The following is a 278,992-nucleotide window of genomic DNA, read 5'->3' on the forward strand; positions in this document are numbered from 1 at the left end:
TGACCTTACAACAATCTCTACCAACAACTACAGAATCCATGTTACGAAACCTTCGTAATTTACAACGCAAAATTTGAATATATTTAGTAAGAATTACAAATTATCGATCGATCCAAAACAACAATCATTTAAGATTCACGTGTACGTTACGGACCAATCGTGGAAGCAGCCACGTTAATCACGAACAATTTAATACGCCCAGTATTATTTCCAACGACTTAAACTGAAACTTATTTATTTTTACGTTGTTCTTAAAAACAAATAATCAAAAAACAATAAGAATATACGGGAATCCCGTACTTTTCCAGCCTTTGTAGACTCCCTCCCTCCCCCCTCCAAAAAAAAAACCCCTTCGTCCTCAAGCCCTAATTAGTTAATAATCTTCCATATGTGGTCCTGTCGTCTCCACGATTGTCGATCTCCTTTCCTCTTTCTTGGCCGCTGGAGAAAGAGAAAAATACAGAAGGTGATCGAGGCAGAGAGAGGGAAGAGGAACGGCACGATTCTCAGTGCTAGATCGGTTCTCTCTTCGCGAGGACGCGTCACGAACGGCTTGTGTTGTTTCGTAGGAACTCGCTGCCAGTCGGTGAGTAGGTCACAACTCGTAATAATGTATTAAATAATTTGCCGAAGCCTACTTTCACCGACGCCATGCATGTTCATTGTTTATTTCATTAAATCTTATATCAGTGCGTCAAAACAATAGTATTTGCAATTGGTATTAGTGAAATCTATGGCCAAATTTTAATGGAGTTTTCCACGTGAAATATTCATGATATTTTTACACTTGCCTGTGACTTGTCTGTAAAACTGAAGAATATTTTATTTCATTGATATTAGACATTTTTGTAGACAATTTTCGCAATGAAATCTGTCATCTTTCGTTTCAAGCATAAATTCTCATACGAAACCCTTTAAATTTGTATTACCCTTTGAAATTTATTTTATGAACGATTTATCTGATTATTACATTTGATAAATAATTGCTTTACCCTAGAAATTACAAATCTTTATCAAATCACGTGTGGTTTTTTTGGACAAGAAAGAACGAAGCTCTGATCGATTTTTGAAATAAATTACTCAGTGTTGACATATTCTGTTTAGTAACATCTGATCGGAATATCATTAGAACACTGTCGAATTAAGAAGTCGATTCAAAACGAAAAACTTGCATTGTAGCTCTTGTATAAAATGTGCGTATTTTTACGTTCTTCCGATCTCAGGAAAATATTTGTAGCTCGCAAATATATTTGTCAAATAATGAGCCAACGTGGGATCGACTCCTGACGATATAAACGAAGAGTTGATGATTTTCAATTCACCAACGTTCCAAAATGAATCCTTAAGTTGGTCGTTTCTTGAAAATCGAATAATGCTTGTAGTTTGAGGTCAGAGACTTGATTAAAAATTTCTGAGCTAAAAATAATTTCGTAATAAGTAATCTTTAGTGCCAATTTGTATCAATTACTTGTTAATTTACTTGATTAGGTTATTAACTCGAATTAATTCACGTTGCAAGAACCATGCATACGTGCAATTTTTCGTTTCATATATTGCGGTGTTTTTTCAAGACATCTAGAGGCGACCAAGGCAAAGTGGGACAGGTAGAATATTTAATGAGAAATTTAATGAAATTTAATTAACAAATTTAATATTTCACCTTTATTAATTAAATTTTGTGTTATGCCCGACTTTACTGTGCTTTGCTGTGTATGCGTAGGCTTAATTATTTACATATAACTTACACGATTTATAATTACCGTATCACAATGTTATATCCGGCATGATGTGAGTAATTTAGTAACAGTTGAGAAAAGTTTCAGACACGGTAAATCGATTCGATTCACGCTAATTCCTACATCGTGAAGTTTACAAAGCAAAGTATCCATTTCACAAATGTCTTTAATTAATTCAGCTAAATCTCAAAGCAAGTATAAAATCACCAGCGTTAATTAACAAGTTAGAAAATAAATATTCTCGAACGTGGTTATCGCAGTGGATGTAATGTGAAATTTTCAGCACGTTCATATAAAACCTGAGAAAAAATCTTCACTCCGACATATATTCCTAAGATGAAAGTTTAAAAAGCCAGTCGCGACAAATCTGCTTTAAAGCATTCAAATGTATCTCATAGATTGTTATGAGGTCAATTTGAAATTGAAGTCTAAAACATGGATTCAAAGTAACGCAGTTCAAGGAATGTTTTAAATATGGTTACGGTTTTACAGAGGCACGTGTATTGTTTAATTTGCCTAATTATATCGCGTGCGTTCACTCGGTTAAGAGATAGTTACATTAAATGATGACGTGATACGCCCCGTATACGGTAATGATATACAGCCAAATTGATTTTTGTAAACCGCTAGTCGCCACGCCGTCTAACAGTTCGTTTAAGGCCAGGTGAATTTCGTCGTCATTCTGCTAATTTTGACTCGGCAATCTAGCATCTAAATATTGACTTACCGCTCTTCTTACGTTTTGATTCAAGCAATGAGAAACAATGCGTGAATTATTAGCCACGTTACTCTATCGGCTTTTAACAAAAAATTATATTTTGTTTTTATGCACAGCAGTTTAGACTTTGTTGAGTTATTTTTCAGCCCGACCAGCGAATTGCAACAGAAACAGTTTGTAGAAATAGTATTTTTTCAGATACTTTTGGTCGTTTTACAAATCACTTTAATTACTGCAATTAGCGTCAAGTATAATTAAAATTTATTATTGTCAATACTCTCTTTTTTTCATAAAATTGTTCCTTATTGCATTATTTTATTCTTTGTATGATAATTTGTTTAATACTTTTAATCATCGCTGTACAAACTGTTTCAAAGTGTTTCGAATTTTTCTAATTTACACTTTTCTCGTTGTTTTCTTTTCTCTTTTTATGGCATTTATGAAAGTGAGTCTCCGAGGTGCAAATATTATAAATTACATTAATTAGTAACGAGACGAAAAACTATGTCTCAAACAGTATCAAAAGTATGTATTATCACTACGGGATCAAACTTTTAACTTGGATAGAATTGTAGAAGAAAATTACCGAACGAGGAAAGACAAATTAAAGCAAATGCTATCTTCATTCCACGATCATTCTCATCGAACTCCGCGTTAAAAAATTCAGTTCGACTAAATACGAATACAAGCTTTCAAGTGAAAATACGAGTATGGAATTTTTGTATTTTTGATGCCCGTCAAGTTTTCATCAGAAACGAAATTTTTTGGTCTGAAAATTACCTCTATCAAAAAAGTGATACTTTTTCTCTATTAAAACTCTTCTGCATCGTTAAAGCTTGTATTTTTCATTCCCAATCCCCTGTAGCTTCCAAAAATGATTGCACAAAGTCCGATCCACTGTGCGTAATTTTTTTCCCAATGAGCAATCGAGTTACGGGACTAATATTCAAAATATCTTCACACCTCTGATCACGTATCGAATACTTGAGGACAGATTGCTGGGTTAAAATCGGTGAAATGTTTCATATAATTTTTTCACACAATAACTACAACAATTTGTTAGCTTCATCGCAAGTGCAAGTACAGAATGATTGGGAGGATATTCAGTACGCAGTTTTCTTCTAAACCCAACATCGCAGGTGCCTAGAAATCCTTGATCGATAAAACTTCCTTACCAAGATCTGCGATACTGTGAAAAAAAAAAAGAAAAAGAAACGATGATGTGAATTACAAAATTATCCCTGACCAAAATTCGATTCAACAAATAAAGTAAATCAGCTTCGAAGCATTACTGCATTGGCTATATACCCTCATGTCAGACTGACAATTATGGCCGAGAGAACAGAGGCTTTATTTTTGCGGGGGAGTATGAGCAAGTCATAAAACGAATGCAAACTTCTAATATTTGAGGCCCTACCAGTGTCGGGATATCTCCACGAAGTATTTGGTCTCGAACACGTCATTGCATTTGCCTCCGCAAAGTGTGATTCGACGACCACAGACTGTAGAAACTTAAAAGGTGATGTTGACTCGATGCCTAGTCATAACAATCACCGGCTGCTCGATAAGTAGTCAAGAAAGAAGTTATGTAATGGCATAACGTCACTGTTGCGTTCCGCATTTCAGGCGAACTTTTTTCATTTATTTTATCCTATACAGACATTTTATCTTGCATTCATAGTCAAATTCAAATTCTCAGTATTACAAATTATTTTCGAATAAATATTAAAATGCCTTGACGACTAGTAGTCACGTCTTGGCTGATTTTTAAGTACTATATTTTGATCTGGACGGAACTACCGAAGCCTATTTTTTTGTGTTTATTTTTTTCCGCTCATTTAATTAAATTTTGTACTCGATGTCTGGGACATTTGTATCGTAAACAATTCCAAATTATTTAGTTGAACTGTGAAGTGAGTCAAAAGTGACGTTAGCGATCCTCTGGCAGGGTTAGTGTCTTTGGATCTCGGTTATCTCACTAAGCCTGTCGATCCCCTGACGATCATGTAACTTATCTTTACCTTGCGGTTAATTTTTTTTGCTCCTCTTAGAAATTATTCACCGTTTGTTAATAATCTTATTCGGTTACCGTTAGTATTCAAATTCCGAATCGCTTTCACAGTATAACCTGATTTTACCAATTAATTACCTTCCATCATTTATTCTTTGTCACTGCCAATCCATCACTAGCATATGTAACAATTTCGCCTTGTTACATGTGTCGATAAATAGATCAAGCCTGCACATATTCTTATAAGAACAATAAATTTCGGGAATCCGGAGCCCTGTACGAATCACAATTGATTGTGAAGCAAGTTTTTCAGGTGGAAGTAAACGAAAAACGTTGCTTTCAAACGAAACATCCAGATACACACGATAGAAAAAAAATATACAATTTAGTCCCAGCATTAGCAAGCTGTTAAACTTATCGTCAGTTTTCAAGTATATGTCAAACATTTCTCAACCAGGATCGTTACATTTGTGTGCTTTCAGACAATACTCGTTCCTTGTCTTCACACCGATAGACTACTGTAAAGATATTCAGCATGATCATGTCTCAGCCTTCTTCGCGTCTCAAAATGGTACAGGTAAGTTGTATTTATTACGGCATTCGATTCCTACGCCAAACAGATTCAGCGTATTTGGTCTAATGGGTGGAAGGAGGTCTTATTTAGAAAAATGGGTTAGAAGGGTCAATTGCGTTTAGTGTTTGAGAAAAAGTCCATCTCACTATTTTTATCTTTATCGAAGGTAGTGATATGCCGGACCAATTGTTTTTTTTACATTTTACAAACCAACGCCAAAATGTTTCATTTATCAATAGTAAAGTTTAAGCTTTGGATTTATTTAACAACATGAAGCGCATCGGGAAATTACTCCGTTGGGTGCCCATCTTTGGGGGTCGTTTTCGCCCCTTTGAACCGTTTGTTAACGGACAAAAAACCATACGAGTATCTCAGTTTTCGACGCGCTACAACGTGCATATGTATATGAACTAAATAAAAATCGTAGGAATCTATCGACCTCGGGTTCCTTGTTAGGAAAAAAGTTATCCTCTACTTGGAAACACCTTTCGTCGCCCACACAACCATTGTCTAGCAATTTCGCAATTGTATATTCACGTCGATTTTTCAATTTTTATTTCATACTAGTAAATAGCCAGCGTCAACCGAATACACGTAAGGACCAGCAAATCCTTAAGATATGAGTTTGTAGACTTTTTCGCGATCGAGAAATGGTGAAGATGACGGAAAAATTGTAACTTAACAAGAGAATTCCATACACGAGTACGTGCATGAAATTTCTGAAAATAAAATAATAATCCAAATGCCTCATCGAAGTTGGGTAGAAAATGGCTTTTTAAAATCGTGCAAATTGATTCGGTTAACCGTATCTCACATTGTGAGTCGTACAATAAGCTGCCTGAATTTCAAATTGCATCGTAAATCTTGTATCTAAATATCTTATAATTCGACCATATGGATTATCCGTCTTAACTATCACCTTGTATACTAGCCCACGCTCTGCTTCAATCCATAAGTATTCACTCTTGATTTGGTGATGCCGAGGACAAAACCGTCACTTTGTGCCCTTGGCCTCCTGCAGTATTACTGCAGCACTAGCCTCTTTCGTTCACTTATGTCTTCTGTGCGATGAATTAGTGTACCGATATTACTTCATATTTTTAATAAGCATTTCAAAATTTATTGTAACAGTATCAAATACTGTGATCGTTACTGTTTAATAGCAATGCCGTTTATACCTTCGAACACTGGTAGTAATGCTAGAACGTGGAACCTAAAAATCTGGGAAGATGGTTCTGATCTGACGTTGAGAAATTGCTATTGCAGTCAACGTTCAATGAAATTTTCTTCAGTCGCATTATCGATCACAAGATTTTTTTGCGTTATTTACAACGATTGGGAGGATGCTTGAACAGGTCTGTATTGATCAAGATGTAATTTTTTGAGTTCTGGGAATTACTTACGCAAATCGGTGTTCTAAACGTGAAACATGAACGAGTTCGTTCGATAACTTATGAAAAACAATTCTGAGTCAGCGCGTGAAATTTAACCGGAGCAAGAACAAATTTATTTCAAATAGTGGCCGATTCACCAATTTTCAGTCAGCTTTTGAGAGTCAAAGGTACGAACGGACTGCAGCTAGAAGATATTATTCAAATCACATCAGAGTGGAAAAATTGAGTCAGTGATCCGTTGGAGAATCTGTAGTGGAGAGGATTGAATTGTAACGTGATTGGAATCGACAATACTTCGTATTAGATATTTTTGAAAAAAAGAATAATGGTAAAAAAAACGTAACATATTTCTTAAGTCAAATGCGTTTCTCTCTGTAGTTAAACGTTACTTTTACCTTCGGGGTATACATATATGGTCGATGTTGACAGTCAGTAACCTGGGTATTCTATAATTCTTCAAAGGACTTCTTTAATCGTGAGACATGTAAAGGTATCAATGACTTATAATACAAACATTGTAATTTAGTTACAACTGGATACAAATCACAAACGTGTTTTGCAGTTAGTTTCGCTCCAACTGAAAAGAAAAAATTACAATATTCACCATCACGAGTTGAAATATCAGGTGAGTCAGTGGCAGCTCGTGTTTCACAACTATTATCTTCCCATACCATTTTTGATGCACGACGATGTGACCTGCAGCTTATCACAATCACTGACACGTATGTCCGATTAATTTGCTTCTAAAGCTCTTAAGATGGAGGGGATTGCACGATCATCCGAGATCCACAACCTGAATAGTACGGGTAACATCGGAGTTACAATTCAAGGTTTCGGAGCCATACTCTTACCTCGCGCAAGCGCTTCATTACATCGCGGCTGTCCGAAGGGTGAAAGCGGTGGTAGCAACGCAGTGTGGTAGCAACCCGAATCACTTGGTAGCAGCGTCTTGATTTTGATACTAACCAAAGCTGTTATTGCGAGAAAAAGTCTTTCATCATGTAATCATTGTAGGCGTATGGGGTGTCTCCACCACCTCGTGCACGTACCATGAGTACGGAATCTAAAATGAAACACTAACCTCGTAAACTAATCGATTAAATAAATTAATCATAATAAATTACCGGCCATCTTAAATGTATAAGAAAACTCGAGAGAAATATCGTTAACAAGTATTTTTCGACACCAGACGTGTGCTTGAATCCCGAATATTGAAAGTTTCTTATCGTTCTAGAATCAGTGGTAACATTTTATCCATGTCAGAAAGCATGAGAAAAGAAAGATAATTCGGCCGATTAACGTTCAATACCTTCCCATGGTTGGTACGAAACCTAATGAAAAATATATAACTTCATCGGATAATAATTTACGCATAATAGACATATTATTGTAAATGGATTTAGTAAAAAAATGATTGAGTGAGGTGCTTGACGCATGTGATATATTTATAAACTTCGTGAGGTTAGCGCTGAATTATCAAAAGAACTCGAGATAAAATAATTTTCAAAGGTGAGATGTGAATTTAGGAGAATGTAATGCAAACTCCAAGCAGTTGAGATATACTTATGGACGTGGAAAATTATTGGACTGCACAAGGATTGACGTCATCTATTGTCAAGCTAAACAACATGGTAAAACTTACGTCTACAGTAACCTTCATTAATAGGTTCCTACTGACTCACTGTAATTTTTTAAAGCACCACGTAAAGCAAAAGGAGGATAGGATAGAGTGGAAACTCGTATAAGATTGCAACGTACTTTTGCGTACCTTAGACTAGTTGAAGGGTTCCGTAAGGCTCGTTTCAAATGGCTTAGGATTGTTAAACGGAGCCTTATCGACAATGTGGGACAATGTTAGGCTACTCTGGCACCGAACCCTTCGGTTAGGGTACGTCCTGCAGAAATGCCCTACTGAAATTTTCTAAGATACATGCCAGATGTTACCGCTACAATTCTGCCTTGTTAATCATCACTCAAATGGAACACGGTAATCCACAAACCGCAATTAACACCATTTTTTTGGAAGATACTGCCGTTTTCCTCACGAATAGCAGAAATATTTATGGTGTTGGAGTAAAACTGCACGATATATGAAAGACGTGGGACTTACCTAAGCAATACTTTAATTTTTTTCATAACCAGGAAAAAAAGATTAACAATGAGTCTTGGAAGGAATTCAACATTTATTCTGATGCGCAGACTTGTTTTCCTCAAAAATGAATTGTATTTGAAGTTGAAAAATAGTGCCAATACACAACAATTAAATTTGTTTGGTATGGATATGAGTTCTAATCAAGTCTATGTATATTAATAAATGTTTCTCCTGCGTATAAGTTACATATAAGCTATAACGTGACGTCCCATGAGTTGGTTTTGCTGATGATCAAAATGCATCCAGAATACATTCCTTTCATATTTACATACCTATCCGCATAGATTTTAGGATGACCGAAATAAATTGTATACAGCACTAATAAAAATTCAGTCGTTTGAATCTCGTTTGGCCTTACAAATATATAATTTGAAGTTTGCAAAATTCGTTTATTTTTACCGATTAATCACCATGTATTTAAGTTGAGAACCAAAATTCAAGTATACATTTACATTAACGATATTTTCTTGCACATTACCGTTGAGAAAGAATGTTTTAATACTTAGGGTATCGGTGATTTGAAAAGAAACTCTTATAAAACTCATACCGACGTGAAATACTTGGGATACTGATGAGGTTCTGTATCGATTCGTTGTTTTTATTTCTATACACTCTATAATAGCTTCATCCATTCCTTAGATGTAAAAATTGATTGCATAAAACGTAGTACCATATATTTAACACATTTTCTCACTCGGAGTTACAATTTGAAGAATATATCGATCTGTGAATATTGTCGAAATAATTCTTCGACAACCTTGTACCTTGCATCGTGTGACACAAAAATTTTTAATTTGTATCGTGACAACCGAACGAACAGAAATTGCAGGAACAAATTATTCGACGTGAATCATCCTGTTTGCCGATCGGTAATCGCAAGTCAAGGTACAAGTGTATCAGAAAGCTGAGTGAAAAATTACATATGATGGGACAATCTCGCCCCGTTATTAGATACTATCTTTTTAAGTAGGGTTCTCGTCACCGAGCTAGATTTCGTATGTATACCAGACAACGGGTCAAACAATGAAATACGTTCGTTGTATCATCGACATATCCATGCTAAAATTCAGCGTTAATAGATATCTGACTGGGTTATTATCAACATGATACCCGAGCTGCGATATTCTGTAGACCCAACTTGTTTTTCTCAACCAACGTCGGTGAGATTAAATACTTATCGTCAGTCGACACTTCAGAGCGAGGAAACTATTTTTTAAATTTGCCATAGTCTAGTTTGTGTATTAGGATATTTACCTGAACAGGACCTATACTTTTTCACGAACCATAGACTTATTCTGATAAGAAATGCTTATTTGATTGGCCTAATAATTATAGTCACCTAAATTAAAATAGTCAATATGATCTGTTAGTTTTAAAGATAGTAATAATTCAATTGCGTAATTATTCAAGTGGGCAAATGATACATTGTTGCAGTCGATAGAAACGTAATTGACACCTCAGATTAAATCGTGAAACAATATCGCCGCTTAACGTTAAATTTCTGTAATAGGCTCGCTTCCAGCAGAAGCAGATGCAGGAAAAAGAGCAAAAGATGTTGCAGCTTTACGATCAACAACAGCAACGAGCTTACCAAGTGGTCAAAAGAGGTAGCGCTGGATCGAAGGATTCTATGTCTCAGCAGCATTCTATTTCGAAAAGCATCACCGCTACACGCACGACCAGCACTACTCAAGGAGGAAAGGTATAAGTCTTATCGTCAATAAATGAAACAATCGATGAGCTTGAATTTAGAGCAAAAGAGTTTTAGATTCACTGAAAATTTCGTTTCAAATACTGGCCAACTATTTGGCATCGTAAGATCTATTGTGTCGTCAAGTAACGATGATTCAGGAATATAATTTAAATATATTTATGCAAAGATCATTATTGTCTTGGGGATACAACGCGGTTTCTGAATTTTCAAGCGACACCCACGGATCGGAATATCCTGTCATAACTTCACCATTTACGTTACCAAACCTTGTTATATGTACGGTGACGCACTGAAACTCATTGTCTAGCATGGGAGTATCGAAACGTTTTTAATTTCGCAATAAGGATTCATTTTTTGTTGTCATTACAGAACGTTGCTTACAGTTCAATTATATTGAAATTATGAAACATTTATAATTTGCATTTACTGTAAAATATTCTATTACTTTTCGGAATTTCTTTGATCCTCTATTTTTGACACTCTTCGTTTTCAGCAATTTTCATAGCTAATGGTAAGTATTCAAAACGTAAATCGGGTACGTCTTATTTTTTAGCTACTTTTGTTCGTTTTTTTACTAACACGGTAGCATCAATAGTCATATCTCATTGTTAGGGTGATGTCAGGTTGAATTATTGTAGTTTAAAGTTGACAGCTGACGGGTCGAGGTTTACGGCCAGCAAGCAGAGGCGCTGCCGATTCATTCTATGATTCGAACCTTGATTTTTATTCTTATGTTTTATGAATTTGAAGTTAATTGAAATGTAGAAAAAATCACTTATTTCTGATCTTTAATTGTGGCCGTGTCAGGTATGCTGACTACTATCTATAAGTCTGCCCTTAACTGACAAGAAAAATTCGCAGTTAGCGCAATTCTACGCGCAATGCTGAACACACGCAGGGTCATTCGATCGTTGCTGATATCTATAAGCATTTGTGCTTCACGCAACGATGATGCCAGAATACGTATTCCTTCAATTAGTGGTGACTAACGATATCTAGTTAAATGTTCCGCATCAGAGGGCATGCGGGACTGAATCGGTTGCCAAGAAACAAGGTTGATATCCTCACCTGGCGTATGTTACCGTGACAGCAATAATGATCATAATGGCAATAACAGGAGTGACATTGTATTAATACAATAATATTAATAATATACGTAATAGTAAGCAAAGGTAATATCCAGTAATAGCAACAGTTGTAAGAGCAATAGAAGTCGTAACAGTAATATTGATAATAACAACAATGTTATTATTAAACTAAGCTTGTATGTACATCAACGCACAACGTGTACGCCGAGTACATTCAGCTTAACTCAACTATCGGCTTAAGTGGTATACTTTGACATAATAAACTTAAATTTTTAACCCCTATCATTGTTGCATATAATGCTATAATCTTGGAAAATATAATTGCTATATGTAGTTCTGTTTTTTTGTTTACATTGAAACGTATATTTTGATGAACGTGGAAAATGTGAAATTTCCCGGTCAAAATTATTTCTTATGGTTATTTGTGGGCATGATGTAATCAAAAAAAAAATAGTATGTCAGTCCGTCGGTTACAACACGTAAAATAAATTATTATGATCGTATTTTATGAAGCTGCCGCTGTCTCGTTGCGGTCACTGATACCCTATAAAGGAACGTATCAATTATACATATATTATTACAACTCAAGGCAGATACTATAGCTTGTATAATGCTTCGTCAAAATGACACCACGGCATGTTCACCGTAAATTTATACATAAAAAATATCGAAAAGAATCCGATTTGATTTATATCGTGAAAATCGTTGATTCATTCCTTTTTCGAAAATTCGACCTCACTCACTCAAATAAATACCTTTCTTTCATCTCGTTTAATACACGTATTTCGTGCCCATCAGTTTTAGAACACTGCCTAGTAATTTATAACTATTACAGAGCAATTGTTATCGTCTTGAACCAAATTTTATTGTTAGTATAGAGTGTAACATTGGTAATAACATTCTGTTGCTCAGCTCAGTTTTTTTGACCATTGTTTGCATCTCGTTTAGAATAAGTAGATATAGAATAAGACAGATAAATTTTGTTCGATTTGCCACTGAAGTTATTATACAGGAGTTTTGCGGTATAGCAATGATCTTTGCTTCTGACAATTTCAAAGAGTTTTCAATTCCTCGATGTAAGTCCAACAATATGCGGAGTGTGAAATTCCTATACAGGATCGCTTACCTGTGATTGTGACAGAATTTGAATTGACCATTTCTTACTTATCAAAATCGAACTACCATGACCTCCGGTAAGTTCAGTTCTATACGTACTTCAATAAACATTGAAATTCTGCAGGTGAGACAGATGTTTGACGAACGGCGGCAGACAACGGTAAAAGGTATTGATCGTAGCTATCCATTGGAGCCGTTGGAGAACAAACCCAAGAAGCAGATCGCTGCGAACGGTGGCCACATCGCATCGAAGGCGAATCAGCCGGGTACCGTGATGCGAAAGACCGTCACTGTACGACGTACAGCTAAAGTTGAAGGCAATAGCGGAAATAATGGAGAAAATTTGACGGTTTCTCATCATGAGGAAGTAAGTCAAGAATCTTTTGGAAATGGTGAACAGTTCGGAAGAATGAATGTTGATAGCGAGTACCGTGATGAAAATCATCGAGCACCGCCGCAAAACGAAGTGAGTTTACTCGATTAACTACCAAGTCAAAGTTCGTAACATTGAAGTAACTGAACATTTCGAACGAATGGTTCTTTGGGAACTTGAGGGTTGCTGGTAGTTTGCATGGTCTAAGAATGCAAAATAAGTACACTTCATTTTATTTCAACCTTTATGGCCTTACTTCTTCAATGTTTCGTTACTTCAACGTTGCAAACTTCGATGTATCACTAGACTAATACCCGTACAAAGAATCACTACTGCGTTACTACCAGAGTATTGCTGTATTGAAGTTCAACCCACATGAGTATTCGCGCGTACACGAAACAACTACTCGCACAAGTGACGCAGATATAACTCAATGCACAGAAGTTACTATTCAATATTTGTATACTGTAATTTGACAGTCATCCGAATGAAAAAACGGATAATTAGGTGATTCATCATCAGAAGTAACGTTCCCGAGTTTCTGTTGATTTTTGATGTATTTTCGGCAAGAGCCGTTGATACTATGACAACCTAAAAACGCATTGTGGCCTTAACACTTGGGCCTGGTAACGTGTATTGTTATTTAGCTGTCATTTTGATACGATTGATGAATCGAGCTCAAGTGGCGGCAGGTTTGTGCTTTATATTCCAAAAAATATGACTATGTATTTTTTTCGAAATTGAAAAGTTATATTTTACGTACCGAGACGTTATTTGAGCGTGAGGTACCTAACTCCAATTATATGCACTGTCAATGTCGCTTTCGTTGCTCCTCAAATAAAACTTTTCGCGTGGGCGTTGCAAAAAGTATTGTGTTTGACACATGCAGTGATCACCTTCACCCCTTTGTTACGTCAGCATCGGATGTCACGCGAACTCCTTGTAATACTAATTAAGAGATTATAGGTGTTTGGGTTTGAACAATACTGATAGTGATTAAAAATAACAATGAATATACTTAACGAGTTGATATTGTAATAGATTGAAGTGATAGATTGCGGGCATAAAATTTGGATTGATATATCGCTAAGCGAGTGGATTGAAAATTGTTGAAAATAATTCGCAGAGTGAACACACGCGTTCTGTTAAAGGGTGCGTGGACGACTAAAATTGTCGAAATTGAGGGAAAGCTTGGGAGAGGGTAAAGAAAAGAGAGAAAAAGGGTCGTAAATTTTCAGGATGTGGACGTGGTGGGGAAATTGCAGCTGGGTACTCGAAAGGTTGAACATAGAAGTAAGGATAGGAAACTGAAGGATCTGGTGAAAGTTAGCAGAAAGCATTTGGAAACCATATGTGTGGTTATACATTGTCTCTTACAACCTAGAGAGAGTTTTACGACGCAATGTCCAGATAGGCGATGTATCACGTGTGTGATTGCAGCACTTAAATATTGCCTACTTTCCGCACTCGTTACACACTATAGCTGCCTTCTCTAATAATTAGTAAGAAATTGTCTGTTTCAGTGAAATAGATTAAGGAATACACCTCTGCTTTATGACGACAGGTTCAAATCGAAGAAGTTCTCGACGAAGACACGATGGAAAGGAATCAAATGCTGGCGAAAATTCATCTAATGGAATACGATAAGAACCTAAGACATCGCGTTGATAACAATCTGATCAGCGAGAAATTTCCGGATGAGTTATTGGTCAACGTCACTGACAAGTGGTCCAAAAAACCGGCACCAAAGAAACTGTCACAAGCTGAAGCTAGGCTGGAGAGATTCAAGAATGCCAACGCGAGGAGAAACTCTGCAACCTCAACAACGACGACACGGCGTTCAGAGTCAAGGAAACGATCGGAACCTAACTCCCCATCTCCGAAAGCTACTTCTAGGTTTGTGGAACAAAATATTTATTAGGAAAATGATAAGCGTTCAATCTACGACACTTCCATTCATTTTTCACTAAATTGTAAGCAGGTATTGAAAATATTCTATAGTCGTCCACCGTATAACACGAGTAGAGAGCTAAAAGTAGAGCTTATTTACTGTTCATCTTAAGATTTATCGACAATCATTCTCGAAGGGAAGTATATCCAGTACTTTTGTCCATGATTAGATTTTTTCCAATTATCAACCGAACACAGTAGTAAAAGCTATTATAGTTTCTAAAGAGCTGCCAGTGAATTTTTCTTTGTGTTAAATTAATACAAGTGATAGGATTTCGTAAAAATTATTCTTACGGCACTTAGCAAAGTCTTTCTTATGTGTCTACAATCGAATAGTATTATAATGTTAAATTAACAGTACAATACAACAGCTTCCTTATCACAGAAATGTTTCAGCTTTTGATGCGACTGTTGCAATTTTTATACGAAAGTTTTGTATCAATGACTTAATAATAATGAACAGCAAATTTGAATATTATTGTCTAATGGTTATAACATTGTTTTTTTTTAGATTAAGGGAGGACTCTGATAAAATTTTGATACAAACGATTTTTTCACTTTCCAAAAAGGACTAAAAAGATGTAATTAAAAATTCCTTACAGCAAGATTTAGATTTTGGCAACCTGACCAGGCGCAAACGCTTTAATTCGTAATCTAAATTTTCCTAATTTTTCTTTACAGAATACGAAAAAATATTAATTCTGAGCCAGCTAGCAGAGTGTCTGCGAACTCTTCTGCTAATCCACCAAACAGACGGAGTTTTCCCCCATCACCGTCAAAGAGTCCAGACATCACATCGAAGGTAAAAAAAGTCAATTGATAGTATATCCTGCATATCCTTACTGTGAAAGTCTAACAAAACTGCTCTGAAACATACCTGCAACAAATTTATTTTCATCTGTTAATGTGGATCAACTATAACCCAACAAATTTGAAGTTTCGAGTAAAACGACTCGTTCAGTACGAAAGCGGGAAACAATATTTCTTTAAAAATCGAAATGGAGATTTATGATTAAACATCCTGTTTTTTAGCATCAAAATGCATTTTTTTCTGCTTTGCGAAAGCTCGATCGCAACGATAGAATTTTCAATGAAAAGCTGATGATTCCTATGCAAGAAAAAAAAAAACGTCCGGAGTCAAGCGCGGCATTCTCTTTCTGCACATTACAGCGCATAGAGAGACGTTCGTCAGATGTCGCAATTATAAATAAATTGTCACAGTAATTTTGACGTTAGGAATTAGATTCTAACCGTTTATTTTTTACAAATATACGTGTCTCATATTTCTATCCATCTGTAAAATTTCAAGTAATGAAGGCATATAGAGGTACAAGTATTATGTTGGTATTTTTATGTATATAATGATACGATTTATAGATATGAGCTGAGTATTACGTTGGACGTCAAATTTTAATTTTTTTTTTCTATATTCAACCGTCACTACCAACGAAAGCTGTAGTTCACCTATCAAAATAGGGTGCATTCATAACCGAATTTACAAACTTTTGCTGTAACTTGTAGCGGAATTCAGCGAGTCAGAATCAAAGGCAACCGCCGCCAACCGCGAGTCCTTCACCACGACCTTCATCAGTCCTGTCCCAGGCCTCCAGTACGACTAGCCCTACGCGTGGTACGCACTCTGCGGAGAACGCGAACCGAGGAATGGCTACCAAGGCAAAGCATCCTATACGGTCAGCTGAAACGGTATCAGCATCGAGTACGAAAGGACCGCCGTCGGCAAGAAGTGGCCAAAGTGTCGGAAGCAGGTAACTCATCATCAGCTGTGATTCTGAATGAAATATCGAAAGCTAGGCAACGCCACAACGGTACGACCGACAAGTTTTTGACCTGAGACCACTCCGCTGCCGTCAGTGCGTGGCAATAGGTTTAATCGTGAAGAATAGAGATAAGTATTATAGATTCCATTTCGGTACCTCGAAACTTTCGTCAAATGGCAGTGAGTTGACGGTTATAATTTTGCTGAGCGCAGCGCGTTTGGTGTTAGGTTTCCGGGCACTCGTTGCTTTGTGGTAGGATGCGTAACGAAATAAAAAACAATACGAATATTTTCTCGGTAAAAGCCTCGAGGAAACTTACAAGTTGTACTACTTCTAAATCTACGAGGAGGGAAAGCCGTATTGATGGTAGAAAATGAGGCTAGATTGTGGGATTTATTTTCAGTGCAACTATTAAACCGTTGCTTTTAAATTTTTCAGGGTATTATATTTAAATATAAGGTATTTAAGCAACGTCGGGACTCAGAAGTAAATGACGTAATTTTTACCACCAATTTACGCATTCTCTGTGATAAAAACAAATGCTCGGTTCAATTTCTTATTGAACATTTAGGCTCGTTGACGAGGGCCTCAAATTACCTATCTAAATAACTTTGGTTGGCGTGAATCGGTTGTATAGTTTCTTTTTTTTACCGCTGACGCAAATTTCGAAAATGTAGTTTTAGGAAAAGCAACTGGGTCCGTAAATGTCTTATTGGCACTGAATACCGAATTTAGTTCTAAAGATATCTATCGCCGCGCGCCGTCATCTTGCCGCGACCTGTTCGCGGGTCTAGTTCCGCGAGTCACCGCTAGGTGCTAGTTGCGCTCGCGACACCGGTACTTCCAGCACGTTTATGGATAGCCACGGCTCGCGCTTCTCGCGCTCACCAGAAGGTGTCTCTCTGCCTTCTGGTGTCGCGAATGATTACGTATATGGGACTTGAGCGTGTGTATGTAGTGAACGATGACGTAGATGTGGATCGTGGCGTTAGCCACACGACAATTGTTGAAGATAATTTCCACAGAAGTCGGGCCGAGTAATGGCGATTGTAACGTAACCGAAATCGAGTAAATAATCATTACCGTTGATTATTACATATTTATGTCTTTGGTTACATGAAATTGAGACGATCTTGACATGCAAATTTAAATGAATTTAAATCAGTTCACCGAGCCTGTTTGTTTAAAGCCTATCAGCGGAGTTCGACGCATTTTTTAATGCCGTAATTTAAAAATTAAATCGCTCGATCGCGAACAATAATTGGCCGGGAGATACGCAATCGATAAAATTAAGGGATCCACTACAGTTTCGCGTTGCTCTTTTACATCGACAAACGTTGGTTAGGGATGGGCAAATTAAAAATATATATCTACAAAGATAGCATTGATGACTATAAACTGTGGCGATATTTATCGAGAAAATAAATATTGATATATCCATATTTTGGCCCAAAACCAGTAGTTATTTAAAAGTATTCTCAAAATGTCAAAACATTTTAGTACCTGTAATGCGGAAAGTTAACGACACATGTGGAAGTTGTAGAAAAAAGTCACATTAATTTATTTATGTTAACGATCAATTAAACCAGTATTCGTTTGATACAGGCATCAGAAGGAACTCTCTGATTTGTATGTTCGCCTTCAATGCTGTGGTACAAACATATTCAGGCGCGATGGTGCAGCCGTAGTTTCCAATTTTGTCACTCGTCAGCCCTACCAAACTTTGCGAAATACAAGAAAGCACCGTACTACACGTTTTATATAATTTCGTGTAAATTGCCCGAGTTATATTCAGAACTCTGAGAGTAACGAAGCGTTTTAGAAATATTTTTAACAGATCGAGTATTCCGCCACTGATACCAGCTACTGCAGTTCGAGGCTGATTCGCCAGAAGCGCTCGAACGTTTTTAGAGTTCGTTTAGCACGCTCCAAACTCCTTAAACTTGACAGCAGTGTTTTTCTGTTTCTGAAACGTCTGAATCCTAAACTTTTATGTCTAGTGTCCCAGACGGTCTGATTTTGCCGACTTCCTTCGTGATCAGGTCAGTTGATTCTCCCGGAACTTTAGATCCTCACCTCTTTGGCTCTGTATCTCATTTCTTCTGAGAGTAGACATTTTACTGCGGTGTTTCTTTGGGTCAAGGTTCTTAATTTTAAAAAGCCAATTTTGCACGTGAGATTGAGGAACTAGTAAAAACGAGCACTAAGTGATCTATATATCGCGCTACCTTTCCTAAACTCGACGTCGGTCAAATTTACAGGCAGGCGGTGGTATCCTGAGCTCATACGCACGGACCGGGTCGATATTACCGTCACACATTTACGTTTTGATCTTAAACTAATCGTAAAGCATTGATCGAAACACCAGGGTGATAGGACTGTACGATAGAAGTAACAAAAATCTCGAAAGACTGACGCTTAAGGATAAATATCAAGGGCGTAAAAAGATTATATGGAATTCGAACGCTCAAAAGAATGACTTCACTGTCAAATAGACTAATTCAGCAATTTTTTTTCACTTACGCTTTCAACTTTGCAGCGATGCACTTGTATCGTGCAAGATTTGTGGGCGTCGGTTTGCTCAGGACAGGGTAACGCCCCATGAAAAAATCTGCGTCAAGACAACGCAGAAGAAACGCAAGCAATTCGATACGGTACGACACCGAGTCCAAGGCACCGAACTCGAATCTTACGCGAAGAAAGTTCCTGCAACGGGGAAACAAGCAGAGGTCGGTTATCTACCTTGAAGTTTCTCACTCTGGCCACAGTAATACGGGTCTATTTCTTCCGCTAATCTGCTAAACTCGGTATGAGTGCGTGCCTCAAATCGAGATAGCCTACTTCGACTTGAAAAGGTTAACCAAACATACCGAGCTAATCGAAACGAAATTCGGTAAGCTCGTGACTTCTCCAGAATTGTCCTTTATCTGATTGGCTTACTTTGAAAATTGCCAGAGGAGCTGGTTTGCAGGTTGGATACTCGAATAATGGCTAATATTTGTATTGTAGTTTCAATTCATTGAAAAAAAGTGAGAGAAAAGTAATTATAAGGTAGTAAATAATCATGAGGTGACAAATTTCATACTACAAAATTACATCGCAAAATTTAGTTTGAAAAACTTGAGGTGGTCCAAGTTCTAATATTTAATTTGATTTTGCCCGTTCACACGCAATGCTAACTAGTATAGGTTTCTTTCATTCTTTCATTAAGCCGGTCATCTTGGCTAACAATTAGAATGCGTGATTTATATGATTATACTTTTCATACGAAGTACTCTATCGCGGTAAAATTATTCTACAATAAAAATCAGAAGGCGAATGTACAAAATAATTATATTTAACCAAAGATTCACGATAGTGGCATCTGAAACAGTGCGGATAATCTTCTTAACGGACTGCCTTTTTTCATAACGTTTTTAGCAACGAGCAAAGGCGAAGAAACCGGAAGTGAAAGCTCAATCAAACTGGCGACGAAAACACGAAGACTTTATCAACGCCATCCGATCAGCGAAACAAGTTCAAGCCCATCTTGCCGCAGGCGGAAAACTTAGCGACTTGCCACCTCCACCGGTCAGTGACACGAGTGATTACATCCAGTGTCCTCACTGTGGTCGAAAATTCAACAAGGGTGCTGCGGAACGTCACATTCCCAAATGTGCAAATATGATGCACAATAAACCAAACCCCAGAGCACCTCCGAAACCGAAACGCTAAGGCTTTCAATTTAAATTCTAAAAAATTCTGGCTATGTTTTACTCACACACATTTTGACCGATTTATTTTTTAACACTGATTAATTTTTATAATACGTAAATTGCACAAGAAATCTGAAATGTTGAAAAGACACTTGATGTCTCCTTGTGAATGCATGTACGGGATGTTCTATTCGATTTGATATGGATTTCCCCCACATGTCGTTTTTGCGTAACATGTTCGTTTCTTGAATTTCTGTGCTGTTTGGATTTTTCAATTTGTTCTAAGAATACAAATGATTAGAATATGATAGCCACCGAAACAGCCTTTTACACTATAAATGGTCATCGCTACACTTATAACATGACACGCATATTTGTAAGAAATTGATTAATATTTCAATAAACAACTTGGAGCATAAATTGGATTTGAACTGGCGTGTGAGAATCATGTGGCCTTTTTTATAGGACTGAACAATTCAAGTAGGAGTGAATTTGCTTTCTCGCGTGATCATCAACAATAATGAGTTACTTATGTATAATCTTTATTGTTGCCTTTCGGCTTTACAGAAACTATTTTACCATCTAGCTTATCTTACTTTAACTTACTTATTGGATCTATCGCACTTATTTTACCACTGCCTGTTATCCTGGCACACTTTTCTGATTCCACCCGTCTCTATTCAAATTCCCTCACGAAGGCCTCTTTTATTCCCCTCTCGTCTGAGATTTTTTAAAATTTTTCCTCCTATTCCCATCTTCCCACATGCTGACTCTTTTTTGCATCTCTCTAGTACGTGTTCCCGCAGTAGGAGAATTGTTTAGTCAAATTAACTATATTCTAACTGAAAACTTCAATAAGATTTTTCCTATCTGACATAATCAGAATGACTACATTTAGTACTAAGTAGTATTTAAAATATTTAGTTGTACTGACTGCATATGTAGTCAAAAGATTCACCGAATCATTGTGTAGTAATTAATGGTAAATGTTACTGAGTTGTTTTCACGAATATTTTCATTTACAAACATTTGATTCGATATCGAGTTGCTAACCTAACTTAACTCAAATTGCAAGTATTGGATTAAAGTGGAAAAGGTGATATGAATGAAGCGAATACTTCATACTATTTTTTTTTTTCAACTAGACATACTTTGTTTTGTATAACAATAATAACAACGGTATGGAAACGAAAAAGTAAAATGAACATAGAATATGGTTCGAAATATACAAATTGGTTCACATCCCAATCATTCTGATTCATATTCTGCAAGCGGTATCTTCCAGCTCGTCGAGATCCTTGATTTCGTCGCGTCGAATTGAAATACGAAACCGCGGTAGTAAGTGCGGTATGCGCTTACTGTAGTTTGGGATTAAGAAATTTTTAGCTCTATGCAGTTTTAAATCTTGAAGGTATTCCAAATATTACGTTTACTAAGGAACAAATAAACAGGGACTCTCGTTAAAGAAATGGTATACTACTCAAAATATCTTCCTCGTGGATATTGATTAGCGATCGATCTTCCTCTGTGTAGTTTTGAAAACACTGCAGCATCTTCGTTCCGGGAAACGGAAAATTTTGGATTCCATTTTACAGTAACCTCTAATGACGTGTGACGCATAGGAAACGAGATGCAGAACAAAAGCGAACGATCTTTGATACGTTGACTCGTGGACACGAGATTGTATGAGATTTTTTAGGCAGTGTTTAGGAACGTCAGAACAAAGCTGTTACCGGGGGTGTTCCCAGTAGTCAATTTCGACATTGTCGTATATACCTCCAAGTATCAAAGTCCACGTATCTCAAACTCGAAAAAGTGCTTAACAACCCCATTTTATATGCAATTATTAATAAAAACACCGTGAAATTTTCATTCGACGCAAAAATAAACAAATGACATAAATTCTACGAAATTGCTATTGCTCAGACTTGAATGGACGTAAGTGACGCGTAAAATTTCATCAATTTCGATTGATTCGATGCATTCATCGGAATCTATTCCTCAAGAAACCTCCAAGGCCGCAGGGACAATCGGTTTGGATGCACCGTTTCGGTGATATTGGAAAAAATTCTCGTAGTCGGTAATTACAACCAGGGCCTCCCCTTCAAAGTGAAGTATAATCGATAGAGAACATGCAACAAAAACTCCTTAAGGATGCGCTAATACTGATGACCAGTCTTTCAAGCGTAACTAGTAACATGCTCACGTAAGTGAAAGTAGGTCTTGTTAGAAAAGTGTAAAACAAGTATTCTCTCTTACACGGATAGCATAACCGTGATGTAAACTTGCCGAATTTGGAACATCATCGCATCCTCTGGAATCGCGTCATGATTTTTATCGAAGGACCAATTTAGTATGTTTGTAGTAGCTTGATCTGCAATAATCACTCGATAGTGAGTGACGCGCTAGTTTAACTTCGATTATGTGTTGAATTACATCAATTCACTAGCTTGATAGCCTTCCAACATGACAATTTGTCAACACCACACAAGCCGTTTTCTCCATCAGTTTAAATGGGCAGACAAAACAAGCCTCGTGAGAAACGCAACATTGAGTTTAAGGGCGGAGTCGAAACGCAAGCATTAACGGTTTGTACACGTAAGTTAGTCACGAGAAGGTGACAGTCAAGTGTCGGCCACTGGGTAGGATCGTTATGACCGCGCTCGATGAAATTGAGGTATTCTTCGTTAACTGAAGTTGAATTAGACACGCAGCAACCTGCATAAACGACTTCGAGCAATACATTCGCTGATTAAACTCAAAGTGTATCCGTACCAAAATTACCTGACTAGTAAGATTTGGGAAGTAAAATTATTCAAGTTTCACAAACTGAAGGATGGTATACGATTTTTTAAAGATTTAGGTCAGTAGTAAAAGGCTCGTTTGTATTGTGAGACTAACTATATCCTCAGCAACCAACTTATTAACGTCATTATATTTAAAGTGATACACAGCTATATCAATGTGAAATATTACAAGTGAACAACAATTGAAAATCGCATGAACGCTCCGATTGCAATTTCTTATCATCATTATTAGCACATCCAATGATTCGTCTGTTCGTGAAATCATAACAATATACTCGGAGTCAATTTTACCTAATTTTAAAAAGAAACAAGCTTGTTCTGATATCAAATTGCTTTTAGTCTCGTTGAACACTGATTGATAATTGATACAATAATAGGTCACTGGAGAATCGTTTTCGAATAGACAACTTGCCCCTTGTGCCGAATTTAGGTCAGCATGCCCAGATATTGAAACGTCAGAAACATTTGCTTCATAGGGAGGTCAATTTTGTGAGTGATTTAACTCGACAGAAAATACGAACGGAGTCTCATTAGCAACACAGAGTTGGGTTCTAAAACGAAATCATACCCAAACGAAGTGTAAATAATATAAAGTGAAACCAGATATGAAAAGTTCTAGAGACGAGGCTAAGGTAGAAAGAAATAATAAATTCAAGTCTAGAGATACTACAAATTCAGATACTCGGGGTAAAGATAGTTCGCCCTTTTCAAAGTCCATCAACGCGGTTTACCTGCAGTATCCTTGCGACCCACCGAAAGAACTGGAAGTATACGCTTTGAAAAGAGCCTTTCCGACGGTGAGTATTGCAGAGTGTGTAAAATTCATGTGTGATCGCTTCGCCAAACGATAATTCTGATGCGCAAAGGCTAAAATGTCCGCAGATTAGTCAGTCGTCTTCATTGAAATACAACTTTTGAGTTGGAAAACAGCAAACAAACAAAAATGCCAAATATATATTCTGAAATAGCAGAACATTCGTTACTCATTTGATCACAGAGGTGATCACTGAATTTTTGTCCTCGACATTTCCTCAAATCAAAGCAGCTGTAACGTATAGTCAAATTAGGTAATAATAAGCAAATTAATACAATCAGACACACCACATTATTATTTAATCTTATGATACGAGCATGTGAGGAAACATCGTAAGTCTTCAATATTATGAGAGAACTTGAAGTGGCTGTCATTTTAGGGAAAAGGTGATAAGCTACGGTTTTTGCAAACAACTAAACTTTGGGGTATTTCATGATAAAAGTTTTCCCTGCTTACCCAATGACTTGGATGTTAGACTAAATTTGTAAAAAAAGATAAGGAAATTATGTCTTAACTCTGAAATTTCGTAGAGCTACATATAGCTCTATTTAAAAATTTCATGTAGCGTCAAAATCGTGATTGTAATTAATCTGTTTATCGACTGGAGGCGCAAATTACCATTTCGATGCCTGCATTAATAAATCTTTTTCGTGGCAAAAGTGGAATTAATCTGTAAACGTATACGAATCACAATTATCGTCCATGTATCTTGAAAAATGTATAAAAATTATAAATGAGCTGACAAATCACAAGGTCCATCATTATAATATTGAATATTACGAAATAATTGTGCTTAAAGTCTACCTGATCTAATCCTAATCACATGGAAAATTACCATCTTAACAGGCATCAAACAAATCAGATGTGTCTGGTTCCTTATCTGCCAGAAAAATGCCCTCCGTATCGTTAACTTTTAAGGAATCCTCCGGTATATTAATAATGATGCAGAATAATTATAAATTTTCAAAATTACCATTCACGTAATTAGTCTTTGGCTTCAATGCATATGAAGTAGAAAAAATGGAAAGACTGGAATTAATGGTGGTCACCGTTTGAAATGACGAGCATTGACTCCGATGCTGCCAGTGCTATGGGATACCAATTTATTTCAAATCCGCTACAGAAACAGCTTAGATGTGTTACGAACTAATAGCGTAGGCAGCTAGAATTCTGGCACCTACGTCTTCCTCTGTTCCGAGGGATTGAGACATAGCTAAAACAAAAATCTTATGTCGTATAAAAATCTCCATAGTGAATATAATGGGATAAAAAAATCTGGTAAGTCTTGAAATTTCAAATGTCTCGCTTGAATATTTTGTGACGACGTCAAGTCAATTTACAGACGACTTTTGCACGCACTGTTGAGTTTGAATTGACAATCCACCGGAATTTGTGGGTGTATCTCTGACATTTAGGTAACTATTGGCTCCAAATATACCCTCTTCATTGGTCTCTGTTCGAGATTACTTTCTGCCAACAATAAGTCAAAGGTACCTGAGTACTTTTTTTTTTAATTAAAATGCGTCATCGTAGAGTGGAATCTAGCAAATCGAGTAAATTTGTGACCATTTTAGAGTGATTCGAAGTGAAGTATCGATATTCGAAATTTCGTTTATAATTCCAAAATTTTCTAGTATTGAATGTTCGAGGAAACCTACGCTGCTTCGGAACATAACAATTCGATACATTCTTGATGTAAGATTATCTCGTAATAAAATCAAGCTATGGTATCGATTTTTGGCCAGCAAGTTTCTTGAGGCAATGTCGCGTTGTATGCGTGACTTGCGGACGTCAAAGTTGCACTCGTTCAGTTTGCGATTCAATCGTTTGATGAATGGGCTAATGACGTGTAAAGATGTCATTATTCATTACGATTGTAAGTACTAAGTAAACTTGAAAATACGTTTCATTGAACATATGTCTAGTGGACTTGGAGAACGCGTAAATTTGGATTACTATTCAAATTTTGTTGAACAAGGATATTGCGTACAAAAACGTTGCAGACGTACAAAAAGCATGTTGTAGGGAATGACGAATTTATTTGTGTGCCCAGTACACAATTAAAAGATAGTTGTTTCGTTTGCTATTGGAAAGATCGATAAACGTTGCGGGTACGTAGGTAAACGTTCCTTTTAAATTTTATTCCAATCATTGAAGGAACGGTGAGTAGGTACAAGTGTTGTACAAATGCGATCGCAGTTAACTGGTCATACCGTAATGAAATAGTACCAATTTAAATCCAATTCGATGAGGTGGAGGGCTAGCCAAATTCCAATGTGCATGTCACAATGTAATCACATTTTATTTTAATAACATCACCCCAAGTACTTGCAATTTTCAACTTGTTCTTTCCAATTAATGAAAACAATGTTTCTTAATAACAGTAATATATATAAAGTTGATATTTTTTTTTTAATTACAAACATCCATCAGTAATACAAATGGCTGATGAATGACACGATACAGTCACTCTCTAAATATTGTATTGGCGGTTTTCAAGTTTTGTGAGGAGTTGGAGCAGCGTAATAGAATCATAGATATACGCGTTCTTTCAGATTATCTCTCGGACAACGTGTCGAAATTTCTACAGTACACGACGCAATGAAGTCAGCTCTCAGAAAGTGGCATTTTGTACTAGAAATTTCAACATTACATTCTATGAATCCAGTTAATTCGGGTCGTACCAGCTGCTACCACTATGTGCGATTGAAATTATACTCTTTACACAACACTTTAATTTAAGGTACACATTTATTAACAAATAATTCTTCTCGATCAATCCTTAGGGTTGGGTTTCGAAATAGTTTTATTCTCTCGTGAGGATGTTTAATTATCGCTGCAATAGCAGTACTTTAACTTAGGTTTGTGGTTTCTGAATCCAAGAGTTACTTAATTTCAGTTTACTTGCTCTGCACGTGAATTTGGAAATGATTCTAGGTTCAATTTAGTTTTCTACTCTTCGATGTTGAATATCGTTTTCATATTGCGGCGAGGCAAACCTAACTCGCCTCTTTATAGAGTTTTAAAGACATTAGTCGAGCTTGGTTTGGCTTTAAATACGCGCGCCGAGCAGCCATGACAGGTGAAGACTCGCGAAGCCGAGCTTTTGACACGCCGGTTTGTGTTCAGGGCTGGGCGAGGAGTCTTCGTGGTACACTATCTTAGGGAGCAACACGTGCTCTGTTGAAAAATAAAGTGAAGAGAAGCTAAAGATTGAGTGAGTGGGAGTTTGAAGATCAGTGAGAAAGAAAATGAACAAGGTACGGTGTCAATGTGCATTCTGTGTAATTTCTAACAAATCCAACACGATCCTCTTCCCAAAAGAAATTGCAACTTCGATTGCCGGGAGTTTCGAACAATCATCACCATATGCCGATATGCACACCACGATCTAGTCTGCACCCATGTCCAAGGCAAGTTGGCAAAATAGAAAATAGTCTTCCTGGCACCCAATAATACGATTATACTTGATGATAATTCGTTGAATTCAGTGAGATAGGTACCCATTTATCCGGATTACGATTTCGTGTTTAGCCGTCGCGTTTTCGATAATTCTTGCTACAATATCCAGAATTATTCCTTACTGTCTAATGTCTAATTATGTTCTGTGTTACTCGATGTTAGAATACGTTCTGCTTTCTGTATTTCGAGATTTCTGGAAAGATGGAAGTAGGAGGAGTTTGAGAAGGAGCTTTCATTGGTGAACTAGGTTTTTAGGTAAGTCAGCACGAGACGATTGGTCTGTGAGGGAAGTCAGCACGAGACGATTGGTCTGTGAGGGCCAATCGGCGGATGCTGAGAGAACATATCGTTTATTCGCGGTTCTAGGAACGGAAGATGTTGCGAAATGCTTACGAATTTCCCATCTCACGCTCTTCGTGTTTGCCGCGATTACTGCCTGGACGTTACACTTGTTTGCGATAACTTTTCAAAGTCACCTAATCTCCGCACATTTTTGAATAATTCAATACGTATTATTTCCCAACTGCAGTTAGTGAATTATTCTGTAATATTAAAATTGAATTCGTTCAAAAACTTCTCTAATTGTTATGTGACAAACGTCTGTCTATGCGGTATGTTAGAGGAGGATTAGCGGATTACCCCATTCACGAAAAGCAGTGATAAGTCAATACGATCCGGTTTTAACCGGATTGCCATTATATCGGGCCGGGCTGACCAACATCACCAGCAGTGCCAGAGCAAAACGCGTACCTGACTCAGGACGTAAAGTAGAGCAGATGAAGCAGAGAGCTTTTCTGACTCCAGGGGGATTTAGGGAATTTACTTTGATCAGAATTCAGATTCACGATTTAAAATTACTAAGTAGAGGTTAGAAAGAAGTAGCATCTCAAAGAACCAGAAAAGTAGACTTAAGGCAACCAAATTTATTTACATTATCTCGCGAATTTCGCGAGAGAACCAGCGTAATTTCTACAACAGAAATTGATCAATATATTCATCAACAAAATACGCAGAGCAAATCAGACTTAGAAATTAGCTGAGCAATGTGCGTCTTTATTTTATTTTTGTTAATTTTCTGCTGTATGATTTTCATCGAGGATTCATTCCATTTATAATTAAAAATTCAATATTCTGTGCGCATTTCATTTTGCGCACTCGCAATTATTTCCTTATCTGACTGAGCTAGGAATTATCTCGTTAGCATGGATCTGAGCAACGGCGATACGAATTCGGTGTACGACACTGTTATTATTCCGTGTCCGATGACCGATATTTGTGAATCCCGGGTCTGATGGGCAGTCACGGTTAATACCCCAGATCCGCAGTTAAGGAACTGGTCGCAACTCAAAATGATAACAGGCACGGGGCAGGCTCGCTTTTTTTCACCCAGCTCTGCAGGACGGCCGCGGCAACGGTAATTAAAAATTGACCGAGCCCGTGACATAGATAACAAGCAGCGACTGTATTTAACCTGAGTCTTGCGATGCGGCAACGGTGATAAAAAACTACCCGAGTTCGTGAAAACTCAACTAGAACAAGCAGTGTAGGATTTTTGAGCGAGCTAAACTTAAACCTTTTGTACCCTATTCCCCAGAGCTGGTTCCCTTTCTATTCATTACAAGTAATCAGTAACTCACTAGACTGTGAACACTTCGACTACTACGTCTTTCACGAGCAAGTGCTCCGAAAAAAGACCAAAAATGGTTACAATATATACACAGTATTAGAAATATCCAGGTACGGTACGAGGGTTGCATCACGCGAATGGAACTTCGGTACGTTACTTGAAGCAAAGTGGATGGAATTTCTCTTCTGTTGTTCTTGAATCGTGATATATTTCTAACGACGTGTCGGAATATCTGGTGGCCAGAAACTGTTTTATTGCCATAGTTTTTTTGACGAGCGTTTTCCCCTGATTAACTCGCTGGGCCATCCGGTAACGGCTTGATCCGTTGCCGTTGCGACCGCGTCAAAAGAGATCAAGTTTCGCATAGTTTCGTCATATGAATGTTTCTGTACTGTTGAGGGCAGCGTGAGCAAGCCGGATCGAGTTCTAGTGTAAATCAACATATTCACATGCAACTCGAAAATTTATTTCATTACGAAAATGGTACTTTCAGACGGACTGCCTTGATGGTGGTTGCTCATCCTCCGGGAATGGAGCTTTGCCAAACCCGTGAAACTTCTTTCCATTCTCCGCCAGTGTTCGGTGTATCCTAGTCAATTTTCTAACAACAACTATTCTAACAAACAAGTACAATATTAATAACTTGACGTTAGTTAAATTAATGGTAAAATAAATATACTTTTGAATAAGTAACAACGCAACAGATGAGTGTGTAAAATTGACAACTCTCACAAAGCTTCACGGTAACTTGATGATTATAAACGTAATACGAATCTTTGAATGGTAAGAAATACTGTAAGGGTACGAAGAAACGTGACAATAATGTAGATTTCCGAGGAGTTCTGGGTAAAACTCTGATATTTGTTGCTGATGCTGTGAGTGATTTTTAGCGTCTGTTTGCTGAAATTATTCATGACAGCGAAGGCTCCGGAGGGAATGTTTTTTTTCTCGAGTGACTTCTTCCTGGGGGGTGCTGCTTTCGGGGCTGCGGGTGTATTTTTTGTGTTGTTATTGCGGTACGTACATTAATTACTCCACTCTAGACATTTTATAGGAATAAGTTTGAACATGGCTTAGTGGCGGGAGTTTGTGGATATAGTTGCAGATGTTGATGAAGCTGCTAAATCAAAGTGTTGAGATGTACAAGAGATACAAAATTGTTCCCAGAATCGTTATTGAAATGACATGTTACCTCATCATTTCACAAGTTGAACTCAATTATTGGATAAATATGTGTTAATATTATAGGTACCTAAGTATCACATTAAAGTCAGTCGTCCATTCGAACAAGTCTCCTCTCTTACTTTCCAAAAGACACATCATTCAGCCACAAATTTAGCAACTTTGGCAAGTTAGTAAGTAGTGAGCTAAAAATATTGAAAACGATTCTTCGTGGTGTGATGTTTAGGACAATTATTATCCAGAAGGTAACATAAAATCGACGTACCCCTCGCGCAGAACCGCAAGAGGGTAAGTTTACACATTTGGTTAATGACATTGCTAAATTTACGAGTTTGTCAATGTTAATTTCTTACAAGTAGACAATACCGTTAAATTTCAAAATTTACCGACAACGAAAAACCGAATTCTTCGAATAATCAAGTTGTACACGACCCCTTAATGGATTCGGATTTTTCCCGATCGCAGACAGACTTAATCCAAAGAACCAACTGGCGAAGCGATGCCACGTAATTTTCCTCATACCGTGCACTAATAATCGTTCAAGTCTTTATCACCTGCTACGAGCTCATTGCAGGGGTCATGTGATATTTTCCCAGGTCATGTACAACGCAAGCGATTCGAATGTGCGGCCTCGACGCAATAACTTCGTAGTAAAGTACGAGGATCAGAATGGCTCGGCGGGTCTAGACATTAATTCCACGAAGGTCAAGAACAAGGATGGCAGGTAACATGATTCACCTGCCACGCGTCTATTTCAGTCTGAAATGATTTTTTCGGTGACATACTTTTAAGATATATCTTGCTAGGCGAAAAGGTTTCTCTTGTCTTTCAAATGCAGCTGATGTCAAACATCAGTTTTTAGAAAGAATTTGGAAGCTCAAATGGTTCTTAAGTTGGTGGTTCATTGACGTTGCGAGATTTGAGAGTCTTGTTTCTTTATCGAATTCTTTGCAAAGATAAGATTTTAGACTGTGCCAAACCCTGTTTCAACGTACTCTTCGTAGTTTTCATTTTTCAGTCAAGAACTGAATTTGTGCTTTTCCCATGCAAATCTTCAAAAATCATTTCAGCAGTACACCGCACCGTACAGAGTAGTAGAATAAGCATGAATACTTTGAGGGCTGGAGCCTAGAGGGGTCTCATTGATAGTTTTTGTTTGCCTCAGACGACCCAACTTCCATTAGGGCGTATCGACTAGAGTCTAAAATTGGAGTCGTATGAGAAAAAAATTTTCGGGGCGATCTGTCAGAAGGTCACAAGCCTAACGTTTTTCAACGTAATACTGTCAAAAGATGAAGACACAAAATTTTCAAGTGTTTCAAAAAAGTACCATCACCCAAAAAAATGATGAAACAAAGACCATCTTGTTATCTCGTAACGAAAAATGACCCAATACATTGTTTTGAGATGAGTATTCAGTGTCTTAATAACATATCAAAATCAAGTTGATCAGTTAAACTAATGAAGCGGAGTACATTTTTTTTTTCAATTCAACAAATTGATCTTGTATGTCTGACCTTCAATCTCTAGAGCCTTTCCAGTGAGTGAAAAATTAAGAACGGACTGCAAGCTTACTGCGATATTGTGTTAGATTACAGTTTCCGAGAGATGGAAGTCATCTTTGCCTCAAGAAGAACAAGATCGGTGTTACTGCGCAGCAGTATTGCTTGACGAGTAGCTTGCATGGACTAAGATATGTCGGAGATGCCACTTTGTCGATGCTCGAGAGGTGAGATTTACTCTTGATTGAAAAAAAAGGCATCTGCTCCACCATCTCAAGCTCCAAGCCACATCTTATACTTATTTTTGAATAATTTGAAATGAAATTTCCGGTCAAACTTATACGGCACTATTCAGTCAACTAAGTTCCGAACAAATGAATTACTTGCTATACTAAGTAAGCAATAAGTAAGAATTCGTAACAGGTGATCCAGCGGAGCGGAAAAGGTATAGCTAGGCTAGAGAAAGAATATAAAAGTTTTGGGGAAATGTTTCGTCGCGTTTAAGCTCTAAGGGACCTCACCAAAAGTTAGATTCTGGTAATTAGCTTTTGTGCAAGTGTGTGCTCTGACATGTATGAAGCAGGTGATATAGCGATGATAAGAATCTTTCGAATCACTGACTCACGGTCGCTGATTTCGCCGAAAATAATTTTTTAAACGGACTATATTTTGACAACGCGTTTCTAAATACAGATAGTTGATTATGCGCGATGACCCATATTGATACAACTGGAAAAATTTTTGTCACGGTGACAAATTAAATGGTCATCGATCGCACCGGGCAATATTCTTCTGAAAAACTGCGCGCAGGACACATGTGTAATAGACGCCTGTTAAGTACGTAGCTCTTGGAACGATGATTCGACATCACAACACAGACTAGCAAGGTCCAACTTCATAACGTATAATTTCTTGAGACATCGTATAGCGTTTGCTATTTTTTGAAATTTAACCACGGAGATTGTCGATAAGTTTTTCGTGTCTTTTTTTTACCGTGAATTTATTATTTGGTTCTTGGCGGCTTTGTTTATAGTCCGAACGTTTTCAATTGGAAATAATTCTACGCAATAGATAAAAAATTTTGCTACACAAGATATTTAGAAAACAGTTTTCTGATACAGTCGATGTTAAGTGCGAAGTGTTTTTGGAATAAATCTGAAAGGTTTCGGTGCTATATGAGACGTGTAAGACTGTAATTTTCACAAAACTGCACACATTGTGGGGTTAAAATATTTACACAGAAAAACTGTCTTCAGGTTTTTCTGGATTTTTTCATTCATCGTAGCCGTTTTGACAGCAGCATATTACATCTGGAATCTTTATCAAAAGTGGACGGACTCTCCCTTAATAATTTCTCTCAGCCCAGACCCAGTATCGTTGGTCGAGATACCGTTTCCATCTATAACTGTGTGTAATATGAACAATGCGAAGAAATCCGAAGCTGATCGTATAAATCAAGGGTCAGTAAGAAAGAATTGCCGCTATGAATCGATTATTAGGATATGTCGAGCTTGCCTATCACAGAATTGCTTTATATTTCAGAACAGATAATTTACAAAAAGTTCTACTTAACGATATTTGTAAACTTGAGAATGGAACATCCACTAACGATCTCGATTCGGAATCAGGCAAGTGGAGCAACGTACAACGTTTCATGATAAACGTGAGTGGAGCTGATGAACTAGTATTTCTCTATTGAAATCGATCCAGGCTTACCGATAATTTGTAACACCAAATGTCTCCGTCCCTACAGGTCAGCCAACCATGCACAGATATGCTATTCTTATGTCGATGGCATCAAAATACTACAGAATGTGAAAAAATCTTCAATCCGACATTGACTGATGAAGGCATTTGCTGTAACTTCAATGCCGTGCATCGAAAATACTTATTTTATAATCCGTAAGTACAGTACGCGTTAACTTTGTCCTTACCAAAACTGTTTGATTGTCAAGCTCAAATCATTCTTTGGAAGATAAACCTAAAAATGTCCTCAAAGAGTCCCCATAATTCGGAAAGATATCCTTCAGTTTCGCCTAAGAGTCACCCACAAGATGCCTGAAGTATACTGAAAAAAGGCTAACATCACATGTTACGTTATGACGACATTTTCAAGACAATCTTTGCTGGGTGCTGTTAAGACCTGCTTCGCATTTTTCAAAATTATCGTAATTTGTTAGGTAAATTAGTAATCAATGAGCTTCAGGCGAGGGATACGGCAATGCATAGAATTTTCAGGGTTTCCCTGGTCATGTTTAAGCTACAAGAACTTGTTGAATATCGTTTAAAATTATTTCTAAGATTCAACAACTGCAATCTCACATAAGTACGTATCTTCGAATTTCAACGAGTTGTTCTTTACAATCCTCAGGAACTACCAGATGATTTTTTTTTATTGGTTGGTAGAAAGTTCAGAAGATCTCAGACTCGCAAATATCACGATGGTGTTGAGGTGCAGAGGTTAGAACAGAGTTTGATTCACGTCTATTATCTAAGTGATCGTCATAATAGTCAAATCTTCCGACATACGGTGTAAAATACTTCTTTTGACAGTAAAAAAGTTTCTTTCACCAAACAGATCATTTAAAAATTAGAAAAATAATTTGTAATTTGTTTGTAATTGTAAAAAATGGTATCAGTAACAAATTAAAAAAGTAACTTCGAATGGAATCTATTAAAAACTTCGAAAGTAATTGACAATCTTCATTGAAATGAGTCACATTTCCGAAATATAATTGTTACTTTTTTTCGAATTAATTACAATTTCGAAACGGAGTTGACGGATCATTTATATATCGTGCGTGAGTGATGATAATACTGAAGAATATCACTTTTTCCAAAAGTTTCCCAAGCAAGATTCACTTTGCTGTGTATATCTGTTTCATACGTATGATTGAACAGAATTTGACGAACATCCAACAATACAATTTAGTGTACGCTTGAGTGTACTTGGCGCAAGGTTTTGAATCTCAGATGCTTTTGAGTAAGATGATAACTCCTGCACGATTTATTGAACTTTTTCAGACGTGACATGTCTGATTTGAACGTGACATTCCCATTCACGAGTGTCGACTGGACTCCGGAGCAAGGGTACGCGTCAAAAACGCCTGCCGATTCCATACCTTGGAGACCGTATGGTGCAGGGAGACATCTCGGGCTTACCTTGGTTCTCGATGCTGAAATCTCGGAGTACTACTGTTCATCCACTGCCAGTATTGGTTTTAAGGTACGTGAACGTATCTCACTGCAACATTTAATCCAGCACGAAACATCTCAGCGAATCAAGAGTTGAAGGCGAAAATTGAAAAAATTCCTTCGTATTTCCTCAGCGATTGATTCTACGATGCTTTACAGCATGCAATTTTCCAAAGGATTTATTCGGTGAATCCCAGTAAAATGACTTGTAGCTTAGACGTATGTACTTAGCTAACAGTGCGATCACTAAAAGTCGTTTCGTATTTGACCTTGCGACAATGCTCTAATATGCAGATAAAATGGAAATCGGCACCCGTCGTGACCAGGTTGAAATCGGTTGAACCACCCCTCACAGATACGCAACTATACAATTTTATTAGGACCGTGAATTTATTATTCCGTACAGATGCTCCTGCATAATCCAGTGGAAACCCCGAAAATAGCGGATTTTGCGTTTACCGTAGAACCTGGTAAAGAAACAAGAATCGTGATTCGACCCACCGTCACATCTGCAAGCAGATCGATAATTAGGGTGCCAAGAAAAAAACGGAGGTGTTTTTTTACCTCTGAAAGATCTTTGAAGTACTACAGGACTTACACGCAAAGGAATTGCATCTTGGAGTGCGAGGCTAACTTCACCCAACAAATTTGTAGCTGTGTTCAACATTACATGCCAAGTGAGGAAATAGTACAACCAAAATACCGTAACGCCTATTAACGTGCACAAAGGATTCGATCTCATTTTACGTCAACACTTGAGGTCTAACAAAGAATTTCTTTGTTTTTATCAAATAATTCGTAACGAACTTACGGATGTGCAGTCCAATGTACAAAAGCCGGGCTTTCCGTGCTAACCTATAATATCTCAGGTGGAATTTTAAAGTCAAGTCAAAACTGAAGATTGTATCACATAATTCGACCGAAACGTCTGAACAAGCCAGTCTTATTTCAGAATGGACTGTACACCACTGAATTCTCCCTGCACTCTAAATCCAACAAACAAGATAAACAACCAGATACTTATCAAATAATGACATGGTCAGGCTGGAAATACCGAATACGTATTTAACCGATGGTGAATTGTTGATTTTTTTTATCACTGTAACGGTAGTTAACCGCAAAATATTACGAATTTCGAGTGTGGATTATGTAAAACGTAATTTTTCATTTTATCAAAGGTGATGCGAGCAAGGTAACTGTTATTTTGAATGTAAGTTTTGGTAAACTTGGAAAATGGTTCGACGGTATGTCTCGCAAACGGTATCGATAATTCAAGTTTAGACAACTTTACACTACAACCCATGTGCATGCTTGGATTGTAGAGGCCACGTGTAACAACGTTCACATCTCTAACAGAATCTCGATGCATATTATGCCTAAAGTACTTACCTATTTTTGACTTAGAATCAGCAAATACCACGATATGTGGAAAAAAGGATGAGAAATGTGCGGATCAGGCTCGACTCATAATGGAATTGAAACTATACGACGACGAAAATACTACAAGTTTGTTCAACGCAAGCCAAACGTGAGTTCATATTTTAATATTCACTAGTGATTAACAATAAGTGCAATTGGCGTAGGGAAGGTCATTCGATGATCACCAAAACATTCAGAACTTCGTGTATTCCATTTAAATAAGACTAACAAGTCGAAAGAAGCTCTAGCGTAGTACCTACGGGGTTTCAGTTGGAACCCAACTGTGAGGTCTATTTTGACGATTCCAGAAAAAATGTTTGAAAGCTTGGGCCGGACTGGGACTTGATCACGGAGCGTTTCGCTTCTCGGGTTACTGTATCTTCAATTTTTGTCAAGTTCGTCCATTTGGCCATAGCAAAGTCGATATAAATGTGGGTTACGCCCTTCTGGCGGAAAATTGCCTTATGAAATTTACGTGTTGAAGTATAGGACGTACCCGAATGGTAGTAATGACATTGGAAGTGAAAAAATCGTAAATTACACCCCTCTGGTCCTTGTGAAAGGACTTGTGAAAATTGAACGAAGTTCACGTACATGGTGAAGCATTTCTCGTTGTGCACAGCTGCCAACTCGTTGGTGCGAGTGAGAACGACTCATTTTTTCTATAGCTCGCTCAAGGAGCTCTCTTTTGTCGAAGGTTCCGGTAAAAAAGAGTGCACGATCTAAACACAAAAAATAAGAGACAGAAATATCTGATTTGCTCACGTAGGCTTCAGAGGAAAGCAGGAATTCTTGTTCATACTTGCGGGTACTTATAGGCAGTAGATGATGATGCATCGTGTAATTTATATTCAGAATAAATCGATTACATTGTGACCAGGAACTGAGAAATAATTAATTTGTGAAATAGGAGTAGCTGTAATTGTTGGCCGGGATGCTTTGAAATAAATTACAACGCGGAACTTTCCCAGAGCAAATTGGTTCGGAGTTTTGACATTGATTCGGACTACATAAAGAAGGACAGAGAATACTTCGTGTGAGTAAGATATTTCAACACTTTAAGTATACCTTTCAATGTCCGTATCATTTTTGGAAATGAAAAATTTGATTACTAAAATCCGGTTGTCTGCCCAATTACAGTGAGTTTCAAGTCTCATTTGAATTAATTAAGCGTACAGAATTGTAGACTACTGTACAATTTTACTCTGTATAATCAAACAAGGGAATCTCAACCCTTAGAGATGAATGCATGTCGTCAATAGATGGATTTCTGGGTTGCTTCGGCAAGCACTCTTATCGTAAAAGACAGTCAATCCCCAAACTTCAACACGACACAACGTGTTTATAAAATACACATTTTGCCACATGTTTGTCTGTGTTTGCTGCACTTGCTTCATTTTATCGGACAGCTATATTATTCTAAAGTAACTGAAGTTACAACATGATAACGAGTTGACGAGCATCGTCCTGCTTCTCCGAACGTTCCATCGCTGACAAAAGCTTCAGATTTTAACAAGGTACATCGGTGAAGTTACACGTCACAGCAGAGTCTGGAATATTAGACTTACGAAGATCAAATATCATAGTCAGTGTTACGCTGATGGTTTTCCCTCTCTATGATTTCGAAAAAAATGAACGCGAAAAGAGAAAATGTATGCTTTGCTGAGTGGAAGAGATCACTGGTTTTCGTGTATCATGCAAGATCTCTTTCAGGACCTAGGAAATTTCGCATTATTCACTTTTTGACGAGTTTACAAGATCGCCACAAAACAGGTCGTCTGAATCATGATCCGATATTTTTGTCAGACGAAAAAGAAAATCGTGCAGCAATTGAAAAATGATTATTTAACATGTGACGGACCAGATTAGAACTGTTGTGTGGTTGCGAAGGAACCAACTCTATATACACAGTTTAAAACTCGTTCGATGACAGATTATTCTGAATAAGATTTACCTAACGTGAACACAGATTTTTTTTGGCTTGAATCCGATGAATTAAATTTAGTTTAAAAGGAGATGAGCTTTTGAAATAAAAGTTGTCGCTTACCTTTAGTCGATTTGTATTGTCTCGGGCTGCGTGTTTGGATATGGTATAAATTACGACGTCGTCTCTACCTTTGCTAAAAGTATGCCGTTAAAAAACTTCCTGCATTTTATTCGGGTCTACTTTATCTTTCATTTGGGTCGATGCTACCGCTTCGGAGTAAAATTCCCGTTCGATTGCCTGGAGTTTGAAAATTTTAAATTATATTTTTCAAACTTTCAGAGAAAACATTGCTGTAGTTCATCTATATTTTGTGGATTCGCAATTTACGGCACATGTCAAAAATGAATTATTCGGATTCACTGAACTATTGTGTAAGTATAAATCCACCTTTTCGTTCCTAGATGGAATGAATTGAATTATGTTACGCAAACAAGTTATGGCGTCTGCAAAGTTTTTTGATTGACATGGAATTTCGACTACAAATTAAGTTTCATGTAACAAGTTCTTTCCTGTTTTTCGGGATTAATGGTTCAAATTTCGTCACATATTAGTATTTTTTAAAATACCACTTGTCACACTTCCTCATGAAAATGTGATACACATATTTCCAATACACAAAGGATTATTGATCTAGAACATCTTAACTCGATTTCTTCAATGAGCATGTATTTAAAATTAATATCTACGAGTATTCCATTTCTTGGTGTCATAGATCCAAAGATACTTCATATAACATTGATACGGCTTACGCGTATTTTTTCACCTGCGTTCCGTACGTAAATTAAGTAATCAAATGATGCTTATGATCTCCTAAGCAAAACATCTGATATTTTCATCGTTAATGTCACCATTGTGTAAAACTTTGGCTTGTCAGGCACCAGATACCTTTAGTGACAGGTGTGCTGAACAAATATAAAATAGAATTTCAATTACTGTAAGTAATGCAAACCAAACGGATAAGAAGCGAAAAATTGAAGTAACTAATTCGAATTTCAGCAAACACTGGAGGCCTACTTGGACTATTTATGGGTTTCAGTTTCTTGTCACTAGTGGAGATAATATACTTCATCACTTTGCGACTCTGGTGTCGAATTTATAGACGAAAGTCACTGTCTCTGCAAACTCCTCTTCAAGTAATGCCGCAGCCTCATCAATACGCCACCGTTTATCCGTTTGCTCAATAGGTAGAACACAGATACACGCAGCAAGGTGACGTTGTGCCTGTGTATTGTACGCTAATGAATACATCTTTGATTACAAGTAACTACGGAGAGAGGGTGTCGATAATGTACAGTACAAACGGTTCACAGAGATGCGGTACACAATTCGTAAATACGTATTTTAATAGCAGAAGTTAATAAACGATCTCTAAACAGTACTGCAAGTAGCATATCCCTGTAATATATATCTGCCACATATACCGAATAATATCCGCAATATTTCTCGAAACAAAAGTACGAGATGTTAAAATTCGTTAAATTCGGTGGTTATCGTCTGAGCAGATCGAATATGTATTATTATATTGCATATTCCAAGTTTTGCATTGTCACACCTTGTGTCCATTCAATTCAATCGATGAGACTATTTCTGATAGAGTATAAAACAGTAGATGTCACCAACTGATTAAGATAAATATTAACTTAAAACAAAAAGAATAATTTTATGCTCACGGCAATGCTAATAAAAGGAAGAAAATATTTAGTTTAGATCAATAAAGAAAGATATTTTTGTTGCTGTACCTATAAATAGAGATTTGAGTTGAATTACGTAGGAGGTATGTATGAGTAACGGATCCCTTATCGTTAGTCGAAAGTTTTCGAGAATGGCCACTCGAGCCGGGCGCTACAATCGGTTATAAAAGACGTGAGCGAGGGTAGCGTACCAGTTTTGAGGATAGTCCGTCGTGGTCCAGACGTGGTAGAGACGAGAAGCGCTCGAGACAGCCAAGTTAATGTCAGTTTCTGAGTTGAAAACGGTACGAGGGGAGAGTCCGTCAATTTGAATTTGAACACGAGTAGGCGCAGATACATGTTAGACGCGCCTGGTTCTCTGCGGCGTGGACACCGAGGTGTTCATGTCAGCTCGTGGAGATCCCGGTGTCAATTATGAGCATTTGCATGTATCGAATGGATTCTTTTTTTCGGGTTATTGGCATCGTTGGAAGAAAAAATTGACGGCTCCTGTGGCTTAAACTTGAGGTGTTTTTGGATCGAGGTGGGTTTAAAATGTGTGCTGGAGCCCCTGACGTCACGATTGATGAGTTAGTGGCGGTGGCGTGGACTGCAAAATGTCCATGTGACCGTGTTGGGACTCTGGCGTGGGTTGCACTATTTGCATGCGCTAAATTTCGATTTTCATTTGTGACTACTTGATCAAGAATCAAGACATTTTGATACATTGTGGTGTATTATAATGATTGTATCTGACATGGGTGTACGCCAGGCTGTGATGAATTATGAACTATAGAATAGGAGAGGATATGAACAAGAATGAAAATGATCTGTGATTGTGACCACGAATTTGTAAACTGTAAACTCGTTGAGTCGGTGACCGGTAGTGTCAGGGACGGTAGAAATATGAGAACGTAAATATACGAAAACAGAAATGAGCATAATTAACCTTCAGTTCTTTTTTTGCTTTTGCCGTAGAAGGTATAAAAATCGCAGGTTATACTTTATTTATTTCTTTATTTCTAGTTTGGAATATGTGAAGCAAGAGCCAGATGGTACCTACTCCACCATGGTTCATAAATCTTAAAAATATTTATTTATGAGGTCGCAAGTAAATCATGTCGATGCACGATCGCAAATTAATAAATTAAAATACGAAATCGATATAAGAAGATGTAGAAGGTTCGTTGTTGATCAGGAAAGGGGGTTAATTCACCATTGAAACGAGTATGAATTGTGGACACACCTGATGCTGCTTTCCATACGTATATCTAATTGTTAGTTTTGTGTGAACGATAATTCTGAGAAAATTGAATGAATAGTCGTGTCTAACAGTTAAAACTGCCGAGAAACAGGTGTGGTAATAATTTACAAGAACAAAAATCAGCGCCCAATAACTTTACCAACGCAGCAAGTCCGATGGAGTTTGTGAATTGATTAGTGCCACTCTGGCACGTCTTGCAGCAAACCCTGCGCTGTTTCCGGGACGAATCAATCGCCTGCAACGAATCATCCTACAAGGTATTTTAATGTGAAGATGGATTGGAAACGGGAGATTTAAATCAACAATTATTTTTATTTGCTGTATTTGTCGAAATATATTTTCACTGTATAAATCAAGACGATTTTTTCTTGGTACATTATGGATAGAATTTATATACCTTTCCATTTGATTTTTTTTTTTACATCAGCCTTAAAATGTTCAATTTTTTCAATGCATTCGTACAGTTTGAACCATGTAATAACGTTGTAACTGCACAAAAATGTGAAGTAATAAAACAATGTTGAGAAAAATTCACCTCCGTGACCGGCTAGAACGTCAGAATCGGACCTTCTCTGTGATCTAATATATCTGAAACATCGAAACGAAGTACGTTCAACTAAGTGCTTACAGTTTTCTCCAAGTTGTGTCGAACTTCCATCCTACCTTTGGCTATGCTCCACCAAGGTAGCGTGATGTATGTCAAGAAAGCGTTGAGAGGAACTGACTGGGCCCGCCGCGTCTCCTTCCAGAAGTGAAACGTCTGCGTGAATCCGCGCATGGTCCACAATGGATTGTACGCTCCGTCGTCGAGTTCTGCCAGCAGACAGACAGGACATCGGTAACTACACCATCCTTACTTGAAATTTCGCAGTGACACACCCTCCACCACACCCAAAGTCAGAGGCTTCTATATCTCAATGCTCAATGATCTTTTCGACTACCAAAACAATTGATTTCTCTACATGATTTGTCGCCATTTTCTGACAGCCGATTCAACGTTTATTTTTTCACTGTCAGTTACCGAATGCATGACTACAGTCAGGCACGGTTTAAACGCATGGAATTTGATACTCTATGAATCTTTGGAACAAACACCGTTTGAGTTTCTAAATTTTTTGCAGCATTACTATCAAACGAAAAGCCGAAACATTCCGTTGCATTGGTACCCGTGAGGGTACGATCACTTTTAACCAAGATCGAAGCTCCACACGTCCAACGGACCACTTGTGAAGCATGACCGACAAGCATAAGGGATCACCCCCAATAATAGAGTTTCACGACCTGTATATATGACCGTGGTTGCAGCTGAGCGGCGTAGTTCAGTGGTCAGAGCAATCACGCGAAAAGCCAAAGGTCCTTGGTTTGAATCTCGGTCCAGTTCAAGCCGTGAACCATTTACCATATTCGCCAAAATGCACGTCACGATACTCACACTGCACAATGAATTTCGCGTTCTGGTGCACGAAAATTTGTAACTAATACTGGTCGACTTCTATCGATACGTTGTACTCTAGAGCAGTAATATCTTGAATTTTACTGTGATAGTTACCAATCATGCATTCCACGTAGCTTTACCAACAACTACCAGCAGAGCATAGTTTGAATTCGAATTGTTCAGAATGAAATTGTAATTAGTTTTACCATAGTTATCAAGGAAAACGTAGAATTTGAAAGGTTAAGCTAGCTTTATATCACCTGTACACAGTCATGGAGTTCGTATTTTCACATCTCAACATACTCTTCTTTTTAATACTCCGAAATGACTTGGAAATATGTTTTTAACGCTGCGTGCTTCAGTGGGCAATAGTAAAAGCAGCAACGTGTTTACGCGAAATGCTCGACATTACGATTCATCAATATGATTGACATACATTTGTGTTATTCATGTTTATTAGCACAAGAACATTAATTGTTTATCTTCATGTTATCTCGGTACACATTAGAGTGGTTCTTATTAGAGTTTGAACGAACTTTGAAACAGTCGTCCGTCGAATCGGTTCTAAATAATTCAAAAACAATTCCCTAATTTTGTCTATTCTTCATCGTAACCCTGCCTGTTAGAGGGTGGATTTCCCCATTTAAAATACACGTGTTTCGGTTATATTCTCATTATTTGATGCAAGAGTAATAATTTTCAAAAAAAATCTGTAACTAAGAAATTTTAGTGGGCGTTGGTGCGGTTATCTAACGAAAAAGTTCATGTTATACCTGACAATCAAAATAAATGTAAAAACGTTGGGGAAAAATTAAGGCATCGTTGTTGAATTATTTGGAGCGGATTTGGCATGTGACTTTTGAGAAAATCGTTCGAGCCCTAAATAAGGACCAATCAGGTATGCATATTATATGTATATTTATTGGTCACTATCTGGTGGCCCAAAAAGTTTTGAGGAAAATGCATCGTTTCTTACAAACAAAATAAATCTCTGCAAATCATGTCGGATAAAATTTTTCCCACATCCCTATCTTAGTTAGTCAATAAATCGTTCCACACAAAATCATTACAAGTCATAATTAATAAAGTCATGCATTATTCGAAGAGATGTGTCATCAACACTGAAAATTAGTAACGAGTCCATTCATAAACTGAATAAATCTTGCTTTAGAAAAATTGGACAACTATTACGATTTACTCCTTTGAAACGCAGATAAATAATATAAGCTTCATAAAGTTATTCAAAACTAAATTTTAACCATCTAAATCTGCTGTTGTTAATTTCTTTTTTCGGGCTAAACACGCCTGACGCATCCTTAATTTCTTTTCGACCTGTTTTAAATGCATCGTCTACTTTGAATACAAAAATGTCTTTTCACTCGGAACGTTTGAAACGCCAAATTTTTCTCTACTTCGGGACCTTCATGGCGAGTAACCCATACCCTTGGAACTTCAAAACACGCACATCGAATAGAAAAAAATTAATCGAACAAATTACTTCAGAAAAAAAAAAATAAAAACGTGATAACGTAGTCGCAGGCAAACAAGCTTGGTATACAGAAATATGGCTGACAAAAGTGTGCAGTAGAATGAGAAGCGTTCGGAACTACGATACAGACTGTGAATGAATTTCGAATGTATCGCAACGTTTAGGCGAGTAAATGACAGTAGATGCAGTATGTAAGCGCAAAGATTATTCGCATCATCAACCTCGTCGTTACAACCGTTATAACTATTCTTATAATTGTCATAAAAATGGCTGATTACCCTGTGAACCGGGGCGGCGCGGGAGCTCGCACCAATAGTAGATGGCCGTACCATCGGGAGTGACCCGATGTGGAGGCAGCGGAGTTCCTCGAAGGCTTCCGTGAAGAGCGCGTCGCCTTCGCCTTCTGGGGAGTGTCGCACTTTGTTTTTGGGCGCATCCATTGGTTCTCGGTATTTTAGTGTTTGCGTTTTTGTCGCAGGGCGTCGACTCGTTCTGGTTTTTGTTCTTGAGGGTGTCATCGGCGATAACCGTCGTTCCATTCGCGAGTTCGATATCGCCACTGTCGATGGTCCGATGGAGCGACTCGGCGCTCAGACTTTCCGTACTCTTAAACATCCGACGATCGGCGTCGGTGCTCACGGTGTTATTATCGTCCTCGTAATTCAGAGGCAGCTCCTCTTTTCCGTGGACTAATATCGCTCCGGAGTCTAATTTTTGCCGTACGTTGTCATCTGTCAGACACGGCCCTGGTGGCAGTATTTCACTTCCGACTTCGATATGGTGATTCTGGGGGCCTATCACGAAACTCAAGTGAGTAATGGTTAAACCACCCCGTCGCTGCTCTGTTCGGTATCGTGAAAACATTTTGAAACATTTTCGATCGGTCTCTCAACGCACCGATTCCTGTACTAACATCGAACTCGACACTCGCTACGGCTCTGATTTGGTGAGGGCGTACAGTCCGGTAGAATAAATTTTAGAACAATACAGTGATGAGGTATGAAGGAGGTCAAAAGTGAAAGCGAATATTATTAAGTAGAATTTTTATAAAGAATTGAGTTACCCCAAATCAATTGTAGAAAGTTTAATTAATAAGCGGCTGCTGGACTTCCGTCAAATACTGCAAATCATATCATCGGTTGATCACAAAAACGTTATGTACGAAATCATTGCGTGGTTAAGATATCAAAAGGTATGCATATTCGAAAACATTATCGTGATCGCAAATTGATTTTAAGTGAAATTATATTTCCATCAATCTTTGAACTGTATACCAAGTGTATTCCTAACATACCGATCGCACTTCCAAATTTCCACGTCTGTTCTTGATCCTATATCCGGACTTTAACGCTTTGTTTACCCCAGTAAAAACCCGTCATATCCGCCCTTTCTCCCGTACTGTGATTCGAAATCTTTGGAATCTCCAGAATCCCGTCGTTTCTTATTCCAGATACGCGATCATTTAAGCTCTGGAAAAATTAACCACTTCAGGATCTCTAATTTGTTATTTCCGCTTTACGACCTCTAATTATGTGCAAATGAACGTGCTTGTATTTTTCTCAAGACCGATATGGCTAAAAATTCCAAATTTCAATTAGCTACGTACGTTCAACGAAATTCGAAGTTACATCCTTAAATTGTCCAGTTGGTGTAATTTAAACTCGGTACGTTTCGCTTGGCCTTTTTTCCCCAGCAACGTCACGATCACGATTTCGAACTCCATTCCGCGGATCAACATCGAATGACGTTTCAAAGTAAAGATTTTGGCGAGGTGGGCAGTTTTGATTCCACGATACCACAGAGCCAGGTATAATCCACCGAATCCACTGAAGAGACTTGAATGTCACTCGACACGCCGCACTCGCTCACTCACCGCCAGTCTCGTGATAGGCCTCCTTGCGACTGGGTGACACATTTTCATTTGGAAGTTCCCGGGAGTTTCGTTGTTTCCGGTTGACGTACCTCGCAGGCAGTAGAGGCGATCTTCTCCGTTGCGAGCGTGGACTTCTGCTATTTCCAATCAAGTGCGGCGAGCCCCGCCCGCCCCAGCTGCAAGTCTCCTGCACTTCCGCTATAAACGAACAGCCAGCAAACCAGGAACGACAATTAATTAAAGAAACAAGCTCGCATAAGGAGATACGATGTGTTCTTGTACGTGTGCTCGCTTCGTGATACACCTGTATGCTGGTCTGACAATGTCGTGTACTACGCATGCCTAAAGACGTCTCTTTGGTTGTGCCAATGCGTGAATGCGGAGCTTCGAATCAAGTTTAGACTTTCTGAAAATCCTCGTAAAGGTGATAATTTTTAAGTAACATCAGACTTCGCTGTGCGTTTGCAAGGGTCAACCGTCACTGCTGCATATTTTGACAATGAGTAATTATCGAGTCGGCCTGTTCCAATTAACTGCTTGAAGTGAAGATAATTTTTTATAAGGTTTTTGCACCAGTGCCAGTATATTGTTTGCAAGGAATGAAATTACAGCTTCTTTTTCGCCTAGTTTTTATGAGTCTAATTAAAGCATTGTGCAGAACAAAGCAATACTCGCTATTTCACTAGTCATAGATTTGATGAAAATAATATTGCTCGTAAGGTGTTCTAAGCATGCTGCACATAGACGAAAGCCCGTGAATATGGTCAAATAAAAAGCTTAGGAAATTTGAGTCTCGCTGTTGGATTCAGTAGGTATCGCTACTTCAATATCGAAATAGTTTTTTATTTTACTTGCATCATGTAGAGATACCTTGAATTGAAAAACATTCGAAGATTACAAGAGCTTTTGCATTTCACGAAATTCGCGACGGTACGAACAAGTGAATGCCCGATTTACCGAGGGTCGAGTTTATTCCGGTTCGTATCAATGAGATCTGTGTAGCAGTTTTCTACCATAAACGTTGAGGATAAAGTGTAATTTCTAATATATATAAAAAATGTTGAAAGGTTTGAAATGTTATTTTTCTAAGATGTTTCATGTTTTCTATAAAATTTGGTATGACGTTTTTCGTATCATTGGCATCGCTATCTAATTTTGATTTGGTTGAAACCAGGATCGCCACAATACTAAAAAAAAAAAAAAAACTGCCATGCAAAACATTTAAAGGATAATATTTTTCAAAGAGAATGTGAAAATTTCTATTGTGACAATATTTTTAGGATATTTAAGACTCCATTAATGGTACTTTAATCTAATATGATTACATTTGTTCCTCTTTTGACGAAGAAAATAGACATAACCTCTTTCCGTAGTCAAATATGACCAGAGGGCTTAGATTATCTATAGTTATAGATTATAACGGTTTCCATTCTGCCTAGGGGGATACTTGGATTCACGATTGACGTTGGAATAGATTCCTAGATTCACAGTAAGCGAGAAAATGTAATTTGATTTTTTTTTTTAGGATTTCTTCACAGAAGTATTTGAGAATGCATAATAAATTTTTTGGGATCAAGATACTTCTGAAAGCTCGTAAAAAATTAAGAGTAAATTTTTTTTTCAAACGAACCGTTTAAATGTTACCCGATCCAACTATCGATATCGCACGGCATAATTTATTCGCATTCTCTCAAGGTACGTATAAAAATTGAAAAATCCCGTAAAAATATGACGTTTATCTACCTGAGATTTCTGAGAACAGTTTGCTGTTTCTTGAGGATCGGAGCAACAAAAATTCTATACGTAAATAATCAAACAGTGACGTCGCATAGACTAATCTAAATATTTTTATCCTAACAAACGCGACTCTTCTTCCGTGCTAAAAACAGTTTTCTACTGCGTTTATTTACGGTTAGTTTTTCATAAAGTGACTTTCAGCTTCGGCTCTTTTCACGCATTTTTCAAACTATGTAACCTAGGAAAAAGAGAAGCTGTATTGAAAATATTCTGGAGCATACTACAGATTTTCAAAACCTATGAACTTGAGAAATACGATTCATGAGTCATGCTTACACATGATCTAGGGATTCGAAAGAAGCTTCGAGTTGAGAACGAGTGTGTGCAGCTACGTAAATACATAAATGTTCATGCGGAGTGTAAACGAATGATAAAAAGTTAAGAGTATGCTTATCGAGCCTTACGATTTAATGACGACAGAATCGAATTCATTGTATTTGAGTTGAAATTTCAACGCCATTATTACCGACAGTAAAACACTGGCTACTTCTCCGCGATGTTGCAAGAATCGAAGTCACGTGAAGTTTTTCATAAATACGTATAAAATCAACGAATGTTGTAAAACTACTTCCGCAAGCTTGCGTACCGTTACGGTGTGCATTGCAACCGATGATCGATTAGTCGCGCATCTGTCGTTACCATTACGTAAGTCCCGCAGGATTTAGAATTACCATCCCGAACATCGCCCGCTTCTATCTCACTAAGCCCGTTGGCCATCGAGTCCAGTCCTTCGTTCTCTGACCGAGCTTTCGTGGCCGCAGAATCCGGCTTTGTCCGCCATCCGCCGCGAACAAAGTTGTTCAAATTCGCACTCGGATCTGAGAGACGTCTCTGGTGACGGTACATGAAGATCTCCTCGGCGTCGTCCCAGTCGGCGTCCCACAAGGCGTCTGTAGCGCAGTAACCTGGCTCGGAAGTCGGAGTCTCGGCGCCGGATCCTTTCGGCTTTGTCACGGCCATTTCTGCGTGACCTTTACCTGGGAAGGAAGCAATGGAGTAGATTTCATCCAAGGAAAGCGTACTGTATCGGTAGCGTACAGGTCGGGAAATCAAAGACACTCGGACCCTACCTTGAGGGCCTTTCATTCGAACGAACTCGACCCTCTGTGACGCTGCTCCAGAAAAGAGACCGAACGTCATTCGCTGTGCCATTTTTGTACTCAAACTAGACTGGAAAAATAAGGGGGAATTATTCACAGGAGGAAGTGACGAAAGACATATTTTTCGGTCATTTTCATTCCGTAACATTAAAAACAAATTTATTTACCAAGTTCATTTTATTCTTATCATACAAATTGAGAATAGCCGTTACGTGAGTTCAAATTTGATTCGAATCACCCAAGCTAAGATATCAACGATACGACCAGAAAAGGATTTATAATTGATATGTTAAAAATTATTAATCTACTGTGAACTACTGTTAAATGACGATAGTGTTTTCGATTTGAGTCTGATATATTTGGGTGTATTTCCTTTGCGGTAGATATCTCTGGAAATCGTTAGAAAGCTATTTTAAAAGTAGTCATCTCCAGAGTAGATAAAAATTAGATTAGAGTAAGTATGGTACAACAGATGATCGTCAACGATATTATTTTCTCGTTATAACTATAAAATAATGTTATAGTTTTTCATATATTTTCAAGACAATATATGAGAATCTAGTCAGCGAAAATGTGCCCGAAAACGTGAGACTTGAATGAAAATCACCAAAATCAAAGCACGGTACAAATTCATTTCTCCAATTGTTAATATCTTAACTTAGCTGTTCAATTTACTGCTCAGAATCATTTCTTCAATAGTATAGAAGCAACGTCGTTTTATTTGTGTTCCCAACCATTGACACAAACCATATAACTTGAAATTCTTTGACTGTTTTAGAGTGTTTTTTTTTTTATTTTGACATGATTCAAACAGAGCGTCTCATTTGTCTTCAACTGTTACCAACTCACGTTGACGAGGCGCGACGACTGGCAGTCGAATCTACGTTTACTCCGAAATACCCTGAATTTGGTTGCATACGTACCCTAGCATCATATACTTTCTTTAAAGCGTCATAGCGGATGGATCCGAGAAAAATGACGCCTTGAACAGCACCGTCTCTATCCGAAGCCACTAGTTCAACACAGACCATTTCACCATCCCTGACTAAGATATCACAGAAAACTTCGTCAAAGTTATCCACCATAAAACAGATGTGTGGGTAAGTCATTTCTTCCAGGTCGCCCTTGGCATCCATGCGACGGCGGCTTGGACTAGCGTAAACTTTTTGCGAGTGTCTTCGAAGAACCTGAAAACACGGTTATGCTTAGAAATCGTCATATTTGCTTCAGCAAAAGTCTGTGGAGAAGAGAGAAGCGGAGAGAAAATGATAGAAAATTGAAAAATGGTCGATGAGGTATTCATTATTTTACTCGTTAATACCTGAAGTTCTTTCGGGCTCGTTCTAGTGCAGATCGCCAACGTGAGGGTGTAATCAAATTGATGCACTACAAGATTCAGGTACACTGTTTCTTCCCAGTCAATATCTGGATCGCCAATAGGAAGTTTCTTGCTATCCTTGCGGAAGACGTCAACTTCTGTTTCGAACTTGGGTAAGTAACGCGACGAAGTTTTGACGTGTTTCTTGCGTACGAAAAATAGCAGATCGTCACCGTCTATGGTGTGCTCTGCTTGGAATAGGAAGTGACGCACGAATAAGTCTGTCCAATATGTTGTACCCTGGAGCATGACGAAACCCGAATCTAAAACAACAATCTTTGGCGTTTGAACTCTAACTCGAGCGAGTGCTTATCGGATGATCTTATTAAAAAAAAAAAAAACCATCCAAATAAATACCTTCACGTACAAGAAATATTGAAATCAATCCTCATTGCCAACTATATAAATATAAAATAAAAAACGAGGGATGCAATAAAAAATTCGAAGATAATATTCCTTGGCGAACCTTTTTAGAGAATGAACAATGAATCTAGGTAATGCTCAAGATTTTCTTTGTTCATCATGTCGAAGTTACTTTTGTACACGATAACCATCCACGTGAATCGTTTACGTGGCACAAGTTTCAAGAGTACTATTTCATTTTTTTAAATCTTGCTAACAAAATTCAGTCTTACATGCGTGCGTATTTGTTTCATTGACATACGCAAATGCTTGCATTCATCGGTTGTGCACAAAGATTTATGAAAATCTATTCTAATTGTTCTAAAACGAACTAGTCAAGGCATACTGTATACGTGAAACAATGATACAATTCAATTTATAACTTCAGATATTTTTTTTTCAAATAGACACGCTAAGTGTTACTGACACCGATTTTCTTTATTTCGTCCCTAATTCTTGTTTTTTGTTTCGATCGATTATATTTCCGAAAAGGTCGTACACTTGGCATAAAATTTGAGTTGAATATTTTTCGTATCTACAAGTACTTTAGCCAGTACTCATTTAGGTATTTAGGTATTTATATAACTCTGTGTTGAATAATATCCGTGTACAAAACTTCCGTGTAGAATAGTAGCGGTGTAAAACAAGTCGTGTGTCAAACAACTGATTGTGAGTCTAATACAGCTGTGTGTAATAAGATCGTGTCCATTGGACGAGCGTAAAAATGTAGAACATAGAAGCGAAGCAATGTTGAATTTATAAAAACATGAGCATGTACCTCGTGAAATTTTGAAATTTAGAAAGTCAAAATGGCGAACGTAAATTACAGAAAATCTGAGGTATAGAATCGGCAGAATTTTGTGCTAGAGATTCTGTCTATAGGCTTGTTTAAAGACCCTTCTAGACGTGGACGTCTGACAATTCTATATGGGCATGTGACCATCTCATTTTCTGATCTTCCTACATTTTCACCCCCATTTTAATATTGCTTCAATTTTTTATATTGTGTTATAGTTTTTGGCATAAAATAACACAACAGAAATGTACCTGTTTCGGAATTAATCATAACTTAATTTTCTATCTTTGAAGTTCTGCATTTTGAAATATTTTTTTCATTAATATGAGAATGTTTTAATAGAATGAAACTTAATTAACTTGATCGATAGAGCTGTAGTATAGCCGCAAATGACATCGTCGACCATGAATCATCGTGAACGTGGATTTGACTAACGAGCACGTTACCATAATAAAGAAACTGCATGTTTTTGTCAGTTGGATATTCAAGGCTGAAGGCTACCGTGACTGCCGAATAAATAACCGATTCTTGGGAATTTTTTTTGCAGGGACAACTAATTAACAAAGGGATCGGATAGTTGGTATTTTATAAAGTGTATACTAAACTTGTTTTGCAGAAATTTGATTGAAAAATATTTGAAATTAACAAAGATATGGAGCTCGACCTAACTACTAATAAAAAAAATTCCCCTCCTTGCGGCATTAATATCTTTTTGAAGGGTTATCTGAAAATAAAAAAAAATAATTTTATCAATACCTATACAAATGTAGCTATCGTTGTACGTGACTGTTTTTCCTTTCTTCGATGATTTACAAAATGCCGACGGCTTGAAGAAAAAAAATGACTTGTAAATTTTTTTTTAAACCGTCGATATTTTGTAAGTAATAAAAAAATACCACCACATACTGCGATAGCTACATTTGTATAGAAATTGATAAATATTTGTTTTTTATTTTCAGAAAATCCTTCACCGAGATATCAATGCCACGATGGAGGGGAAAGTTTTTTTATTAGTCGTTAAGTCAAGGTCTCATCTTTGTTAGTTCCAAATATTTTTTAATAAAAAGTTACATGAAACAAGTTTAATATACACTTAAAATAATAACGACAATCCGATCTCTTTATTAATTAGTTTTCCCTGTAAAATAAATTCTTTAAAATCGGTTATTTTTTCGACCGTCACAGTGGCCTTCCCCCTTAAGACTATCAAGTTGTTTATATTGATCAGCTGACGCTTAGTAAACAAGCACTTTCGTTACGTATAACGTATTGGGTTTAAGTAGCCGAAACTGAATAATCAGAATCAGAAACATGATGGAAGTAGTAACGTTAACGTAACCAAATTTCAAAAGAAAAAACGCTATTTTGAATCTTTGGGTTAACTCATAGGAGTTTAATTTTTAAAGTATAATGAATTGTTACGGTTACAATCTTACGGAATCTAAACGGAATTCAAACAATGCCAAAGTCTCGAGACAAAAAGTTTTCATGAAACTGCGTCGTTACAGTAACTCACAAAGTTTGAACTTACAATTAGAACGGGAATTAAAATCTGTACATAATTGAGAAAATTGACTGTCATGTTCCGAGCAGCTATCCTCGCGGTAGTTATAACTACGAATGTCTTCCTATGCAGCTGGTTTTGCTAAAGTTGCACCTCCGTTAACGATTTGTGGTCAAGTAATAAGTGACGTAGCGGTAATACTAGATAATAATAGCTTGTGAATAATTATTATGCTAATGTAGGTATTATTATCCAAAGCGGTGTATAGTAGAATTGACAACAATTACAATCCTGTAAACAGTCAGTCGAAAGACACCGTTCAAATATTACGCTACGCAGTGTTTTAGGCCGTTCTACATGAGATTGAAGTCCGCAAAGTTGATATAACGATGCAATTGTACGAAAAATTGTTTTCCCAGCAGTGATAAAACTGCAATCCTTTTATCTAAAGTATCTCTTATCTCCTAAAACATTTTGACATTGCACGATTGTTATTCTCTTTCACGGCCTCCATCCAGTACGTGCGGTATATGGGATTTTAAGCGTGAGTCTAATGAGAAGCGAAGCATCAATCGATTGCTTGCCATGAAACCGATAAAAAAAAATTTGAACGGTGCCGAGCATCAGACAACCGTTGAAAGTATATTATAGATTCTTGGTGATCGGTCAATTAAGAAAACGTATTTTTAGTTAACGTTTCGACCCGGATATGGGCCCTCCTCAGAACGATTTATTTTAAAAAATATAATAGGTTCACCTTCACTCTGGATTATATTGTTTTCTCCCATCAGTCGTTATTCACCTGTTGACCCAATTGGTTCAACCAACAATCTTTCGTTAGACATGTAGAACTTAATTATAAAGAGCCTACCTCCACTTAATTGACACCTGTGAATTAATTTCATTGCTAAAACGACCTTCTTTAATAACCTTTTAACACTATGACATACTGACTGTGAAGAAACATAGTTCTCTAATCTTTTTAATTAATGACTACCAACTTTTAACTCCCACATATAAAATAACTTGAAGATTGACATTGTCTACCGTCACTCAAAAGAACACTGTTTTCACCAATTGTAATTGTGAATTCGACTACATCTTATTACACTTACTTAATCCAAAAGGTAAATAACACCAAAAAACATCCTTATCTCAATTAATCATAAGGTCTTACTATCAACAATATTTAATAGCTCTAAGAGTATTACATCTACAATATTTAGGTCCGATTACTTCTAGTACCATGATTTATACTATAAAATTCTTTTTTTGTTGTTTTTGACAGTTTTTTTAAAATAAATCGTTCTGAGGAGGGCCCATATACGGGTCGAAACGTTAACTAAAAATACGTTTTCTTAATTGACCGATCACCAAGAATCTATAATATATTACATACGAGGTCGAGAATTCTTATTCTTTCGCTATCTACATAATATTAAATAATGGTGAAAATAACATGGAAAACGGCACAGTTCGGGGGAATACAAACCATCTTTGAGTAGCTGACGCATCTCCTTTGTCCTCTGAAAATTAATCTCCTCCAATAGCTGTTCAAGCATCGTCGGAGGACGCAATAATCCGGTGGATCCACCGGCCAAACTAGCCATCGAGAATCACTTGTCAGTATCGGCACGGTCGACTCGAGCCGCGTCACGATTGAAGAGAATATTGTCACGAACCGCGCAATGCACTGACTCAAAGAAAAGAGCCGTCTCTCTCTAGCGCGTAAAAAGAGAAGAACGTACTATCGTGACTAATCGAACGGCAACGATAGCCAGTGTGAGAAATTGTCCGATTTCTCAGTTTCTCTGAATGTAGCGCGTCACGAGGTATTCATCTTGAGCAAATCGGATTATTGTTATTGAACGATCGAACCGACAGGTAACCCTTGAACACACTTTTATCGTTATCCACGTCTATGATGTCAGTCCGCGCCGCTTTTCTCTCCTTTCAACGAAGAACGTACGCAATGTTCCCCCCGCCTTGGCGACTTGCGGTCGATAACTACGAGTCGACGCGGCGCTCCTTTGGGCGTCTAACCGCGCGCTAGATTCGAACTTTCATGCTGGTTTAGCCGCATTGAGAGAAATTTTTAGTACCGGTTACGGGCTCAGTCTTTGACTATTTTCATTTTTTACCACGATCGAAAAATATAGTTCCAGGTAGAAAATGAATATTAGTTTTATAGCCGTTACCGGCAAGTCTGGTATCCGTTGCTATTCTTTCTCGTTACGATCACCGTTACTATGCTTTATCTTTGTAACTTTTGCGAAAATTTAATGCTCGTGCAACGATAAATTGACGTTAAAGCCTTGTTTAACTAAAAAAGTAGAGTAAACCGAAGAAACTGATCTTGCGTTGCAATATTTAACACGTATGAGTGAAAACTAAATTCTGTAGCTTCTGACAAGAGCTCTATAGATAGCATTGGAAATATGGGACATTTTTTTTTAAAGTAAAAAATCTGGAACCTTACAGAAAACCACTTGTTCAACTCTCACTTGCTACGCCCGTTCAGGTCGCTTTAGGCGTGGCAGCCCTTTTTGTTCTACCAATAACATGTATAGAAGCAGCTTCTGATGAATTTCGTCACATTATAAGACCATACCGAAGTGCTTCTTGACCGATATTCTAACCAAACAGACTGGGCACGAAAACTGGACTTTGCATTGCAGTTATTCGTGAAAGAAACGCGATTGCTGTCTGAGGTTAGGACGAAATGGAGAAAAAAAATACCATTCGTACAGATTACAGTCGCGAGTTTAATTATTTCGACATATACCGCGATAATTGGGTCACAAAACGTATCTGAACCGGACATGGCGATCTAGAATTGAAATCAGGAATCAATAATGATTGCCGCTTCGGCTGGTTTTTGTATTCCATTTGGACAGAAAACGTGTGTTTTTTTTTCTATCTTAGAAAATTTTTAGTAGTCTCGAAATATTGGGACATCGCAAAATCAGTTTTACCAAAATGCCGGATGAGAAAGACCTTTATTAGGATGGTCTCGAGGTAACGAAATATTGAAAGAACTCTGTCCTGAAATTTTAGAATTGCCTTGCACAAAACCCGTTTGCGAAATGCATATGAACATGTTTTACTTCATTACGATTCATTGTATTTTTTGTAACCCTGAAATTATGAAATTGCTCGTCAGTTTTCACGAAAGTTTCACCCTTAAATTAACGGCAAGAACTTCAACGGCTCATTTTGAACATCTAAACCTTCTTCAATCTAGAAAATATTTTTCCCTTATCTACAAAAAATAAATATTATCTCAAAATTAGAAAAATTTCAGTAGATCTAATCGGATGAATTTTTTACCGAACGTAACATTCATTTGCCAACTTGCGATAAAATAATTTTGTCAACTTCGATCTATGATATGAAACCTTGTATATGAATATCATCAGAATAAGCTCATTAAATATAGGTAAGTGCCATTACTTTCTCGTCATTCATTTTCATCCTAATCCTGGTAGTTTTGAGACCACCGCAATAACAAATCGATACTGCTGACGTGGAAGATGCTGTATCGAATTGCGTTACACAATTTTTAACTTTTACGTTGAGTTCGATCGGCTGAATACCGTCAATTTTAACGTTTTCCTTTTCATTAAAACAGGAAATGGCATCGAAATCTTTATTAATACCATCCAAATCAGTTATAAATGTTTGTTTAATGTTTCAAAAGTATGAAATTGCAGCTTCTATAGTTCAGCAATGATGAAAAAACTTTACTCTACAAACTACTCACGTTAATCTCATCCCGCGTACGTTTCGTTCGTACCCTAACTTTCTCACCTGCATTCAAGCATTCCCCAAATCTGTGCAGGAGGTAAGGTCTCGCAGTACCATACAACGATAATCCATGTTAATTTCTTGACGGACTGTACCCACAGAGTTCGAGACAGAACAGGTGTTCACGTCACTTCTTTTCCTTTTCTCTTGGATCGCAGAATTCCAGTCCCTACTACGTCAGGGCACGTTCCTGTATTATCGTAGTTCAATGAGCCCGAGCGTTAAATTTTGAATGTCGAACCAGGCTAAACAACAAAAGAAGTGTCATCTTGAAAATGGATTTACGCATTGGGAGAAACGTAAATGTCGTAGGATTATAAGTGATACAGAAAATAACGGAAACAGTGCTGTTTGCGTGAATTAAAAAATTCCAATTTCTCAAGAGTATTGACAAAATAATCAAACCGAGCCGTGAAACTCAACCAGAATTACCGATTACGTGCGAAAAATCATTTTTCTTCGCAACGAAAGTAGATTTCTTAGAATGATTAATTTTTTCTGCCCAAAAAATTCGACTTAATAATTTACGTAAAAAGTAACCGATCAAAAAGGAAAAGTAAACAAAATATGGTGAATTTTGCTGCGATTATTTTTAATTTTAATTCTTGTCCTACGTACTTATGGAGATACCAAGTTCCTTTGAGTCATTTTCAACTTTGATTTTCGAGGTTATAAACATATATGATTAAATTTTCGCTGACAAATGTGAGTGTATAATATTTTATTATTTTATGACAACACAACAACTATAACAAATAATGGCATTTATGTATACAAATTTTAATCGGAAGTTTAAATTGTAAAATATGTTTAATTTAAATTAGCTAAATTTGTAATTTTCTGTATAATATTTTTTAAGAAACCTGATGATGGCAGGCGTGGTCCTGCCGAAACGTCGTAAATAAAAGCATCATTCCATGAATTGCATCTTGTCATCATTGACTGTTATTACCGACGAAAATTTAATCATACAAGAAGCACGGTCACGAAATTCAAACCTCAGTTATAAACATAGCATTGGTTATTGATATATTTTTTGTTTAAAACTTCAGAGTTTTACGAAAAAAAACGTCTCTGAAGTTTTTTTCTATCTATTCAGGGAAAAAAGATATATCGAGTTGAAAATTTTGTAATTTCGAAGACTCGAAAATTTGCCGCCGCCGTTGCTCAAAAACCACTGGCCGAAAAATTTTTCAAAAAAACATGGATATCTTTTTGAGTACTATCTTTCGAAAAGCAAATTTAGTTTTTTGAAATTTTGACCACTCGGTACAACTTTGGCCAATCTTTGGCGAAATGACTCACTATTAGTGGTTCGCTTGTATTAATCGAAAGATACATGTTAACTGTTTTTGCTGGAAACGCGAAAAAATTGACGTCAACATTTGGTAGGCTTCTTTAATTCAACCATCAATTAACATCGTCTGTTAGCAGCGATAAAAACTTATCTTCACCGAATTTCAAAGTACCATAAATCTTCTTAAACATGTACTCATTATGGAATTATTTCATATGACATTACAATCCATGAAATTCTTTGTCTTCTTTTTTCATACAAACCAAAGTTCGATAATTAATCTTCTGTAACTCTTAGGCTCGTAAAAATATTTTATGGCTTCTAAAAGTCGAGACTCTTCCCACAGATTCAGCAGTTTCGTAATTACAAAGTGTGTGTCAATATCCGTATTGTATGCAGATATTTTCCCATAATCTATAAGTTTTTAAATACTTTGATTTTCGTATTTCGGCCAAGCCTTGTACATTTTAAGACTCCATCCATCCGTGAGAAGAATATAAATGTAAAACTTATGTGCAGAAAATAACATTGATTCTTGTAAATTGTTTACCCAAAGCGATCGCGCTACGCAAGTCCGTCGTGTCAAGTGATACGATGACCTGGACGAACTGTATGTAATTACTTTCAAAGATACGAGCTCTCGACATTCACGAGAAACGAAGTGGCGTGGGTGGGGTGTTGAGATCGCTGCTTCCTTTTCATTACCTACATACTATTTTAACTATAATCATTATTTCAGCGATTATAAATATGAAAAACGAATAGCGCCAATACACTGATATGTAAATTTAATTCCCACGGATAATGGAACGCCACTGAAGTATTAATCGATAAAATTTACGGCGATTACGATCGAGTTCAAATTATTACGCATCGTATTTCTAACTAGCCTGGGGCCATTTTCTGTACGAGCTGGTTTACCCTCCGCTGTATAGTCGGAGATTTACGATTAAACCTGGCGTAAATTATTATTGGAAATTTCGTGATTACACACGTGTGCACAGGTGGCGAAATAAGATAGGCAATTAATCTGATACTTTCTACAAACCTATATGCAACAACGCGCGAGTTATCCAACTACTCGTGCAATTATCCAAAGCAGGGCAAAGACTCTTGGGCAACTATCAAGTCCGGTGCAATAGATGCGAGCCACAACAATTCAGTTAAAGATTCGCCGGTACAACGGCGTCGAGAAAAGGCTGAAGACGAGAAAAATTAAGAGTGAGAATTGTGCATGGGCAATGAAACGGTTAACAGATATAGTTGTAGTCTGAAGGGGCAAACGCACTGATTCCATTTCTTGCTACGTCGTTGTCGTATCAGTTTCCGGTGATCTGTGGACGAGTAAAGCTCGTAGTACTGAGAATCTGTATCTTGACACGTCGCGGTCAGTTCGCTTCTGTCACTGTCCAAAGCATCTTTCTGCTCTCCTTCGGCGGATTCATTCTACTGAACGAGAGCCGTTTTCGTGCGGCTGAAGAAGCAAAACTGGTACGTTAGTTAACTGTTACTATAATTATTTCAAACAATCTTATACCGCGAACGACTGATGAAGGTTTAGCGACTAATTTCAAGTTTACGTAGAATTGTTGAGCGACGGATCGTTCGACTAAATTCAAGTGCATTCCTTATCCAGAATGGATAATGCATTCGAAATTACGTAACATTCTTTCTTATGAGATCCATAGATGGGACATTTTTTAACATAGTTTTGACAAAGTTGTGTAAAGTTGTTACGTACATTTGGTACATTATTTTTACATAGGTACGAAATGTAAAATTACTTTTGGTATTTTGAATTTTGAGCAATGAGGGTGAAAGGACATTATTAATCGTTATCAGTTAATGCACCAAATAAGGAAAAAGTATTATCAATTTGTTGTTAATGTATTTCCTTATTCGTCAAGACGGAAAATGGGTTCAATGACAACTATGATTGTATATCCAGTCCAATATTCTGTCTTCTCGGCAATTATGGTGATTCATTTTTTCTTCCATCGTTCGAACGAACTCTTTATGTGTGTTTTTTTCATTGTGATTACTTTTTCAGTGTACGATCACTTACATAGAATTGTCTCGTGACCGCAGCGATAACCATTCGGCGTGGGTGTAAAAAAGTGATGTTGAGGCCGTATTTAACTTGGAAAAAACGTGATAATAAACAGATTGTTGTTACAGTCAAACGAAAGTGCAGTTTTGTTGACTGTAATTACAATTAAATATTGTTTGGCGTGCATTTATTTATTAAAATGAAAATGATGTCCACTCATGAATGTAAACGCGATGCTCGTGTTACTTCAATTTCTCAGTAACAGTTTTAACCATTATAGGTTTTAGACTCGCTTTCGGTAATACATGTAGCGATAATATAAGAGTATGCGCAAACCGGTTTCCTCAGATCTCATTTCAAAGGATCTCATTGTTAAAATAGAGCCCAGTTTTTACAAACCTGTCGTCGCAAATTTACACAACGCAGCTGCAACCTTCCAGCCGCCATCTGATGAGTGAGTTTGCTCGATTAAAAACAAATATTTTTTTGTCTTGATAACTTTTGCAAGTCGTACAGTAATCGAAGAAATTTTCCGCCGAACAAAGTTATTTTGATGTACATATGGCTGTGGCTATACATATGTAAACTATAGTTACATAAAATAATCCACATTTTCTCTCATCACTCGCAGTAACGTTCGTTGTAAATTTATTACACGTAAGTGGAGCAACGTAAAAGACGATATTTCCAATTCGGGGTCTTACCTTGAACTTTTCACCCGATGCGATATGATTACGTCCGTTGGATCTTATTTCTTTTACGACAGACATAAAAACGTTTCCGAGATTTTTATATACTTCGCAATTTGATGCGCTCTAATATTTTTTGAGCTCTTAACTGACCGCGTGCCCAAAGTTACGCAAGAAGTATTACGAAATACGAAGATCGTCTATCAATTGCTCCGATCGTTCCAGTTTTCATAGTGAATAAATTTCTCAATTTAACCGGTCAAGCACTGGTCCAGTAGAGTTGCAACTTTCCGCAGTTAACACTTTACCTTATCATGCACGGCTACCAGTCATCAAAAATTTGAATAACACTATTAGTGAAATTAAAACTAGTAAAAAACTGTTGAATATTTCAGCATTATTTGAATTGAATTTCTATTGTTGCAGTACTCTTGACTTACGTTGGCAGTATTTCGATATTATAGCAGACGGTTATCAAATATACCTAGGCCGCAGTAACCGGGGGCTTCTGGTCGGAGTAATTGTAACTTGATATTTTTGTTGCGTTGATCGCTTAGCAAAAAGCATCTGGGTTCTTCGAACTATCATCCAATTCAACGACATCCGTTCTTAAAAGTTTTTTAGGGTTCAAGGAATACAATCATAAGCCAAGGAGTAGTTTAGTAGAATGTATTCTCTTCCAGTTTATTGGATACAACTGCATTATTGTAGACTAAAAGATTATGTTGGGACAGTGTAAGATTTCAGAATTAATTTCACCGGGAACAATACGAATTCACGATCTTTATATAAATGTTTCTTAGAAGCAAGAAGATAAGCCACACAAGACTCCCTGCTGTTGATCGCTTTCAGCACGCTCTCCGTATTGCGTAATTAAACCCAAGTTTGCGGTTGGCATGACCAGCACGTGTTCACCATATACTCATTACGATTTTCTTTCTTTGGAATGAGTACAAGTTCCCCTACTAGTCATGGTTAAATACTCAAGCTCGCCACCACATATGAGGTCAGCAGATGCAACAGTAACTCGTCACTGCTTAATAAAAGAAACCACAGTCGAATGAATCCTGACTTGGCGCCGAGACTTTGTCAAAAGAAGCTGATCTTTCACTTCGAGTCTCTTTACTTAAGACGATGGCGTAATCACTAAGAAATTCAGAATCGTCAGTAAAACCAAAAAAATTATTTTTCTATCAATTCGAAAACGAAGACTGCGAAAATAAGTTGCCGATTTGAGCTGAAAATGTGATTTTTCAAAGTCGTCAGAGAAGAAATTGCGTGCATTGATAAAGTACACATCGAAAATTGTAGTTTCTTTAGCCCACATTGTTCAATCAATTGAGAAAGTGAAACATATATTGTTTTACACTGCAGTGAATGCAAAATGACATGACGACAAGTGTTACTTTTTGTGTAAAAGATGCAGATTTCATTGAAAAAAAACGACGAACTTTTATGGAAATACTTTTTGTTTTTTCATTGTATTCAATATTAATACAGCTGCCATAATTCGTCTTTTTACATTTGATTGATAATGAATACCACCCGGAAATTAGATACCACGACATTGTTTACGGGTTGATTCAAAAACTATATGGGTGATCCAGGTCAGCCAAGAAAGACGCTATCTCGCGACAAAAAAATACTGATAACCCACGTCCAACCGAAAATTACGAAGTTTATGTCGCTAACCGCAGATATAAAATTCTGCACCTCGTTTTTGTTTGAAAATACTTCAGTTCATTCACCGTACGTTGCATTTTATAGAGTCATCATGATCCGAGTTGTGTTGACGCTCTGTCTCTTGGCAGAGGCACTTGCCAGCTGCCCCATGAGACCTTCTGCACAATATACCACGACCCGACGCTACCCTGGTGACGGTGGTTACCAAATCGCCATAAGTGGAACTTCCGATAAGTACATACCAAACGCTGTGTACACGCTCAGTCTTCAGGGTGAGTGAAATTTTTCTTTGTTTTGTTAATCTGAACCAGGTTAGCACACTTGTTGTGGTGTCGATTGTCATACTTTTGACTATTCGATGCTGACATAAAGTCGGCGAAACAAAATTTTGCTCGGAATTGGAATAAAGCCGGCATACCGGCACCTGTCCGAATTCGAGTAACTCGATTGTCGGAAAGCTTCGGATCGAACCTTCTCAACAATCATGTATCCAAAAATGTCTTCAAAAACGTTAAGATCAAGGCGAAGTCAAAGTCAAAAAGAAACAAACAAATGGCATTGCCATAAATTGACTGCTCAAACATTTGGAAACTTGTAGTTGGCATATGATCGATCATTCGCTTTGATTACCTGTTCTCCATATATCTCAAATTAGATGACTTAATTTTTTGCCGGAAGTAAGTAAAAAATGAATCTACTGTGCACTGTTCGGCACTTGGTGAAAAATTTTGCCAATTTTGCCAATCCAGATCGGATATTATTATTGATTATTTTGCTCGGATAATGTAACAATATTATTTACATATGTTCTTCTCTTTTTCAGGATCACGGACACATGCAAAGTTCCAGCAATTTACGAGATTCACCCTCTCTGTCGAATCTCTATATTTACGCGACAGTCCAATCTCACGCGTTGGGTTCTTCCAACTATTTCCCGATTCCTTGACAACATTTAATGAGGATTGTGTGAACACCATCTCTGAAGCAACAGACTATCCCAAATCCGAGGTATGGTATGGTATATTTCAACTTCAAAAATCGGGGTACATACCGCCTCTGTAAGATTCATTCATATTTACTTGAATGGAATCTTATCATTGTAAGGTGCTAACCAATTATTAACAAATAGTGTTTGTAAGAGAGGTTATCATCAGATTTTTCTGTATTATTTATTGTTAGCCCTTGTCGTGTTGTTGAAATAGGTTTTCAACAGATCACTTCTTTGGAAAATAAATTAGTTACATACATCGAAAAATGGCCCCAGGTGATTCTCTAGACTTTGAAACCTCGAGATCCAGTGACAACTCGGTTGTTGTTAGGGTGATTACAATAACTGCCTTCTTCTCTAAAAACAGAAACGCGAAGTTGAAAAACAGATTTAAAAAAACACGCAGAAGTGGTTTATGCGGATTTTGAATATCTTGTCGAATCGAATTTTTGAAATATACTCTTCTTCCCATCTTGTGAATGGACTAACGAAATTTAAAGCCCTCCAGCGTTTCAACGAATGTAAAGAGACCCTGCTCTAGTTTGAGTGGTAATCACATTTCGGGCACAGGTCCAAGTGATGTGGAGGGCTCCAGCTTCGGGTTCAGGTTGCGTTGTTTTCAATGCTATGGTATTCGAAGGCGTCGATCGTTGGTATGCCGAAGATGGCAATTTGACAAGAACATTCTGCGAAATTAGTGACGAGGAATCCGCAGATGTACTGAAAGAGAAACGCTGCTGCGCGTGTGACGAAGCCAAGTATTCCGTAAGTAATTGTGTGTATTGATTTTGATCGGAAATGCGGAGAATGTTAATTTTCTAACCATCACTTCTTATTCGACAGATCATATTTGAAGGAATTTGGTCGAACCGCACTCACCCTAAAGACTTTCCATTCTCAACATGGTTGACACACTTCAGCGACTTAATTGGTGCATCACACGAACCCAGGTTTTCGTTTTGGGGTCGCGAGCATATTGCAACTGATGGGTTCCGACAGTTGGCTGAATGGGGAAGTGTTTCCGGTGTTGAGGCCGAGCTCAGAACCAAGACTAAACATTTGAGAACATTGGTCAAGGCTACGGGTCTCTGGTATCCTAGAGTGAACACAAATACCACCACCAGCTTCAGGTGACACTCTATGTGTTCATTCAACATATATGATATACTTCATAAAATGGGAATAAAGTTGGTTGCAATGAAAAATTCACGTTTCATTCATCACTGTTGCAGGGTCGATCGTAAACACCATATGCTCTCTGCGGCGTCGATGTTGGGTCCGTCTCCTGACTGGGTCGTGGGAGTCAGCAAATTGAACCTTTGCCAAGAAGACTGTACGTGGATTAAGAGTATGATCATTGATCTTTACCCATGGGATGCTGGTACAGACAATGGAATCTCGTACATGTCACCCAACTCCGAAACTAAGCCGCGAGAGAAGATGAAGCCTATAACCACCTCGTATCCAGAGGATCCACGGTCACCGTTTTACGATCCTTCCGGTAAACCGATGCTGCCATTGGCAAGGTTTTACATAAACAGAGAGAAGATATTCAAAAAAGGCTGTGATGAAGAGACCCTTAAGGAGCAAATTGCTGAACTCGAAGTCGCTGAGAATACGGAGGATACATCGAGACGTGAATATTTTATTCTACAGTGATAAGTGGTCTACCAATTCATTTTAATTCTAGTCATACAATTGGATGATACTATTTCAGCCGAATGTGTTACATCGGAATGGACCCCCTGGTCATCCTGTTCGGTAAGTTGTGGGAAGGGCCTCCGAATGCGCACCAGAGAATATCTAATGTTAGAGAAAGCCACCATGCTGAATTGCAACCGTCAACTCGTATCAAAAGAAATGTGCGTCGCCGCTATCGCTGAGTGCCCGTAAGTAACTTGAGTGGCCAGCACTTGCGCTTCATATGTTACCTATAATTTAGTCATTAAAATCTCTATCCGTTAAGTGGCCAGGAAGAAGAACCTGAAGCGCCATTATTTGGAACTGAGGAAATTTGCCAAACTACAAGCTGGTCTGGCTGGTCTGACTGTTCAAGTACGTGTGGTGTAGGATTCAAAATGCGTACCAGAAAATTCAATAATCGTATGGGTCGGAAGAAATGTCCACACATTCAAATAGTCGAGAAGCAAAAGTGTATGGAGCCAGCGTGTGAATCCGGAACTGAGGAACTTCTCGATCCAGTTTGCAAAGTAACTTAACACGCCTTTACTACCGCGTAAATTTCTTTTGTAATAACAACTTGGAAAATATATTCTCTAGGTATCTGGGTGGTCTGACTGGTCACCTTGCAGCGCTTCTTGTGGTAAGGGGGTCAAGATGAGGATGAGATTGCTGATGGTAGATCCGTCCTTGCAACAAGAGTGTTCTTCTCGCGTCGAAATGCTTCAACAAAGACCTTGCGAAGGCCAATCGGACTGCACCTTCGACATGGCAACGGCAAAGGGTAATGCAGAGAGCACTTGCCGTCTCTGTACATCGTTTGCGTGCAGAAAAAATGATGGAAAGTTTTCGCTTGGTGTTTTTAGTTGTTTGCATGGAAGAGGCTGATCCAGGTCCTTGTCGAGGATACTTTGAACGTTGGGCGTTCCAACCAAATAAATTGATGTGCGTTCCGTTCGGATACGGTGGATGTCGTGGAAACCGCAACAACTTCCTCACCAACGAAGAGTGTACACAAACTTGTGGCATCGTAAGTGAACTTTGATATGTGTCATGCTTACTTGTTAAAATTCATTTCATATTGTCCTTCCATTAGAAGTAAATGGTTAATGTTGTTACAATTTATCATTAATAACAATGCCTCGCAATCATTGATTCTTCTATACGGGCTATTCCGCGTCAACCGGATCAGTCATCTCTCAGATATTTTTTTAATTTGGCATGTGGATTGTGTGGGACGAGTTAGATTTTTGTGCCAAAGCGCGAATCTCATAATGCAAAATTCGATTTTTTATTAACAATAACAAATTAGACTCCCATTTTTTTCAAAAATTCATAACTTCGGCAAAAAATTAGATACAATATATTTTTTTTTTTCAAATTACGCGGAAAGCTCCATAGAATTTAAAAAAAAATACGAAATGGTAAAAACAAGTTGTTATCAATTGTTTATTTAACAATTAATTTTTCAAAGATTTTCAAAACAGTGACTGACACGATCAAAAAATTTTTTTAAAATTCTGACATGTTCCTTGAACTGTACTACAACCTGTGAATTAATTCCAGAGGGGTGTTTTTCTTCGTTTTCGAGTAAAAAATCATTAAAGGTGTCGATGCGCATGAAATTGCGGCCCGCCGAGTCTCTACGTCATGGCGGGCGGCCGGTTGCCGTCCACCGCTACACCGCGGTGGCGTCGCAGCGTTATTTTAGAGTCATTTTCACGATGTAGGACATGATTGAAGAATCTGAAAAAAATACTGTACCTTCACAAGGCCTGCTCAAAGCGATAAGTGAAGTTTCAGGAATGTGTTTTTCACCGTTTTTTTATTACAGAGATTCAAAATAACGGTTACACACCATGAGAGTGCACATAAATGATAATAATTACATAACTTGCTACTTATTTTAAAATAAAAACACATTCTTGAAACTTCACTTATCGCTTTGAGCAGGCCTTGTGAAGGTACAGTATTTTTTTCAGATTCTTCAATCATGTCCTACATCGTGAAAATGACTCTAAAATAACGCTGCGACGCCACCGCGGTGTAGCGGTGGACGGCAACCGGCCGCCCGCCATTACGTAGAGACTCGGCGGGCCGCAATTTCATGCGCATCGACACCTTTAATGATTTTTTACTCGAAAACGAAGAAAAACACCCCTCTGGAATTAATTCACAGGTTGTAGTACAGTTCAAGGAACATGTCAGAATTTTAAAAAAATTTTTTGATCGTGTCAGTCACTGTTTTGAAAATCTTTGAAAAATTAATTGTTAAATAAACAATTGATAACAACTTGTTTTTACCATTTCGTATTTTTTTTTAAATTCTATGGAGCTTTCCGCGTAATTTGAAAAAAAAAAATATATTGTATCTAATTTTTTGCCGAAGTTATGAATTTTTGAAAAAAATGGGAGTCTAATTTGTTATTGTTAATAAAAAATCGAATTTTGCATTATGAGATTCGCGCTTTGGCACAAAAATCTAACTCGTCCCACACAATCCACATGCCAAATTAAAAAAATATCTGAGAGATGACTGATCCGGTTGACGCGGAATAGCCCATACACTTTCGATTAAAATAAACTCCACACGAAGTGAATGATTCATTCTTGAGGTACAAATTCTCCAAATTTAGCAAGATAGACTCCTTGAAAGCAGGTGTTCTGTTCGATATCAGTTTAGCCAAGTTAAATTCTGTTCATTATTGGAATAAAAATAGTCTTGTCTCTTTGAATTTTGGGTTTTCGGCGAAGCAAAAAAACAATCCGTTAATCCGCAGGTAAGAGCAGCTCTCACCGGGGAACCAATTCCAATTCCGAATTCGAGGACGGCGCCAACTCCACATTCAACTCAAAGTCTGCCTCCTATCGATTGCATGGTTACTCCGTGGTCTCCATGGACGCCGTGCAGTGTCACTTGTGGAACGGGTCGAGTTTCCAGTACCAGAATGATAAAAGTGAGCTGCATTTTGAACGTGCTATCGAACAAGGCTACACCTGTGCTACGAAAAGCTCAACATTGCATGTCGACTACTGACTTTTAGCGAAGCGAAACGTCTTTAATTTTACATGTTCTATTTCTAGCGTCGTCCTGAGAATGGTGGACGAGCTTGTCCAAGGAAATTGCATCGTCGGTCTCGATGCCAGCTTGCTCCATGCGAATGATGACTCAACTAAAAAGTGCCTTCACCAAAATTACTTAAACTAAGGGACAAAAATACGGGCATTAACGCAGTTAACCTCAGCCTGGATATTAATAATATAATATATATAATAATAATAAATCCAACTAGATGAACAACATTTAAAAATGAAATTAGAAATTGCAGAAGATTGGAGGCTGATAGGCAAAAAATAAAAGTTTGAAAGAAGTTTCCTATTCATTACTTAATTGTTGTGCTTGGGTGATAATATTTTTGTTTCATTACGATCGAACAACTAATCCTTCAGCACCATAAGGTGTGTTAAAATTATGTAAATATTGTGTGCAATCGTTCTAGAAAATGACTAGAACTTATTGCAGTATCCCAAGCAAAAGAATGCGTTCTTATAAATCTCAATATATAATATGTTCCACTCTATATCTGTCTATTGTTTTATTTAAACAACATAGCATAAATCGTAAAAAAAATTACATTTTTTACTTCTATTTTTGTACAGGGTAAAGGGTAGATAATAAATTAATGTATCAGAATAAATGGTATTTATTAGGGAATAGTTTCACCAGCATAACGGACCATTTAATTCAATTCAATTCAATTCACGGATTCCATTTCAAGTAACGTCTTGATATCTACGCTCAACTCTGTTAGAAAGAGGAAACACAACATACGTTCTAGTCACTGGGTTCAGGAGTACATTACTCATCTGAGGATCATGCGTTATTCCCTAACAATGAACACCAGTTTGGTGTTCCCTTTCGGATTCGTTACAACTAATGTATGTTGTAAAATATTAGAAACTAAACACGTTTTTTTTTTCTTAATACAGCGGAAAAAAGGTTTAAGGTGACAAAAACGACCCCCAAAGATTGGCATCCGACGCGGTGATTTCCCGATGCGTTCAACGTATATTTGATTGAAAGCAACGCTGAAATGTTCCTATTGTTGAATAAAATATTTCACTGTTGGTTCCATTCAAGTTGTGAACGAGTTCTCAGTTATCACTTTGCCGTCCGGCACACCACAGTGGTGACGTGCGCAAACTGCTGGCCAACGGCCGGCGACAACACAGTGGTGTTGTGAGCACAGTATCGCTCGGGGTCGGTGAAAACACTTTAGTGTCTTTAGCTTTCTGCTGGTGTTTTGTTTCGGTAACAATAAGTTACACAAGTGATCAAACTTTTCATTTGTATAAGTTCTTGTGCCCTTTTATAATGGCAGACGAAAGAGACGATGCAAATGTTTACGACGAATGCGCGGACGATTTGTCTGACGTTCCGGACGACTTGGCCGATTGGGAAGACATTGAAAATGAGAACTAACGACGAGATTAGTAAAACTTAACAATTTATAATCTCCCGATAATGTCAAGAACGGCCGGCGACAAGTCAAGTGATCCGAATAAGCGCTGCCGGCGCCAGGCGAATAAATATTTACGAATCGTGCGGACGGCGAAGTGTTATTATATCAGATACGGGTCTCCACGAAGTGAATGTCCGAAAAGTATTGCGTAGTGTGTGTGGTACGGGCAAGAGTGAGTGTGAGGATTTTCCAATGTTTTGCAAGAACCTGAGACCGGAGGACAATGAATCAAAGGTATTGTGCAGTTACGATCTTTACGACCTGGTGTCGCATTAAACAATATGCCGCGAGCTGGGTTGGGACTACGTGGCCAAGGTATGGGGGCCAGCATAAAATAACCTTTCTGGAGCTCAGCTTTTCCTATTTAAGTATAAAAATCAAGGATAAAGTAGATATATTGGCACCCATTTGTTCGAATTGCGTATTAGTTATAATAACTGTAGCTATTATTCACGATTGGTGTTACAAAGTACATCAAGCGATTCTATCCGAAACTGCAAAACCACCCCATTGAGCGATCATATTTGAAAGTCGTTTTCATCCCGTGAAACTGTTTTTCGCTGGTTAAAATAAATACGTGTTTTTTAGTTTTTCCATGTTCTTCAATATATATGAGTTGCAACGAAATTTGAGGGGGGCATCAAAGTCCCTTGTAAGTAGCGCTTCAATTTCATTTGATTGTGCTTAGTATGAGTCGTCTCTTACAATAAACTTCGTGGACAATCATCGTTGTATTTGTGTTTGAAGAAGAGTAACGATAGAATATCGATGTAGAGAATAAAGCCGTAAACTTATATTTGCTTGAAATTCCGAAAGTTTTTTTCAAGGAAAATATAAACGGGCTTGTACTAGGTTGTTTATTTTGTAGAATTTCTTTATATAGTGTGCAACAGTTTTCTTCAAAATTACAATATGAATTAATATAATCAGTTCGTAACTTGATTTGCAGGAAAGTTTAACAAAAACCTTTTATGGTATAAATTGTTAAAATCGCAGTTGAAATTAATATTTGCAACTTTAGGTATGTTACACTCGTGCTAGGCATAGTTACATCCAATCAACATTGACTGTTTGAAGAGATGAGAAAAATATCTGCCCAAGGAACATCGATCAAACCATTGGTGATTGTGTGAAAGATGAACAAGATACGCTGAAAACACGTTCAAAAATGTAATACATATTTGCCAAACGAAACACTCGTGGTCCAGTGAACGAAACCGAATTAGACATTCTGCAGTGAGTGCGATATTGAATTGTTTTCTTGTGCCTTGAATATACTATGTATGTTGATTCGGCTTGTTGGAAAAAAAGGCATTGTATTCTCAGCAATTAGGAAAGATTCTTAGATTAGGAAAGATGAATTCTTATTCATCAGTTCTTATTCATCAAAGATTCCTTAGCTTTCATTGCACACCTTTGAAACGAGGAAACAGATTTCCAATCTGACTCATGGACGGGAGGGGAAGTAGGTTGACTTTGTTGGGTCTAATTAACTTGCTTCACTGCACCATTGGTATTCCTTACTTTAATTAGAGCGATTGAAAGATTCAAATCTGATGAGGTATAATAATAGTTTCCTTCATTTTCCAACCTCACGAGGAGACGACTCGTAATCTCTAAGACTTAAAATTATTAGTTTCATATGAATAACTATACATAGTTGTGCTATGACGACAAGTGTACTTAAGCTCACAATTAGACTGTCACGTTTGCCGGGTAAGAGTTCGAAACTCTGTTTTGTGATTTTTCGGCACCAGACTTGGTGGTTTTCTGACTTCGGCGCTATAGCAAGTCGTTTTCATATTTTTCCTAAATTATGATTTTATCTATACTAATCGTAAGTGAAGTTTGGTCGTGGCAATTTCTTTCAACTTGTACCAATACCGTGTACCGTGTTTTACTACACATAATTCTTTTACTAATTTTATTTATAAGATAAATAATTAAGAATAAACTACGTACTAACTATGGGCGAAAACGGTTCTGCATTGGAGAATAGAAAATTCGGAGAAACAGTCAATATCCTCAACTTCTGTTTCAAAATTTCTTCGTTGAGATTTGTCGTAAATGGATCACAAAGATCAAAAATAATGTTATTTCTAATCCATGCGTGGTTCCATTTGCGGCAACTGTTTAACAATCGTAATCGTAATGGTGATAATAGTATTGTACACGAAGATAGGGACACTAATAATAATAATAATAATTATAATATTGTATTAACAAATGCTTATATTTAAATGACTGGCTGACAAGACTAGTTGATGATTCTGGCCCGCGAAACTCATTTTGGCAGTATATTATACGTCTGAAAGTTCAGGAGCAATCTTGTGCAGGATAGATACCAAGTAAACAAATCATGAAAGTACGAGACATGGTTCGACACTTCTCCAAAAAATTCAACTGCAGCTGGAGCCGAATTGTTGTAAAATAAATTTAAACTAATGGTCTGATCGTTCAACATACTTTACGTGAAACATTCAACTGTTCCATACATCACTGTGATTATCGGTAAGAATATTTAAAATGGGTGTGGGTCAAGGTAAATCCATTATCGAATCGAAAAGATCTTTATCATCAGTAGAGAGGTCAAGATGCTTTTGAAATAAGGACAATGCATTTTTTCAAGGCGTAGTGCAACGTTTTGGTTCGAAATAAGGGTCCTCCTCGGACGTACAGTTTGTCAAAGAAGTCTAGATAGAAAAAAAAAAAAAAACGAAAATAAACACCAAAGGACCAAGGATCAAGCTCCGAGGCCATACAGATTAGAGGTTAATTTAGCTTTAAAACAAGTAGCATTGCCTCCGTTTTTTGAAGACGATACCTTTTTTTTTATTCCCTAGGTTAGTTTTTCCTCTCTCTCTCTAAACTTCTTTAATAAATTATGTGTCTAAGAGGCGCCGCTCTCATTTCGGGCCGAAACGTTACGCTTCGTTTCGGAGAAATGCATTGATCTTATTCCCAGAATCTCATCACCGTATTCAATATTTCACACGATACAACCGATCCACTGACAAGAAAATATCTTCATCGATTGGACGTGCGCTAAAAAATATTCTGACGTTACATCCCAAGTATCACAATTGTCAAAATTTCGACTATCATTGGGCCAATTAAAGACGACGTAATGGCAATAGATGAAAAATTTGACTTGAAGTCGGCAGGAAGTCGACAAGGCGGTGACTGTTCGCCTAGGATGCGATAGTGACTGTTAATGATTCAAAAATCTAAGCAGGGCCAATTGTCTGTCGACGAAAGTCCTAAAAAACTTTAAGATCAAGGACAGTGTCAAAACAAAAATTGGATATCGAATAGTAGCCACCATTGCGAATGCAATAGGATTTAAAAAATCTGGTCATTCTCGAAATTTCATAATTTCGCTTGATTATGTTTTAATGACAAGTCAATTTATAGACGATTTGTACACCGTTGACTGCCAAATTACAATTTAGTGAACATTTGCGAACACATTATTCACATGTAGTCAACTATTCGCTTCAAATACGCCCGCTTTTGAAATCTGCGGTTTAATTGTTGACAAGTGATCTCGTATACTACATGGCAGAGCATGTGAAAGCTTTACAACATCGCTTCAACTTAGGTTGGGAGACGAAAAATAGATGTATTTATCGTGGGCCTTGCAGTGGGTACAGATAAGAGAGTTTTCAGAAATATGTCGTGGTCAAAGTGAATAAGGCCAAACATAGGAGATTCGGGGCACTCGAAGACATTTCGTATGTTTAAATTTTAAGTGAGGTATCTTCGTTTCTCTGTCGTTCCTTATTAGAATATTGTAAAATTCTGCGAATCATTTGCGCAATGGTGGATGTTAGTGGTTACAAATATTCTTAGACTGTGTAGTTTCAGTGATCGATAACCGCACGAACTCTAATGTGAAAAATCAAACAGAAAAATACGATTGAACACCGAATAAGGAGGAACGTTGAGAATCCGAGATAAAAGCACGGGCTAGAAAAGTTCAAGTCAACGCGACCTCGAAGCGCGTTGGCATTAAGGCATCGTTGTGCATGGGCATGATGAGGACTTTTCACAGCCGCCGCGCCGCAGTGAACACTCGAAATCTCTGCTAGATATTACAGCTGAGTAGTTTGTAGACTGGCAGAGACTCTTCTCAACCAGATCATACTACGTCAGCTGATGCGGAGTTTCACAGCCATCCCGCAGACACATCGTGGCCAGAGATGGGCTCAATGCCTGGCAATCGTTGCAATTGGGTGGCGGAACCATTTCTCTTTACTGATGTCAATGAAACTGGAGTTCCAGTTCCGGTTCCGGTTGCAGTTGCGATGACACTTTCCTCCGTCGTTGATGGCGTCAATGGCCCGGCGGCAACAATAACTCCTAAATAAATTTTTAATAAATAACATCCTTTTCTTTAGATTCGTATGGTGAGCTAAGTGCAGATAGTTACGAGTACATACGCAGAGTGAAGTCCTAACGACTGCATGAGCTGTTGTTTGCTAAAAGTACGCATGAATATGCCAATTTTTTTCATCCGCTTTTCACGCAAAGTGAATTTTCAATGGGAGTAGGATAAGATGAATAGTGTGTGTGACGGGCAAAAGGCGTTTGCACTCGCTTGATTACTACCCCTACTCCACTCAGCGGGAGACATCATACTCGTAATCGTCTTCTTTTCGCCCTTGATACACAATGTACTATTTTGTGATTTACGTTCTCCAGGTAGAACGATTTTGAACGGTCGTTCTACGACTCCCTATTTTGTGTCTTTTCAAGGATCACGATCATCTGGTTCCTGAGGTTGATACAAACCGTTTTACAGCGTGCGAAGACAAAAATGAACAAGAATATTTAAAAAATTATACTCGAATGAAGTTTCGTCATGTTAGTTGTACTATCTGCACTTAGATACTCTATGGAATTGAAGCTTCCAAACTTGAGCACCATCAGAGAGATGATGAGTGAGATACGTTAACGATCCTTACCCTGTGCTTCGTGGCTAGCGATCATCTCAACTGCGTCTAAACTTGGCTGCTGACTCTGGGTAACCTCGTGACATCGAGGTGTGATCGGAGGTATTACAGTCTCGGGTCCTCTCGTTGGAACGCTGCTTGCTCTCTGCAACTGCTTCCTGGTGACCTTTAATGCTAGGGCGGAGGTTATCGGATGCATAACACTTTCTACCGGATTGGTATGGCTCGCCATTGCTGGCGTTGAAGCACGAGATGCTGAAAATTTCTTCCGCTTTTTTCGCAGTGCTGCTAGAGCTGGTCCCAAACCGTGGGAAAACATATGGTGGACATCGTGAGGATGATGATGATGGGAATGGACATGCTGATGAGCATGCGAATCTGGCGTCGTGACGTCTAGAGATGACTTGGAGTCCGATGAACCATCAGATCGGGAGCCATCATCCGATGCTGGTGAATAAACTGAATCCTCCGACCGAGATCGACCTGCTTTATCATGAGATGACGATAATTTATTACACATAAAAATGGACAACAGAAAAATTAGGTCAATTTTGGAAGATTTTACTTCGAAAAGCGATTATTTGGTTTAATTGGGACTTGTCTGATTTATAAGTGCGCGGGTCAAAATTCAATTGCACATTTTTTCTATTAGAATCAAATAGTCGGAAGCATCGTTATTTTCAATAACGTCAACCATTTTACTTGGTAACATATTTTGCGGTGCCAACAGTATCTCAAGAATGGCTCAAACAATTTAGTTCAAATCGATTTTGAACTTGAGATGGTCTCCGTTTTGTGAAAAAAGTCGGACATCAAAAAGGATGAACTGTCCAAAACTACTGTACTCAAATTTAGAGTCAATCGTTCGAGCCATTTTCAAGATATCGTGTGCAATGCAGAACATTGTCATCGGGTGAAATGAGTGAGGTTATTGTTAATAACAATGCTTCCATTTATTTGATTCTGATGAAGAAAAAAGTGAGTCAAGCTCAATCTAAATGCTTTTCAATAAAAAAAAAATAAATAAATAAATAAATACAATGGAATTCACTCATTGGTTGTCTAAATACAAGTCCTGTTAGAAACGTAGAGAACAAAAAAAAAAAATTTCTGATAGTTTTCGATTTTGTTTATTTACTCCGCAATTATCGCGTTTCTAAATAAAATTTTTGCTACGGTGAAAACGCGAAGATGCGGCTGTTCTCGGGCTGATCTCGATCGCTCGGTTAGAATGATTCAAGTTTAAGTTGGAAGAAAATTTAATGTTTAATTTCTTATTGTCGTCACCGATAAATCAAGGATTGGCCGCTTTAGGCGCTATTATCATGCTCGTTGTATTTCAATACAAGGGTGCAGGGAAGGGTAGAGATCTAGTAAGCTGGTTTGGATAATTATGTTTATGTTACGATAAGTTTAGTTGGTTACGATGAAAGATTATTATGTTAAGTTTGTAAGTTGAAACGTAACACGATAGAACGCGAAATATCATAGGCGACGACTCTATTACGAGCAAGCATTAATGTTACAATATCGCATAGAATAGTGATTGGAAACTATATCAGCATCTGATGTATATGTTAATTTACGAAAATTAAAGTAATGGCAATTGTTGAGGCGAAAGGGCGACATGTCTGATTGCGCAAGAGCCAGTAGAATCAAGTTCTGGCTCCGAAAATGACGGATAGTCATTTCCAAATTAGTGGATTCGAGCGACCGAAAAGGTTGCGCGTCTCTCTCGCGGTTCGACGCTCGCCCACGAACGTGCTCGAACACACGATATGTGTCATCGAGTACGTAACGCCAATTCAGCTTTGGGGAGTTTCTCCCTGAAGGTTATAGACCTCCCGGGAAATTCGTTTTTCTCAAGCCCATGCAGGTCACCCTAAACGGCACGAGGAGGTCGCAAGACCGATCCGGGGCCGATGGGCGGGCGAGCGTAGGAGCGAGCGAGAGAGAAAACTTTGGAAAGCGACCGCCGAAGGCGCGTCGGGCCCTACCAGCAGGCCTTCTAGGCTAGCGGCGCGGTGGTGGTGGAAAAATAGCGCGACGCGTGAGGGGCGCGGCTAGTCTTATCACTTCGGCTCTGATCACCAACCAGGCAGGTCGCGCTTCGGCCGGAAAACTTTGTACGGCGCTAATAAATTAAACCGAACAACGTTCCTCGGCTACTTCCCGCTCACCTCAACCTTAACAAGTCCCCAAAATTCACCTACTTTTTAGCCCTACACTCGTATAATATACCCGCTTGGAATTGAAATACCAGGTCACTCGAGTGCTATAAGAATATTCGGGTTGGTTTGAATCCATCGCGTAATGACTGTTAGTGAAAAAAGCATGCTCTCTATTAATGTAAATTTCTAACTTTTAGCCCTGTGACGTCTCATTTGCGCTCACCAATCAATTTCGATACGCGTCCCACTTTTGCAGCTTCAATTAAGGTGCCCCATCTTCTTTTTCTAGAACTTTCTCTAGTACCCCTTGGAGGTCTTGGACCTGTCGTAAGACCTGGGACACTGTTAGTACTTGTGTGATGAGGATGCTTCTTTGGTGTCGCTCCAGGACCGAAAATCCCACTGAGGGTGCTACCAAAGAGGTCATGGTGAGCGTGTTCGTGGTGTGCTTGCTGAAGGGAGGCTATGAATTCTGCCACAGGTGGTAAGGTCCCACTTCCTCCTGGTTGAGGGGCGATGTTGAACCCTTTCATCAGTCTCCGTTCTTTTTGTCGGTTCTTCTTTCCACCAGCACCTAAAGACAGTGCTTTAAAGCTACCACCTATAAGGGAAACAGAACCCAAAGAGCCCACTCTACATCAAACTACGTAAGCAGAACTGAAAGAAATGATAGGATTATTGAAATGAAAGAAAATTGGTCGTGGCTTGTACAGCGGAGCTAAATCATACGTATGTAAGTTACTGAGACGTTTCATTTATATAGTCCCAACTGAATGTATTTTATCTCTAGTCCGTAATTATTTCGGTGATTGATTAATTATATGCCCGCGTTTAATGCTCACAATAGGTGAAATAAGTTCATGTACTCGTATGTGGTTTATTCATTGCGGTAACAGGATGTCGCGATAAATTTTTAAACGTAGTTTTATGGGCTCAAACTTGTTATAATTTGCAGCCTAACGTGCATAATTATCTCTGAACACAACTGGCGATAACTAAATTGATTATAGAATAGGGTTTTGCACCTGATTGTGAGACGTGTTTGGATTTGTCATGCGTGTAAAATTATATGTATAATCACAAAAAAGTGTAGAAATCAATCCAGAAATACAGAAATTTGAAATAAGTGGGGATGATTTTAAGAACCTTGAGAAAACTACAATAGAAGCTTCATATTTCTTCGGGCATGTTCGATGTATAATCCACACAACTACATACCATGCATTGACTATCTCTATCCAATGATTCACGATTAAGTTACATATAAAATTGTATAATTTTACAGTGTATCGGAATTTTCATACTAACTTGGCCAACGTCCAAGCCAAGCTTAATCTTTCGAGTTCTGTACTAATTTTTCACTGAATTTGTTAGGACAAAGTAGAAACTAGGCGTCGTTTCCAAGTTTGATTCCCGTACAATTCTTGTGATATCAAATTTTTATTCAAAGATTTTCGCTATATAAAATAATTCACTTGAATCGTTGTCGGATAACGATAACACACTATGGTCACCTTGCCGAGGAACTCGTCAGTAATTAATATTCAGAGTCGAGATTGAAAGCTGCCTCCAACGAGATAGTACAATGCGATGGCTCTCAAGGTCCTTCTAGTTGGAGGAAACCTTAACACGAATTGTGCTGTCGCTTTGTGAAATGACGCAATAGATTTGCTGGATATCTAGTACTATTTTTGCTCTCTGGAATCAAGCTGACATATGACAGCAGATTTTCAAGATAATGAAGAGTTTAGGACGGACTTGAAAAAAAATACTACAAATAGGATTATCGTGTCACTCTCAAACTGTTCGTTACTATGTTTGAAAAATGTTGACATTTGAAAAGAGAAATTGCAAATTTTAGACTTTCTGTAAAATTGATTTCTCAATTTTGAGGTACGATTTCGTTGCCTAAACATGTTGTAAACTTTGTAAGTCCTTCTGTATTTTTTGTTGAAAGTTCATTTCGCTTTAAACAGTTAGATCTTATAACTAATGGTCCGATTTGGCATTCAGAATTTATAATCAATTGAAAACATTCTTCCCAGCGGAAATCGTCGAAAATAAAAATTTGATTTAGCAAAAAATATGTTCACTTCAATCTAAGAAATATTATGAAAAATTAGAACAGAAATGATCAAAAGTAAGGTTTGGACGTTGGTCAAGTCGGTATAAACTTTCCCATACATCTTAGCATTCAGTTAACACTCGGTTTAGTCTAAGAAATTTAATCGAAAAACTATTTCCCTGGATACACAAAAAAATAGTCCTTTCAAAAATGATATTCACGTTGATTACTGGTGCGTTAAACTGATTAAATTGAGATAGTCAGAAAACAGCAAAAAAAATTCCAACAAGAATTTTTTTAGGTTTGATTCGCTAAAATCTGAAAACCTTAACCGTTGGTGTCAAAATGCGACCACTCACCGCCTCCAGCGCCGGTCGCTGTTGACGTGTTCATGCCAGAATTTTTCAAGATCTCGATAAGCTCGCATCGGAAGGCACTAATATCTTGCTTGATCTCGTTCACGTCGTCCTCGGTGACACCTTCGCCTTCTGCCTTGCGTTGTTCAACCGTAACGTACCGCCTTACAAGATTACGCATGATCGTTTGATACCTGAAGTCTCTTTCTGATGCCTGTTTCACCTTTCGCTAGAAAAATTGGCCATTAACCACTTATATAGTTATTTGTAGCAAAGCTCCTCCGACCCTTCCCTTGGATTAGAAGCAACATTAGTTCTCCAACCATGATTAAACATCGAATAGCACTTTCCAGTCGACTCACCCTGATCGTCCGCATGTGCTCTTTCTTCGCGGCACGTCTGTGACCACACAACTTCCGATAAATCCACTGACCGATGTACCAGGCACTCTTCGGTGCTGGAATGATGTTGAATGGAGGAGGTACTGTACCACCTTCTTCAAAGTAACTAATCCACAGCTTACTACGAGCAAATTTCCACTCAGTGTCAGCACGGTCCTAAATATTTTTCAGATCTGAGTAATCGTTAACCCAAATACAAAAAAGACGATCTTCGCAAGAATTTACGTACGGATATCAGCTGATAGGAGTGATTCATCATGGCAACGAGAAGATTCAGAAGAACTACGATGTTGATGACCGAGTAGGTGCCAAACATGAGCATTCCCCAGAACCTCGTGAACACCTTGATTCCGTCCAACTCAAAACTCTCGAGTTCAACGAGCCCAAACACCGCCCAGAACAAGGTCTGCGTTGTCTCGAATAGACTATAGTAGGGCAATAATGTAGGTATGTACATAACTTACATTTTACAGTCGCATGATAAAAACGTTATATTACGCGTATCATGAGCAGAAAGTTTAGTCTTATCAGTATTTTAACTCGCAGATGAATTTATTTAAAATGCATAAAAAGCAAAGTCATCATTGCTAAAACGCTTTGTTTCGAAACTTCACATTTTAAAAATACTATTGAGCTTCCACTGAGGGGCTGAAATTAAATTTGCAGTTTGGCGAAAATCGATTATGGCCGGTTTTTAAGAGTGGCTATGTATCGCGCTACGACAATTTTTCCCAACGTACGTAAATCGCAATGTTTTCCTGCTGCTATGGGTTGAAGAGGTAAAGTAACGTAGATACGGGTTCATTTTTTAGGATTATAAGATTAAAGATGGGACACGTTCAAGTAGATGTCAAAAGGTTTCTTACTGATTTTTCAAAACCTTAATCTACCTATATACCGCACTCCCGAAGGGTATACTTACTTAGCGAACCTTCTCCACAAAACGCAAGAATTATTATTGGAATTTGCTGTACTGTTGGTACTCGAGATGTCAGAGCTATTGGATGGACAACGTTTCTTCTCCATGTCAGCGTAGTACCACAAGAGTTGGTTGAGGCCTGTTAAAAAACGACATGATATGAACTGCTAATACCGGAGATAAACAGCGGTCAGAGAATTCAAACAAATGATTTACACGTTTGGAAAGTACGATGTATATCTATAACAATACAAGGGACGCAGCAATCCAATGCCAACTTACCACATGAAAACGCGAAAAGAACCAAAACGTAGAGGAAAAAGAACTTCATGATGTCCATCACCATCCTGGATAGCGATACTTGTAAAGGTCCCAGATGAGGGTTTACAGAGAAGATGTAAACAAGCTTCAGCGAGCTAAGAAAAACGGAAGAGGAGAGTGTTTGAAGTGACATTGCCTTTAGCTTACGATTGGCGGTTAGTTCATGCAACGGATTGATTATAGCGTCCAGTTGTGAGCTTCGTGCGAAAAAATGGTTTACCTGAAAATATTAGCAGCTGAAAAGAGTCCTTCGGAAATCAACATAGGATCCCACGCATCCCATTCTTCCCGACGGAGACGCTCACTGTCAATGAGTTTTTGCTTTTCTTCCTGCACTCGGTAGTAGGCCACAATCCTTAACGCGAGAGTAGCCACGTATAAGGAGTTCGTTACAAAGTCTATCACGTTCCACATGTCATGCACATACTCCTCCAAACCGACGTCCCACAACTGTTTCACCTCTGACCATATCAGCCCGGAAACCCACGCTATGATGAATCTGGTGTATGGATTTTGTATTAATGAAAAAATTAACGAAATTGCTCACATGTTGATGCGAAAGAATAATATTTCGAAAGTTAAAATTAGCTCGAATTGAGTAATAATAATAACATGATGAAAAAACTTTGAAAATCGTATTAATGAAAGTTCTTAGACTTGTTTTGATCGAAAAGGAATCGGGTTTGCTTTCTTTGATAGTAATTTATAGCTTACGCTTCGACGGCTGAGGGCATTTCTCCTCTTTTCTCTAGCTCTGAAGGAACTCCAATTCCAAGTAGATTCTCTATTCTTTGACTGGCAAGAATCAACATGACTGAAAAATGAGAAAATTGGTAAATTCTTAAGTAGCCACATGCAAATCTACAAGTGATCGTTCCGTATAAAAATAAAAACTTTAATCGACCAAGCGCTGTCGATACTTTCGTATGTAAAAGTTTAATAGAGCAGGAGATAATTGGAATCTTAACGTTTTGCAATAGAAGGGTGAGTAGCTTGAGCCGATAGAACCAGAACGTAATTTAGAATTTAATTTTTCGACATTGGTTCAGGATTGATACCCTAACCTCTGCTTCTCCCCTTCCACCCATTTGTTCTAATTTTGCCCTTGAACTATAAATTGACGTTGTCCAGCGAGTAAGGTATTCCTGTCAGTATACTTATAGGCTCGCAGCGAATTGTCGACTGATTAATCACCGCAAAACATCCGCGACGCCACCTTCACGATTGATCAAGATAAGTTATAGAGCAAGAAATGGGCTATCGCTAATGCCATTATTATGTGCTGCAGCTTATGTTTCCCACTTGAATAATTACGGTATCTGTATGAAATGCTTCTTCGAATAACTTATCAAAGTTCGGAGCAGCCAGATCAAAAATAAATAGATCCATCTCATTGGTGGATAAAATTATAGTCACATTTTCTAAATTATTAGCGAGAATCATTTCTCATATAGCACGTCAATAGCTTACAATAAATATACATTCATATTTAGCGGACATGTTGGACAGAAACGTTGATATTCCTTGGCCGGGAAAATTTGCTTTGTATGCTTATTAAGCAATAGCTTCTTATGAAAGTTGGTGAGTCAAAATTCAATACCATTATTTTTGACTCACCAATATCCCTAATATACGACTTAATATTCACAGTAAGAAGAAATAGCTTAAGTTACGTGAACAATCAAAGAGTTGACCGTAATTGCTTTTCGCTTCCGGCCAGTGTTTTCAATTCCATCACGCACTTTGTCGTGAAAGGTAGGCGTCTACGTTTTTTGCATTCCACTTCAATCGACTGTACCAACCTTATTGATGAATACATAACATTTTTCTCCGACAACATTCTTTCCCACGACACGATGCGTATCGATACGATCATTTTGCCACCGTCACTTAAATTCTCGAAAAAACATTAACAGATATTTTGAAACACTTACACAGAAACGTGAAGTATGAGGCGGAATGACAGATGAACTTGATGAAGGGTTTTCTCATAGTCTGACCGACGACACTGTGAGGTGCTATGATGTAAGCCACGCTGAGAAATGGGAAGAGAATTCCAATCCGCATAGTCTCCAAGGCTTGAAGCAAAATATTTTTCCGACGGAAACCAGGCAGTCCCTCGTACCAAATGGATGCAAGCAGCTGCTGCACGTTAGGATGTGCAACGAACTAGATTCAGACAAATAAAAGCTTTCTCAGATATCTCAACCGGCCAAAATTTATGAAAATCTTACTTACTTCGGCCGGTGTCATATTATGTCTAATTTCTGTCAATTACTACCCAACAGTCGGATGTCTCTTCAGGTCAAACTCATCTTTATAGTCAATTGGCGTAAAAAGCGATCAATTTCGAATGCGTAGTGCGATTCCCTACCTTCTTTTGACGCAACTTTATTGCCAATTTCAAACGGTTCAAGTGCATCCTTTCCCCGTGCTCAAAGGCTGGTCCCGTGGGGTCATGGTTCAAGAGCACTTCAAGTTCGTAAGAACTCCTCGTGTGATCCAGCAAAGCTGTTGCGAAGTCCTGGCACTGTCGTCTCAGTTCCTACAATGATAAATCCACAAAGTTCTTAAGATTGATTTCATCTGCAGTACATCTGGGAACCGAAAGAAAATATTCGACTTTCTACAAGTAAGGAGGTAAATTTTTAGGCCCTCTTCGAAATGAAGTTTTTGAATGGATATGCAGGTGGTCAATTTCTTTCTTCCTGTTGTCCTAGATTTTCAATTATCCTGGTTTTGTGATATGTTTTTCCCGGCTCTATTATACTGTGAAGAAATCACGAGTTTTAAAGGTTCCCATAAGTTTCGACCACCTTATAAGTCCTCTGCGCTCAGCAGTCGGATATCGGACAGCATCCCGTTTGGAAGAAACTTTCGCATTTCCTCCGATTGAAGCTCGAACCGTTCGATACTAGTAAGAGATATCAATATAGTTTCTCGATTAAATTTAAACCCATTGAAGCTCTACCAGCAGAAACCCGCGGGCTGAGAAATGATCGGAGAAAATCAGAGAGAGTACGGAATTGAAAGGAAGGAGTGATTTAATGCCAAAATCATCCCCCGTGTTACAAGACCACGATTTACGACCGTATAAATCAAAAGTTGGGTACCAATAGTGAGTATCGATAAGAGGTTGTGATATTTAGAGTATCCGCCAATAATATAAAAAGAGGTTACCGTGGTAATCAACGTGGTATGTGATGATTGCAAAATACATAGCGGAAAAAATAAATATGTTCTGACAAAGGGATGTGATTTGTTAATAACTGATTATTAATTACAAGATTTTGAGCCGATGCGAAGTTGTTTTCGTAGTTGAACAGTATTATATTAGCTGGAATATAGAACAGATGTATACTTTTTCGTAAATTGAATAGAAGTACTCTTTACGAAAGATGGAATCGATTATTTATAAAATTTTGGATTATTCAAAGGAAAAAAAGAATATCACATAGTACAACATGCCCGAAAAAAAACAATAGAAAATGATTGAATGTCGAGGTAAATATCGGATTGATGTGGCTAGATCCATTTATAATATATTATTATTATTATAAGAATTTACTTTCATTCGTCTGTCTTGTTTTTTCTCAGAGGCTAATACCGGTGAAATTCCCAAGTTTTGGTCCCACCACTAACGACTGAATAAATGAATAGATGAATATGTAAATGAACAAATCAATGAATGAGAAATATGTGAAAACTAATTCTACGTACATTTCATTTAGCAGTTTTCGTGTAATCATGACGAAGCAGGTGCCAGATTTAGGTACATGCGCAGTTCCAAACTACTGCGATATTTTTAGGAGGAACTTACGTCTTGAAGGAATTGCAAGCAGGATGAAGGATCGAATGAGACTTAAGCTTATAATATGGTCGCATCGAGGGATAGTTTTGAGATTCATGAGCTGAGTTTGAAGGGCGATCCGGTAAGCTCACCTGGTATTCAAGCTTGAATTCGTGCTCGAGGAAAGACAGCCGCCGAAGCTCCCACGAAAGTTCGAACGCAGTAAGTATGGGGTCCTTGGAAGAAAGTGCTATCAAAGACGGCGATGCCAAAGCCCGGTAAGCGTTAATTCTGCTCCGTGAGTGCCTCAGAGAATCTTCCATTCGTGATGTTACGCATTCGTCACACCTAATTAAAACATTAAGGAAAATGATGGACTCGTGGCTCAGATTTTAATTGTGCTTTATTGTTGGGTAGATTCTTAATTGTATCCTGGGGCTTTTGCTGGAAGAGAACTTTCCTAAAGTAATTCATAGAAATTTGACGATAAATTTTTTTCTAATTGGAACCAATTTGTGTGACGATTGCCAAATTTGTTTGCCTTCTCAATGAAGCAGGACTCTTAATTTATTCATTCTTAGACGGTAGCGAATAACCTTACGTAGCGAATCAATTGAATTTATTATACGTTACGGTGTTCTCATTTCGTGACTAAATGAAACTCGCAAAAAAATTCTCTATTTCATTACATTGTTCGTACGCAGCAAGAGCTATTCAAAACATCCTGTAGGTTTCCGATAATTTCTAATTTCTGGATTTTGATAATATGCTGTAGAAATCTACTTTGAGGTAAAAATGACATGTCAAAGTTAGATCATTGTAATTTTCGTCCATCTTTAGGTCCAATGATCAAATTCTGAATAAGAAAAGAAAAGAAACGCGAATTGAAAAGAACTACGGGTAAAAGTAATAAAAAAGTGCTCTTCTGTCGCATGCAGGAAACAGTGTTCGTTATTATTCAGAATTTGTTTCGACTTCCGGACACGGAGAAGTCAGTCGGTTCCGGTGTAGCCGGAAATTAGACCGGTCGGAAAAAAGAAGGTTCTCATTTTAGATCGTGACCGAGTATACCTTGAAAATTTCAGATGTCTATCTACAACCGTTTCGCAGATAATCGTCCATATGATAAAAGTCAATCTGGCAGTGCAACAGTTTTGTTGGGTGCTAGAGTTCACGAAACTTGAAGGTCTGTCAAAATTAAGAGACGCAGTTTGGTTCCTAACCGATTCTTATCCTGTTACCAAAGCGATGAGCAGGAAAAAACGAAAGGTTTTCGGAGTGAAGTCTCAAAATTGTTTATGAAATTGTAAAGAAATCGTTATTTCGGTTTTTCTCTTTGCTCAAGTAAAAATGCTAATCTCGTCAGAGCATTTCATTTTTTTTGTTTTACACGGGCAAAGTACCAACTGAACTCTGGTAGAACCTTCCTGGGATCACGCGGATCAACTCCTCACGTGAATATTCCGTAACGCTTAAGTTTGGTTGGATCAGCATAATTATAGAGGTTGACAAGTTGATGAAAAGAGTGATAAATATACCTCCTAATCTCGCCATATTTTTCATACTCTTCGTCGCAACGGTCGTAGATCATAGAAACAAATCAAGTTCTGAGAGTATAATGTTTCCTGAATAACGTGTTTAACGCATTTTATTATTAGTAATCAGTGAACCTAGTTGGATATGTTTCACTTCACCATTGTTAACAGGATCGTTAACCCGGGTGATGTGGCAAGGGAAGCGTACAACTTGGTATAAGATTCAAAATGTGAAAATCGCAACGCATCGATCACTCACCCACAGCGAACATCATGCGGCATCGGCAACGTGGCGCCTCTGTCTAGCAGGATCTTAATGATTTCGTAATTGTCTCTGTGCGCGGAAAGAATCAACGGAGTGATGTCTGGGGTGAAGGTGGCCGTATCGGGAGGAAGTGCCTCCCAACTCTGCGAATTCAAGGCTTGTTTAGTATTACAGCAATCGCCAACTTGTGTCGTGATTCTCTATGGCTTTACTTCATTCGCGGTACAGTTCATACACGGTACCACATATTAAACATCGATGCAAATAACTTTTTGTTTTTACTCGTAACGTCAATTCATTTTTCTTTCTCACAATGATGATATTACTAATAACAAAACAATAAATTTCAAAATAAATGATAATAATATCTGTTAACATGTATCATGACAAGACGTTACGTTTTTAGCCTCATTAAATCATGCTAGTACTCTGTTCAATTCGTACGGGGTGCACTTATTATTACGGACGATTAGCGGATACATGTAATTTTATTTCAGGGGATGAGATGAATATCGTCAATGAAACGAAGATTTATAATTATTACATTGAAGTGGTTGATTTCTTGAATTCTCTCATATTACTATAATTCTTCGATATCATGAGGCCTGATGCCGGAGAACCATGTTTTGAATGTGATGTACATAATGTACCATATAGTATATCGGTGTGTCGAGAAGTAGGTAAAAAACGAATATCCTAAGCGGCAAAAAGTTGTCGACAATATGGCATGAAATAGATGTCTGTAATCATCATATATATATATAATACATTGCTTACCGGTTTAGCAATCAGATTGTTCGGCGTGGTATAAATGAACCTCATTGTTTCGATACAATTATAATTAGATTATGATTCAATGCTGGGGAGATTGATCGAAGTGAGTTAATTAAAAATTTGTACCGACAGTCAAAAATTGTACAACACGAGCAAGCACCGCACTCAAAAAAATTTTTGCTTCGACAGCTAAAATTTTCTTCGACGTGAATAAATTTGAGGGAAACTATTTTTGATTGACATCCAACCGTCGATTGATTATTGGTTGCTGAGTGATTGAAAACGACAAAAAAATACTTAGCCATAAGAGTACATTTTAAATTATACAAAATAGGTTTAATGATATCTTGGCTTGAATCACAATAATTTAACTGATTTATCTTTACACGATTAGGTACCCATATTTTAAGTTTTGTCATTCTCTAAGCGTCGAATCATTTTGCGATCGAACTTTTTTAATTTCAGAACCAGAAATTGGAAATGATTATAGAATCAGACGATTCTGTAAGGGTAGTGCCAATCTTTGACCTCATCATTTTGAATGCAATTCGACTTGGAATCTGAACATAGTCTTTGATTATTTATATCAAAATGCTCTTTAGAGCATTTTTCTTAGAAATTTATAACTCAACCAGTCTTAGTAACTAGTCGGAGAATTTAAACTCTTCCTCACAAATACACAAAATATATTTACGTCACAGACCAAAATAGACATAAAAGTCTCAACACGTACAAAAATTTCTAGTGCGATTAGAAAATGATCTCTTATTCTACCATTTTACTGCAACAAAAATAAATACACCCCATCGACCGTACGTACACATGAATACATAATACATGAATTGAACTTGAAGTATCAGAGGAGGGACAAAATCAATATTCATTTCAGTTTGGAAACCTCGCAAAGAGGCATTGATAAAAAAACTTAATTGAATTGAAATATGTAGTTATACAAAGAATTGGTATCGATTCCGAGGTATTTTCAACATACAGAGTACGTATGACATGCATTCACATGAATACCAAAGCGGAAGGATATTGATATTGACAACATCTGCCTAAAAGTGAAATGGTCCAAAAACTTTTTCAAAATTTAGTGACTTGAATTTGAGGTAGTATAATGACGATTTACGTTTGTTTTATAGGAATTGTATGTAGAGCATCTTCCATGGCGATCGGTCCCACCCAAATTCTGTACAGTCCTTTGGTTACGCAGGACTTTGGAGCAATGGAACTTGAGCGAGGGAGTGGACGATGGATTCAATTCGACAGAGGTTCTGCATACAATTCCGATGTAACTTCACTCATACATATCACAGGCAAGTGCGTTTACTCGTTAAGTTATTGGTTGTTTGTATTGGCTCAGATATAACTACAAACGGAGGAAAAAAAATCATACAACGCTACTCGAAAAAAGCACCATAAAAAGATGTGGTGATTTCAAAGGTATGCTGACTCACAAGAATTTCATTAGCTCGGGGTAACGTTCGCTTCGGAACCAAGTAATTTTGTTTCGAACGTGTGTCGTTCAGTAGGTATCTTCAGTACTCTAGAGTATATGCGAAGTGTTATCACAGTGAATTAATTAGAATAAAAATTCTGTGTAATTCTGTTGTATCCAGATGTATTATAAATCATTCACCACGGGCTCGAGATATCACACTAAATTGATGTATGGATGTTTAGATGAGTAACATTCTCCGCAACTGACATGCATAACGCGTAATATCGAGCTATGATGAAGGTAACTTATAAAATCGGCCGGAATTTAATTTGTTTATCCATAAAAAATAAAGTACGAATAAGACTACGAACTGGCAGGCGGCAAGCCGACGACACAGAGCTGCTTACGTGAGGATCTCCACTCCTGTGGAAGCTCTCCTCGTGCTCTAGAAGAACCTCGACAGCCTCCACAAATTCTTCTGAGATGGCGTGGAGCAAGGCATCTTTGGTATCTACCCGATGCTCTATTAGTAGCTCTACCATTTCCAGGTTCTCGTTGTCGATTGCCATTAAAAGAGCAGACCTTCCCAGAGGATCCACGCAGTTGATGTTCGTGTAGTCGGTTTCTTGGGCACGTTGAAGCATTCTGTGAAATAAGTTGGCAATTTTGTAGCATTTTAGCAAGCTCACACAAACAATTTTCCGACGTTTAGGGGAAGCTGGTAGCCGGTCGGCATCTAGTACCGGACACTGCTGTTATCTGTCGAACTAAAAATAGTAGAACCAGTTTCTTTGCGTGGTTCGAACGTGTTAAGGGTACGTTAACTCTCAATGAAATCAGTATTTTCGTACACCGTTCTCTTATTTATGAAAAAAAAAAGAAGCGAACCATGTATGACAAAGTCTATTTATCAGCATAGGATCGGTTTTGTGATCAAGAAAAACCTGGGGTTCGTTAGGGCCCCAGTCATGCGATTGAAGGTAGAAAAATAAAGTCATGCGTTGCAGGGTTTATCGCACAGCACTGCTATTTACTAGAAGCTATATGTACAGTGTACTCCACAGGGACCAGTCCGATTTTACCGTGATCGATAAAATTCATAGTCTACTCTCTTCTTTTCTTTCTTTCCATATTTCGCGTCCCAACGGATATAAGTCTCCTCGATAAGAGACTCGGCAACCAATTCCAGATCGAGTGTGTGCAAACTTCAAGGAAACATGCAACACCATTGACATCGTGAAATAATATTTTATCGGTCGTACGTGAACTTTGAGAAGATCGAGACGCAGGTCTATCTGTGTTAAAAGAATGAAAGTCAACGCCATTACATATCCAAGTTTAAGAACAAATCGAGTTGACTATCTCAATGCGTATAATTCTACGCTACTCGATAATTCAGCAAGCATCCTGGTTAATTAAATTCTTTAATTGGAGTATAGACTTTTTTTTCACAAGACATCTACTGCCTTGCAATGATTTGAAGTGCAGTTCACGAGATTTCAAAATCACGGCATTCACAAAATATTTGCAATGTTTCCTCTCTGTGGTTGAACCACTGTTACCTGTTTTGCATCTCAACTTTTATTTGATATCATCTGATGCTGGTGATAGAACCGAATCTGTTCGAGTCATTTTAAGAGCAGCCAAAGTGCTTCTAAAGACGTTGCCCGCGGTTAGATGAAACTGAACCAATCTGTTATTGCGCAAGTTTTAGGTGAGTGCTGTATGAGTGAAAGATGATTAGTAGGCACGATAGATTTATGACGATTCTGTTGATGTAAATATTTACCTACTTTATCGAAATATATTATTCAAAGTTACTAAAGTCCTGATCATCCTTTATGTCAAGGTCCGAACTATGAAGCATTCTCTGCGAACATAGCCGCTGTTTTCGCTTGATCACGTGAAATTTTTTGGAACTTGGCCAGTGGGATCGTTTCTCAACTGTCCGATGGTCCAGATTCAACTTCGGAGGTGGGAACTGATATTTTACACGCATCATACGTGGAAATCGTATATTATTTACTCAATGACGTGTCGGGCATTGAGTCTAAAAACGTTAGTGCCAAAGAAATGATGTATAAAAATTTCAGAAGTCAGATTGGAGTCAAGTAAATTTGATATCTTTTACTTAAATGCCAAAATGTAGAACTTTCGAATCTGAACTAGAATAATCCAACTATCAATAATTTTACATAAATTATATTGAAAGAGTGCACAGTTTTCGAAACGCCAAGTAATTTCCACATCAACGTTCTGAAACGACTCAATTTTATTTCTAGTTTACAAAACTACCTCCGACGTGTTTTAAGCAGCTAGATCCTAATACTTAATATACAAATCAGGAGACCAATCTTGATTAGGAGCTATCGAAATATTGCGACACGCTTTGCGGGGTGTATTAACTTCACCGTCACAATTTGCGACAGGGTGGTGGGGGGCACACACTCGCAGTGTCACGTCACACTCTGGTATGCGTATTTGTTTATTTTTTGATTGGAGAATTAATATTATCCGTCATATCATTGACAAATTTTCAACAGTGCAGAGGACTTATGCGACGCGAGTATTACCCGTCCTTTAGATTTTTAACAGTATTTTCTATCGGATTGAAGTTCGTTTATTCAACGTTTTGACAACTGTATAAGGCACCGAATTTCAAGTATATATAGCCTCTAGAAAATAATAAAATCATATTTTTTTGTAGGGGCAAAAGAGATAATGTAACCCTCTCATCGACAAGGGGCATCAAATTTTTAACAAGGTGAAGGAGTTTGCTTGGATATGTTTTTCGAAAACGGGACCGTCGAGTCTTTATCATTTTGCCATCACTGCTCACTCGCCAATTTATTTTGTAAATCTATTCTTCTCTTGTGCGTTGATATTGTGCCACTCAGCCGTTCTGTCTAACGTAGCAGTTTTTACGTATCTGCAAGCGGTATAGAATGATTACGTTATTTGGAGGGATTTCGCAGGATCCTCTCTACGACGCACTTGATGGATCAAGCAGTTTTTGGTTTGGGAGTGGGGGACGAGGGACTTAAAATTGCCTTGAGACAAGTGATACTTATCCCTCCCTTCGACGATCAAGTAAGCGTTACTTTAAGTATGCGGGGCTCGTATCTGGTGTACTGTGATCATAAGAATGTATGTGGCATTCCATACTACGTAGACCTGGGTCTAATCCTTGACATCTCGGAAAAAGCCAGCGATTATTTTTATGATCGTTTTGACTTTGAATTGCATTCAGGTTTTTTCGCATTTTTTCGCATCAATTCTAACAATATATAAGGAAAGGTTAATCGCATAAAAACTTACCGTCTTACGGAAGCAATGTCACCACGTTCAACTGCCAGTAGATATTTTTTTTCGTCCAGAGTGAGACTTGCCATTTCTTGATGAGGTCGAACTACGTTCTCCTCCTCCATCATTCCGTGTATGCTGTGCCTCTGAAGAATAACATCCTTGTTCATGAGACTGACTTGGATACAAGCATGATATTTTTGAAAGTAATGAAGCTCTAAGGTAGTAGCCCTACAAAACATGGAATTGCAATTAAGCTCAATTTAATATAGCAACATTTTACTTTACAAGGAAAATGTCGTTCCGAAGTCACATTCATCCTCGCCTCGGAGGAGGATTTATAAGCCATTCGACATTCCCACAATTATAATCACATTAGGTATGCTAGATGCTACTCAAATTACACTCACGCCCGGTCGAAACTCGATTAATTGAATTCTCACGGCGCTGGAATCCTTGATCATTACTTAACATTCACTACGTTGGATCAAAGTTTATCCACTAAAAATTTGTAATAATTGGATCCAGGTGTTAACTTGTTAATTTCTGGAAATAGTTCTCGATTGGCAAGAGGATACAAGGCACGCAGCATTCGCATTGAACGATTCAACACCCGATCCATGAAGCTTTTCACTAAATAATACGCTGGTATCTTCTTTGTGCAGTTCTGATGCTTTCAAAGAGCTAGGGCATTGTCAATCAGCCTATGCTTTCACAAGTGCTTACACACTGCCATCACACCGTGTATGATATAAAGGGTTAAAAAATGAAATTTTTCATTCTGTTCCACATTCGAAACCAATTTTTCAGGTCCACTGAACTTTCAAGCGGGTTACTGACTGTAGACATTGTGAGATCCTTAAGCTCGATACACATTTATTGATTTGCCCCTCCGTACAGCTTCCGGTAATCACAGTGGCATTTATAAGTCATTAGGAAATGTCGAATATTTTTATCGTTCGATGACTTGACGTGATTAACGCTTGCAATGAATCGTATGTTGACTTGTAAAAGAGAAAAAAAAAAGAATATATTCTAAGATAAATTGAGAGTCAAAGCTGCAGAGATACGAATGACAATCTAATAAAAGAGAGATCATATCAATCAGTTTGTTTTCAAGATTTTTTAAAACATACTGAAGCGTGACACTTCTTTCATTTGGTGAAATCCACACACCACAATTGTCCTCAAAAGCGATAAATATGAAAAAAAAACCCAAAAAAAAAAACAAACCCACGGAAACCTGACTAGCTTCTACCGCTTCGCCTTATAAACTAGACTATCAATTTCATTCGGTAAGGGTAAGAAGTTGGTTAAAATCGTGCGTGACAGTCAGCGATGTTACGCAAGCTTATTTAACTAAGTGACTTTCTTATTCGAGCTATATAATGCGACTGATCGTAAGGTAAAGTTGGTTATGTTATGCAAGATGCTTTCACGCTTATGATGGTCGGAGAGAATTCAAAATTCCAGACAGCATTCCGGGTGAATTAGACGATTTAAGAAATCTAGGAGTCTATTTTTTATAGTTCAATACACGTGTCGTCTAATCGTAAATTATCGATGGTTACAAAATATCAGCTAAATCGAACCTCCTTTATCTTCTTAGATGTTTCGTAAAGAAGAATCGACCGAGCAAACACGAAGGCAATCGTCTTGGTTGGGAATGCGTAATTGTATAGTTTAGATTTTGGTTTCGAAGAACGTCATTTTCGCGTGTGTAGATTTTTGGAAAAAGTATTGGTAGAGGATTAGGAAATGTGTATTGAAGGACAATGAAGCGTGTGTGAAGAACCTTATGATGGACAGTGTATGGTAAGGGCGTGGCGCGGCTTGACAATTAGGGAGCGCCCGGATAAACACGGAGTGCCAGTCTCCGGCGTCATCCGAGTGGGCTGGTTATGTCTTTCCCTTTTTATCCATCTTTATCCCCGTCATCTTTCTCGCTCTCTGGACGTTCACTCCTTTTCAGAGTACCACACCCCTTCTACATTACACCCTTGTACGTCGACCGGTCAACCAGCGCTTCAATTTCTCTCAGGAATAGGAGAAGCTTGTTTTATTTTTCTCCGTCGTTATCGCTACCGACGATGGCGAGGACCTTAAAGACGAAGCTCTGAATTGTGTTTCTATACTCAATTTATGTTGCGGATTTCGTCCTCGCGTTGGCACTACCTTATAATTTATCATCTTGAAAATATCCACTTTGACGGATAAGGGAGACATCGCATAATTGGACAAACTGATTTCAACGACCAAAACTTCGAAACCACTTCTGGCACAAAGTAAAGCGACCCATGTTTCGGTGTTCCAGTAAATGGACATGTTATTCCAAAGAAAAAAAATGTTAGAAATTTGTTTTTGTCATATGTGGTGACAAAATTACTTTTCTCTGTTAATTTTCTCAAAGCGTACTGGCCATTTTTCTCAATTGCCTCATATTTCCAAAGTAACTCACGCTTAACGAAACTTGAATACCGATTTGTTGGCTACGAAATTATCATTTAATAACATTGATAAAAATGAAAATGCAAAATTATTTCCATGCAGGGGGTAATTTACGGGGTGTCGATTAAGACTAAGTTGCTACAAAATTTTGATATGCATGTACTGGTTGAAAAACAAAGCCCGATTTCTTTTCGAGTCATTCCTATCTAAGACAAGATTTAATGTACCGTTCCTAGAGCGCTGATTTTCCATAATCTGAAAAGAATCAGAAGAAACTAGTGAAATATAACCAATTTTTGAGTCCTCGTTGACAGCGGAGTTTTTATTACAGCAAAGGACAAGCGATTATTGAAAATAATCAAAATCTAAAATATGGGTATTGGAATGAATTTCTAATGCCAAAATGAAAAGAAAATATTTTTTGTAATGTGAGTTGAAAAAAAGTAACGATGTGAATTGCGCGTCTTTGACTATTACGAAAGCTGCGTTTTTGAAAAGGAAGCAAAAATGTTAAATTTCATGACATTTTTCTGATTGTTTTCAGATTCGATAAAATGGGCATGCTACATTCAGGAACTCAACAAATACGCTTCGCTTTATTTTGCCCAAATGTGTTTCAATAAATTTGTTACGAAATCGGACTATCCTATTGCACGACCTCTTCTTGTCGGCTGGCCACGGTGTTGAATAAAATTTTGCATGTTGCTTAGCCACAGTGCAATCCTTGACAAGTTGCGGAGAAGTTACTTGACTTGGCGGATTTTTGTCTATAGATATAGTCAGAAAATTCATACAAAATCATCTATTTAACAAGTTATTCTTGGCATAGTAAAATGAACGAAGCAATCCCTTGGAAATATCAGAATTCTGTAGCGTAATAAAATTTCTGAAACTCGGCTATAAAACTTTTGAATGTAAAGTTTGACACGAGTTTTCAACGATGAATATAAAAAAGATAACGAGCTTGGAGATCAATATAATGTAAATGTTTGCCTCTGAAACCTGACCGTCTTCGATTTTTTTCCTTCCTGAATCTTGCAGTGACTACATTTGGTAAAATGCGTTAAAGTTTTCCTAAATTTTTCTGAGTGACCTGTTCAATAAAAATGACAGATAATTTTAAAAAATGAGGACATCGCTATGAGTTTTCTTACAAAGAATAGCCAAAAAATTTGATCAGATCTAATTGGATTGAGATGAAGAATTTGAAAGATATATTCAGGTTATGTCCTACACGTTATTCAGACATATATGTGTACCTAACATTTATATAGAAATATATGTAACTCTAATCTCGTTTTATCGGTCAGTGAATCGAGAAATGAATTGGCTTCGGACAACCACCTGGCAGTTGTTAGCTTCAACTTCTCTTCTTTCCATTACATTTTATGTAACTGTTTGCCCACCAGCGAGGAAAAAAGAATGCCGAGAAAAAAAAAGACCCGACGATTGTAATTTCATTTTGAAATGCCCCTCGGCCATCGAAATAATCTCAACTAGTCCAGTTAAAATGAAGGACCCTAAGGATGGACCAACTTTCGAGAGATCGTAATTGTCAGCGTCTCTGCCTTCGCTCCAAGTTGAAGCTGCGACCCTCCCGAGACTCGGAAGTTAATAACAAGAAATTAGAGCAGCCCAGATCTTGAACGAGTTCCGTTGAAATTATCGGTGCTCGATACTTTTCGAAGATGGTTATAGGACAGTGGTTCTCAGTAGAAATTGTAATGTCTTCGTGTAACAGTTGCCTCGATATCTAACGTGAGTTGACATTCGTCTTACCTTACAAACAAGAATTGGTTTTAGCTAATGCAATGCAAGTGCCGAAAAGTCTTTTTTTAATGTTACGATTGACAATAGTTGTTATTTATTTACTCGAGCACATTCATTTGTCACTTCTTGTTCATGTCTTATTGTTTCTCAAGGCATTGAAAAATCAAACTTATTTTAACAAAAATTATGCGTTGCTGGTGAAATATCGAATAACAAAAGTGAAGGAAAGAAATAAACAGCAAAAAATTCTAGAGTAAAGAAAAGAGTCATAACACGACCAATCATAATGATCGAAACTCCGCAAGCTCTTTTGCGCGATGTTCATTATTTGAATTTTTATATGTATATATGTACAGAATTATTCATTCGAACACGTTTCTTTCAACCGGCAATCTGAAAAGAAAGTGTTGCGAAAAGAAGATAAACAACCAATATTATTTCGAAGAAGAATAAACGTCATTCAATCGGTCACACCGATCGGCGATCCAACGATTTCTCGTTTATTTGAATAGTTCCAACATCACTTGTACCATGGCTAAACGTAATAACCGATCAAAACCACAAAATTGCAGAGTGCAGCGACAGTACGTGTCGTAGCATCAAAGGTGCAGCAATCATGCTGCGTTCACTTCACAGGTCGAAGCTTACACGTTCAACTTGTATTAATGGAAGATGACTAAGAATGCCATCGTCTAATGGAACGTCCCAAGTCTGGCGATGGGAGAATACTTCGTTGCATAAAATGCGGTGAGTATAAATAAAAATACCGTTCGGTTGCCAAAAAATAATGAAGTATCAACAAGAACACGGAACGCATGCGCAATGAACCTACAATCATTTAGTGCGATGTAATATAATTTAGAGTTTCGGAGTTTCGACGTCTGATTAAGAATTTAAACTTTCAAGCTCACAATCATACCTATTTACATGAATTTTCCTGAACAGTTTAGCTGCTTCTTTTCGAAAACTTTGAGCACGGAAACTGTCTTGGGTTGACTAAAAGTCTTCGACTAATGTATCAAAGTTGAAATATTTCTGAACATTATCAAGCAATACAGTTGTTAAAAATTATCTTCTGTTGAGTTATCGATAATTTTTAATAATTAGCGTCATTATAAAAGTGCTGGCATTGTTTTGACATGTTTACTATTTATGGAAATCAGTTTCGCTGAAATTTCAGGAATATCCCATGCTCACAGAACATAGGTACTTAAAAATTATTGCTCCCAACACAGTTGCATTTAACAATAATGTGAGATCCCCTACTAGCCTGTAATGTTTCGAGATTTACCATTTTCCTAAAACCAAAATTTTCATACTTGTACCCATGTGTTTAGTAAAGTCATTTCAATATGTTCTTACTGGGGACGAAATCCCTTCTTCGAAGTTGAACCCAATGGTTGTTGGTTGACTAATCATTGCCATGGCCCGGAGCACCTTGTTGGTACCTTAAGAATTACCGTGGTAGAGCGAGGTTAACAATAGAGTGAGGGTTATCGATTACACAAATATCGAGTCCGTTCAAAGCTCGGGATGTATTTCAGTGAACATCTTACTAGCACATAAATCACGAGGCATCAAGATGCGAAATAGATTTGAGAATCTCAAGGAACTTCGAAGGCAGTGATCCCTTGAGAAAACTCCGCCGTCTTATAGAAAAATTGTAGCTGAAAAAAAAGAAATTTGGTTTGCTTTAAAATTTCACTACACTCAAAAATGACCAGGAGCGAGACTGAGAGGAAAATAAGAAAATCAATAATATCCAATGACCAAAGACTCGATTTGATTCGTCCTCTGTTTTCAGATTCCTAATATTATTTGTTGCGAGATTAAAGATACAATATGCTCTTCCAGCATCCATAAAGTCACTTAATTGATTATAGTTGGACATATTACTTAGGCAGTAAAAATCGAAGTACTAGTAAAGTCTCCATAATAGCTTTATAAAGAGCCATTTGTGTTTCAAGAGTACAAATTCTTTTTTATAAGTCGATGAAGACTCATCAGTTTTTCTCCCGTTGTGAAAGATCGTATGATATGCCCTAAACTTTTCGTGACAAATAAAAATGCGAGCAACAAAACAGTTTCTGTTGTTCTAGTTCTTCATCGTATTTTCCGAAACAGGTACCATTCGAGCAGCTTTAACATTGAGAATGTTTACGTTATCGTATGTGACTTATGTCATCAATTAAATATCAAATTGATTCCAAAAAAATATTCCACCTTTTATTGTCGTAAAGTAATTCTTTGATAATGGCTTTGTTTAAAGAAAACTATTTTTTTGGTGTAAAGATTTTCAATCAAATTTTATAACCTCGGTCAACGCCTGATCAATTTTGTCGGCATGAATGTAGAGATCATTCAAATCTCCCTGAATAATTTACGTTAAATTTATTGTAATTTTATAGCTGTTAATTGACCATAACTTTGGAGGCAATAGCAATCGAATCACTTTCGTTGGTGAAAATCATCATCAAAATACAGCGAGCAGATACGGAATAAAAAATAAACTTAAACATGGGAACTGTTTAAATTTGAAAACGACTGAGTTATCAAATAAACATCCCTCAACATATACGCCATTGAATGATCGTGAAGATGATTTTTAAAAAAAGTGGTCTCACCGCATTTCGACAATTCTTGCTGTCAGCATTCTTCGGATGTTATCAATACTCTTCTATATTTAGGTATAATAAGATAAAATTCTCTGATCAATTACCTAACTCGTGCATTAGACGCTTCGTTTTTATTATAGGTAAAAGTTGGAATTGTCGATAAAAGATAAAGGTTAAAATGTCACTGCAATAATTATGGTTTTTCAATGATGACATGAAAGGGTAATCTTTTTTTTTTTCTCTTTCTAAGTAATTTTCGGTAACGAAAATGTGTGTCTGTATTCTAATTTTTTTTTCACAAAGTTTAATTCAGCACAAACATATTGACCACTTCAGTTTTATTAATACAATATCTCATTTCATCGTCAACATCGATGGAAACTTCTTGAATTTTGTAAATTATCAATTTTGGGTCCTGATAACTCTAGAAAAGATACTCTGGGAAGATACTTCTCATCGTGCGAAAATGCAACTGAAGTCTGGCTTATCATTAGTCACTCTACACCCATTTCCTGCAGTTCCTCATCCAACACATAATCATATTTACATCATCGTTCTCGATTATGGAAAAGAGTGGTTTAAACTGAACCGATTGGTTACTCATCAAAAGCTGTGATTATTGATTGAGCTCGAGTCAATACTGTACCACGAATTCTCTGAAGTTCTTGCGGATTTGGAATCAGTTGCCCAACTGCTAAGTAACAAATCTTGTGTAGGAAATGGGCCGATAAATGCCACTCAGCTAGACCGTTGTTAAAGTTTAATTACCTAAGCGCGTTGCTTCCGTTCCAGTTATCAACACCCTGCAAATTTAAACGAGGAGCCTTCTGTTTATCTTTGCAACTACGCGTATACGATGTGAGTGTATGCATGCGCATATTCGCTCTGCTGTAAAACTCATATCATTCAGATTCAGTGACACGTTTCAGGTAGAGGAGTAAAATATGTTAAAGACTTTTTAGTATATCATGAATTCTGTACTCTTCTATTTTCTTCTGCACTTATACCAGCACCGCTTAATTTATTGTGGCCTACACTGTTCCAAGAACCGCGTATCAAGTACTTTGTTCAACAGTTAAAACATAACAAGGCCGAGGGTTGGGTCTTCACTTATTTACCCTAAAAGTACACACTTGGATCTTACAGAGACAATCGAATTTTGCAAGTTCTGATACCGCGAGGAAGATGATATAATAAGAGTGTAAATTTTTTACTCAACAGTTTGTTCCAACCAATGAGTTTCCGATAAATAATTGAATGCTACAAAATTGTGACAAGATTGCCCCGAAAATTATATCAAGTACCATCAAGTATAATACAAATTCGTGTTAAACATTTAATGAAACGAAATATATAAATAAAATCGGGATCAATTGTTGAAGTCATCGAAGTTTTAAAATATTGCAGAGATTCTAATGGAAACGAGAAAAGTTCAAATTCGGTTCGGCAAATTTCACATCCAAACTTGTCACTATCGAAACCATCCAACAGCTCAAGATGATGTTTATACACACCTTGACTTTCTTGTCGATTTCCGGTTTCTCGAGTAGATTGGCCGTCTGCATCGTAGACTGTAAAAATAGGGGTGGTTGCGGTGGAGCCTCTGGGTCGTAGTTCGGGTTAGACGCGGGAGGGCCGCGGAGAAATCCGCCGGTACCGGAACGCGCCCTCATCGCAGCCGCCATTCTCAGCGGAAACGACCCTCCGCTACTTCTCCTTCCTTCGCCCTCTTGGTCGCCTGCCAGGCCGATGCCCCCGGCGATGCTCTCCTCATCCTCCCCCGCGCTCTCTGTAAAGACACGCAGAAAATCGAGAATCAATTCCAATACTGTTGGAACTAATGAAAATATTTTTCAACCTGGTCGAACCAAAAATTTGTACGTAGATCCAATCTCTTTCAAAGTTTCGATACAGTTTGCTACCGTGTCGTGGTTAGGCGGTACCCTTTTTCGTTTCGTATAAACCGAAATCAACAGTAAATGCATGTTTCTGATCGATAGTCTGTCAGGTTGTTTGTTTTTCAGCTAACCAAAAAATGTTCCAAATCATCACCCAATATTTGTTTCTCATGAGAACACTGAGAGACTGACAGTATCTACAAGTGAGAATGACTATATCTTATTGTGAGCCCATGCTGACTACCAGATTCCATCACTGTTCGAAATACCCGGTGCAATACATCCGAAGATCCCACGAAGAAAATAATTATTAATAATTGACGTCCCACGAAATTATGCATTATTAATCACCCGAGCCTAAGGGTATCCATAATCTAAATGTCTAGTATCTTGATATTTGATTATGAAATCAGCCACGCAGCGCCGAAAAGCTTCCATGTAATCCATGAATGTCCAACCTCCCAAAACGTCACATTTTATAGAAAAGTATGCTGTTGCGATGATGATTATTGTTAGAAGGTCCATTTCATAGTCTTGGGTATGAGTTAGAACTCATTTCACCAAGATCTTCTGAGCATATGAGTTTGGGATGGATGAATTGCTTTTTATCCACCATTGACGGTTTTTCTTCTCGTATCAACAACAGAGAAGCAAGAATTTTTGCTCACGCAGCATGTATTGTGAATTGCGTCAGAGGATTCTGTATCCGGTTTCTGAAATGGTAATATATCATTACCGAGTGCGTCCACCTGCCTTGAAGCTATTCCGTCAACTCGGACGCAAGATTCCGTACAAAATAAATCTCATGTTCAGCCCCTTGAGATCAATCAGTCTTTCGTTTACGTGCTGCCACTTCGCTCAAAGCATCCATTTCATAACTTGAACCATCATCGTTCGAGTTTACTTCTGCTATAGTTCAGTAAAGGTTACCGCTAACACTATTCTTATCGATCAAGCTGTGGCATAGAGTGACGAAGGTATTAAGGTAGTGTATAAAATGACGAAAGGAAGGTTGGAACCAATCAAAGGTATCAAAAGAAATTTAAATAATTACTGCAAAGTAATATCCAAATCATTTAACAACCGGTACGTTGATTCAATTCAATCCTTACAACTTTTTCCAGTTGTCGCTCAGATCGTCATTGACACTGTTGGGAATTTGAACTCATGTTTTTCTGTTTTGTCGTCTAGCATGCTATGCGTGACGCTACTACGGTCGGTTGGGCAGTGCGATTTTCAATATTGGGTCAATAAAGTGTCGATACAGCATTACTGATCAAACAGAACGAAAAGGTGGGCAAGTTCAATCATCAACAGTGGCAGTGACGTCATTGCAGAAAAGGGTTTCCGTCGCCAGCTAAATGTTGGTGAGTGCCGTTAACAGGAATATGTATACAGAACTTTCCTTGTATATCAACTGCAGGATATTTGACAGTTCGTGATGATTCACAGTATTATAACAAATAATTAAAGATTGTTCACTGAATTAAAAAGAGATGCAAAATTAGAAACGACTGTGATAAAGCGGTTATAATGCCAAGGCTTGAACATTCCACAAATCCATGACACTATGCCGAGAGATAATTTCCACATTTGGAGTTGTATATCCTAATAGTTTAATTTGCAAAATTCCATTCTATGATTTGATTATCATTATTGTACAAACAAGAACGTGTGAGCTACCTCAAATTGAGTAGATATTAACAGTTTGTGTGATCATCTGGTGGAAGTTCATGATTCCCGGATAATTAACGTTATATTATAAATTTGAAACCGTGTAACATCTGTCTTTGGAACAAGGATTTGGAATGTGTTTACGTTTCTATATCAATTAAGTTGTACCGAGTTTTCAGTCTGAGCAAAAACATGAGAAACCAATAAATAATCGTTTTGATATCCTAAAATGTAACTCAACTTGAGAAGATCGATTATTACTTCCTTCTAAGAAATTAAAAATTTATCAATTCAATCAAACGTTTCTCAGTTTATTGACGAACGCTTCGCATTACCTTGGACACATTTTTACCAGCTCCTTAGTGAATCAGACGAACATTGCATTCGAAATAATTGTAAATCAATAAATCAATTAACACAGGCTTTATTGAAAAATATGTAAATATTAATGGAAACTCATTTCAAGAAAGTGACTGAAAATATTGATTAACGAAGATTATCATGCATCATACATCATACATAGTATTAAAGTTCGAAACCAAAGTGTGAATGTTCGAATGACGGATGTTCAGAAAGTGACGTCGCCCAAAATTTTTTCTCTCTTGACGTCATCGATCTATAGTAATCGTAACGACCAAAATCAGCTAGCCGAATTCCTCAGTCCCGAAACAACCGCGCAGTAGAGCCGACGTATGAAAATCGCGCTCCGGATCTGCTTCCTGGTGCAACTCGAGTTCCAGGACAAGTGCTCCGTAGTTTCTACGCTCCGGGTCCGCTACCTGATAGACCTTTAGGACTAATTTTTTTTGTGATTTTAATTGTCATAAAATCACAATACTTTATACTTCCATGCATGTGTAATCGTGATTTGTAGTATTGTATGGAAAAAAATCTTACGGGCAGATTAGGTTTGCGTCACGTGCACAAAGACAGTGTTCATTCTGTATACTGTGAAGCAAATACCAAAATTTTTTGGAGAGTCCATCGTGCCCCAGTCTCCCCTACAACTATGTCATCTCGTAAAACACTGACAATGAGTAAGCGAGAGCATGAGCACAAAAACTAGTTACACTAGGCATCCGACCCCTGGCGAGCTTTAGCGAGCGAGTGTTTTAAAACTAGTTAGTTTTAAATAGACAAATCATAAGATTTTATATGAACTCGCTATATTCGGATGACTTTTCTCATGGAATTCTTATTGGAATTTCTTTTCGGAAAAAGAAATTTTTTAGAAAGAAATTTTATTTGATTAAGGTCATTTTGATTCGTAGATTTGGAAGATACAATTAATCCAGAGTAGTATGAAAATTGTAATCCCTAGACAGATCAATTGCACATGAAACAAAAAACGCTGAAAGTAAGAATTAAATAAAAATGTTACGGATATCATTAAGTGATAACACTCCACAATGAGATTTATCAAAAAAAAAAAAAAATACATCTAGGTCTGATTGCGTGAAATTTTCAGAATTCAAGATTTCTAAACTCCGAACAGTAGTTGGATAAACGTTTTATGATGTATTTTGCGTTTTATTTCTTATTTGCGATTCGAATAGAACATACGATGAGTAATTAATATTTCGGAGCGTAGTATGATCTACATGCGTAAAATTAAGGACCTAAACGGGCTCAGTTTGTAGCATCCAAGCCCGAGAATGAGGAGAAGGTTTGAAGATTTCACGACGATTTTGCTTGGGAATCAAACGTCTGAAATTCTACGTTATCACAGGCAGCATTTCTACTCGTGAGTATAACAAAGCAAGTGCATGCTATGACCAAGTTTGTGCCGAGGTTATTGACTTGAAATTCAGTTGCGTGTTCGCGTTCAGAGGTTCATTCATTGTTAATTCTGCATATTTACGAGAGATCGCGGACGAGGTAAAATCGCGATAGTACGAAAAATGAACCAAATGTTGAAACTGTAAACAACGAATACAAATAATTACGTAATTAACCATGCAAATGTACTACGTTTCATTTTTACTTACGCTATTTTGGATTACGAATATTCATAACTTTATAGCCACTAAGAAATTGGCTTTTCGTGTCGCTAACGCATTGTAATTCAACGAAACACATCACAAACCCAATCTTAGTTAGACTACTCATTTGCTCTGTTCGTAAGAAAAAGATCGAAAAAAAATTGCTTCTCACTTATTGTTTTTCGAAACTGATGGAACACATTATTATTTCCATTTTCACGCTTGCTCGAGCTTTCACATGACAAAATTCTCTGTTGCGAAAAATCATTTCAGATATATGATACGTGACAAGTTGCAGGTGACGGCTTGTGGTTTTTCCGTTGACTGGATAATCTACTGAGGTACTATTAGAATTATCAGAGGTATACACTTGAACTGATATTTCCATATGTCAATAGTATGTTGATACCATAATGTCTTACCGTTTGCGCCATGAAAATTTGTCACTAAACCAACTCCTGTGACACATGTTATGGTTTTCGAGAAATGATTTGCCAAACTATCATGCCATGTATAATTCTCGATAAAGTATTCTGCGAAAACTAATCTGGTCCATATGGTGAGGCGAACAACGCGAGCGTTTCGTAAAGGATTACGGCGACGTGCATTTCATCCGTGTTCTAAAAAGGCATACGTGGGCGTCACCCCTGGGATTTTGCCCGTCTGGCTTGCCGCTGGCCTGATTGTGCGGTAAGCAGATCCCCGTGGCTGGCCCGATATTACCGACCCCAGACCGACGAACTGTCGACTTCCCCAAGTGGTCCAAATGCGAGACCCGATGCCGTTACAGCACTTGTAACGGGCGTACGGTTTAAACTACGTGTAGATCGCGAGAATGGATTGGTAATCGAACCAGACAGGGATTGAATTTCATCCAATCGAAATAGTACATTCCATTTCAAGTGCAGAGAGTAAGCGGTTTCTGATGAGTAGAAGGTTTACAACGTGAGCCAAGAATCGTGCTCCAATGACGCATGCTACTTTTTCCAACACTTGTGAGGAAAAGTTTGCTTTGAGAAACACCGAAAGTGCCACTGATGGCATGCGACACCGGGGTTAAAAGTAGCTTGACTTTAATAACAGAGTGCGTAAAATCAAATTGTCTAAAAGTGCGCATGCGCCAAAGAAAGCCCTAGTGTTCAAAATCGAGCATTTCAGTTGCGCACGTGCGCCAACGTCGTTTTACCGCACCGTTCGGAAATGGGGTGATATACGCACGCGCCACAGACTTCGAAAATCGAAATTTCCAAGCAGATGTCGGGAACATGTTTTATTCGAGCTGCTAATAGACAAGTGACGTGGGCACAGGCAATATTGAGCGCGGTATGAAGAAAGCGTTACCCAGACGAGAGAGAGTAAAGGATCGAACTGGCGTGAGCCCGTGACAAGGCGTCATCCAGCGTTTACTCGTATCTTTTGTCTGTCTTGATTGCACTGGAGGGTGGCCTTTTATACGTATTGATTGACAGGGTGTTTCGTAAAAATCGCCTGTTAGCTGAGAGGTGGAAAATTGTTCAGGTCGAAACACTTTTAGCGACACGGTTTTGGGGACCTGCAGGTTTAGTTTTCGTTACGCACTGAAACGGCTCCGTGTAGTTTCTTTTATGCCAAACGTAAGTTTGCCATATATGAGTCGTAGGCAATCGTGTACGTAAGCTGAAGACGAAATTCGAAAACATGCGAGACGTAAAGTACGCTTTGTGTCCATTGTGCATACGAAACTTTATTTAAAAACGTATAGTTTCCAAGTTTTTGTACTGTTCGGAGTACAAAAAAGTGCACTTTTAATTACCAAGAACGTAAAAGTGGACTTTTTAACGTCGCAAAAGCGATTACTTTAAACACGAACTGCGAGAAAAAAAATACGCATTATTCATAACGTTAATGTAGCGCGACATATCTATGATTTTTAAGTAATTTGAAAACTGATACATAAATCCCTACATTTGATAAAGCAAACAGTTAATTTTTAGTCTTAATTACAGCGAGGTTCTTCGCCAATTTCTGGAATGAAATTTTATTCAGCATGTATGAATTGACAGTAAAAAAAAAAAATAAATCGAACCAAGTGAGCTTTTGTGCACATGCGGGATTCTCGATAATTTCTTACTATGACGAGCACTGAAAAGGGATTACCTACGCTGTCTGCTTGCGAGTAAGATACCTAAAAATATTCCAAGGAGAGCATCTGAAGGGCCCAGTCAGGTTTTCGTGTGAAATGCATCTTTCAATCGCGTCAGACTTGCTGTGCACTAAGTTTTATCTAGTCTTAGAAATAACAGCCTTGTAGATATCTGTGTTTGCCTTACAGAATTTTATCAAATATTTCAGGGGAAAACTCGAGCCGCGATAAATTCTTTAAGGTTTAAATTGCTAATTACTGATGTAATTTAAAAAGTCTCTAAGAGCCCACTAAATTCAGGTGTCCGTAGGCTATACTCACGCTAGCTTATGCTTAAAGACGGTGTTAAGTAGAAGCAACAGGTTTTAAAGCACCAAGAACTTCAATCATCTGGACAAACGGTGTACTTGGTCTGGTTTATCAAATTTGCACGTCAAATCATCTAACTGTCCTCGCGAACAGAGACGTAGATTCTTTCTGAGAAAGTTTCGACATACCCTTCCATTAGCTTCAAGATGATGGACGAGATTCATCATTAGAACAAGCCAACACCATGCTAATATTTGATCGAATGTGAAGTGCAACTTGTGCGTACAAGATGATCGAATTCACGAATGACGGATCGAGCGATGATTGTGGCTTGGCACGAAGCAAATGCGTATCTCTTGTTTATAACAATAAAACGAAATAATTCGTGGCAATTTTTTCATGGTCTATTGTTCTGTGCAGAGGTGATCCATTTTTTTCATACGCTTTCTGTGCCCGCTGATGAGTGCGGATCAGCCTGGAGTCAATCCTTTGAACGAGGAAAAGTAAATATTTTGAATTAAGGAGATACATGGAAATTTTCTCGATGCGGAAGTGAAAACATAATATTGCAGTGTGTACGCATGGATGCAGACGCCTAACGGCTCGTTCCTTACTGGATCTCGGCGCAGCGACGGGCTCAGCATTGAAATATTGTTTGGCATGAGTTGCCAAGACAAACACCAATGTGCGGTGATGAACGTAATACAGTAGAAGAAAGTGCGTCTACCCCCTTTGCGGTACTATTGAATAACTGCCATAAGTTCGCATGATGTACAAGCCCGTGGTGCAGTGGTTATTATTATTTATGACATTAAGTAAACACGAACGGAGTGAATGCCCGTTCGTGGCGTACATATCGCAGTTTGAAGTATGGCAGATTTTCAAGTATGGTGAATAAGACCAAGTAAAACGTTGGTGCAAATACGTGTAATAAAAATCTCCATGATCCGTCGATGAAAATTATTGCTGACTTAATGTCGATAAAATTTTCTCAAAATGTAATCTTTGGCAATGTATGTACATACGTACAGTAATGTTCATTAAGACTTCCCTTTCCGGCTACCTTGTTTTCGGTCTGAAACAAAATGCGACCTCCATTCTATACAAATTACGTGCCAATGACTAGCGATGTAGTCGACGCGAGTGATTGGGACTTCTAGAAAATTTAGAAACTTTCCGCAGAAACGGATCAGGCTTTTCGAACTTTACTGTTATGTATCGAAGTGATTTCTTCTTCGTGTACAAAAGATAATCATCTCCTATCGTTAGTACAATGCAAGTGCTCAATGAATAGTAAATAATTGGGGATTATCTTGTTCAAGGTGATGTGTTAAAAATTTCTCAGTGCGAGAAGACTCAAATTTAAAGTGATATGTAGAGGGTAAAAAAGTATATGAGACTATCTCTCAAAATTGCATTAGATAATTCGTTTCATTATTCCGATTTCATCAAGAGATAATGGAATGAGGATTAGGATTCATAAAGGTGTAACTTATTGTTAGGCAATTTTTGCCAATACTACGTAGGTACATTTCACTGATGAATATCACATTTTCACTTAGCTTGACAAGTAGCCTTGAATCATTTATATCAATCTGTCCGCATATAAATAGGATGAAAATCGTGGATTTACGTTTGCTGTATTCCCCGTGAGTAATTACAGTAATGGATGTAAAGAAAAGTAGCTCATTATGCCTCCGAAATAAGCTGTCGTACAGAGTGTTTGGTATCAATCGCCCCAGGTGAATATTTTAACCATGAAAACATATAACGAGTTGTGTATAAAACTGGACGAGTTTTAAGGGAAAAAGATGATGCTGATATGGGTCGAATTTTTGAACTAAATTATCTTACTTTGGCGTTGTCACACGCGATCACTTATGAAAGTCCTGTGATCATAATTCGTGATCCAAAGCAAAATTGCAAAGAATATTACCATACCAAATTCGCCAATTTTGTGTCCGTGCAACAAAATTGGAATTTTAATAATTATTTTGCTGTCTTTCAATTTTTTTCTGATCTCGCTATCAGTTACTTACATTAAAAATACGAGTTTCCTATCGGAATCAAACGTGACTTAGGAAAAGTTGATGCAAATAAATGTCATCTTTTTACCTCGAAATCCCACAAGTTTGTATCAAACTTTTTCTTGTATCTCTTTTCATTCCTAAAGTATTTGCCTCGTACGAATAATACCGACCACCCTGTATACGTTACTCATGTAGGTATACATGTATACAAGTCCACAAAATTTTAAAACACCTCGTTCAATATCTGCTGAAAAAATATCAGCCTATTTTCTGCTTATCACGCTCCAATTAGGTCTATCTCTCACATCACTGTGTTGTATTTTAACGCGACATAACTTCGGGCCATAATGACCTCGTCTAATTTGCAATGGATTCTACGGTCACATAAATATTTACCATATGGCTACGTGCTGGATCAAGGTCTTGGCACATTAGTAGAATTCCGCAAATCTGAACTACGTTGAAGAATGTGGGCTTAAAAATTTTTAAAAGAGATGCTGCTGACTTGGTAGAAACCTTTCAATATTTTATTTTTTTGATTTGACAGCACTGATGTAACTAACGATAAGGAGACAATATTTGACATTGGGGGTTTAATGACAACCGGAAGGTTGAAGATTGATGTAGGAATTTTTATTTAGATCTAAAAAACATCAGTAATTCGTATTTCGTATTACTTTAATGGATAAACAAAAAACTTAGGTCTACCTTTCAGTGCAAAGATGCGTAAATACAATTACGCTAAACTGTCGAGATTCCTATTAATTTTACCCTCGAGCGCACACGAGAGGTCTGGAATACGTGAGCAAAATGTAAAATCGACATGGGGTACCTGTGTGTTCCTAACGCAAAATCTAAACGAACAAAAAATTTTAGGCGCACACAAATTATCTTATAACATTCAACCCTGTATTAGGACCTGATCCTCATTTCAGTCAGTACATGACGCAATGTATTATTATAATTCGATTCGAAATTGAAGGAAACGTCTTTGCAATATTTTTAATGTTATTACTTCAGTTCATTTTTCATATACCGAACGGTATGACTTCATTTCCAATGGATGTTGTGGTGAGCAACATCTAGTCCCTTGCTTATCCATCCACATGCGATGAAAATTTTCTAATTTCTTTCAAATATGCACAAAGCCGAGAAATATTTTGTTAGGAAACTTTTTCTTTTGAAGTATGATATTGCTTTCAGGAACTCGTCGCAAAAAATGTAAGTGATGTATGAGTATACACTTGAGTTCCCGAATAATCGGTACAACTTAGGGATACATAGAAAATATTACATGTTCTTGACGTTACGTGTACAAAAACTTTCCAAACGGGAATTTTACCCTGTGGATATGTCGTTGACTCTGTCATTACCATTGAGAACTAACGTAAACACTACCAAACGTTATACCTCCACCTCCTGGCTCGAGTTATAAAGCAGAACTTGTTACGTAAACGTACTCGATCACACCTTAGGCTGGAGTCTTATGCACTTGAATTATTTCGCAAGAAATCCACTGAAAGGCGAAGGCAGGCAAGTGATAGTATGATAAAATGATTAATATTTGATTCTGCAATAATGATGCGGCCTGCATAGAACTCCAGATTGGCTTTGATTTTCACACGTGTCACTTGGCCGAAAGTCATGTCGTACCCTGGCTCTTGATCTACTAATTTAATCCCAATTTCCAAGTTAATTCTCGTTGGGTTTGCATATCACATTCAATCTCCATTGTTATCGAGGCCTAAGCGCATGTGAAACTGAGCCATACAACGTAATGTGAGAACAGGAATTTGAATGGAGCCTAGGGTATAATGAATTGGTGTAATATATTATCGACGGTGGTAAGAGACATAAATTGTTCGTAATTTTCATTCGCCTTATCACCGAATTCTATTTCGTAAACTAAGAATTGATTCAAATATTGACATTGCGGACAATTCTGTAGCAATTGACCATGCGTACACGTGAAAGATACACTATGAATGTAAGTATGTTATTCTGCAGTATCCATCCACCACAAATGGTATTGCAAGTTTCGTAAAAATAGTCAGCGAAATTTATTTTGAACTCTATAACCACCAATCATTTTAGATTCTCACAGCGTCAACTGTTAACCAACGCATTGAGTACATATGATAGAAGCATCGCGGTATTTGATACAGCTTTTTCTCTCGGTATACCGGAAGCCCAATCTCAGATGAATGGCTTTTATTCAACTCGGAAGATATTTCATTTGATTCTGAGAGAGGACGAATAAATTATAGACACATAACGATGGTCACTAATACATCCTCTTCTTGCCCTGCACCACAACCCAACGGCCAACATTTGACACGAATAAAGTTTCCGTTGACAACAAAGTTAGTGAAAGCTTGTCTAACAAACATACCGAATATATCAATATACATATACTGAGATGCATCCGTATATAATATACTCTAATACACGCATGTTGAGTCTTGTGCATCGTAGTGCCGGCATAGAAAGTCGATTTTCTGATTGTGTAAATCGACTGAAAGAAAATAGAGCTTTTGTGTCAATGAGAACACCGAATGCCGGAAAGATTGTCAGAGATGGTCCTTGGACGATACGATGCCAAAGGAGCTTATATCTATGGGACGATCAGCTTACAACCGTTGCCTTGGGCATTTGAAGAAAAAAACATAGAATGCGGTGATTTCAACATCAAAGGAAAAGCAGAAAAACGAAGTAAAGAAGATACAACAGTAGCTACTGGAAAACCAAGGAAAGAAGAGAGAAGATATTTCAGTACTCGAGGGTCGATCAGAGAAAGCTGAAAAGGCAAGTGACAACAGTGTTAGAGGTTGGGGGAACAATTTTAAACGAAACACGTTTGACGAACTTAATACCACCTTACATTCGAAATGCCAATATTGCGCATGATCTGCTCGATGGAGTTCAAACTGTGAATGAAAATTTATATATATATATATAAATTTATTTTATATATATATTTATTTATTATATATATATATTTATATATATATATGTAGTCGCGCGTGATTCGAAGGCGGCATTCTGAGCAGTATTCGCCTACGCTTACGCTATACAAACATAAATATATCCCTTTTGCTAATGAGCGGCGAAGTGGGGGATACGGGACGATAGTACCCGATACCAGGTGTCCTTCTCAAACGTGGCCGCAGCTAAGGCGGTAGATTTCTGATCATTCAGTCAAATTCGGAATCTGGGACGGAGAGGTTGTCTCCCTCAGGACCCAGAACCGCGGTGGCTCGGATATTGTGTGAGTGATTAGTGACTTGTGCGGATTTACTCTTGGTTACTCGAGTTGTTTGGCGCGTCGACAAATATATTGTTGTGCTGCGCAATCGTGTCCCCTTCCCTCCCCCCCCCCCCCTACCCATCGTCTCAAAAATCCCCCTCTCCAGTTTCCCCGACATGTATAATATATTTGTTTCGACAAAGTGGTGAAGTTGCGAAAGTTCAAGTTCCTCGGTGAGTACTTCACATCAAGCCACTTGCTCATGGCGCTCTACGAAACAGATCAGCTGGTTCACATATTATTATATTGTCTACTGTCATCTGCGTACAGGTATTACTTCAAAATTGTACATCTTTAGTCTCAAACTGACACCTCACGCAGCAGCACGAATTGTTCTATAGAAGTTGCAGGTTTAGTCGCTAGAGGACATTTAGGATTTTTAAGTGTATGTGTGTTTACATTTATGTGTTTACGTTTACGAATATAATTCAGCACATGATATTAACTTTAGCCAATTAGATCGGACCCGGCCGTTCATAAGAAGGATATCCAAGACTCATATCAATTATTTCGCGAGAAAAATTCTATAGAAATATTCGAATTTGCAATTTCTATCGAACTGCTCTATCAAATAAATGAAAACGTGACTGTCAGTTTGATTCTCGACGGTTTGCTCATTTACTCATCCAGATCACTCACTTCTTGTATCTTCATCGCTAATTTACGAATCCCTTATCAACCCAGTATCTATCGCTTTAAGCAATATCAATACCACAGTACATTTATGTCCTCTTTCTATGGTGTTTTTCTGTGATAACTTTTTATGCCATAATTTTTACCCTAACCATCTTAAACTCTTTGAAAGAATTACGTTTCCGGGCTAGACTTTTGGTTTTTTAAAGAAATTAATAACCATATATACTTTATGTTTATTTCATATTTTGTGAGTGCAATTAATATATAAGAGCAGACGGATTCTGGTCATTGAAACGGTTAATGACGCGTTGATTGCATAAAAGTAAAATTAATTAACTTGCTTGCGCAGAGACCTGCGGAATATAACAGAAGTTCAAAAATCGAACACTGATCTCGTTATTATTGAAATTGCTCGCAATTTTCGTATACTGCATATACCGTATGTAATCAATAATCAATCACGCCCCTCTACAAACGAATTCAACGTATTTCATCGCATTTTCCCAGACAATTCCCACCTGGTGCTGGGGTTCTGCTATCTAATAATTATCGATGAATTATTTTGCCCAACCAAATTAAAGTAAAATTTTTTGCTACTAAAATTACGAATTGTAATTCGTACAGAGAATGGCGATAGGAAGCTCTACGTAATTTATTCACTTGTAATTACTGTTAGAATATATGTAGATACAGTAGAGCCTCGCTACTCGAGCACACGCGTGTCGTCTGAAAGATGTTTAAAGACGGTTTATGTATGAAAAATATGTCTTTCAATTTCACTTACGGGATAATTCAAATTGCAATAATTTAAAATCCAAATGTTCGTCTATTCTTGATACCATATCAAACCTGTCGATTTCTCTCAAGGAATTGATGTAAGAATAAAGAAATTGAACAAGCAGGACAGATCGATCTTTTTCATATTTATATGATGTATTATGTATTTTCGCATTATACCGAAGTACCTCACTCCTATCAAATATTGCAACTTTCGCACAAAAACCATACCGTTTTTATGATCCCGCAGAAACCTTTCACGGTACAGGAAGCTGATGAAAAGACGTTGTGTTTGGCCGGTAATAAGATATATTTGAACGAGAAACGTCCATGGAAAGAATGGTAGTATTATATTTCCGAAAGATATTTCAAATGGTAGCGTTTCGTACTTTCAGAAGTTCGTTTTTCATAATTTTTTCTTATACTTTGAACCGACTCCTGATCTCTGATTATATGTACGATATCATAATATTTCTACAACTCTACAACAAAGTGGCATTGAAATGGTTCGTAATATCGCAAAATGTCGGTCCGGAATTTCCGCTGCGTTGCTATAAAAGCGTTTACCACACTTACACTGTATTGAAGTGCACAAGTCATTAATCATTTTTTACGGACAGCTCTTCATCTCGTAAAAAGATTTCGCCACCATCGTGTACAAGTAATTTAGAGGCTGTTACAGCACCTGTGGGAATCACCCAAACCCTCATGAAAATCCCATGACTTAAACGCGTCGTTTCTCTACAAATTCCCTCACAAAAATTCGATTACCTACCCAACAATTTCTATCTTCGTTTCCGTCATACGTTTATCTGTTGCGAACAGAATAACCTCATTTGATTTTATTCATCATTTTTCAACGTTAAGTCCAATGACGTAATTTTTTTTTTACCTGCTTAGTGTAGCGTATAGCCATGCAACTAATTGTAAAAGCCATAGTCTCTTCATACATTTCGGTTGCGAATCATTCAGAATTGTTTCGTTTCGGTTCCAATTTTTACGTCATATTTGGCGAACATCACACGCCATCATTAAACTGAAACCCCAAAGTTTTTACGTTTATTCATAAACCTTTTCCGTTTCATTCAAGAACCTTTACCTCAGATTTTTCCACCGCTGAAGCATTATCCAAAAACACGTGACCCACTCGAGGAATCACCGCGTAACGAAGTCTCCGGTTAGTCGGAACAAATCTCGGCACCAAAGCTTTGGCGTTTCGGTGAGACTTGAATCGAAACCACGGTCTTGAAAACAAGTCCCACAACTCCGCTCAGGTTTCGGTGGTGGGGGGTCCCCAAAACTGTTTCAAAGTTCGTTGTGAATTTCCTCGGTAGGGGTGCTGTGGTTCCAGTGGAAAGTTAGCACATGCGATACAGACAGGGAGAGAGACAAAGGGAGAGGGTGCAAGGAACAAAGAGAGCATACCTGCTCACACGATACCAGCGCAACTCGTGGCAAGTATATCACCTAAGTTCAATCCAATTTCGGGGACGTCGTCTACTACCTAAGTTCTGAGACTAGTATACAAGATCTTGTCCCTAACTACTTGGGAAAAACTCGTGTAACCTATTCGAAGGGGAAATATGGGTTCATGTTTTTAGCTGGTCTGCAGGCGCGAGCTTCACGTAATTGATTGGTCAGAGTAATAATATCAGAATTAGAATCTGTCAGTGCACCTTTGAACTTACCTCAACTTCAAATTTTACCCAAATTTTCAGACAAGTATGACCGGAAAAACGGGTTTGGCATACTAGGGTTCATTGGTACTACATAACAGGGCACAGTTATTCATGCCAATTAACAAATTTCTGATTTAAATAGTTTTACAATCACGGCATCAGCGTGCGACGCAAAGATAACGGAAGTGTATCTTTAGGCAGTACGAAATTATGTGGATTACTCCATTAAAAATCCTTGCTCGAGTTTTATACCTGAGGAGTTTAGTTAGAATTTGACGTATCTTGAATTATCTCATCAGCAAGCTGTGAGATCATGCAATATTCATGTCACATTATATCAGGGTTATGGTGAAGGAAGCTGTTCTATGTTCAGATAATTCATGTTGGTAACATATGCGAATGAATCTCACTCCCCGTATACAACGAACTTCTACGGAACTTATATGGCTGAATAATCGTCGTGTCAAAATACTTTTGAAAACGATACGCTTACTTACATACAAGATTCCAAGTCGATTATATACTGGAAAATTTATGAGAGCTAACAGAAATTTTTTCCTTATTTACACAAATGGAATTTTGCAATTTTCGCTTACTGACTTCTTAACGTGCGATGTTGCTGAGATTGCAGCAGGATCCGGTGTAAATTTTTTAAATGACAGCGTGTCTTTGGTATGGATACAGGATGTAGAAAACGGTTGGGCATCGCTATCTGTCAGAGACGCCAATCTTAGCAGTAAAACACACACTGTGATTTCATCTAAACAGGAAAACTTGGTGGCGCTGTCTACATAACAGGTGAACGTATTGCGTTAACGATGCAAGGAGCATACGATACCAAACTAGGTCGAATTTGCAGGAAAGTTGGAGTATTAATTAAAAGTTTGCGGAAGTCAGAAAACCTGTGAAATCTTAGGGTGCAGCGCTTCGATAGTATAATTATTTTGAATACACTTCACAAATAGAACACTCGAAGTTCGGTATTTTGAAATTATGATTTCCACTTTATACATACATGCATTCTTGTTTTTAACCTTAATTTTAAATTTGGTTTTTCGGATGTACTTTTAAACTTTTATTATACTAATTTTGCAAAAGGAATGACTAAAAACTAACTATTTGACAGAGATATAGAGACAGTTACTGTTCGTATAGTACAGAGGAGCTAGCGATTAGCCCTAAAAGAATTACAAATTAGAAATGAATCTGCAAGTCGACTCATTGTTAATATGATTTTGACAAACCTTTTACAAAAAAAAAAATTCATTTCTGTCTAAAACATTTTTATCGAAGGTATTCTAATGAAATCAAAATTCACTCACATCAACAAAGACCGATTGTTAATATCAATCCATTAGATTTTCATAAGTATCCCGAAAACACAGATATATTAATCAGATTTTTTATCTTCTAATTTTCGATCCCTACCATCGTTGTAATAACTTCTATGACGAAGTGGAAAAATAAATTATCGATAATTCTAGAGAGGTTTGCTCTGTTGAAAGTTTGAAAAACCGCCAGGGTACCGTTTGCGAAACATCTAAATACCTCCAATTAGTCGTCCAATAAATCATTATTCATAAAAACAGTACTGAAAACGAAATAGGGACATTAAGGTGATGTGATACTCCTTTTTCAGTAACAAAAACTGTTATCCGAATTCCTCGGAGACGATTAATCTTTCGGATAAAAGACCAGAACAGTCAACTGCGGAAATTTTTGGCTCAGTTTCCTGTTGATTGGTGAACGATTAATTGGACCACGATACAAAAACATAAACTAATATATACATAAGTCCGTAAGGGTTACACATAAAGATAAATAAAAAATATTTGAATAATTGGTGGCGACCTCTCAATATTTTCTCACTTCCTCCAGATCTTACGACAATTTTTTTTCAGTATTTATCAAAAATTTTTCGTGTCGCACATTAAAAAAAAAAGTTCAAAAATGAACCACCCTAATACACGTACTAAAACCAGAATGTAATTGCATGAAAATTTTATTCTTTGAGCTGTCAATATTTACTACTTTTGAGTTGTGTTATTCCACTCGGTAAAAATTGAAATGCATTAACGTAGAATCCACAAGATACATTGTTGTCATTTTGTTGAAGCATGTCACAAATCTCAATTTATTATTTTTGCTGTACACCACATTTACAGCAATTGGGCCGATTCTTTGTTGTGAATTAATCGTATTTCGTATCTCGAATGGATAAAAATATTTAGATTTTTAGCTCAACTGTTGTTTATGAAGTTATTGTTATTAATTGCTATACAGGGTGTCCTATTGTTAACAAACCAGCAGAATATCTAAGAAATAAGCAGCTTTGTAGAAACTAATTTGAATTATTTCGTACAAAATCTTCATCTGAGATGTTTCTATTTGTGCTTGACATTTTTTTTTTTGATCATGACATTAAATTTCAAATTAAAAAATAATTGAGCTCTAATAGCTGGCGAGATTGTATAGCAAGAATCTTTTCGTCTTTAAAGCAGCGAAGCTAACTTACAATATTTATTTATTCATTCGTTCAGCCTCTTTTTCATTTTTTGCCTTCACACTTGACACTATTTGTCAATTTGTCTCTACAACGGCGAACGTTTAAAATAGTTGGGCATATTCTTGAGTGAAATCAATTTGGACTCTTAAGAAAAATAAAAAACAACAATGTTTTGCATAGGGCGGAAAATATTAATATATTAGAAAGAAGCAAACAGTGTAATGTACTTACCTTCCAATCGATTGAACGTTAAATGACTTTTGCGGATATATGAGTAGGCATTGTTCCAATTACTTTAGCAGCAGAAAAGGGATTACATCCGCGGCCGAAAAAGAAACGCGATCGCAATGAAATCTGCAGAGCTTCCCTCCACCTCTGGTAAACACGAGGCAAGTTTAACCATGAAATACATGGATCCTCTCGGTGTATACACACACACACACACAGCCGTTTCACCCTCATTTCTAACAACCGGGTATACAAAAAGAGGATGAGCTCATTTATTAGCTCGAGGTACGGGTGACGTAAACAAATTGTTAGCCGACACATGTTGTTGCTCAGGGATTGATACGGCCTGCGAGTTAATAAGCGCAATCCACCCACGCCTATACATACTCAATCACTTCGGTCGATCGAGTGCACCGAGGAAATATCTATATGCAACAAGTTGTAAAACTATGGCTAACTGAGATTCAAACTTTTAAAGGGAATACCGCTGGGATTCGAGAAATGAGCTCGGCGACTGGTCTGTTTCTTGATCTGTGAAGCGCAATGGCTGAACACTTGTCTGGCAAAGCAACCCTCTCTTTGTTAACTTTCGAGCACCTAATACATTTCCTACGTGTCAAAGTGACAAGAATGCAATACAGAGAACAACGATCATACGGGCACAAGGAAATAATTGACTCAAACCGTCGTCTATACACCTAAAGTCTCTTGAACTTCTCAAAAAGCGATCGTAGGCGCTGAATACCCCAATATAACTGTTTGTTTTTTCTCAATGTACGATATACCTAGTTCTTCGCTAAAAGCAAGCAACTTATCCAAGAAAAACTTCATTTTTAATTGCTATTTTTGATGTTCTAAATAATTGGCATAGTGAGAATAATGACTAGTGGTCCTTGCTGTAGTGGAAAACGATAGAACTATTTGATTAATACTGAAAATGATCAATTTTTTGATTGAAACACTTTGAAATCGGTCAAGATATACTTCGTTCGCATTATTCAATCCAAAATATAACTCTAGTTAGGATCCGTTATTACACAAAAAAGTACTAACACCCAATGGGAGCAAACAAAACTTTTTTCAAAAGTTGCTTATGCTCATACAATGGTACGGATATGTCAGATTCGTCCGTGGAAGCGATAGTGACCCAGGAATTGTAGCCAATTGATATAAACCTGATCTGCAAAATGTTCGCTACACCAAATCCAAATGTTTACTGTTTAATCAAGTCTGTGTCTAGTTCCAATGGAGCTTCGACTCACATATTATTTATCTATTTATTCCGTACGTAACCATCACTATACTTTGTAATCAAAACCATGTCCATTCCAATTGACAGAGTGACCTGAATTGCGATTTTTTTTTTATTTTTCAACTTTTATTTTAGCTCGCACCCAGCTTTAGGTTTGGCGTTTAAGGGAGATATCGCCTCATTACCGATGGAAAGTCAGGAGCGATGGAGATATCAGTTTCTTGGCAGGACTTAGCTATCGGGTGACGTTTTCCAAGGGGGTTGTCTGCGAAAACATCCATCACCCGTAACCGTCGAAGCGATGGCCTCGACTGCATGATTTCTCCCCAACCCAGTTTCGCTTTGATCATTTTTTTACATGTCGTATCGATATGTGGAGGTGGTAGAGGAACGGTTCGTGCGGTGGTCTTGATGGACCATTATTGAATATCGCACGTTCAAGTTGAAAACGATTCACACGACGTGTGTATGCCGATGCAGAGGTACCGTAAAGATATTTCTCATGCTTGAGATAAGGCAGTTTCTCAATACAGAGACATCTTGGATGCATTATGCGGAAAATGCAGTTTCTTTGCAAAGCAAAGGAACGAGCTGTATTCGGTGAAGTGTGCTTTTGAACTAGAGTGAAAAGCTTTGTTCAATTGTGCAACAGTCTTGTTACTTTTTTTTTTCGCAAATGTCTGTCGTTTGGTTTGAGTTCTTTATCAGTTCGAAGAAAGTCAGGATATTGAAATGCCTTTGGGTCATATATTATTCCATTATTCTGTACTGTATCTGTAACCAAACTTTCGGTCATGTATTATTCCACCCTTGGAACTATGATATAACTTGTGTGTTTCATTTATCTCGGTTTCTTTCATCGCACCCGTAGCGTGCTTGTCAAACGTATGAAAATTGGCCGTACATGTGGGGAACGGAGTTCAGTTTTCAGAAATATGATTATATCTATTTTGTGTACTGACGTTTACAACCATATTAAAGCCATACTGCTTGTATGCTCTACGTCCTCACTGCAACGACAAGTATTATAATTTTATAATCGTATGCGACTGGAACAAAAATATTCAATCTCAGTATACATACATACGATATATCAAATTGACGTGCGATTTAGAGAAATTTGTGGCACAATTTGAGCAAGTCGTTTCGTATGAAGCAGTATACGAGGATTGTGATGAATGGAAGGTACGAAGGTTCCTGAAAGGTGATATTCACCGAGAACTGAAGCATCATAAATCCTAGGATCGTGACAGTTTGAATTAACGCGAATCGTGCAGAAAGGAGTAGAATCGTAGGTACGTCAATTCACTCCAGTTATAACATTCGTACTCGGTACATTAAAACGTGATACGCAGCATATGCGTAATGAACAAATACTGCGATTAAAAGACTATTTCTTATGCTCGTTTCCGGCATGGGTATTAAAGTGATAACTTTAATCACAGGGCAAGTTATTTCACGTTTGCTTGTTACTAAAAATAAAAATTGATATCGAACTTTCACAAACATCTTGATTGTTTCGTTGAAAAAATATATTCTTTAAACTTCTAAGTAGATAATTCTTACCATAATATTTAGTAAGAATCATCCCTTTTGAATTTTTTGCTAGATTTAAATTAAATACTATTTACAAATTTCACTTAGCCATCACATACCACACCTATTTTTTTGGGACATACTTTCTGCTATAAAATACTACAAAACACAACGGCAACGTATTAATTACTTGTGTAGCGGGTTGTGGCGAGATAATTACATTGAATATGTCTCATTCATTAGCGTTGCCTCTGGGGGGAGATCTGTACGTACGTGTATGAGTTGAATAACGAAAATTGCTCTATCTGACTCAGTCGAACCCATATAATTTTACGTCAGTGGATAATTGAAAATTCACACACTAGAATTTCGCTAGTACTAACGAATTCCAATTTACAGAATTGAATGCGTCAAAAAATGCATGATTCAGGTATATGCTACGAAATAACAGTATAATGGGTATCATAGTTGAAGAGAAGTGTATGTATTACTGAAATTATAAGAAAGTGGGATGAAGAAACAGTTTGGTGAAATTGAAGTTGTCAACACTACATCTTTTGAAAATTGACTCATTGATCTGGTTATTTAATTTACTGCATTCTCTATTTAATTTTGTCCCGTTAACATCAATTAATGATCGCAACAGTTACGACAAACCATAGTACGAGTAACCGCATTTAAAGAGAACTTTAACACGTTAGATCATCCGGTTACAGCTACAAAATTCATTTTCATCCTGTCCTCATGACAATAATTTTCAGTTGTGGTAATAATTAAAATATTTCCAAGGACTTTAGAGTAAAAATAATATTTCATTCGGACGTCGCATATTCTGAGTCAGTAAGTGTTTCACGAAACAGATTTGGTGCGAATCTAGAAAATATCACATTTTCTGGAATAAAATGTACAGTTGTTAAGATAAAGTATCGAATGAAACATTAAATTGAGAATATGTAAATTTGAACAACTGGTGAATTTGAAAAATTAACGACGGAGCCAGGAATCGAACCTGGAATCTAGCGATGCTTTACCGGAGACTTACTCCACTAGACCACCTAGCCTAGGGCCGCCCTGGGCTATATCGCTAGATTCCAGGTTCGATTCCTGGCTCCGTCGTTAATTTTTCAAATTCACCAGTTGTTCAAATTTACATATTCTCAACAAAAAATCTCTCGTAGATTAATGATTTGCACACCCGCATCTCATTTATTAGACGGCATTGCTGTCTTATGGGCTTCTCATCGGAAGCAAAGGATTGAAAGGGGTAAACATAAACATCTACACACTACAGTCTCCTTACATCGTGCATGCAGAGAAGAAATTCTTACTGAAACATTAAATTGGTTGAATTGCGGTATACGTAATAGAATAATGTATGTTTTCACCCATGACACATAATTTTTTTTCGCGGTGGTCGATCACCGTTTGCTTTAATTCTGGTAATAATAGTTTTAGTAATATCCATTTTATACAACTAATCAAATGCTCCAAATAAAAATCTCGTATTATTGTTCATCCATGAAAATATACCGGACCCGAAAAACGACGCTGATTATGCTTGAATTTTTATATTTAATAAAGCTAACCCTCGTCTTACAAGAATAACCCTGTCTTCTCTGATTTCAATTCTTTTCTACGATAAAAACTTGATATTAGATTTCATAACAAGTTCAGAGTCACTCTGTCTACAGGCATTCGCGAAATTTCGTTCCACGGGCGAATTCGCCCCATATTTCCGCTCTGGATAATTGAAGTTTGTGCGGATTATTGATTTGTTGCGGTTGAAGAATTACCATTGTCAATCCCACCGTGTTCGCCGTTCACATGAAAACCAAAATCAGGTATTCGTAAATTGTCAAGAAATTGCGTATTTTGCGAATTGACGCGTGTCATTTGACGAAAAAGCTGCGCTGACGATAAAAACTTGACGGAAGTTGTGATCCGTTTTGGAATCGCTTGATGTTGCTTATTTTCGCGTTACACCATTACACGTATAAGCTTTGGTTCTGCCAAACATTTTGCGACGCATCACTTTAGCCCAGGGCTTTTCAAAACCCTGAAAGCTTGCCACTGCGAACCCGATTCGCTGACCTGTTTCTACGACCTCAAAACCTCAGGCCCATTAGCATTGCAAGCGCCGTCTCTAAATTGCCCAAAGCGGTGGCCTAGCCTCAGATTAACCAGTTCATCTCGAACTCTGATCTCTTGGACGACTTTCAATCTCGGTTTGCGAAGCACACACACCAGCATACATAACAAAAGTTATCGAAGCAGTATTGTGTTAGTAGTAATTGCGTTGATTTTCGTTTCATTGAAATAATGGAAAGCTGTGGTCCTGGTTTCGTTCACAGTTAGCTCGGGTCCGTGCTTTACGTGATTAGACCGAAGTTGGAGCAGACCCTTTTCAACTATTCATCAGGGTTCACCGCTCTATCCTCCAAGTTTTTCACTGGTGTTTGGATCCAAGATTTTTCCGAGATGTCTTGAATTCCGCAAAAGTCGTCTCTCTGTTTCAAATACGTTGATTTACGTACGAACTACTTCATTTTTATGAAACAAACGCGACAATGACTCGTATCAATAAAGACCTGCGAAACGGACATGCTTAGTAGACCCGCCATTAACTCCAAGAACGTGTGGCACGAGTAATTAATTATAGGGTGATTATTGCTGTCAATAGCACAGTTTCTGGTTATTGAAGCATTAAATTAGTTTCTTTGGTTTGGTACGTTTTTTCAGTTGAAGAAGGTCCTAATAGCAAGTCATTGTTGCGCTAGCCTAGAATAATTGCAAGAATCACTAGAAATTACTGTGGAAGTGATTATTATCAGAGAGAATAGTAACTCATACTACACTAGTCATCAAAATTAATAGGCAGACTATTTTCACTGTGAAAATCAGTAATTTAAAAGCAGTAAAACTCTGAGAAAATTCGCGTAAAAAATTTGTCAAAGTAGCATGTTGCAGCTTAGAACATCAGCTTCAAAATTCTTTCCACAGATTTCGTGTGCATCGGTTTGCTTCCAAGTTATGCCACTTTGAAGCGACACAGATCAAATTTTCAAATCGAACTTCGAAGCTAGAGTGCTGTACGGAACACGGTAATTGTTCTGACATAACCAACGTTGTTTCAAATTTGTTGTGCGTTTTTTTGTCGCGTAACCTTTCTAATCATATACCCAAAAATCAAATCCATTTACTTTCACTTGAAAATCATCAATTTAAACTTGAAGTTTCCCTGGACGCAGCTTGCGTAAAAATGATTTCCGAGAAAATTTTTCAAACTGAGAGCCGACTCGTTCGATACAAACGTGAAGTCAAAAGTTTGTCCAGAAACTAGCTGGCGTTCGAAACAAGTAATATCTGACACCGGATTCTCAGTTGAACGATGTAACCGGTGTTACCATCTTTGCGAGTTGCTGCTCAGGTCATTCTCGATGCGTCGTTGGGGATTTGAACCCAAGTCCTTTCGTTCCGTATTTCCACACGCTATCGCAAAGCTTCTATAGGCAACTGAGTTCCTTCTCTTCTCGGAGTTTGTGCTGACTCGGCTTGTATATGATAGCTCATTTCGATCGGAAATAAGCGTTCTGCAAATTGTCCGAAGGCAAATGTATTTTGTAACAAAAACTTTCAATTACGGAAAATGGTATCAGATTATCATTATTCAATAGAGACCTCAGTAAGGAACATCTGATTAATGCAATTAAAAAATTTTCGCAAGTGATTTGCAAAGAATCAAATCGCGGGCCCAAACGGCTTTACGTATAGATAGAAACTGTTGAAAATATACAGAAGACAAAAGCTTGAAAATCTGAATGAAAACTTTTTTCTGTACTGATAATTAATGGGAATTCACGGGATGTCAAAAATTTTCAAGATTTCACAAACTGTTGTACATCGGACATAAGAGAGGTTCATCCCTCGAATAGATCAGTAAAACTTCATGTTTCAAATTCATCTACCATTTTTAACGATAATGAGCCTACCTGATTTCCTTATTTTGCGGATCATTTATTTCGACCACTTTATTCATGTAATGAGAGTCCGCGGCTGTGACTGACAATCTGCCTTACTTGAAAAATGATAACAATTAACAATTGGAATTTGATATTCCAATTTAATTCGCCATTTCCAACGATAAGTAGGTGTTTTTGATTTTTTCTTTACTTTACTCTTGTGAATTCGTATCCGCGGCTGAAACCGAAAATCTACCTTGCTTTTAAAACAATAATCGGATAATTAAGCTTCACATTCGGTTTAATCCCCCATTTCCCACGACAATTAGCGTTTCCCGATTCTTTGAAAAATTTGTTTCGACTACTTTACTCGTGTAGTTCGAATCCGCCGCTGGGGATAAGAATCTACCTTACTTGAAAAATAATAACAATCGAACCGAGGCGTCAACCACTTCGGAAAATGGCGTTCACCGAACTTGACGGTATCCTATGAAAACTTGCGTCAAATAACTAACTCGGGTTGTTCGAACGCCATAACAATACACACGTACCACAAATTGACTTCCAAGGGTCTTGTGATTCTATCTTCAGATCCCAAGTACACACAACATACCTATACGTCAGTTATTGCGCGTTCGTTTTTGGAGAGGCTGTTACCGCCCTCGTAATCCGCCGTTCCCATGTTTAGTTACGCGGGGAAATCGCCATATACCAAATGCACACTTCATACATAGAGGTACATAGATATGCATGCATATGTATATCCACGATATGTGCCCGAGGTCGGTTTATGGAATGTACAAGATACCTTTTGTTCCATTTTCAGTCTAACTAACCCTGTATCCGAGAGTGATTTTCTAATCTGTTGCGCAATCTTTTTACGCACCCTGCACAAGGTGCATTCCGAATGAAAAAAATTCTTTCAGATTTGATTTAAAATCTATAAATCTATATGCTTCTCTTTTCACGCTATTTCCATATATTTTGTATACTACTAGGAGAAAAGCTGCCAACAGTTTCAAGTAATTTATGAAGTTATTTTGGCCCTCGAACTCCAAAAGCCTGTGTCCTAAATAACATTGCACATTCCCCTTCCAGCCCGACAGCCATGACTTGCCGAGGAAACGTATGTCAATATTTTCTTTGAAAAAAGTAGCCTTAATCCTTTAGATCTAATAATACAGACACTTGAACCGTTGGAAAGTTTTACTTAATTTTACGGATAACTTCATCGCATGTCTCTTGTGATAAGAATTAGAATACATATAAGGTGATTATTAGATTATGTCTAATTGCCTTGTACATACCGAGTCATAAGCTATTGCAAATTATGAAGATTATAATGTTTTCTGATTTGAAAACAAATGTTCGATACTTGACATTACTTTCTTGGTAAGCACTGATCAGTGGACTTTTAATTTAAAATGTTAGGTTTTGATAAGCATGATCAATCTTACTAGATTCCCAATCTCGAAAAACTTAGCTCTGAAAATATCACAGTATGTGAGTTTCCTAATTTTGATAACTTTTTTTTATTGTCTACTGATTTATGTTAAACCACGATACATAAAAAATTGTCGGAAATGTTTTGACAATTTATCGTACCGTCGCAGCTGAATATTTTAGTTTACGTTCGGTGGCATTCGAAATACAATGTTGCATAAACAAAGCAGAACATATTTTTGAAATCTTGGTATTACTCGTATTTAGTGTGTTCGTTGACGGGTTTATCATTTTTCTTGTCAGAATTGACGATATTCTTAAAGATTCTGAAAATGAATCGAACGTAGCCCGTCATTTATACTCTAAAGCGCGCGTCAACTCACTGATTGTGAGCCGCAGAATTTGCGCATACCGTAGCATTCAAGAATCGATTCTCGAATTTCCTCAAACATCGGTGCCTGATTTTTGCGAATTTTTCAGACGTGTAGTTGAATCTTTCAAAAACCTCGAAAAAACTAATTATTGAATCTAAATTTTGAAGATGAACTTTTTTGCACTGATAATTTGTTTGAGATATACGAGGATCAAAAATAAAACATTCAACGTGAACCAGTAATTTTCGATCATGAGCCGGTAATCTAGACTTTCAAAGCAGGGGGAAGTTTTCGACGAGAAGTTCGAAATTTGTACAGTGGAAAACTTTATCTAAAGTTTTTTTCATTTGAAGTTTACAAAAAAAACTATAGATGATTTTGGCTTGGCGAGAAAACGTTGAAAAAAATAAATCGATACAAATTTGTGCTGGATATAAAAGCTGATATTGCCAATTGCAGTAAATTCATGGAATGTCAAGGAGAGCATAGTTTCGTAAATATTGAGCTTGCGAATTTCTGAACGTATTGCAGAAGATTTGCAATATCGATTGAAAAAAAGTTAATGTCGAATATCGAGATCCAAATCTTTGCGCGCGACGATGGTTAAACCAAATTGAAACCCTTCGGCCTAGCGATTTATTCTGAATCGACGGGCTTACTCGACAAATTTTATGATTGGAAGCTGCTTCGTCGGATAATAAGGCAGAGACCGATGCTCGTTATTATTTAAAGACAGTGGAAAAATTCAATACTTTTAACGCTCACAAGGTGTGATTAATGGAATTAAAAACGCGGTAATCGAATGCCTCTAAGGAAGTTTAAAGTTTCACCATCATGACAATCTGTCCGAAATGAAGGGTTCATAAAGTTGGAAAGTACTTTATACCAAATGATTAAAAGTTATTGATCATCACGCGCCGTCAAGGTGCTGATTTATGGGTATCGTTATTCAAGTATGATGCTTGCTGACAATCTTCTCAATGATAATCGTAATAAATCTCACGATAAATTATTACAGTAATGTTTTAACCCTCTTCCGAAGTTTATCTTCCGAAGATATTTAAGCCCAATAGCGGAATTACCTTCTTCTGGTAAATCACACTGGATTTCATAGTGAAAATAAGCAGAAAATTATTTTGAAGAAAATATAGAAAAAGCTTTGGAAAGTATCGGGACAACTTCAACCTTTCATGTTTTTTTGAATAAAAACATGAAAATGCAAGAAAAATTTTGAATATTAGTTGACCAGAATATTACCTCTTTGGTGACAGTAGGAAAATTTTCCTGAATCGAAAATCATTTCGTGAAGTCATTGGGCGTATTAATGATGTGAATCCAAAAGATTCAGAACGTTTTAACTTGAAATTCAACCACAGCGCATAAATGGAGCAATGGGTTTTGATCAATTGAAAAACTATGAAAATGTCAACTATCTGACTAATGTATCTTTTACTATTCAAATTAAGGTTTAATGTAAGCAATATTATTGAGACGGTTTTAATTTTTAAAAACCATCAACCACATGTAGTGCTGTGGAAGTGATGACCGCATGTCGGTGTATAACAATACATATAATCATTTACAAATATTGGTTTAAAATCTTAAAAATAAATCGGAAAAAGATCTTATGTTATGGAATGTAAGAAATTTAAATATTTCTTTCATTTTTGCTGCATAAATTTATAGTGATAGCCGAAAAACATTATATATTCATTCACTCATCCATCCAATTATTTACGCACAAAGTACATCGATTATCGGTAAACAGGTGAAACAGATTAAAATTGCAAATACAAATCGTCTTTCTTTCATTCAAATTGTCTGGCGAACTTTTCTTTATTCCTTTTTAAATATTCTTTTTTCTTCATTCGTTTTCAAATAGTCTCTCACGTTAATTTATACTTGTTTCGTTGAAGCTTTGTCGTTTTAATGTCTTGAACTGTCTTGTTAATAATTATTCACGTATCTTTTATTACCAGCAGAGCAGATAAACCGATTTTATCATGTAATTACATTGTCGAAGATACCTCATATGGTTGATGTTTTATACATCTCTGATTTGATTATGTGAAACAAAATCTTCAGATTGATAAATTAATTCATCCGTTCTCGAAGTTGAATTCTTCGGGGAAAAAAAAAAAAAAAAATAAAATAAAATAAAAGACAGATATGAGGAAAAGCAATATCCACACGTTGTGCTTTGACGATAAGTTCGCAACGAGAGATCGCTTCCGAGAAGAAAGGTGTACATTTGCGAAATCGGACACCACGTGATGTACAAGTTTTAGTCAATTTCAACTGACAATGAGTTCTTATTTCGGTTTGAGGCGGGGACATTTAAATCGTTAAACATTTTACGAATAAATTTTAAAAAAGAACTTTTAAGCGCGTTTATACCCCGTACCGTATACCTGAGTTTTATTTCACTTTTATAGGAAATCCATTCCAATATCGAATGTCTCGTTAACGTGCCTTATAGGTGGAAGCCAGACCAATGTTCCCGCTAACTTCTGAGAGTCGATAAAAGCTCAAGACATCATAGAAGATTGTGTCATTGACTGTTGCTATAAACGGAGATAAATGACCGGGAATGAAACTCCTCGATCGCCAAGCTACATAGCGGAAGAATTTGATCAGAAATTCATTGTTATTCACGAACACTATCTTCATAGGTGCCCTGTAGGTCTCAAATCTCTTGTACCGCCGAGCCAACAAGTCATTTTTGAAACCATTTCCCAAGTTTTCAAAGAGAAAGGAGTGCAGCTTGACTCAAAAATCCGCACAAAATGCGTAATTTTCATTGAAACAAAAAAAAAAAACATGCATTATATGTTGGCTACACGTTTTGCATGTTGTCGTTTAAATCACTATTACATGTCTCAGGTATAAGGATATATTGTCCTTGAATGTTCCGTAAGCGAAACTCTTACATAAATCGATAAAGAAAATTGTATAAAACTCTCGTACAATACGAAGAATTATTAAAGTATTGATTTTTCATTGCATGGCTAGACTGTTTGAACCATCAATTAACGATTAGACGACAAAATAATAAACCTTGGAAACGGGTCCAAATTTTACATTGAAACGATTTGAGCGCAGCAAGGATTAAATTTGTACCATTTTTGTACGCACATGTATAATACGATCAGGATATTCCCTTGAGTCTAAAGACAGCGGTGGAAAGTATACCTACGTAAAAAATCCGACAGACTTCTGTCGGATTCGACACAGATCCGACACAAAATCCGAAGTTATCATCCAGGCGAGAGACAAGGATAGAATATGTGAACGGATCCTAATCGGCTCTATCGTAAATGAACTCGGTTTGCGGCTTGATGACCAAAATTTTATTTCGGAACGTGTCCAGTTTCTATTCCCGCGTCCCGATGAACCTCCCCTACATAAAAAATCCGACAGATCTCAACGACACTCGAAATATTTGGATCACAAATTGCAAACGAATTTTTCTTTCATTTTGTAAGTAGAAATACCGCGAGGTGGGCAAAAAAGTCTGAGATTGAAAAATTTCTCAGTAACGAAAATGATAACGACGATAATAGTAACAATAACAACAATCACAACAGTGAGTTGCAATACTAATGAGAATAATAATAATACGCACAGACGAATTCCCAGACAGACGAGATTCCCGAACAGACGCGATTACCGGAAAAACGGACAGACGATCACGTGCTTTGCTTATATAGAAGATTGTTATTTTTCTCGTTCAACGCGTTCCATGTTAGACGTTTGGCATGACTATAATGTGCCTATATACACACGTATATACATACAGCTACACATATGTACACCAAAAGGGCCAGTCCGAAAGTGTTTCTAAAAATACTCGACATCAGCTTACGAATTTATCGTATAAACTTTCGCTCAGATTCTTACCTTCGTTTCTCAAACCAAGTTCTTGACTATGTTGATGAGTGACGTTCGCGCTAGACTTGATACAAGTATATTTACACCATAATTTATTTTTATATTTTTAACCCGATCTTTTTTTTTTTTTTTTTTTTTTATTCTTCGGTTCAAATCGTGGACGTGTCGTGCTAAATTTGTCGATTAACTGTATATTGATGCGAATATACGTGGAAAGGTCGTTCAATACCCGAAAATTACTATCTTGGGTCAGTACTTCATAAATTGTCATAATGAATTCGGAGAGTTTGTACGAGAAAAAGAACGAAACTTTCGCAGACTCAGATCAAACAAATTACTACATTCGTGACGTTTTTGTATTTGTTTTTTTTTTTTATTTATTTTTTATTGTTGAAAAAAATGTTGTCAAGCAGAGATCATAAACAGTTTCCGATCGGATCATAAATTTGTCGGATCGATTCGTTTTTGGTAAAATATTACTTTTAATCTGATAATAAGCAGAAAATTAATTAGCCTAACGGCAAGAATTACTTTCAAGGGGAATTCAGACAAAATTGTAGGAAAACTTTCATCAATTTCAATTGAAATCGAAGTATATAATATTCAGTGGTTTATACTTGAGGAAAGAAAACGCCTATAGCAATAACTGAAATTGCATCTCCCTCTAACATCCACCACCCCATGGTCCTTGGATATATGTAAGTTATCGCTCCCGTGAGGAATGACGCATGTCGTATTTCATATCACTTTTTACCAGCTCAAAAATACAAGTCAAGTTGACGATAAAAATATCAAAGGTCAAAACAAGATCACCTTAAAACGCAGAGTCTATTAGCCAAGCACTGGATGCTGAATCGAGATGTTACAAATGGCGATGTGACGATTGCTGATACTAAAATTTTGAGAGGCTTTGTAGAGCCACCTCAGCCCGGTAATACGATCAGTCAGACAATAACAGCCGTCTTGTATCGAAGTAATTTCGTCAAGTCTCGAGTGAACGGAGAGCGGATATTGAATTGTGTGTGAGAATCGTGTGCCTGAGAAAGTGAATATTTATTGAATACCCTGAGCTTTTGGGATTACGTTAACATCGAGAGGTAATAAAGCAGTTCACTGTTTACCGCACATACCGATCAGAGCCGGGTTTATTAATTGTTCCCGTTACTCCGGCGATCATCCCTTGAAATAGTCACCCCAACTCGGTTTGAGTAGCCGTGCCATAGTCGCGGACACACGACCCTCGGGCCATCAGATCGAGCTAGCTGGATGAGGATCTCCTAGTTTGGTTCCGGGCTAAGTAAGCCAAATCAGCCCAACTAATAGGCAAGAGATGAGGGACCTCGGAAAACCGTTGTGACCCTTTATAACTTTGAGCATTTGCCTTCTTGATCGTAGACAGGATGTTCCGTCACACGGTAAAGGCGTAGAAACGATTAGTCGAGATTTCATCGTACGATGCTATTAGTCGTATTCCTTTATCCAGGACATATCTCATCGAGTGGTAATTTTTTTGGCTGGCTTTTCTTTCGTTCCGCACACTTTTCAAAGAAATTTTCAAACATCGGTAAAACCAGATCGGGACTGACATTGGTCCAATACTGATTTGTATTTTCAAAATTCTTGAGGAACTTTCTTTAATGTTACTCACGTGCACATTTCTTTGAGGAATTTAATTGAAACACGTATTAGATTCAAGATCGCGTGCGAACCGGGTAACAATTTTATGTATGCAATATTGTGATTATAACACGGCAATGGTGGTAATATTGAATTGCCGATTTAAAACAGAAATTCCGCTAAAAGTCGGGACTAGCCAGGCCCAACGCTCATTTTCCGATACTCCACAAACAGTTCTAAAATGAATTTTTCTAGACGTAAAAGTATCTAGACGAACAAGTTTTCAGAGAAATGGAATTCTGAATACCGAACTGTCCTAGACGAAGAAGTTATCTATATGACAAAATTCTTTTTGACGGAGAAGAAACAACCAAGTTAATCGTCTTGCCCCATGAAGCCTGTTTAATTTTACAGTCCAATCGTGTAAACTAATATGCATGTAGAAATATTTCTCGAAATGCTTACACATATATTTTCAAAACACGTTTCACCGTTACATAGAGTAATATTTTAAGATGGTACTCTACCTGTACTCACCGATCTCCGGAATGTTCCTGTCATGATCGCCCTCTGCTGAAAACTGAAATGAAAATGTCACAGTTGTATATTACATTCGAATAAACATCCCTAATAACATTATTTAAAGCAGTATTCACGCGTGATCGGAAACACGGCGTTCACTAGATCGTAAAACGAAGTTGGATTAATTAATACGGCAGTCAGTTTTGCGATTCTCACGATGTGTCGAAGACTGCTCGACGGGTTTACTTAAAATTCAGGGACAGTGTTCTTGGATAATTTAGCTTTTTTTCCAAGGTCTGTTATTTCCTTTTCTTTCTTTGTTTATAATACGTCGTACGATGAGGATCAAAATTTGAACTTCTGTTTTCTCCTCCGCACTTCACGATCCTTCAATTCTGTTCCCACACTCTAACAGCTACCTTACACCCTGCATCCACTTCTTATCGTCACCTTCCTGCTTCAGTTCCCACACCGAGTCGGTGTGTTGCTCTTTTCACTGCTAGTTGCAGACGGCAAAAGTTGAATCCCAACTAGTCAACACTTGCACCCTTCCTCTGATACACTCACTCTCAACTCATCTTCCATTCGGCCAACATGTCAATTCAGCTCTCGTCCCGCAACCAAAATGAAATCTTGCCTTTTCCGTCCTAAGAACGATTTCTCCTCCAACATCTTCTCTCTGTAATCTTCATATCTTTTACAACAAATCAATTCTATAATCAATCATTCAACTTCCTCGATGTCACTTTCTTTCGTCTCCCCTCGTCATTCGTACTTGCGCCTAGTCGTTGGGTTACGAACCCAAAATAGACCGTAATGCGATCACCCCTAGGTGCGGATGCGGTCATCGATTGCCACTTGTCGTGATTACTTGTCGTCATCTACCCCGTGACACTTGAAACGATCGCCATTTTGTTAAGGGAATAAATAAAAATAAAAATATGCCGTCGTGCCAAAGAGGATAAACTGTTCAAAGATACTGTCTCCAAATTTTAAGCAAATGATCGAGATGTTTTTGAGATATCGTAGGCACCAGAAAACATGTCACCGATCGAAATGGTTGAGGTTATTGTCAGCAACAATGTCTTCATTTATTCCAATGGGATGAAAATCTAAACGAAGACTGACTCTTGAATAAAAGGAACCCCAACGTAACTAAATAATCGACTGTCGATGTAGGAATTCCCAAGCTTCGCACTTTTTTTCAGCCTGCTTCTCCGTCGAGTCGTAAGAAAATTGAAATTGAAATTGTAAGCGAAGATACGAACACCTTTGTTGCGAATTCAACGCAAGTCAAGCTACGACGCGTTATCGCTGTGCCCGACCGGAAAGGCTTCGGATTTTTTGATATTTGAACATTTGATGAATAGTGCTCGTTGGCCGTGGATTTGACGGTATGCCATGCCTGTGGAATATACCGATGTGAAGCAGGGTTAGTTGAGCGCGAATACGCAGCGCTCACTCATGAATCATTCATGCTACCTACCTTCCTTTGTCGAAAATTTTATCTCCGGCCTCTGCCTAGCATTCGACGGCTGTGCTCAAATTGCGTTATATTTCTTCATCTATGATATTGCGGTGCGCTTGACAATTTGAAATTGACGGATTTTCTTAGAATTTCAATTGTCGTGGATTTTGTTAAGCCTTCAATATCGCAACACCTGTTTACGGTATTTTCTTAGCTGCCGATAAGTGAAACCTTTCCGTCAACCTGAAGAATAGATCTCATCAGCCGCCCCAAAGAATTGTATACTGCAACAATAATCTTATTAGGATTTCGGTCCTTACTTCTCATTCTCTAATTCTTTTTGTCCCACTGTCACGCGATACCGAACCAAATAATTATGAAACAGCTGGTTAATTTCTCTCTCGTTTAATTACGTAGCTGTATTGAGGTTATACCAATGCATTTGTTATACGAGTTTACGGTAGCCTTGAATAGCAACAGTCTACATGGGGGGCTAAATATAGATAACTAATGGAATCAAGATAAATTCAACGAGTCGACAAACACAACGGATAACAAATCGCGTGGTCGACTCATCGAATACCCACATCACTCATCCACGACCCGTGACTGTTATTCACTAATAATTCGATTCGAGAGTAGGAATGGAGTGAAACAACGTGAAAGCAAAAAGTCTGTAATATGTAGCATGAATGAATAAGAAATTTTAGGAACGAAAAAGTTGCGTCAGCTGATTTAAGGAATAGCTTACTGAACCCATACCTATTTATTTATTTATTTATTTATCTCTTAACTAATTCTTTTATTTTTTAACTTATCCATTTTAGCTATATTTATTGCTAATTTTAGTTTTACTCACTTTTATCTATTTTTATCACCTCTTTGTTATTCTTTGTCAACGTTAGTTTTAATTTTGTTGCTGATTTTCTTTTAGTCTATACCTGTTCACATTTTATGTTCATATTTATGTCCCATATACCGCCCGAGGGGACTTGTTTTGGGGCGAATAATTCTCTCTCTGTCTCTCTATCTCTATCTCACACACTCGCTCACTTTCCTTACACGGCCTTCTCTGCAGCTGACAAAAATGTATCAGTGTGAAAATTTTTATGGTTCGTGTTTCCCACATTTTCGGTATAGTCGCATTATAATTTTTAATTTCCGACACAAAAGAGACCGTGCAAATCTTTCAGACAAATTTTGATTGCGTGCGGCCATCATTCCGAAACGACGATTCAATAATACATCATTTTCTCATTCAATTGAACAATCTGTAGAATCTAATAATGTCAATTAGACTGAAAAGCTTATATTCCAGTCGAAACAAAAGGGGCTGATTAATCAAATAGCCATTCTTGCAGGCTAACGTGTACAGATTTCGCCTGAGAGAATAATATTTTACGAAATAAAATCGTAAATCCAACAATTGAGTTAAATTTATTAGATTCGAGTGAAATTCGCATTCCTTACAGTCGGATCACGTACCAATGGGGTGATATTTCGAGGGTTAAGTACCACAAGGGCGCGTCCTAACTTCATTTACCTTAATTTGGATCGCTGAAAACTCTCAACAAATAGTCACGCAATACTACGAAAGCCGAGATAGAAAAGAATTTCAATCTCTTCAACAAATGCGCACCATTCAAACAGTCCTCATTGCTAGCCGATCAATAATCGCTTTGACGAACAAAATAATTCGTGAGATCGAAAGTGTCAAATTATATTATGGTAATTTGATTAAAAATAAACCTCATTTTGGTATTAATTACACGTTTATACCGCGTCTTATTGTTAGGTAGGTGAATAATCTACCTAAATAGAATTGACTTGTTCATTTTTTTTTCCCATGAAAGTGTTTCCGCATTTAAACTTCTCTTTCATTACGTAACTCTTTCAGACCCTTAAAAGTTTGATGCACCGTTCTTGGACCTCGGGGAGAAAGGATGTGCCCAATCTTTTTTGATACCAATAAAATGAAGCACTTTTTCCACTTTTCGTTATAGTATTTTCAGAGAATGAAGTAGGCAATAATTAAACTGCGATTTGCATAGATACGTGCACAACACGTAGAACGATGCTGCGCTTCACATGTCCATAGATAGATCAGGGAATTGATTTATTTTTATCACTCGCGTCACGATTACGATTCGGCATCGGTAAGGTTTCCGGCATTACTCCTACTTCGACGCTGATTTCTTTTGTGCACACGGTGAACATTAATGAAACATAATATTGCAGGCCTACGTCGCCTTGAGATAAAAATAAACTATCCCATCAGTGGAAATCGAATTGAATGATATCACAATCGAATGAGCTGCACTGAAAACAACAAATGCGTTACAGTAAAAATGTTGTTTACCTAACTTGTGTACAGCCGCATGACTTCATTTTAACCAAAATAGTTTGAAGTATAGCGCCATCTGCTGTAGAGCCAAAAATAAAATGTGTAAACGTGAGGTTGCGGGAAAAAATATTGTGGAGCTAGTGATGCTCCAATTAAGACATACCAATGTTAGCATTTGTACACGTGCCTTGTTCAGTTTTTGGCGTTCGATGAAGAGTATATACACTAAAAATTTGACAGAAGCAAAGTACGCGTCGTTAAACTGAAAAGGCTTACTTTGACGTGAAGAAGCTAATCTGGAATAGTTACAAGCTGTTCCCTATATCATCCAAAAACGTTGTGAACCGACGGGAAATTTGCTCTTCGATCATTTTTTTATTACAACTCTGGGAATGTGAGTTACAAGCGTTCTAAAATTAAAATGTTCGATGAGTGATTCCAAATAATCAAGTCAATCGAAAGGTATATGATAATATTATACAAGCGTGGGCGACCATATTTAATTGTAATAGAAGACTGTTCGAATGTTTGATTGTCTTAAACTATCCGATGACATTGTTTAGAAAATATTTCGGCACGAGTAGATTCTGAGTACGTAGACTTTACGACCGTTTGAGAAAATCAGTTTGGCTGAAAACCGTCGAACACTCGAGAATATTTACAAAAACCGAATTTTATACCTCAGATGTTTCGGAGTTCCGAAATTTTACCGACACGCTGTTCAAATTGAACGTCAGAAGTACCCCGTTACGAACCCTGCAGCGTGAAGTGAGAACCTGCCAGGGAAACTTATTGACTCGAGGCCTGAAGTTAGCAGCCCGTTGCTCGTTGAACCCTCTCCGGTTGTACCCTTGAGAGATAATATTTTCCCAGCGGTTGAATGGAACAAGAGTCGGGGTGTATTATCTAGGAAAACAGAACCGTGCGGGCGACTCGGGCCGTGCTACTAACGAATTTACATCACTGATTCCTGCGGCTATTTCTCCTCTCGAGCAGTCGAATTTCGCAATTCTTTTTTAAACTCGGCGAGGCTTTCCATCATTGAATTCCCCGCTGCTAATGTACGAACTTATATGTTCCGTAAATTGAAAGCATTTTTTCAACAACTCGTTCGATTCATACACACCCGTTTATTCACTTTATCGTGCCTCAGAGCATGAAGACGACGGTTTGAGAGTGCCAGCATTCGAAATTCGAAAGAAAGCAGTTTATCGGCGTTGCTGGGAGACGCTGTTTAGAAATATTATATTCATTGAATGCGGGTGGAATGGATTTTGTACACAAAGTTTTCCTGCGATGGAAAAAGAAATACTACCAACATGCGGAATGATCGTGGCTTCTGCTTCTATTACACGTACGTCTTACTTCTGGAAAGTAATTCTTAAGATGAAATAACGATCTTATTCGGTTGATTTAACCATAATTGCAAGTAATATTTAGTTTGAGTAAAGATTACTTGAAAACCTGTTATTTTCAAGAATGCTTTGCCTCGTCCGGAGATAAATTCTTTTTATTTTGAATATTCAATCGAAATTTCAGGATAGTTTTCACCCCCGAATTATAATGTGTTACCAATTAAACCAAAAATCACGTGTCAACTCACTCTCCATACTCTAGACACCTACCGAGTCACACACCAATTGAACAAAAACCCTCCTTGATATGCAATAGAAAAATTATTTTGGGAATGAATAATATGTAATTTTTCATTGCAAATGTATAGTAGGTAAAAAGTACGATAATTTTGTTATTGAAACTTTTTTCCTCACTCTCATAGTGCATGAATTATAAACAAGATATGAAAAAATCTGCAATTTTGGAGCGTACAGAAATTTATGTCTGCGAAACAGGGTTCAGCAGAAATGCAAAATTACATGTCGAGTGTTTTGACTCACTCTACAATCCCGTAAAGTTTCTTCGAAATATGTGGTGGTGGGAGGTAGGGGGGTTCGTTGTCGGTGGATCCATAAATACGTTAATGCAAAAGGGTTCAGTTTATTGGAATGAACCTGACATCAGTCTGACAAATATTATTTTAGACCAGGTATAACGTATGGCACAGTCAGGAGAATCAATTCGATAAACGATTTTGTCTCTTGATTTAAGGAACGGTTATTGATAGGTTGAAGCTAGATCCAAGACAACGGTGTACTTGAGTGAATTACAGTGATTACAGATATTCGAGTTACTCTTGAACGGAGCAATAAAATTGAATGTCGTTTTACCATTAAACAATTTGGGTATTGTAGAACGGCGCTTGGTACCAGCTTTTTCTTACCATCTTATCGACAAAGGAAGCAGGTTATATTAAACATTTTGATGGACTTCTACACTAAGCGTCATTCCATCGGATAGGCTGTGAATTGTTGAATGCCAGAAAAAATTTGTTTCATCACGCCATACGAGTTTAATCCTGAAAAGTCTGTAAAGGGTATCCAGCTGGTTAAATCCACACCTTGAGCATGTGTCTTTAGAACAAACCCATTCGATTTGAATTTTTACCCCCCTATGCTGAAACGGCAGGCATTCGAAGATTTGTTTAGCCATAGAAAAGGTTCATAAGCTATTTGTTTGCTGGCTTAACCGCTTGAGAAAATAAATATTTAAATTAATATTCACGAGCTGTTGAAGTCTTGGCTATTTTCATAGGAAGAAATATTTTTTCCCCTCGTTCTCAATGAAGGTCATTTTTGGTTCAGTTGTTATTTTTACATCATCTTCATCCAACAATGTTACGATGATACGAATACGGATTTTCCGCAAGCAAAAAATGCGAAACCGTCACATCAGTGACGTAATACTCCAACCCAGCAGCAAATAACGAGACCTCTACGTATTTTCAGATGAATTATAACTGTGGAAATAAGCTCTTATCCGATTCAGGCGATGGTGGCAAGGTTGGTATATTCTATTATGGTTTTTTGTTAGTAGAATTCGTCTTTTCGTTAGGAAAATATCATTACCCGAGTTAATACTGGGCAGATATATTGTCATATTGTCTCCATGTGATATTCTCTGTTAAGGGAGAGCAAAAACCATCGTCTTGCCTATATCGGAATTTTTCTTCACAACACACGAATCGCGAAGATTTGCAATGTATCAAAACGGATGAGGGCCACGAAGCTGTCGGATTATACTGGTGATATATAACCTCGATAAGTCATTTTCCCGACTCGAAGTAAACGTGCAAATTTGAGAATTCGCACCATCTAATATCCATTTATCCACAAGTTCTGTTTATATCGATATCATAATAATGTGTGTAGGTGAAAATACTCCCTTGGCATTGTGTAATTGCTACAGACGACCAGTCATTACGGTAGCTCAGATTTGGCAACCAGTATAAGTTAAGGATACCAAGAGGTTAACCGCCCTTGAAATCAGGTGTACACCACTCATGAAATTTTACGAATTTCCGGGAGATATTCTGAAATCCTTTGAAATCCCGTGAAATCATTCGAAGTTTTGTGAAAGCTTATGAAACCATATGATTTTTTTTTAAATCCTACAACCCCGGCAATATCTAGCGTACACGCAAACCGATGAACGATTAATCCCACGGAGGCTGCGAAAAAGATGTGACAAAAAAATCTCCTCAGTCACAAGCTGAGGGAATTTCACAGTATCGTGAAAAGCGTTATAATGTAATAAAGATAAAAGCGTTATCGGAGGAAGGGGCTTTTAAAATTTATCGGGGTCAGCTGGCGATGCAAATTGGTCGGCTTCGTCCACCGCGTAAATCAAGCCTCGTTTCATCTCGTTTTATCCCCTTTCACCGACTAGGATTGGAATTCGACTCACGATCAGATTTTTCCTATCGGTCAGCGGCTGCGGCGAAAAATTGTCTGTAAGGTTAACAGTCGGTATTACAATAGATACAGCAGGTCGAAAAATAGGTTAACAGCGGCTCGGAGGGGCAAGGGGGGGAGGGATTATATCGCGGTGCGATAAATCAGTAGACGTTCCACCCCAACGTGGAGCAAAACTCGCTGGATGTAGGCGCTGAGCGGAGGGTAAACCAAGCTGACACTTTTTTCATGCCTGTTCTTTTATTATTTTTATTTATATTGTTCGTTGTGCTTTTGTGCCGAGGCAACGACCACGCGAATAATAAATGAGGCTCGTTTTCTGAAACTGCAAAAGCGACTTTGATACCCGAACATGTGGTGAAAATTTATACAAAAAGCGGTAGAACTTACTTCGTTCTTAATAGCTCATCAAGCGTTAGAACAACAACGAAACATTGGCTGCATGGAGATAAGGATATTTGATTACGAATCTCAAGACGGTGTTCAGCAGGAAGGTAGTAATCCGGCAGATATAACTTTTCAAATCTCATAGTTTGGAACGTTATCTTTTAGGGGCGATCCTCATGTTTTCACATTTCCACGTTCCTTTGCTTATTGACATTCGTCATATGTACAGTTATGTGGATAACAACCATAATTAACCGTAAAAATGAACCATAATTCGTTGAAATCGATCAAACGATACGTCTTTGACTTTGAAAAATTGTAATGCTACCATATAAATCTCAATGTTACGATGAATAATTGGAACTTCGTACTTAAAATTTATGTTCTTAAATTCGAATGCCTGCTGAATATTATAACGAGAATAACGACTCCGACAAAGGGAACAAAGCTGTCGTTATAATCGATACGTTCTTGCCCCCCCCCCCCCCCCCACCCCCATTTTAGGCACGTTTATAGAGTTAGCAAATTTTTTAAATATATTTAAAAAAAAAACAAAAAAAAAAAACAGGCTGCTTTTTACCCGGGAAAAAATCTTTACATCGTAACCAATGTGCGTGACTGCGGTCATCTGAAAAAAAACTCGACGAAACAACCGCCGCAAAGTGCACCACTTTAGATGGAACACTCTCGAAGACGTTCAATAAACTGTTTAGCCGGAATAGGGTTTTTCTTTTTTTCTTTTCATAAATAATTCAACCGATTCATGCCCAAGAAAGCAATCTAACTTCGTAGTAACATTTCTTTCCAATATGTGCTTGGAAAGTTCGATTTTCGAAGACTGTGGAACGTGCGTAAAAAATGCCCTCTCTTGAAACAGAATGAAAAAATAACGTAACGTAGCAACGGAAATATTCTATTTTACACACTAGAACTTTCTTTGGCGCATGCGCAATTTCGAATAACTCAATTTCACGCACTGTGTTATTGAGCGTAAGTTATCATACGTCGATTTAAGTACTGTCAGTGACACCTTCGATGCTTTTCAATTCAAACTCAAATAAAAATGGAAACAATTGAAAATTAACTGCTTTCCGCCGATTATGTTAGAATTTTAATTCAATACATGTTTCGGTTCGGGATTCGAGATAACGAAAATGACGTTCTAATTGATGTTACCAGGATATCCTGGATGGATAATTAACTGTGACTCTTGGGATTGTGGGGGACAACTGTGGCTTCACAAGTTTTGATTACAGTCCAATAAAGCAGTCGGTAATCTCTCTAAGATAAACAGAGATGACTTAAACAACGTGCCGCCGTGACGTTCCTTCTCTAGTCTTTAGAGAAAGGAAATTACCCTGATTTCTTATCACTTTTTACCAGACATAAATAAAAAGTAAAATTTCCAAAGATGAGACAAATGAAAAGTTTCGATTGGTTCGAGGAAAACGCGACCATAACATACTGAAATGACGCTGACTGTCTTAGAAGTATAGAAAAATGTCATGGAGAAGGTCCATATTCGTTCTTTCTGAGAAACAGTCGACTGTTAGAAAAAATATAAATATCAGCTCACATGTGCGTTGCTTATGTTTAACCCGTTGCCATTCATACGTGATATGAAGTAAAACAAAAACAGTATTTTATACATGATATTGCAATGTCCGTGTACTATATTAATAAGTTATAATCTCGATTTTGGAAACTGTAATTCAAATATCGTTGACTGTTATTGTAGATGAGCATTGAGTTCCTTAGAAACAGTTTACCTGTAATTCCAATACTTCGACGGCCAAAGGCGTCCATTAATGCACCTCACTTCTGGAACTATTGAGTGCCAAGTATTTTTCGCTGTGTGGACAAAAAATTCCTCTCGCGATAAAACATTCATCAGATCAACTCGAAAGATCGCATCAGATCGGATTCAGGCAATTCGTGGCAGAGATTCCTTCGGGCATTCCATGCTGTTTCGAAAACTTTTATGGAGTTGACAAAGTTTTCGCACTGCGGTCTTATGAGAATTCCTTAAAATTTCATAAATTCTTGTGGAATGTCGAGAATCATGACCACGTAACCTTTTTGTAAATGTCACGAAGTTTTGAAAAATTTTGTACGTTTCTGAGGATTCGCGTGAGAATTTTACGTAGTTTTGCGTTTGTCTTTCTCATTTTACGAATCGTTTTATGAAATATTTCATTTGTTTCCTCGAGGCAATTGTTCACATTATCGTTGATCTAGTTCTAGCGATAAAAAAAATCCTTTTTGCCCTCATTTGGGAATAAGTGGAAGGATGCAAATGTACGGAAGAAACTTGTCCTCGTGAAAAAAAGCGGTGGAAGTTTGAAGAAATACGTGAATGATTAAACTGCGTCTCTTCCTTCGAGCCCGTAAAGCCCTTCGCGAAAAACCATCCTATACCCACCCTTAGCTGAAGCTATTGCCGGGAGCAATATTTCACTTGCCAGGTTATTTAAATTCAGAAAGAAAACGGTTTTCCCCGTTCCAGTGAACGGAATTTTATATTACGTATGTACACACCGAAGATACATGGATTATATCACGTCCGGGATATTACACGGGAAAAGATGCCGTGTTAGGATTCTAATCTCTGTACCTGCTACGAGAAGAATCCCAATGAGACAAAGTATACGAAATTGTGTTGAGTGGTATGTTTAAATATTTTTAGAGACGTGAGATAAAATCCTAATGAAAAGTTCGTTTCTGAACGAATCGCTCATGATTCGCTATAATTTTTGTCACGAGAAAAATAATACAATAATAGAATCACTCTGAGTGTATTGATGACCTGAATTTTTAAATTAAAATACGTGGGCGTGAAGTTTTTTCAGTTAGGCAACGCTCGAATTAAATTAAACGTGATTGACCTCAGGCATCGCTTCCAAAATTCTGATTTACCATTTTAATTTGTAACCCCAGAGGGCTTGAACCCCTCTGGTACAACATAATTTGCCTGAAACATGCTTACGCAAAATTAAAAAGCGCTCTCCAAATCGAGTCTTATTTACAATTGTACGTGCAGATTTACGTATAATCGTAACCAATACACGTCAGTATAATAATTACAATACCTGTATAGATAGATAGATACCTGTATAGATAATCTACAAAAGAAATATGACGATAAACTGCACAAATTTGTAATTAGTGGATCTGCACTGCGAATGTCCCCAGTTCAAAAATTATTGGGATGTGATTTCTCATGAAAAAGTAATGAATTTATAATTAGGGGATTCTGTAACGTGACGTAATTTTTTTACCTCCAAAAACGTGTCCCGCTCGTTAGATTTTATCGTTATTTGAACGTGATAATTCGAACAAAATTCGAGAGCTCGTTTGTAAGTTACGTAATTTTCAAAATTCCGCATAATATTCCAACGGAAAAAAAGCTTCTACGGTTGTATAGAACAAGTTTCAAATTTAATTTTTTCATCTTGATATTTGAACAATAAACTTATGCTATACGAAGACTATTGAACAAAATTTTTATGAAATTCCGGCATCATTTTTAATCAGAGGAGTTCAAACTCTTCGAAAGTAAAAGGTACTTGAGTTTGCAAAGACTAATCGTGCAGCAAAATACCGTTATTTGACTCGTGATCGATATCTGAGACTGATGCGCCTCGATTCAGGATGATGCAGGACCGTTCTTGAGATGGCAATCACAGATGATAATCAGATATATGACCTCCGAATTCCCTCCTGCCCGCCAGATACCAGTCAGACTGTTAACTAGGACATCTAGGCAATTCCGTCATAATAATGCCCGTCGGCCACAGACGTGGACGTATTACTACACTCCATAATCCATTCGCACCAATTAGAATAAGACGTCGGTCAAGCCTGATGAATATCCTGCAATCAAGTATATCATGTGACACCAAATGCAAATGTAGTATAGGTTTTGAAGGAACTAAAATATATTGAAATACGAGTGTGTTTTGTTTTTTTACGGTTTACTGAATTTCAGACGATTCGGAAATCTCGAAATAACGGTTCTTCCTCGGCATGAATCGTTAAGATAACGCTACTAACTTTAATATGATTCTTTCGAGAGATCATCCCGATTTTTTACCGTTGAAAATTTATGTATCAAATTGAACTTTTTGAAAGTTTGGATACGGAAAAAAGTATTATGATACCCTCGGTGCTTCAACCGACTCACCATTTTTTCGTATAAATAACGCCTGAACGGGCTCTATATTTTATCCCGTACAACTTGGTGGAAAAGAATGAAAGAGATACTCGACGGATAGCTGCGGAACAAAGATTCGAGATTTTTCCACCGAAACACTTTACATGATGGAAAAACCTTTTCTTAGAGCCTGTATTGAAGGTGTAGCATATGCATGGTTACGTTCACCGATTGGATCGAATGGGATATATTTTCGTGGCATGACTTTTAAATTGCTGGTTAATGTTTTGAAAGTACAACAAAAATTATTTTAAACATGCGATTTAAATTTTGACGTGTATATTATATATTCATGTAACACACCAGATTTTAATCCTTCAATAGATTTCATGAAAATTGATTGGACTTTGAGAGATTTATGAGATTTCATCGTGTCTACTAAACATCGTGAAACACGGAGTTATTCGAATATTTCACGAAACTTCAGAGAATCCAATACATATTATGCGATTACACCAAATATCATAGAATTTCAAATTTTTAAGGAATTTTATCCGACTTCAAAATACAGAATTTGAAGCATTTGATTGATTGAACAAAATTATTAACTATAAGTTGAATACCGTCATAGTTGTATGCTACGCCTCTTGCGATAGTACCTTAGCTTCAAAAAAGTAAGAAAAATCGAACAAGAACTTGAAAGCTGTCAAGCATTATGAAAAGGAACGTTAGAGTACAAATGTTAAGCCCTATTCAGACCAACGCTACTCAAAAATGTCATTGTTTGTCAGACGTTTGAAAAATTTTGATTTCAGAAGATAAGGCAGCGTAAATACAATTCATAAATTTCAAAGGCTTTACCGAAGCTGACGCGGGATTCTTTGGATTTACAGTAGAACCTCCGTCATCCGGACCCTCCGTTATTCGAATCACGACTTGCCTTGCCCGAACATTCTATTTACGGAACAATGGCCCAAAATTTTGGAATGCACAAGCACACGTCCATTCAAGTCTGATGTCTACATTGACGGTATTTTGATTAACGTTACGCGTCAGAGAGGTACAACAAAAAAGGTTAAGTGTATTCAAGTATTAGGCAACACGTTACGTATGTGAAAATAACGCAAAAAATATCTGAGATTATAATTGATGGATCTCGTGCCTCGCGTAGAAAACGTATCAGTCATTCAAACTTCGTTTCAGCAGTTTTATACAGAACCCACTGACAAGTATCGAAACGAGTACTGATACACAAGCAGTACAATTTTGGCATGAAAAAAAAAGAGGAAGAATAAGCCACTTTTGTATAATTTTACAAACCCGAACTTTCTTCAGTTGAATTTGCAATTTTTTTTCTATCCTTACTTAGCAAAAATTGGGTTAGTAAGATTTAGTAGAGTTGCCGTATAAACTGCTGTTTCGGAGTCAGTTTTTCGGATAGAAAAAATTTGAAACTTCTCAAGTTTTTTTTTCTTAAATTGTTTAACGCATATTCATGAATCCTTTTAAGATGCGTACAAATTTTGTCGAAGAAAAGAAAGTATAACCGTATAATTTTGTATGTTATACAATAGTGCGAGAAAAAAAAAAATCTCTAATTCCCAATGTGGATGAGTCTTGAAATGGTGGATGCCAGATTCAGGTCAAATTTTTTTTCTTTTTTCAGCCGAATGGCGTTATGCTAATCTTTGATTATTAACGATCTTCCTATGTTTTCGCTCCTTCTACGATTTAAATATTACGTACAAAAAAAAAAAAAGTTTTTTTGACTCAATTTTTCTGTGAACGTTGAAAAAAATTTTACTGAATGTGCATACTAAATCTGAGCTCAATCGGTCGATTTTTCATCGAGATATCCTCGTTGCCGATTTGAAAAACGTAATAAGTTTGAGAAATCCGCATTCAAAGTTTTCGTACCGTTTGATCAGGTTTAAATGAAATTATTGATACTCACTGGTTAATCAGGTGACCCGAATCCATAAATGACTCAATCCTCTCTCTCTCTCACACAAATTGATTTTCTTCAGATAGTGTTTCTTTGTTATGTTAACAGAGACGGTTCTTTCTCAGCAGGAACGCGCAGCTGTGTCCCGACCGTGATTTTTTATAACTTCGATGACTCAGCTAATATCATGTGTATCACTATACGATTTCAACAAACGTACTTAGAAAGGTCTGAAGTAAAATAAAATCGAAAAACTGAAGATCGATTTTGTTAAATTTCTACTCCGCGATACCCCCTCAACTCAAACATGAATTCAAAAGTCTCGTTATAATTGATGATAGTTGGTACGAATAACTTCGATAATTCAGCAGCACGATTTTGGCAATAGATTTTCAAAGTGCCGCCAGCAAGCCACGTTGCTCCATTCAATCAGCGATAACAGACTTCGAAACGAAAGTAAAAACCTCGAGCACAGTATCCGGAGCGCAAGCGTTGGGTTCAGGCGCAACATTTGCTACCTCAAAGCCATCAAAAGCACAGACTTCTGCTCCGGAATCTGGAGCAAATTTATCGTAAATCGTCTGAACTGATATCTCTGAGTCAAGATCCGGCGATCCATAGTAACCGTGATCGGTACCCAGTAGAGACGTAGATCAAAGTGGCTTTAGTGGAAATCTCGCATGTGAACCCGACGAATAAACCGATTGCAATTAGTTTCAAGTGGACGGAGTAAGATGAGAATGTAAGCTCGTTTCATTTGACTCGACTTTGCTTCAGCAAATTATTTAGAACGCAATGGAAAAACGTTCTGATTGCATTACGTAACTACACTTTCCTCGATGATCTTTTGTAACGATCACCTCACGGTTAGTAAAAAGATGACTTACTTCCTGTCAAATGAACGTATTGTATTCCCGGAACTGATCCTGCAGTAAATTATCTCATAGGTGAACACAGTTTCGGTATCTAGTCGATAATGGCTAGAACATGTTGAGATGACGCGTGAGCACTTAGCAATCCGTGTTCGGTAACCCAAGTGTACTGTCACCTTGTGAAACTTGATGTGACGATAACCGCATTACCTTGAATAGTCAGTGCCTACTTATCGAGGTATGCTCTGATCGAAGAATCGTTTAGTCAGATGAGGATTCACTCTAGAACGACTGACAGGGGGACAAACGACTCCCCTAACAGGGTTTCAAACTTGGCAAGATTCTGCACTTATTCGTCACTTTCATTCGTTTAAACAGTATTTTTACGAACTCACCATTGACAAACTTGACTTTAACGCTCACCGTTCTCTTCTTTATTGAAAAGCAAAGATCTTCACAAATAACCTAGCTCCATTATTCCTCGAAGAAACCATTGTTAGATAAGGAGTGGGGGTCGTTTGCGTCCCTGCGTCCATTATCAGACGATTAAGGGCAAGAAAAGCGAAGCAGTCGTTTTAGCGTTAATTGAGCCATAATATATCAAGATAAGTGAAACATTGTGACCAGTGATCGGTAAAAATGATATTTGCTCCGATATACGAGTAGGTATCTATTTTGGTGATTTGGTGTGATTTGAAATAGTGACGTGCGAATTTATCACTACCACGTCAATGGGAAATTGTCACGGTATGACGTAACCCCGCATGTAATTAGATTGAAGTAATGGAATAACAGATAATTGACATAATTTTTGAACGTGTGAAGGTCTGCCGACAGTTGGATTCCGTTCAAATTCCAGGATTAATGTCGAGCTTATCGTTCGACAAACTTCAGTTCGTTAAGCGGAATGAAAGTAGAGTTAAGCTTCGTATCGAACGGTTGATCCGAAAAAAAACCGCCTTTGTATAATTATTTTAAATCTATTGAATACAAAGAATAATATATGTAAGTACGTACAGATTTTTGGTAGAGCTTTGTTTGAATACATTTCACAATAATTTGGGTGAATGATACATTCGTAAAGATTTTAAACGTAATGTTACATTCAAACGAGATCTTAGTTGCCTATATCTGTTTGAATGAATGTACAATTAACATATGAAATCTCTGCTTGGGTGGGGTTTAAATTAGAGATCACGCGGCTGACTTTCGTACATTTTCGGACTACAACACGCATGATCTGAATTAGATTTACAATAATCGACTCTCAATGTAGAAGATCCCTAACCCCGGGCAACGGAATGTAAGAAGCACACGCGAACCGAAGCTTGTCCCAAGAACCCTGTCCAATAAACCGCTAAACGTAGGGGTGTAAAAACAAATAAATTAAATCCATTATACCTGCTATCGAAGTTTCGGGTTTCTAATAAACACGCGTGTGTTTCTAGAGCTTCAACGCGACTAAGATAATGAAATCAACATTTAAGTGCTGAAGAAATCCGAAAAAACCGTAAACAACTGATTTGTGGGTGGAAAGATCAAACAGTCGTCAGTTTGAATAATATCGGTGGTATTATGCCGTCGAAAAGCTTCTGAACATCTGTTCGGAGCGGGTTTTGGAGTTCATCAACGAACCGTGCAGACTATCTGGATCGGACAAAAAAAATTTTGGCCTACCAAAAGTCCGAGGCTAACTTCAATATTTATCACTCGGACATATTTGTTCCACTTTTGCCATGGCCATAAAGCTGAGTTCTCGACTAAAATTAGAACCGAACGCATATAGGCAAATTTGCATATAATTTGAATCGAAGCGTGGCATGTGCCGTCAGTGGTACGCAGAACCTCCAACGACCACGAGACGATGTCTTGGCCCACTGCCAAGATTTCATTGCAATTTCTGAGCCGAGCATAACTCCCTTTCAATTCAACGAATAATGCAGCTGCGGAAGCATCCGCTGCCTTACTTCCCATCGGATGATTAATGTCTCGCCCCACGATATCCGATAGCCGGCTTTTATTCATCCCTGATACGGATTACCCCATCATGCTCCGTAATCGTAAAATGACTAACGACGTCCTCATCTGTCGATTAGTCAATCGATCCAGGTGTGATGTCCCAGATCGTTTTCTGACGGTGGAATAAAACCTTGCGAAGAGCCAATTAGAGCGACACTTTGTAAGCAAACAGCCTTTTCCGAACAATATCTTATTAAACCACGAAATGTTAAATTTGCTGGGTTATACAAAAAATTATCAAGTAGAAAGGACTTGGAAGTATATAAAAGATATTTAATGTTACTTTTTAGGGTGAGACGTTGGTTGAAAAATACAGGTCTCTAGATTTTTTCGCGTATCTCCGAAACGTTGAATTCAAATCGTTTTTCTTTTCTGCGGCCTTGGATGTTTCTTAAGAAATAGATTCTGACAAAATTATAACATCGATCGAAGTCGACAAAACTTTACTTTGCCTGAATCGTTAATTGCGGGGCGTCACTTATATCGATTAAAATCTGAGCCTGGACATCTTCTATCTAAAAAAAGGAACACGGGCGCCATTCTACGTACAATTTCGAACAAACAAATCTCAAAACAAGTGTGTTCTACGCTGAAATGAAGAAATGGCATGTTTTGTAGGAAATCGTAAAGATATAACTTTTTACGAATGCGAACTTCTCGATTCGAAAAATAGTAGCTTAATCCAATGAAAAACGAATTAATTTCTTTTAAATATATATAACTAAAAATGTGAAACAATCGAATTGATGCCTGCACATTGTTGTTTCAACTGATGCATAGTTGCTGGAATCGGGAAATTGTTTAATTCAATCGAACTGAAAGTCCAAAAAAAATGATTTGTTTAGTTTGATAACTTTTTTTTGGGTGCAGGTGTTTACATTTTACCATATTTTTAATCACTCTTTTACTGCATGTATACGATACATATGTATTAGCACTAGCGTTGAGTCGCGTGATGAATATTCGGCCTGCTTTGAAATTGATTGCCGGGATTCAAACGCGTTGGTATTTTTGTTTACACAAGATACGTATAAAGCATTTATAAATGGCATTTGAATCTAGGCATTTTTACGAAAACAAACATTCCAAACCGTTTGCAGTAGCACTATAACAAACATCCGAACAGTCCAGAACAATGTTTTCGTCCCTTATTCTGACAGAACAGCAGATGCAAACGTTGTTTAGAGAAATTTTTTGTCGCGTTCCAAGATGCCCGATCGGAGAAGAGGAAATTAGACATTGAATAAATTAACATAAAATTAAAACAATTAATTGAAAAAAAATTAATGTTAATTTGATATATGTTGTGATTTGATTCGTCGTTAAGTAAATATAGCTCTTGTAAATTGGTATGCTTGAAATTTTCATTTCGAAGTTGTGATCAAATCTCTGAAACAATTTTTACTTTTTAAACATGTGACAACTAAGATCGGCCGGAGATTTTTATGGAAATTACGCGACCCGGCACAATCTGATTTTCAGAAACAGATATGTCGTCGAATTAACTTGGGAAATGGCGGTAGTTAAAATCGAACTATCAAAAACAATCAGAAACAAGTAAATGGGGATCTGTAATCATAAACACAAAATGTTACGATTCAACATAAATTGACAACCGAAGGCTGGGAAAATTTTTTGAAAAAAACGCTGATCCAAATTACATTCTTCACGTCTATCATATTCCATCTGAACCTGAATCTAACACAAATCATTGCCTAGATATAAATGACGATGCATTGATCAGGTTCACTAAAAAAATTCCGGAATTTCTGTGATGAATAGTATGAAAAAATATGTCCAAGTACGTTCCCTATACCTCTTAGTTTCTTAGCTAACCTCGCTTGATTTATTATCTACTTTATAGCTTCGGAAAAAATTCGAAGATCTCGGGCTTCCTCTATAACGGATAAACCGTGTGGTCCGGGTTATTCTGGTCGTTAAAATGCTGCTAAAATATCCAAGGTAGAGCTGACGTGAGAAGGCTTACTAAATATTATGTGGCTAATTAAACTATGCTTGTAATTGGAGCGATTATTCTTTTCTTTTTTTTTTAAGAGAGAAAGGATTCCGAGCATCGTATCAGAACATTTTTCGTAGTAAAATTTGGGCCCGATTGGGGGCCTTTTTTATTGTCAGACTTAATTACGAAGAATTAATTACGAGTAATTTGAAGATGAAGGAAAACTGAAATAGAAAAAATAACGAAAATGTGTACAGTCGATTAAGGTTAACGGGAATTCGACCTTCGGACAGGACATGGATTCTCTTTTTCAGATAAAATTTTTGTGCGTTTTAAGTCGAGATTTTCGTAACTTGAAAGGTTCTGCCTTTCGAAAAATTTGTAACCACCTTAAAATCAAAAATTATTGTTACGACCTTGTTTATCTTGCGAAAAACACTCGAGTGAATAACCAAAAAAAAAAAAATTCAATTCAAAGTATTAAATTGTTTCAGTGCATAACTCTAAGGTGTCATCAATGTTATTCCAGATTAAGGTTCCAGCTGAAGGTTAATTTCAAATTTTCATAGAGATGGAGTAGAGATCTTATACTTACATTGATCAAGTGATTGGTCAAAGTCTTGACTGGTGTTTTCTTTTTCTATTTCTTTTTCGCCTTCAGCAAGATAATATAAATTTCTCACGTAACTTTCTCAATGTTTTCGACAATTCAAATGCAACATCTACGTGAAACTAGACGTATTTTTTAGCAAGACAGTATAAACCTTTACCATGTGTGAAAATTTTAAATTACACAAGTCTGAAGAGTGCATGCCAATGCACAATAATTAAATAATCCGAGTACGATTTGTTACAAGTTTAAGTAACTCACGAAACACAGTAAACGTTTTAACTTTTACGAATCGATGATCGAAGAATCGCTGTTCAGAATATCAATCTTCCAAAAATTCTAAGAAATAACATGGAATTGTTAAGGTTTGGACAAACCTTCGACCATCACGCTTGTGGTGATGTACATATCAGCTAAAAGAGATTATGATAAAAGCAAATTGGAAGTCGTAGCAGGACGTTTTGTTTCGCAGTGTTCTGACCATGTTCGAACAAGTATTGCACAATATTTTCACTAGTTCGATGTAATGCGCGATCGGCAAAGTTTGTCCATCAGGGCACGTAAGCTTTTTTCGATCCCAAGGGATGCGTATTTAATTCGAATCCGAGATTGAGAAAAATCGTGAGACGTTATTCCGCTTGCAATCACAGACCTTCAGCGACTAAAGCTACGTATTCGAATCCAGAAGCTAAGAGGTTTTCATAATGTAAACAGGCTGCCGAAAGAAAAATTGACGCCCACGTGTGTTTCTGCTTTGTTGAAAACTTACTCACTGATTCAACTGCAGCCATGGAAGAATATAATCGAATTTCGTTCCGACTTGCTCGGGCAATTATTTCTTCTCGTCAAAATGATTGATTTGGAGGATCTATCTGCTTGACAAAATCCTTTTGTCATGCTTACTCATCGTTATCCATATTCCAACCTTGAACGTTGTACGTAATTTGATATTTTTGGAGGCAAAAATATGTTGCACAAGCGCGGGTCAAAGTTAATACAGACCATTAGGGAAGCTTACTGAAATTAAAAATTTTTTTAGTCACAGGAACGATTAAAGACCCTTCAATCAGAGTCCAGACACCCCGACTGACTCCAGCTGTGATTGGTTCCACCATTTTCACGCAAATCTCTCATGTACGTACACGTTCATTGCTTAAACCAGTAATCTTTGATTAAATATAACGGTTTGTCTTCATTTGCCTTGAAAACACTTTACTTGATTCAAAGAATTAGAATTCTTAATTAGGTCTACCAATTAATGCAGAAAATAATGTCTTGCGATCGAGAAACGATGAATCGAGTTCTAAATTCCATCGAGTCTAAATGGTAAACAAATTGTTGTTTCGAGTCTAACACAAGTAAATTGTTTCATTGAATCAAAGATTCGGAGTTCAAGAAATATTTTTCTCATCGTCAGTTAGTGTAGAGCACTGGTCGTTCAGATCTGAGTAAACGAAGCCAAGAAAACCCGAGTTTAAAGTAGTTTATAACACGGTACATGCGCACGTACTAAACGTAGTGTGTAGATCTAAATAGCGTTTCAAGAAGGGCCAACCTCGGTTCTGCACCGAGGAACATGCTGTCACTTTGTTTAGCCAGTAAATCACATGGCGAGGTCAACGTTTTTGATGATGCGCGATCCCGCGCCCATCTGCCTTCAAAGAAATTGGGCGTCTTCGCTGAATCCAACGCACACCACCGGCAGATCCATGGCCAAATAGCTAGTCTTGGTTAATGCCGATGAAACTAGAAGACTCACCGTTTTCCCTCTCGCATTGTCCCTTTTTACGTGTATACATGGGCAATTCAACGACGAATCGAACGCACTGAGAAAAATTTCATTTGTTACAGTAACTGGAAAAATTCAGTAAAACAGGTATGGTTGAAAAATACTGTTCGAACATTGTTGGAATTACGAAAAACGAGGTACGCGTACCATTTTTCGCTATTGTCGATCATTTTTTTTTTGGTAATTGCAACGCAAAATCGGTTTGTTCGGTTTACTGTACTTTTTTAGTTAAATGAGGATTTAACATAAATTTATTGTCGCGCAAGCAGGAAACGTAAATAAATAACGTCTAGTCATTTAATTAGGAATAACATAAATATTCGATAAGTAAAACGAACACAAAACTTTTTATTTCTAACATTAAGCAAAGAAACGATACCTCATAAAATTAGTCTTTCTACCGTTTACTAAGATTCTGCTTGAAATTTCCACCGGTAAGAAAATGTTTCAATCAATTTATAAAAAAAAATACGAGGTCAATTCTTATCCGATTTGACGGAATTGCCCACGCTGAACAGTTTCTTCAATAAGAGACGAATAGGCACGTATTTCAAACTTAATCGTCTCTCACAAACGGCTTTTAGATAACACACGATTTCGTTCATCCATTGGTCAATCGAATACTCGTACTTGCAAGTAGCTAATACATCTTCCGTATCGCGCTTGGAGAATTGCTACGGGAATTAATTTAGCAAAGAGATAGGAAGAATCTCGTTTTCAGAGTGAAACTGAAATGATAAGAACAAAATGTGTTAGAATTAACAAACATTGGAGAAACCGCAGGCTTATCTTGCACACAAAGAAAGAAAACTGTTTTATTTATGTAAAAACCAATTGAAAATTATATGATTGTCGATTCGTTTCTGTCACAAGCTGCAAAGATTTGTACTATTTTTATTATTTCAAGTTTCACTTTATTGACTGCAGTTGAATTCTTTTGAACTTTTTTGTTACCAATTTTTTAACTTCTTCATTTTGCTGTACATTTTTGTTACAACCTCAATCACCGCCCATTCCGCCGGATCAATTCCAGGAGCTTAAAATTTTTAAGACTCGAATGTGTGTCATTTTCTTTTCCATTTTCTTTTTCTCGTTTCCTTTTTTATATTCGTCGAGTAAAGTCTGGCTCCGTCGTCTCGTTCGTCTCTGCGATAGGTGTTTACGTCTCTCTTCTGTTTAGCTTATCGGGTTTATAAAACCGTATAGCCGCCGTAGTCTGTTTCATTGCCACCGCTAATTATACACGCGTTTTCCAACCATTTCGATTTTCAACCGACTCACCTATTCGTTTCATTCGTTCGTTCGCATCGTTGAGTTAATTTTTGCATGGTTTTCGGCAATCGCAAACTAAATCGAAAATAGTTCGCAGTCGGTACGAATTCTACGATTCGATAGAATTACTAATTTTTATTTATGTTGACGAAAAAATTTACTCTACTCAAAGAATTTCTTCATTACTTCAGAGTGTAACCTATTTTTGTTCAATTAATAAAAGAAAGAAATAATTTCATATACACCATTTATTTTATGATAAAGAAAGAAAATCAATAAAAATATTCTCAGTTCAATGAAATTATTTGCTGCTCTATGAAAGTAAAAATCATCAGTTTCTTGAGGTCGAGTTAAGTTCTTTTAAATCAAATATTCACTGGAGTCTGAGAAATGTATTTTTCTCATTATCAGTATATATTCGTTCAGAGTCGACTAACGTACTTATAACTTAATAACTCGTAACAATGAAATAGTAGCATAATATTACTATCACGCACGATCTAGCGAATTGTATCGACAGTCGATTTGCGCAGTAATCTTTCAATTTCTGATCGATTTGCATGCTTATAAATTTCTTTATCAGTCACACAGCTTAGCGAAAGATATCACTGGAACAAAATTATTATACCACTGGAGTTTGGAGAATGTAAATAGAGTCGATGAGATACTATTTCATCGGAAGAATCTTTTCACTTGTCACGGAAAAAAAACAACTAAAAACTGTATATTTAAATGTAAAAAGTTGAGTTTGCAATAACCGTGTCTCAATTTCCGCGGAAATTCTAGAAATTCACATCCAGTCGATTATTTACGTTCGGACAACGAACATCACGTGTGTGTTATTTTTTCATCTGAATTTGATTTTTTTCCAACTCACGTACAAATAATCATCATCCTATAAATATTCCCCAATCTCGGTGCGAGCCACTGATGACGGATGACAACCTTAGCGTCCATCGCACGTTTGTGTTTCTTGCACCCAAATTCGGTTGGATGAATTTGGAATAACGTGCTTGCGATGAATTTTTATTTCACTCGTCTCAAGCCAAGCCGTATGTGTATACAATGTACATGTATAATGTAAAGCTCTTTCCGTGTTAAAAAAGCTTCTGACTCTCACGTTTGGCCTCCCTTTTAAGACTGTCTGTAAGTTGTTCCAGCGATTTGCCAGTACAAAGCATACCCTTATTCCTGTTTGCAAGCGATCTACGGGATGCCGGGAAAATCTCGGAGGAGGAAAAAAAATTAGGGTAAAATAGCGTCACTTGTAGCCGACGGTGTGGACACTAAAGTTCTTGAGAATCACCCAACTGTAGCTATCACGAAATATTAAAGCATTTCTTGAACAGCTGATTGTGTCATCTGAGAGTGTAGATAGCAAACGATATATACATACCCTCAGGGTGCATATAATGATTTTGATCACAGTTTGACAAGTTTATTTACATAGTTATCTAGAAGCAAATGAGTTGAGCTGAGAAAATTTAGCAGCACTTTTCTGTGTGGATGATCCTCTTTTCACTTGAACTGCGACACACGTCCATCATGGTAAGAAATAATGATGTGTAATGAGAGGTTTGCTTTGTGTCGTTTAGCTTGGATCGGAGACTGATAACGAAGGAACTAGTACCAATGGAAAGATATGGGTAAGACGAAGCCGCTGATGTGGCAGATGAGACAGAAAAAGATATGAGACATTTCCGAATCACGCGCTGCAGCGCAATGTCCTTGTTATTTGTGGCGAATAGAACGTTTGAAGTATTATCCGATGCCCCGAAATAAGTTCAAAATCATGATGGTTCAAATCAGAGCTATCCCCATTAAGAAGGGACTTTGGTGAAATTTTGGATAAAAATTAATTTTTTAATTCTTAAACGATTAAAAATAAAGTCGTGTAAAGAAATCCTTCCGCCAATTTTTAGGTTTTGGTGTTATATGTATTACAGAAAAGTTTCAAGACTCCCGCAATGAAAATGTGTGCGTAAGGAACCTTTCGAAAAAAATTCTCCCCACCGCTGCGATAAATTCCTTGCGCGTAAACTTTTATCGCACATGGTTGAAACTTTGTTACAAGGTATATAATACCATAATCTAAAAATCTTTGAAAGAATTTACTTTATACGAATTTTGACAACGATTTTCAAAATCTAACCGAAGTCTCTCCTTGAAGTAAACGAAACAGTCTCTTTGGTTTCAGTCAATTTCGCACCGCAGACAAGGGTATGAAGTTATAAGGGGATGTCGTGTAAGTCATGGAATAATTTACAGAATACTTCGAATTTTGCAGCTGCTGAATTCAAAGCTCAAATGATCAATAGATGTGAACAAATTTGTTGTATTTTTTTGTTAGGTTAACTCGTTTTGAATTTTCCCTGTTTTAACCTTTTTATTTTACCATTCCACCAGAATATTTCTTAACATAATTACCGGTTCGTTTACAATTTGTGGTATTTAGCAAGATACGAGCTATTACAGGTCCATTTGATGATTTTGCAAATAAATCAAACTACTTGATACATTAATTGTAAATAACGATTCATTCTTGTACCGATTTATTCATTCATATTCCGATTCATTACGTGGTTGAGGTTCCAAGTATTTAGAGAAAATTTATAGCTTCAGTGACGCGTCCCTTTTGTACCTGAGAAAAGGTGACGGAAGCTCCAAACGAGAATATTTTCCACCGTGAACATAACGAATTTCGCGTAACAACGCATGGTAAGTTAGGCATTGTGGTAATAATTATTGCAATTATTGCAATTATTGCATGTAAAGCAACGCGAGTTCTGGTAGGAGACGTCGGAAGCTGGAGGAATAATTAACCAAGTTTAATGAAATAGAAGCTTTTGCGCCCGGCCCATTGTCTGCCTTACTTCCATGTACATGCACCTGTATTAATATGGGAGCTGGCGCAAGTATAAACTAAATGTAGGTAGGTTATGTGGAAGAGGCAAGCATGTTACCCAAGTTCAACGTATCCCCTGATGCGCATTTGCAAAGTAGGGTGACACATGCGACGTTGTGTACTCCTCACTCTACCATACAGGCCGACGACGAAGTTGACGAGTTTCAAATTGTTGTAGGTAGGTCGACCAATGTCGAATTAATTATTCAACGTTGCGTCGATAGAATTTGGATCACTGTAAAAATTAGGAGAAGGTTTGAGTCATTTGCGCTGTAGGATTCTCACAAAACTCACGATCGTGCATCCTACTTTTTTGTTATTGCATTGAACTTTTTCTTGTTTCATGTTAATAAGACTATTGTTGTACTTTTGTTGTTCTTTTCCCTAAAGCAATGCATAGCAGAGGTCGAGGAGCACGGACGCAATTTATTTCAATTTGCACTCTTCAACATCCTTATCCCCCATTCAATTCCCACAATAGTCTGGTAAAGTGGATTGAGGGTGTAGCAACGTTCTGACTAACGGTTAAATAACTGGAACAATTGATCAGGGCGCCAGCCAATCTCGCACCAAGACAGCATTCATCATGACGTGTCCCGAGTCTCACGATCAGACATCCCGAGTTATCGCCAGATACTCACATTCCAATCGTGTTTTATTGATTCGGTGGATTATTCGATTTAATTGATTCCCATTCGTCTGTTCAACAGCAATATGTTCAAAATACTCGTTGGTATTGTATAGTTTGATGTTGAGTTTAATTTTATTGCGAGTTAGATTTACACCCGTGATATCCTAATTTAACACACGTTTCGTTGCTCCGGTGGAAACGGTTTCTATGATATTCTACGGAAATCCCTGCGATTTTTTCAATAGAAATTTTAGAAATCCGTAAATTCCCATCGACTGTTTTAGAATTGATTGTTTTTTTTTCGCAATTGTCGTGAATAGCATGATTTTTTGAAGAATATCGTAAGATCTCTGATTTGGCGGAATATAACTCACGTCTGTTATTTTCATACGATTCACATATCAAGACGAGGCGAATGAAATGACCCGTGGTGATTACACGAGTGAAATCGCTTTTTGCCCGTCATGCACGCGATTTTCTTCCGTCTTATTGCCTTTGAAAACTCATCAAAATTAAGTTATTGGAAAGTGCGCACGCGCCAAGATTGTTTTACCGCACTGTTCGAAAATGGGGCACCTTACGCACGCTCCACAGACTCTGAAAATCTAATTTTCTAAGCAAGTGTTGGAGAGAAAATAATTTTTCAATTTTTAAATAACTTATTATTTGAATAACTTATTGAAATTGATTTATTTTTTACTTTATTATTATTTTGTAACTCTCACGTTGAATAATCAAATGGTAACATAAAAAAAAAACTATCATAAGTAAAAAGTTCATTTTTTAGATGGATTTGAATCCAAATTTCCGATTAAACCTGATCTTATATGATCCTATGTTGAAAACAGACAGGTTTTTTTTCATTCTGCAAAATGATGTGGCACAGAAGTAGTTTAAAAACGCTCCAATCAAATAAATAAAGTGTCAATGAAAACAACTTTCATATTAAGAAACTGCAGTCTAGTATCCGGAAGTTTCGTCCTTGGGTCAATGAATGCGTAACTTTTTTAGGAATTTCGAAGTTAGAGAGCGTCTGAAGGCACCAATTATGTTGTGTGGATGTTTTCGCCGGTGTCAAGAATTCGCCTCGTGCGATATGCGGAGCAGTGTAATTCAGCTTCACCTACCTCCGAAAGTTGAGACCAGGGACAGAAACGTATGAAACGATTCCATCGGATATATTCAAAATTGCACTTATCCACATGTTCGTATTTTCTGAATAAATCAAATTTGACCACTCTGAAGAATTCCGCGGTATTCACTCCAAGCAATAATTTCAATATTTTTTGGATGCCTCCACTCTCCTGATTTATGCGCTCTTCTTTACTTTGTGGAATTCTTTTCAAGCGAATAAATCAATAATCCCGCCAATATAGTACCGGCCATGAAAGAATGTTTCTAAGCTTTTGTGAGCTAAAAAGTTTTATATCTCTGTGTCAGCCAACTGAAGGGCTGTAACAGAGACTCTCTTCAGCAGGACTTTCTTTCCATTCGTGATATCATCAAGCTATCTGCTAAATTCAGCAAGAAAATGTGATAAAAACAATGAGAAAAAAAAGGATTCGTTCGATAAAATCGGCTTTGTTTCGGACTTACCTCAAAAATTTATTAACTTCCAAAAAAATGTGTACAACTGTTTTTTTTTTTCAAATTCTATTGAAACAAGTTTTTGAAGTTTTCAGTGCTTGCAATTTTATTAGCACTGCCACAGAAGACCCTCGTAATCGCGTGGAATCTTTTTACATATTTAAACAATCAGCGTCAACAATTTTTTTTACATCGAAGAGTCTCAACTTCCTGTTATTCCATTGGGGAAAAGTAATGTTATACTATTACGAATATCGCGGACGACAACCAGACCTTGCAGGAGGGTTCAGCATAATTTAGAGATTCTGTGATAAATCTAGTTTGAAAATTAGCATATAACTTTTGGTTCAAGTTGAGAGGATTAATGCGAAATCCACCCGGCGTTAAACTTCGTCGTTTTTTGATAAAAAATCAATATCAATATCTAATAAAAGTTACGAATTATTATTCCACTTTTCACCGAATTATATTTGACTTTAGATAAAGCTTCAAAAGTCAACGTAATTGTTATGCAAGATTCTTGAGGTAAACTAATAATTGAATCACCGTATTATTCACACATTTTGACCAAAGCATTCAATCTATCTAACACATTATCGAAATGGCGTAAGAAATTTTGAAACGTTTCATTATCGGATGAAAAAATGTGAAACGTTTATGCACGCATATGAATAATAGTGTAGTTAGTTTTGGCGACGTCGCGCGTCGTGCGAATGTTGTTTTTATCTACGTTGGCCAAACGCTGTTCGTCAATGTAAGAGTGAAATTCTTAAAGCGATCAATTATCCGATAAACTTAACCGAGCGACATTTAACAATTAGCGACAATTAAACAATCTGCACAGATTCTCAAGCCTTCGGGAAAACGTTAATTCCATTTTGTTTACGGGTGAAACAATGGTGGGCTGATTTGCACGGTCTGAAATTCATAAAGGACAGAAAAATCAGCAGCCCTTTTGCCTATTCATGATAAGCCTTTGAATATTCAACCTCTTTCAACGATGTCGAAACCTATGGCTCTGTGTACCCTTTCATCACTTATTCCATATTCACCAGGTGTGGTTAGTTTTGGCATAAATCTTAATAATGATTGCGATTGTTATTAACATTCAGGTCAGGTCTTTAGCGAAGGTATCACTGTTTGTAAAAATAATTTTTCTTCCCAATCTTTCAGCATACACATATGGGCTGATGTCAACGTAGACATTTTGTAGTGGGTAGAATACAGTTTAGATTTAAGCACTTTGAAATAGGAAAGGTGAGTACAGAGAATATACGAGCAAGGATCTACGCAACGCGTTAAACAATTGTATGTATAATTTAATGTAGAAATGAATCCTTTTGATCCGCCAAAGGCGGTAGTTTATAAAATAATGTATCATTCGTGTTACGTAGTCCTCCTGGTATTGAATAAATAGTTTTCTTGGAAATAAAAAAAACTGTCAGCTGAGCGAACATGATTTTATAAAAATGAAAAATGGAAAATAATTCTCTTATTCTTGATTTTGTAGTATTCTTTTTTCTTAGCTTCCGAATACGTACATCAAATCATTTATATAAGGACTTAATGTGCAAACGTTTCGTGAAAAAATTAATAGGAAACGGTCATTTTCAATTCGCTAACTTTAGTAATGAAACAGATTCTCAAATTTATCAATTTTCGCTTTCATTTACTAATTATTGGCCAACCCGAGTGTCTTTCGGAAAATTTTTATAATTTCGTTGAATTTTCCTTCATTGAGATTACAATCAGAATAATTTATTGAACTTATAAAAAAAAAAAAATTTGTAAGGTTATAAAGTTCAAGAAATTGTTGCGCGAAAATTATTATTTCTTTCTTATTGTTAGTATTATATTCCGCAGTAATCCATTTTTAATGAAATACGAGGAAATTACGAGTACAGTGAAATTGAAAATAAAAATTAATTATCATCTTGGGCTGGTTTAAAACACGTGCATTGTGGAAGTCGTAAAATAAACTCTTTTCCTGGGATTTCTTTGTCAACCAGGCTACTGTAAATTACAAAGTCCAATTAGTAATGACAATTCGCATTGATTGTTCTTCCTCTCCTTTATTCGAACGTTTTTTTTTTTTTTTTTTTGCTAATAATTGCCAATTCCGTAACTTGAAAGTAATTCACTCGAACATTCCAAAGAAAATAGCTTGTGATTCAAGACTTCGTCCCAATTATCTTCTTATTAACGGTGCTAGCCAGAAATAATTATAACATGCGTCATAGAGTTTCCCTTTCAAATATTCAGGAGACTTAATACGACGTTACACATGCTAGAAGATGCGATAGGTATTTATGAGGGCTTCCGTTCGCAATTTCTTGTTATTATTTTCTAATATTAGACGTTTCTTGTCGCTACTTGGAAATATAACAGCCACCCTTAGCAAGAGATTTTCTGGCTCGTTATACGACACAGATATTTACCTTATTGCTAAGTGGAGATCGACTTCACGAGACGCCACAAGGACGATTCCACGCCCAGAAATATGCACAGCAATGAATCCGATTCATTCGAACGATTCGCAGCGTCAATTCTACGGTGGCGGTTACACGGTATAATAATTTATAGCTGAAAATTAGTCAATTTATAGGAAACAATTTTGAAGTGTAATGAATTCTTCAGTGAAAGCTGCTAATGAACACCCTTGCGAACGTTTTCAAACCCTCTGTGAGATTTTGAAATTTATTACGAAGTTGATTGATCGTAAAGCTTGCACGATATTAGCATATACATTCATACGGAAATATGGTGGCTTCGTGAAAAGAAAATTATCAAACTTTTCAAGAACATACTTGATAATATGACGAAGGGTTTGAAAACAATATCGAAATCGATAATCGATGGCAAAAAGTAAGGTCAAAGAATTGAACCAGTAAATTTCATGGCCAGATGGTTGAAAAAAGTATATATGTACGTAATATAATACATCAGTTTTAAAATTTGTAATTTTAGTTTGAAATAAAGAAAATACGGGCACTGAGTTTCTTCCATTAGACAACTACCGATGAAAAATGACGATGCTTCAAGTTTGTTCAATTTCACGTAAAATGACTCGTAACACATTGCGGATAACGACTATGCGGGTTTTATGTTTCCGAAACCAGAATGATACAAATCAAAAGCACCGCGTGTTCATCAGATTTTTCGTAAAACGGGAGGGCTCGGAGTACTTGGTAAAAAATTACCGCAAGTCGTTAAGAATTCTCAAAGAGATTTGAAGACGGAAATGGCAGAGAGGCATCGCTGAGCCCTCTCGCTTATCTCCCACTCTCTCCTCTCTTTAGCCAAGGGAACTTTTTCGGAGTTGGGAAAATGACTGCTAACTGAGTCTTGGCTATTGCCGGAGGAATGAGAGGATCAATGGGAAGGCGTCGGTCCGGGGCGTCGCTCGGATATGCGTCGCGACGCCTCCGCGTTCCTCGCACATCGGCGAAGGCGTCGCGACGTGGTTGTGGCCCACAGCATCCCCGGCAAACACGGCCGACCCGACGTGACGAAAGCCAATTTTGAAGCACATGCCGCCTCGAGAGGCCACCCTCGAACTTTGAGGAACACTATTTGCTCATTACATCTTTACTGCGGATCCGTCATCCGACAAAACTGACCGAGCTACTCCGATGGCTTCTATACGCTTCGCAGGTTGATGTTGCGTCCCGGAAAACGGCGATCCGTCGAAATTCTTTGTCGATAGGTAATTCTTACATCTGATTCAGAACCGGAACTTGGATCTAATCACGTCTCAAGATTGTGTCAAAAACATTTGATGCAGATTTTACATCTTCTGTGGTGAACATATGGACACGAATTTTCCGAAGTCAAGTCTACGTGAATTGTGGTAGATCTAACCGAGCATATCGTTACTCTTAATATTGGTTTTGTAACTCTTGTTATCGAATTTTTAAATCTTGCCATAATGCTTTAGATTGAACACGAAAAAAATTTTGCCCATATATTTACCACAGGAGATGTAAAATTTAGAATTAATTTTCTTCACGTGTACCCGTCGAGCATTGGAAGACTAATCGTCGAGTAACAAATAATGCGAATGCAAAAGTTTCGATCAAAGTTTCCGAAAAATTACTTCGCTTGCAATGAAATACGTAATATCGTAAACTCATTCCCAAAATGTAAGCAAAAATGTACAGTGCTTAGAAGAAAAGTATTCATTTGTCGGCAATAAGAATACGTTCGTCGTTAATGATGATTAGCATATTCAATTCAATCTCCAAAACATACGTATGGTACAAACTCGGGCAAATTTTACATAAGCCAGCCTGTTTCGTACTTGACAATCACCCAATCATGTTTCGACAAGGGAGATAAATTAAAAAAATTATAAGAGGATACTCCGAGTAGTAGTTAATGAGATCGAGACCCTGATCCGAGAAAAGTCGAGAAAAACTTTGGCGTGCCAGTTAACTTGCGTTATCAAAAGCGATAAAAAGCGTAACATCCGGCGTTACATTCTTCCATCACCCACGTAGTATAAAACCGAACGGAGTTTACGCTTTTATGACAAAATGTTTTTCGACTAAATTCTTTGAAGTAATAAAACGTGAGTTGTGATGAATTACGTAAATGCGGTGGGGTGGCACTTAAGTATAAAGTTTTATTTCTCCTGCCCACCGTATATATGTAAGGTACCCAGATACACAATCGATCACGGCTATACTGCAAACTTTTAACTCAATTTTACTCCTTCGTTATAGCTGCCCTTTTCTTTTCCTTCTATAACGGTTTATTCGACGTTCTAAAGCTTTGCGGTATTCGCGTCTCACCGACGAGTAAAACTTGAGGTTAAAAGAAAAAAGAAAAATTTTTTTTTTTGAACCCAACAGCGCAACAGCGGTGTCATTTTTGCTAAACCATTCTTGAGACCATAATCGGAGGATCGGAACTGATCAAATCGTGAAAAAAAATTCATCATACAAAATCTCAGTGTATAAAAATTTCACAATGCAAGTACCGCAGCATGAAAGTTTAAAATTCCAGTTTCACAAGGATAGGAATGAATTTATTCACAGCTGAAGCTTACAGTCTTTATTACTTCAGCGATTCCTTACAGCAATTTAAAAAACGTTGTTGAAATATTTTTAGAAGTCAATGAAATTCCTACATCTGATTGCTTATTCTTTCAGCCACAATATGAAAACCACATTTCATGGAACTGAACCTTAAAAATTTTGCAACAGGCGGTGAATTTCGTTTATTCACTTATTTTTATCATTTTAATCATTTTGGCACGATGAAAAAGTGCCATTTGCATATTAGAAAAAAAAAACAGAACTTTACCACAAATGAGATGAAATTTTGATTGTAAATCTAATATTCGGATAAAATATTCCACGTATCGTTTTGAATTCCTACGGTTCCGAATTTCGAACTAGAAATTTTATGAATCAGGTAAATTGAAGGATGTACGAAACTTTGAAAATCTGTATTATTTCCAATTGAAAAAAAAAACTGCTATGAAGCCCTCGCGAACTTTGTAAAAATTAAAGTATTTAATAAATCTTGTTTCGACTTTGCTTCTTGAAAAGACAAAACTTTTTTATTCATCCCTCTGTAGGTTTCTTTTTCATTTCTTTTTTATCCATGCTACTTCAAAACACTATTAAGAATCAAAGCTGAAACTTTCCCCCTTAATTCCAGTTGACATGCTGCTTCCAAGCGTGCATCACAAAGCATTCAAGTCTATTTACAAAGCAATTCAAATGATGTCATCGATCATGACAACTATTCTACGTAATTCTTTTCGCCATTTTTTACCTTGTATAACTGAACCGTACATAAAGCGAGTGTTTTCTTTGTATGTTTTCAGAAAAGGAAGGGTCTACGCCGAAACAACTCAGGGCCTTCGGCTGAAACGCAATTCACTGTCCCATTCAGGGTCCGCGATCGCAACAGCTACAGCGGTTTTCTCGCCAAATTCAAATCGAATTACCGAGCTCTCGATGCGTCCAAACGATCGATAAAGACTGACAACGAGGTCGGCAAGAATACGAGTTTATCGAATTTCCTTTCGCCGAAATTGCCGCGCTTTTCGCACGCCTCGCAATTTTCTTAAAGGACCGATATCCCCGTCAACGAAAATCGTATTTGCTTGCGTATTGCAACCGCATGCCAAATTTCACACGACAGACATAACGCAGGCACGTACGTACGTCAATACATCACGAGTGTGACGCGGTATGTTTTCATCCCGGAAGATACATGGAGCTATTTCCGCGATAAGGGGAACAGAAATGTTGAACATCATTCTTACACCCTGTTTATCAGTCGAGCAAGAAAATGCATTTTGATCAACGTGATTCGATTTACACTCAAAACCATGTGATGAAAATTCTGCCTGAAACATTGACACGTATCGCGGTACATCAGGAGTAATCTTGGCACTGGTTTAACCGCTTTTTTTTTTCTTTCAAATAATGATGATAAAGTCACATGTCGCTGTTATAATCGTGCTACTCATCATTAAGCCTTGACTCGGTATTAGAGTCTCTCGGTGTGCCGTGTGAAAAATTCAGCGCGAATATAACTGATTGGACTTGGTGATAGTAAAGCAGGGTGGAAAGTAATTATTGCCATAGAAAGAATTCATTTCGGATCACAAGTGATAATTATTAAATATCGTTAACAATTTCAAATAAATCACGAAAAAAAATTTCCCGAGTGTTTATCATAGGGAGTGTGTCCTGTGTTACCCACCAAATGAAATTGAACAAAGAATGAGCAATGTCGGTATCACTAGGTTCAATTAATATCTTGAATTGTAAATAAAAACGGCATCCCCAAAATCTTTCCACACATTTATATGAAGACGAGAGCGATTCTATAATACCGGAAGTCATTGATTCACTCTGACAGTTGAAATAATTAAAGTAGCTGAAGTGATTCAATTATGAATAATCAAAAAATTGGGCTTCCCTAATTGAGATGGTTCAATAAAACTACAAAAACGCGTCGGTACCATCCGCTGATCAACGAAATGGATCAAGTGACAAAAGTTCAGCGTAAAAATAATCGAGCGCAAATGGGACGTCTCTGTGAAATTAATTGCCATGAAAATTCCTATACACGTGGAATGTGCAAGCTTCCGGAATTCGGGATAAGAAATTCCCTCGGGCTTCATCTACGAGCCTTCTCCTGTCCTTTCTTCGAGTGTCTGTTATTCGGTGGGTGTCATATTCTTTTACTATTAGGCGACGGGGTTCCAGCTCCTGCGGCACCCGAAGCTCTGTCACTTTGCACATCCCTTCGACCATCAATCCTTTTCTCGCACCCTATGTCCTGCAACCCAGCCACCATCCGCTATCTCTCGCCACCACTTTGACATTAAACGGATCTTTTACCACGACGCATCTCTGGCCGCGGTGATCGAGTTAGATGTCGTCGAGGCTGCCAAAAGGTTGTTTGACTCAGCGAGCAAAATTGGAAATAGTAGGTATTCCAGGGTAATCCTCCACTCATCTTTGAACCGACGAAATTGGTTTCCAGTATATTCCTGATCTTTAATGTACGGTGCTATTGCCTTGGAAAATATTACCCTGTTGATCGAGTCCCGCTTTATTACAACAGGATAAGAGCTCGTAAACGTCGCTTAGACATTGAAATAAATTGGCTTTCCATGAACTTCCGCGGAAGAATGGAAAGTATTTACTGCCTGTTCGAGTTTAGAAACGTTAGATGCTCACGGGAATGTAAAGTTGAAACATACCCTTTCTATTCTACGTACGCCAGGTCCTTTGGATTCGACTGAATCGAAAAATTCCTTTGGATCATGCTTATTGTCGGCCCCTTAAAATTATGAAGGACTGAAGAATCGTGTATTTGGGAACAAGTGTTTGACATATGTTGACTAGTATTGGATCAGTATAGAATCATTTTGACCAAGAACAGTGGGTAAGTGTCCTTCGTGAAGCCTTGAAAAAGGTTGCATCATCGTATTCGATTCGTTCTGCCCCTTTTTGACGCTTGAATAATCACAACACGTTTCTTTTCTTCCATTTTGCAAATGTTCTACAGGACAGACACAAACGGAGATTGGATCCATAATCAGTCGACGAAGGAGCTGTAAATATTGGACGATTATGAAATTACTGCGGGTGCCAGACCATCGAGAAAGTTGAGAATATGATTACGGGTGCAGGTGAGTGTTAGACGGTGAAAGAAGCTGCCCTTATTTCTTGCTTCAAATAGAAAAACGTTTTTCGTGCTCCCCGTATATCATAAACACAATAGAAGACCCTTCGGCAGCGCATCTGTTTCCCGATTTCACAACTTGGCACTTTTTTCCCGGCCCCAAGAATAAAACTCTGTACTAAGAATGAGTCAAATCGAAAACGGCAGGCGAATATATTTAATATCAAGAATTCCGAGCACGCCGACCGACCTTTTTACCATCGTAGAGAAAAGGTGAAAGTATTTTTCTGTAAACTGTGAATGACTGAATGAAGATTTATAAAAATCTGTCAAAGCACTCCTGGAACTGAGTGGTAAGATAACACTAATTGGTGACTTATAAACGATTCTCTTCTAGAAATGCTATACATGTAATAGATATACTGTTTCACCTTGAAAATCGAATTAGATATTGCAGTAACACTTAAGAAAGTTCGACCGGAAGTAATACGACAAGGTAAGTCTACTACCATTTGAAATTCTCATCATCTTGGCTAGCGTGAGTAATTTTTCACTTTGGCCCTACACATGAAAGCTCTCGAGTATGCTGTAATTTGATTCACCCCAGGACGAAGCATCCACTTTACAAAACCAGCTAAAAAACGACCGCGCATTGTCTGCCGCTAAAGCTTCTCCACCCCCGCATACGAAACACCTAACGTCAAGCACCAAGTTCCGCAAAATTAAAAGCTCTACGTCCGGAAGGAACAACTGTGTTAAAAACTGGGTAAGCCGCGTGCCGGAAAATCGTGACAGACCTTCCGATGGTATAATTACGGAAATTACTGCAAGCGCAAAGGTTTCATTTGCATCTTCGTGTAAAAAAAACGCACCACCCGTTCAAGGGTTAAACCCACGGGCGTATTTGAAAAGATAATACGTGGCCGAATGTGATCGACCGAGACATTACGCTCATACACGCGAATGTGATCCCGAATCGAGGATCAAATAGGTACATGTATAATTTAATGGACTGGTAGTAGGTGATCTCTGACGAGATGATATGGTCTCATTGCTTATTCCCTGTATCCCCAAAGTGTGTTTACCTCGTTAAACTGGCTGCAAGTTCAAGCCACGAGCTTCACATGGCAATATTGAGATTAAACACGGCCTACGAGGAGTATTAATCTTGAATGATCGGATCAATCCACAAATCCAGCAACGATTCAGGTTTCAGGCTCTTTGCATAAACTCTCAGGCGTGTGCGCACGCTTGGAACACGGTTCAATCTAGGCTGCACGAGACAGAAATTGCCAAGGAAGACATCAGCGATGTACCTGAAAGAGTTTGGAGAGTGATGATCACCGCTTTTGTGCTACGCCGATGGTGGATCTACAGGAAAATACTGTAAGTAGATTACTGTTGATCGGAAAGATTTAGTAACGATGACCTTACACATCGCGCGAATCTTCGTATCATCATCATCGATATGAAATGTTTCTGTATCTACCTTTTCGCAGGACAGCAAAATACTACTCAATTGTTACGTCAATTTACGAGGGTTATAACTCAGATAACGGCTACTTGAAAGGATCTACCTGAGAAGAGGGTCTATAACCTCAATATCTCCCAAGTGATTTCAGCAATAGCAATTGTCTAGTATCTACTCGAGTAATGGCACGGTTCGAAATATCGGTTTCTCATCAAACCTTTTTTAATGCCAGAAGTAGAAGTGACGGTTTCTTACGGCAAACTGGTGTTATTTCAATAACGCTGTAATCTATACAGTGCGATTCGGTGCGAATCCCCAGAAGAGGAGGAGCTTAATTGATCAATAGACTCCACCCGCTACTAATCGAATCAATGATTCGGTAGACCATGTTGAAAAAACGGCAACATTGATATCGCCATTAATGAGGGACTCCCACAAGTATTCCTAGGTGGTCCAAAGCTACCATCTCGGCTGTAAGTAACGCAGTTGGCTGCTTTGATAAGAGGGTAGTAAAGATACACATGAATAATACTGGACAATTTCGAATCCTTTGCCAAACATTACTTTATTCAAATGCCGGCTGGTTTCACAAAATACTTTTGAATAAACTTTTGTATCGAACGAGACGTCTCTCAGTTTGAGCATTTTTCTCGAAAATCATAAACACCAAAATCTAAATGCTAATTATAGTTACTGCGAATATTTTGTTTGTCATTGTACTACAGTCAGTGCTCTCAGTAGGGTCACTTCTCCTAATCCATCCTCAAAGGTCACTCCCACTCTTGACTTATCACAAGGCTCGTTGAACTCCAAATTCCAAGAACGCCCTTTATCGCATGTGCACTTGAAAAAAAAAATATAAATAAAATAAATAACAAACTTTAGGACTTCGAAGATCAGGCAGTTGCGCGTCAGCCGATCTTAAGAGTAATAGCGCAAAGTACTCGAACTTTGCCCCACGAACGTATAAGCTCCGAGTTTCAGCTACAAGCGCGAGTCAAGTTTGTACAATTGTATAGTGGTATTAATACACCGGACTTTGCCACAAATAATTCTGAATCGCAAGTTTGTTTATTTTTTTTTACATGTGTATAGTACATTGTACCGGAAGGATTCCTGGGAGGTTAATGATACAAACGTAGTTCGCCGGCAGAAATGCAACTGAATTTACGTCTGGGGTACTTAATGTCTGTAAGATGTCACTTCGGTTGTCTATTTAATTTGTAGGGGAAATGTCGTTCATATCGTTAACGCTTTAAGAATCTTTTTGGCGTGTGTAAATATTCTTCCGCATAATAACTATCTTCTTCAGATCATCGGTTTTATTAAAAAAATCTTACTTATTTCGGCGATTACCCAGACTAATCTCAAGTAAAATGACAGTGTCTTGGTGAATACGATGTATTGTAATTTCGAGTCCCGGTACTTTTGTTACTGCGTGAAAACTGCACCATCAGCGACCAGTACTAACTAATTCTTTCATTAATAGATATTTACATATCATTGTTGTATATAAAAGCCTGTTTGATCTCGTTGTTGCAAATTCTTGAATGAAAAGCTATATTTTCTGAACATAAAAGCCTGTTTTCTCTCGTTATTACTAAATCTTGAATAAAGTGATGTACATTGTTAACATAAAGGTCTGTTTTCTCTCGTTATTTCAGTACCGCAACCTACCGGTGGTCTCTGGACATTCAGTAAAGGGTCAGGAGACCCCCAGACCCGTTCGCACACTACATCAGGTATTCCCGAATCCCAAGATCCACCTGGTGTAGCCGAAGCATTAAAAGATTATAACGGTGCGTTCAAATATCAAGCAACATTTTTGTAAAGAGGTGAGTCGGTGGTACGGTAATAATATGTAGGTGAGGAGGGAAGGGGGGCACCGAGCTTTTGTTGCTTTTGAACCTGTATTATTCAACATGTACTGTAACCTGTGAACTTCCATATTTTTCGCGTTAGCATGTTGCGTTTTTTTATTACATGTATTGTTGAATTACATGACAGAGTGAAACGAATGCGTTTGTAATTTTAGTATCGTAGATTCATACGGCCGCAACATGTTACGTGATTGGTGGCAGTAACGGAGTGAAAAATTACCAAAAAAAATGTTACTGTACTGTACTGAAATATTTTAACGCCCTATCAAGTTGCTAATAGCATTACTCGAAATAGCTCTGGCTGAAAAAGTTTTACCTTCACGCAAATGGAGCAATGGACATATTTTTTTGTGGAGTACAAACTTGAATTTTCTCACAATCTGATATTCAACTTGCAGTGATCTTTAGAAATTTGCTCTGGCCATTTCCAAGATTGTGCCTGCGTAATCAATATCCAGAGCAGTCCAAAATATTGTCTTTTTTCTATAACTGACGCTTTCAAAAAGACCAAAACCAACTCCCCGACTCAGTGATTATTCATAAGTTCATTACAATACTTTTTCATATGGAGAAGTGGAAATCATATCGGTCAGAATTATCATGGCTATTGTTTTCAGGGGCTGATCCGCGTGCCAATATGTTAATTTGGAAACTCAGGAAACTGCTGGGAAGCTGTCGCATTTTTATGTCAATCTGTCTCTTTTGATATACATTAGGTCGAGATGTAAAACTATCGATCTTATTTAACTGAACGATAATTTCCATTCACGCTGCAGATATGACTCTTTAATCTTTCCTCGTTTCTTTTCTCGGTCCTGAGGAAAAGTTGATCGATCTCACCCGATCGAGAATCGAAAACTGCAGCCTGGTCGCTGGTACAGGGGAGAATAAATATTTCCAACTTCCTCTGCGAGATAGTTTTTCCTTCAAATAAATTGCTGAACCGAGTCGCAGCGATTTTTTATCTTGATATAGGTCGAGGGGCGAATAAAAGTAGGCTTTGCACAATCTCAGCTACTTTTCCCTGGCGAGTAAAACTTCGCGGCGATTCCTTGCTGCTCGCAATCAGAGAAAATTCTCATCCCTTACTTGTGGTCACAGTTCAGCTGAACAGTCCGCGAACATGGTTTGACAGATTTGTCTTGTCAGATAATCACCTCGAACGTCCGTCGTGTTTCTGTCAATTCTTATAACACCTCGCCTCGGTGGCAATCGTTTCTGTTTCGAAATAATGATGAAAATATATCTGTGTGTCTGTGGCAAGTACTCTCGTTCGTGATTGAGAGAAAAGATATATGCAAGGCACGTGTCGTACAAATAAGACGGACGATAAACGCCGTTCACACGAATTTGCTCCACCAGCTCACGCCAGCTCGAGTGAACTTGAGGTCGAAGGCTTCTCCGGGTGCTTATGTACTTTCATGAGTAGATTTCTGAGTGCCTAGGCATGAATTTTATAGAAGCTTCGAGGTTCGTTGAAGGCTGAAAACGACTGGATTCGGAACTCGAGAGTCAATTGGCATCGGCATATCGTGAGTTACGAAACAGTTAATCAAATAAGAGAATGTGGAAATTTATCACCCAGGATCCCTGGGGTGACTTTACAATCGTAAATACGCGTCAACCCCGGTAGGTTTGCATTTACACGTCAAACACAGGGCAGCTCTTGAAAGCATCACATTTGAAATAAAGCGTAAATTACGCCTATTTCCTCCGGCCTATCGCCTCTTTCAATCGTTGGCTAATTAATTATTAGGGGTGCATTAAGTCCCGGCATCGAGGAACCATGTTTCATCACAATTACGATATCAAAACCTCTTAACATCTCAAATATCGACGTCAACGACATTTGTACTCCCGTCGCATGTTGTATGCTCTCAATCATCTGCTGAATTGACAAGCCCTGAACAAACGGTAAAATCCTTGCTTCGATCTTAAATTCTCTGACGGCACTGTGAAAGTAATTCGCATGCGATCGGGATTTTTCTTTAAATTATTTCAACCCTATCCTGGGTCCATAACTCCAATATCGGAGCAAAGTTATGAAAATCTTCCAGAAATAGCAGTAGAAATATAAAATAAGCGTATTATGTAAACTTGAAGTTGACTTGAATCTCAACATACCTTCAACAGAGACGTAAAATTCGCCTTACCGACGTATGTTGCCATAGGTTTGCCTTTGATATCTCAAGTTGCCGTCGCTTTGTTTAGCACTCCACCTTCTCACAGCTTTGTAGTGCCGATGAGCTCTCCGATCAATAGCAATGCTCCCAAACAATTTAATTCCGTTTAGATAAAACTTCCTGAATCCGTCAAGACCAAATTTAAAATCAAGTTCAAGAGATCTGTTGATTAACTTTTTATGAAATTCATGTACGCAGGTAGGTAATTGATCAGGTGAACAATTCATTATTAATCGTTTGAGTAAAATAACGCATCGGTGATAATGTTCGTGCGTCACGAACTTGTTACCTAAATTTTAAGAATATCTTGACTGATTTTTTATCGACATTTACCAAAATCATCTTTAAGCTGTTCAGCCAATTGGTACGAATGAAAATTTTCTCATCCTGCCAACTATATGAGAATTCATAATTCAATCGCAAAACATCAAGATAAGATGTTTAAGTTCATACTGGTATTCTAAAATTAAATGTCACTTTCTTACATAATTCGATAGATACTTGAAATGTTTGAAACGAAATAAAAATGCAAAATGTGTCAAAGACTGTATTGTTTGCTGTTTTGAAAGTACGAAACTAACTATATTCACAGTTGAATAACTTGATACATCGATACACGTAACGAAGCTGGATTCAGGAATATTGCTACTTCCTTTTTTGAAAACGAGAGTAACCGAGGTTCACATGTTACATTCCTAGCTCATGTCTCTCGGAACTTATACCTATACGACTTAAATTTTAATAAGAAATAGTTTTCACATAAAGCGAGTATCGATGCCCTCCACGTCACTTGAGAATGGAAGTACACTTTGGGGATATTGGCAGAAGCTGTGTGACCCTCAAGCATGTTCTCGGGTCGCGATATTACATATCAATATTTTCTCGCAGATAACAGACACCGCAAGCGTCTGTAGTATTGCAAATGAGATGGTATTTCCTATCGTAATTTATAATTGGCAAACTGCATCGGCCTATTTCGTTACCCAGCGCATCTTACACGTGATCGAAGTTAGCAAGACTGCTTCGATAACGCGAAGAAGATAGTGCTTTGAATTCTATGCTACCTCAAATTTCAGATTTAGCTTTTGACGCTTCGCTTCTGACTGCAAAGTGTGGGAGTTAATCGCGTCAGGTGTTCAGGAATAAAAAACCAAATGGATTTATAGTCTTCTGTAACGTAAATATGAACGAAGTTTGGGTGACCAAGGATTTCGAATTATAATGAAAAACCTATGAAATTATCGTAACGAATAGAAAATGCTCGGAATTCTGCAAATTCGAATAGTTCATAAATGCGATAAACGTTAGTTTCGAGGCTGAAAACAATAATTTGAGCCAATGAAAATCTCCTGTGCACTATACTCGTATACGCAGCTGTGACAATTTGCATCGAAGTTTCGAATTGAAACGCGAATTTCGAGGTGATATCAAATAATTATGCACGAAATATTTCCATGCCGCAACGCATGAATTCATCCCCGATGGATTTTATCAACGAGCTTATTTTTTCATTGCAAAATTATTCTAAAATATATAACGATAGAAATACGATTGTTCCAGAAAATAATCTAGCAAAACTAGAGTTGCACCACTTTGGACAGACTTCACGTACGGGCGGATATTCCGGTGTATGTTAACCTGCCCTGCAGCTAAACTTCGTCAATAGCAACGGTGGGAACCCGGCACCTGGAAAGTTTCAAAATTGGTGAATATAAAGTCAGCACTACTAACACCAGCGGTAGTTCGCAACTTTCGACTGCGCATAAAAATAGACCGACCAATTTGATTGAAAAAATGGCGCAGTGAAATAAACTTGATTCTAGTTCGCGCGGCGACCGTAGATGTTGAAATCGGGATATAAAAGAGTGTCATTCAACAGCTATCGTGGAGTGACAAAGTTCTCGATAATGGTTCACACAAGAGTTTCGAAACAATTCTTACCCATAGTTAACAGGATATAAGCGCCATGAACTTAACGCTGTTTCTGCGCTGCACTTTCTAAGAATCCTCTTGATAGCACGTTGTGAGAACTTTTCGGTAGAAATTGAAAATGCAGGTTACGCCCATTAATAATTTATGAACAATTTCCTCACGCTCGATACAAATTCTCCAATTTGTTACATTTGGCTTTTCGGTACGTGTAAAAAATTGAAGCATTTTTGCTCCGTACTATCGAACTCTACAACTATTTTAAAGATACTAGAGTCGGATTTATTCAATGAGAAATGAAAAAGAAGTGGTATTTGAGAGCTGTTTTCCTCTTACAATTGTTATAAGTACCCAGACTCTGCAACGACACAATACCAATTTCAATGACGAGAGGAAAAAAAGTTGTGCACAAGTGATCAGTGACTTTGACTCTCTTCCAAGTCGATAGTTCAACTACAGTCAAAAACTACGAAGAATAGTTTGGATTTGGCTCGTCTTATTTAAAAACTCATTCGAAATCCGTTTTTCTTTTTTCACTACAATTGTTTGAACTGTTTTTACACGAACCGTCGGAAACTCCGAATCTATTCCATCAGACATAACTGCGAACATCTCCATATTTGTTTGCAACAGAAATATTGGTAAAAATTTCTACGCGACTAAAAATCATTCGCGCAGACAAAATGTAATTACATCTTCCACCGCCATTCCCTGAAGTACAAATCACCGAAGTGAAACAGACGAAGGTGAAATGAATTTTGGCACTTTCCGTCAATTGCGGCATCGTTACTTTTGCATGTCAGAGCCGCGTAAATGCGAATTCTCATTGCTGTAATGATTGTAATTGTCAGCGACCAAACAATCCTCAATTAAGCATCAAGATCACCGGTTGTTATTCGCTCTCAACGATCAAGCTATCTCTGAGAAACGTATATTCCGAAAATCGTTCGCCAAATACATTTTTGCGACCTGCGTCCGATCATCCCGATACGACAAGTACAATATGCAGAACATTTGTCAACAGCGAAGTAAAATCCCGCAAGTTGACAAAGCCTCCGAATTCCGTGCACATCCTTTACGCTTCTCCGTGTCCGAAGTTGAATCCTGATCAAAATACGAATGGTGGGATGAAAATGAACGCAGGCGGTGACAAAAAAATAACGAAACGCATCGACTCGTCGTCGGACGCAGGTTTCTATCCATCGTACGATCAATTAACGGCCAAATCGCGTTGTTCCGACTAACCTTGACTTTCCGACATCTTCTCGCAGCGATGAATCTTGACTGTCTTCGTAACGCCTCCAGAGGAAGCGACTGCTGCTGTCGTCAGGATGCGGAGGTTTGCCCTCCACCCTGGCTCTGTTTCACCGAATCAAGTCCGAGTCGTTGGTGTTTCAGCGGTGCACCAGTGTCGTAAACTTCGCGGTCAACTCGTGCAAATATTAACACCCCGTCTTAATTGACGAGATGAATTTCACCGAGCAGCGGGCCGTTTACCTTTCGAAACTTCTCCGGCGGCCGTTGTCACTCGGTTATCGTCGAAGTTCGACCCTGCTGGCGAGAAACGACCCTCACCTGTCTGAGCTTCACTCGCGGTTTTTCATCTACCGATTGTTCATTCGTCGTCTGTCGGCGGGTGCTTGGTCGACACGTTAACTTTCATCCGGGGTACTTTGGGTTCGTGTAACGCGTGCTCGTGCGTCGGGTTCAACGGGGTATCGCTCGCGGCGCGGCCTGGGCGGTGACTGAGTGGACGACGTCGCGACGCTCTCCGTCGACTCCCTACCGCTCATCTTCCAGAGCCAACCTCTCCGTTCCACTCTCATCCCTTTCGCGCTCTCTCGCCGTCTCTCCCACCCTCTCCCGCCCTCTCTCTCTCTCTCTCTCTCTCTCACTCTGCGACGCTCTTGTCTTTCTTCTGCTTTCCATTCCACCCTATAATCCAGTTGTGACTTCGTACGTTTTCCGCTCACATGTGCGAGCTTTAACATCCTTGAATCGTATCAACCGATGGCGAAACGCATGATCCATGCATTTAGACACTCGTTATCATTTAGAGAAGATAATTCTTTCAAATTTGAAACAACTGAGTTTCTTGGCAAAATTCTTTGTGATACGAGAATAAGGAGGATAAGCTGATTTTTTCAAATTTTATTCGTACGTTGATCGATTGTTGACAGTATGTCGGAATTTTTACCGAACTACGATGCACCTAATCGTTTGATATTGAATCGTAGTAGAATTTGACGTGATCATGGGGACACGGCAAGCGCGGACATGGAAAGAGATGTTAATATTACATGTGAAAGGAAGGCAGAGGTTTTTAGGACTTTGTGTGAGTAAATTTAAATAATGCGGTCGAATACGGCGCAATAAATGTTGTTTTTTTTTTTTTTTTTTTTTTTTTTAATTCAAATGAATGTGGTTCCACTTGATAACAAAAATTGTCGCTGTGACGACTCTTTTGTTGAATCAAATAACATTTTTATGAAACGTGAAAATGTTTCCTTCGCCATATTTGGCAATTTCAACAGACCCTTGCTGTGTGTGCATATAATTCAGTTCTACTATATTGGAACTGGATCGTCAATACCAGTTATATTGCAATAAAATAATACAATAACCGATCTTCGTTCACGATTGTATTGGTTTTGTGAGCATGTGTTCTATACCAGCCTTCAAGGATCACTACCAGAGTCGTGCTACAAGTGACTGGTTCCTAAGTAAGGTATGATTTTGAATTATTTTTGATTCAGTTTGTTAGTATTTTTTGTATTGCGTCGACATACTGTAATAGCCAGTAGTCAAGTAGAAATTCTACCGTATCAACAATTACGATTTCTTTTATTTTCAAGGTATTAAAAAATAAATTACCGACGACACGTTAATAATAATACGTTCCACTTTATGTGATATGCGAGGCATTATTTGTAAAGCCAAATGAAATTGCAAAATCGAATAACTATTTACATTCACTTCGTTTCTTTCACCTTTTAATCAGCTTATCGAATGGAGCTTTTCTAATTGTTTCTTACTTTTTATTACGATTGGTATAATTGTAACTTTTCGAAAATTTTTAATTCATGATTTTCAAATGAATATACAATTCGAAAATAAAAAGCGGTGTTCGAAAAGCTCGGAGGATATTTTATTTCGTCTCGAGTCATAATCAGAAAAAAATACGGAAAAAATTATAATTTGTACAAATCATCAACTTTTATGAATTTTACGCGCTTACATTATTTCTCCTCGTGATGGTCCCGTTTGATTCACTTGCAAAAATGTCCCCTAAAGTTTTGCCTTTTTTGCAAATTTTGAGCCAATGCCATTATTGGACGATTACTCCCAATGTTTTATTATTTTACTTTGCACATTGTGTGCATTTATCTCGTAATCGAATGAATTTTTATATGATCTCCCGTTTCGAAGATCCTGTCCCCGAAACCTATGTTACATTGGATAACTGTTTAATATTACTAACAATATTCAATCAAATAAAATGTATCAGGATCTTTTTTTTTTTAATAAATGGAAAAAGAAATTAGCTAGCTGCGTAGTTGGTATATGACGGATTTCTGCCCGCAATTTCCTTTAGTCGACCGCTACCTGCACGACAGACTAGCCAAACAATGAACTAATTGAAGTCGACCTATCCACTTCCACACCCTTACTGATGAAAAAAAAAATTGACTGTATTTTTCCACGACGTTCATTATTTTTGCTCAATGAGGTAAAGCTTAATTTTTTTCTTTTATTAAACTGACCTCGGTTATGTTCACGCAGTAAAATATTTCGTTTTACATTTCGTATGTTTTTATTTGCTTCGTCTCATTTTCGCCTGAGAATACTCACATTTTTTAACGTGGTAGTAAATTTAGCAGCCTTGTTAAACCCATAACGTTGTCTGTATGTTATTCTCACGATATACTAAAAGGTAGGAAATGCTGGAATAATAACCGCAGTTAGCTCCTCTGTGGGTACATAACGCACACGAAGTGAGCAACATAAAGTATACAACCGCGATGTAGAATATTAGCACTTACGCATGAACATCGCGGACGACCAATCAAGTGCGAACGTTTGCCGAGGCGCGAACTGCGTTCGTTTATTACCGAGAGTATTACACCTGGTCCTGTGAAAGATCATAAATCACGAAGTGAAAATAGCTGGATTGACAAAAAAGCTTCGGTTATTTGCTGGAGTTACCATAGCGTCGAAATTTATGAAAGCGTATTTCACCGAAGCCAAAAAGAGCTGGTTTAATTTATGCCAATCGGAAATCGTAAGGGTGTTACCGGGTTCCATGTTTAACGCTGTTTGGAAATTGACTGACAACGAGATGCTTTGTTATTCCGAATGCTGCGATGAAAAACGTGGACGGAGGACTGAGGGATAACTGATCTAAACCGAAATGAAATTTTTATACCCTCTTTCGGAGTTCGTAATACACATGATAATTCTTCCAGAGTTCAAGCATTCGCCATTTTGTCATCGGACATGTCAGAGTTTCAAAAGTTTCCTGAAACATCTCCACCGAGTACCTACTTGAGGTTTCACGCAAGATTATGAGAACCATTCGTCCACATGTTACACACACGTACAAAATGTGCCAGAAATTATAGGTATATCAGAAAATGAATTTTTGAAGATCGAATCGTGTTTCCAAGTTGACGATACATTTTTTTGTGCTGAATAATTTACCACATATAAAATACCCAAAGTTACTTACTACTGTATATTATATTTATATATTTTTATACACGGGGCATTCTATGCTGTTTTGAACAACGTTCAACCCTCACCCCTTACGATTTCGAACTTGATTTTTTATCTTGTATTATTCCTTGATAAAAGGAATCCTTGCTTGACAAACATTTTTCCCATTATTCTGATCTTCGTAGTCTCTGGGCTCTAGCTAATCCTAATGCCGTACAGTAAAAACTCACCAGACAATAAAGTCGCAGCTTTGAATGAACATTCCAATAAACTTGAAAGGAATTACAGCCTTTCGAAATTGTCCAATACGACTAGCACATGATGGCTCACAATCAGAATAGTGCTGGCAGATCGGCATTTGATTGTCGTATACTCTGAAGCTGTCCTGATTCACCAGATGCTACCGTATTGGCCAATTTCAAACGGCTGTAATTCGCAAACGACAAATTTCCTATCAGAAGTAAAAAGCATCGCAGTCACGGATTCTTGGGAAGAAAACATTGCGAGCCTATAGAATGAAAGTGCTGGATCACCTTGTACGTACATACCATGACATTTTTTTCTTGAAATAGAAATTACGAATGTTCATTGAAATGATCGGTGATTGAGATTGAAAAAATTTTAATGAAATTTGAGATAGATTGACTATTTCAATTTAGAAATGAAAAAATTATTCGTATAACTTAATGAATTTGATTGAAAGAATGAGTTTGTTCGGTATAATGAGGGTGGTTGCAATGTTTCCGAAATTTTTGACAGGAAAACCGAGAAATGACAGAATACTCTGACATCCTTTTGTCACGATATACCAACATTCATTTCTCTCGCTATCTATTCTCCTTACTTGGATATCACTTTCATTAACGCACCTTCGATTTTGTTTAAAAAATTAGCGAATATTCTGCAGCGAAACATACGAATTTTGAAACCATTTCGGAAGTGGTGATTTTGATCGCACCGGAAATATCAGCATTTATAATTGTGAAAACCGATAAACTTTGGTGAAAAATTTATTTAATCGTTCGTAATTTAGACTTTATAGTAAGTTGGCAAAAAGAATTCTGCATTCTGAAAATGAGCAGTCTAAAAATGATAACTGACCGAGAATAGTATCAAATTTTCGGATTCATATTTAGCCAGGAATGCTTTTGTTTTTATTGTTCCAACATACCGTGTATTTCCACTTGCTTTATGACTGAAATTCGAATGTTTTTTATCATGCAGTACAAATCACGTAATAAATAATGAAGTATAGATTAGGAGATAAAATACATAACAAATCATATACCGAAACCTATGATTTGTCATGTGTCTTATTTTATAATCTATACTTCATGATTTTTTATATGATTTGCTATGCGTTAAGTCATATTCACATCTTAAAATGCATGTATTTTATATACGTACAAATTTTAGTCATAACATTATGCGATTTGTTACAGAATAATTTTCAGTAGGTTCGACTTTACTCATTTGTCATCACCGATCCGCCATAGTTCAGGCGTTGGCTACATTTAGCAAAATTGTATGCTCGGCGAATGTTCTACCATACGATTAGCACGATACTCGGTAACAATTGCTCACTTAATCGAAGTCGTTGAAGTACACTGTTCTGTGTAAGAAGCGGTGAAAGCTGTTGAGTTAAAATCGAACTTGAACCGAACAGAGGTGCGATTATAGTTACAGAGATGAAGTAGGAATACGCCGCGAATGAAGTATGCAGAGACTCGAACGTTAGGCACATGCCGTTACCACGGCAACTAGATTATAAAAGGTTACAGAATGTATATCCATGTGTATCCAGCTACGTACCCACTTCCTTTTCACGGTAACATTTCATAATTAGAGCTACTCGCGAAATGTTTTTGCTCTCTAAATTCAGCATAATTTTACGGGATCAGGTTCAGCGTGGTGGCGACAAGTTGGGGAGCAACCTTTCATCGTTCGACGGGAAAAGTTTCTAATAAAAAATAATCACAGAAGGATGCAACGAGACTGTGCGGTGGCGTTGAGAAAACTATTAGTTTTATTACCAGTGACCGAAGTTTAACGTAAGTATATTCATATCTATCCTATAAGATCTTGAAAGTAATGTGAAAATTCGTATGATCCTGCCCTTGTGAGTAATGATTATTCTTAACTGTCAAGACCGTTGGACTAGCTGCAGAATGTACAACGATGCTCAGCTTAAGAGAGTTCGCAAGCATAGTTCCACGATCAGTAGAATACTAAGCTAGTGCTGCAGCTCAAAATTGAGACGCTTCAAAGCTAGCTAACGCTAATCAACGCAGCGAAGCACACTTGAGAACAATTCGCAAAATTTACAGGTACGTGTTGAAACACTTGAAAAGCTATCCGACTTCAACGATTGCAGTTACGAGGTGAGATGGCGAGACGCGGAGAAATGAAAACAATCGTTTGCCGAGTAGAAGAAGATTAACGATAAGTAGGTAACAATGAACTCGGATACGTGTAACTAACTACGCAGTCTTACTCAAAATTAACATTCATCGCATATGGCAAAAATTACGAAGCTACGTTAATGTAAAGCAAAGTTACCGTTAGAGCTGAAAATTCGAAACTGGGACCTTGGTGTTCCGTTGTTGAAAAATTTCATTGTGCCTTGCACAGGGTCTCTTCTGAAAGTGAGAACAACAATTGACTCTGGGCGGAAGTGTGGTACTTCCTCAAAACTCTTGCTAGTTTGATGTGCGGTGGTTCACGGTACCGACCCAGTATAATGAATACTTGACCCTATTTTAACGATGCCCTCACTATTGCATACGTGTTATATGTGTCTGCACTCTACACGTTATATACCCTACACTGAGAAAAGAGTCTTGTTGCAGTAAATAAATATATTTCGTTGTCTATTTTCGGGAATCATTTTTCAACTGTTACAAAGCGTGTTCGTTAATGTGAAATTCAATACGTGTGCTGTTACAACTACAATCGAAATTTTGTAGTATTCGAAGCGAACAGAATATCAACGTCTCACTAAAATACGTCTATTATTGTAAACGTACTCTAAAATTATGGCAGATAAAGCGAGAATTAGTACAAATTTTTTTTTTCTATTACCAAAAAATTAGCACTAACTGTAAGGAATTTCACATCATGTTATCCCAAATGAAGATTTATTAGCAGTTAACAAATCTTATTTAAGGATTCGAAGTTCATAAACCCACCAATCGCACGTTCCAAACACGTTCTTTACATTTTGCACACAGTTCGTACGCCCAGCGGTTGATTTATAAAAAAAGCCAGTGCGACACTGCAACAGTAATGTTATGGTGCTGTTTTTTTCCCAGAAGATACTATCACCCCCTAAAACATATCCGGTATTCAAATCAATCGATTCATAAGTTTCTGAGAATAACAATTTTTCCTGATTTTCAGTATTTTTCGATTTATTCAGAAACAGTAATGGATAGAGATCTGAAACTTGCAGAATAAAAGTACCTCAATAGTATCAACATTCCCTGAAATAAAGAGCCTGACCCTTCTGGGGCCGATTCGATATGCTTATCGGCCTACGGCCTTCCTAAAAATAATTTTGTGCGATTTTTCGTGCCCTGTTAAAGTATAGTTTTGATGAAAAATCAACGAAAATTTTCTGTAACAAAATAGCGCTCTAACGGAATTGGCTGAAATTTTTACACGGCATGTCTTTTTCAATATCAAAGATTGTCTGTGAGTTTCGTAGTAGGTGGAAGAGTAGTTCCAACGTTACGAGTAACAGTTTTCATGGAACTGTTAAATTTCTCATCCATACGTACTAGAATAATGTCGCGGTATAAACGGTGAAAGTACTCCTACTCCTATTCCTACTCCTGATCCTTCTCCCGATCCTGATCCTACTTCATCAAATATTATAAAAATGTTAAACTCACCGTGTACAAATAGTAACGTAGCTTTTTGTTATTGGTTTACATGAAAATAGTTGATTTTAATTATTCATTCCATACTATTATGGTATACAAATGGTTCAAAACTGTAAGCAATCAATAATTATATAGCTAAATATTTAAGTAACACCGAAAGAAAGTCAATAATAAAATCAGATAATAAAGAAAAAACATCTCCCTGTCGGTTTAAAGTGGAAACCGGGTTCTCTAAATGCTGCCATATGAAAGATCGGGAAAAGTACACTTTTTTTTTTTTTTTTAATCAATCAAATACGATAATTTTTAAGCGAAACATTGATTGTCGGTTATTTTTTTTTTTGGGGGGGGGGAGATAACTAACGAAGCTTTTTAAAATTTCGAGTGTATTTTAACTCACATTTGGACAGTACAAGGAAAATTTGCTTATCATCAATTGTTGGAAAATGGCGAAGTTATTAGCTGGCCATTGAAGCGCCTCGTCGAATCTCGAATTGGCAGGAAAGATGGAGTGCGTAATTTTTGTCTGAAATGTAAAAACTAGTTACTTTGAATTGATATGTATTTTTATCATCGATTAACTAAAAAACTCATCAAAAAACGTTGAATCACATTCATTTTCGTTCAGAATTTTTTTTCGTAAAAATCGTTACTTTTTACGTTTGAGCTCGACAATTATTATGATATAATTGTTTTTTGGATTATTTTGGTACATCGATAATAGAATGGTGCGTGAATTGAAAATAACTAGTTTTAAAACACTCGCTCGTTAAAGCTCGATCGGGGTCGGATGCCTAGTGTAACTGGTTTTTGCGCTCGTGCGCTCGCTTACTCGTTGTCAGTGTTTTACGAAATGACATAGTTGTAGGGGAGACTGGGGCACGATGGACTCCCAAAAAAATTATCATATCTACTTCACAGTATACCAAATGAACACTGTCTTTGTGCATGTGACGCAAACCGAATCTGCTCGTAAGATTTTTTCTATATAATACTACAAATCACGATTGCACATGCATGGAAGTATAACGTATTGTGATATTATGTCAATACATTTCGTCAAAAAATACCACAGAACAATCAGCTGAGTGCTGACAGATTTTAAACATTACGCACAGTTCTAATTGAACGACGTTATTGTCATGTATTCCTATGCATACAATGCCAACCACTCACCAATTGCAATTTGTTAATCCTGGTCATTCGGTTTTATTTCCTATCCAAAATGTTATCTGAATCATATATATTGGTTTGATGGTACAAAACATGACGTTTTCAATAATCAAATTTGTAAACTTGAAAATTAGTCCGGAAGGTCAAAAGTCATCAGATCAAGGACCTGGACAGCCATAACTACGGAGCGCTTGTTCTGGAAATCGAGTTTCACCATGATACAAATCATTGCTCGTACCTTTCAAATGTTTGTTAAAATACACTCGACGTTGCAAGAAGCTTCGTTCTATCTCTCCCTATCAAAAAAAAAAATTGCCGACAATCACGTTTTCAGGCCTTTAAATTAAGGTACTGCGTTAAATACTGTCTCATATACGGAGCATGTATTTCATCTCGATCAAAATTAGCGAATCCGTGATGTATTACAGTTACTCTGAATTTTTTTCCATCCAAACACTTTTCGAAAAACAATTCTGCTTCTCTACCCAACTTAGGTACTTCACTTGCGATTAGCTAAAACAGCGTTTCGATTCTATGCCTACGAAAATTCAAGATCGAGAGAGCAAATGAAAAGTTGTTGGAATAATTATGAATATCGATGTTATGGAATACATCGAGCGCGTGTCGAATAGAATCCCATTTCGAAATGGATAATTCTTGTATTTTCATATTATAGACGTATTATTGTAGGTAATCTAATTTGTCTCCCGGAAAATTATAAAATTTATAGTGTGCATCACGTATTAATCGTAAATGGAACACGTATATTAATATCGTACATGGCCGTATATATTATACATATATACTCGTTGGTCTCTGCATCATTATTACATCTGATCTATTATTATTTATGATCTATATATACATTCTTCTCTCGGCTACCTATACTCTAATTAAATCACTGTCTTGCTACGAATTTTGGAAAAAATTGATTCTCATTATTAATTTCTTGAATCGCTGACGATTCGGTAACGTTATAAGTCGGTAAGTACGCACAAGCTAAATATTGACTTGGTCTTACCATTAGGACGATTGTGTTACTCGGAAGGTTATTGTAACCGACGTCATGTCGTGATCGGTAACCCTCTGAAGCTCTGCAGTAAGTTCTCAACTCTGCCACTGAAACACCGCAGAGAGCGCAAGCGCGCGACGAATTTCGGTTGTCACACCAAAGCCCATAAAGGTAACTGTCTTTATAGAGGTTTCTCTCTGTTTATAGTCTTCGGTCAACGTTTAGTATATTCTACTCTCTGGTATTGGAATCTGTACGAAAAGTTTTCTTTAGCGATATGAAATACAAATCTACGACTGACTAAGAATAATACACCTATCAATCATGAACATTCATCCCGGAAATTGCACCAGTACTGGCGGTAAATTTTACCGCACACATGTTATTAATGCGTTAAATTACTGTCAAGAAGGTTATGTCTGTTTATGATTATTTGTTAAATTTGTCGTTACAGGTAAACAAGTTTGTCCGTACAAGGAAAAATGTTATCGCAGAAATCCTATACACTTCACCGAAATGTCTCATCCGCACCGTAAGCATACGTATTTAGTTACAATCTGCATAGTAGTTTTATTTTGTCGACTTAAATTTTTTCTTCACTAAGCATTTTGTTACATTTACATCGACAATAGACCCGTCACCTACTTAATTTTAAGTTTGTCATTTTGAAATGCCACTGTCTATTATCACTGCTCATGCATGCTGAACTAACGAACTTTTCAATAACTTTAACAAAGAATCTAGACAGGTCGTGGCTTGAAACGGCAGCGTGGTTGCCAGCTGGCGAACGGCATGGCTCTCAAAATAAATATTTTCTGGTGTATCGCATCTCCAAGTGAGCGGGTGGTGCAGTAACTAAGGTTCTGGTGTAAGGATTTGGTGAACTTGGGTTCAAAATCCTGGTGGATGGAACTTTATTCGTTTTTTATTTCTTCAAAGAAGTTTAAGCTTTGTTATACTCACACTACAGGTTTGATAAATTATCATATTCTGACGCTATCTGAAACCACAAGACATGTATGAGGTGATAACTATACGTGGACTGTGGCCGCTATCCACGCTGCGCGACGCTCGCTGCTAATATGAATGTTTTATTTTCCAATTTGAAAGAATAAATGAAACTGTGTAAAGAGTGATTCGTATTCAAATGACCTACTAGATTAATACTAGTAACGTAGAAACTTGCCCATTTAGTTATACATACACAAAATTTGAAATCTTGTTCCTCTGGTTACACCATCAAAATTTTTTAAAAATGACGATGATTTTCTTTACTTTTAAGGTAAAACAAATAAAATGCGTCACCGAGGCCCACAAATCGTGTTGACTGGTGTTATTTATTGACCTAATTTATTTTGTCAGTAATGCCCTGATAAAATTGATACTTGTCGTCTTACTCATATATACTAAAAATTAGTTCATCGGTAATTCATCTCCAGTTGACCAATATTATTCAAATTTACAGTGGAAAAATTGGTGATGGATCAACTCGATGGTACGATAACTGTTCCTCCCCGACTTGATTTTGAATGTAGTGACAGATCGACACTGCTGGATCAGTTAAAAATACTCCAAATGGTGTTGAGGAAAGAAAGGGATAGGAATGATGAAATCGGGACAGGGCAAACCTCGATAGAGGATAAAAGAAACAGCATAAGAAATATTCCTCAGTTCACAAATAGCATCCCCCAGGACCTTAAAGATAAGATAGACAGAAATAAAAAAATCGCCGTTGAAAGGCGTGAGGCAAAATTACGAGAGATGGACAAACGAGCGATTTCGCTCTCAAAGCCATCAACGAGCGATTCCAGCGACTTAACAATGGCCACGGATAGTAAGAGCTTAATCAAAGATGACGTGTCCAATGAAACATGGAGCAAACTCGCTGACAGAATTAAAAAACAGAAATTAGAAAGCAGGAACGAGATGACGAGCACATTGGGATTGAAAAGAAACTCTGAACACTTTGACCAAGACTCAGAGTCTTCTAAAAGATTTAAAAATCATCAAGCTATAGAGAATCGTAGTAACAGAGTTGGAGGGCAAGCTGGTGGCGCGAGCACAAGTAACGGAAATTCTCAGCTTGGTGATCAGGAGCCAGATTTAATGACAGCTTATGCTGGTAGCACCACGAGTGCATTGAGAAATGAAATGAGATTGAAGGTTATAGAAAAGATAAGAAGCAGCGGGATAAAAATGTCTATTGTCGAGCCAGGGGAATTTGCTTTGAAATATGCCTTGTCTGCGCCGTACCATTTATTCTTCACAAGAGTCGAGGATTGCAAGGAAACTCACGATCAACAATTTTCCCTAACATTCCCTGAGATTCTCGACAGAAGTCTAGGTGAGATAGTATCTAGCCTCCAGATAAATTTCATGCTCGATGCTGGATGGCTGTGTGCTCAATATTTACTTGCCGGACAATCGTCGGACATGCTCATACTCTACGGGGAACGAGAAGACCAGGAAAAATTACCACCAAACATTAAAACTATTCATATTAAAATGCCAACGTTCGGTTGTCATCATTCAAAGCTAATGGTATTCAAGTACCGCAACAACGGAATCAGAGTTGTTGTCTCCACAGCGAATCTCTATTCCGATGATTGGGAGAATAGAACTCAAGGGTTAGTCAGCTAAGAATCGGGGGGATACCGCAGCGTCTTGTTTCCTACTTTTTAGCACACCCATATAGAGGGACAATCGATCTTTACTGCTGATAGAGAACTCACGCGAGTAAGAACGCCTGATTTTACCTAAATGGTTCACATAAACGGATTGTTTTATTTACTCTGACTTATATGATGTAAGTCTAATTTGACTAACATAGAATATCCCATATTATATATCGCGTGCCTAAAGGTAAAAGGGCATATCCCTACATGTTAGTAGGGATTTATGCTGAAAGGGCGTACAAAAAAATTTTTTTTTTGCCAATCGGTTCAAAATCGTCTGAAACGCAAATATCTGTAAAAAAAATTTTTTTGGCATCCTAATGCTAAAAGGGCGTATCTCAAGACATACGCCCTTTCACCTTTTAGAAAAATAATACTTAAAAGTAAAAGGGCGCATAAAGAAAAATTCTCATTTTGATACTAAATGTTGAAAAATAGTTTCACGAAACATGCACTAAAAAAAAATTTTTTTTATACCTAAGAAATTTTTCCTTATGGATAAAAAAATGATAAAAATAATAAAAAAATGATTCTTGGGATTAGAATATGGAAGTTTTTTAACTATAAGAATATAGTTTTCTGACTGTCAAAAAACTAGCCTTATAATAAAACGTGGTATTCTAAGGTTAAGAAAACCAATTTTTTTAAATCAAGAAAACTCGCGTAAAAAATTTAGTATTCTAGGTACAAGTAATTTTTTTTTTTTGATTTTAAGCTTAGAATATATCAACCACTTGATTGGCAATAAAAAAAAAAATTATACGCCCTTTTACTTTTGCAAAGGTAAAAGGGCACACAGATTGGGATGCGCCCTTTTACCTTTAGTCACGCGATATACTGATGATACTTATGAAATGAATCTTATACTACAGATATCTAGTTAAAAAAAATCGTCTCACCTTTAAAGTTCTTATATCTGTTGATTATAAAACAAAATCGTGCGGTATAGAGTGCAAGGTAATTTTTTTATGAAATTCCTTTGATGTCTCATTGTACTTCCATCTAAAAATGTCATCACAGTGAATTGTGAGATATTTATATTGAAGATTGTGCCTTGAGAATTCTGCTACCTCTCTAAGTCAAAATTTATGTACTCAGCAAAACTTGGAACTTCTAATTCCACAGATCAAGCATTTGAGTAGTTTGGACGTAAAATATTCAAAAAATACAAGGTTCACGGTATTAGGGGATGAGGCTGAGGTTCCTAACGTTAAGAAAACGATGCATTATCATGAAAAATTGTTGTTTCCAATTTGAGGATTTTTTTAATTCAGTGATACGTAATAAAGCAGAAAATACTCATATCTTGGAATGTTGATTCATTTAAAGTCATTGCGTCTTAACGTAACTAACTTCAACCCCGTATTAGGAGAAATCTGACGGAATGAAATTCGGCAGCTGAGCGTGGTTTTCAATTCTCAGGTCACATGTTGTTATTTTTAGCTGAAGTCGTAACAAAAAGGAATCAAAAAGTTGGGAACGGACTGTGGTCTCCCGTTGCATTTAATAATTAATTAAAACTATAGACAGAAATTTAATCTGGCATAAAATTAATACAACTCGTTTAAATTAGGGTCTGGATATCGCCTCACTTGCCTCGCCTGCCAGATTCTGCAAATACTAGTGACGGTGAATCGCCGACAGGATTCAAAAAGGATTTTGAACGTTATTTGCAGAAGTACAATTTGCCTGATTTGACCGAATGGGTCCAGGCGATCAGGAAAGCTGATTTCTCAGATGTTAAAGTATTTTTTGTTGCGTCAGTGCCAGGAAATCACAAAGACGCAGAACACAATGCTTGGGGTCATAGAAAACTGTCAACTATTTTATCCCAGCACGTTACTTTGCCACCAAATGCACCCGAATGGCCGATAATTGCACAGTGCTCGAGCATCGGAAGCCTTGGACCAAATTATGAGAGTTGGCTGTCTAAAGAAATCATACCTGCCATGTGCAGGGAAAAAAATCAGGGATTGAAAAGTCACCCAAGATTCCAGTTCATCTATCCGTCAATTAATAACTACAAAAACAGCTTTGACATGAGAAAAGGTGCTTGTTGTTTACCCTACGGATTAACAACCCATCAGAAACAACAGTGGCTGGAATCATATCTTTAGTAAGTTTAATGATTCTTGATTCGTTCTGTTACAGATGTATTTCACTACCTGAAAGCTTGGTGTCTTCTCAATCCAAAGATACAGACCCAATCTTTGTCAACATTTACTCTTAAAGCTATTGATTCAGCTTTTCAAAACTAGAGATTCCAGATCCAGAAAGAGATATTTTTACTGATTTGCGGCAATTGCTGAATTCTTATTTCACAGACTGCAACAAATATGATTGATTGGCTCCAGTGTATCCTTGTTGGGATTTCACATGATTCGTTAAAAATTTTTGATCCATCATTTACGTCTCATGTATTTATTCCGGCAGCCAATGGAAGGCGAGCAATACCCGGCGAGACCGAGCGATTCCACATATCAAAACTTACACGAGAATTTCGCCAGATCAAACTGAAATTCCCTGGTTCGTACTGACGAGTGCTAATTTGAGTAAGGCTGCATGGGGACATAAAAGAGGAAATCATTACATCATGAGCTACGAAGCTGGAATTATCTTCGTGCCGAAATTAGTCGTAAGTTACGGTATTGTGTACACAGGAATATGATATTGTTCTCTTGAAGCTATGAAATCGGTGTCGAAGGGACCAGGCTTTACAAAAATACGCAAAACGAGAGTGTTCTGTTGTGCGAATAAATTATTCAAATCGAAAAGCGATCTATCCATGAACTTGTTCTATTAAATACAAATTTTTCGTCTAGTCTTACAACAGCATTCCATCTAATTGTAAGCTACGACATCTTGATACCTAATTGCTCTAACTATTGTTTGAATAAATGTGTAAACAATGTCTCGCTTGAGGTGCAGTGAAAGAACTGCCCCCAAAAATCGCAATCTCAATGTTATCAATTCGGTATATTCTCAACAATTTATTATTGAGAACATTTTACACCGCCTAGCCCTCTCAATTTGTCTGTAAAAAATAATTCAAATTCCACAGCTGCTAGTAAATCAATCATAATCCGTATTCTTCTCAGACTGGAAACACTGTCTTTAATATCAAACGGGAAACGCCTGACGGTACACCGAGGTTTCCAATTCCATACGACGTTCCGTTAACCCGTTACGAGGCTCAGGATAAACCCTTTGTTATGGAATTTTTCAAAGGATACGAATAAAAATATTTGTAGTTTTACGTGATTTGTAATAATTTCGATCTGAGTATTACCCTTTCTTTCGGAATTGATCAATTCTATTATTTAGCACGTTCTGTCTTTTAGAGTGAACAATACGTATACATAAAACTTCGTTATTTATTCGTTTTTCATTCTTATATTTCAAGCCAATGTATATTACAGTATTTCTCTACTCAAAGCATTCCTATTTTTCATATCCTGTTGTATTATTCCAATTATTCCAGTAAATAGAATATTGTATTTTTTAACATAAATGACAGTTCCGGGTTAAAATATTCCTTTGTAAAACCTACAATTTTCAGAACGAAAACTGATGTTATTTAACCAAGTCGGTAAGTATAAACTCAAAACTATTTCAAATCCTGTGCTTCGAGATAACCTTCGAAGCTAGTATTTTCAGATTAGTTTTGCATTGAAAATAAAATGCATGTATTACATGCTTCATGGGTTGAAGCATGGGTTCATTTCAACTTTACTCATCTTTCCACACTTCAGAGAGATTAAGATTCTTTTTATTGAATCGAATTGAGGATGTCCAAAAACGGAATTACCGCGAATTGAAGAAATTATTTCATTGTTAAATTATACATTGTCAATCCTTTGTGATATACATGTACGTATCGGTACATAATATAATTTTTCTTTAATATCAATGATACTGTGTCAAATGATTTGAAATGCCGGAATTTTTCTCAGCTTTTTAAACATCACAGGCAAACATTTTCTTTATGGATATAAATTCACTTGGTACAATCATACGTCATTTCTTTGTAAGGTAAAGTGAACTGATAGAATCTAGCGTGATATTATTTTCATAAAAAAAAAAAATTAACCATCGGGAGAAAAAGAGAACCCACTGAAAATTGCTGTGCAATAAGGATAACTCTGCGCAATACGTGAAAAATCAAAGTTGACCCTCCTAGCATTGCTCAAAGTTTCACGGACGAGTAATATAAACGATAAAGTTCGCACTGTCAGCAGTTCGTCTCTTATACACTACGAATACCTGGAGCTTATAATTAAACAAAATATGCTAGTATATTTATATCAATATACGCTATTCTAAATCGCTTAAACCAGCATATATTATACTATTGTTTTTATTATTGTCGAGCTGGATTCTAGAAACGAGTAACAAGTACATCGACGACAAAACGCAGAAATTGAATGTAGTCGGCGAGTACTAGCTCTTGGAATGATGTTTCGCTATCGCTACACGAAAAGCGAGATCCGACTTGACGACGTGTACGTGCGAGGAGGTCGTGCTTGGAATTTTATCCGATATCACGGCAAAGGTTGACGATTAATTTTTCCATTTTAAAGGTGATTTCGGTATTTGGCGTCTTCTTCTTTTTTTTTTACGCTCGAAATCATTTTGATGCCGATTACGTAAGGGATATAAATTTCCCAAGTGCAAAACTACCGCGGCATATAAACGCGCAGAGGATCGTGCGTTTTCATTGAAAGACCAACGGCTCGTAGGAAAGTATTTCCTGATCAAAAGTATCCCAGGCGGCAAGGTAAGTCGGGCCTCGCGCATGTTCTGCCTTCAAACTGTGCGTAACAAGCGCCGACTCAAGTGCCCATCGTCATGATATTCGTTTCCTATGTGAGCAAGTGCGTGCTTCGCAATGTCTACCGCCGATAAATCGTTCCTTGATACAACTATTCCATTGGACCGGTGCTGCAATTCGTGAAATTCGGTACCAGAGCGATTATAGTCTCTGTGGAAATTAGGACATTGCCTGGTAAGAAAGTTGTTTCTGATTTTTTTTTTTTTTTTTTATTCTCGGACAATAAAATTATACCGAACGAGTGACCGTGTTCAGTGTTTTAAGTACTTAAGTAAAATAGAAATCTTAGATATCGAGTTAAATACGTAGAAAATCATTCGGTGACGATCTAAATTCATCCGTAGCAATAAATCGTGCTGCGGTAAAAAATTTAAACCCATCGGTGTTTTGGATTAAAATTAGTCGTTACATATGCTTAATGAATAAGGCTCGTAGATTGTTGCTACACCTTGAAGTGTCAACGACTAACGATAAATCAACGAGATACAGGAAGAGGAACAACGTTACCGCGTTTCCTGAAGTTCTACTTCTGATTCAAGGTTCACGGTAAGTTCCCGCATTATGGCAATAATAAACAGACATGGATGCGTGTATAATACCAAAGGTAAGAGGGAAAAATCATGTAAAAAGCGATTTGGAATAAGGTAGAACATATTTCGTCGACAAAAATAGAAATTTGAATCATTTGTGTAATAGAAATTATGTTTTCGAATCATTTCGATTATGAGTAATACTTTTTACTAGGTTTTATAATTAGAATCACTACAGATTATTAATAGTATTATTGACAGGGAATGAAACGATTATTTGCATGCCTGAGTTTCAATACTCGAATTTGCACGTTCAGCAAATTCTGTTTGCGACCGTAACTTACACATCGATAAATTCACTGCACAAATTTCGAAGGCTTCATCGACTTTCCTTGAAAGCCACGTCCAAGTGTACAACGTTATTGGTGAACGAAACAACTACGTAATAATCACACGCGAGCAAGTCATTACTCTGCTCCTATATTTCAACTGCATAATTTCGTTCAAAGTATATTACTGCGTACCCGTTTAAATTTAACTATTCGACACCAATTGACTACCACGTTTCGAAATGGGAAAAACCTCGCATGTTACGTTGTGTAAAAAATTGTTTGAATCATCAATCCTCCGGTTTTCACCGGAGGTATTTCCTGCGGTACGAAATGATGCAATATCTTTGACATTTCGATACGTGTAAAAAGATGTATAATATTTCGTGTGAACGACTCACTAATTGTGAAAAAGCGTGTTCTTGAATATAACAGTCGTTTAGCGTTTCTGTTTTAAAAATTTCAAAAAATCTGTGTCATATATAGAAAGTATGACAAGTTCTCTAAAATCTAAAATCAGTTTGTCCAATAGGGTGATTACGTTGTATCAATTTAATCTGAATGTCACTTGAAATTGCATGAATAAAAATAATGAAATTTTATTTGCACGTTTTCCGTAACAAAATGTGAATGTTCCAGGAGAAACACCCATTGCGTGTATTATAGTACGCCAAGAAACCACGTGATAATTATAACATGTAACAGCTCCGAGCAACATCGAGCAACGGCTGCAACTGCGCTACCTGTGACCTACACAGACTCCTAACAAGTTCGTACAAACCAGTTTTCCCTCAATAAAAGAATTCTCCAATGGAAATCCGCACTCGCGTCATTAAGATTGGCGTTAACTTTCGGATAACGCCGTGCGTTCGGATCATTCAACCGGTTCTAAGTCGCTGGCCATCATCTCGTGATGTAACAAATCTGTCCTAATAAATCGGCGCGGAAAACTATCACGAAACTATTATGAAATTTCAAACGATCGACGTGGAAATTTTAATCATCAATTAGATCTCACCGAGAATTTGAAAGTCACTAAGAAATCTCGAGTGAAATTATGGATTGCTCACGTCATAAATGGACTTTTCTCTGTAAGTAGGCAACTCGCTGTCTCAGGCACTTTTTAGCAAAAAATTTTTCAAGTAAACATCGAACAAAGTTTCTTCTTCTTCTTCACCAAATTTTAACTCATTCATTCATAATAATTTTTGTAACACCTCCAAAAACAGTTCCCTGGCGTGTCCCGAACTCAGGATTGGAGTGATAAGACAAAATCTTTGCCGTTTGTTGCAATTTACCAAGATTTCGCTACAAGACGTTGAAAGTTATATAATACACAATATTTTTTCATAATAATATTTTGATTTGATTTAGTTCTTGTCCTAATATGATTTGAAAAGTATCCCAAAGGGTTGAAAAAAAGTCCCTTGTAGGCGATTTGAAAATAATACAAAGATATTTACAAAAATATACTATATTATGCAAATTTTGACGGGCAAAGTCAACACCAATATTATAATACAAAACTAACGGTGTCTTTTTGTTCGTTGTAATTTAAAGATGAATCTGACCTGGTCGCACGGAACTGTTCAAATTTGCCAACTTACAGAGAAAGACCCATATATCGCAATCTGTTCCTACGACGGCATGAAATTTCGTCGCGGAAAGTCGGCGGGTGCTTTATTTCGTTTGTTCGAAAGGTCTTTTCCCGTTTCGTAATGCGGCCACACCACGATCACCGTACAGGTGATAAGAACCACCGATAAGGCACAGGCGCGATCTTCTAACGCGAGCGGCTCTCTCGATACTCGAAAAGCCTCGATTGGGGGAAACCAGCTTCGGCGCAGAGGTATAATAGCAGGTCTCCCGGAAGGGGTGGAAATGCCAGCGACGCCAGGCGTCGCGAGGTTGATACCAGTCCGCAGGTCGTCAGCTGCTCTGCAGCGTTACTCGGTCGTTCGGTGGTGTCGAGTGATTTGCTGCCTGTTCGTTGTGATCGCAGAGAAGAACTGGGTCTCCTTAAAGTTGGATCGAGGAGTTCGCAGTGGCGAGATAAAAGTGTGGTGCTCAAAAATCCGTACATTATTTGTTACAGTGGTTGACATCTGAAAGGGTGATTCGAATCAGTTTGAAAGATTCGTTTTTACTCCGTTGGCATTATTCTTTCCTCTTTCATCTTGCTGTCTTTAAGCATTGGCAACGATAAGTTATAAATGAGAAATATCTTGCCTTGTAGTACAAGGTTAGTTACTATTAGTGCGAGCTTAAATTTAATTCAATGTTTTATTCAGACTTTGTTTCAGTTGTTTATTCGCATATTCTCTCTCTCTCTCTCTCTCACTTTCTCTCTCTTGGTCAGATTCTGTTAATATTATTTTATAAATAAATTGATACGAAGCAGTGTAAAGATAAATTATGGGAAAATTCATCTTTCATCTACGTCGTTATAGGCTAGACTATGTCTGGTACGCCAATAATGCGGCACTAACAATATGTATAATAATAATGAGTATAAATGTAATGGTAAGTAAACATCTGCGTAGACAATTTCAATTGCAGATTTAAATTGCACAAGGATTCAATGCCACATTCTTGTGTACTTCAAATCTGTTGACGTCGTTCCTCGAGTCAATATTAGGTACTTCAAAATTTTATTACGTCTTTGTAGATATTTTTGAAAAGGGTTCTATACCGTCATAACGAATAACAAGAGTCATTCTTCAGAAAAAATATAGCCGATGAAAAATTTAAAATCCGATATGCTATCTCATTCTTCGCAATATTCGCTAGCATTAATTTATAAACGAAACAAGAAAAGAGTTCGACATAGTTAGAGAGAGAGAGAGAGAGAGAGGGATAGGGGGAGACAAATATAGAGAGAGAACCATGTCTTTTCCATCAGGCGAAGATTTTCTCTGTGTCTTATGTGAACATATTTTTCCTAACAATTTTAGTTCATTAATCTATTGCCACCCACTTGCAAGAACGGATTAATCAATGGGATTGATAAAAAAGACGCATTATTTTGCATTCTTTGCAGTACAGGGCGATGACGCCGTCGCGGACCGAATTATTGACGAAAAGTAAAGGCGGAAAGAGGGCCGACAACGAATCAATATCTCGCTCGCCCTTACGCACCTGGAGATCATTCCTGCAGGAGGGTTGAAGGAGGATAAAAGTTCTCGCTCCGCAGCAGCTGATCAGAGGATAATCAAAGGGACATCAAAGACAGTTGACATTATGATAGCTTGCTGCGTCCTGGCCGGTGTCCTTGGCGTCGTCGTCCTCTTCTATGTCTTCCTCGAGGTGCACTACTTTCTGCGCATGTGCCTGACAGTGCTCTTGGCGAGATTCTGCAAGAAGCAAGTTCACATCCTCGACGAAACATCGGTTTACGGTACGCATTTTTACGCATAAAGCCATTCGAAGGCGAAGTAAAAAAATTTTCTCATACTTAAGGCACTGGTAACTGTTGTGTTAAAATCCCAGACTATAGTGACGATGAGGGATATGTATCCTGGTATTTTGAACCTAATGACCATCCATAATTATCCATCATCGGTATGCTTGAAAGATCTCTGAAATCAACTTGAGTTTCGTAGTTTCGCAGTACGACTTACTTATGTACTTTACTTCGTTAAATATCTGACAAGAGTTATGCAAGATTTCAAGGTTAGGCAATGAGTGATCCACCTGAAAAACTCTGGAAACCAGTAGTTTATATTTACGGAGAACTGTTCACAATAAAAATCAATATAACTTACACCGTTGAAATCCTGAAAATTTTACGCATCAAAATCAATATTCCAGGATTTGTAGATTTTTCTTTCAAGTATAATTATCACCGTACGTCTTCTGAGATCTAATTTCGCGAATCGCTGCTTCTCTCGGACCGAAATCTCGCAGCCAATTCCTTTCGCTGTTACGTTCTACGATATCTCGGTCAATAATGGAATGTTTAATTATTGGTTTCTTAATATTTAAATGATACGACCCAACGTTTGGAATATGTTACAAACGTCAAGCAATCCGAATATCTTTTCTCCTGCGCAGCATGGATGAAGAACGTCGAATCGTTCATTCATCACCACCGGCAATACGGTAATCTAATTTCCCCTGTAGCCAAAATTCGACATCTTGAGATTTGAAATATTTCCATTCACAATCAACCGTGTTTCCCAACCAACGTCCACTTCGAGAAAGTACCCAATTCTTAATCCAAATCTGGAAACCTTACGTGACTCCCTTCGCTCGCAGACCGTGACCTGGTAGCCGAGAATCGGAGGCCACCCACGTAATATCCAGAACCGTATAAAAATAAATAATCGTGTAAGTGAGTAAACATTTTCAGTTTCCATTCGGTTGTTCTTATCTCCGCAAACATCCTTACAAGCTGCATAATGAGCGATTTTTAAAATTATCTTTGCAAAATATGAGTCAGTTGTCAGACATATGGGAGAACGCGATGAAGCAACAACTATTTTATAATAGATGGAAGGTATATGTCGCCATGGGCACGGGAGAGGTGGTCGTATTGCAAGCTACTTCACCGGTTTGTTGATAAATCGAAACGCAACTTTCCTACGCTAAGAATTCCGATCGCCGATTCACATGCCCTGTATGCCTATTCGCTCGGTGTATAACGTTCTCAGTACGATCGATGAAAGTGAATGACTGACCGAGAATAGCGATCGCACATGGAAAGAATCCGTGCGGCGATGCTTTAACGGCTTCCATCTGCAGTGATTCACTTCTCGTTGTCGGTAAGTAATTGGGCGAAATGTTTCTTTCACGCGAAAGACGAGTTATGAAAATACTTAGACACCGAGAGAAGCGATCTTTGAAGAATCCCACTATTCAAATGTGTCAGAAACTATGAGAAACTCTGATTAAGACTATGTTCTGCTCTGAATATGTTGTGCTTTTCATACACATGGGGGTAGTCAGTGCCGATATGGTTGGCCAACCATGTTCGGTATTTATCATGAAATTTCTACTTGAAATAAAGTTATTTTAACTAAACACTTCTCTCGGTATGACGGTTCGAACACTTTAATGTAGGATTGAATTACTGAAGTTTTACATGCAGAGAATAGTTTTAATCAGTCGTTAGACTTGTGTCATCCTTTTCGTATCGAAAAACCGAGACGAAAGACGCTAAGCCCCGTTGCGTATTAATGATAGTTAAAAAAAAACGGCAATGACGTTATGCAAATATTGTTTGCTGCAATTATTAGGCAGCCATCGCTCTAGTGCTTTGAGCTCGAAAGTCGCACATTACATGAGCGACGGAACTGTTCGCTAATTACTTTTTTGTAAGGCTTCTGGATAAACATGTTACCTTGTAGAATCCTACTGTAATGAAGAACCACAATAAATTCAATGGAAATAAAATCAATTAATTTCTCAAGCATCCGTCAGCGCAGAAAATGAGACCATGCGGTTCGACTACGTCAATCTTTGAACTTTTAAACTTAATCCACACACACGAAATAATATTAAAATTACACTGAAAATCCTCCGGTCACATGCCTAAATAAGTTTGTACTTGCAGAAAATTATTTATCGGATTCAGATGTTTTGTGGCCAGATATTATTACGCACGAATCGATTAATATTTATACCCTCGATTAGTTTGATTCTATCTTAGGCATCGAAGCACTAAACAAATATCTGAGCATTGATTCTAATCTATTTCAATTCTCGAAACCATCATCAAAATACGTTTGTCGGAAATTGGGTAATTAACATGTACTACGAAAAATTTTCGGCCATGTCAAACAAAAAGATGCCAATCGTTGGTCAAGCTTATCCGTACCAATGTTTTTCGAATTCAGCATGCAATTGCACAAAAATGTTATAAGTGAAATTATTGGCTGTGAAAATGATTTTGAAAAATATTGCACCATTCTACAGTTGGATTATAACCACAGCAGTCCCCATTTTCTCTCATTATCTTATCCAGCATGACTGCTCATGCTGTTTGCAGCTGTTGACGTACGTCACTGCCGCTTACTATTTGACCGTATTTGTGAAAGATTACATTTTTAAAGGAAGTAAGGAAATTGGCGTGCTCATTCTTGAGGAAGAAGTAAAGTATTTTTCTAAAGTTTCGAATGGTCAAAAGCAAATTACCAAACCCTTGAAATTATCATCGTTTGTGTAGTATAAAAATAATTTTGTAAATATGAAAAACTATTTTAGGTGCTCTTGATAAAATATTCCACACAGTGGTCACTTGCAACTTTTCATTCCATGACTATTTTATTATGTCACACTTTGAAAATTTATTTTCTTCAATTCTCTTCTATGGACGACTTTTTATCACTTCATAGAACAGTCTGATAAACTGGTAATCTGTGATGCGGTAAATGGATTGAAAAATGCTTTCCAATTCCAAAACATCAATCTCAATCACTTGTAGGTATCACTGACAAACCGTAACAACGAATATGTACAGCCCTTTTCACACTGCAATTGGTATTATTCTATATTTTCTCTATTTCTTTTCAGGAGTTTGTATAACCACCGACATAGACACGCTTCTTTATCATATGAACAACGCTCGTTATCTACGAGAGCTCGACTTCGCCAGAGTTGACTTCTACGAAAGGACTAATCTCTATCGCGAAATAAGAGCACAGGGATCCGGAGTCGTTCAGGGTGCAGCCACCATTCGCTACAGGAGATTTCTCAGGCCGTTTTCCGTTTACAAAATTACATCAAAGGTGAATACTCCATGTTTTATTATTTTTAACGTGTTGTGGATATTGCTTGTCTTGCCGAAATCTATGACTATATCTATTCTGTGATGATAGACCAGATAGACCATTCGGCTCTGGATTTTAGAGCCATAGATTCTAGCATCGCTGATATTATAATTTCTCGTAAACGATGATCAATGAAAATGACTCTTTTACTACTCCTCATATTGAATTGAAAATATTCGTTACCTGTTTTTCATTATATTTTATTGGAAATGAACATCGATACTTATTTTACTCTTATCGCAAGTTTGTCGCTCGAATAGGCGTACAGAAATTGAATTACGTTTCTTACAAGTTTTTGATTAATAGAAATTCATATTTTTGGTGGCATCATTTTGCGTGCATCTTTTCCGCGACGATAACTCCTCTGACTTATCTATTTCATTATTTCACATAAATGTAGACTGAGTATTTGCAACGCAGCTTATGTATTATTGTCGATACTCGTCAGTTTTGTGCGTATGAATATAATTAAAAATCAATGTTTGTGTATTTTTGAAATTTGTCGGGGTTTTCAGCGGATTGACGTCGTGCAATTCGTGATCCCTGAATCGTATCAGATTAAAATGAGGTGACAATGTGTGCTCAGTAAGCAATAAGTCCTTTATCATCAGGGATCAATACAATCTGTGCGTGTTGGTTTAGTAATTATAACAGGTTTGCTATCTAGCCCTATTAGAACGGAGATTGGTTTTGGGCTTTATCAGCTTTCTCTCCAACCGCGCTAAGCCCTGCAATAGACTTGTACAATTAATCGTTTAGTTGAGAGAATGATTAAGTGAAGCTTGCGATGAATCCGTTAACCGCACAGACCTACTCTGTAAAAACCTAGAAGCTCAAAGCTCTCTGAATACGTAAAAAAAGCCTTACGATGATACAAATATTACGTATTTGTAAGTAGAATGCCAATAAGACACGCTCCAATGGCATAAGACAAGTATGCCTATTACCTGTACACGAAAACTATTACAAACATCTTTGTGACTCACACGAATTGTGACCCACTGCAATAATCATCGCCCGAAATTGCTACTTTGACGCACCGGTTGATCCAGCAAGTCGAAAAAATTCAATTGCACATAACTGATCACGGTTTCGAAATGATCTGTGCCATAACGTCTCTGATGAATCAAAATAGGCAAGAATCAGATACTTTCCATCGTTTCATGCATTGTGAATAATTTTGTAAGCAGAATTATGATGGTTTTTCACAATTCGTGCAATAAGTCAAAAATTTCTGTGCCATAATTCGGCTGTAGGCTTAAAAGCCGGTCGTCATTCTCTTGTGTGTCGTATTACTATGTAACGACTAAGTTCATGCATCAATCAAATCGTAAATTCATCGTCAATATATTTCACGTCGTAAAGTTATCGGTTATTTTCCTTGTGTACTAAAATGGCGTATACCAAAATGTGTTCCATTGAACCGCCCGCTGAGGTTTAAAGTTTCCTGTACCGTGTTTCCGGTGTGAGACATATCCGTGTGTCACCTCTCTGTGTCATGCTCGTGTGCCAAAAAGCTGTCCGCATTTCATTACGCCAACCAGTTTTGTATCCGTCACGTAGAATTGACATTACCTTGATTCAAAGAAAATCACAGTTATAACACCCGGAGCGTGAATGACCTCTACAGGAACTACACAATTTCCACCATAGGCGGCTATGACCCATATGTTAGACTCATCAGAGTTACAGAACAGAGATGTAAAAGTTATAAAACAGATACATAGAAGATCCACGAATCGTATAATTTGTAACACTAGGATGTTTCAGAAAAAAACGATCGCGATTTCCCGACATGGCACTTCCTAAAAAGTTTGTTTGTCATTTTGCACCTGAAATACTTTTTTGAAACGACACTCTTTTCAATATCATTCAAGCCTGGTACCGAAAGTAAGTTCGCTGCTGATGAAATGAATCACATTCTTTGACTTGGACACGAATCCGCCTGTCGCATTTGAATAAGGTTTGTGAAATCCTGTACAACAAATCTTATCCAGACAAACGCGAAATTTGTACTGAGTCGTATATTTGCTCCAACTGCTTGCACACCTTACTAAATTCCGGAACTGCGAAATGAGATTACGCGAATGGATTCTTGCGTCAAACGGATAACCGTCTCTCGGTAGTGTTATCGTCTGAAAGCGGCCGTTAGTCACCTCAGTTTCAATCATCATTTCCTGCATGCGCAACTGACTCCAGCAAACAATGAGCAGGAACCATTCTTGCTACGGAATCTGCTCTCTCAAGGCCTCGCTGGCCATTAAAAAGAATATGAAAAAACCTTGGTCACACGACTTTCCCATTGCTATTCGTCCCGTGATATTGGTTCGATTGGACTATATGCATGATTTTGAATAGCATCCTGATAGATCGTACATAGCTCAAGACATGACTTGTGCCAAAGTTACGACTTGCATTTAAACGTTCAGCAGTCTAACTCATTCCTTTTGTACACGCCTATCTATTTATGGTGTTTCATTGATCAATTGGCCTACTTCTTGTACAAACTGCTTGGATATTTTCTAATTATTTAACGGTTGGCAATACTGGTGACGAAATTTTTTCAGCGTTTTTACATATTTTTCAAACGTTTGCTTCGAAGCACGCAACTTGTTTACCTCGATGGTATACGTGTAATCGATACTGTGCATTTTTTGAGGAGTTAACCCCTTGTAGCCCATAATCATAAAGTTTAAATAAATAGCATTTAATGACTTGTCATTAATACCTTCCGTATGGATTTTGTAGGATCTTATTTAGTTTGTTACAGAAATGTCACAAGGGGCTACAACGGGTTAATGCATTGAAATATAGCAATGCATAGACGTGTAGATGTAAAAAAAAAAAAAAAAAACAATCTGAGTCTACGTTTTTTAAAGCAATTCCAGCTATATTAATATCGATCTAGTGTATTGTAGTAATCTAGTTATCGTTAAATTTAAATTCTCTGCATCATTTACGAGAATTGTTGCTACGTGAAAGAATACGTAGAGCGATTCCTGAATGTTCAACTTAATTTTATACATTAAAGCTCGTCTGAAATTGCGAATGAATTTTTTTCAAGCTCTTCACTTTGCAAGTGCGAAATAAACAAGGGTATTCCATGAAAATGTTGAAAACGAGGTTTCTTTTAATTTTTCAGATCATCTACTGGGACGACAAGTCTATTTTCATGGAACACAAGTTCATCAGCTCCGGCGATGGATTTGTTCGAGCTATCGCAATTTGCCGTCAACGGGTACTCGAGTGCAGTGCCGAAGCCGTTATGGGGGTGCTGCTTGATCGCGGAGGCAAAGTGAACGGAGGACTGGAGGCCGGAATTGCCCCGACAAGTGTACGTTAATATTGTAACATTATTTCGTCAAACAGCCCTCGAGCTCCTGGAGAGACGAAACTGATACGGCGCAGCTAAAGAGCAATAAGCGTTAGAAATAAGGATGCAAATCAAGATGAAAAAGGTGTCCGGCAATACTGTTGTATGTTTTTCTATTAACCGAGTATGAACTCGGTTTATTATTAGATATTATTTATGATTCCTTCCACACTTTTCTGTAAGTAGGAGTTTATAACTTTATCAACCGAGTCACGCGACTCGTGTACTTTTGTTGAACGAATTAACGAACAGGAAACTAACTTGAATTTTAACAGGTTATCGCTTGGGATAGATTGAGAAATTAGGGAAAGTCTTTTACATTACTAGAATTGGAAATGAGGATAAATTATTGCTTTTGATATACGCTGTTGTGTTCGAATTGCAAAAATTAAAAAAAATTATAACGTACTAGTTGTGGGATCTTTCGGAATTCTATAAGTGACAACTTCTGTAATGATAGTACACCAGACATTTTTTTTATGGCGCATTTAAGCGAGGAGAAGTAATCTAATATTTTTAATTTCATTTACTGCTTTTAGATTTCTCGAAGAAAATAAATCTTAAGACAGGCTTCAAATCTGCAAAAAATATGACCGTAATGTCTGATTCCGGGATAAACCTGTGAAACCTGTTATTCTTGGACAAGTTTTTGTATCACTTAAAAATCCGTGAAAATTCATTGCCAACTTTTCGAGTTCAATCAGGGAACTTATTGAAGTGAACTTCATTGTTCGAAAATCTTGAAATAACTAATTTGAGATTGAGATAAAGGTCGTCCTTTCTCACTTTTGTTGATCCTGTTACACGAAAGGCGTGATTACGCTTAAACAGGCATATTTTTGGATACTCAACATCAGTTTTAAGTAATTGTGATTTCTATATTCGATTTCAAAAAATGTTGTAAAAACTCGTCAAATAAAGGATCAAATTTGCATAGCTATTCTGCAGTATGCGATATATCGTCATTCAACAAGCGGCATATTGATTTTCAGGCACCACACGTGAGACCGGAAATTCCACCGGAAGTTGCCTTGTGGTTGGAAAGTAACGAAATTTCTTCGGCGAGCTTGCGCCCGACGCCAGAACCCCCTCGCTGCTGACAAAGGGATGCCGGAGTTTCCGTTGTGAACGACGTCACGCCGGCGAATTGCTACGAAACGACTGTGGTTTAAGAACCATGAATGCGAAAGGCGACTCATTTTTAGCCTTAGAAGCGTGAGAACGAAGGAAAAAAAAAAATGAAAAAAAACGAAGGACGAGAAAAAGAAGAAGCGGACCCAAACGAAATCTATTGATGTGGATAAAAAAGTATCGATAAACTTTTTATCCTTATAATAACTTTGTATAGGAATTACTCATGTAAGATGTGACTCGTTCCGTATCAGATTGCGCAGAAAGGTCAAAAAAAAAAAATATATATATATATATATATATATATATATATATATATATATGAAAATTTTGAAAATATGCATCATTTTTTTACATCATTTTTTATATCGCTCCAAAAAATACGGCTTAACTGTACCGCCTTGAAATTTTTTGATTTATGGAACGACTTTTTTTCGAAAAGAACCTGTTTTCTACATATTTGCGAAATTCACTTTTACCGGTATTTAATTGATTAAGTCGTGGCTCTCATCTACAGGCATCATGTTGCCGATAGCGTACGTGTACTTCGATTCTGTTTACATAAATGACGAGTTTTTATAGAAAAAGTTTTCTAGGATACCTAATTTTTGAAGAATATCCGAGAAAAAAAAATTGGCCAATTGTGAATGAAAAATGTGTGATTGCCGAAAATTGTTCTTGTATTTCGTTCTTTAATTTTCACTGTGATAAATAGCTCTAGCAGTTATAGATTGATCTCCCTAAACTCCGAACGGCAGCATTTTGAAAAAAAAAAAAAATTCGTTAGCATATTCCGTCCATTGGTTCAAAATTTATAAGCTTTCAAAAAGAGTACATTCGTGAAATATGTGAATAAAAATTTTTGTAAAAAAAAGGCAAGAAAATGGTGATATCTGTACATTAGAGCCAAACTTTTTTGGACCAAAATAAGATTACGGGTGTTATTAAGTTTTACTAAAAAATCATATGCCTTTTATTTAAGTAATTTGAAATTTTGATCTCGGCCTTCCTGGGCGATTCGAATTTGAGATGGAACGAGTCATACTTGTATTGGATACGCCGATCGATTTCTCAATGAAACCGGAAATACTTGTATTGTGATAATAATCGACGGAGGAAAGTTTGAAAAGTCTCTCGACGTTTACGGAATGGCGTATCTGTCTACGAATGTGAGCAGCACGCGTGTTTAAAAAGAAAAGTTCCATTTTGTTGTGTGCGGTTAATCTTTTATACCCGCGTTACTTTTGGGGAAAAAGCTGCGTTGAACATTTTTACGGTAAAGTGCAATTCCGTGGAATGAGTATAAATTAGTTATAAAATAACCAGTGTCGGAGTGATCAAATCGCTCCCTTCTAGTCTCAGTCTTGTGTTCTTTGTAATCCTTACTGTACGATTTGAATTCTCTTTCTAATGACAGAAACCGAATTTAATATTCAAACGGTAACAATTAGCCTATAAATTTGCTAATCAAAATCAACATTACTCAGGTAATTTTGTCAAGGCTTCGCTCGACTGAAATTCTTTATCCAGATCGAATCGGAAGTCAAATAAATATCGATTTAGAACTAAATTGAATGAATATTATTTAAATTTAAATCCCAATGCTTATAATCCGAGGATGAATATTTTTTTACTAATTTTTATAAGAGTCAACCCTTTGAGAGGGAGATAATGTTGAAGACTTAGGACGTCGGTCAGTCGTTTTCGCTCAGCTGCTGAGGTGATAAAAAAGCCAACCGATGGACGTTATCGAACCAAAGTCAAATACTATAATTTATTTCTACGATATGATTATTGAAGTCGACAGCATTATTTTTACGCATAATGTCAATCTGGAGAAACCAGCTGTTCCAGTTGATGTAGAAAAAAACAAAATTCGACAAATATCGTGAGGCACGAGAATTTTTCCGCAATCCATGGGGTAGGTTCTACTAAAAATGATCATGTCTTAAATTATAAAACGTTTTGTAATTTAACACACGATCATTTTCAGTAGGGGGGTCATTGAAACTAGTTATTAGTATTTTTCAACAGACTTAGGAAACTTTTATGAACCGAACAAAGTATCCATATCTACTGATGAATATTACAATATAAATTACTCTTTTACTGGTCTCGAGACTCACTAAATAACTTTATCATAAACAAACTTTTGGCTTGAAAACTAATCGCATGGTCTGTACACCTGCAAATCCGTTACCACGCCCTTAAGTGAATATTGTTACACGTGAGCAGTTGATTACTCATTATTCTTTCGACGATCGGAAAGGTATACTGAAACTATAATACGTAATGCAAACTCAGGAGTAAGTATTACGGACTGTAAATGGTGCTAGACTCGAAAAGATCGACATTGTATCGTTGACTTCTAAATTATATACAACACGAGTATACGCGTAACGTAATTATATTTATTATTTATATTTCAAATTTAAAATAATAAAGTTTAGGGCGAGCGTGACCGTACGAAGGAGATACTGAATTATAGACATTATAATTAGCGGTCTATTATATGACACACTCACAAGTGAACTATAAACTGTTATCAACCGATATATAGACGTTTAAAATAATAATCAAACACATAGTATCGTAGGATTCGAAGTTAGGTTAAATAATAACTAAATCTTCTACAAAGTAAAGTTAACTCTCAAAGATTTGGACATGAACTCATTGCGTTCGCGCTTTGCGAGTATCAAAAGATTGCAGGTACGATCTTGAATGCCCTAAATCATCGAACGACATTTATATCTCAAATCGATTTACTCCTTCATCGTGTACCAGTTTTTTATGTCAGACTAACAGTATGAAAAAACAGCTGGTTAATCGATACACGGGTGCATATTCCAATCCCTTAATGATTCCGGTTTTTAATACGGTGCAGTTCCTGTTAATATCTTGCGACATGCCATAATTTTCGAAACTCGCGTCCAATACGATCGGAAATATAATTGCGTATGCCAGAAAAAAAGTGTAAGCGCTTCTTCAATAGTCAAGATACGCATCAAGTTTTTTTAAACAAGAACCAATGAACGTAAGATGATACTCGAAGTAATGGGTTCAATGGCGTACGATGGCGGTCAGTCGAATAAGCAGATGTGAACGAAAAAATGGAACTGCAGAGGCATGAAATATAGCCAATACAATTTTTGTGGTTTGACAAAATAAATTGTATTCAATCATATTTGTTCTCGTAAACACTTGTGAACTACCCAAACCTTCATTTACACTTAAAGAAAAAAACGGATGTAATTGTTACATGATTACCCCAGAAAATGAAAATCAAAGGACAAGGTCTGAACAATGTGTGCGTTTTGGCTTGGCTCGGTCCAGTAGTTTTCAAGTTATTTACGCGAGATTGAGATATAGTATATTTTGTGCACCGATTATAAAAAGGTCGATTTTCGGTGAGTGACCACCGTCCGTAAGGTGCGACATTTATGAACAGTGAGATAATAGTGCATGAAAGAATTTATTCCAGCACTTTTTAAAATCTCGGAAATTTTCGCAAAGAATGCAAAGGGGTTAGCCTTACTTTTTCTTCATTTTTGGAGCCGAAAATTTATGGTCCCAGATTCGATCTAAACGACCGTTGCCTGACTAATTGGACCCCCAGGAACTCAGAAAATGCAGCGAAAAAGGCGTCGGATCAACAAGAGAGGAAATACGAAGAAAAAAGCACTTGCTGAAAAATATCGAAAACACTGGTTCTCGTTTTTCGCCTGTAACTTATGATGCGTTGATCGCAGCGTAAGGGGTTCGGTGGGTTTCAAAATTTCAAAAAATCGAATTTTTTTTTTTTTGCTTATCTTATAATTGAATATGTTGAGAATATTCCTTTAAAATTTTAAACGATCCGAGTCATATTCTAAGAGATATAGCCTTTGGATGTTTCACCCATCAGGCTATAACCGAGCGCGACGCAGGTATATGGAGGTAGGTATATCGAGGCAGCTGCTTAGCTATTGTTCGTTTGTCGTCTTTGTCCCTTGTTTTTCGCTTACCTTTTCTCCTTTCTTTCCCTTTCTATGGTCACATTGAATTAGTTATTTAACCTATTTTAGTACTGGAATTTAGTTGAATGTTGTCAGTCAAACTGCAAGGTTGCTTGAAGTTATAAGTATTCGTTGTGAATTTTATCGAGGTTATTATAAATTTTGTGAAAAATGCATAAAGTTACAAGATCTGATCAAGCATCGGGTGCTCAGAGAAAAGATAGACCCAAAAAAGAAGACAATCTTTCAACCCTAAGAGTGCAGAGGTAGACGAGAAATCTTTCACCAGCACGTCTGCGAAAAAACTGAGGGGTCAAGACGAAATACACGTGCCAGAAGACGGTACTCTTGAGTATGTCATTATAGACTTTTTTTTAGTATTTTCAACACTATCAACTTTAGTGAAGTGCGGTAATATAATAAATGAAAATGGACAGGACAAAGTGTGTAATGGTAAAGTTGATTTTAAACAGTGTGTGAAATTTGGTCTTGGATTTAAAATTTAGGTGGAATGCGAAAATTGTATGCCGAGAGAAATTTTATCATGCCGAAAAATTGGTAGATCATACGAAATAAATCGCAAGTTTATTTTTGTGATGCGAATACTAGGCTTAGGACTTGCCGGATGTAAAAAATTCTGTGGTTTGATGGATATAAGTTCCTCATTCTTGAATGCATCAACGTACAATTTTTATGTTGATAAAATACATGAGTGCGTCATAACTATTGCCGAATCAATTTTGTTGTCTGCTGCAAATCAAGAAAAAAAATTAACGTGTGATGAGAATAATGTTGAAGATACGACAGATGTTACCGTGCCAGGATCAAAAATAGTCGACATTGCTGCATATGTCGCTGCCGGTACTTATAATGAAGGAATCGCAGCATTATTACTGTTTATGCACGGGATGGATTTAAAACTTGGCCGAAATAGCCACGAGTACGCACGAAAAGAGGATGAAAGCCGCATACTTGCAGCAGAAAAAAAAGCTGATGCTGAGACTCGAGAAGCAAGAGTTCGTCGCAGACAAGAGCAAAAAGATGTTCTGGATATTTCCACTGCAGCAGGCACTTTATTATATAGTGCTGGAATCGATGACTCTATGTAAGTTAAAAAAAGAACTTTTTTTTTACATGTTATTTGAATGTAAATCTTCAATCGCGTTTTTCTCGAAACTACATTTTTGAAATCGATGGTCACGATTTCTCGAAAACTTATGAACCGATCTCTTTCAAATTTTGCACACTTCTTCAAAATAACATTATCTCGTGCTTGAACGAAGGAATTTTTTTTTTCTATTCCAAGTAATTTTTCAACGCCATGAAGGGTGCAAATTTTACTCAAAATAAAGGTTTTCTGTTTTCAACGCCGCCAAAAATGTAATTTTTGTTTTTTTTTTTTTCTTCGTCCAAGCACGAGTTTTAAACATATACTAACAGAAAATTTTTGGTTTTTGCATTCCAGATGAATCTGTCGTGAGTTATCGTGACTACGCTGAGAGAACTTTTTTTTGCGGGGTCAAAGGAGACGACGTGTCCACGCCTGAATTTTCAATATTTTTCAATGAAAATTTCACAAACTACTAATCAAATATGAATCTTTTATGTGTGGAACTGATGGAATGAAATATTCTGTTGATTAAATAAAAAAAAAATCATAAAAACGTACCTATTTTGAGCTTTTGAAACCCACCTAACCCCGTGATGAGACTGCGCCGGAAATTTTTGGTCCCAAAGTCAATCTAAAAGACCGTTTCCTGACTGATTGGACCCCCCGGAACTCAGAGAACGCAGCGAAAAGAGCGTGGGATCAACAGGAAAGAAGTTACGAAGGAAAATGCGCCTGCTGAAAAATGTCGAAATCTGAGGTTCTGGTTTTTTGGCTGTAACTTTTTATCCGCTGCTCGCAGCGTATCGGGACTGCGCTTAATCGATTTGTCTCGCAAAATTGCGTCCGAATAGTGCCAGAAAAAATTAATTCCAGCACTTTTCAAATATTATTCGTCACGTAATATTTTTGATGTGTTCTGATACTGAAAATATTTATTGCTATTCCAGGTACAACCCGAGGTGGTTATCGGTGGTTGTTCGAGGTGGTTGGCGATTGTTGGAGGTGGTCGGAGGTGGACGAGGAGGAGGAGGAACTGAACTGAGTCTCAAAGCCCTGTTGACATAAAAGCAGCTATTCGATAGAAATTATAGTTTATAGTTTACACAGCCCATTGCATGATATTTGATTATAAATACATATGTTTCAATGTATTTAGGAATAATTTATCAAATATACAGAGGTCATGTGCAAATAATAAATGAATTGATTCGACCGCAGTTTGATGTATTCATTAGAGCTTTGACAATAAATTGAGGCTTTGTTACTTCTTTTATTTTATTATGGATGATCAAAAACATTTCCGACTAATCGTGCTGTGGAAGCATGGGGATTAAACCAAATGTAGCAAAAGATTAGAAACAGTGTATGTAGAGTACGGGTATTTTTCTAATAATGCAAATAGAATAGAATACCACGCCTTGCGAATTAGCTTTCCAGTCAGAGATGAATGATGAATTTTAAGGACTGCATTATCGTTGTTGAATACTCTATGCCTCATGGGAAAAGAAAATCTGTAACGACAAACTTGATGCACCGGATCATCGTCGACTTTAACTTTTGAAATGTCCTACCATTTCCGAACACCTCCAACCATCCTATTTACCTATATTACCAGATTAGCTATGATATGAAAAGAGAAGAATTATTCATTTCGAATTGGGATTCTATTCGACGCGCGCTCGATGTATTCCATGACATTAGTATTCATAATTATTCCAACAACTTTTCATTTGCTCTCTCGATCTTGAAGTTTCATAGGCATAGAATCGAAACGTTGTTTTAGCTGGTCGCAAGTGAAGTATCTGCGTTGGGTGGAGGAGCAGAATTGTTTTTCGAAAAGTATTCGGATGGAACAAAATTCAGAGTAACTGTAATACATCACGGATGCGCCAATTTTGATTAAGATGAAACGGATGCTTCGTATATGAGACGGTATTTAACGCTGCGTAGTGATTTAAAGACCTAGAAAGGTGATAGGGAGAGAAAGAACGACGCTTCTTAACATTTCGAGTGTATTTTAACACACATTTGAAAGATACGAGCGAAATTTTTCATCATCCAACTGTCGCAGAACGGCAGCGTTATTAGCCGAGCCGTTCACTGAAGAGAATATCCTCAGTCAAAGGCTGACCATCGAAGGGCCTGGCCGCTTGAGTCTGGAATCGGCAGGAGAGATGAAGTGTGTATTTCTTGTATGAAACGTGAAAACTAAAAGCATTATACATCATATCATATCATCATACATCGTACACCATACATCATACATCATACATCGTACATCATACATCATCATACATAGTATCAGAGTTCAAAACCATAGTTTGGATGTCGGGCGTTCAGAAAGTGACGTCACCAATTCAAAATCAGCTAGCCGAATTCCTCAGTCTGGAACGAACCGCGCAGTAGAGCGGACGGATGAGAGTCGCGCTCCGCAAACTTCGAGTACCGGGTTCTCAACCTCCCGGATCCCGCGCTTCGGGTCCGCTACGTATTTCGAGTACCAGGTTCTCAACCTCCCGGATCTTGCGCTTCGGGTCCGCTACGCGGTGAAACTCGACTTCCAGGATAAGCGCTCCGTGGTTCCTGGTTCATGTTTACAATAAATTATTTCAATTCGTTTTTCGCGCAACCCCAAATTCGGTAGCTGTCAGTCCGCTAATAAAATTTCTCGACTTCCAGGATAAGCGCTCCGTGGTTCCTGGTTCATGTTTACAATAAATTATTTCAATTCGTTTTTCGCGCAACCCCAAATTCGGTAGCTGTCAGTCCGCTAATAAAATTTCTCGACTTCCAGGATAAGCGCTCCGTGGTTCCTGGTTCATGTTTACAACAAATTATTTCAATTCGTTTCTCGCGCAACCCCAAATTCGGTAGCTGTCAGTCCGCTAATAAAATTTCTCGACTTCTAGGATAAGCGCTCCGTGGTTCCTGGTTCATGTTTACAATAAATTATTTCAATTCGTTTTTCGCGCAACCCCAAATTCGGTAGCTGTCAGTCCGCTAATAAAATTTCTCGACTTCCAGGATAAGCGCTCCGTGGTTCCTCGTTCATGTTTACAATAAATTATTTCAATTCGTTTTTCGCGCAACCCCAAATTCGGTAGCTGTCAGTCCGCTAATAAAATTTCTCGACTTCCAGGATAAGCGCTCCGTGGTTCCTGGTTCATGTTTACAATAAATTATTTCAATTCGTTTTTCGCGCAACCCCAAATTCGGTAGCTGTCAGTCCGCTAATAAAATTTCTCGACTTCCAGGATAAGCGCTCCGTGGTTCCTGGTTCATGTTTACAATAAATTATTTCAATTCGTTTTTCGCGCAACCCCAAATTCGGTACCTGTCAGTCCGCTAATAAAATTTCTCGACTTCCAGGATAAGCGCTCCGTGGTTCCTGGTTCATGTTTACAATAAATTATTTCAATTCGTTTTTCGCGCAACCCCAAATTCGGTACCTGTCAGTCCGCTAATAAAATTTCTCGACTTCCAGGATAAGCGCTCCGTGGTTCCTCGTTCATGTTTACAATAAATTATTTCAATTCGTTTTTCGCGCAACCCCAAATTCGGTAGCTGTCAGTCCGCTAATAAAATTTCTCGACTTCCAGGATAAGCGCTCCGTGGTTCCTGGTTCATGTTTACAATAAATTATTTCAATTCGTTTTTCGCGCAACCCCAAATTCGGTAGCTGTCAGTACGCTAATAAAATTTCTATAACTTTATATTCTTCTCGTAATCTTTTTGGTCAAATATGTCGATAAAAAAATTATATTAAACCTTACACATTATTTTTGATTTGTTCTCATGCTGAAAATATTTATTAGTATTCGAGGTATAACTCGAGGTGGTTGGCGGTGGTCGTTGGGGGTGGTTGAAGATGGTCGGCGGTGGACGAGGAGGAGGACAAGGAGGACGAGGATTTGTGCTCGGTGAGTGAAACACTTTTATAATATTTCATGGCAATTGTAATTATATTTTATTTGAAATATTTCAAACTAGTCATGTTTACAATAAATTATTTCAATTCATTTTTCGTGCAAGCACATATTCAGTAGCTATGAATAATCTTATACAATTTATTATATTATTGATTAATTAATTAATATTCTTATAATATTTGATGGCAATTGTAATTATATTTCATCTGAAATATTACAAACTTGTCACGTTTACAATAAATTATTTCAATTCATTTTTCGTGCAAGCACATATTCAGTGGTTATAAATAATCTTATACAATTTATTATATTATTAATTGATTAATTAATATTCTTATAATATTTCATGGCAATTGTAATTATATTTCATCTGAAATATTACAAACTTGTCACGTTTACAATAAATTATTTCAATTCATTTTTCGTGCAAGCACATATTCAGTAGCTATGAATAATCTTGTACAATTTATTATATTATTAATTAATTGAATAATTACATCAATCCTTACACAATATTTTTGATGTGTTCCTATACTAAAAATATTCATTACTATTCCAGGTATTACCCGAGGTGGTCGGAGGTGGACGAGGAGGAGGACGAGCTGGACGAGGAGGAGGACCAGGTGGACGAGGAGGAGGACGAGGTGGACGAGGAGGAGGCGGGGTGGGTCGTGGGAGAGGACCTCTCCTCTTCTCAGAGGAGGGGCGGGGGAGGGGCCGGGAAGGGGGGAGAGGTGGGTGGGGAGGGGGAAGGGAAGGGAGGGCTGGGAAGGGAAGGGAAGGGACGGGGAGGGTGGCGGGGAGGGTCGAGGGAGGGAGGGAGGGAGGGAGGGAGGGAGGGAGGGTGGGCGGGAGGGAGGAAGGGAGGGAGGGAGGGCGGGAGGGAGGGCGCGAGAGGGGGGGGGGGGGGGGGGGGGGGGGGGTGTACTGCTCTATCAACTCTAACAGGCTCGCATCGACATCCGTCCTCCACTCTCTCCCTCCCCCCCGCCCGCCCGCTCTCCCTCCCTCCCTCGCCCCCTCCCGCCCCCCCCTGCCCCTCCCCCCTCCCCCCTCCCCCTCTTCCTCCCCGCCCCCTCCCCCTCCCCGCCACCCACCTCTCCCCTTCCCTTCCCTTACCCCTCCCCGCCCACCTCTCCCCCTTCCCTGCCCCTCCCCCTCCCCTCCTCTGAGGAGAGGAGAGGTCCTCTCCCACGACCCACCCCGCCTCCTCCTCGTCCACCTCGTCCTCCTTCTCGTCCACCTGGTCCTCCTCCTCGTCCAGCTCGTCCTCCTCCTCGTCCACCTCCGACCACCTCGGGTAATACCTGGAATAGTAATGAATATTTTTAGTATAGGAACACATCAAAAATATTGTGTAAGGATTGATGTAATTAATCAATTAATTAATAATATAATAAATTGTACAAGATTATTCATAGCTACTGAATATGTGCTTGCACGAAAAATGAATTGAAATAATTTATTGTAAACGTGACAAGTTTGTAATATTTCAGATGAAATATAATTACAATTGCCATGAAATATTATAAGAATATTAATTAATTAATCAATAATATAATAAATTGTATAAGATTATTCATAGCTACTGAATATGTGCTTGCACGAAAAATGAATTGAAATAATTTATTGTAAACATGACTAGTTTGAAATATTTCAAATAAAATATAATTACAATTGCCATGAAATATTATAAAAGTGTTTCACTCACCGAGCACAAATCCTCGTCCTCCTTGTCCTCCTCCTCGTCCACCGCCGACCATCTTCAACCACCCCCAACGACCACCGCCAACCACCTCGAGTTATACCTCGAATACTAATAAATATTTTCAGCATGAGAACAAATCAAAAATAATGTGTAAGGTTTAATATAATTTTTTTATCGACATATTTGACCAAAAAGATTACGAGAAGAATATAAAGTTATAGAAATTTTATTAGCGTACTGACAGCTACCGAATTTGGGGTTGCGCGAAAAACGAATTGAAATAATTTATTGTAAACATGAACCAGGAACCACGGAGCGCTTATCCTGGAAGTCGAGAAATTTTATTAGCGGACTGACAGCTACCGAATTTGGGGTTGCGCGAAAAACGAATTGAAATAATTTATTGTAAACATGAACCAGGAACCACGGAGCGCTTATCCTGGAAGTCGAGAAATTTTATTAGCGGACTGACAGGTACCGAATTTGGGGTTGCGCGAAAAACGAATTGAAATAATTTATTGTAAACATGAACCAGGAACCACGGAGCGCTTATCCTGGAAGTCGAGAAATTTTATTAGCGGACTGACAGGTACCGAATTTGGGGTTGCGCGAAAAACGAATTGAAATAATTTATTGTAAACATGAACCAGGAACCACGGAGCGCTTATCCTGGAAGTCGAGAAATTTTATTAGCGGACTGACAGCTACCGAATTTGGGGTTGCGCGAAAAACGAATTGAAATAATTTATTGTAAACATGAACCAGGAACCACGGAGCGCTTATCCTGGAAGTCGAGAAATTTTATTAGCGGACTGACAGCTACCGAATTTGGGGTTGCGCGAAAAACGAATTGAAATAATTTATTGTAAACATGAACGAGGAACCACGGAGCGCTTATCCTGGAAGTCGAGAAATTTTATTAGCGGACTGACAGCTACCGAATTTGGGGTTGCGCGAAAAACGAATTGAAATAATTTATTGTAAACATGAACCAGGAACCACGGAGCGCTTATCCTAGAAGTCGAGAAATTTTATTAGCGGACTGACAGCTACCGAATTTGGGGTTGCGCGAGAAACGAATTGAAATAATTTGTTGTAAACATGAACCAGGAACCACGGAGCGCTTATCCTGGAAGTCGAGAAATTTTATTAGCGGACTGACAGCTACCGAATTTGGGGTTGCGCGAAAAACGAATTGAAATAATTTATTGTAAACATGAACCAGGAACCACGGAGCGCTTATCCTGGAAGTCGAGAAATTTTATTAGCGGACTGACAGCTACCGAATTTGGGGTTGCGCGAAAAACGAATTGAAATAATTTATTGTAAACATGAACCAGGAACCACGGAGCGCTTATCCTGGAAGTCGAGTTTCACCGCGTAGCGGACCCGAAGCGCAAGATCCGGGAGGTTGAGAACCTGGTACTCGAAATACGTAGCGGACCCGAAGCGCGGGATCCGGGAGGTTGAGAACCCGGTACTCGAAGTTTGCGGAGCGCGACTCTCATCCGTCCGCTCTACTGCGCGGTTCGTTCCAGACTGAGGAATTCGGCTAGCTGATTTTGAATTGGTGACGTCACTTTCTGAACGCCCGACATCCAAACTATGGTTTTGAACTCTGATACTATGTATGATGATGTATGATGTACGATGTATGATGTATGATGTATGGTGTACGATGTATGATGATATGATATGATGTATAATGCTTTTAGTTTTCACGTTTCATACAAGAAATACACACTTCATCTCTCCTGCCGATTCCAGACTCAAGCGGCCAGGCCCTTCGATGGTCAGCCTTTGACTGAGGATATTCTCTTCAGTGAACGGCTCGGCTAATAACGCTGCCGTTCTGCGACAGTTGGATGATGAAAAATTTCGCTCGTATCTTTCAAATGTGTGTTAAAATACACTCGAAATGTTAAGAAGCGTCGTTCTTTCTCTCCCTATCACCTTTCTAGGTCTTTAAATCACTACGCAGCGTTAAATACCGTCTCATATACGAAGCATCCGTTTCATCTTAATCAAAATTGGCGCATCCGTGATGTATTACAGTTACTCTGAATTTTGTTCCATCCGAATACTTTTCGAAAAACAATTCTGCTCCTCCACCCAACGCAGATACTTCACTTGCGACCAGCTAAAACAACGTTTCGATTCTATGCCTATGAAACTTCAAGATCGAGAGAGCAAATGAAAAGTTGTTGGAATAATTATGAATACTAATGTCATGGAATACATCGAGCGCGCGTCGAATAGAATCCCAATTCGAAATGAATAATTCTTCTCTTTTCATATCATAGCTAATCTGGTAATATAGGTAAATAGGATGGTTGGAGGTGTTCGGAAATGGTAGGACATTTCAAAAGTTAAAGTCGACGATGATCCGGTGCATCAAGTTTGTCGTTACAGATTTTCTTTTCCCATGAGGCATAGAGTATTCAACAACGATAATGCAGTCCTTAAAATTCATCATTCATCTCTGACTGGAAAGCTAATTCGCAAGGCGTGGTATTCTATTCTATTTGCATTATTAGAAAAATACCCGTACTCTACATACACTGTTTCTAATCTTTTGCTACATTTGGTTTAATCCCCATGCTTCCACAGCACGATTAGTCGGAAATGTTTTTGATCATCCATAATAAAATAAAAGAAGTAACAAAGCCTCAATTTATTGTCAAAGCTCTAATGAATACATCAAACTGCGGTCGAATCAATTCATTTATTATTTGCACATGACCTCTGTATATTTGATAAATTATTCCTAAATACATTGAAACATATGTATTTATAATCAAATATCATGCAATGGGCTGTGTAAACTATAAACTATAATTTCTATCGAATAGCTGCTTTTATGTCAACAGGGCTTTGAGACTCAGTTCAGTTCCTCCTCCTCCTCGTCCACCTCCGACCACCTCCAACAATCGCCAACCACCTCGAACAACCACCGATAACCACCTCGGGTTGTACCTGGAATAGCAATAAATATTTTCAGTATCAGAACACATCAAAAATATTACGTGACGAATAATATTTGAAAAGTGCTGGAATTAATTTTTTCTGGCACTATTCGGACGCAATTTTGCGAGACAAATCGATTAAGCGCAGTCCCGATACGCTGCGAGCAGCGGATAAAAAGTTACAGCCAAAAAACCAGAACCTCAGATTTCGACATTTTTCAGCAGGCGCATTTTCCTTCGTAACTTCTTTCCTGTTGATCCCACGCTCTTTTCGCTGCGTTCTCTGAGTTCCTGGGGATCCAATAATTCAGGAAAGGGTCGTACAAGTCGAATCTGAGACCACAAATTTTTGGCTCCAAAAATGAAGAAAAAAGTAAGGCTTTTCGAAATCGCGAAAATTTTTGCCAAAAATACAAAGGGGTTAGCCTTGCTGTTTTTTTGAGTCAAAAACTTTTAGTCTCCGATTCGATTTGTATGACCCTTTCCAGACCAATTGGACCACCAGGAACTCAGAAAACGCAGCAAGAAGAGCGTGGGACCAACATAAAAGAAACTACGGAGAAAAAAGCACCTGCTGAAAAGTGTCAAAAATACAGGTTCTCGTTTTTTGGCTGTAACTTCTGATGCGTTGATCGCAGCGTCCTGGGACTGCGCCCGATCGATTTCTCTCGCAAAATTGCGTCGGATTAGCGTCAGAAAGAATCTATTCCAGCACTTTTCAAAATCGCGAAAATTTTTGCCAAAAATACAAAGGGGTTAACCTTCCTTTTTTTCCGACCTAAAAATTTTTGGTCTCAGGTTCGATTTGTGTGACCCTTTCCTGACTAATTGAACCCCCAGGAACTTAGAAAACGCAGCGGAAAAAGCGTGGGACCAACAAGAGAGAAACTACGGAGGAAAAAGCACCTGCTGAAAAGTGTCGAAATCACAGGTTCTCGTTTTTTGGCTGTAACTTTCGATCCGTTGATCGCAGCGTATTGGGACAGCGCCCAATCGATTTCTCTCGCAAAATTACGTCGGAATAGTACATTACGATACAAGTGCGCAAAGTACGTGATTCTTGCACGAGTGCAGTTTCTTGGCTGAGACAAGAGAGGGTAACAAGACACAACTGCTAGGATCACGTACTTCCTATTTTTTGTCACGTATGTAACGGGAAGTTAGACTCGAAAAAATTGTATACGTAGTTGTCTAACCTGAACGTAGACGTGGTGCTGCAACACAGCAGACTCGATTGTAGTCACGACTCATCACGTCCAGTGGCGCTAGTTATGCCTGATTTTCTCTGATTAGCGTGCGGGAATAAACATTACCTAACAGTTTTCCAACATTACCCAACAGCAGGGTCTTGTATACAGGTCTGGGCACTTCCTATTCTCACCATGTCCTTAGAGTGCAACCATTTGCGTCGCTGGTTGATACCATTTTTGTCCGCAAGCGCTAGTATCGGAAAAGCTGGGTGCGACAAGGACACGACCAGGGTATGGCTCTCTCGATACTAACGCTTACGCGGCAAACTTTTGTATTATTTGGCCACTGTAACGGCACGGATTTTGCCCCCAGACCTGTATAAAAGAGTGTGCCTAACAGTTTTGTAACTGTTACGGAATCGATCGCTTTCCGCACGCTCTATGATGTGCAAAGTCGAATTTCCCATGCGGGTGTTACAAAAGACAATGTTGGCGCATGCGTACAACTGAAATGCTCGATTTTCTACACCAAGGCTTTCTTTGGTACATGCGTACTTTCGAATAAGCACTGTCGTATTGAACGTAAGTTATCTGCTGAGGCGCTGCCAGTGGCAACCTTCGGTGCTTCTCAAATCAAAGTTTCCTTCACAGGTGCTGCAAAAAATAACACGAATAGTACGGATCAGCGATACCTGACTCGTGTGATCACGGCGCTTGCCTTAGCTCGTACTTCCGGATACCCGGTCAAACCAATGCTGCTAACTTCTGCCTAAAGGCATAAAACATCGTAAGCGAAATTAGACGTCCAGCCTTCTTGAACGTAATAAAATGACGTTGTACGTCTGAGTGTGAAGCTAATTCACCAGATAAAATTTCAATTTTATTTATTCTATTCGTAAGCCTCACGCATTTGTATTCTAGAACAGAGGAATATCAATGGTGAATATGTAGACATTTATTATGAAAAATTTGACTTACTGTTTCGTAAAACTTGACGGGTGTGTAAATCTGTATAACGCACCATTGGAACATTTTACTCCTACTAGCGCATTTTTATTTTTCACTTTTCAAATATTGAATCAAAAAATCTTACACGCGAATATGTAACATGTTGGGCATAGTTCATCTAACAGAGTTATGCTTTCTTTAAAATTCTATGGAAATTGGCATGCAATAGTATAAAAAATAAACTGAAAACTAAAAAAAATATTGGATATTATTTTAACAGAAAAATTAATAATCACATGAACAATGAGTCGTATTATTTTTACATTAACGGAGTCGCTGGTACCGGAAAATCTTTAATTTATACGACTTAATTTCATTTACTACAAAATTAAAACAAACATGTATGTACTCAGGCCTTTATTGGAATTGCGACAACACTGCGGTCTGACGGTAATACTCTTTGTGAGACATTTGATTTATTCGCTCATCATGTCGCTGATTCGTCATTGAAAATTACAAACAAGAAATTATGAAGCGCGCTGTAATGCATAACGATTTATCAACAGTCAACTTTTAACGGTAAATTAGTTTATTTAGAAAAGATTTTAGACAACTGCTACCAACAAAAGTCCAAGAAGCTCGGAGTGAATGTTTCCGCAAACTTTTTTTGACACAAGATGTGCGCGCTCTACCAAGAGAATTGGTATTTACAAGATTTTAAATAAATGTTGGTAATAGAATTTTAACTGATTTTACTAACAATCTATAAATTTCGGTTGCATAGTAACGATAGATTTAGACATTGTGGAATATAGATACAGAAACTTATAATCAAAGAGAAGCGATATCAGAAATTAGCCAAGTCTGGAATACTTCCTTCAAGAATAATATCGAACCTAATGTAAAATAATATGATAAAAGGAGGTATAATAAACTGAAATCATTGAAAAGATAAAATTATGGTTATAAATTCAAAACGCGGTACAAATTGGAAATAAAATTTATAAGTATTAAAATTTTTCAGGACTACTTGGACTTCTACGTATAGAATCTGAAGATAATTTCTTCTTGTCTTACGATAAGTAGAATCGAATGGTTAATATTTCACAAATCATCAACTGTCATCACGTGAAATGAGACAGGGCAACAGATCAAGAATAAATTTTCTGAAGTCGAAAACAGTTCATCTAATTTGATTAAAAATTCTATAACTAGAGCTTGAAGTTCATATATTCGTATGCATTGCTTTTTGTTTCGGTAAAAAAACAAAGCGAAACATGAAAAGCGCGTGCGTTTGTCCCAGTATTGTTAAAACTCATATTCTTCTTAGCGCTTACTCTGCAATCCTAGTAGGATCCAAACCCAGGCCTTGACCTAGGATTCATCGAAATATTCCGGAAGTACTTATCGTATTACTGGGACACAAATTTTTTTTACTGACTAGGGATCGTGAATTAGTAAAAATTTTCAGAGTTACGTTTATATTTGTATACGTTATCAAAATGATTGGGTTGACCCGCTGCAAGCTTTTGGAAATTAGTACCGTAAAAATAACACGTGGTTAAATTACGATTTTTGCAACAACGCTTTCAGCTAGTTGAACATGTCACTCGCGCAACTTGAGAGTTGAAAACAACCAAAATTTCTTGATCCCGTCAAAGAACACCAGCAGTTCAATCTTCGTTCTAAATATACGTTTTGGATTATTCCATTCTATGTACTTGTTAACTTTCAGCGACGGTGGCTTGCAGCCAAGAAGTAGAATTCCAAAATACAATTGTACTTTAGTCATTAGCGTAATGACCACTGCTAATCTTTATACAGTTCAATGTTCTCCATGAAAGATGCGGGGCCATGCAGAATATTAATTAGTTTGAACGGATCATTGTCCTTCCTGCTAGACTCGGAGAACTTCACTCCGGAAACCTGCTATTCCCATTCATTGTGCAACGGTTCTCCTGCGACTTACCGAACTTACATGAACTCATCAATGCACATTCAATACTGTAGCCGAGCTGCACGTTGTATATTTGACTCAATCTTATTTTATCATACACACGCATACTTCGTTCATTCTTGAAATATACTTCAATCTTGTTGAGAATTAACGTCGCAGACCCAATAATCACAGACATCTTCTTCCAAAAAGTCGGAAAATTGTTGTTTTTTTCAATTTAGTCATAGATTAGGAGTAGATTTTCATCTACGGATAAAAGGCTGGAAGATTGGAATTCTCCGGATTCGCCTCGATGCGAATTGAATACCGGTACTATGATAGAATTGTTAAAAAACACCGTTTGAATGTCTTCGAACAAGTCAACCGGCTGAGACGTCATCGACTGGCGACCAGGCTTCGTAAGCCATATAATGACGTTGCCGCGTCCGTTATCTAGAAGAAATGGAACTCGGGCTTGAATCGAAACCTCGGCTAAGTCGCGATCAGTTGGCGATATTCTTCCAGTCTGTGCGGAAGGCGATCGGTGTGCAGAGAGTGTCGTGGATTCATCACTTCGCTGATACAGTAATTTATGCAATAAATTAATAAATTAGCACTTCCAATATACCCAGATTTATTCATCACTGTCGTTTACTCGTTAAAAATTAAAGTAGGAACAAAACAAAGTGCTTGAGCGATACCTGAAATCGGTTTTCTCTAATGTATTTTTGAAAGAAGGCACCTTAAAGTCCGTCATTCCGTAAAACGATTTACCGTTTTCGTATTTGACAATGAGCAATTCTATGCATGAAACGATTATGCGATTTACCTAGGAATCTTTTGTGTCTTACAATTGGCAACACTTAGTCGTCGTGCATTCGACTAACTGTATCGTTCGAAACTTGTGAGTTAGGACGTTTTCATATATTATTGAAATGCTTCTTAACGATTCATGGACGAAGTTATGAAATAAAAATCAGTTTCAGCAAGTTTCGTGGCTTGCGATGTTGTATCATATCAAATTTCTTTTGAATTCTTGAACGTACAATTGCTTAGATTGACAAATAGTTTTCGTTCGAACATGCATTGAGGTGTCAAATTGAAACAATAACTCTTCTGTTTCTCACAATCCTATTCCCAACATCGGAAGTATGTACCTGAGTACATATTAATAATTTATGTGCATCGGACTGTCTCAAAAAAAATCGAGCCGTCGAATTTGAAACAGTTTATACACTATGCCATAGAAGACACAAAAAGAAAGCCATTCCCAAAGTTTCATTGAAACCCATTCATATTTAGAGGTTGTTCTAATGATATATGCAATTTGCAATAAGAATTTTATTGCGTTGATTTACTACTTTACTATGACAATTTGTTGTTAAAATTTGAAGTACAAAATATTCAATAGTTCAAAGTTAAATGATATTCATTGAGGATTATAATGGTTAAATGCAATTTCGAAAGGGTAAATTTTCATTTCTTCAAAAACACGTTACGGTTTTATGTTATTAAATCATATCTTAGTATCTTTGGCAAGTTTTAGTTTCAAAATAATATACTGTACATAGAAAAATGGTAATAAACCAAAAAATTTCAAATTTTAATCAACGTGTATTATATAGTTCACAATGAAATATTTTTCCAATTGTTATAGGTAACAGGCTAATATTCCTTTAATGTGATATTTTTTGAAACATCAACTGACAAACTTTCAGAAACGCTTTCATTTTGTGTTTTTTGCGACGTATTGAAGGAGCAGCTTCAAATTCGACAAGTCGATTTTTTTGGCACAGTCTAATTTGCATGTGTTTTTTTCAGTAAAAAATGACAGATTGACAAAAAAGGCGTTCCTCGGATCTGATTTGTTCCCTTCTGCTCAATTGTTACGATTTGTTCACATTCGCATTACAGCGAGCATGGTGTGTCTATTTTATAACATCCTTGCCATTGTGGCAGCGATGTACAGCCTCTTTGATGTCAACTACTTTGTTCGCCTCTTATTCACAACTCTCTGGAGAAGGATCATACCGAGAAAGAAGAAAAGGTTCTCTGAAGATATTCGTACTTACGGTAAGTTCGCAGTCTATTTTCAATTTTTGCCTAATGAAGTGACCGAGTATTCCAACTATTCAAAGCTTAGATTCTCGTGACTGATTTCAATCCATTACCAAAAGAACTCTGATGAAGTTCCCACTGATCGGCATCCTATTTGTATAATATTCGTAAGCTGGATATAATTTTTTCAAAAATAATGACAATAGGAAAAAAATTTGCCTTCGTTGTTTTTTTGGATTAGGTTGTATATTTTTGCTGAGGTAACTAACAGCAAGTCTAGAGAAGTCCAATGTTGTACGAAACAGATGTTAGCTCGACGATGTGTGGAATTATAGTTACTTGAAACACAAGAGTAAGATGGATTATTTTCAAGATGCAATAAACGTGACTTAAAACCATCTTTTGTTGGACTTGAAGCAATAAGTTCTGGTGTAACATTTTGTGTCGTTTTTACCGAAACTTCGCATAAATTATTTGTAGAAAAAAGTGATTTGTATAATCGTTTTGACATGGAATTTACTCCACACAGATATACAGTTTACCTTGCTTCAACGTTCCTTGGCATGCAAAAGAGCATGCAAAATGTAGTATCTGAATATCCGAACATTTTCCTTAAGAGGAATATCGTTTCACGACACTTCTCAACGATACTGCTAGATAAATATTCTAGATACGAATGTCGTAAACAGAGTCCATGTTGTATCTAGGTATTTTGAATAGATTTACTATTTTTCCATCGAAGAAGTGTCTACTTACTTACGTAGTTGATTTAGCATCGAGTTCAGTTGCGTCAATCATAAGAGTTTTTTTTTTTTTGTAATAATATGATATTAAACCTTTGAATACGTAATTTATAAATCACAACCATTAATTCATTTATGTGATACGGAGTTCGTCTGACGCATCGAACATTTATTGTTAGTGTGAATTTGTTAGATATGGCAATAGTTATTATTTTTTTTTATTTTTTACTTCATTGTCACGACAAGGTGAAACCTAGATACAGGATAGATGCAAAAACTCTCATCCTTGCAGGATTTTGCACTACCAACGACGTGGATTTCTTCATGACGCACATGAACAATGCACGATTTCTGAGGGAGCTGGATTTTTCTCGGATCGACTTTTACCACCGAACAGGGCTATACGAAGGTGTCGTCTCAAGGAAGGCTACCGTTCTTCAAGGCGCAACGACCGTCAGATACCGAAAGCCATTGCCGATTTTCGCATTCTACCAAGTTACGACAAGGGTAAATAAAAAACTCGTCCAAACAGATACAAAATTTTTCCGATTACCACTACAGTGATAACCGTTTACAATATTTCTTCTCACTTCCTTCCCGATTTTTCAGCTGATCAAATCTCACCCGAATCATAGTCTGGTTTATTATTCTTGCTTGCGTCATTTCACGACGCACGTTAACCCGCTTAAAATTCTATGATCTTGGATCTGATATTCCAACTTCAGTTGAAATATATTCACTCTGCGTTCAGTCTTCTTATCTCTGTGCTATGGTCCGTCCATCACAGCATAACTTACACTCGGTAGTCTGGATTCAGTTTAGCCCGAATGCCTTACGTGCACAGATCAATCCGATAGATATACATTATAAATTTGCTATCAGTAAGCGGACTGATGATGGCGGGCTGGAGACAGTCAAGCTTGAAGGTTAAAGCAGCGTGTTAGAAAAATATCCATATACCTTCTGTATTCTGTACGAACATCCTGTTTAAACTGCCAAGCTCTGGTACGCTGAATACTTGCCGCCAAGTGTGCAACCCTAAAAAAAAAATTGGTCGTAATGACCGAAATTTCAGGGTTAATATACATACATCCGACCAAACAGTATTTTCATACAGGCAAAAAATTTGGTTCACTTTACAGTGCATACAAAACAAAATGTTCAGTAATGTCGGAGAGCAAAGATTTTTGTTGCAACTGAAAATATTATTGTCTCGTTGTAATTTATGCTACATGAATTAAGTTCCCTATCAAAATAACGACTATGACATTGTGAATTGACATGGTAGCTTGAGTTCTTTTAATATAACGAATCAAAATTCTGATACATGCGATTTTGGTGCCTTTTCCGCTTAAAGAAATTACAACATTCAGCTGATAACTAAATCGTAGAAATGGAATTTAGGTGTACGCAAGCGAGTATGAAAAACTAAGCAAAAGTTTATTCGGTTAAAGTTCATTTCTAGTTTCAAAAAGAAAAACTGATTTCGCAGCTCTAGATGGTTGAAGTCAGAAAACTGTAATGCAGGCGAATGAGGTTAGACATCTACTCAATTTTTCATCATTCATTTACGCTTTTTGTTTCAGTTGGTGTATTGCGACGATAAAGCAATCTATCTGGAGCACAAATTTATCACCCTTTCGGACAACTTCGTACGGGCAATAGCAATCAGCAAGCAAAATATAACAGGTCTGGAAGTAACCGTTTCGGAACTTATAAGCATCGTTGATCCGGAGTCGCTTCAGCTGGAAGCACCGGAAGATTTGAAACATTGGCTGGAATACATCAACGCTTCTTCGGAGAAACTGAAAAAATCCGATTAGCGATATTATTATTGCATTTTTAAAGTAAATTTTTAGGCCAAGTTTTGTACGAAGTGATGATTGCCATGTTGAGTAAGCCATTCTGCGCTCTGTTATGGACACGAGTAATTTGCATTAACGGACAATATTCGCAGTATTCACACTTGCATGGAGTCATTTACAATCCTTAGTTTAAGGGGTAGTCCAAACGAATGTGAACAAGTTTTGACCCCCACTCGTACCGAATTGGTTACCGATTTATTTCCTACTTCTACTCCACCAACTATACATGTTCTAATTTTTTCAGATTGTGTACACTCGTCATTTAGATTTTGGTATTTTAGATCTCATCTTCCACAACTCGAAAACTATGCATTTGGGAAAATGTTGTATGGGGAAAACATTGTGTTTTCTTCTTAATTGGTCAAAACTAATTTTGGCAGAATTTTTCAGAAATCGTAAGTCATCGTTTTCAACGAAAAATGCACAAAAATCGATTTTTCTCACAAACTGCATTATCAAAAAATATTCAACTTCTTGTGGATCTTCTTTGTCTGAACAGGAAACTCTTTTACTACTGATGCAAAATGAACCCGACCGTCATTTGGGAGTTACGCTTCTTTTTGAACATCAACGTGAATGTTATCGGATTGTAACATTTGGCTGCAACTTTTCTTCAGTCTATTTTCCATCCGATAAAATGGACATTGATGTGCAAAAAGAAACGTATTGTACAAGTTTTCTGTTTAGTCAAAGAAAATTCGTACAAGGTTTTAAATTTTTTTAGAACGCATTTTTTTAGAAAAATCAGTTTTTGTACGTTTTTAGTTGAAAACGACGACTTACGATTTCTGAAAAATTCTGCCAAAATTATTTTTGAACAATTAAGAAGAAAATGTTTTCCCCTTACAACTTTTTCCCAAATGCATAGTTTTCGAGTTGTGGACAATAATATCTAAAATACCTGCTTGGCAGGTATATTCCTAAACTGCAGGTGGCAGAAATTTAAAAAAAAATGAAAAAACGTAAATTTGCTAAATTAGAAGCCGAAAATAAATTGACGATTAATTCTATGGGAGTTGGGGTCAAGTCTTGTTAACGTTCATTTGGACTATTCCATATGTATTATGACTTCACTCCACTTCAAATGAAAGAATTTTCAATGTACAAAAAACAGACATATGTGACAGTCGTAAATAGAGTGAGTCAACGAACCAATGTAAAATGACCAATGAAGCTTTCGCTCTAAAATATACGCATGTAGTTGATCGTAGCAACTACGTAACTATGTAATCATAGCTTAAAAATAAGAGACTCGGTAGAGTTAATGTACTAATAAATTACCCGCCTATTGAAGGCGTTTCCAAATTACAGTCATTGATTAATCTCCAAATACTGGTACAGCCATCCTACTTTTTAAAAAAATTCTTCGAAAGTGAGCTGACACGGCTTACTATACGCATTATTTTTCTACTGTTAGTAGTTTTAAGATTTCAACCTATCAATACAATAGCCTAAAAAAATAAGTTAACTTTAAATACTGGTATGATTATATGAGTGCACAGTGATTACAAAATCTTTAAATATTCTCTTTGATACTTAGGTGGTGTCTAATCGTGTCGCTTTTGTTGTCTTTTACGAAATTCTGTCTTTCAAGCACCATCTATTGACTAAACCTTAACATTGATATCGGACGTGCGAACGTTTTGCTCTTGAAATTTGAATTTCTCCCGAAAATTTATTTATAATCAAGATATTTCCACCATATCGTTTGTAAATATCATTAATAAGACGATATTCTTTACGATATGAAAATCCTCTTGACGATTTTTCAAACCTGCAAAGCTGGTACTATTCTGAACTTATAGATTTTTTTTAACTTTTCACGAAGAATATCTTAACAGGTAAATCCATATTTCATGTTTAGAGAAAAAAATCTGCTCGTTCGCAATTAAATGGGGCATTCCACGCCAACTCAGTAAACGGTTGACCGTGACATTGTTTAATTTCACTTAGGATTTTTCCTATGTTATATCTACGATTTACTGCGAACTATGAACTAACGATAACAGGCAAGTATCAGGCATAATTCTAAAGTTTTTTATTATTAAGGTAAAATTTATTTCCATTTAATAACAGCTGTCGTTTGACCGTCACCCTACGAATAATAAATATTTCCTATTCGCACTTTATGTTTAAATATGACAAATTTTAGACTAATGCAAAATTCAGTAGCAAAACTTTGGTTAAAATTGGAAAGAACCAAAGACTTCTCAAATAACGCAGAAGCTTTCCCACTTATATTCATTAACCAATTCTACGATGCAAGGCGCTCGTAGTATAAAACACTGTACGAATATTGATTACATGATTTCTGATTTATTATCTAGTTTAAAGTTTTATTGACTGATATATCGGTATATACGAAAGATGCTAAGCTCATGAAAATTCACTGTTAATGTTAAATTTCTCTAAAGATAGAATATGAGTTGTTATTTTTATAAAGAGCTTGCGAGCGAGAGAGAGTTTAATATAGTCGACTGTTTTTTATAGTCATTGGAAGGGTCGAGTCTAAGTGCTTGCATTTAACCAATTTTCACCACAACGTATCAAGTTATTAAACTTCGACGACAACGTGCCCTTTAAACTCAAGAAACCTGTTACGGGAGCCGCAAGTTAACAGGATGCGACTGTTCGCCATATTTAAATGCTGAGCCGTCGGCAGTCTTTGAGCAACCGTTACGTGGTGAACATCTAGAACTTGGACGTAGAAAACTGCGGTGCCGTCTGGTGGATAGAAAATAATTTTCCGTAGCCGCAAGAGATATTCACAATGTTCTGCTACTGCACCGTAGCCATAGTTGCAATTCTGTATATGCTTTTTGACGTCAATTACTTTCTGAGAATAGCGTTCACTCTCAGTTGGGGAAGGCTTTTTCAAAAAAAGAAGAAATTGTTCGAAGAGACGACTATTCACGGTGAGTCTTTTAACGTACCTCTTGTTAGGATCAGGAATATTCTTTTCGTGTATATAATATTTCCCCGGTATTCGTTTCTTGACAATATTTTTAATCAGGGTTGTCTTACAATACCTGTCTCTGATGTTCCCCTAGAAACAAACAAAAAACACTTTGAAATTTGCTCGAAATCTTATTCTTCGCTGATCGAATTGGTTTAACGTTTCTTAGCGATGAATGTCCTTCTTACTAAGTTACAAAAGAAAATGACATTTTTAATTTAATATAAACTCACGAAACGTACTTTACACACTAATGACTTTCCAAAACAGAGTGCAAATTATGCCCGCTAGCAAAGTTCATTGCCTGTTTTCAAATTCAAGTTATACAGCTCGCTTTTGCTTAAGTATAAATTACTAGAGGTATAATCCCAACGCTTTAATTTACCGTTACACGAAAACTGTGCGTGTGTACAGTACCGTCCAAAAGTCTGCGCTCATTTTCCGTCATTAGATCTCTCGGTGGAAAGGAGGTATAATATAAATGAATGATCCAAGTGGGATTTGAAAGTGAGAAAAACGAGAAAGCTTCATTACATTACAGTCTTCTCAAAAATTCTCTTCAACTTTTTTTGCGCTCATTATTAGCTGTTCAACATCTTTCTTATTGGGATATGTATACTTTTATCATTCGTAAGTAATTTCGTGGATAATAGCAATACGAATTCCTTCTGCGAGAGCGGCGAAAAATAAAAATTAAGCATTATATTGTTTTGACGAAATGTATCACCGATTTTTTTGTTAAGTTGTCCAGCTTTTTTTACGGAAATTCAGTACATGGAAAATGCGTTGTAACTCTAGATCCATGATGTTCAAAATAAAATGGTACGAGAAAATTTCGAAAACAGAAACAATTAAACAAAAATTATAATGAAACCGGTTCGTTTTACTCTCAAATGTCACTTGGATCATTTATCAACGCCTTTTTGTGATCGAGATTTTTAGTTTTCTATTTTGACGGCAAATTCGGAAGGTAAACCTTTGCAATGTACTATACCATCATTTCTTATGCATTTAAGTTTCATCTCAGCACACATGGTATAACGGTTATTACAGTCAATATGATCACGTAGAGAAAGAAAATGCTCATCTTCGGTTACAGTGCAGAGAAACTTTTGGAATGTGGTTTTGATGTTTTTCGATGTTTTTTGACTACTGAGAAAATTATCTAATTATGGTTACGGTCATAACGAACCATAATTCGCGTAACCGTACAACATTATCCATACATTCACATGTATAACATATATTATAAGTTATAGTATCCTTACACGTTTTTCTCGATTGTTAATTCTGCTCTGATTGTTATTCAGATTAAATTTTCATTTTAAAACTCGCAAATCGTCTTGTCTTTACCGTACTCAGGCATATGCACGACCCAGGATGTAGACCTCTTCTTCAGAAACATGAATATCGCAAGGTACGTCAGAGAACTGGACTTCGCCCGGTTCCACTACTACGACAGGTCTGGAGTATACGGTGCGATCCATGCCAAAGGCGGAAGCGCGGTTCAAAGTGCCGCATCTGTACGTTACAGAAGAGCACTTCCAATATTTACTCCGTACAAGGTCACCACAAAGGTCAGCAACCACGTTAACATTGATTAGATATTCAGTATACTCGCATATGTATATCTAAACATAGGAGAAATTGCAAGCCACTCACTTTTATTTTTTCAGTTAATTTACTGGGACGATAAGAATTTCTACCTAGAGCAGCAGTTGATCAGTTTGCCCGACAATTTCATCCGCACGATCGTTTTAAGCAAGCAAAGTGTAACCGGTCTTAAAATCCCAGTATCGGAAATCATCGCCAAAGTCGAAGAGGGAGCAAAGAGGCCGGAACTATCGAAAGATTTAAGACTGTGGCTGGAATCGATGGAGGAATCCTCGCAAAAATTGAAGAAACAGAATTAACGGATGTAAGAACATCGTTGATAAGTATTTATTCGGAAGGTGCGTCGATCGTCGCAGGTATAATCTGAAATTCTAATTGATGTCAATTTTCAATCCCTGAAGTAGCCTTGTCATGGTTATTCAATCGATGTAGATACTGTAGATCAGATAATTTGGAAAAATATTTTGTCACATATGACGTGTGAATGTTCAAAAAGAAGTTTGTAACCGATTCCAAAGATGGACATCTTGATTCGTAGTTACAAGTAAATATAAGATTTCAGAAATTTCAATATTCTCACTTACAACGACGAATTTCCTTCTTTTCAGTTTGATCGTCAGATGAGTCTACCGATCTACGTACGCTACTTATCGTGTGAAAAATAACATATGGACCAATTTATTCGTCGCGTGGTAATGCTGTTCAATGTCAAGGGTATACTTTACTTCTACTCGTTAAAGTTTTATTATTGCATTTGTTAGATATATATATTCGGTTGTTGGATTTGTACGTTTTTGTTACATTTGTATTTCTGTTTTAAAAAAAACTTTGAATGACTTAAAAACGGATTGTTAGTGACAGACCTCACAGCCGGGTACTACAAGTACCCAAATTTCCTTTTGTACTAGCTATAAGTCTCACAGTCACCCTTCTCGATAGACTCAAAACAAGAATAGTGAGTTCGGGGTCGATTTGACGATTAATAACATGGCCACCAGATATGAAACTGTACTTCAGGGTTTGTTGGACAGGCTTTACATTCAATCAATCAGTAATCATTCAACGCTTGTGTCAACTTGGGTAACTTTCTAACGGTTATCCGTTCAACACTAAAACACTAAATCCGGAAAGATCGAGTCTTGGGCCATATAATTTAATTACCACCTTTGATATTGGCTGCACCTGATATCGAGCAACGAACTGCCGAAGAAACCTTTCTCTCACATCAGTTTTCAGCGTTTGTTTACATGACATGAGGCGTGCAAGTGCAATAGAGTTGAAGGGTGTATCCGGTGTACAGTTCACTTGAAAATAATGTTCAAGCAAATAAATTGGGAAATATAGGTGTATCGAAACACTTTATCTGGTGTTAATAAAGTTGACCAAAGTCAAAAAAGTCTCCTCGCCATGTGGAGAAATAGAAAAAAACGTCGAATTTTCTTGGAAATAGTCAATTGGTTATCAAATTTTTTTCAGACATTGTACATACTGATCTGAATTTTTTCAACAAAGAAACTATACCGTCCGTTCCATTCAAATTAATCATTGCTCATTTTTATTTATTTTTTTGACAATAAGTTATTTACCGGCAGTTTAAAATTCAAGTCTTATTACCGCTACGATTGATCGTAAAAACTTATTGATTGTGAGTCAAATCAATACGAATTGCAATGCCATGTAATGACTGATTTTTCAATATGTTTATGTCACGAAAATTTATCTCAGATAACTTGTGTAGACTTCATTTATTAACCAAATGTCTTACGTCTTAATCAGTGAATTAAAAAAACAAGGTTGTGCCATGATATGATCTACTTCAAATTTACCATTTTAGTTATGTGCTCTTCAATTTTCTTTTCGTTTCCTTTTTTTATTCTAGGAATGGCACAGTTTCTCGTTAAAACCTGACAGAACTTGATTTAAATATCATCTTCAAACTTCTGTTTCATTAATTTTCCATTTCAGACTGTACACCGGATACATTCTTAACGGGGAACGTCGTTGCGTACGTTTTGTAATCCATCTGGACCACTGTAGAAGGTCTTAAACGTCTGTTGATCACGGTTACCGTGACACAAATGCTTATCTTATCTGAAACCTTGTTAATTGCCCGCGCTCATTAGGGTGATAACCACAGTTTAAAATCACGGTGACCCAGAAATTTTGCAAAATTACCGCGCTCATTCTGGCGGATGCCTGACGCGGTATTCTGCGCATTTTCCTCATCAGTTCTTGTCTTTTCCCTATAAAAAAAAAACCAAAACTGCAAACTTAGGGGTCCCCTATGGCTTATCTGCTTCATTCTTGATAAAAATTTCACAAATTTACATAATTAAATATTTGCTGCGCATTCGCGTATCAGTTTAATTAAAAGTTGTCCCACAGTCGAGATAATTGATGATAGAACGCGTAACGATTGCAATTTGATTCACTCTGTTACCATCAAACTATCTAGTTTCACTCGAAAACAATTTTCAAATCTGACAACTGACTGCAATCATAATTTGCCGTTGCTATTTTCATCGTATTCGCAGTGGTGCTCGACTTCCTGTTTGAATGTCATTTGAGTTGCCTGCCGAAAACTTTCATTAATTAATAATATATGTCGGAGTTATTAATGGGGGATAGAGGTGATCGGGAGAGTCACTCATAATTTCTGATTTTTCTCTCTTCTTTTATTCTTCTTCAAAAAAAAACTAACACTAATGTAGCAGCGGGTAGGTGTGTGGGGATTTCGAGACGCTCTCGGTCCTTCACGCTCGAGCCTCTGACTATCACTGCTCTCTCGTCTCTCGACTTCCCCAAGGTAAACTTTAGGATTCGAGTTAGATACCTTACCCACCCCTGCTACATTACCAAGATCGGAACTTAATAACGATACTCGTGTGGTCTAAATCGAAACCAAAGCACTACGACAGTTACGAGCGTCAAGCGGTGAGGCTGCCGGCTTCTCGCGCCGACATATATAATAAATATCGCCAAAAGTATTTGACTAGATAATACCAAGCATTCGTAATTTATTAAATACGTTCTTCCAGCGACGAGTTTCACGTCACATTCTTGTCACGTACTCGGCCCGAGTTAACCCTTCGCAAAGAGATGCATCCGCTGCTTTGTCCCACCGCTGGCGAGAACCGATTAAGATATTATCAATTCCGAGGATTGTATGTGATCAAAATATAAACCATTTCACAATAATCTTGCCGATATGTCGCGAGTTTGAATGTAGAATTAATCTTGTTCACGGAAGGTCGCACAATTGATTAGTTATTCACCAGTATTAAAACATTCGCTCGTTAAAGCTCGATCGGGGTCGGATAACTACTGCAACTGGTTTTTGCACTTGTGCGCTCACTTACTCGTTGTCGGTGTTTTACGAGATGACATAGTTGTAGGGGAGACTGGGGCACGATGGACTCTCCAAAGAATTCTGGTATTTGCCCCTCCCCGCCCGCCTCGCCCCTTTCCCTGCCCCGCCCCCTCCCCTCCTCTGAGGAGAGGAGAGGTCCTCTCCCACGACCCACCCCGTCTCCTCCTCGTCCACCTCGTCCTCCTCCTCGTCCACCTGGTCCTCCTCCTCGTCCAGCTCGTCCTCCTCCTCGTCCACCTCCGACCACCTCGGGTAATACCTGGAATAGTAATGAATATTTTTAGTATAGGAACACATCAAAAATATTGTGTAAGGATTAATGTAATTAATCAATTAATTGATAATATAATAAATTGTACAAGATTATTCATAGCTACTGAATATGTGCTTGCACGAAAAATGAATTGAAATAATTTATTGTAAACGTGACAAGTTTGTAATATTTCAGATGAAATATAATTACAATTGCCATTAAATATTATAAGAATATTAATTAATTAATTAATAATATAATAAATTGCATAAGATTATTTATAGCTACTGAATATGTGCTTGCACGAAAAATGAATTGAAATAATTTATTGTAAACGTGACAAGTTTGTAATATTTCAGATGAAATATAATTACAATTGCCATGAAATATTATAAGAATATTAATTAATCAATTAATAATATAATAAATTGTATAAGATTATTTATAACTACTGAATATGTGCTTGCACGAAAAATGAATTGAAATAATTTATTGTAAACGTGACAAGTTTGTAATATTTCAGATGAAATATAATTACAATTGCCATCAAATATTATAAAAGTGTTTTACTCACCCAGCACAAATCCTCGTCCTCCTCGTCCTGAATCACCGAGATTACCCCTAACTACCTCCAACGAAAACCGCCAACCACCTCGAGTTATACCTCGAATACTAATAAATATTTTCAGTGTGAAAACAAATCAAAAATAATGTGTAAGGTTTGATATAATTTTTTTATCGACATATTTTACCAAAAAGATTATAAGAAGATTGTAAAGTTCTAGAAATTTTATTAGCGGACTGACAGCTACCGAATTTGGGGTTGCGCGAAAAACGAATTGAAATAATTTATTGTAAACATGAACCAGGAACCACGGAGCGCTTATCCTGGAAGTCAAGTTTCACCGCGTAGCGGACCCGAAGCGCGGGATCCGGGAGGTTGAGAACCCGGTACTCGAAGTTTGCGGAGCGCGACTCTCATCCGTCCGCTCTACTGCGCGGTTGTTTCCAGACTGAGGAATTCGGCTAGCTGATTTTGGTCGTTACGATTGCTATAGATCAATGACGTCAAGAGAGAAAAAATTTTGGGTGACGTCACTTTCTGAACATCCGAACATCCGAACATTCAGACTTTGATTTCGAACTTTAATACTACGTATGATGATCAATTATGCAAGTTTCTACCGTGCATTATATCACTCGGCAAGACTTACACGTGAATCCAAACGACTTTTCATTATATGCGCATACGCCTTGTATTTATTCACGCATAGCAAAGTTACAGCCACCTGTTTACATGTCCGAAAATAATTATTACGCGTCACTCGATGTATGCGGGAGCAAGTGAATGAGATGAAGTAACGTCACACGATACAGGTAAGCGTGGCCTGTAATGAGTCAAAGTGTATTTTTCTTCCAGGCTATCGACAATTATATGTATAAACACAATGCGCGTGCTGGTTGATTTATATTTATTCAGAATTTCGACATTCTTGAATGATAAAACTTCTTCTTCTCGATACGGCGAGAATTATTTCAGAAATGTTTCAAAAGTACATCAGATTACAACATGCGATATTATCCGAAGATATTGCTGAAAAAACGCTGCTGAGCAATTTCTGAAATATTAATTACCATCCGCTACAAATATTATAATCTGAACAAATATTTCAATAATTAGCAGTTTTTCGATGATTATGACATGGGTGAAACATGGAGAACGATTAAATATTTTCAACTGAAAACTGATACTGCAATTGAAATGTTTTTAAAATAAATTTGTGGCCTCAGAAATGCTATTATTACCTAAAAAAAAAAATGTCAACAAACTCGGCAATAGTGAGGATTAAGTTCGGTTGATTCGGCATAGAATACACGATATGTACGAAAGGTCTTACCAATACCGAAATGATATTGTCCAGCTGTAATATTACTATACTGCAATATCGTCAAACAAGGAGCACGCTTTGATGGTTTATTGAGATCTTTCCCATGGCAATGTTGGGAAATAACAAGAAAGGTATACAAAGCTGAGCTATATTCAGAGTCTCAAATCCAAAAACTTAGCCTAGTTTGATGTCTAGTGTAAAGAGGAGCACAGAATAAAGACAGAGAACTACGACATAGACAGGAGTAGAAATATAGAGATAGAAGGATGCAAAAATTGGAAGAGCGAAAGACGGCAAAGACAATGTTAGAAAATAAAACAAATAGAATAAAGTAGAAACATAGAAACATGAGAAGCAGGAAGTAGAGAAATCTAAAATCTAAATGAAGAATTGCCATCAGGAGTAAGTCTCTTTTATCCGGAAGAGATGCTGATGGAGTGCACGTTTAAGACGTCAAGCGTCAAGATAGACCTGAGTTCAGTCCGTGTGGTAGTCTGGTAGCAAGACAACGGAGTCCGAGATCTGCGAATGGAGCCAGGTTTCAGTCATCGCTTTTGGCGATAACAATTTAAGTAAACCGAACAGACAAACTACAGCGCATAACAAACGTTTCAATTCGCTTAAAGTATCGCATGTCATTTTCAGCAAGATTGCGTTTCAACATTACTTTATAGCTCGTGAAAAAAACTTACTCAACAGTACCATCCGATACTAAAAATCTATTCTTACGATATTGCAGTATTACATAACTCGGAATGAAAATACGAGGTTATCTGTAATTGAGATATTATACTATATAAAATATCACCGCAACATATTCCCGGCAACGAAATCACGTGACGCAACCAGTCAGGGAACAAACGATCGGCCCGAAAATTAACCGTCGCGTCGTAAGATTTTATTGAATAATTCATAAATCTCGTAATCGGAATTCAACGTTTTGCGCAAAACTATGTACGCGATTACACGCGTTACCCGCAATACGTGCGTTCGTGTAATCGTTCACGAGAAACTTTTTGGTACCGTTGGCGTCCCGCCAGGTGGCAGAACCGACATTCGAACCGGGCGTCAAACGGCTCGGCAGTGTTTGGTTGGCGGTAGACTTGAACCGTTTAGTTTATTCATGCTTGGCCTTCGTGGCGGGACGTTGTCGCGAGTGCAAACCGTAGTGAAGGAATCCTAGATGAAACCACTTACGCTCGTCTGTCAAGTCAAGAGCTGTTGACAGCCCGTGCAACGAACACTGGCTGTTTTATTCACTTCGAGTGAGTCTCTTATTAAATATGAAATTTTGCATATTTGTGTCCATGCTTCGAATATACTGTATAGTGTGATTATTGTTCGTTAGGAGTTTGCCCCTCTTGATACTTTCCGCATTTTTAACTTGTTTCTATACATTTTCACTCTCCACTGTGAACAAAAATTTTCAGTTTCAAATTTTCGTTCATATATATCAATCGTGATTGTAATATGAAAATAATCTTGACCTCTTTCAGAACAAACGGAATATCGATCTTTTTTTCAGGTCGAAAACGTAGCGTGATCTTTTTTAGATCATTAGCAACTAAACTTATTCAATGACAATTTTTTGTTTTGTATTTTGTTTCTCAAATTCGTTTTTTCTTTCTTCCATCTCGATCAATTTCGGATTCCAATTGTAGGACCGATGTATGAATATCCTTAAAAATTCAGTAGCGTCGGAAGTTAATTACGCCAGTTATATGTACAATTACCAATAAGCCGGGTTTTGAATTTCTACAATCATGAGCGTGATTGAATAAAATCATTCACAATTAGTAAAGCAAACCAGCGGCGTAATCAACGGGTTGAAATAAAAAACATTATCCCTTATACACGCCTCTCTGACCGGATGAGCCACATGAATTATTCTTGCTTACGTTCAAGTTTGTTGGTATCAGCGGTTTCGTAGTGCATTTTGATATCTTTCTACGATGCAGAAGATAAATAAAACTCGAGTTGTAACACGCTGCAACGGTTATGTAATGCTTGTCGTACCGTTGCAAGGGCATACAACTGTTATACTCAACTTTGATTAGAAATATATCACTTCACGGTCCCCTTGTCACGTATTGAAGTATCCTCAGATTGTGGCACGAATTTTATAGTCAAATTGTTCTTTAAATTCCGTTACTTCAAATTTTTAAACGAGAATTTGTGACAAATATATAGATCCGTTGAAAGAATTCAGAAACAATAATATTTAATCAGAACACGTTATCTACGGCACTATTTACGAAAGTAGGCAGCAGCTCGACTTGGTAATTAGACACTTTTATCATAACTAACGAGGTCTCTGTGGCCTCGGTGAGATTGTTGAGGAAAAGAATTCTGGCACTGAACAGCGACCTCTGTTTATTGTCAAAAGGTTGTTGTACTTCGTAGCTAAAACTAGTACATGACGACATGTAGACATAGAATTGGATATAGTGAATTCCGTTCAAGGGACCAACATCTGACACAGTGTATTTTTTTTAGATTCTTTTCACGATATGATTTTTTTATTGTGACGATTTTCATTCTTACAGACGCGTTTTTAATTGATCATAGCTTCGAGAGTCCGGATTTATTGAATTACAAAGTTCTGTGTCAATTCACATTTTCTTGTAACATCACCTTCTTCCAAGATCAACCCGATCTAAGTTGTATAAATGATTGTGAAAAAATTATTTCTCTGAAAGGATTGTTTTGATGATTGAAAAAAATCACGGATCATTGGTGATATCTGACAACGAACGGGTCCGAAAAAGTGACAGAATTAACGACGAATATCCGTTGTATGAACTTTTCTTTTTCAAAATACGATGAGAGTACATTTTTGGCTGTTTTGAATTGTTTCTTTTTACCGAAAAATTTTACAGCATCATTCGGCGCATTTTATTGCTAAATAATTGGTGAATTTACTAAATATGGCAAAAGAAATATTTTATCTAGTTCAAATACGTGTAGTTTGATGTGATAACACAAATTATTATTTTGATCACCGTTTTGTTGAAACAAATGTCATTTATTTGAATTGAAGAATTATTTCTGTGCCGATGTTTAATCGCGATGTTTGGTAAAGTTGCTAAATTTTCTCTCCTTGTGTAATGTGTGGGATATTTGAGAATTCGAAAAAAAGACTTGTAGAAAGGAAGCAGTTCATTTTCACGGCGTTTTGAAAAAAAAATGTTGTTAGTCTACTCAAAAATTACACGTGGCAATAAATCGTTTTTCTGTTATAATTAAGCATAATTCCGTTGATCTTAAACGCGTTCCTCGTTGATCGAATATTTTTATACAAAAACTCCATTTCCATATGGACAAGTGGAGTCGATTAGGTATGGAATAGCCCATATATTATTACGAATATTTGTGACGGCTGATACCGCAGAGGTATAACCGAAACATAATAGATTCACTTGCCTCTTTTGTCGTTTGGCTGTGACGATTTGAGCGCTGAAGAATTTTACAATTGTCCAATATTGAAATTTCTGTTTATTCACTGTTGTTAGCTGCAAATTTAGTAATTTTTATATGATCGGATAAATCAATGCCGGACGGTTGATTACATCTTGTAGATATTCTTAACGGGAATCGATTCAGAATCTTTCCAATTTACGTGAACTATTCACCCCAGTACTTGTGTATCGGTTCTATAAAAACCAAACGATCTTTACAGTGTTAGAGAAGTTGACTTTTTATGTTTAACAGATGTCAGAAGTCTGTCAATTGCGATATCAGAAATAGAAGCTAGAATCATATAGGTATAAACCTATTACGAACAATTCCGTATTGCGTACCGTTTATATAGATATCTAAAAAACTTAAAATTTTCAATCATGTATTTGGAGTTTCTTTTTGCGCTAAATCATATGCTTTGATCGGAGACACAATTGGAAGCCGAAACAGTGAGAAAAACGTGAGCGATCAACGATAGATTTTGGCCATAAACAAAACAATTTTCAAAATCGATGGACGAACGTAAGTTTCGTTTAAATTCGATCACAATACTAGATCTTAACGAAAAGAAGGGCTGTAAATTGCAAATAATTGGAGAAAATATACCTTCTTGAAAGTGGAGCGCTAGATTCGCGTAGGTTTACTAACGACCTCTTCTACTTAAGTATCCCAGCCGAGCATCGAGTTCTGCAGGAGATGGAATGTTCTATATTGTAACACGTAATAAGCTCGCCTCGATAATAAGTTGTATACGTTTTTCTACGCGTGTTTTTTCATGGTGTATGACATGCAAACATGACACGAATATGCAGTTGTTCTTACAATGAACCTGACGAATTTTTACCGCCCACTTTCCCTCCGGCTCCCGTATAATAAAGTCTATATTGAAGCGGGGCTTTCTGGATGAATGTAAACCGGTGACAATATTTATTTTCCATTTGAATGCCATTCTTGTATGTGATATTCCATTATTATTATTTTCGTATCAAGTCTCTTACGCCATTTGAAAGTATCAAATTTGTATATATACGTTGCAAAAAACATTTAGCTATCTAAAATGTAATTTTTCACATAGCCGCAGATCGATGCGCCTGTTAATGTTGGAATAACTTTTTTCAATCACGATATTTAATTAGCTGAATCAGAACTCTTCTTACTCCTTGATAGCTTGTAATGTATGAGTTCACTGAATTTTGATCGAATTTGCTAGAATCAAAAATGTTGGATATGTAATTCGAATACACTACATTCGCGTTCGATCAGTTTTGTTAACGATTGCTAAAAAGTTTGCACCAGATTCCGAAACCCTTGCATGTTTGCGACATTGAGAAGATAAAATTTTAGAAGACAATTTATTGATTGTTGGAAATTTCTTCTGGTTGCGAAGGACAAGTTGTTTTTTCCAATATGTTTATTTTATTGACGACAAGTTTCCAAGCACTTCATGGTATGCCATATTTGGTCAGGATTTTCTAAATAAATAATTCCTTGTATTATGTTTCTTCAGTGCATGACACATGAATATATTTATGCACATGCTCACCTGGGTGTTTAACAAGAAGATGAAACTGTTTAGATAATATTGAGTTTAAAAACTCATGGATGTCAGTTGGCTCCATTTATTACATGTGCTGCCGAGCTAGACATGGACTATTAAACTAAATAATAGAGGGAGATTATACCTTTATTGGCGTGGAATTGATCGTTTTAAGAGAATGTTGTAGTCACTCTTTACCAACAGAGTAAAATTCCATTCCATTTGACCATTATCAAAGCCTACGCATAACTGATGTGAAAATACCGCAGTCAGGGTAATTATACATATAATATGGAACAAAAATTTCGAAAAACTTTTGTCTTAGCATAGCATTATTCCGCGGTATTTAAATACGTTAAGCCAGTTGTTGTTAACACAGTCCACGTATTGTATAGATACACAAATTTCTTATCGGATATCATCGATGCATCGTAATGTTAGAAATTTAGCCTTGTATTGCATCCTCCGTGGCAAGTATAATAAATATAGATAAATCCGTCTACGTCGCTTTTTGCTTCTACAGTATTGTACCTTTCATGGCATTCGCAAATCAATCAAATGCAGTAATGCAAAATCCGGTTCAGAATAGACGCCACGATTCTTGTGCAGAATATTGAGTAGTCGGTATTGCTGATAGAATTAATACAATCTCGAGGAATCCAAGGTTTCGCATCGATTACCACTACTACCTCGTCATATAAATGGAACAGGATAGTATGGCAACAAAACTATTCAAAAGGTGAGGAGTCGCAAGGATGGTACAGTATTTATTTCATTATTTTGTATCAATAGGCGGCTTAGAAATAATTAAATGTTATACAATGATAATATTATAATTACTCTCCTACTGTCAATTTTATTTCGATATTTTCATCCGAATTCATACTTGCTAGTGTGTTTAAGGAGATATTGTAACTATGATCTTTTTTTTTCAAAAACTGTCGATACAAGAAATTATAAAAGAAATGTCGAAAGATGGAATTTTTGAAGTTGATGAGTGTAAATTTGGTCGAAACATCGCTCTTTGACAGTCAACAAATTGTCCGTCGTAACTTTTAAATGTCACTGCCAAATTATTAACAACTTTGCCAGCGAAGCTTACATGGTACGTTAGTGCTATTTTCATGAAAAATTTTGAATTATTTCGTTCAGAAATAAATTCTCACAATGTAAGAGAAAAACTCTTATAATTTATAAAGCAGTATACAGATAGTATTATTTCGACGCTAAAAATACGGTTGTTAATAATACAGCTTTATCAGTCGGCGTTCGTGTTTTCAAAATTTGTTGGGTTACAAAGGGTTGTTATTAAATTGAATTCAGCATCATTAGCCGGAGTTACACCGTTCAAACCTTTTATTCATAATTTCTTGTTTCCGTTCTTCTTCGGCCAAACGATATTTGCAATAGATCATTAAAAAGAATTCCGGCCGTACGACAGTAGTCAAAACTTAGTTGAAACGTTGAACAGATCAAATTGTAACATATCCTTCATGTAGATTATTGAAGACTTGCAGTAGTTTCGACTCACTACAAACGTTCAGCAATAATATTTAATGTTATTCAATTTTAGATAGAACATCGGTTCGTAATTTGACAGGTCATTTGGTACGAGAATTGTAACTGTTGGCACAAACTTCATTGTTTAATCGCATTACAACATTGTTGAACTCTCTGTTTACCACCAGCGGTATGTATTCTCACCGAATCACGCGTAATCACGACACTGGTTGTAGTCTGGTACATGAAAAAATCTACTCGAAGTAGTGAAATTCGTAAAACTGGAAACCTGAATCCGGCCTCAAAACGACTCGTCTGATATGTTGTGACAGATGCGTGATATCAGACGGTTGAAATCGGCCTCTGTTAGCCGGCTCTTTTCAGGTATCATGTTTTCCCGCCCGGGTGTTTGAAATATGGAAGGATACGCGCAGGTATACCTCCAAGTCCTGCATTGTGTGCATGAAAGTAAGTTGAGCTTCTGAGCGACGGCAACGTCGTTTATTCTTACGTGGGTATCAGCTCACATAACCGATTTCCGTTCTCTGGAGTTCTTTGCCTTTGATGCTTTTTTTCTTTCTCTGCCGTTCTTTACTTGAGGTCCGTACGTGGGTGCCGGCCACGCTTCTTACGCAATACTTTGGGCGAGAATGCCGCACGATGACGGTTGCGCAACGCTTATTACGAAATACCCTAATCTAGTAATTGTGAGGCTAATTTGAATTGCCGACCTCAAGTAAATCGTTGCTGCAGAGCCCTGAGTCCGAATTTAGATCTGGTTTGAAAAATTCATCGATTGCTTCGGATATCGTGATCATTTTTGTCAACGTTTCAACGTCAATGGATTGGACGAATGCCTTTCAAACTCGATTCGCGGTGTTTCAAATGAAAGTTTTTTTCCAATTTAAATCGTGGAGGGAAAAGGTGCTTTAAAATTTTCAAAGGAAAAGAGTAAAACAACTACATGAACAAATGGAATTCAAAGTCAAAAACTTTGTTTGGATATATCGTGAGTGGCATCCATTTTTTCTGTTCTAAAATGATAGAAGATCGACATTTTTCGGATCGTGAAAACGGTTTCATCTACACAATTCAAAATATTATCAAACACTAATATCAGTATTTGTAGGGAAAAGTGAGGGATAAATTTTGTAGCTCCAGAACTCACGAACGAGTTGCAAAATGCATACTTCAAAACTGTGAGATACAATTAAACGCATATTTTTATAAAGTTAACCGATATCAAGTTTGAATCAGATTAACTACAAATACAAGTTGTATTTCATAACAATCTGCTAAACAAGACGAAGAAAAAGTAGAAAAAAGATAGATTGATTACGGATATTTTCTTACACCACAAACTACATTATGTGAAGTGGTATTACGTTAAATCAAATATTTATATATTATAACGATCTGCAAAACAGAACGAAGAAATATAAGAAACAAGGAAGATTGATTACGGATATTTCCTTACACCACAAACTATATTATATAAAGTGATATTACGTTAAGTCAAATATATACGAGACACATTAGACGACTTATGCATAATTGGAGCAGAAAAAAAAGTCATAATATGAAAAAATTCACTAAACGATTTTTTTTAACAGCAGTTTTCTTACTCCGAACAAAAAATACAGGTTCTACGATTCGCATTTGCTTTGTTAGAAATATTATAGGTTTGACATGTTTGGTTGGTGCGACAAAATATTTTGATGGCGTCATCTAATTTTTTTTTTTTTTGCTTCGTCTTTAGAAAATTAAGAAAATTTCGGATTTTTCGGCTCTCCAGCTCAGAATACGGCGAACGTTTCACTTAATTGTACACTCAAATCCAGTACTTTCCAACGGTTCGATAAGCGTGTACGATAAAATACATCCGTTGTCCTAAATGGCACGCCTAGTCCGAAAATTTTTCGTTTTCAGAACTTACTATAAAGGTGTACTCTTTCACCAGAATTCTTCCCAACGAAATGTGAGTACTTCAGCAGTCAGCTTAGTTAGACAATTTGAGCCACAGTGTTGATGATTCTGAAACGGTGTCTGCTCCCAGCGTAAAATGATATGATTTCATCTGCAGGGACGTTGTCCTGCTGGTGGCTAGATCTTCCGAGAATAGTTCACGCGCACACAATTTATTATAATTTTTACGCTTTGCGAAATAATGTGAAAATAACGACATGTCCAAGCTTCTCACACCTTTTTCCGTTAACGAGATAACAGCTTTCGGTTAATTTTTGAGGTAAAAATAGTCTGCGTCGCTGGCGTACAAGCTACATCAAACGAATTTTTTTCCTCTGTTCCCTGTTTCCGAGATTCAGTTTCTAAGCCTTAAATGGGTTTTGAATTTTGATTCGATTTACAGTAAAAATTATATCATCGCATGCTTCGAAGCAAGTAATAGAAACCTTTGACAGTTGACAAGTAATTCCGTTTTATTTGTAATTGAAATGTTTAGGTGTAAATGAAATGTTTGAAAACCTTTTCACGCATGTATTTGCTCAACTAGAATCGCTTAGAAACAACTTATTCTCTATACTATTCATATATTTGTTACCGGTTATCGCCGGAAGTTAAGGCAATGCTCAGATGTATTTGGGCCGGAGCCGGATGTGTCGAGTGAATTAGGATTTGTACATTCAGCCGACTCGCTCTAATAGCGGCTGTTACTAGGCCAAAACCCCGCATCGCTCACTACAACGTTATAAATAACAATCAGAAAGTAAGTCTGATTTGGTAAAAATCAAATAATGTGACAAATATGAGTTTTCGTTAACTTTTACAGTGGAGAAAAGTTGCGGTAATTAAAATTATGCCGATGTATCGTAAAAAAGTGCATAGAAAATATAGTTTTATCTGCCATTTTACGTTGTTTCTTAAGTAAATCTTATCCAGTTAATTGATACTTGTACCTGCATGATTTTTTCCACGTAGTTTATTTTGCACAGTAATCGTCTACTTTGCTCACCGAGAGAATAACTGACTTTACGCAGTGAAACTAGTGATATTTTTGCAAGGCTACCGAGCCACAAAAAATTTGTCGTATAATATACTTTACATCTACCTCAGATCTCCTTCTTCGCAGGAAGTCGATTACCAGACCGGTACTGCATTTTGTTTTCCATATAAAATATTACAGTGGCTTGTGTGACTTCATCGAGTGCCATAATCGCATCTCCGAATCACCTATTTTGCATACAACTGAGCTCTTACTTAAGGTCTAAAAATAATCGATCGTCAACACGTAATTGTTGCTATGCTGTCATCCTAAAGCGGTTATTCGATTGACATCGAAAGCATGTTCGAACAGTGATGCGGGCATCCACTGCGACGCGCTCAAGCTAAATACGTCTAAGTAAATAAACAAATAAACAAACAGAGCCGCGTGAAATTTCGTGCCATGATGTTCAACTTACACGCAGGCGTGAGTGCGTGTCGGCTAAGGGACGCGTGGGGATCATAGATGATTGCAAATTGAGCGCAATTGGCAGGAAGCTGGGGGGCAAGCAATGGCTCCCTCCGAGGCCTCAGCTTTCAGCCTTCGTTAAGTGCACGACTTTTTATTAAAATGTACGCCACGTTTCGCGTTACATCGTGCGAGCAATTTCGACTCGGAAGGGTTGTCTTCGAGGGTGCGGCGAATCCGTCCGTTGAAGATGAGCGAGAGAACTTTTACGAGTTTTCCGTTCTATTATTTTTTTGAAAATTTCGGATGCGGTTTTCGAAAAAATTGGTGGGCCAGGATCCGATACTTTTTATCAATTTTAGTACAAGACTGTCCTGCATTGAACATTGATCAAATGATTTTATTCGTCAGGCACGAAGGTCTCTTATTTGAAAGTAGAAAAATTACAATTTTAGACCTACAAACAAAAGTTTGGATACCGATGCTTCATTTCAAATCGATTCAAAATGATTAGAAATATAGTAGATCTGTTTCGTTTCACGTCATGGTGGCTAATATTTTCCACAAGACCACCTGCTATCAAAGTCACCGACACAGTTTTTACATTTTTTTAGTACTCGATTCAGTATTGCCGTTTATTGATCATAATCAATATCGATGATTACGATACATTTAATGATACTAACATGATCGGAGACGTGTTTCGGTTAATTTGTAGAAAGTAGTTTACTAAATAAAATGAGGCATCGTAGATCGAAATCGAACTAAACTATCATATTTGCAAACAATTTAACCTTTTAATGGCGGGGAAATGTAAGTTTGAGATGTAAACTGCAGTGAAAACTTCAAAATTACGGTGGTCTCTATTTTTTTATTCTAGAGAATGTAGATTACGAACAAAATAACTTCATAAATACGGAAAATCTTAAACCCGAAATTTTAGCAAGGAAACTCTGATCGTTAACAGTTTTAGAGAAATGACGACATCGTGTTATCTTTAATCTCAAAAACGTACTTTTCGTTTAATTTCAATTCATGCTAGCTGATCATTTGTCTAATCGTACATAAATTTTCGCAAATTTGCTACCGGTAAATAACTTCTTCAATTTATCTGCTGAAAATCTCTACAAAATCATTACAGGTCATGGTGACCAAACTTTTATTCTAGTAACAAAACGTATTAATGTACGTTCTTGAAATTTTATTCATACCTATTTACGGATAAATCATTCGGAAATGATATAAGTCCCAAGTTTTAGAAATTGGAAAAATTATGTATATAATTTGATATTGAAAAACAGAACAAGGATGCCACCTTTCCGAAGTTATCAACTGCAACTGAACTTTTTTTACCTATTCAAATCACTTGATCTTTATTCAATTTTCCTACATCAAAACTAGAGGTGATTTTAACAGAACTCAACTCCATCGAATTCAGTTCTACTTTTCATTCCTTTGATCTTGCCATTTTCGTGATAATAATTCACAATATCAAAACGCAACAATATCTTCACTAAATATCTAAAAATATTCTGATGCATTTCTGTTGGCAGCCGTGAATCAGATTGTTTCTCCGAAAATGTAGTAGCCTTTATCATCTCGTTCATCTTCCTTCTTCTGCCTGCACTCTTCACAGCTTGAATTATACCTATCTTTTAGAATCGAGTGTAGGATGCAAATAGAATTTCACTTAGCCCATGTGTTCCGCGCACGCTAAAAAGTAAAGACAGTATAAATGCTTCAGTTGCATAAGCTGTGAATTGGTTTTCCCGAATGAGAGCCTTTTTCCGAGGTTCTTTGTTGTGTAGTGGCTACAAACAGTTTCAGGTGTTAAAGAACGTGACCCAAAAAGCGTTCTACTTTTGTCGGTAGAATTGAGATTTCCGCCCTGATACTGGTACAAACACTTTTTCAACAGCAATCAAAGTTTAATTGGTTCACGTAAACGTGACGAATGGGTAAAACTAAAATCCAGTACCGGTAGCACACGGAAAGTTGGTGATGAAAACCATCGTTTACTTTAAATCCCAACCGCAAGCCGATAATATCGTCTCAATTAATTATCGTCGGAATTTTAAGACGCAACGTTTTACGATAAATAATCTTCCAATAGACTTAATTTTAATTTAATCTACTTGTGCGAACAGAACAAGAATTTCGGAATTGAGACAAATCGCCCTCCATCTTGACTGCAAAATATTGAAACAACTCACATCGTTGAGCTTGAACTATAACTTGACTAGAAACAACGATTCGCTTCTAACTCCGAGAAGTGCTTCTAAACAGCTGTCCATGAGTAGTAACGTACGTCGCGTCGCTCTTATCATAATAAATGGGACTCGTTGAATAGTTAATACGTCTACAGGCTTCAAAGACTAAAATACAACGGCTTCATTATTGAATCAGTCCAGTTTCCCGAGGCACTTTCCAAAGTCGTCAAGCTAAGTGGACAATAAATGATTATACGATAGAGCAAAAAAGAGTACACGTTGTCTGTTCAGTCACACACCTCAAAATCGTTCCTGAATAATTTTCAACTCTTTCCTATCCTGCTTAAAACATTGGTCCTCGACTCTTGAAAGACTCAAGTGATTAATAGCAAATCCAATATTCTCAGATGCCTATTTGTGTTCATAAATTTAGAGAAAGAAAAAATTAAACACGTCAAGTGCACAGTTGTTGAAGTACAGGGCACAAAAGACTCGGCAACGATTCTCACAATCAGTCGACGTGTCTAACGTGAAGTGAATGCTTGACAATGAACGAACGGTTCAATTTCTTCGAGCCAACTCTTTGCTTCTTTGGGATTCGAAGGTCCGATGCACCCACGAAGACGTATTTCACACTACGTGTAAGTGATTCCTCGTGGTTCTCCCTTCTCCGACTCACTCTTGCTTCCAGAGTGACGAGAGTGCGCGACGAGGACAAACGCAGAGATGTCCCGTTAGAGGACCTACAAGGCCCGCGAGCGGGGCCCAGCTGGCCCAGCTATAATTCTTGACAGTTCAAGTTCGTTCGTCGTGTTTTCAATGCGCCGGAAGATATCCACCGTGACTGCGGTGAACCACGACAAAGGCCGAGTCGCTCATTTTTGTGTAAGCATATAATCGGACACGGCCGCAACGAATAATGCGTACGAACCGTGTAATGTAATCGCTATTTGTGTATCTATTGATCGAAGGCGTCACTAATTTGTACGATGAATTACTTCCGGCTGCTAATGTGCGTTTGAATAGAGTTTACGCGAGGGAAGTGCGTAAGTAACGTTGTATTGCGTGTTTCAAACGAGACAGTCGCGCCGAACTGCATCTCTCTGCCTTTTGAACCATCCGAAACTTTCGATGAATTTTAGAGGATCAATTTTTAATTTTCTATCATTTCATTGCATCTCGTGAATTCGTATCACTTCCGTTGCCAGATTCTTCGAAAGTTTCTTCACTTTTCCTTTCGTTTAGCCTCCGTGAGATTCACGTCTGAACGATATCCAACATAACAGTGTAACACAATGTAATAACCTTGGGTTAAATAGTGCCGAAACCAAGTTCAAATTTAGGTTTACTTTAATCATATGTAAAGCGATATTCGTTTATGTTCGAGTCATTAGGTTCGGTCTAAGTCCAATTAAATGTTAAACTGAAATAAAGACGCTGCACAATAAATTTAGTAGAATATTTTTACTATAATTCTACCAGCACAATGCTCGATTACCTCAAACTTTAACAGGCTATAAACAAACATGCTTGATTCACCGATATCGTTCGATCAAATGACTTCAAATGGTTTATTTTGTCGCTTTCAGCAAGCAGCAGAGTCGCGCAGTGATCGCTGTGGGGTCCAGGACCCGCCAATAGACTCGTCATGGGCCGAACCGGGTACACGTGCATCAGACACGTCTTCTGCTCGCTGAATGTCCTTATTTGGGTGAGTTTTCCAAACTATTATTCCCCCGCTTTATAATTTTTTTCAACTAAAATTACCCGAGAAATATATGAAGGTTTTGCTCTCTGCGAAGGCGAACCTGGTAGATTCAATGTTTGTACACTATTTTTGATGAACATGATTGAAAAACTGTTGAAAAATAACATATTTCTACATCGATTCCAGCACGTAATGTTAACCTCGCGAGAAAATGTGTTATGGTTCCCCATAATAGCTTTACGATCTTTGAGTGAGAAAGGAAAACGAATTAAGTGCGTCTGCAGGCAAGAGCCAAAAATAGATGCGTTCATATTACTTGAACGAATGTATCACGATAGGCTAAGGCGAAAATTAAAAATAGAAGCCATCAAGGTCATTGCCAATCTGTCTCAGGCATGATTGAATGCCATGAACAGCATGGTTGCAGGCATATTGTAGGAACACACGCCAATTTGTTGGCCTCTATAACGACAGTCAAGTTTCGCGGTTTTAATCCTCGTTTATTTTTATGCTCGATTGTTATTCGTGTAACATAACACGTTATAATTTACGCGCCGTTGCGAGTTGCATTCACCAACAATACCCAGTGAGCTAGTTCCATGCTTGTTTATCAGGCACCGATGCGTACTCATACCTCCGCGTGTTGGCGAAGTATCCATTACTTGCCAGTCGCCAGCTACCACTTTGCTGGAGCAACGGTTAGTCACTTGATACCGAATCGTGGGGTCAATATCCTAGACGATCGTGACGTACCTGGTAACCTACTGACTTGCCTCAGCTCTCCTCGAAGCGAAGTGGTTTCTCATTTTTTTTTTTACCTAGTTCGTGCATAATTGCGTGTGTCGGATGAAAATTAAGGAATATTTAAGTACCTGCAACACCACCAACAACCCCCAGGAGACAATGGTCATTGGTGCTCCAAATTTGCACACTTTCTCATCCATTTCTCACGGGTCACTAACTGTTTTTTACGTAGGTTTAACCTCTGCACAGAAACAATGCTGTGGATTGTGTCATTGGTGATAGTAGAAAGTGGGCTTTTGGCGTGCGACGAATGGTCAAAAAGGAAACATAAACATGTCATTCTTTTTAGTGCCAACTCATGCGCAAGATCCGTAGTTCCATGTTCACGATTTAATCGAAATCCGACCTCACACTCACCGATTCCTTTCTAAATTGAGGATATGTAGTCGATATCCATTGGGTCAGTTTTCACGAAATGGTTTCAACCCGACATCGTATGTTGTGATCTCTTACCTCCATTTTTTGACCCTCTTTGGATGAATAAACGCTCGCGTGTACGTACGCTGAACTAAAGAAGGTATCCGTTTCCAAAGTAACTTCCTACTTTGGTGCATTCCCGCGAATGGAATTGATTCAAGTGTGACTGACACTTTGATACCAATCTTATGACAATCATCTCAACATTTCGATAATCCTGATCAATATATGTGGCCTGCGGAGCACAACAACAGAACATCCCGTGATACAATTGTTGAATTCAAATTTCAATTCAACTTGGCATCGCTATAGCATCTGCTGATTAAAAGCTCTAGCTGATTCCCTCCATTATTTTATTCATTCCGGATATCACCGTGCCACTTACGCCTCGGTTAATCGTAAGCTATGATACTTGACCTGAAATTATTCACAGTTTAACGTTTTATTCGCAGCTTTGCGCCTGTGGCATCCTAGGCGCAGGTATTTGGCTCAGACTGGCCTACTCTGGATACGCAACGCTCGTCCCTCAGTACAGTTTCGCATCTGCCGATTCCATCCTGCTCGCCGCTGGTTGTGTCACCTTTGTGGTTGCCTTTTTCGGATGCTGCGGAGCATGGTTCCAGTCGAGATGCATGCTCATCACCGTAAGGAGCTCAGCAGATCCCTGATATGATCTCAAAAATCCAAACCATAAGTGAAGCATGTAAAAATGTCAAAACAAGCAAATGGTCCTTAAAGTTAGATTCATTCGATTGCGTCGCGTTCTACGTCACTTGGAATGCAAATGTGTGTTTTTTTTCTCCTCCTTTGCAGTATTTCAGCTTGGTTATCTTGATGTTCCTCGCGGAGTTCATGATGGGGACATTGGCCTTCGTATTTCGTGAACATTTAAGCAAAAGCTTCAAAGACGAGCTGCAATTCGGTATAGAGAAACACTACAACGCCTCTACAGAGCCGGGAACTCTTCCTGTTGTCTGGGATCACATTCATACTGAGGTTGGTTTGGTGAAGTATACAAATTCACTAGGCACGAGCAGCCTTACCGATATTTTCAAATCTTGGGTAAGATGTTAGGCTTACTTGTTAAAATAAATATCCGAAGAGATTTCAATCGGAAAGATCTCATAGCGATGATGGAAACTCCTGTTACACCTATTCAAATAGATCGTTTTCGTACATGGTACGTACCTATATTGACCTGTAGGAATGCTTTAGTCGAATGTTTTCACATTGAACGAATCATTTGTTGATCCCAGTTTCACTGTTGCGGCGTGAGGGATTACACGGATTGGTTTCGAATAAGCGCTTGGCCCCTGGAGGACCGGGTCCCAGACTCTTGCTGCATAAAGAGGACCCGATACTGCGGGGAGTTGGACACGGAGGGAAAAAATAAGGAATCCTGGTACAAAGAGGGCTGCGCATCGGCGATTCAGATGTGGCTTGTAACGCGTCTTCACGTGGTAGGAACGGTCGGTCTGGTCGTTGCATTTCTGCAATTATTCGGCCTGGTCGCCAGCATGATACTGTTTTGCACGGTGAGACATAAGAGATCTTCGCACACCTACAAGAGCTACGACACAGCGACCTAGTCACAACGTCAAGTGCGTAAATGATCTGTGTCAGAAGCCCAACCTCCGGCTGCATTTTATTCATTTCATATGAATTTAGTTTCATTTCATTCTCTCGCCCATCGACCAAAATTCTTGTCCATGAAGAATTGCATCCAATTTTTATATGCCTGTGGGAAGAAGTTGTCAAATCGGATGCGGTTGAATTTAATTCCAATTTTTTCACGAACCAAAGGCAGCCGGAAGGTACAAAGGTGTGGTCTTCCTAAGCTCAATGTGGGCAAACCATTGATAGTGTTAGAGATAAATTCGAGGATCTTAGGATATGAATTCTCGCATATAAGCCGGTCGTGTGTTTTATTGTACAGATGAAATTATTAATATTAAATTAACCGGTGATCATTTTTGTGACTCAGAGGCGCCTAACTCCGGATTGTGTTACGTTTGAACGCAGATAAAAAGCGTGGATTTCTCTGTCGAATCTGAGAGTGGACAAATTTTCGCGTTTCCTAATTTGTTTTGTAATTATAGCATAAAGCTCGAATACCATTCCGTATCTAATCGTATTTAAAACTCAAATTCTATCGCTAAATGCATGATGTAATCAGTACTGGCTTCATTTTGTAGTATTTATTGTAAATGTTTTGAGGAAATTTCGTGTATTTCTTACGTGATTCACTCGAGTTAACTACTACGTTACGATTACACCTACCAGCATTCCACATACATCGTATTGCGAATGCGGTTTTTGTAATATCTATTGTATAACTAATTCTTATTTGTTATACCCACATGGAACGCGAAGTTTAATTAATAGATATCATCAGATCTACAGAACCATCATATTCATTAGTTCTTTAATAGTCGGATGGGTATCTTCTGGTTTCGCAAATTACGTGAAAATGACAATTAGGAGAATTGACAATTCTTGGAAACCTGATATTGGTCTTCTGTAACCTGATTTTGATGTCGATGGGACATCGCTGACCCATGTGGGTAAGTTATGCGTAGGTATTTGATATGAGATGTTAAAATAATTGAAATGGCTGTTCAAGTCTACAATCATTACGCAAATTTTTATTATCTAAGACAGTCGCCATTAAGTCGTCTCTTTGACAATATTTTATTAAAGAAAGCCAGCCCTTAAGGGATTCGTCTGCAACAACAATTGAATGGTGGCTTACCGACATCAACGATCCAGTGAATCTACTGTTACCGACCGTACACCACAGCAATACGTTCGCTTACCGAAAAACACTGCTATTTATGTAAATTACGGACGAACATTTAGCCCATTTGGCCGCCTGAAGTGGCAAGCAAGGAATGTTTCCGGGGCTGACTTTCTTATGCTTTCAAGAAGATAACAATTCAAATGCCATATATATTTATGAAAGTGTACATGAATATGTATTTCGTCGTTATACGGGGAAAAGTCCGTCTGCCTAGATCGTATCAAGTGTACCGAGAGTTTTCGACGAAGAGTCTAAACATCGTTCGCGTTGGGATCCTTGACCGAAAAATCCCGGTATATTATGAAACATGTGTATCTGAGAAGAAAATACATCCATATATTGGGACGAATGCTCCAAACTAGTTTGCCCTTTATGGGATTTATATAAACAGAAATATATTGAAACTAAAGTGATAAATTAGAAATAATGATTTATTTACACATTTGATTACAATAATGTAACAACTATATTTGGTTTCGTACTACGCAAGGCCGATCAAGCGAGCTCCAAATTGGTTCAGAGTTTCTGTCAACTTACGCGAAGTCTTCTTGGCTGCATCGACAGGAAACTGAAACGTGTAAATTGCGTTGATTGGATTGTACTATGAATAATATTCGTAAACTAAATTGTCGAATGTGGACGGTCAATAAAAATTGACGTGATATAGATTTTGTCGAAGATCCTGCGTCACACGTGACCTCAGCCAATTTAATACTATTGAAATCAATATTATATTGATAATCAATAATGGTCGATATCGTTACACAGGATCCGTTCTAATTTACACATTGATAAAAAAAATCGTTTTTGAAAGTTGTTTATCTATCTCACTTGTGCGAAAATCGGTTCCACAGAAATTTGGTACACAATATGGATCTTCCAATTTTTACACAGTCGAAAATGAAATATTTCTCTGATATTTAACTTCGGTTACCTTGTAAAAAACACTTTTTCTGCTTTCGCATAAAAATTGTCGCTCTCAAGGGCAAATAATATAAAACCAAATCGGCATTTGCTTAGAAACTAAGAAATAGTTCTGTACGCAACTACAGTATTTTTATCGTTAGACGGAATATTCGGAATTGAACCGAAAAATTATAAAACTATAGATTTGTTATGAGGCAACAATTCCAACAAAAAAGTTAGACTGAAATTGCGAGAATATTAACTTCATCAAATTCAATTCGATCAACCTTGTAGTCGTACACGTCGAGTCTTTATTTCGTAATTATTTACTTTCGACTATTTCTAACTAAACTGTATGCCTGGTGCAATATCCTTAACAGAAATAACGAAATTAAAAGGCAGTTCGTTAAGCCGAATAGGTTCAAACGATTTGCATTTGAGTTGCGGAAGCTTCATTGCAAAAAAAAAAAAAAAAAACAAACCTGGCGAAATATCAGCACAGTAGGAGGTGTAAAAAAAATGTCTTTTTTTTCGGACACAGAGTCAAAAGTTTCATTTAGGTGTAAAAATACAACTATTAAAATTCAAGCTGTTAAGAGTAACATTAAGAGGTTGCGCATAACACATTTTTATTTTCCGTAAGAATAACACGGGACAAATCGTTTTTACTCCTTTTGATTTTCAAAATTCTTTTGAACCTGTTGCCAAGAAAAAAAAAATTTTTTTCTATTTTTTTTTTTTTGTCATGCCCTAGAGTACAGCTTATCCATTTTATCGAGTCGTATCCTATACGTCGCAAAAAGTGACATCAGATCGAAAGCAAATTCTTGTTTAAAAACATCCGATAAGGTACTTATCCGAGCGCATCGACAAGTTCAATGTCTTTACCGTGATATTTTGAATTTCAAATCAGCCAATCATCCTTGCAATAGATGCAACCAAATCGAATAGATAAATTATCCTTCAAACTTATACTTCGTATAACACGAAGAACTGAGAATACTCACATCAACAACGGCGTTCAAGAAGTTGCTGAACCCTTCGTATCCGCCAACGATGGCTCTTCCGATTCCTGTGAACCTGTCTCCCGAATTTCCGTACTTCTCACTCTCCTTTATGCCATCGACCAGTGGCGTCGGTCTCAAAAAATTTTCCAAAACTCCTTCAATGTAGCTCATTTTCGGTTTCTCCAAAAATCCCTGCCCATTTTCGCTTTCCAAACGAACCGTCTCTCTTACTGTCGGCGGAAGGATATTGAAGAAGACTGGAGAGTCCTTTGGAAGTGACTCCAGTATGCTGCGTCCTTCCGCTATCAGATCCCCTTTCGCTGCTATAGCTGACGCCACGTTGTTCTCAGCTTCGCTGGCGAATTGCTACAAACAATTAACATGATCAATTTCTTCCCCTGTACAAAATTATTTACATCAGGTTAACGCAGCGAAGCGTTTGTGACGTGTTATCAGCGCCCGGAAGTATAGTTGGTGTTTTAGACTTGTTACTTTCGATTTCCTTCGCTTCTGGCGATTGTTTTGTAAGACGAGTTAATTCAAAATTGTTTAATCATTTACCCGTACAATTAGTGGTCACAACACTGACACATGAATTATTAACATCAATAATGCATATAGGTGTAAGACACGTGAGTCCGGTTAACATATTTTTCAATCACATAATTCGTTAATGCGTTAATTATGTTTATAGCTTTTCCTGCGAAAAATTTTCAATGTTTAGTGGCTTACACGTTAATCACATTCCTGGCAATTGTTCATGCCATTACTTGCGCAACTCGAGTGTCTTGCAGTCGCCGATTATTATTCGTAATGTGTAATTACGTCGGCTGCAGGTGTGAATGCAGCGATTCACGCACACGAACCAATTATGCGGCTTCAAATTCCCTGTCATGCATACCGATTAGATATGTTGAAAAGAAAAGTTAGCATGACTGTACGTAGAAAGCCACCGTCTTGTGACTCGACGTTTTTGCGTTTTGTTCTTCTGATTGAATGAATTACCTCCGCCATTGAGGCAATGATGTTTCTCGCCATTGTCGCGGAATGGACTAATCTTCCTCTCCCAAATCTGATCGCGTCGGCAACCTGTTCTACGAATTCCTACAAAATCGATACAAATATTCACAAATCACCGATAGCAGTATCCAAGCACATTCAAGGTGTAGGTTTGATCACAAATGCCTTTGGATTTATTTTTACGATCGCGGTCTATGAAGCTTTAAATAATCACAGTAGAATGAATTTTTGAATAAGACTCTCAGGTTTATTATCGTGATTCTTTAAAACCGAAACTTCATATTCTAATTGATGTTGAACTACAGATATTTATCGCAAACGTTGAATCTGATTCGTGTTTTCCGCTATCTTCCATCTCCTGTGACGTTTTATGCGACTCGTTGTTAGAAAAAAAAAAAAAAAAACAACCAAGCCGACGAGTTATTTGTTTTTTATATTTTAGAATCCAGCAGCTGTGTTTCGATACCGAAAATAAAAGTGTTTTATTCAAAGTATTCGAACGGATCGTTTATTCGCGGACAAAAAGTAGAATTGTTATACAATTGAAAGCCACAAAATCGAATTTTCGAAGGCGTGAAAATTTATTCCTAGAATTCCGAAATGTATAAAGTGAAAAAATAGAAAAGTTAAAACATCTACACTTTGAACCTGCTAATCATTCGAGATCACTTCTTGACACGTATTGCCAGATTTTTGATCCCTGAATTTTCATTCTGGCGATATAAATGACTGGTGAAACTGTAACGCCAAACTATGCATGAATCACAAATAGGTACGTATAAAGTCTGCTAATAATATGCTCAGGCATCCAATCTTCTTTTGTTATTCGATTGCTCAAATACGTACAAGTCAATATATTTTCTCTGTTTCTTCGAAAAATATCTTCATGTCGATGTACAGAAAGTAATGGCGAATACCCGTATCTTCTATCATATTGTTTAAAAATACAATCTTGTTCAATACAAGAAATCGTAGCTTGATTCAAGCTGAAATTTAATGAACCTAATTAGTGGCGGACTTCGTATGAAAAATTGCTTAGTGCTCAATAAGTAAATAAGCCATTTTATAAAGCAATAATCATTGTTCCATGTCACTATTGAAATATAAAAACAATTCGGATCAAATCAACTATCGTTGCATGAAGAATGATAATTTAATTCCGTAACATTTATCATCCTCTTTTATCGCTATCGGTGTACTCGAAAAAGCTGTCGGGTGAAATCGGTCAAATAAATTCGATGACAAAAAATGTTTCTTTTCAAACGAGACTATACTTTGTGTAGAATCTGCAGAATTTTTAGTGAATTCAAAATTCGTCTGCGAGCAAATGAATTTTCAGCAACATCTATGATTCTGCAATCACTGTTTCACACCTATTCGGTAGAATATAAATAATTTTTTTTTCATTCGCATAGTTGAATCACCGGTTTCTCTTACAAGTCACAGCTCAAATTTCAATTGACAGTTTTTATGCAAAAAACCGCAAATGCAATATGCGATTTCGAATTTTAATCCGAGGGACACGTTGAGATGAAGCAAGAAAAGGCAATGCAATGTTTACCTGTCCACGCTGTAGTGTTGAAATAGTGGCATCACTGACAGTTTCTGCAACAGCATCTTGAGCCAGTGCCAAATCAAATTTCGTCGGCTGTTCACTTGGTCTACTCAATGTGGTTCCTACACTAATTGTAAGAAGCGTTAGCCCGAGTTTGAACATCTTGACTCTCGTACTGAAGTCGAAACGTTGGCTAAACGAGACAACAAAAAGATTTCCAGCATGAGGATCGGTAATTTGGTCACAAATTTCTTGCAGGAAGTGATCATATCATTCTTCTTGGTACGTATATAACTTTAAACATCGTGAAACAAATTGCTTTGCCCATTTTCCACACGAACGCTGTAGAAACGGCCTTCAAAAAATTACAACACGCGGAAAAGTGACTGGCTCTAATCAGATCCACTACATAAGCCTCTCCTCGCCACGGTTGTGAAAGGAATGATTATGGCCTTTGAACGCCGATGTAATTCCACGTTCATTCTCTTTCTTTTTCATCAGCGTGTCAAAATGGTAGACATTTTTTTGCCGCAAGTCGTTATCGAGCTTTCAAAATTCAAGACTTCGTAAGAAAGTGCATTAAAGTGTACGATTCAAATACATTTTTCTAAACAAAACAACACAAACACATAAATTTCTCTCGAAGTAAATGTAAGCTTCTTCGTACTACGAATTTTTTCGACGCACGTCTGATCGGAGTTGATACGTAAAACTATCTGATCGGACGATGGATTTAATTATATTATGTAAAGATTGATTATTCGAACTCACCAATGGATGTTGAGCGTACGTCGCGAGAAGTCGATAACCAACTGATCACAACTGGCCGATGCCACGAGCTTACCACTTCGACTTGCGACATCCTCAGCTTTCTCCTACATTTCGTTACCTGCCCGAAGACGCAACGCTACGCAACGATCAGCCTCCTTGTCCAGTAAACCGACGCCCGGAGAAATTGTTCCGAAGTTCAATGTCTAATTGAGACCAATCGCGGAATATACAGCACCGGAAATTAAGCAGTATGGCAGAAAAACGCACCGATTAATCGAAAATAATTATTCTAAAAGCTGAAAGCAACACAGGTTGACTGATTTTTCAACCTTCGGCTTTTGACTGATCAATCATTACGTTCCAACGCTGTTTTACGTTGTGTCATCGGGGTTTTCGTGTCAATAAGGAGAAGAAATACAGTGTATTAATGGTCTTTTGTTTTTTTAAAATTACAATCGATTTTCTAATGGCATTCTGTGACATCGTGTCATTGGACACGCGATATGCAAGAAATGTCATGTCATGTCGATGCAAGGTTTGATTTGATTCTGTATTCATATCAGGGATACACAGAAAGATATAATACTCTGAACATCTAAGATATTAAATGATTTCGTTACTGAAGAATAAATTCTTTCAATCCCAAATAAAAAATAAAGAAAAATTAGTACTGTTACAGCTTAATGCATGCAGTAAGTAATCAATTTTTTTAAACTTCAAATTTTTCTTACTCGTATTCATTTCGAATAAATTTCATTTGCAATGAATGAAAATTTGACCGTTAGTAATTATAAACTACAATGAATAGGTTCATATTTGAATAAATCGGTTTTTCGATGCAGTGATCTTGAAAAATAGGCAGTTTTCGCGAAGTTTGTAAACAGATATTGAATTTCAGGTATTATTTTGGATATTTAAATTTTTCTTTGCTATTAAAAATGGTTTTTACTCATTCTCTAACGGACGTTTTCTACGTGATGATCACACGAAGTGATTATTTTCCGACAAATTAAAGTCGGAACACGAATACCGGATCACATTGAACCTATATAATTACGTTACGAATAATCAATCAGTTGTGCAATACCGTTCGGTTTTACATGTTGCATTGGCAGTAGAAAGTATTTGTTCTGTGCCTACGTGATGCTGTACATACGACGTTCAAGTATCATATTTCCATACGCTGCGGGGTTATCTTTTATTAGTTTTAATAACCATATGGTTTCAATATTTCAATCAAATCATTCTACCTTATAGTCAGGCTTGATGTCAGTGGTTCTAACAATTCGAATCGGTTAAATATTTTGCTCTACCATTGATCAATTTTCCAAATCTTATTATCAAAATGTCTCATCAAGAAACCACTAATAACTTAATACAAAATCACAAATATAGCGTTTCACAAATATTGGATACTTACAATCTATTCAAAAAAGTATTAGATATTCAAGGAATAATCGTACCTGAAATGATAACCATCAGGCGGAAACTGCAAATTCTTCAAAACTTCATTCGACCGAAAATATTAATCAGAACCATACTGATTAATTATAAATGTAGTTGTAAAAGAAAAAAAAATCAATTTGAGTAAGCCGATTAGTATGTGAAAAAACGTTTCAGATAACTAGAAAATTAACTGAACTATTTTCATTTGTTTATAATCGAAAACTTGACTTCCTCGAAAAACGCACCGTTTGTGCAAGAAAATTAATTTTTTTTGTTTTAGTTAATTATGTTATATTCTCAATGCAGCCACCGGAAACTAGAAGCATCATTTTTTCACACTTTGAACTACACTTACCGTAAATTTCAAAACAGTCCGTTGTTAATTCAGTGAATTAAACGCAATAATTCAAACTGTTGGGTACTTCGAGTTTTTGCAATTTTCTGTTAAACTAACAATATACTAAGCGAGTTTGATATGAGATCCATTTTACAGAGGATAGTATGTAACAAAACTTCTGTTTAAAAATTTTTCCTCTAAAACGCATATTCAAAAGAATAACGTGAAGGTGGAGCATTTACAATTTTTTATAAATTTCATTGATAAACTTTAGGATGTTTTATCGGACACTGAATTTTCAAGCAAAGAAATTTCCGGATCTTGTCTGAATAGAACTCGGTGAAATTCCTGTACATCTAATTGGAATAGCGACCATTTTGAGAAAGGTAGCGTTCGATGAATTTTTATTAAAACAATTAAAATAAATAGACATTCCACAATCTAGTAGTAGTAATCTCAGTACATTTTCAATTGCCGTTTACACAATTATACATCAGTATCATATCAAGTTGGGAATACTGAATCGTCGTTACGAATTATAAATTAACGGTAAAAAACAAGTAATAAACACTTAGAGTATTGTATATTATAGATATACGGGTATTGTATTTATGTATCATACGCACCGTGTTTTCACTTGGACCAATGTTTTTCGCGAGTCATTTTGATCCTCTGAAAGTTTAACTGAAACCAGAACGAACGATTTGAAAAATTGAAATCCAGTCTTCTCCATGTTTCGTTGCAAGAACGCAAAAAAATCTCGCACTTTTTTATTTTACCATGAACACTAATTACCGAGTCCGCGCTAGATCGTTGAGGTGAAATTCAATCACTCTCTCCTTTTTTGTTGGAACTTAATTTCTGGCCAGTTGAAATTTCCGATAAAAAATAATCGATCCACGTGATAATCGGGTGCAATATTTTTACAATCGAAGTATAATATCTATAGTTTAAACGCCCAAGTTCCTTAATTTTGGTTAAGCTGCTGTCGGCGAGGGTTCAGCGGCTGTCGGTGCTGTTGGTGTTCCTTGCTTGGTTCCAAAAGCATTACTGAGCAAAGTGTTCACCGCCCGAAGAACCGATATAGGAATCTGAAAGGGTTAATTTACCGTAAAAAAATCTCTGCAGACTAGAACGGTGAAATATATCGTATCGGAATTTACATTCATGACTGACATTTCGTTCTCGGTGGAAAATAAATGCATCGACAGACGGTTTCGAAACACTCACGTTGAATATGTCGTCAATAACTCTGGAAAATGTGTCCGAGGCAGGACGCGAAGCAGAGTTTGGCTTTTTCTTATTTCCTGGTTTTGCAGTCGGTGCGTCATCGAGTTCCGGATACTTCGTGGTTTCGACTGGTGCTGGGTTAGTTACTGGCGTAGTAATAAGGACCTGCGACGTTTCATCCACCACCTCGATCGATCCTGGAATCACCTCGTTACTGATACGAGGCTCATCAAATGCCTGAAAAGTAACACGGTATAAGTTTTATTGTTCCACTCAGTTTTCATTTTTCGTTGACAATTCTCGTATGATTTTGGTGTAACGTGTGCGAGTGAAATTCCTTTAAAAGCCAGTTTGCATCGAGAGTCAAAGGTCACGCGTGAAGTACGAAGAACTGGAGAAAGCGAGGGGGAATTACAAGGTGCGAGTCATTTCGAAAGTACTTCGCACAATGTCAGTGTTTTCGTCTTTAAAATTCCGTGGTAAACGAAGAAACGCTAAAAAATGTTTCGAAAATTTAACATAAAATTATATCTTCGAGCAGAACTTCACTCTATAATATCACAGTCTCTGGTGATAATATGTCAGATTCGTGGGACGCCGAAATGCAGAGTTTGCTCGATATAACCAAACCTGAATAGGCACCGACCGGAGATCCAATACGATTAATAAAACCCAAGGAAGAAACTTTCTCTGGGAAAGTAACGGCGACGCGTCAATATTACGCGTGTAACTTGCGCCTGATTTATCATATCCGCTTCAACGTCATACATGCGTTCATCTGAGCAGTCCAGAAAATTAAGCCCGATGTGTAACCTTAATCGATTGAATAATTTGACGTTTTATCCATTCCCGGAGGTTGAACATTAGACGGCATTTTTGTTTCTGTGAAATTTGTAAGTTTGTGGTCGAACAAAATGCTGCTCTCGTGTAGATTTTTCGTGACGCGTGATGTATGAAGTCCGTAAGCAATTTCAATTTCGATAATCATCGAAATAGTCTGCATTTGTAAAAAATTTTCAAACACTTTTCAAACCGTACGAATAGAAGTTACTTCCCCAATTACAGAAATATCTTGCGATTATGTTACGAATTCGTAGTTCTATCGCGATCACCGACACTTGTCTAACCTGTCTTGGATTCCGCTTTCATAAAACAGTTGAACCAGTGACGGTGATCTTTTTACGTAAATTTCACGCGTGACTGCATTCCGTCGCGTAAATAAGCTAGGTATGCATATTTTTGAGAATAATCAGCAAATGTATTCGATCGTGAACAGACTTTGGTCTTGAAACCGCAAAACTAAAGACTAAAATACAATCTTGTCTCCTTCAAAGAGACCATTTAATCAACTATTTTATGATGTAGTTTTCTCACCTGTCTCTTGTTTCGAGGTACAGCCAAACAGGTAACGGCAAAGGCCAGGATCGTCACAGCAACGGTAGGTCCCTTCATTTTCGATCGAAAAGGTCTATTTTGAAAGAATTGAAAATATTAAACGAAGAGCTGCGGCCAAGAAGAGAGTTTCGACCAGTCAGGTGGACTTCTACGCTAAGAATGGATCCCGTTGAGGGAAACGTTCGGTTATGAGGCATTCGCTACTCCCGTTAAGTTTGCACCATCGGTTAGCGATGACGGTTCGACAAGCCCATGTCAATTTCCCATTATCTATAGTGGAGAGTACACACATACACCTGGGAGTCAAGTATCGGAAATGTGACACATTGGACGATACATATTTGCTGAGGCGAATTGCCCGGGCGATGAAAATTGATAGGTGCAAACGCGAGGAAATTAAAATGTAAATGTATAATTGAACTTGAACGAGCCTGATAAATCCTCTCAAATTTGATAATCGTATGTTAGAGGTGTGGAAGGTATATTTGTAGTTAGTTGTCTACGTTATCAGGGCTGGATAATATTATAAATAGCCTCATTTCGGATATGCAATTAAAAGGCGAACCGGTATTTTGCAGTTTTTATTTCATTATCGGATAAATTCAAACATTAATTTTCTATTTCCTATTTTGATAAGTATCATGAACATATTGCATGCATGAATATCCAATATGTCTCCCCGAAGTCTCTCGTTTTTCAATTATCAAAAAGATTAGAACATTTTACACAGTATTCTATTAATAAGCAGCGTCTGGTAAGAATCTTCAAAATTGCAGTCTTCTGCATTTCAATATTTGTGCTTGAAGTACAATATATTTTCAGGATAATTTTCATGCAGTGAAATGCTAATGTATCCAATAAGAGTCACATCAGCGACCGGACATGAATTAACTGCCGTTGCATGTCAAGCATAATAATGCATGTGTGAAATAAATCGGTAAGCATAACATGGCGTATCTCATTTACTAGAAAACACTTTACAGCATATATAATATACCATTCTTAGTAGTCATTTATTTCAAACAAGTAAGAATTTTTTTCCTTTAAATAAACATTTTAAAAATATGAAAATTGAATGAATTATAGTAAATCTTTTCCTGGGTGTTGTATCGATTCGATATTTTCATTTGATTTTTCAATTGTGAATATGTGAAACGTGAAAAACACTTTTTTAGTCTTTACAGTTTTATGGACGATTTCACCCCTTAAGGACATGTTTCCGCCGATAAAAGATTAGGCATCTCTTAGATATCCATGGAGAAAAACATTAAGAAACGAACAATATCGGAGAGAATATCGGAGAAACTTTGTTTGTAGCGAAACGTAATAGATGAATATCGAGGTTCACTCTTAGAAGAAAATTGAACGGTTGAAAATATGGAAATTCAACCTATACGAATAACGAAATTTAGTGTTCAATAAGAGCTAATACACAGAGTGTGAGGGTGAGCCAGACAATAAATGAGTACGAAAGTTCAGTTGAAACAAAGAAACCACGTATTGTTTTTTTTTTTTTTTTTAATTACTTTCTTTCAATTAAAAACGCCAAATTTGTGCTTGAATGAGGAATATTTTGTATTCCTACCCCTTTTATACTTTTTTTTACACGAACCAGTGCTCAGGAAAGTTTCTACCAACTCAATCCGCTACACAAATCCGAACGCTAACGTTTATTCTTAATCATTAAATAGTTACGCAATATGATCGAATTCTACGCCGTATTGCTTGTAAATGAGAAAAGATACAGAAGAGCATTACTACTGCTGCATACCTGTCTATTAACCTTTGAAAAATTGCATACTCTTAAATCAGAAGAAGATTTAACAGTTACCACCGGTACATTACCATCCCAGTGCCAATTGGACGAGGATTAGGCAATATTATTACCGTATACTGCCGACGATTAGCTGACTAGATAGAAAGGTGGAAAAAGTATAAGCTACGTCAAAAGTTGTTCGACGTTATGTCGGATCTCGCGTCAAACGCACGGGCTCTCCACTCAAGCCACATTCTATCCGATCATTGACGTCCGCTTGAAAAAAACTATATGCACTTTGAATCCGACTTTCAGTTCCCGGAACTGAGAGAAAGTGTTTCTTGCATAAAGTAACAATATCTCGAATTATTACAGCTGATAGAATCATCGCAATTTTGGATCCGAATCGTAAGTACTTGGTAAATTGTTCTCCAACCCGTTGGAACCGTAAGCGTACGTATGTTGGGAAAATTCCAGTTATACGCCGAACGACGTAATCCTACCATCGGCGGGACATATCGTTAACCAACTAACCGTTATTCATTCCATCGGATTTAATCTGCCGTGCATTTAATCGCCTAAGTACTTACCGGGTTGGTTGGATGACTATCTGAAGGTAGGCAAGTGTCTTTCACGTTGAAATATTCGACCTGCAACAAGTACTTGCGACTTCTCCTCGGTGCACTCTTCGACTAACGAATGGCCGATGCTCGATGCCCGGCGAACTGTGTTCTGCATTTTCAGTGACGCAGTCACCGGACCAAAGGCCCCGTGCTAGCTGACCACTCGAGCATGGATTCCTTGTCCTACCACGAAAGAGAGAAGAGCGTTGCGTCGATCGCGTTTGGAAAAAAACCGACACCTCAACAGTCGATTGGAATAATACTAATGTACCTTGTCGTTAATAACGATTTAGTTGCTCTTTCCAAGAAACTTTGATAAATCGTAAAGAACGAGCTTACGCGATCGAGCGTGATGGATAGTAGAATTAGAAACTTGTATGACGACTCTCTGAGCGTATGAAATTGACGCGGTTAAAAGAATATATCTATAACTGATGGAAATATTTTCACGATCATAATTGTTTTCAGTTTATGAAAGTACTGATTCTGACGGAAATTCAGAGGTGATAATTACTAAAGTTTAAAAAACTCGGAAGGAAAGAGGGAAATAATTTTTAACGGGCCTTAGTAGAAATGAACGAGATTTTATATGTTATTCCGAAAATAGATAATTTCAAAGAGAAATACACGCATGTCTCTTGCTTGCAAACTTTTCTACATAATTGCGAATTTATACGATAAAGTATAACATTCGCAACTTCGTAATGAAGGAAATACAGTTTTTGACGGAACTTGATGGAGAAATACTAAATAATATAAATAATCATTTGTGGATAAAACTTTCATCCGAGCTAATGCTATACATGTATTACGCCCGGGTTATTTAAAAATTATAATCTTATCGAGTCAAGTCGTCAATTATATCAGAATATATAATACCTAATTATTGAGACCAAATAAAGGTTACAGCAATAATTTTTAAAAATCGGTCCTCATTAGATCCTGATACTGCAGTACGACTGAAAAGTGTATTTTGTAATTGATTGTGACTTCGGGTGAATTGAAAATAAGACATGTATTTTGTTATAAAAAGGTAACAATAACGCCTAACAGTGTTCGCAAGCCGATATCAGTTTGAGCTTGAGTTTCCTTTATTGAAACATCGCTGGTGGATGAAGGACAGTGGGTTGAGTCGATTCGCGGCGAGTCATTCGTGATGAAAAACGTGCCTTATGTACAAATCGTTTCATTGAAGTTCAAAAGTGGCAAACAAAGAACAATAAATGTAAATCGGTACAAGATGTAAACACGTACATGTAATAATAATAATAATGTATTTATTATACTAATTTTTCGGGTAGATAAATAACACGCCATGTTCCGCGAGGCAGTCTTACATTATACGATCAAAATACCGTAACAGTCTAAAATATTTATCTAATTCGAAGAATATTTAAAAACTGCAATTCACACATGTAATGCACTTCCTTCCTTGTACGCGGTACAATTTCCTCAAATTTGGTTTTCAAATTTGAAAAAATTAAGCGCAACGTTTCTCTGACAGATCATTTTCCTTTATTTCTGAGAAGCTGGTTGACCGCCGTCAATGTGGAAATTGGGATCTGAAATTTGAAAGTTTTTCCTGTTAACTCGCTAGCCTGAGATGACAAATAACGTTTACACAACTTTTTTCCAACGCCAAGAATGCCAATTCCACTATACGCATATATGCATATGCGACGCACAAGTCTGCGGTTGAATTCAAAATTGCAAAAAAATTTGCACGGATGTTTGTCTGATTGAGGATATGTCAAACAATTCACATTGGTTGCCTCCTCGCGTTGGAACATTGGCATTTTTTCCCATGTAGTTAGTTATGAGTTAAACTGCTCAAGGAAATCCATTAAGTAACCGACAGGAATAATAACGAGGCGTCAACAAACGTATATTGACAAACCCCACCTGTTTCCGATAGCCGTGTAGAAAAATATTATCCTGAATTCAATTCTGATACTAAATTCTCTGCACGATCCAGAACGTTATAAATTTACAACAATATTATACTTGCGATGGCCTGATTAAGTATATACGGTTATCGCACGATAACTATCGCGATGAATCGCGACAATCACTCGGAAATATCTGCATACAATTACCATATCAAAACGTTAATCCTCGGTCTAAGATAATAAAAAAACAATCACATCAATTTCTTGTATAAAAAATTAAAGGTAGATTCGAATGTGGAATTTATCTACAATTTCAAGGTATTGCAAAGAATTAATAACCATAGTTCGCCCACTTTGTGTGAATGGCGTTATTCATATTATGTATTCACAGATCCCGTAAGATATATCCTGCGATGGACGTCAAGTTATCCAAAAATTTAGATTCGATTTGACTGTAGACTCTTGAAAAACTTTAAAAAATTTTTACGTTCAATGTAGAAACAACGTATACAATGATCCCTCTGATGTAACACCTGGTATAACATGCGTAATTTTTAGTGAGAGTCTAATAATTGGCTTCGTAGATTCCGTTTCGTTGCTAGAGGCAGCCGGCTGATGCACAGAAAAAGTTCTCATAATTCATCGTTTCAGACCGTTGTGATTTTACCAGAATATTTCATAACAGTCACTCGTTTGAATCTTACAGTCAGTACATATCTTACAGCATACCGTACGCGTTATTTCCACATAGTCGGAACGTGCAAAGAATATTTATACGTCCTATTCGTTGTTCGTTGTTTTGTTTTTAAATTTTTATCGTAATATTTGCACGAGATGCTCGTAAGAATGTAAAATCAGATACGATGACATTTATTTATTTGTACCTACACTAACTTCAGCCAACTATTTTTGCAAACATCAACGAATTATAAAAAATTCCTACCGTCGGTGAGCTTCCTTACTCGCGCCTGTATTTTTTATATCAGGCCATAAAATATGCGCATAAAATTATTGGCGGAAATCAAACATTTACTTTCCAAGATACTCGAATGATCATCAATTTTTAGCGAGTGACTACGATATTTTTAACCGGCTGAAAGCATTATTTATTGTGCGCAGTATAAGGTTTGAGTTTAATTTGAAAGCAACGGTCAATTTCAATCGGGGCACTTTTCGGTACACGGATAATAATTTATCTGGCATCTAAAATTTCAAACAATTATAGCCTGCTACCTGTACTATTTAAATGGTAAAACTGATTTGAAAAATGGTGATATTTAGAAACCAAATAGTCGGATCAAACACCATTGAAGTTCTGATGAAAATTCAAAGATATGAATTTTATTAGTCAAAAGGGTTGAATCGAAACATCGCTCCACACAGTTTACACGTATGTGAAGATATTTTTCGTTTCGCTCCTTTATAGATAACAAGGGATTTTCGGGTCTCTGCAAGTTAATTTCACTAACAATAAGGTCTGAAAAAGTGATCGTAATCAATGATATGTATCAGGTACGTAACTCACGTTAAAAATATCGTCAAATAGCTGAGAGTTCGGCTGGGACTTGACGTAGTATCTACTTCCATAACTCGCGTCTTCGAAACCTGCTCCTCCGAAATTTGCACCTCCGTACCCGCCTCCCCAACCGCCTCCATACGCACCCCCGAAGCCACTTCCGTAAGCTCCTACGTTAAGACCAGCCGATGCCGAAACATCGGCGGAGGCTGCATTCGAGTAAGGAACCTGTTGACCGGCATTGGTTTGCGTTTGAATGGATTTTTCAATATTCCAGCTTGTTGCTGGGTAAATTGCCTTCTCTACAAACACGCCGGATTGGATGCTTGGGCGCACTCTGCTCTTGACGAAAGTTGACACTCTGGTCTAAACAGTTAAAAGTTGTATTTTGTGGTTACAATTATCGAACCTTTTAATCCACTGTCGGTATATTGTTACGTTAATTTTGGACCGTGCTTGACTGTTCGTTTCATTTCCGGGAGATTTTATCTGAACCCAATTATACCGGGGTCTAAACAACTGTATATACTCGCGTAATTACACTTTTAAGTTGAATTAGTCTTACAATTAATCGTTGTTTCGTTGACCCTGTGTTTTTATCCAATTTTACATCACTAAGAGTTCAACTTATGAACACAGATACGGAAGCGCTTCTACATGAGAATATACGGCAGCTTATTGCCTTTTACAACGGATATTAATAACTGTTTTGTACGGATTCATAATTACTTACAATATTTTTACACTAACCAAAAAATTTTAAATTTCAAGCCTTGAAAGTCAAACTTATGTAGCGTTTAAAGGATTGGCAGTTTATTAGGTAACATTTTTGATAAGACATTGTCTCATCAAAATTGAGTACTACTTGTCGACCTTTAGATTAAATGTTATATTAATTTGAACTTGCATTTTTGTAAATCAGAGTGCTTCTGTGATCTATATTAGTTTTACCAAGATAGCAGAAAGCAAGAAATATGATGAATTATTATTCAGCTCGTTCGACCCATCAAGACGGTTTTAAGGTGATTTTTTGCGGTCGTCAACATTAAAAGAAATGTCTCAATTTCAAATATATACCAGAGTTGAAGTATCCATCTTTATACATGCTAAAGTTCAGAATCATTTTCCGGACAAATAATGAAGAAAAACGCTTTCAAAATTCAAATTTTCAGCGCCTAAACTAATGCCTGAAGACTTACTTCCGGAGCGTTGTAAATAAAAATTTTAATCGCAAACAATTTGGATTCGCCAACAAAACGAGCCCAATATGTGATAGGTTGAAATGATACTAAACGATAGCAAAAAATCTTGAATCGATGGAAAGTTTTCAAAAAAATATCAAATACCAAAGATAAAATTTTAGGTTACGTCGTGCAAATTTGTGAAAATTTACAAGAGGAATAAAATTAAATCAGTAGAGGTACGACGTCTAGCTTTTTTTTTTTAAGAAACGCAAAAAAAAAAAAAAAATGAAAAATAAAAAAATAAAAATAAAAAACTCCGAATCAGCCGATCAACAATTTTCAAACGTGGCATGTGTTCCGAAAACCATCCAATTTCTTGCAATCTCTATCGGCACTGAGAGACCCTTTAGTACAAAGAAGATTGTACCTTCAGCTTCTTTGGTGTAACTCTGGTCTTGATTTTCTGAACGTGTTCGTATTGGACGAGATCAGACTTGTCAGGTACAACCGTTTCAGTCTGTACGGTTTTAGTCACGGTGGGAACTGACTGAAAGACCTGGGTCTCCGTTGATTTACTAGCGATGTTTGGTACGGATTGGGAAACGTGAGCGTCGAAGGTGTTCTCCACTTGGACGTCGGGTACCGATTGCGGAACCTTGACCTCATGCTCGACAATTACGGGCTGCTGCACCACACCGTAGGACTGTTTTTCAACAGCCGCCGCACTTCCGCCAGCCGTTGCTCCGGCGAAATATCCTCCCTGAGCAATTCCCTGGCCGCTTAGTTCTCCTCCGATGTTGGCAGCAGCCTTTGTGCTACCACCGAGTCCGGCGCTGGCGTGAAGACCTCCGCCTGGAAACGCGTTTATGGTTGGTCAAAAGTCTCGCGATGGTTCCGTAGCGTTTGACGTGACCATTAAAAAATGTTAGTTTTAGATATAAATCTGAAACCACGTAGGAAACACGTATTTCTATCATCTGCGAGATGGCTTGCAAGTGATTTCGACAACGGTTGGATGTGTGTCGTGCTTTTGTCGTCACGATAATATCAAACAAACCATGCTCGAACGATTTAGCTGAGATCTGGACGGAATATCCGGCCCAGTAACGGTTCCAAAATGTTGAACGTTAAAACTTTTGAAGATTCTTAATTTTCGCATTCTTTCGAACAATTTATCGAACTTTGAAATCAAACTTCGTGCGAATGAAATACGTTTTTAGGAATTATTCCATCATTTTTCATTACGTGAGTTCGTGTAAAAGTTTTTTGTTGCCGAGATTTCAGACGAATCACTGAACCGAATCAGCTCAAATCAGGATGGAAAATAAAATATTGAATGAACGTCGCCGCCACCGCGCGCAGTTACGCATCGCACAAAGAATCAAAGCTCTTTGGCCAAACCGATTGGTAATATTAAGACGTGATTCTCACTCTGAGGAATTCAAGTATGCAAATTCATGCCGTACAAAAAGTATTACAGACTTAGCGGTACCGGCGCGGCGGCGCATGAATTTGAAATGTGACGATATTATCAAGTGGTATTCGCTCACCGGTATAACCATTACCGTCTAGAAGACCTCCTAGACCTGCCTGAGCATTGGCGCCTGAAGGCGTTCCAGCACTCGCGTGAAGTCCGCCAGAAGTCCGTCCACCGCCCAGCAAACCTCCCAAACCTGCCTCAGCGTGATATCCGCCGAAATTCACGCCGACGTTGCCATCTTTGAACGTCAAAAATTGCCCCTGGAAATTGAAAATCATTTACGAAGGCTGTAGGATTTCTTGAACCAGTAAGCTGGATGTCCAATGGTCTTCCAATATTGTACAAAAATTCTCGACGTAATTGACAAATATTGTTGAAGCCACGGTCAAACAGATTTGGTGCTAAGTAACTCGAGAAGCTTTTCTCTACTCTATCAATGATCGTCTGAAATTCTTGCCGTGTCCAAATATTAATCTAAGATTTCGTCATGCAAAATTTTGTTCTGTTAACATGCAGATTAGGAGTTCAATGATTGAGACTTGACTTATTATATTTACGGGCAACCGTTTGAGATGTTTTTTTTTTTTTTTTTCTTGGCGATCATCACATATCTAAGGTTAATGAGAAAAAGACTATAATGCAGATTTCAGACGAACAAAATTCAATTAGTGATTAATTATGCAAATCGCCCATACAGACAGTCTGCAACTTTTAATTTTTTTCACGAAATGGCGTGCTCTTGCACATTCACCCGTATGTACATAACACGTTAGATTCACGTCTCAGTACAACCGATGTATTATCAGAAAACAAAAGTTTCTTCGATCTTTTCTTACAAATCTTATCGAGATGTTTGTACTGCATAAAGTCTTTGAGAGTTTTGGTCAGCTGGATCTCTAGCGAATTTAGAATTTTTGTTGTAAACTCGTATGATTCTGTTACAACAGTGTAGAATTTTTATTGCAATATAATTGTCGTAGTCAATTGATGTATTAATTACATAAGAGAAGATTTGATGAGCTGAAGTACTCGTCGGTCTTACGAATTTTTTGTTTTCCTCTAGCCTAGGGCCTGTATTTACCAACCGGTGACAAAATGTATATGTCGAAAGGCATTGGTTACGTAAATTAATTTAAGTGCCATGGCTGCCGTTTCATGGAAGTACAAATGAAGGAAAAATCCAGATATTTGAACAAGCTGCAATATTCTTCGTATCAAAACTAAGTGTCAATTATTTCTGTGCTTATCCAATAACAATTACTTTTTTCCTCCAGCATTGATGGCAGGTGTTCAATGATTCCTTGACCATATTTGCACTTTCAAACCGTAATCCTATACACGTTGCTATTAGAGATACCTACATAATTCAGACGCGTAACTGAGATGACCTTCGCCAGTGGTATTTTTTTACTTGCCTCTTACGATTGCTCTCGCCGTGTGATTAAGTATTTCCCAAACGCGCAACAACGTAGCTAAGCTGAAATTGTTTTCAACTTCGATCAAGATTTCTTTGTTTCATATTTCCACTTCCTGCTATGAAGACAATTAGTCACGTAGGACTGAGCTCGGGTAAGTCATAACCGAATAAACGCAACTAATGTGATAACTGGTTTCTTGGTTAAAATACGTCAATGGGATTGCCTGGGGTGATCGATATCATTGGATCCAAAGTCATTAAGCTGCTTCAAGGAAAACCAGATTCAAGAGCAGTGTCGGCAGGCGAATATCGAGCGAGACAACATGTAGAGCAACTGTATATGGATTCTCAAAACGTTGCAGTAATCCCGGAAACTATATCAAACTTCGCAGCCGTCTAGCAATTTCAGACTCTTAAACTCAAATCGATCTATCAAGCTGACGCATCGATCGTCAATCATTCGTTCCATCCCAGCATGACATTGAACAATATTAATTATGGATCGTCAAAGTCCAAGGTTACCACTGAGTAAAATTATTCCACTGAATAAAATCCCGTCTCATCAAAGGAACTACACTTTTGTGGCACGAGTGATTGTCCTGAAGCTTGGAATTAATCAAGTACGAAAATTCATTGCACCGATCTTTTATAAAAAAAAATAAATACGTCCACTGTGGAAGAGTCGCGTTACGTGAAGAATATTTTCTCAATTATTGCAATACGACGTCTGTAAGTCAGCACTTGTTTGATTTGAAAAATTGATACTGTGTAGTTGTAAACTTACCAAACCTTGCGGTTTCGCGCCGGTGACGACCAACAAACCGAAAACGGCCAGTAACACGACTTCCACCTTCCGCATGCTCATCTTTCTTTCAACTAACTCGTGTGGCTGGACAGTTGTTGCTTTTAGCTTGGGTGAATTACGAAAATACCACCATACACCCCGCGTTCAAGGAGAAGGGGTTCACCAATCGGAGAGCTCCCAGACGACTGCGTCAATCTTGGAATAAAAACCAAGTGTGAGCACACTCGAAGTCAAGGTCCATGTCCTCGTAGAAACTCTGCACCTACATGATGTCGTGCATTAATGGTTCTAAGGCGAGAGAGTGGGGCGATCACTGTGATGTTATTAAATTTACTAGGCACCTGTAAATTGGCTTAATTGCCTATATTTTTTTGGTGGCTAGATTTTTTTTTTCTTCCGCTCTTTGGCCACGGCTGCCTACTTGCCTTGTTTCAATTATTCGGGGATTTCCGTAGAATTTCTGACCCTCACTCACACTACCCATTCCTCGTTAACGTTGAACGCTGCGCGATTTATTGATAATTATGGAAAAAATTTCACTACCAATCACAGATAAGCTTCAATAATTCATCCGCAAAGTAAATACTAAATTGTTTATTTGTAGTTCGTAATCGGCAACTTGTAATGATTATGGTCTCGTCGGTGTTCGTTATTGTTGATCAAGTTTTTTTTTTTATTATTCTTATTTCCTTCTCAAGTAGTCCAGAAACTTCGTCAACAGAGTTATAGAGTTATTGTTGGAAATACCCAGAATATTTTACTTGCCAGCGATGACGCGCTACTGGCTTATAATTATTATTGTCCGGTCTTACAGGTTCATTTGATGCACAAAAAATCTGAGCTTCGTGACTTGACAGGCTATGCTTAGAATGATATAACGAATTTGCTATTTATTGACGATAATTGAGAAATGTAAAGAGAGGAAAAAAAAAATTGAAAAAATTTTTGTCGGTAGGCATGATTAGGCAAAGCTCTCTAACTGTTCAACGCGACTGTAAGTAATCTTGCTTATGAATTTTTAGTATTTACATACATAACATTATGTGCGGTTCATACGTGTTCCAGAATTCAAAACTCAGTTGTATCTTAAAGCTGAGTTAACATTGAGCGATAACCACGTAGTGTTTTTGAGCTAAGAAAATATTATTGATTCTTGAAAAGATTGAATCTTATCTACAAGTGAAGCAATCACCAAAATTTACCACCTAGCGAAAATTTTTCGCAAGAGTAAATTTTGAACAATATTGCGAGTGTGGACGGATAATTTTCTTTGCAATCTCAAATGCTGTTTTCACAGTTTCAATTCGTTTATACTTAATTTTTTTGTGATTTTTTCATCCCGAATGCCTTGCACGACTATTTCCGTATGCGCACACTGTGGATGCCTTCTTTATCCGGTTCTCAACGAATAAAGTGATAGATTTTATCAGGTGCCAATCTTAGATGATCAATCCTTATATTCAATCAACCCAAAAACTTTTTATACATTTCCCTCCGCTGGTGTCGGCAAGACTATTTCATCGTCCTGTCCCCGATCCTGGAATGAAGATATTACCTTAGAACGCAGAGACTTCCTAGGTTTTGCTATCAAGGACTGCAAAAAGTAGAAGATGTATAATATTTGTAAATTTATTCATCGAACTTTAGAAATCTTTCGCAAGTGTCGTACAATTCATTACCTTATATCTGTTTCTTTTATAGATTTCGGATTAATATTCAATCAATTTTATATTCCTATTATTATTAAAAAATCATATTATGTTCAGATGACTTATCGCTTACTTGAAATCACGGTTAGTTTACGAATCAAATAGCATACGAACATTTTAGAAACGGTCGCACGCGCGTCTTTTATAATTATCCGAATCGGAAAATTTAAAGAAGGAACACTG

General features: G+C 37.5%; 13 protein-coding genes and 1 long non-coding RNA gene across 43 annotated transcripts; 8 read left to right on the plus strand and 6 right to left on the minus strand.

Moving 5' to 3' along the window:
* Positions 1 to 439: 439 nt before the first annotated feature.
* On the plus strand, positions 440 to 20,719 carry LOC124216362 (zinc finger C2HC domain-containing protein 1C). Of its 3 annotated transcripts, none has more exons than XM_046620798.2 (9): positions 440 to 586; positions 4,948 to 5,042; positions 10,096 to 10,287; positions 12,628 to 12,969; positions 14,441 to 14,772; positions 15,508 to 15,628; positions 16,348 to 16,592; positions 19,144 to 19,333; positions 20,025 to 20,719. In XM_046620798.2, exons 2-9 carry the CDS (start codon positions 5,001 to 5,003, stop codon positions 20,316 to 20,318), a joined length of 1,758 nt encoding a protein of 585 aa, XP_046476754.1. In that variant the 5' UTR covers positions 440 to 586; positions 4,948 to 5,000; the 3' UTR covers positions 20,319 to 20,719. The 3 variants fall into 3 exon arrangements, with proteins under 3 accessions (XP_046476754.1, XP_046476755.1, XP_046476753.1); XM_046620799.2 differs by having other exon boundaries at positions 4,948 to 5,036; XM_046620797.2 differs by lacking the exons at positions 440 to 586; positions 4,948 to 5,042 and adding an exon at positions 7,361 to 8,064.
* A 960-nt stretch (positions 20,720 to 21,679) lies between these two features.
* Positions 21,680 to 41,468, plus strand: LOC124215852 (pickpocket protein 28). The gene is made up of 10 exons (XM_046619682.2): positions 21,680 to 23,162; positions 31,783 to 31,920; positions 32,950 to 33,153; positions 33,236 to 33,356; positions 33,447 to 33,595; positions 34,718 to 34,919; positions 35,295 to 35,565; positions 36,293 to 36,416; positions 38,574 to 38,665; positions 39,291 to 41,468. The coding sequence occupies exons 2-10, from the start codon at positions 31,910 to 31,912 to the stop codon at positions 39,476 to 39,478; spliced, it is 1,362 nt and encodes a 453-aa protein (XP_046475638.1). The 5' UTR covers positions 21,680 to 23,162; positions 31,783 to 31,909; the 3' UTR covers positions 39,479 to 41,468.
* A 106-nt stretch (positions 41,469 to 41,574) lies between these two features.
* Positions 41,575 to 57,054, minus strand: LOC124215851 (uncharacterized protein KIAA0930 homolog). Of its 4 annotated transcripts, XM_046619679.2 has the most exons (9): positions 54,495 to 54,981; positions 50,244 to 50,563; positions 49,846 to 50,109; positions 48,893 to 48,992; positions 48,494 to 48,799; positions 46,026 to 46,223; positions 44,431 to 44,946; positions 41,892 to 42,041; positions 41,575 to 41,816 (listed from the first exon to the last, which is right to left on the minus strand). In XM_046619679.2, exons 1-9 carry the CDS (start codon positions 54,610 to 54,612, stop codon positions 41,776 to 41,778), a joined length of 2,013 nt encoding a protein of 670 aa, XP_046475635.1. In that variant the 5' UTR covers positions 54,613 to 54,981; the 3' UTR covers positions 41,575 to 41,775. The 4 variants fall into 4 exon arrangements, with proteins under 4 accessions (XP_046475635.1, XP_046475637.1, XP_046475636.1 ...); XM_046619680.2 differs by lacking the exons at positions 41,575 to 41,816; positions 54,495 to 54,981 and adding an exon at positions 56,813 to 57,054 and having other exon boundaries at positions 41,845 to 42,041; XM_046619678.2 differs by lacking the exon at positions 41,575 to 41,816 and having other exon boundaries at positions 41,845 to 42,041; positions 54,495 to 54,983.
* Positions 57,055 to 59,425: 2,371 nt separating this feature from the next.
* On the plus strand, positions 59,426 to 68,777 carry fat-spondin (extracellular matrix protein f-spondin). Of its 3 annotated transcripts, none has more exons than XM_046619677.1 (12): positions 59,426 to 59,597; positions 62,613 to 62,800; positions 63,352 to 63,536; positions 64,087 to 64,281; positions 64,360 to 64,646; positions 64,749 to 65,152; positions 65,234 to 65,405; positions 65,483 to 65,726; positions 65,797 to 65,980; positions 66,063 to 66,226; positions 67,977 to 68,153; positions 68,281 to 68,777. In XM_046619677.1, exons 2-12 carry the CDS (start codon positions 62,620 to 62,622, stop codon positions 68,359 to 68,361), a joined length of 2,274 nt encoding a protein of 757 aa, XP_046475633.1. In that variant the 5' UTR covers positions 59,426 to 59,597; positions 62,613 to 62,619; the 3' UTR covers positions 68,362 to 68,777. The 3 variants fall into 3 exon arrangements, with proteins under 3 accessions (XP_046475633.1, XP_046475632.1, XP_068991862.1); XM_046619676.1 differs by lacking the exon at positions 59,426 to 59,597 and adding an exon at positions 60,468 to 60,610; XM_069135761.1 differs by lacking the exon at positions 59,426 to 59,597 and adding an exon at positions 61,988 to 62,008.
* Positions 68,778 to 68,779: 2 nt separating this feature from the next.
* Positions 68,780 to 177,714, minus strand: Trpgamma (Transient receptor potential cation channel gamma). Of its 9 annotated transcripts, none has more exons than XM_046619673.2 (19): positions 177,210 to 177,714; positions 132,609 to 132,651; positions 100,366 to 100,640; positions 92,034 to 92,164; positions 89,087 to 89,360; positions 86,492 to 86,640; positions 84,850 to 85,045; positions 83,282 to 83,452; positions 82,842 to 83,076; positions 81,622 to 81,721; positions 81,128 to 81,406; positions 80,869 to 81,002; positions 80,590 to 80,725; positions 79,897 to 80,092; positions 79,629 to 79,823; positions 79,270 to 79,495; positions 77,069 to 77,446; positions 74,687 to 75,160; positions 68,780 to 74,081 (listed from the first exon to the last, which is right to left on the minus strand). In XM_046619673.2, the coding sequence occupies exons 3-19, from the start codon at positions 100,534 to 100,536 to the stop codon at positions 73,888 to 73,890; spliced, it is 3,639 nt and encodes a 1,212-aa protein (XP_046475629.1). In that variant the 5' UTR covers positions 100,537 to 100,640; positions 132,609 to 132,651; positions 177,210 to 177,714; the 3' UTR covers positions 68,780 to 73,887. The 9 variants fall into 9 exon arrangements, with proteins under 9 accessions (XP_046475629.1, XP_068991861.1, XP_068991860.1 ...); XM_069135760.1 differs by having other exon boundaries at positions 77,069 to 77,419; positions 79,270 to 79,489; positions 89,123 to 89,360; positions 132,599 to 132,651; XM_069135759.1 differs by having other exon boundaries at positions 79,270 to 79,489; positions 89,123 to 89,360; positions 132,599 to 132,651.
* Positions 177,715 to 186,916: 9,202 nt separating this feature from the next.
* On the plus strand, positions 186,917 to 192,680 carry gkt (tyrosyl-DNA phosphodiesterase glaikit). The gene is made up of 6 exons (XM_046621105.2): positions 186,917 to 187,110; positions 187,204 to 187,281; positions 188,215 to 189,376; positions 190,998 to 191,540; positions 191,858 to 192,059; positions 192,523 to 192,680. Exons 1-6 carry the CDS (start codon positions 187,074 to 187,076, stop codon positions 192,661 to 192,663), a joined length of 2,163 nt encoding a protein of 720 aa, XP_046477061.1. The 5' UTR covers positions 186,917 to 187,073; the 3' UTR covers positions 192,664 to 192,680.
* A 1,564-nt stretch (positions 192,681 to 194,244) lies between these two features.
* Positions 194,245 to 206,680, plus strand: LOC124216466 (protein THEM6). 6 transcript variants are annotated; one of them, XM_046621012.2, is made up of 5 exons: positions 194,245 to 194,801; positions 198,155 to 198,511; positions 201,628 to 201,842; positions 205,027 to 205,218; positions 206,250 to 206,680. In XM_046621012.2, the coding sequence occupies exons 2-5, from the start codon at positions 198,355 to 198,357 to the stop codon at positions 206,355 to 206,357; spliced, it is 672 nt and encodes a 223-aa protein (XP_046476968.1). In that variant the 5' UTR covers positions 194,245 to 194,801; positions 198,155 to 198,354; the 3' UTR covers positions 206,358 to 206,680. The 6 variants fall into 6 exon arrangements, with proteins under 6 accessions (XP_046476968.1, XP_046476970.1, XP_046476964.1 ...); XM_046621014.2 differs by having other exon boundaries at positions 198,160 to 198,511; XM_046621008.2 differs by lacking the exon at positions 194,245 to 194,801 and adding an exon at positions 196,810 to 197,356.
* Positions 206,681 to 219,836: 13,156 nt separating this feature from the next.
* On the minus strand, positions 219,837 to 236,857 carry LOC138190900 (uncharacterized). Of its 2 annotated transcripts, XR_011176982.1 has the most exons (3): positions 236,767 to 236,857; positions 227,933 to 228,010; positions 219,837 to 220,107 (listed from the first exon to the last, which is right to left on the minus strand). It is a non-coding gene; the product is annotated as an uncharacterized lncRNA (long non-coding RNA). The 2 variants fall into 2 exon arrangements; XR_011176981.1 differs by lacking the exon at positions 219,837 to 220,107 and having other exon boundaries at positions 227,353 to 228,010.
* On the plus strand, positions 224,623 to 230,140 carry LOC124216356 (protein THEM6-like). 2 transcript variants are annotated; one of them, XM_046620779.2, is made up of 4 exons: positions 224,623 to 224,756; positions 225,993 to 226,244; positions 227,265 to 227,479; positions 228,559 to 230,140. In XM_046620779.2, the coding sequence occupies exons 2-4, from the start codon at positions 226,091 to 226,093 to the stop codon at positions 228,793 to 228,795; spliced, it is 606 nt and encodes a 201-aa protein (XP_046476735.1). In that variant the 5' UTR covers positions 224,623 to 224,756; positions 225,993 to 226,090; the 3' UTR covers positions 228,796 to 230,140. The 2 variants fall into 2 exon arrangements, with proteins under 2 accessions (XP_046476735.1, XP_046476736.1); XM_046620780.2 differs by having other exon boundaries at positions 224,679 to 224,756; positions 226,086 to 226,244.
* On the plus strand, positions 231,485 to 236,383 carry LOC124216357 (protein THEM6). Of its 3 annotated transcripts, none has more exons than XR_006882585.2 (4): positions 231,485 to 231,752; positions 233,156 to 233,370; positions 233,470 to 233,763; positions 234,016 to 236,383. XR_006882585.2 is itself a non-coding variant. In XM_046620781.2 (4 exons), exons 1-3 carry the CDS (start codon positions 231,608 to 231,610, stop codon positions 233,704 to 233,706), a joined length of 597 nt encoding a protein of 198 aa, XP_046476737.1. In that variant the 5' UTR covers positions 231,485 to 231,607; the 3' UTR covers positions 233,707 to 233,745; positions 234,016 to 236,383. The 3 variants fall into 3 exon arrangements, 2 of the variants coding, with proteins under 2 accessions (XP_046476737.1, XP_046476739.1); XM_046620781.2 differs by having other exon boundaries at positions 233,470 to 233,745; XM_046620783.2 differs by having other exon boundaries at positions 233,470 to 233,711.
* Positions 236,858 to 240,011: 3,154 nt separating the features above from the next.
* Tsp5D (Tetraspanin 5D) lies at positions 240,012 to 257,190 on the plus strand. Of its 3 annotated transcripts, XM_046619769.2 has the most exons (6): positions 240,012 to 240,184; positions 251,726 to 251,919; positions 252,624 to 252,745; positions 254,416 to 254,607; positions 254,777 to 254,959; positions 255,220 to 257,190. In XM_046619769.2, exons 3-6 carry the CDS (start codon positions 252,683 to 252,685, stop codon positions 255,550 to 255,552), a joined length of 771 nt encoding a protein of 256 aa, XP_046475725.1. In that variant the 5' UTR covers positions 240,012 to 240,184; positions 251,726 to 251,919; positions 252,624 to 252,682; the 3' UTR covers positions 255,553 to 257,190. The 3 variants fall into 3 exon arrangements, with proteins under 3 accessions (XP_046475725.1, XP_046475724.1, XP_046475726.1); XM_046619768.2 differs by lacking the exon at positions 251,726 to 251,919 and having other exon boundaries at positions 240,013 to 240,184; XM_046619770.2 differs by lacking the exons at positions 240,012 to 240,184; positions 251,726 to 251,919 and adding an exon at positions 252,060 to 252,080.
* On the minus strand, positions 255,765 to 262,144 carry LOC124215884 (uncharacterized). Of its 2 annotated transcripts, XM_046619771.2 has the most exons (5): positions 262,023 to 262,144; positions 261,258 to 261,444; positions 259,682 to 259,780; positions 258,677 to 259,042; positions 255,765 to 257,331 (listed from the first exon to the last, which is right to left on the minus strand). In XM_046619771.2, the coding sequence occupies exons 2-5, from the start codon at positions 261,411 to 261,413 to the stop codon at positions 257,245 to 257,247; spliced, it is 708 nt and encodes a 235-aa protein (XP_046475727.1). In that variant the 5' UTR covers positions 261,414 to 261,444; positions 262,023 to 262,144; the 3' UTR covers positions 255,765 to 257,244. The 2 variants fall into 2 exon arrangements, with proteins under 2 accessions (XP_046475727.1, XP_046475728.1); XM_046619772.2 differs by lacking the exon at positions 259,682 to 259,780 and having other exon boundaries at positions 262,023 to 262,143.
* A 2,103-nt stretch (positions 262,145 to 264,247) lies between these two features.
* LOC124215885 (uncharacterized) lies at positions 264,248 to 268,935 on the minus strand. 2 transcript variants are annotated; one of them, XM_046619774.2, is made up of 4 exons: positions 268,777 to 268,935; positions 266,410 to 266,503; positions 265,036 to 265,272; positions 264,248 to 264,896 (listed from the first exon to the last, which is right to left on the minus strand). In XM_046619774.2, the coding sequence occupies exons 2-4, from the start codon at positions 266,485 to 266,487 to the stop codon at positions 264,783 to 264,785; spliced, it is 429 nt and encodes a 142-aa protein (XP_046475730.1). In that variant the 5' UTR covers positions 266,488 to 266,503; positions 268,777 to 268,935; the 3' UTR covers positions 264,248 to 264,782. The 2 variants fall into 2 exon arrangements, with proteins under 2 accessions (XP_046475730.1, XP_046475731.1); XM_046619775.1 differs by having other exon boundaries at positions 266,410 to 266,700; positions 268,777 to 268,921.
* Positions 268,936 to 269,979: 1,044 nt separating this feature from the next.
* LOC124216177 (glycine-rich protein 1) lies at positions 269,980 to 277,235 on the minus strand. Of its 2 annotated transcripts, none has more exons than XM_046620383.2 (5): positions 277,080 to 277,235; positions 274,949 to 275,138; positions 273,826 to 274,250; positions 272,224 to 272,442; positions 269,980 to 270,371 (listed from the first exon to the last, which is right to left on the minus strand). In XM_046620383.2, exons 1-5 carry the CDS (start codon positions 277,158 to 277,160, stop codon positions 270,315 to 270,317), a joined length of 972 nt encoding a protein of 323 aa, XP_046476339.1. In that variant the 5' UTR covers positions 277,161 to 277,235; the 3' UTR covers positions 269,980 to 270,314. The 2 variants fall into 2 exon arrangements, with proteins under 2 accessions (XP_046476339.1, XP_046476338.1); XM_046620382.2 differs by having other exon boundaries at positions 272,224 to 272,580.
* Positions 277,236 to 278,992: the final 1,757 nt, after the last annotated feature.

The sequence above is a fragment of the Neodiprion pinetum genome, chromosome 4 (assembly GCF_021155775.2).
Source record: "Neodiprion pinetum isolate iyNeoPine1 chromosome 4, iyNeoPine1.2, whole genome shotgun sequence".
Taxonomy (NCBI): Eukaryota; Metazoa; Arthropoda; class Insecta; order Hymenoptera; family Diprionidae; genus Neodiprion; species Neodiprion pinetum.

Coding starts and splice junctions, on each gene's coding strand:
- LOC124215884 (XM_046619771.2), bottom strand. CDS start 261,413: ATGTTCAAACTCGGGCTAACGCTTCTTACAATTAGTGTAGGAACCACA. Junction 259,781..261,257: donor CAACACTACAGCGTGGACAG/GTAAACATTGCA, acceptor TCGATTTTGTAG/GAATTCGTAGAACAGGTTGC. Junction 259,043..259,681: donor TCATTGCCTCAATGGCGGAG/GTAATTCATTCA, acceptor AATTGTTTGTAG/CAATTCGCCAGCGAAGCTGA.
- LOC124216357 (XM_046620781.2), top strand. CDS start 231,608: ATGTTCTGCTACTGCACCGTAGCCATAGTTGCAATTCTGTATATGCTT. Junction 231,753..233,155: donor CGAAGAGACGACTATTCACG/GTGAGTCTTTTA, acceptor TACCGTACTCAG/GCATATGCACGACCCAGGAT. Junction 233,371..233,469: donor CGTACAAGGTCACCACAAAG/GTCAGCAACCAC, acceptor TTATTTTTTCAG/TTAATTTACTGGGACGATAA.
- LOC124216177 (XM_046620382.2), bottom strand. CDS start 277,160: ATGAGCATGCGGAAGGTGGAAGTCGTGTTACTGGCCGTTTTCGGTTTG. Junction 274,251..274,948: donor AGACGGTAATGGTTATACCG/GTGAGCGAATAC, acceptor ACGCGTTTCCAG/GCGGAGGTCTTCACGCCAGC. Junction 272,581..273,825: donor TTACACCAAAGAAGCTGAAG/GTACAATCTTCT, acceptor TTAACTGTTTAG/ACCAGAGTGTCAACTTTCGT.
- LOC124216356 (XM_046620779.2), top strand. CDS start 226,091: ATGGTGTGTCTATTTTATAACATCCTTGCCATTGTGGCAGCGATGTAC. Junction 226,245..227,264: donor TGAAGATATTCGTACTTACG/GTAAGTTCGCAG, acceptor TCATCCTTGCAG/GATTTTGCACTACCAACGAC. Junction 227,480..228,558: donor TCTACCAAGTTACGACAAGG/GTAAATAAAAAA, acceptor TTTTTGTTTCAG/TTGGTGTATTGCGACGATAA.
- LOC124215885 (XM_046619774.2), bottom strand. CDS start 266,487: ATGAAGGGACCTACCGTTGCTGTGACGATCCTGGCCTTTGCCGTTACC. Junction 265,273..266,409: donor TACCTCGAAACAAGAGACAG/GTGAGAAAACTA, acceptor GTTACTTTTCAG/GCATTTGATGAGCCTCGTAT. Junction 264,897..265,035: donor TTATTGACGACATATTCAAC/GTGAGTGTTTCG, acceptor TAACCCTTTCAG/ATTCCTATATCGGTTCTTCG.
- Trpgamma (XM_046619667.2), bottom strand. CDS start 132,632: ATGACAGGAACATTCCGGAGATCGGTGAGTACAG. Junction 83,453..84,849: donor AATTCAAGCTTGAATACCAG/GTGAGCTTACCG, acceptor TTATCATTGTAG/GAACTGAGACGACAGTGCCA. Junction 79,496..79,628: donor AGCACATGCGGACGATCAGG/GTGAGTCGACTG, acceptor CAATTTTTCTAG/CGAAAGGTGAAACAGGCATC.
- Tsp5D (XM_046619769.2), top strand. CDS start 252,683: ATGGGCCGAACCGGGTACACGTGCATCAGACACGTCTTCTGCTCGCTG. Junction 252,746..254,415: donor CGCTGAATGTCCTTATTTGG/GTGAGTTTTCCA, acceptor TTTTATTCGCAG/CTTTGCGCCTGTGGCATCCT. Junction 254,960..255,219: donor GGGATCACATTCATACTGAG/GTTGGTTTGGTG, acceptor TGTTGATCCCAG/TTTCACTGTTGCGGCGTGAG.
- gkt (XM_046621105.2), top strand. CDS start 187,074: ATGAACATTCATCCCGGAAATTGCACCAGTACTGGCG. Junction 189,377..190,997: donor TGGGAGAATAGAACTCAAGG/GTTAGTCAGCTA, acceptor CGTTTAAATTAG/GGTCTGGATATCGCCTCACT. Junction 192,060..192,522: donor TCTTCGTGCCGAAATTAGTC/GTAAGTTACGGT, acceptor TATTCTTCTCAG/ACTGGAAACACTGTCTTTAA.
- LOC124216466 (XM_046621012.2), top strand. CDS start 198,355: ATGATAGCTTGCTGCGTCCTGGCCGGTGTCCTTGGCGTCGTCGTCCTC. Junction 198,512..201,627: donor CGACGAAACATCGGTTTACG/GTACGCATTTTT, acceptor ATTTCTTTTCAG/GAGTTTGTATAACCACCGAC. Junction 205,219..206,249: donor CCGGAATTGCCCCGACAAGT/GTACGTTAATAT, acceptor ATTGATTTTCAG/GCACCACACGTGAGACCGGA.
- LOC124215852 (XM_046619682.2), top strand. Junction 33,154..33,235: donor GCTGATCGTATAAATCAAGG/GTCAGTAAGAAA, acceptor TTTATATTTCAG/AACAGATAATTTACAAAAAG. Junction 36,417..38,573: donor TTGTTCAACGCAAGCCAAAC/GTGAGTTCATAT, acceptor TCAAACTTTCAG/AGAAAACATTGCTGTAGTTC.
- LOC124215851 (XM_046619678.2), bottom strand. CDS start 54,612: ATGGCTAGTTTGGCCGGTGGATCCACCGGATTATTGCGTCCTCCGACG. Junction 50,110..50,243: donor CGAGCCCGAAAGAACTTCAG/GTATTAACGAGT, acceptor CCGTGTTTTCAG/GTTCTTCGAAGACACTCGCA. Junction 42,042..44,430: donor GCGCCGCCCCGGTTCACAGG/GTAATCAGCCAT, acceptor GTCTGCTGGCAG/AACTCGACGACGGAGCGTAC.
- fat-spondin (XM_046619676.1), top strand. CDS start 60,483: ATGCGCAAACCGGTTTCCTCAGATCTCATTTCAAAGGATCTCATTGTT. Junction 64,282..64,359: donor GTGACGAAGCCAAGTATTCC/GTAAGTAATTGT, acceptor CTTATTCGACAG/ATCATATTTGAAGGAATTTG. Junction 65,727..65,796: donor TTCTCGATCCAGTTTGCAAA/GTAACTTAACAC, acceptor TATATTCTCTAG/GTATCTGGGTGGTCTGACTG.
- LOC124216362 (XM_046620797.2), top strand. CDS start 7,999: ATGGACGTGGAAAATTATTGGACTGCACAAGGATTGACGTCATCTATT. Junction 8,065..10,095: donor TTGTCAAGCTAAACAACATG/GTAAAACTTACG, acceptor TTTCTGTAATAG/GCTCGCTTCCAGCAGAAGCA. Junction 16,593..19,143: donor GGCCAAAGTGTCGGAAGCAG/GTAACTCATCAT, acceptor TCAACTTTGCAG/CGATGCACTTGTATCGTGCA.